The 232,622-nt window shown below is 34.0% G+C and overlaps 14 protein-coding genes across 17 annotated transcripts; 6 read left to right on the top strand and 8 right to left on the bottom strand.

The window, feature by feature from the left end:
- The first annotated feature begins 63,046 nt into the window (after window positions 1-63,046).
- Window positions 63,047-65,356, top strand: LOC106132343 (juvenile hormone acid O-methyltransferase). Its single transcript, XM_013331712.2, has 4 exons — window positions 63,047-63,411; window positions 63,922-64,093; window positions 64,532-64,640; window positions 65,187-65,356. Exons 1-4 carry the CDS (start codon window positions 63,050-63,052, stop codon window positions 65,354-65,356), a joined length of 813 nt encoding a protein of 270 aa, XP_013187166.1. The 5' UTR covers window positions 63,047-63,049.
- A 17,870-nt stretch (window positions 65,357-83,226) lies between these two features.
- On the top strand, window positions 83,227-92,640 carry LOC106132275 (uncharacterized). The gene is made up of 20 exons (XM_060947765.1): window positions 83,227-83,241; window positions 83,481-83,781; window positions 84,137-84,172; window positions 84,242-84,340; window positions 84,706-84,968; window positions 85,056-85,260; window positions 85,457-85,627; window positions 85,856-85,994; window positions 86,428-86,589; window positions 86,677-86,816; window positions 87,044-87,192; window positions 87,710-87,862; window positions 88,321-88,451; window positions 88,647-88,823; window positions 89,386-89,542; window positions 90,500-90,646; window positions 91,002-91,108; window positions 91,515-91,632; window positions 91,923-92,111; window positions 92,515-92,640. Exons 1-20 carry the CDS (start codon window positions 83,227-83,229, stop codon window positions 92,638-92,640), a joined length of 2,985 nt encoding a protein of 994 aa, XP_060803748.1.
- A 3,551-nt stretch (window positions 92,641-96,191) lies between these two features.
- LOC106132421 (striatin-3) lies at window positions 96,192-104,615 on the bottom strand. 2 transcript variants are annotated; one of them, XM_060947702.1, is made up of 9 exons: window positions 104,157-104,615; window positions 102,803-103,051; window positions 102,467-102,653; window positions 101,847-102,023; window positions 101,459-101,542; window positions 99,445-99,668; window positions 98,473-98,763; window positions 97,968-98,225; window positions 96,192-97,805 (listed from the first exon to the last, which is right to left on the bottom strand). In XM_060947702.1, the coding sequence occupies exons 1-9, from the start codon at window positions 104,373-104,375 to the stop codon at window positions 97,431-97,433; spliced, it is 2,064 nt and encodes a 687-aa protein (XP_060803685.1). In that variant the 5' UTR covers window positions 104,376-104,615; the 3' UTR covers window positions 96,192-97,430. The 2 variants fall into 2 exon arrangements, with proteins under 2 accessions (XP_060803685.1, XP_013187286.1); XM_013331832.2 differs by having other exon boundaries at window positions 101,441-101,542; window positions 104,157-104,614.
- Window positions 104,616-105,811: 1,196 nt separating this feature from the next.
- On the bottom strand, window positions 105,812-110,093 carry LOC106132289 (serine/arginine-rich splicing factor 7). Of its 2 annotated transcripts, XR_001228532.2 has the most exons (6): window positions 110,076-110,093; window positions 109,028-109,151; window positions 108,733-108,914; window positions 107,360-107,550; window positions 106,723-106,951; window positions 106,000-106,141 (listed from the first exon to the last, which is right to left on the bottom strand). XR_001228532.2 is itself a non-coding variant. In XM_013331651.2 (5 exons), exons 3-5 carry the CDS (start codon window positions 108,907-108,909, stop codon window positions 105,994-105,996), a joined length of 516 nt encoding a protein of 171 aa, XP_013187105.1. In that variant the 5' UTR covers window positions 108,910-108,914; window positions 109,028-109,151; window positions 110,076-110,093; the 3' UTR covers window positions 105,812-105,993. The 2 variants fall into 2 exon arrangements, 1 of the variants encoding a protein (XP_013187105.1); XM_013331651.2 differs by lacking the exon at window positions 106,723-106,951 and having other exon boundaries at window positions 105,812-106,141.
- A 795-nt stretch (window positions 110,094-110,888) lies between these two features.
- Window positions 110,889-124,668, top strand: LOC106132400 (uncharacterized). The gene is made up of 9 exons (XM_013331800.2): window positions 110,889-111,132; window positions 112,015-112,214; window positions 113,969-116,106; window positions 116,424-116,557; window positions 116,939-117,502; window positions 117,835-117,931; window positions 119,673-119,807; window positions 121,036-121,153; window positions 123,002-124,668. The coding sequence occupies exons 1-9, from the start codon at window positions 111,041-111,043 to the stop codon at window positions 123,166-123,168; spliced, it is 3,645 nt and encodes a 1,214-aa protein (XP_013187254.1). The 5' UTR covers window positions 110,889-111,040; the 3' UTR covers window positions 123,169-124,668.
- Window positions 124,669-127,563: 2,895 nt separating this feature from the next.
- LOC106132359 (acyl-CoA Delta-9 desaturase) lies at window positions 127,564-134,043 on the top strand. Its single transcript, XM_013331741.2, has 5 exons — window positions 127,564-127,764; window positions 129,232-129,464; window positions 130,275-130,405; window positions 130,716-130,921; window positions 131,655-134,043. Exons 2-5 carry the CDS (start codon window positions 129,248-129,250, stop codon window positions 132,157-132,159), a joined length of 1,059 nt encoding a protein of 352 aa, XP_013187195.1. The 5' UTR covers window positions 127,564-127,764; window positions 129,232-129,247; the 3' UTR covers window positions 132,160-134,043.
- A 409-nt stretch (window positions 134,044-134,452) lies between these two features.
- LOC106132361 (uncharacterized) lies at window positions 134,453-140,111 on the bottom strand. Its single transcript, XM_013331742.2, has 9 exons — window positions 139,974-140,111; window positions 139,105-139,301; window positions 138,817-138,991; window positions 138,348-138,447; window positions 137,875-138,140; window positions 136,541-136,783; window positions 135,917-136,152; window positions 135,294-135,549; window positions 134,453-135,021 (listed from the first exon to the last, which is right to left on the bottom strand). The coding sequence occupies exons 2-9, from the start codon at window positions 139,236-139,238 to the stop codon at window positions 134,830-134,832; spliced, it is 1,602 nt and encodes a 533-aa protein (XP_013187196.1). The 5' UTR covers window positions 139,239-139,301; window positions 139,974-140,111; the 3' UTR covers window positions 134,453-134,829.
- Window positions 140,112-141,006: 895 nt separating this feature from the next.
- LOC106132310 (ELAV-like protein 2) lies at window positions 141,007-142,508 on the bottom strand. The gene has a single exon (XM_060947918.1). The coding sequence runs from the start codon at window positions 142,465-142,467 to the stop codon at window positions 141,559-141,561; it is 909 nt and encodes a 302-aa protein (XP_060803901.1). The 5' UTR covers window positions 142,468-142,508; the 3' UTR covers window positions 141,007-141,558.
- Window positions 142,509-144,000: 1,492 nt separating this feature from the next.
- On the bottom strand, window positions 144,001-152,985 carry LOC106132443 (proton-coupled amino acid transporter-like protein pathetic). Its single transcript, XM_013331863.2, has 6 exons — window positions 152,373-152,985; window positions 151,876-152,053; window positions 151,181-151,538; window positions 150,490-150,665; window positions 147,569-147,741; window positions 144,001-146,142 (listed from the first exon to the last, which is right to left on the bottom strand). The coding sequence occupies exons 1-6, from the start codon at window positions 152,638-152,640 to the stop codon at window positions 145,904-145,906; spliced, it is 1,392 nt and encodes a 463-aa protein (XP_013187317.1). The 5' UTR covers window positions 152,641-152,985; the 3' UTR covers window positions 144,001-145,903.
- Window positions 152,986-153,984: 999 nt separating this feature from the next.
- On the top strand, window positions 153,985-157,121 carry LOC106132416 (5'-AMP-activated protein kinase subunit beta-1). Its single transcript, XM_013331822.2, has 5 exons — window positions 153,985-154,470; window positions 154,680-154,826; window positions 154,937-155,068; window positions 155,492-155,590; window positions 155,805-157,121. Exons 1-5 carry the CDS (start codon window positions 154,162-154,164, stop codon window positions 155,949-155,951), a joined length of 834 nt encoding a protein of 277 aa, XP_013187276.1. The 5' UTR covers window positions 153,985-154,161; the 3' UTR covers window positions 155,952-157,121.
- LOC106132415 (UDP-galactose transporter senju) lies at window positions 155,618-163,632 on the bottom strand. Of its 2 annotated transcripts, XM_060947703.1 has the most exons (5): window positions 163,427-163,632; window positions 162,002-162,125; window positions 160,967-161,150; window positions 160,486-160,603; window positions 155,618-155,685 (listed from the first exon to the last, which is right to left on the bottom strand). In XM_060947703.1, the coding sequence occupies exons 1-5, from the start codon at window positions 163,506-163,508 to the stop codon at window positions 155,633-155,635; spliced, it is 561 nt and encodes a 186-aa protein (XP_060803686.1). In that variant the 5' UTR covers window positions 163,509-163,632; the 3' UTR covers window positions 155,618-155,632. The 2 variants fall into 2 exon arrangements, with proteins under 2 accessions (XP_060803686.1, XP_013187275.1); XM_013331821.2 differs by lacking the exon at window positions 155,618-155,685 and having other exon boundaries at window positions 156,926-160,603; window positions 163,427-163,630.
- Window positions 163,633-164,055: 423 nt separating this feature from the next.
- Window positions 164,056-168,823, top strand: LOC106132444 (TBC1 domain family member 23). The gene is made up of 2 exons (XM_013331864.2): window positions 164,056-164,303; window positions 164,600-168,823. Exons 1-2 carry the CDS (start codon window positions 164,275-164,277, stop codon window positions 166,608-166,610), a joined length of 2,040 nt encoding a protein of 679 aa, XP_013187318.1. The 5' UTR covers window positions 164,056-164,274; the 3' UTR covers window positions 166,611-168,823.
- An 885-nt stretch (window positions 168,824-169,708) lies between these two features.
- LOC106132276 (uncharacterized) lies at window positions 169,709-226,666 on the bottom strand. Its single transcript, XM_013331637.2, has 7 exons — window positions 226,538-226,666; window positions 188,514-188,722; window positions 186,270-186,405; window positions 174,534-174,667; window positions 173,974-174,150; window positions 173,113-173,344; window positions 169,709-172,036 (listed from the first exon to the last, which is right to left on the bottom strand). Exons 1-7 carry the CDS (start codon window positions 226,608-226,610, stop codon window positions 171,894-171,896), a joined length of 1,104 nt encoding a protein of 367 aa, XP_013187091.1. The 5' UTR covers window positions 226,611-226,666; the 3' UTR covers window positions 169,709-171,893.
- LOC106132388 (brachyurin-like) lies at window positions 177,477-178,566 on the bottom strand. The gene has a single exon (XM_013331784.2). The coding sequence runs from the start codon at window positions 178,498-178,500 to the stop codon at window positions 177,622-177,624; it is 879 nt and encodes a 292-aa protein (XP_013187238.1). The 5' UTR covers window positions 178,501-178,566; the 3' UTR covers window positions 177,477-177,621.
- Window positions 226,667-232,622: the final 5,956 nt, after the last annotated feature.

The raw sequence follows: 232,622 nt of genomic DNA, 5'->3' as shown, positions 1-232,622 counted from the left end.
GACAATGTAGGCTATGGTACTAATTGTAATTCTATGAAATAAGTTTTTGAATCTCAATACCAGCATAAAGCTTAACGTGGCCATAAAAGTCTTTGCGAGACTTTTGACTCGGTTCACCCCAAAGGAATAAATACGTTATTATGTTTATAGATATGTATGAAAGAAGTATTTACTTTACATGTACGCATAGAAAGTTGTAAACAGTAAAAGATTAAAAACTATCAGCAAACCTGTAATGACATAAATCGAAAAAGCAATAAAACTACAATGCCATAAAGCTGGAAAGTAATAAGAACACCCCGATTTTATATTGGAGTTCACTCGCGCCCAATCGCCATTTTAAATCCTGTGAAATCGGAAAACTTCATATTTATTGCTAATAGATTTTCGGCCGATGAGCACCGGGTTATTTGGGATGCAATTTTATTTTGTCCATATGAATGATTTTTATATTTGGCCGCAGGGCGGGACCGATCAGCGGCCTCCCTTCGATTTCGGACATCATGCAATCGTTGACCCCTGCGATGGAATTTCACGAAATATGTTTTGATCGACTTCTTGCTTCGTTTAATTTCTAAACGAACTTCAGAATTTCAAATGCGTTCGATTTGATGCTCTAAGAATTTGATCAAATTGTGACAAAATGTTTTTAGCCGCTCCAAAAGCCGCAATTATATACATAACAACACATTAGATACTAAAATAAAAAAAGTAGGTATATGGATCCACATTGTTCTGAAAATTTGTTACAGTATATAAATCGGTTGCACACAATAAAATTAGATACTACACTACACTACCAATGTTTGATAATGACACCGCGAATGATCCAAGCACCGTGACCGTACCTCTTACAAAAAAATACAAGTATGTACCTATATAAAAATACTCGTAAAATTACCTAACTAGTAGATAAATCCTACATTTTGCTATAATCGTAGACCTAAGGTAAGTAGACTGATAAATTGGGATTAATGCGGAAAAAAAATTTTAGTAAATTTTTTCATGTTAGTATTTTTAAGAACTTGTAGCTCTTTCTGCTTAAGCACTTAAATGTGAAAATGGAATCGAGTATTTCAAATTTAGATGCGATGCAAATGACAGAACTCCCTCTGTAAAAGGGTTAAGATGTTTTGACAACTAAGTGAGCGACCGTTAGTCAGTAAAGTACCTAATTCCTGCCTTATTAATTCTCTCAATTATTTCTTTTTGTTATAAGATATGATTTCAAATCGGAATACCTAATCACACTGAACAGAAATGGAATGAGAACCGAGCCTTGGTGAACTCCAACTGAGACGAAAAAGCGTTTAGTATCACCAAAAGCTGTACTAACCAAACAATTTGAGTCACAATACATGTGGCTAATTTCATCAAATATATTTCGGGACCTCTTCAGACTTTACTGCCCACCTGATTATCGCTCAAGGAACATAGTCAAAGCCCTTCTTTATATACAAGAAAAGGAAATGCAGCGGCGTGATCTTCCTACCTATATGAACTGAAATGAAGATAGATGTAAAAAGTAGATATTAAATGAAACTTTCCGCAAAGCTACCTTTTTTTTATACTTTTAAACTATTTATTTTTTATTTTTTTATTAACGTTTTTTTATTATGACGTGAAATGAGACAGCGATAGTGTATCGCGCGAAATAAACGTCATCGCACGTGCCAGCCTTGGTAGCCCCAGTAGGCTTATACTCCCCTCTGGAGAAGCTCTGAAGGTGCGTCTATGACCACGATTCTGGATTGGGTAAGTCAAGTTTTTACACGAAGCAATTCCCATTTGACCTCCGCATATCCGCATTCCATATTGGATCCAGTACATGGTTAAAAATCCAGTTGCCTGAGTATGCAGGTCCCACATAGGTTCATAACTCAAAAAGACATTCATCATTGGTACCAGTTACATGGCCACGGTAGGATTTCAACTTATGCTTCACTGCATCACGCTTTTGACAATTAATTGATCAAGCAGATCTTTGATCAAGCAGATCTAACTTGTCGGTAGTCACACATTATGTATTTTTCTGAAAGAAATCACAAAACATTTCAAGTTTTTCAAATACTTACTAATTTTCATTGTACGTTTTATATCCATTTTCTGCTTTATTTTATTGTCATGCACAATAATGACTGATCAACAAACTAGCACGATGATAGAAATAACACAATAACAACAGTTCATCATCGACTACCTGCGGTTTACTGTTTCCTTTTACACCCCTTTAATTACGCATAGAGGTAATAAAATCGCGTACGTCGGAGCAAAGGGAACGTGCAAGACACAATAAACAGAGCAATAGATCACTCTGTAACATAGCTCAAAGTTATTTAATTATCGTAAGGAAAAACTAATCCGAGGCGAGAGCGAAAATTACGTGGCGTTGGCAGGTGCGTGTGTCTCGTGGACCAAATGCACAGGGTGTTCTACGAACCTTCTTGTTAACAAAATATAAAGCTAAAACAGTGTCTAACATAGTTTTAAAATATATAATTCGAAAAAAGAAATATATAATCCGTTTCTTGAATTAATTAGGCAAATGAAATTGGTTAAAAATCATGACAAATCTTTTTGTTCAAAAATGCATTTCTAAAATGAAGTATGGTTAATTTTAAAAGCAATTATTATCATATCCGTTAATTAATTAAGCCTTCTGTTCACTTATCCATTAATTCCAACAAAATACGTATCTAGATTGTTTATCTTCATTTCAGTATCTAAAAAAATGGACTTTACCACTGAGTCTCCTTTTATTCATGAATGGTAGGTATTAGCAATAGAACATCAATCAAACATCAAAAATGATTTCGCTGAATCTTTATGGACACACCTTTGTATTTTTTTTTGTACAGATTTGCACCGTGGTTGAATGACACCCAAAGTTCACATAAGAAACATAAGGGCTTTATGTTTGAAAAAAAATATTTTATACTAAATTTTATCGAACCTATGACTAAAACTTTCCACTTTTGATAAAAAATTCGACATTACATGAAATTTAATCTTAAAATGTCAATAAAATCTATACGATCAATTTCCTTATATTCTTTATGCCCAAAAACATCATCCTGTAAATAGGTGCCATACTTCAATAGAGACTACGGGCGGCAAGAGCTGTCTCGTGCGACAATATTTATGCTCGCAATATTAAGTCTGCAACGAGTATTATACTGTTTCTACATACCGACACATTTACCCCTACGATATTAATAGCATGTACTTATAAAGATCGTATCTCAAAATTAATATAGTCGATCTATAAACGACTAACAAGAGTTGCTCATGAAAGGTTAAGATCTAGTTAAATGTATTTTACACAAGTGTCATTTTGTTCCTAGAGTCTTCTGATGAACAGAATATTTTTAGGGTAGTTATCGATGCCGTGTGGTTCCCGGCACCATTACAAAAGAATAGGACCACTCCATCTCTTTCCCACGGATGTCGTAAGAGCCGACTAAGGGATAGACTTGGGATTCCTCTTTAATGTAAATCCCTGCCAATCTAAGGTCTGCCGCGCCGATGGATGCATGGCTAGGGGCGAGCCTAGTCTCGAGCGTGCCACTTCCGCCATGGGGTTGGGCGACCCCCAGGTAATGGCTAGCCTTACCCTGGCATGCGGGGCTCTGCTGGGGCGGACAAAATTTTTCCCTAGCGTCTCGTGGGAATCGCATTATGAACCTTAAAAAGCATATAAATGGCGGCGATGGTGTCCGCACCCCATCACGTCTCGTTCCCGGCGGGAGCGGTATGCGGTCTGCTGAAAGCCGCTTTGCGACGATGAATGTAAGAGGAGGAATCAAGGATAAGATTGAGGAAGTATGCCAGATGATGGATGAAAGACGTTTGGATGTGTTGTGCGTGAATGAAACGAAGCGGAAAGGATGCGACGCGACGCAGCACGGCCCTTACACGGCGTATTGGTCTGGAATTTCCAGTACCAGCCGAGGCTGTCAAGGGGTCGGTCTAATTCTTTCTGCACGAATGGCTGAGTGCGTGAATGAGTATGAGTGTGTCAGCCCTCGTCTTCTATGGATTAGGCTGAAAGTTGGAATCACTCGGATCTTCGTTCTAGGTGTTTATGCACCTTGGGATGTGGGTTCGAGGGGTACAACATCAGCAAAAAGCGAAAACGAGGAGTTCTGGAATAGTGTAAGAGAAGTATTGAAAGTTACCAAGCCAAATGAGAAGATTATTATGTTAGGTGATTTTAATGGATGGGTGGGTGTAAAGCGTGATGGATATGAAAAGGTGCTTGGTGCGTTTGGTGACGAAAAGGTGAATGATAATGGAAGAAGTGTATTAGAAATTTGTCTAGAGTGGGATCTTTTTGTGTCGAACTCAATGTTTCAACATAAAGAGATCCACACCTACACAAGAGTGGAAGGTATTTCAAAAAGTATGATAGACTTTGTGATTGTAGATGAAAGATTGAAGAACAAAGTGCTGGATACCCGTGCATATCGCGGTGCTGGCATTGACTCGGACCATTTACTGGTGATATCCCGGATAAGGGGTATCTTCAATCGCTGGCGGCACAGGGTAAGGGAGCAAACCAGCGCTTTGGAAAGAGTAAAAGTAGAAAATTTGCAAGATATGGATGTAGGTAAGAAGTATATTAATAGACTGAAGGATGAATTTGAAGATTTAGAGGAAATGAGCGATATTGAAGATGGATGGAAGGAATTTAAAGAAAGAATTGTGAAAGTAGCTGTTGAAGTGTGTGGTGTAAGTAGAAGAAGGAAAGGAAAAAATCACAAAAATGCGTGGATGAGTAAAGATGTGCAAGAACTTGTGCGATTAAAGAAGAAAGCATGGCTGGATTTGTTAGCAGCAAAAGCTAACTTAAGAATGCAAGAGGTTATAGATGAAGATGTGAATGAAGCACGTAAGGAATATAAGAAAATGAAAGATTTGGTTAAGAAAGCTGTGATTAGAAAGAAAGAAGAGTATAAAGAGGATTTTGATAAAAGGCTATCAGAAGACTTTCAGTCAAATCTGAAAGTATTCTGGAAATCCGTAAGGTTAGCCCGAGGAAATACTATAACCAGAGAGCTGACTAGGATCAGATGCCAGGATGGTAGCGTTGTGAAAGGAGAAGAATGTGTACTAAAGATATGGAAGGACTATTTTGAAAGTTTATTTGAAAAAAAGGAAGGAAATAAGAAAGATTTCTGCTATAGCGAAGAAAAAGAGAATGAGATGGAAGGCGAAATTGAAATGTTCGAAATTGTGGAAGCACTTAAGAGTATGAAAGCGGGAAAGGCTGCTGGGTGTGATAGAGTGTCGGTCGAGATGCTTAAAGCAGGAAAAGGCGTAGTAGCTAATCAGTTGTACTGCCTTTTCAATTTGTGTTGGAGAAGCGGCCGAGTACCAAAAGATTGGTGTAAGGCTGTTATCGTGCCACTTTACAAAGGAAAAGGGTCACAGCTGGACTGCAAAAATTATCGTGGTATAAGCCTGCTTAGCGTCGTCGGCAAATTGTATGCTAAGGTATTGATTAATAGAGTCAGGAATGAAACTGATGACAAAATATGGGATGCTCAAGCGGGATTTCGAAAGGGAATGGGATGTACTGATCAGGTCTTTTCCTTGCGGTGCATAGCCGAAAAGTTTTTGGCCAAGAGTCAAAAAGTCTATTGCACATTCGTAGATCTGGAAAAGGCCTATGACAGAGTTGAGAGGAATGAATTGTGGTCAGCACTTTCTATGCATGGGGTGAGCAGTCTCTTAATACGAGCACTGAAATCCTTATATGAGGATTCGAGTGCTTGTGTCAGGATAAACGGAGCGCACACTGAGTGGTTTAAGATTGAGAAAGGCGTTAGGCAAGGATATGTTGCGTCACCGTGGCTGTTCAACCTATTTATGGATAGCTGTTTAACAGATTTGAAAGAGTCTAAAAGTGGATTAAGGATGAATGAGTTACTCGTCAAATGTCTGCTCTATGCCAACGATCAGGTTATACTGGCGTCATCAGAGGAGGAGTTACAGGAGATGGTAAACTGTATGCATGAAGCTTTAAAAGAGAAAGGAATGAAAGTGAACGTAAGTAAAACTAAAACACTGGTTTTTGAAATGGAGAAAGAAATGACAGCATGTAATATTTTGATTGGAGGAGAAAAAGTGGAGCAAGTGAAAGAGTTTGTATATCTAGGATCAAAGTTTACATCAGATGGCAAGTATGATAGTGATATTGAAAGGAGAGTGAACGCGGGGAACATGGTGAATGGAGCTTTGCATGCCTTTATGAGCAGTCAGAAACTATCCAAAAAGGCTCGACTGGCTGTGCACAGGGGCGTGTTGGTCCCGACATTAATGTATGGGAGTGAAAGTTGGGTATGGCAAAAGAAGCATGAAAGCAGAATAAATGCAGTGGAAATGAGAGCGTTAAGGAGTATGATGGGTGTGAAATTGAGTGACAGGATAAGGAACAGCGTGATAAGGGAATGTTGTGATGTGAAAGAAGATGTAGTTACAGGAATAGAAAAGGGTATGTTAAGATGGTTCGGTCATGTGGAGAGGATGAATGAAAGCAGGTTGACTAAGCAGATATACAAGGAGAGTGTGGAGGGAAAGGTCGGAGTGGGAAGACCTAGACGAACGTATCTTGATCAAATTAAGGACGTCCTGGTAAAGGGTCAGGTCAAAAGTACCCGAAACCGCCGAGCTTGTATGAAGAGAGTTATGAATGTGGACGAAGCGAAAGAAGTATGCAGAGATCGTGGCAAGTGGAAAGAGGTAGTCTCTGCCTACCCCTCCGGGAAAGAGGCGTGATTTTATGTATGTATGTATGTAGTTATCGATAAATTATCATCGTGGCGTCAGTTTGTGGAGCAGTCAGTTATTGGCTTCATACAAGTTGGATTGACCTTGACTTTAGGTGATCGTTGATGTAAAACATAGTTTCTTAGATGTCATGTAATTTTATTTAATTTCAAGAGATCATAAAATACTAAAGCTTACTGACTTCTATAGACCTCAACTTGACGAGACATTGTATATAGTAATGAAACTATTGTCGAGAACGAAGCTAGGACCGGATATGCAAAGATAAAATCTTGAATGCGGTTTTAACGAATAGTTTTATGCGAAATGCATTTTTAATTGTTGTTTTTTTTGGTATGGATAACGTAATTTGAATAAGAATTCTTTTGTTTTACTATACACTTTTATTGAGAAAACTTAATCAGACATTTTTGATAGGTGAGTACATATAGCGCCATTAGTGGCAAGAAAAGGAACCTCTTTTTTTTTTTAATATACGTGCAAAGACGTTCCTAAAATTTACATCTTAATACTCCCACTCAAATTTTATACTAAATTTCAATGTAACTTTATAACAAAAAAAAAAAACTTAACCATAACATGAATCCTTCATCTTAACATATTTATTTTAACTAACTTGACCAAAGTTAATATCTATTTAACACTTGATCTCTATTATAAATAAATTTACTAGAAGGTAAAGCTTTTGTTAAAAAGTCTGCAATTTGATTTGAACTTTCTACATATTTTATGCTAACAATATTCTGTTCTACATTTTCTCTTATGAAATTATACCTTATATCTATATGTTTTGTCCTTCTATGGTAAATAGGATTACGAATGAGTTTAATAGCACTTTGATTATCGACACATAGAGTTATCATTAACTGTGGTTCACCAATATCAATTAATAACTGTCTAATCCATAAAATTTCTTTGGCAGCTTCACTTGCAGCCATATATTCAGACTCTGTAGTTGATAGTGCTACAGTATTTTGCTTTCTGCTAGCCCAAGTGACGGGCCCACCGTTCATCATAAAAATATACCCAGTATTAGATTTTCTAGTATCAATATCTGAGGCAAAATCAGAATCAGAATAGCCTATTAAATCTCCATTACAGTTATAAGTGATACAAAGGTCTTTTGTATTCAACAAATACCGAATAACTCTTTTAACAGCATTCACATGATCTTTACTAGGATTATTTAAATACCTACTAACTATATTCAACGAGTAAGAAATATCAGGCCTAGATACTGTTGACAAAAACATCAGGGCTCCCACTGCTTCCCTGTATGGAAAATCAATATTAAACTCATCAACATTTTTCTTTAAAATTACATTATTATCAGCAGGGGTATTACAAGCGTTAGCTTCTGACATGTTAAATCTATTTATTATTTGCTCTATATATTGTTTCTGGCTTAAAATAATTGAACCATTAACTTTAGTTATCTCAATGCCAACAAAAATATTTGAATTCAACAGTTTTATCTTAAAACTACTTTTTAAATCATTAATAATGTGCAACAAAGTATCTTTACTTTTCGATAGTAATAAGGCGTCATCTACGTACAAGATTAAAATAACTTTGTACCCATTAAAATGACCAACAAAAATACAATTGTCTGAGGGACATATCTTAAAACCATATGTAGTTAAGAAAGAAGAAAATTTTCTATTCCAACAGCGTGATGACTGCTTCAGACCATATAATGATTTTAATAGCTTACAGATTTTTCCTGGCTCAGCATGGACTCCCTCAGGCACCTCCATATAGACATCTTCTAATAACTCACCATTTAAGAATGCTGTCTTTACATCAAATTGTTGAAGTTCATAATTTTCCCGAGCTGCAATAGATAGTACAATTCTTATGGAGTCATACCGAGTTGTCGGTGAGAATGTTTCCTTATAATCAACATACTTTATTTGTGTAAATTCACGTGCACAGAGACGAGCTTTGTATCTTTCTATATTACCATCTGAGTTTCTCTTCAAACAAAATACCCATTTTGATGTCACCGTCTTCTCATTTTTATAATCTATTAATTTCCATGTTTCATTTTCTTCTAGTGACTGCAATTCTTCTCTGATAGCTTCCTTCCATTTACTACTATTTTTAGAATTAATAGCTTCTTCATATGTAGTAGGTATATCATATTCTATAAAATTTGCTTCTTCATTTCTATTTCTCCTAGGTCTTAATGTCATATTTCTTCTATCAGATTCAAAAATTATTTGTGAAGGCTCATAAGTCACATCATTGGGATCCTCTATTGACTCTATACTTTCAAAGCTAGGTTCTGAAGTATTCTGCTCTCCTGGTGAAACTGGAATATCCTCTACTTCTTCACAGTGTTCTTTCTCATTAGTAATGCAAATCGGAGTGATATTTCTTCTCTGTGTTGGTAAATTGTTCTCATTAAAGCGTACATTTCTACTCACTGTTATCTTCCCAGTTTCAATATCAAACATTCTATAATTGTCATTATCATATCCCACTAATATTAGTTTTACACTTTTTTTATCTAATTTTCTTCTTCTTTCATCAGGTATATGGACATATCCTTCTGAACCAAAAACTCTTATATGTTCAAGGTTAGGTTTTACTCCATTCCACAGCTCATATGGAGACACATTTCTTGTTTGTGTAGAAGAACTTCTATTTAGTAAATAAACTGAACAGTTCACTGCTTCAGCCCATAGATTCAATGAGATATCACGAGAATATAACATAGATCTTGCACTCTCCATAATTGTTCGCATCTCTCTTTCCGCTCGGCCATTTTGCTCAGGAGTGTATGGTGCTGTCCGTTCGTGAGCTATTCCTTCATTGTCCAAATAAGTTTTAAATTCATTATTTATATACTCACGACCATTGTCTGTATGCAATATGCGAACACCATGACCCAATTTATTTTTCACTATGGCATTATACCTTTTAAAGCAATCTAGAGCATCACTTTTGTGCTTAATTATAAATACATGTCTATAACTAGTGGCTCCATCTTTAAATAAAATGAAATATCTTGCGCCAGATATTGAAGAATGTTCCATGGGTCCACACACATCACTGTAGGTTAATTCACCGGCTTGACATTGTCCTCTGCAAGACTTTTGAAATGGCAGACGGCTCTGTTTGCCATATTGACATGCTTCGCAAATAAAGTTGTTATCATCACTCAAACCTACTGGAATTGCACCATTTTTGCTCATATTTTGTATTTCTTTCAAGTTCAAATGACCTAAGCGTTCATGCCAAATTTTCAAATTTGATTGCACTAAGTTGCAATTTATTTGCACTATAGTTTTAACATTTACTTCATATAGGTTATTTTCCTTTAGTGTGGCAGTCATAACAACAACATCATCTTTCAATATCATGGCATCATTTAATTTTTTTATAATAACATAACCTTTCCTTGTCGCCATACCTTCTGAAAATAAATTTCTGCGTAACTCTGGTACATAAAGTACATCTTCTATAATGCTCTGCTCCCACTTTCCATTCACACATCTATTGATTAATATATTTCCATGACCTTGCACTGAGAGTAATTTTTTATTTCCCAATCTCACAGTTTTATCATTATTACTTTGGTTGTATTCTTGTAATTCACAAAAATAATCTTGCCTGTATGACATGTGCGCTGATGCACCACTGTCAAGTATCCATACATCTGTATTGGTTTCAGATTGTAAACATTGTTCAGCACTAAATGCTAACATCTTTTGCTCTTGAGGTTTCTTCTCAGACTTCTTAGGGGCTCGACAATCTCTTGCAAAATGCCCTCTCTTATTGCAATTGTAACACACAAATCTATGCTGATTATGTTGGCCAGGCGTTGAATTATTTTGTATATTTTTATTTTGGAATTTTTGCTTTTTAATATGTTTCACAGCTACTAAAGCATTCTCAGATTCTTCTTCATTTGTTAAGCTAGCTTCTTCATCTAACAATCTCGCAGTTAAATTCTGAATTGTTTGTGAATCTGGATCTAATGACAACCATGCTTGACGTAAATAACGATATTTTGATGGTAATGTGCTTAATATTTTAGTCATGATGGCTGTATCACTTATCTTTTCTCCACTTTCTTTTAATTGTTTCGCCAAATTCTCTACTTTGGAAACATGTTGTGCGATATTGTCGGTAGGTAACATTTTATATTGATAAAATTTCTCATGCACCATCATTTTGTTAAGTTCTGACTTTTGTTCATAAATAGATTCTAGTTTATTCATCACTTCTTTTGCCGTTTCACAGTTTTCAATTAGCGAGATTTGATTTAGCTCCATAGATGAGGTTATTATGAACATAGCCATACCATCGTTTTTCTCCCACTGGTTCGTATCACCCGACGTGGGTCTCGCTGCGTGAATATTCAAACCTTTCGCTTTTAAGGCACAATTTATTTGGAACTTCCATTGCCTGAAGTCCTTGCCATTAAACTTCTCCACTCGCATTGAATTTGTGACTTCCATGTCGAGGCTAATAGGTTAGATAAAAAAACACGATGCCGGCAATTCACAACTCACAAGTTAGCTTGTACTGCTCTTTATTCAAACTCAATTCGTTCTAAAACGTAACTGGGCACCATAACCTGTTGTTTTTTTTGGTATGGATAACGTAATTTGAATAAGAATTCTTTTGTTTTACTATACACTTTTATTGAGAAAACTTAATCAGACATTTTTGATAGGTGAGTACATATAGCGCCATTAGTGGCAAGAAAAGGAACCTCTTTTTTTTTTTAATATACGTGCAAAGACGTTCCTGAAATTTACATCTTAATATTAATGACAAAATCTTTTCAAATAATTAATATTAAATAAGTTTCTTAATACTTTTGTGTATTCTTAATACTACAGTCAAAAGCAAATACTTACCTTAAACAATAACAAAATACAGAAGATTATAACTTATTGAAAACAAAACTCTAAATTTTTAATATATTGTCACCTACAGAAAGGTTCTATGCTTAACGCAGTGCTACTTTTAGATAATGCTATCATCATAAAATGAATATTGTAATTTACAAATATAAATAATGTTCCATTAATGAATAAATAAATCTGTAACTTGTTTTTTCTTCGGTAGGATAAACGTATGCCAAAGCAACATTACAATCTGTTGTTGTGTGTACAAACCGATGTTATAGTGGTAACTACTATAACAAGTAAGTTGCTTAACATTCGTTTTGAGCTAGCTGAATTTGAACTGATGAGCTTCTAGAAATATATATAAACACACATATATCTCTTCTTGATCCTAATAACAAAAACGATCGCTTGAAAGAAAATTAACATTATTATAACATAATTTATCTGACATTTACTAAATATGCGGGAAAAGTGATGATGAATAGTTGGTAGCTGGAAAACTATGCTTTTATCTCCAAGTCCCTTGTTGTTTCTCAATCAATTGGATTTAGCGATAGGTCTGAGGCACATTAAGGTTCTTCGTGTGCCACGCGTTTTCCGGCACTTCAGATTAAGACCACTCCAGATCTTTCCCATGATGTTGAAAAAGACGACTAAGGGAAAGGCTTATAAACTTGGGATCCTTGTAGTCGATGGGCTAGTAACCTGTACTTATTTAAATCTCATTTTCATCATTAAGCCATGCAGCTGAGCCTTTCAGTTTTTTCATGACTCATGGCTCCGTCTACCCCACAGGATCCCCTGTGGGGATCGACGTATCACGTGTATGTAAAACAAAGCACGAAATATTATCTTAATACGGGCAAGTCAAATAAGGCAATTTAGATATTAAATTACATAGCTATTTCTAAAATGTTGTTCATCTTGGTCTCTTCGTTCGTATCTGTTTCTTGCTTTGTTAGTCATGTTGTTTTAAAATAATTATTTTTAGAAATGCACAAGATATGTATCTAATTGTGCCTCTTGCCTAACTTTCAAATAATTGTCTAGTTCAAGTTCGTCTCGACTAAATAGTACGACCGCCGTCATTCTGTCTTCTAAGTATATGGACTTGGCAAATCTGGTTTACGAACTGTCCCAAACTATAACGTTCATTGGTTGTGGCCCTATTTCTTGGAAATTCAAGTTGACACTTAGCATGTGTCGTTACCAAATAAATTAAAGTATACTTATAGGAACAAATCCCACATATTTTGGTAACCTCAAAGACTATTTTGGCGTGTTGTCTTACCTCAACATGAAAAAAAAGTTAATAAACGTTAATGAAATTCTTCGGGGCATATCTTTATTGTAACTTATTTTATTCTTCTCATGTTTACATAAGCTATAAGACGACTTTAAATATAACATCCTGAAACCAGGTTATGCACGATCAATGGAGCGACAAGATGGTGGATGCCAATTTCATAATTTATAGTATGTATTATGTAACTAACGGTAACACACACTGAAATGTTCACAATAACCCATCAAATACGTGTCGATCTCACGCTGAACGTAGTTCAAAGTTCGAATAATGGGAAAGCGTTCAAATATAACTGTTGTGATCGATAAAATGGCGTCGGCGACGAAGGCGGCACAGAGACACAATAATAAATTGTAATTACAATTTAAAATGAGCAGGCGTCGCCGTGGGTGTGGCCTCCGCACGCCTGCCAACCTTGTGTGTGCAGTTTTTACAACCATGTTGCAGTAATTAGCATATGTGTGTGCGTTTGTAAACTGAAATAGAATGCAATGAAAAAGTTATTAATCGGAACGCAGGTTAAAATATTCCACGCGCGGGCCATTGTCATCGTGGTACGCTGCAAATGACGACAACGCATTCATTCAGAAAGCAAAATCTGTTTGTTTATACTTACTTACTATTTATATAAAGCAGGTTAATCTAATTTTAACCTACACTAAAATAATGAAATATATATTTCCTTAACGGATATACCCGTATGTATGTCATCGTGACTATGTCTGAGAGTTGGTTTCCGTTCATAAAAAGTTATGTTAAATTTCAGAAAAAGATTAGTTCTTTTTAGGTGATTGATACTCGTAAAGTACCGGTCACTTTATTCTTCTATGTATATAAGTACTTACAGCGGTGTAAATCTTATTTTATTTTATTGAATTGAAGTTAGCAAAACCTATTCCTGTTTTACTACACAACTACACAAACCGGCGTTAAAACATCCTGTTAAAATCAGCAATGTGAAATCCCTAAGTAAAGCAAAACACTACGATTACTTTATTGTAGTCAGAGAATTGCGATGTCTTGGATGTGTCAACAAGTAACTCATTTATCTACATTCGTCTTCTTCTTTGTAACGTTTTCCCAGTCTTTATTTGAGGTCGACACAGAATGTAAATTTTTCTGTGACTTACCATCTCACTTTTCACTCCATTCCTCTCATACTTTCTTTGAATGAAGTAATTTTCACAATAAACCGTATTATAATGTATAAGTAAGTTGGGATATTCCTACAAATATATACAGTGTATATAAAATGTTTAATAATAAAAACATTTAATCAGTATGTAATTTAAAAGCTTAGAATCACCGTGTTTTGTTCCCAAAGTGATTGGATCGAATAGCTATTTACCAAATTATACGTTACAGTTCTAACTTGCTTTATTTTCATTCCCCCATATTCGAATATGATTCCTAATTTAAAAAAGGACAATATGTTATGTCCAACATAAATAAGTGGTTCCGTATTGAAAAGGAAATGCATTTCATACTCATAAAGTACTTAAGCGTTCATGAACACTAAAAATTAATAAGTACGATTTAAAAGACAAGAGTGAATTCTGAGAGTTGGTACCAAATTTTAATAAACAACCTGGAAAAACAAAACGAAACCTAGACGAACCTATCTTGATCAAATTAAGACCGTCCTGGTAAAGGGTCAGGTCAAAAGTACCCGAAACCGCCGAGCTTGCATGAAGAGAGTTATGAATGTGGATGAAGCGAAGGAAGTATGCAGAGATCGTGGCAAGTGGAAAGAGGTAGTCTCTGCCTACTCCTCCGGGAAAAAGGGCGTGATTTTATGTATGTATGTATTAGGAGGATGCATCGACATCGTTAATTCTTAGAAATTCCTAAAATTCTTATGTATGTAAAAACAAAACAGGTAATATTATAATATTAATAAAAAAATTTCATTAACGTACCTTAATGAAAATCCAAATTCCGTTTCATCAAACCATCTGAACCTTGAATATGTGAGTGATTTTTTCCAGATCGATTATATTTCCATGGTTCCAAAATCTGACTGACGGATCCCCACAGAGTATAGAGATCATAATCGGAGAGGTCCGAGTTGGGCCCGAATAAAATGGAAATATATTTTAATGATTATTATGCCCGTAAACGGTTTGAACGAAACAATCCCCACTCCCGACATTAGTTCGGACACTTTTCACCTGAATGTGTTTCGTGAACGTTTGGGTTTGGAAAATAAAATAGTACAAGTATTTTTTTTATTCTTGAGAATTTTATTCAACGACAAAGACAGTCATAAATACATATTTTTATGCATTACTAAACAATAAGATAATATTTTATACTTACACATAACTTTTTATAGACATAAGCTTTGTATTTTTTACAATATAGAGTTATCTTCGTGTTAAAACAAGCTAACTGAAGTTAGGTTCATCTGTAGTAAACTAAATTCGTTGAAAAATAACTGAACTCATTGCTCCAAACGAACAGAGAAAAAAAGAATTCCTCATCCCAAAAGAAAGCACTTCTACACAATGGAATACATATCAGGACGAAGACAAAAACGCGGCTGTTTAAAGTCAACAACCTAACCCTATGGCCCTTTTATAACAATAATTAGGCGCCACGAATAAAATGATTGATTGCCATCGTAAACGTCAAAATTTTGAACCCAAAATAAAAGAAGCAGGCGAATCAACGACCATATCAGAAAGTACGAAATTTGTTCCGAATAAATGAAACAAAAAATTTTACGATCTCCCATATTCCTAATTGTGCTAAAAAAGTTGTTGGAAGACTTTAATATTTTGTACCTAATATCTACCCATATCATTTTGTTATCTTGTTAATAACCATTTCAATATGGTAATATTAACATAATAATTATCTACCCTAATTAATATGGGATAGATCAGTAAGAGTCCTACGCAATCACAAATGAAGACTAACTATAGTTAGTTCCTTCTTTAGATACTAAAATATATACCTTAAATCAAAAAACTAACTTTTGTTATTAAGTAAGTTGTTTATTTAACGTATTCTTCTCAAGGCTTAAATAATATTTTTCAACACTAACCTTTAACCAACGTTAACCTAAAGAAGAACTTTTTATAGTGTAATGTTAACAAAAATCGTAGGTACATTTGATAAAAACAATATACCATGACATTCTAACCTCTAACAGAGAATTATTCCATTTAAGTCTGTCACTGTTCCGGATACACAATTTAATAGATGAAAATGGAAATCCTACTTATTCCTAGTTAAGAAAACAACTGTTTTAATATTTAATTGCCAAAATATTTTTAACGAGAGAGTTATCTCTCTTATTATTATAATTTACATAATTTTTTGCACACATTTGTTGTGGATAACTGTTTAGACCTAAGCTAACTCCTAATTGTATAACCTATTTGTGATTGTAATCCGTTTTGTGTGTTAATAATAAATTAATAAAAAAATAGTTTATATCTTAACAGTGCCAATGTTCAAAATTTGTACAGAAACATTCATAGCTTAATTAAATCAACGTACTCTTACTAAACTTTATTAATTTGAGCGAGCGCTCTCCCTGGTCTTCCAACTTCATGCAAAGCACACAGAAAACACTCTTCTAACGAGCACAATACCTGGTTTGTTTGCATTTCTGTTTGTTGTGCTACGTCGGCCCACAGAAATGCTCAAATTTATAACTGAATTTTCAGCCACAATGAAAGGGCACAAGCCTGTGGACATTATTACCTACATTTACCTAACAGCGCCAGTTTAGAACCTGTTTAGAGCATAACTGAATTTTTGACCCGTGTAACCGTGCGCCTAGTTAATATTCTATATTTACAGTTCCTAATTAAGTTAGTAGTGGCTCTATTAATGTTGTGTTTAGGGTTAGCATATAGAATCGGTTGTTTTGAATTGTTGAAAATCAACTAGTTGAATTTTCAGGTGATTGACATTACGATTGAGTATCGATTCAATAGCTTCATAATATTTTGTACTTAAGTGCATAAAAACTTTTTTAAAGATGATTCTGTATTTTTTCATAATTTTTTTCTGAGAAAGTAATTTGTTTTATATTTCACACTACTTTGGTTCGTGACGTACATTGTTGATATAACATAAATAACTGCGTGCATAATGCATAATGCGTGTTTATTTTATTTAAACTTTATGCACGTAAAATGTACAACAGTTGGACTTAATTCCACAAGACATTCTCTGCTAGTTGAACCTTTGGACCAAACCAAACAGTTTACGATACTAGCATTGAAATAACTAGATAATGCCCGAGAGTACGGTTCCGCGCATGAAACGAAAATCACTTTCCCCTTTTTTCTACGGGAATTTGGGGAAACCCTCTCTTGCATCCTACCACATAAGGAACCTACATGTAAAATTTCAATTCTCTAGACTCAGGGGTTTGGGCGGTGCGTTGATATTGTCAGTCAGTCAGATGGTCAGTGTCCTCCTTTATAGCTTTATTGTTATGGTGTATAAAATTCTAATATTAGATATTCAAATATAAAATCTTTTAAAACTGCCAGTATTAATCTCAAAATAGCCGCCATGACATAGGAGTAAAAAATACAAACAAGTGGAGTGCTCGATAGCCAATTGCATTTTGTGGTTGCAGAGCGAGTCGCGTGCTGGTCGCCATTAACCCGCCCTCCTGGGCGGAATGCCAGCAGTTCCCTTATTACGTGTGGAATTTCCATCGAAACCACAGTACAATATTTTTTTATATATACCAATTGAAATAAATATAAACCTGTTTTTAATCATAGAAATGGGCAAAAATTATTATTCTAATAGATGAGTCTATGATTCTTATAGGGTTCTCTACATTGTTTATAGAAAACTATAAGAATTATAGACTACAATAGATCTACGATACGTATTTGAGCCGCAACGGGCAGTGTGGAGTGGTGACAACGTCATCTTATCTAAAAACCTATTTATTATGTCTAATGATTTTCAGTATTAGGGTTCTGTCGCTGGATGACTGGGAGAAACAGCGACATGTAAGTACATCCATTGTATTTGGAACAACAAATTCTAGATAAATCGACTCCTTTTCTTGTACCTACTTAAATAAGTTTGTGGAATTAGATTAAAATGACTGTTGTTTCAGATGTTTTTTACTTTATTTACGTTTGTGGTTAGGACTTTTAGTATCTTAGCATTAGAGTAGGTATGAAGTTTGTACCTTACTTTGGTCTACAGTAAAATAAAACAAATTATAAGGTATTTTTTTAAAGATATCACAGACTGTAAATAAAGTTTATATGAATTAAAATCAATTAACTTTAGACCAAAGTTAGGTAACTTATTCAGAACTATAAACTGCATTGTCTAATTACCTAAAATATCCCAAGTACTTGACTTGATATTTACAATTAAAGTTATTGGGAAATTTTAGGTTATATAAATATACGGAACCGCAAATATTACAAATTTTAACTTTGCTTACCTCAAGACCGCTTTGTAAATATGTATATTCAGCTTTTATTTTAGTGTTCTTTTCGTTTTCAAATTATTTATTTTCATAGACGTTAGTGTAAAAAAAAAGGGTTTCATAACATGTTCTCGTATATTGAAAATTACCTATGTGGAACCTTCTCACTGCCGTCATTTTTTTCCACCGTTATATGCGCTCTCTTGAAACAAATTACTATTATAGGAAAATTAAAAATGTCCATTTAAAAAATATTTATAGCTACTTAATATTCTATCAATTAATTTTATTAAATAACAAAAACCACCAAATATCAATTCCAATTTGCCATGTAAACCGCTGTAGTACGTCCAACTGACAATACTAAATCGACGACCGTTTGGCCAAGTGGATCGGAGTAATTTCTGGACGATTATGCCACCGAAGAGTTCTTGGTATGCCCGCATAAATATAACGTAAATAACAGTCTACGCCTTTTATTTATTAACATTTTTACTCCAGGGAAAATCAATTACCAGTTTAAAAGTAACGTTATTATGGCGGATTCGACGGCGCGTAGCACTGGCCGTGTGATCACTCGGTAAAACGAATAAAAAATAGAATAAGAAAGGGAATTTCGTATTCAATTACCTAGGTACTTATGAAGAATAAGAGAACATCTTCATTGACTTTTTGAATACAAAAAAGACTAAAACTATTAGCTTGTTTATTAATTTCTTAGTTAAATTTAAATAAAAAAAAATATTACAAATGTTGGTATTTATATTCACAAAATTTTACCAACATTTTTAATATTTTTTTTTATAAATAAAAATAATGTAGATAGGCATAATTTTATGATTTGTAGTAGTTTTTTTTTCCATATTTACTAATACCTATTATTTCTTTGTTAAATAGATTCCAAAACGTAATATTTAAAAAAGTCGTTACACTACTTTAATAAGTACCTACCTATGTATGTATTGCATATCACGTTTCATTGATTAGTTTTCTCAATTCCACACTTTTATTTATTTCAATTTAAATGTGCTTAAATCCATATTAATTAAAACTACATTAAAATCGGAGTAACCTTTATGAGATGTGACGGGAAAGACATGAGATGCAAGGCAATAACTCGATTACAAGGGGGCTAGGGGAGCCTGAGGGGGGAGAGATTATAAGAACTTCGTTAGTCTCGAAGGTGTCTAACTCAGCTCTGAGACGAGCAGATTATCGCTTTTGCCTTTAGCGGCGCATTTCGTCCTCAGTTTAGTATCTATGATAGGGGCGCGATGATATAATCACGCCGCACGCGTGTGTTTAAACATGTTCATTATTCAGTGTATGATCTATAAAAAATATATAGTAACAACATATATCAATCCGAGTTGGATGCGAAGAATCGTCTTCAAAGCTGGTCTTCGAAGCTTTACATTTCATAGACTAACAATTCGCTTAAATCTCTACAAAGGTATAAAAAAATTCGACCCTATTAGCCGACAGAATCTGTATCTTTCCAAGAGTGGAGGCATTACATGAATATTCGACTCAAACTCAAAATATTTATTGCATGACTATGTAGACATGTAGATGGAAATATATTTAAGTATTAACAGTTTGTCCCTTCAGGCACGCAATATTTTTTAGTATTGAAAATACTCACGTATATAAAATAATACAGACATAAAACTTTTTCTAAAAATAACATTACATAGAATATTGTTTATATCTGATCTAAGTTCGTATGCTTAATTTGTGTAGTGGTCAAAATATTTAACCAAATCATAAAAAACATTTTCTAACAACCAAGCTTTTAATTATATACTTTTAATTTCTGCAGGTAAGTGGTTAAATATTTTTATTGTTTAATTTGTGTTCATCTATACGTTGGGACACTCGATTTGTTTCTTTTATTGATAGGTACTGATAATACTTCCATCCCGATATTGATGCAAGTTAAACTAACGCCAGAAGGATGATGGAAAAAATTGATCCAAATTCAAAGGTACTAAAAACACCATAATTAAAAAACGCAATCAGCTTGTGCCACTGGAAAACAATTTATTTCGTCGATGGCCCCTTGTGAGCAAACCATGGAGGCAAACGCAGCCGACTCACAAAGGCAACCTCCAACTCGCAAACACAAAAGTTTAGAGTTAATTTTATCTATACAGCGCGCTTGATCGAAAGATTGACATTTACATAAAAATTCTAAATTAGTTGACATTATTAGTTATTTAAATGAAACAAACGCTTAATAATAAAAATTACATTTGAAAATAATTGTGACCAGAAAAACAATTTTGCATAAAAACATTAATTGTTAAAAGCTTAACATTTAATAAAACTTATTTAGAAAAATACTTAGGTATCTTTTGCTATACCTTTATTTAAAAATCTTCATATCATATAGTAAGTAACTATCCCAATATTATTTAAGTAAATTTTAAAAATTATCTCACAGATAAATTGGGACAATAGCCAGGAGAAAGAAGAAGAAAAATTAACTCACAGGCACTCATATCGGCACCAACCCTTCCGGATTAGGGGCACGATCTTTTTATGTTTTACATGAAATGCATCTCTTTAATTTGATTTAATTGACTTGAGCGGCCTATAGTCCGCGAAAGCTACACTAACTCGACGCTCAAAAGGTATCGGATGCCGCGAACTTACAGCATGCAATCACAACTTGCACTGCGTTACTAGGTATCTGACGTAACGTATCTAACATAATCGCCTTAAAATACTCTACATACCAGTAACTAGTTAGATAAATACTTAAGTAGGCAACTAGATAGGTTTAATTTTATGGTGAATAGAATAGTGTCGTGAATATACGTATTATGGTTATTAATTTCGGTTTCGTTTTAAGATGAAATTAAAGTTTTCTGTTTTAATTATTTTCTGAAACGAGGACTCATATGTCGCATATTTTTTATTGATTAGAATTATTACGAAGATTTCAACTCACAATTAATTTTTTTTGTGTCCGTGTTTTCTTGCGGTCTAATTATTTACCTACTAATTAATTAGTATTATTCATAATTAGTTCTAAGAAAGAAAGCCTAGATGAAAGAACATATCTGTTTTTTTTTTTCAATTTATTCGACATTGTTTGTATTGAAGAAAGTACATGCTTAATCAGTTAATAGACCCGATTAACTATTTAATTAAAATTATGCAACATTAATTCGTGTACAAATAACAAGCCGTATTCCTTTTAAACCCATACTTTCTAATTATAAAAGAAAAATAAAATTCTATATTTTTACATAAAATTATCATTACTTACTACCTCCGTGGTTTGAGCAACGTATCTAATGCTAGCCCTATCTATAAATACGCGCTTCGATATGCGTAATAGTAAATAATAGATTTTATTTATGTTTATGTATGGATCTTATATCGACCATAGCCTAGAGGCTCAAACCACATCCTGTTTAAAGATGTTTCTAGAATTATTAACTAAGATTAGATGTAATGAATTCCAAGTTTCACTGAAACAGGGATTAGGGTCTTCAGTTCCGGTCCGAACCCCCTGGGATGCGTTCTGTATTGTTTATGGGCGTATCTATCTATTGATTAAGTAATCATGCATTATAGTTTGCTGCATATATACATATATATGCAGCAAACTATATAAGAAAGCCATGATATATGTATATCACGGCTTTCTCCCTTGCGGAGGTGATAGAGCCAACAGTGTGGGAAGACTGAAAGGCCAATACAATATTTCATTTAAAAAAATATAAGAAAACTAAAGTTACCATAAAATTAAAACCAATTCACAACCCGGTATTAAAAGGTCCCAGAACACTTGGTGCATGGAACCACAATGGATAGCTATTGACATTGGTATAGAACTTATTTTTTATACTTTGTTTAAGACATACCCACAGTTGAAAGTGATATAAAAGGCACGAAAAATTTATTTTCGATTACACATACTGGACAAAACATGAAATAAAAAAAAAGTTGAAACATCGTTTGTTTGACACCTACCCGCCTTGTTATCCACATCACATGTATACTAAATTTGATGGTAATCTATTCAGTGGTTTTGTTCTACAAGACGGACAAACAAACAAACCTTCACGTTAATAATAAAAGTGTGGATTTACATTTAAAAACCATTAATGGTCTTCGGCAATCGTTCCTAATTTCGCCTGCAACTTAACCCTTCGGGCGCGGTCGCTTCCGTCCGTTCTCATTTTAATGTTTCCCCACTCATGGTATATTAAAGATCACTATCTCAGGAAGGTGCACTATTGCTATCGGCTCGTTTTCATTAAACCCTTTCGATTATATGGATTCCCTATCAGTCTATATCGTACAATACATGTAGAGTAACTAGTTTAAAACTACAAGTTTTGTTAGATGACCAGACGAACTTTGATTTAAAAAAAATTCAACGTATAATGACTACAATGACTACCTTACGACTAATAATTAGGTATATATTATTCACTGCATGACTGCCATAACAAGTTTGCATTAAATACGTATGTATTTATTCTTATATGACTGTAACCAAATAACATTTACATTTTCTAACAAACAAAATTAAAAGACTGTTAACATTTTTATTAAACTCTGACACTTTTGTTATAATCACAGTGTATATTGGTACTAACCAACTTTATCGTGGTACTCTTATGTTACATGAATGTTAAGTTATTCGCATTACTTATTAATAATTTATTTATCCTTTAAATGTTAACAATCATGGTCCATATAATACGTTACACCATATAATGGATGTCTAATGCCTTGTGTTCTTTCAGCGCCCTTTAATTGAACAATTATTTTAAACGTGGCTACATTACCATGTTACGCTGCGCGTAATTAATTCTAACTTAAAGACTTCTTTTGATGCATTAAGGTGATATTCTACAAGTAGTCGTTGTAGAAAATTACGCTTAGATTATTTAGATGAAAGGATTATATTTTTTTAACCGTACTAGTAATATGTATGTTTACATAAAAAAATCATTATAAAATAAATCCCCATACATTGGGTTAATATAATATTTTCAATCACTTTTTTGTACGCCATATAAAAACATTCAGTGTATGTTTATATTTTTCTCATTCTTTTTTTGGTACTCATGAGCCCAAAAAGGATTTTGAGTAGGTACGTTAATAAATTACTCTTACAAGAAAGTGATTTTCTGTAAATTAAATAACACTTCTCTTTCTAATTAAATCAATCTATACCAACTTAATATAAAACATTGACCTGAATGACCACAGACAATGAACAGCCGCAAATGCTAAACTAAAGGGTATAAAAAGATGAAATTTGTCATGAATGTTGGACTTGGAAAGAGTCAGGAAGTACTAGGAGAGGGTATTCCAAAGTTAATAAGGAAATAGGACATTAAAACTCTCTTACTAATTACTTAACCAAGCTTCTTCTTCTGCTTGCGTCGTATTCCTCATTACTGAAGGCCAAATGTAATGATTCCAAATGCCTAATCTTAGTATTACTGTAAAATTAAGTGAAATAAAAACATATGCTTATAGTGTGTGACTTAACCTTTATAATTGGATACGCTTCAGTTACTTTTGAATTGTTGACCCTAGAGATCCCGAGAGCATTGAACATTATCGCCTAAGGACTTAATTATAACTTACATCAGGATGGCTAATACAAGTGTAATAAAAAGTGGCGGTAATCTACGATCAACAGTCGTGGATATTAATGTTAACTTCTCTGTACATTACACTGACTTCTGTTTAAGAATTTACTGGACAAAAATTGGCAAAATATAAATTTGATTGAAAGTTAAAATGTATTTTTTTAAGTAATAAGAAATAAAGAAGGATCAGTTTTCTCTTATCAATCAATTATTATAAGCTTAATAAATAAAAATCGTAACGGTTTTAATTTTTAACATAATTTATTGCATTATAGTTTGAAAGTAAAATGCATTTTTTTTACGTTTGTACTCATTAGTATAAACATCAAAATTGGCAAAATATTTAAATATTCTCCTTTCTTATAAACCGTTGTTAAAAATGTGGAAATTAAATAAACTGATGATTAAAAAAGGAAAGTCCAGGTCAACTATAATGTTTCCATATCAGCGGAAGATTATCGTGCAACAATGTTGCAAACATTCAATATAGATGGACGGGAAGGAGGCTCTGTTTTTACTACTCGTTTTCGTCACTGGAATTCGAACATCTTACTAATGAGTTTTTTTACAGACAAAAAATTACAGAATTTAATGTAATTATTACCTCAACGCTATTGTTATTAATTTATGAAAACATTGCAACACTTTCTTATGCCCCCTATTTTAAGAAGTACATGAGGATTCAAAATTCACGTTCCATTTTAGAAGTGGACTTTGCATATGAATTTTTGCTGTTATTTTATGAAAACAATAAAAAGTTGTTGTTTGAACCTTTTTCATAAGATTATTGAAGTAGCATTTATCAATTTCCTATATACCGAATCTTTCACGACGTCTTCTTACCTAAGTCAATGAAGTGTGGTACACGCTTACGTCTTAACCAAGATAACTTTAATGAGAACGCGATGAGACAAAGAAAAAGTGGCATTTATCCTCTAAATAATGAAAGCACACACTCCTTCTAGAAAAGCAAGAACGTCGTGCAAACATACTCATGTTCATATAGGTACTAACTCAATCATTAAGCATCTGGTATACCGTCCAGTGAGTTTTTGCCCCTCGGCCCGCCAATCGAGTTACCTGCTGCCACCCAACCAGTAAATGAAGAATTAACACGGCAGCTATTTAAAACATCGACCTACACGTAAGTACCCTTTCCAATGAAGTTACGACGCTCCCAACGAAATTAGGTGGGTACGTCCATATGCGTTTAAAAATGTTTACATGAGCGGTATTAAATAACTAATAACTAATAAGCGGTACTAAATAAGTAGATCTATGTGGGAGATAACATATAATTAAAGGCAGTTTGGAAATTGAATTTCTGGAAAATATTATAGCAACAAAATTATGTACTTTATTAGTAAACCAAAACATGATTAGCACGGAACCTTTAATTTAGTTTAAAAAGACAGTACAAAGATTTACCCACTGTATGATGGATTTCCAACGATTGTCTGTGTTTCAAACAGTTACCTTTCAATCAATCAATCCGACTGCAACTTCGATAAGAAATTTATATATTAATTGTATAACCTTATAAGTATTATGAAAACTTACGTACTAAATGCTTTGCCTGTCGATCTTGATCCAAATTGAAGAATAGTAAAAAAAAATCACAACAAATTAAAGTGCTACAGAAATCCTAAAACGGCTAAAATTGGTTTCTCAAAAAGGGCTAAGTAGTTTTTGATATCAGTCGCCGGAGAATCAGAATGCGATTTAGACAAAAAAAAACCTGCGCTTATCTGAGTTATTAAAATAAAATTGTTTTGATAAATAGATTTTAAATAAGATTATAATCGCCCAACTTTATTTAAAACGCAGTGTAAACTTTGGAACATTATACTTAAAAAAAATTCAACTTCCAATAAAAAAAATTCACTTTCATGTATGTATGATTATTAAAGAAAAAACGAAGGAAAATAATTTGATAAATTTATTTGGTGATAGTGTGTCACCAAGTTAATAGGCAAGCCTTATTATTGTCTAGTATATTTAAAAAATCCATGCCACTATACTGAATTGAAAAAGATCTGAAAAGGGCCTTTATCAAGTGGAAAAAAGAAACGAACCCTTCAGCAGCATATAAAGGTAGCTAAATTGTGTCGTGACAAAAATCCATGCGTCAAGCAAGTGCGGTAAATCAACCAGTGAAATCCAATTACGAACACAAAAAACCATTAGTTTCACATAATAAATACACTCCGGTCGGATCTGAAGCGGTTTCTTTGGCCTTTTCAGGTCTTATTGAAACTGCTGATAATAAAAATTTCGGAATCTCCTTAGAGTTTTCGTTCAATATTTGCTCTATCTGAATTTTTCACTTCTTATTTTAAATTTTTTCATTTTTTGTTTTTGTCTCATTACTAACCGTTTTACAAGCTAATAAAGATAAAAGTTATCACCAAAATACCAGCCTTAGCCAAAATAATGAAATACCAGTAATTTTTAATTTTCCCATTATTTAAATCACGCCCTTGCACGACAGATCCAACAATCTCGAAAAGAGTGAAAGTCTTCGTTCAACTAGATGGCCTAATTATGGAATTGAGATTTAGATAGTGACAGTTTGCTAAAACATCGCCTCCAAAGTTAATTAGCCAGATACATGATACATATTAATAATTGTGAGATATAATTGTAAAATCGTATTATTTTCCAGTATCATATTGGCGCGGACGCTCGCCTTTGTCCGTAATTACCAATGCGGGCTCAATTCATCATTCTTTATTACAAGCACAAAATTCCATGTAAATTTCATGCAACCAATGTTCGGGCGAATGAGTCCTGATATATCTGAGAGATCTCTGCGTTTTGCGGTTTTGGCTCTTTTTCTGATACGGCTGTTGAGGCATGATTTGATGAACAAGCGAAAAGTATAATGGAAGATAAATTAGTTATAATTATCTGAAAATATTCACACTTTAATCAGTCTTGTGAAAAAACATTTAGTTTTCTTAACTACCGTTTGGGTTTTAGTTGCCGTTGAGTACCTAAATGTCATATTGATAGACATACATACATACATACATAAAATCACGCCTCTTTCCCGAAGGGGTAGGCAGAGACTTCCTCTTTCCACTTGCCACGATCTCTGCATACTTCCTTCGCTTCATCCACATTCATAACTCTCTTCATGCAAGCTCGGCGGTTTCGGGTTTCATATTGATAACATGTTAATTTAAAGCTTCCTACTTCATCAACACAGCTTTATACATTAAATATTAAAAAAATAGTACCATATTTTATAATTTTTTAACGTAAGTAACCTATCGATCGTGATCGTCTATTCATCACCTCAAACGGATTCTCGTACAAATATTTACCAAGAAATTTAGATTGGTACAATGTATTATGTAATCATAATGCCATCTCTCGAGTCTCGAGATTCTTGTATTACATTTTATTGCAAGAAAAGCGATATTATTTACGCACAATAACTATAAAAGACGACCAATTTTCGTTTCAATACAAACAAAACCTTCACACGTTTATAAGAACAAGTAACATTCACTCTTTATTTATTAAAAGCTTCGCGTTCACTAAACCCAAATAATTTGGGTCAAAACAAACATCTACGACATTTTTCCTCGCGAAATGACTTTCAAAATCATTGTTACGCACAAACAACAGGGCCCAACTGAAAATGTCATTAATGCCTGAGTGAAATTCGGGCTCTAATCTCGTCACTGGGAGCTTATTACATTTATACAACGGAGTGATCTTCGACTAAAGTTTTCAATGGAAACTGTCGAATCACTGAGGATTGCGAACCCTTGCCTGCTGAAAGAACCTCGCTTGTGGTGTAAACGACAGGGTTATATTTCTTTCTGTTTGTATAAGATCATTGTATTTATATAAGAATATAAAAAAATGAAATTAACATTCGCAGGTGCTTGTTTTCCGATGTGGAATTTTGTCCTTGCACTTACTTTGAAAGTTGTATTTAACGCCATTGACATCGGAATAATAATCTGTTATTTAATTTTTGAGTTTATGTTAGCATCATTACATCCATCGTATGCGAATTTATTTTTTCCAGTATGTCAAGTAACTACGTGGTTTCAATGGCAAAATTTAATTTGTAGAATTAATTTATTATATGTATATGTGTGCGCGAATCGCGGAAACTTGTGGACAGGTTTTGTTCCTGTTTGAAATTGGAGGTTTTCTGAGTATAAATGCTACCTGTGCGAAACCAGAGTGGATCACTTGTTATTTCACCAAACAGCATAGCTAGTAAGTATTTCAACACATAAAAAGCTCAACGATATATAACTTATACCTAAGCGCAGTCGCGGCGATAGCTTGTATTGCATAATTAAATTATTCAACATGCAAGTCGAGTAAGGGATCCTTCTCCTCAGGGTTGTCACCAAACCGCAGAGTCATTGCTTCGCAATAACCAATTGTGTGAGTATTACGTGTGCCATCACAAAGCCCCGAGCTTTTTATCATCTATCTAGAGATACTGGAAGGGACAGCTCCAGAGTTATTTATCCAATTTGGTTTCACTTTTGTTGTTTTTCCTTTCGTTTACGGTATGAAAATAGTGTAACTGACAATCGGAAGAAGCCTAACTCCCATACCACAGGGAAACCTTCAATGGGGGCCAGCACAACAAACATTTATAAACTCATACTGAATAACTTAACGATATTTTGTATAAATTACCTTTTATTATGAAATAGGTATGTCATGAATTAAGCCATTCTGCTTAAACAAAGGCAGTAGTCAGGAACAGCAAGGTCACTTTCAGTTCCCGTAAATTGTTTAATAGTGAAATTGAAAACCAAAGAGAGAGACCGGTTGTTAGTAAATCATTTTGAAAACAAAGAGCCAAGAATTTCAGCTGGTCGTTTACATACGGTACGAGTAATACATAAAAAACACGTAAAGTCAGAGTAAGACATTATGTTGTAATAATTTTCACACTTTTCTATAATGTCTCTTCTTGTAAAATATCTAGATCCGTGAGCACATTTTTTATTACTTTGACTGTGATGCGACAAAGTCGTTTTTGCGCAAACATATCGACGACAATGGGAAACGGGCCTTTTGTATTTTTTGGATTGATTGATGATTTTAATTTCCTATTTGGTTCGCTGGTTTGATTCCGCGGTCGCTTCGGATGAGACGAGTGTTCTTTTTTCTTTATCAGTTTTTCATAAAATTTTAGATTACTTTAAGTATGAATTACATCAGAATAATTTCATAAAAGCAATTTAGGTATTCAAGAAATTCTCGTTAAAGCTGAAAGCAATTTATTTGAAGACAGTTACTTGAAATCAAATCACTTATAGGTGAAGACACTAATGCCTTGAAAGCTTTGTATGTTTTTTTATTTACGTGTCAATATAACACATGATAGGCTAGACAGGTTACATTTGACATAATTTCTCGTGTTTATTCATTTTCTGAATACATGAATTGGTAAATGAATAAATAGTTTTATTCTATTTACATTTTCGACATGAGACAAAAACAATAATATTTCCTTAATAATATGACTAACCAAATAAAAGAACCGAACATCAACCAACTGTACTATAATCTGTGGTAACACAAAAAGCCATAATGTAATTCCGAGGCGGCGCACGGATGTGACAGCGCGATTTAAATATGGCGCCGGCGTCATCCACGGGAACGCTGCGGCCGACCATTTATCACCCGTAAGCCTCCGTCGATATTATGATCAATGCCATTCGCCACTCGCCTATCCCGTGTCGTGGAAATCTTATGCTATGGACTAGACATTTTTACACAATTTGACTTATTTAATCGAGGCTACAGCAGGCTAACTGTCACTCGTAAGCCTTCTTTGATGTAATGATTCGCCACTCACCTAATCCGTGTTGAGAAAATCTTTTCTGTAAGTAGCACAACATGACATTTTTATTTGTTCAGTTTTTTTAGGATAAATCAATCCAATCTAATTGCATTACAGCATACTCTTCATGAAACGCTTACTGTTACTGCAGATTTGAGTAGTATTTCTTCCTGAATTACATATTCCCGATGCTTTTCCATTTTTCATTTAGTGAAATTCTTTAATAATATAGCAACATTTGATATGTCAGTTATTTGTTTTTTTAGTCTTGTTTACCACCTCAGGAAGTGACTATTATCGAAATAAATAAATATTATGTAAATCTTAAATCTACATTATTCCATACAGTCTAATAAAGTTCAATTTCCTGAATAAATAACCTTAAAAAAATAATTTAACTAAAAAAAATAAAAATAGAATCTGCTATAAGATGTTGCTCTATATCACATGACATTACTTTTATGAATTGCGTAAAAAAACAAATAAAAAACAGAAAATTGTGACCATTGGACCATTGGTATCAACTGTATCAAACAAAGTTATTCTTATAAGAATTTATGTTTATACGTTCATCCGTTTTACTTATCAAAGCGTCAGAGTAACAAAGCCATCCTCAGATATCAAGTGTCGAAAGCCGAAGAGCGTCTGACAAAAGAATGAGAACCGGAAAGGTAGGTGAGAGTACTCGAATGTAAGAGATCCCTCGCAGATTGTTCAATGGCTACGCGAGCGCCATCTATATCGAGGACAGAATCTGCGTGATCAATTGTTATCGCCACGAGGACTTTTATAATGCTGATTGTGTATTATAGGGCCGGTACACTTGACTATTTCAAATTGTTTTTTTTTTATAAGCGATTATATTTTTCAGTGTCTTTTTCTTCATTAACGTCCAATTTACACAATATAACGAAATACCTACCAAAAGATTCTCACTCAGCATAAAGTTATGATCATGACGCTTCAAGTTGTTCGGGAGCCTGTAGAATCTCGATGAGCAAAACTACATGCACTCATTATATGACTAAACATAAGGCGATTTCTTTGTCAAATAAATAAAAGGGGTGGATGGCCCGTGTAAATAGGGCCTATCCTGCGGGGAGCGTAACCGAAAAGAAAAGTATGAGAAAAGGGAATGGAAAAATATGATATTATATTCAAGGCTAGACGACCGTATAACTAGGCAGTTTAAAAAGGTACTTACCAACATCCACCGTGCAGAAGAAATCCTCGCAGTGAGGCTGACCAGGGCTCTGGGAGGCTTCCAAATTATGCCGGCCGGCTATTGTAAAGTCCTTGAATAACACTGATTACACCAAATGTCTGAATGTTCACTTCACAAATCGAAGTAGTATAATGACTAACGACTAAAGAAACTCATAAAATAACAGTTCCAGTCGAAGATCAATTAAAAGAACGGAGAGAAGAAAATTTAGGAAGATTCCGACATTAGAGATTTTGACATAATGTTTTTAAAAAGAAAAACAACACACTATCGCTCATGTGGCCAGTCAGTCGCTAACCAAAGAGGCCTTCCGCATTAGGTTTTAGAAGGAGGTACCTCGCCACTACCTAGATGGTGCTAGCCTTGAATGAAGAACCTAAAGATATGGGTAAATAAAAATGAAAAGAAGGGACATATCGGTCCAACCAAGGGGTTAGTAACTAACACACTCAAACATTAGAGAAAATAAGGGAATATTATGTACCAACCACATATTTATAATTTTTTTATAAGAACTTTGAAATTATTGGGCGTTTTATTACTTACTCTGATTAATAATAAATATTTAAAGAAACAATAAACATCTAAAGAAGCTCTCGCTAGATGGCTGCATCAAGGGTCAGATGCAGAAGGCAGTACCTACTTCTAGACACGGTACGCATTGTCAAAAGGATTCTTTCTCTGCAGGCCTAGCTTGAGTCTAATTCTACTGCTGGTAGATATCGTAATTATTATTTTTTTTAATAATAAAAATTCAACGAAAGATTTTGATCTTTTATTAAAAGAAATAAAAATCTCTTATTATAAATTCATGGCAGAAATTGCTTTTCAAACTTAAAACTAAATCGCACTCAATAATTCCCGTTCCCCCAGCCACTCAAAAAAATCCAATCAGCATAACTCGTCACTTTAATATCGATCCCCAATTTGCAAGCACTTATCAAATCGCTTTATACAGATGATAAATTCTAAAAATCAAACTACGTTAGCAACAGCAGTCAATTTTGGACTTTATTGTTTTAGAAAGAAATGTATTTTTCTTTTATTGATATGCGAATGTCCTCACAAAGCCGAGTAGTTTACTTAGAATTTAAAATATTCATAGCTTGTACTGGATCGTATTTAAATATTTACATAAGTGTCACGCAGCGTCACTGACGGTTGTCGATAAAATGTATTAAGAGGAGTAACTCGGGTGTGTCGAGGTAAGGGTGACTGAGGCCTAACAGAATCCAATCTAAATATGGTGTGAATTCATACAATTCTTTGATAAAATCGAGTTACTATATACGTTAATATTAAATTTTTTTTGCTTACCTGAAAGTAATATTCCAGAACTCTCAGATTTTCACCGAATCCAAAAATCAATTAAATAAGAGTGTTTTATCTGCAATATGCTTCGATAAAAAAAAACTTAAATTTGGGTGTAGTTCCCACACTGTTTTTGACCTTAAAATTTGTGGTTTGTTAAGAATGCTCGACCTATAATGTAGCTGCGTAAACATCGAAAGAACCCGTTGTCACCCCCTATCCGATGAGAACACGACGTTAATACTCGGGCGGGGGAGCGATACATCCACTAAGCAACGTGTATTCAGACCATAAAAAATAATGGATCTGCGAATCGTCGAGATATGCACGGAAATATGGAGAGAGGTGAGCGCTCAAAAAATCGTAATGGCATCGCGAAAATGGGGATTAGAAAGCGATCGACTCGAAATCGATTCGGGTGTATGCAAACAACGATCCGTGTAGTATAAGTGGTTCCAACGGTTTCTCAATGTTTCCTTAACGCCCCTATAGATTAGCGTATATATTTTCCATTCTCCGAAAAAAGTGTTCATTACTCTTTAGGTACATAAGTATAAATGGAATGGAATATTTAAAAAATCTTTCATATTGAATTTTACTATGCTTAAACATTAAGTTATACGAGTACTTCGTAAAGATACCTATTTTTTTCAATGTTAAGTATACAAGGTGAACCCATTTTATAAGTAGCATTTATATCACTAATCCTAAAGATTTAAAGGGTAATTAGTAATTAAGCGTCATCGTGGGAGCGAGCAGTATAAATACCATAAAACGTACTAACCTAATTTCAGGTAATCTTGTTTGCGCGGCTCGAGCAAACATATCTAGGTGTAAATGACGATGGCACAGAGTGACTATTAGCTTCACCTGCTGCTCAGACCATATTATAGTAGATAAACATTTGATATTAAAAGTGGTAGACACATAAGTTAAACGAAATATAATATTATGTCATGAAATATATTTATGTAAATAGTTGTGCCTACTCACAACCGTGGTGTCCTATTATGCTTGTGATTGAGCAGGCACTTATACCTGTAGTTATGAATTTCCACTTAATCATTTCAAATCTCATTCTTAATAGGATGAATTAAAGCTCATCACGCTTTTCAAACATCTTCGATATTTACAGGCACTCTTAATCTTCTGTTATTAAGATCTCTTACATACAGGAAAATATTTATTGGATATTTATTTTTAAATTGGTAACACTTGTAAGTCGTATTTGAAGGGAGGTGCACGCTCAAGTGTTTCTATGCAATTATTATGCAAAATCATTAACATTTTAATAAGAGGAAGTGCCTGCCCGCGTAGAACTCATTGCCTTGAGGGGAATCAATATCGAATGGCTTTCCGAGTTGTTGCAAGATGGTCGCAAGGTATATTTCAGACAATAGACCGACAAACATTGCAAGCAAGAAAACAAAGTAAATAATAAATATTAACAATATAATGACCACTTGAAATACTTGGGATTCTTCTTTTAGACTGCATTGAGGCAAGTAGCAATTGTATTTGAATCTTAAATCCATCAATAAGCCAAATCCCTGAACGTAGCCTTCCAGTCATTTCAAGGTTGTTGGCTCTGTCTACCCCGTAAGGGATAAAAATGTAATAAAATGTATGTATGTCTTAATACATAATAATTCTGACCTTGCTTTTGTGGAAGTTTCCAAAAATAATTTCTTGGTTTGTACATGTTGAGAGAGAGATAAGGACAGATTGACTGAAGTAAATTTATAAGACAGAGCTGACTGTAAAAGTAGGACAGGGCCGGCCTCGTCGAACATTTAAGGACCATTTCTAATGTCTTAAAAAGGGTAAGATATTCCGTAATCGTCAAATATGCATGAAAAGAGTAATGAGTATGGAAGAAGCGGGAGAGGTCTGTATGAATCGTAGCAAGTGGAAACCCATAGTTTCTAATCTCTGCCTACCACAATGGGATACAGGTTGTGATGGTATGTATGTATGCCTTTATCATCATTATCTGCGTATAAAAAATTTCTGCAAAACTCTTTGTGTATTAAAAAAAACAGGAATAGAATGAAGTATTAATTTTCTATCCAAACATTTAATATGTTATGGTAATAACAATGGCTATTTATATAATTACTTATCTATTATACGATAGAAAATAGATACTCATATCAATAACCCAAGAAATACTAATTGATCTGCGTCAACAACGACCCATCCTTAATCCGCCACGGTCATCTATTCCATTATATGTGAGTATGTAAATTCTGTCTGTGTGTGTGTGAGCTCGTTAATCATAATTTAAGACATTTGTTCGTGTGTATGTTGGATCATATTATTATGTTTCGGGGATAAGAAATTAGTTAGTGGACATTAAACTTGGGCAGAGCGCGATCTGATAATCTTGATCCTTGGTTTTGAAGAAATTTTCTATTTATTGCCCTTTCAGTTAACCTGTAAATAGCTGGATATTGTCAGCAGAAGTCTAAAGAACGCATTATACCTCGTTATTTAACGTCTAGCTCTTATCTGTTTAAAATCTATTTCGTATGACTTGCACTCTACGATATACGAATACTATAACAACTACTTACAAATAGTTAAGATTGCAATGAAAGCGATTTATAAATATTACCAAATCCTATCCGCAAATCCAGTTATAGGTCTGCAGGCAGACTACTTACATTATAAAATCAAAGGATGTTTTATAGAAGCTGGATAAAGGTGCAGGTAATATGGTGGATGACATATTGACATAATGACACAGGTACTTATGCCATCTTCCACAAAGTTATAGTACAAGTATCTTACAAGTACCAAAACCATTCGTCAGCAGTACACGAAACTTGGCAAGAAACATTAAGGTCTCGCACATCGCAGGGACTGACCCGTCATGAAATTTAAATCTAGATCAATAACCGCGCTTATATCATTGTCTTCATTAGAGATAATTGGGTTCGCTCCCTGTCGACCAACTTTGTTTACTTGCCGATAACTTGAGACGAATTACTTACGTTATAAAGGTACCCATGTCATGCCTTAGTTACATAGTTACGTTATCTACGCTTTACAATCGATTGCGTAGGTTTGAAGTTTTATAATCTAGTTGAGATATCTATGAGCTCCTGTCTTAATTTGTACAAAACAAATTAAGACAGGTTGGTGACAGAAGAGTTGCAGTAACAGAGACTATATCAATATACATATACAATCATAATAAATGCAGCATACAAAACAAACAAAATTCAGCCGTTTGAAAATCTTTTATATTAAATTTTTCAAAAAGCTTCGGGCTAATTTTTAAAATCATTGATCATTTTGGTAGAAATTGATGTTCTACTGCGGCGAAAAAGCCTTTCCTTCCTTCCCCTTTCAAGATATCCCAATAACTGTCTTCTCCAGCCCTTTTCATCGAAAGAACTAAAAACATCTACGAATAGAGTACAACCTATATCTACTGTTATTTCAGGGTAATACAACTAAACGAGGCGAACGAAGTCTGAAAAATATAAGCCCCTACACGACCCTCGACCCGCACACTGTTTCTCAGTGGTTTCATATCTATGTGTTTACTTCTTTACATCGTTACTGGTTTATTCCGCTGCTTTCTACGCAAATTACGTCTATCACAATAAAACTATTTCTTCCGTGATTAAAGGCATCCCGTGTCCTTCTTAGTCGTGTCGCGACATTTAGAACTAATTGTGTAAATAAATAAAGCGTATAGGAATACTAAACAAATAAATATTCAAAGTCACATTCGCTTTTTCCTTTTTAGTTTTCTTCTGAATGATCTTATTTTATTCAAGAAAGGGAGGTACGCAGACTCATTTTTTTGTCTGAATTGATGTGAACATTTTTCATTCTGTAAAACGAAACATGGAAAAATACTTCCACATTTGATACAGTGGTCGGTTCCCAGCAAGTTTTTACATATTTATTACCCCAAACAATAATAAAACAAGGAAACATTTCACACTTCCCCCGAGGTTGAAAATAAGAAAAATCGGAAGTGTTGCCTCACAAAACATGGAATCTATGGAAAAATAAGTGTCAAGCGTAACAGACCTAAAGACTTACTTTCACATTTATAATATTACTTAATAAGGATTATAAAAGTCAACCAGTCACTACCTCTCACTTTCAGTTTCCTCACAAAGTCGTCTACCTGAGCATGGCCTTCGAGTATTGTGGCTGTTTGCTCTGCTTTCCTAATAAAAGTCATAGGTAGGTATGCCATCTCGGTTGCATCCTCACCTCTCTGGAGTGGTGCCCAGGATGCTATGACCACAAAAAAGTTATGTGTTTATTATTATTTCTTTATTCGCCTGATTGTCTCTATTATATACGATATAGGTCAGACAGAGGCCTTATTTCTGTACTTTCTATATTTTACTTTCGCAACGCGCCCTATCCGCCCTGCGGGAAAACAATAAGAGAAAATGATATCATCATGCATGCGTTTTACTTTAGACAATATTTATTACAGTAATAATAGTCATAGAATCGGTATCTATTCCTTAAGGCCTAAAAGAGGCAACGGAAATCTGGACTATTGAGGTGTAGCGGGAGCGATGGTTCGGACTCGACCACCACAAAGGGAATATCTTCTGCCAGGCTAGGTATTATGCCTGGAGTAAAGCGGCTCCGACGATTTTGTAGGGCCGGAGGTTGTATATATCCTGAAATCTTTAATTGCGCGACTGAGACTCGCCGCTGTTATTGGCTAATAGCGTCGCATGATTGACTGTTGTGACTTGTAGCATAGAGATGTCGCCACAGAGGTATAATCAAAATTATACCAGCGGAAGAATTATCTTGTCACTGTGAATTTAGTGTAAAAAAAATACTTTTTAAGCTCAACTCTCTACAATCAGTGGTTTCCTCTGTCATTTATATATTAAGATTATGACGATTAATCAAATAATGCACTATTTTTCACCACAATTGCAAGTAAAAATAAACAAAGCAAGGGCAATTGATTGCAATAGGGCCCGGCGGGAGCGGGCAGTGGGCGGCCAACGCGGCCCGGGCCATCAATCTGCAGTCGATGTATTACGAGTGGCCTATATTACGCACATGTGACCCAGGGAACTTTGAGGGCCTTATAGCTCTTTCACTGTTACGATAGATACGGGTTCACTTTTTACAAAGAAAAAAGAGGATGGAGTTTCAATGTATTTTTTCATATAATTGCAATATTAAACAGATTTACAAATACTTACCATTTTTTTTTTATTAAGCATCATTGAGTCAGCCAGCTGAGCGTGACTTAACTTACATTCTTTTCAAGACTGTTGGCTCGGTCTACCTCGTGAAGAATAAACAACATAACGTGTACGTATTATTATTAATTAGTTATGGGCTTTATCTAGTAAATAATTAAATAACTTTTTGTATAATTGTGAAGTGTGAGCCTTTTGTTAGCTACCTACTTCCGAATTTAACAATATTTAGAGTATTAAGCCAAACAGCTGAACGGGGACTTTCAGTCTTTTGAAGACTTGTGGCTCTGTCTTTACCACAAGGTATATAGACGTGACTCTATGTATGTATTTTATGTTATAGTATGTGCAATGCTTTTTCTGCATTTCGTCCTGTTCTTAATTTAAAAGATGTATTTTATTAATATTAAGTATTTATGTCACATTGAAAAGGATATTTTTTTTTAAATCCTATTTTAAGTTCTTATTGATATAAAAGGTGCTTAATAGAATAGAAACACTAATTATAAATAGCAATGAATACTGAAAAGGCAGCATTTTCAAAGCGACGGAATCTTTGCCAAAATTATTAATTAAAGATGAAGAAGTTATCTCTCGACACCTAGCGGCCACCTCTCTTTTGTGTTGCCATCTTTTCATCGTCAAAACTCATTTCAATTAATTTTCGTAGAAATAAGTAAATGATGTGCCCTTTAAAAGCAGATATCATTAACACTGCGGTGGGCGGTAGGGAGAAGCTTCGCAAATACGAATACTTAGCGCGGATAATAAGAGAAAGAATTTCGAAGACACTACCTCTGCTATGTCCTAATGATATTAAAAAATCGCTATTTTATTGGCAACGAATAAAGAACAGGTTTTTTTAAGTTGTCGTAATTAAAGTATGGTTCTCTGAATAATGCATTTTTAATGTAGTCTTTGGCCGTTTGAAATGAACCAAATTTTAGAGATATGTATTGTAGGGTGACTACTTTCGAAGTGGAAATTAACATTGCCATAATGAAAGCGTTATAATTATTAAATGACAAATTCTGAGTTTTTTGATTAGAAAAATATTGTTGTTTTGGTTACATTTTTTTTTATTAAAAATTTCAATCCATGTTTATATCATCGTGCGGGTGCACCTTTATTGCGAAATATGAAAATTAAAGAAAAAATGGAACCTCCCTTTTCCTGGACACCGCCCTCCTCCCACGGGAGAATCATTAGGAAAAAATCGTGTTGATGGATTTAATTACAAAAAATAATTATTCCAAAGAAAGTTGTCTGAATAAACTCGGACGGAGCGGGTTCTTCGATTCCCCCCTAATCGGATTAATTTACTTTTTAAAAGCGGGGGGTGGTTGTTGTAATTAATGGAATGATAACATTACCCACCTTGTGGTTGGACGCCTTTGAGGCACAGCCAAACCTAGTTATCAAGTATCTCAATTATTGTTATGTTGTTCTTTGACTCTTTAGTAAAAAAAAAAAAACAATGATACAATTTACAATGGAGTCTTTTAAATTTCGCAAGTAGTACGCTTACAGTATTTTCGACGAGCCATGTTTTTTCACGATTTAATCTTTATGCCAATAAAAATGTAGGTAAATACTGTATGTACATTGTGCAGTGTGGTCTGTAACATTTTATTTTTCCAAGCAAACGCCTACTTGTCTTTGTACTTTTTGTAGGATCTTAAGGATTCTGTACCATATTTAGGAAAATAAAAGCTGTTAACTTAGTGCCGTCAACCATCTACCCCATTGCATTTCTGATTTTTCGCCTATGACTATAGTCAGTCATAGGTCATAGTCAGTATAAAAATATAAAGATAGTTAAAAAAAATCGAAAAGCCAAGACGTTCAGAAACGCCACTCGAATCGAAACGAGCCCGTGTAATGTCCCGATGAGAAGCGTTTTTTCCACTCGGTTACCGGACGGTGATCAGTCCTGAACGCATCTCCACTGACGCAAATCATATTGCGAGGAAGGGTTTGAATTACGAACGCAACCCGACCAGAATCTGCAAGTCATCGCCACTGATTTTCGGTAGTCCCGCGACCCTCTTTTCGCATTTCTTAAATAAAACTGTTTGTTGGTTGCGAATGAAGTTGTGTTTTTTAGACTTAATAGCTATTGGCAAATCGGAAATTACTGCGTCAGCGCAGCAGCATTTTTTACTAGCGTTTTTCAACGTGTGTTTATGTGACAATCCAGATCCAGGGAATTTACCCATTAATCGTTAAGATATCCAAATATCAGCAAGGGATTTTTTTTCAGAATTTCATACACACTCTTATTAATAAGTTTTTCTTGCAAATCCAATTTAACTATTGCTTTTCCGAAATAAATCAAATGGAAAATTAGTTTTAGGCTTTGTTTAATACTAATTAAAATATATAAATTCATTGTAAAATGATACTTCAATATAGAATCAAACTTTTAAGTCAGTTGCAGCAACCAAATGTATCAATGAGTATCCTCAGGTAAGGCACAACTGAGACACACACACATATATTTTATTTATCCTTTACGAGGTAAACAGAGCCAATTATCATAAGACTCAAGGGCTACTTTCAGCAGAAGGACTTAAAAAGAAAGTTTGAAAAACACACTGACACTGATACGATTGCCTGTGGCTGAGAAAAACGCCAAAAAATACAGCTTTTCACGAGCATAAAATAACTGTCCACTTAAACATACAACAAACAACGAGAAATAAAAATATAAACTTCTCACTCCTATCCCGTTTTATCTGGAGAATGAGCTTTATTTCGTGCGGTGCTGTCTCATGTCGCGATCATTCGTTACGGTTTCTATACATTGCGTATCTACTTGCGTCGGGCGTGACTCCACAACCTCACCAGATGGTGACTGTATTCTGTGTTATATTTGTTCGGAACTCTTTATGTATCATCTTTATCTTTTATGAGGTAGACAGAGCCAACAGTCTTGAAAAGATTCCAAGAGCGCTATTAGCTGTCAGAAAAAAAAAAGGGATTGTGATTCAAATAAGTAGTGTGTATAATAAACAAGTAGTTACTAGTTCGATTATTTCTAAATTAAATTTGAAGATTTCGACAAACCGAAAAAAGAAAGACCTTATTGTATTTTGGAAGTCAGGTGAATATTATACATATGGAAATTGATTGTTTCGTTCTTAAACATATATAAATATATAAATATATACGGGACAAATTACACTGATTGAGTTAGCCTCGAAGTAAGTTCGAAACTTGTGTTACGAGATACTAACTCAACGATACTATATTTTATAATAAATACTTATATAGATAAACATCCAAGACCCAGGACAATCAGAAAAAGTTCTTTTCTCATCATGCCTTGACCGGGATTCGAACCCGGGACCTCCGGTGTCACAGACAAGCGTACTACCGCTGAGCCACAGAGGCCGTCAGATGTATGATGTGAAATTGTCACTAGTTCATCATTCTCTTGGCGAGTCTTCCCGCGGTTATATATTTACTTCTCTAATCATGGATTGTCCTTACTTTATTATAAAGCCTATTACATTCTGATGTAAACATTTGGATATGATAATTATCACGGCAACTATTCATAAAATTATTAATCAATTCAATCCTCATAATCGCCGTCGTACTACTCACATTCAAGGCTATAATTTTCCATGGAGGCTACCGTGTCGTCTTATCGGCATGATTTATAATGGTCACGTGCTGTCCTCATAATGGTCAGTTTCTTAAACATAATCTTGTTTGGTCAGCAATATTACAAAAACAATGAAGTACCTATTAAAAGAAAATAGTATTGAGCTCGAAAACATTGGTGAGTGTAGGTGAAGTAAAAAAATTATATCTACAATGATGATAGTGGGAAGATTAAGTTTCTGCCTACCCTACATGAAAGAGGACTGATCATACTCGTATGAAAATAAGAATGTCAAAAAACAGTCCATCTCTTCCTGTGTATATGCCATGTAAATTCCTGCTTAAAAATTATTGTTTTTTTTCCTTTTTTAACATTAATAATAGTTGTGGCTTCAAGCGAGCTACATTCACGTCGAACCCCGAGCTTTGAAGGCAAAAGCTGAAAATACAATCGAGAACACGATTGGACGAGTGAGAATACGTAACCAAAAAACATCGTAATATTTACATGAAGATGTTACCTAATCATATGATAAGTAAATTTGTCTAAAAATAATACGGAATGAAAATTTCTTAGTTATTTATATAGTTGACTAACTTTGACCCGCGACTTCTTCCGCGTGACGGTGACGGTAGGTGGGTTTCTATACAAACATTCATCCCCTCTTTTAACCCCTTCTCCCCACTTTTTTCGCAATAATAAGTACCCTATGTTCTTCCTCAGAGTCAACTTTATCTCTGTACCTTTAACTTTATTTCATCAAAATTAGTTCAGTTGATAAGCGTGAAAGCCTAACATACAGAGGTACTTTCGTATTTGAGTATAACTTAGTATTCTTCACGAGACGTTCTATCGCTGAACCGCCGTAATGTCTAGTAAAGAAACCTAAGTAGGAAGCAAGTTTATCTTCAGTACGTCATGTACGGTAACCTGGCGTCACTGTAAGTAGGAACGTTACATCTTCGATAAAGATTACATACATACATACATACATAAAATCACGCCTCTTTCCCGGAGGGGTAGGCAGAGACTACCTCTTTCCACTTGCCACGATCTCTGCATACTTCTTTCGCTTCGTCCACATTCATAACTCTCTTCATACAAGCTCGGCGGTTTCGGGTACTTTTGACCTGACCCTTTACCAGGACGTCCTTAATTTGATCAAGATACGTTCGTCTAGGTCTTCCCACTCCGACCTTTCCCTCCACACTCTCCTTGTATATCTGCTTAGTCAACCTGCTTTCATTCATCCTCTCCACATGACCGAACCATCTTAACATACCCTTTTCTATTCCTGTAACTACATCTTCTTTCACATCACAACATTCCCTTATCACACTGTTCCTTATCCTGTCACTCAATTTCACACCCATCATACTCCTTAACGCTCTCATTTCCACTGCATTTATTAAGATTCATTTACTAAATTTTATGTATTACATGGTTATAGATACATATGTACGTACATATATCACGCCTTTATCCCTTATGGGGTACAAAGTGTTGCGGAAAGATTGAAAGGCCACTTTCAGTTGGATAGCTTAATGATGGTGATAGCTTGCTAGCTCATTGCCTCATAGAAGAATCTTAAGTTTATTAGTCTTTCCCTCGATTGACATTTACGAATTTTGGAACCCTGAACTTCGAGTTTTAACAGCTCAAGTGATGGTTGGAACCACGTAAAGACAGTGAGAAAAAAACTTTATCGTCCTAAGAATTCGACAAATGTTACAAAAACATAACAACATAACATGATAATATTTACTTTAAATCAATAAACTTAACATTGATTCTGAACGCAGATATGGCAGCAATGACATATAACTAAACAGAAAAGTCATATTTACATAATCTACCGATTAGAATTACTGTGAACGACACGATTTGTTAAACAGAGCTAGTCTTACCTACACTGCACCTATACGCATACAATATGCATTTGATTATACCATAGTTCCATGTTATTACGTATATAGGGAGTACTTCTTATTTCGCTTATGTACGCATAGTCAACGTCATTTTCCTTACTCAACTCAGTACTTACCAGTGATTCTCTTGGGCCAATACTTTTATTTCCTGTGATTGTGTTGCAAAAGCTGTTAAAATATTCGTTATTTAGTAAGGGATATTTATTAGTATGTTTTTATCCCTTACGAGTCAGACAGAGACGAAAGCCTAGAAAAGACTCAACTCCTCGATCAGCTGGATGTCTCAATGATGGAATTAATTGATCAACGTAAGTACCAATTTTAAAGTTTCATTATATTCGATATGTATTCAAGACATAAAATGTATACTGCTGTTGTTGGCGTAGGTCACGCTTATTGTTTGAAGTTTGAATCAAGGTTATTTTGATTACGCATCTAGTGTTCTTGCTCATGAACTCTTACAAAATAAATTTCTATTAAACGTAATGAGGTGAGATTTGCATTCATATTAATAAGTGTACTAAGTATTGTTTCCTGAAATATTATTGGTATGATATCGGTATTAGTGGTAGTTGATAGGGTAAACAATGAAAGATAATAAATAACAATATCGTTTCCTTACTGTATCCAAAAAAATTGCCGACCATAAAAATCTGAAGAAAATCCTGTGGGTGGGACCCTTTTATTTATAGGGTTTTCTTCATTGATTTTAAACAGTAACTCCAAAACATCATTTTTTTTCTAAAGGAAAACAAAAATTAATTTGGAATACGGATTTAAATATACATATATGGATGGATAATATATGGCCTTGGGCCACCATAGCAAACAAACACCTTTATCTTACGATAGTAGTAGTATTATACGGCCTTCGCTTGGTAGTAAAATTACCGATAACGGAAATTCACGCACCTTTGTACAACTCCGTACGTAGGTACGTACTTGAGTACGAATACGCATCATTCTTTGATTGAATTATAAAAAATAGCTCCTGATGATGTTCATGCTGATATTTTATTTTTTTCGTTCTCTCTACATACTTGGATTATAAAAAAAAAGATTATTGTAAAAGTATTTTTTGTCAATTTATTGTTTTGTTTGTAATGAATATAAACCCAAAACAACTTTCTCAACAGAGAGTAATAGGCAAAACCTTCAGAAGTAACATAGGTTATTTTTCTGGAAATTCCTACGAGAATAAAAAAGACTGGAATTCAAGTTCCAAAATTAAATTACTGAAATTGTTGCTTAATACTAAAGAAATCAGAAGATAGCCCTTTATTATTCCACAGGATCTCTGTTTGTATATATTTTTCAATTTTGTACTTACTACAATGATTAAATAAGTTGGTTTCACTTGAAAACAAGCAAGCGTTTGAAAATTAAAGCAACCCTTAGGAGGGAAATACGTAGGAATGAGATTACATTAAATTTTTTGGGATCTTGAACTATAATCTGTGTCTGTCGCTTTGTATATACAAAATTGAAGTGATTTTCACGGCAATTTGTAAGATTTCATCTTACTGAAAGTTCTTCTTTTATTGAATCATCACCCCATACTAAATACAATTGTGTAACAAGTATTTAAAATACAATACAACACAACGCTCTAAAAAGCCTCCGGGCCAATACATAGAAGCGTACATGAAAAGCTCTTTTCTCATTCTCAGATTGTTACCGCGCGGGCGATACATAACTTTAACTTCCGAAGCACACGCTCTGAAATATTTATTCCTGAAACGTAAAGATCGGGGGAGGGGTGGGGCGGTTTATCCCGCGGTTTCCTTCCCGCCGTGTTTTACTTCCAGAATGGGAAGTCGCCGCCGACGACGGGTCGATACGGGCAAAGATAATGTAGCGCCGAAATAATTTCTCGTTTAACTACATACTTCATTATACGGTAATCTTTTTGGAGATTGATTGACATTTAGTAGTTGACTGTGAACCTGGACCTTACGGCAAATGTGCTTCGCTTTATTCCGGAATACTTTTTTTTTCAGCGCCATATCTTTACCAATTTCTGTAGTTCTGTCCTTCGGTTCTGTCTTAAAAGAATGAATGCTTTTAAATAAATACTTTTCCTATTAGAATTAGATGGTCGTATTCTTCTTTTCAAGAATTTCAAACCGTTGATTGGCTTTGTTATATTTTAGTAAGTTATATCAGGTTAGGGTGATCTAAGAAAAATATATTTGTATTTCTTTATTTGTAAGGATTAGTCCATTAGCGAATTTGAGAATTAGCCTAATGCGCCTAAATCCTGTTAAGTACTTTATAAATAGTCGTTTGTATTGTAGCCATTTTCAATACCTACTCTCTCCTCTTCGGCAACAGAGTTCATTCCATACTCTTTGGCAGTTCTCCGACCTCCAATGGGGGGCACCCCCCACCGTTCGATTGTCTGCGGAGGCTGCCCCGCCGGTGCCATCTGATGTGCCGAGAGCACTCCAGATCTGCATAGATCGTTGCCTTCGTTTTTTCCCTATCGAAAAATCAATACTCACGGTTTCAAAGTCTAAAGAGCGACACTCCTTAATTTTATTATTAGTAAATTCTTCAGCATCTGCTTTTCCTCGGAAAATTAAAGACTTTTCCTGTTTTTTATTAAGGCTTATGAATAGGAGTAAGTGCAAATTTAATATCAGTGATATGTAGGTCACCCGTAGGCTTCAGAGGAATACGGTACATAATGTGAATTGCCTCGTCCCAAAAGCAAGTCGAACTTTCCGCCGCTCCCACCCTCAAGGGGAAAGAGGCTCAAACACCAAGCAATAAAGCCTTCGAATCTGGCAAAACAAATACAACGAACATTCCAATGCTAGATATCACTCGCCCCGCCTACACAGTTGGCATTACGACTGTAAGCTCTCCCATTGGTCGCGGCGAAGCCTTCTCCAATTCGAATTGGTTATTTTTTTCTACAATTGAAATTGGAACTGTCCGTTTGTTCTGTACGAGTGCTGTACGCATGCGTGTCCAGGAGGAGTCTACGTCACGTAGACGTAGATACGTTTTGAGCGTTTCGAATGTTTATTGGATTGCTCTCTCTGTCCCTATTCGTAATTCGAATTCGGATGTGGATTTGCGGTCGCTTTGTATTCAGTGCGCAGTCGTCGAGTTTTTCTGATGTCTTTTCTGCTATTTGTTCGCCGGTAGCTTTCATTTGCTCATTAAATTATTTGCTCATTGCTTTGCATTTAAATATAAACTTGTTCATGAAATACGTATAAAGACTTGGTATTCTTGCATATATTTTTCCGGTACCAATGCATAAAAAGAAAAACTGACTTTTAAGAATCATCGTCCCATTGAACGAAACCTTTTCGAACGCAATATTTAAAGTAGACATAGATTACCGACTTAGGTGAAATGTTTGAATTTTATAAATAAAATAAATATGTATATTTAAATATATAAGGGACAAATTACACTGATTGAGTTAGCCTCGAAGTAAGTTCGAGACTTGTGTTACGAGATGCTACTCAACGATACTATATTTGATAATAAATACTTATATAGATAAACATCCAATACCCAGGCCAATTTTATTTTAAGAGCTAGTAAAGAAAAAGCTCACACATGTAGATCTCATCTACAAAAGTCTACTCTTTTCAAATTAATATAAACCGTGGATGAAATAAATGCCTAAGCAAGTCAAATATAAGAAAGAAAATAAAAAAGGTAAATAATACCGTTGTTAAAAAATTATCTAAATATAAATACCTACATATAGTATAGTTTTGCATTATCATTTGAATAACTATATAGATACCTATAACAGGCTCTTATGTCCCACCTTAAACATTCCATTGCAATTCTGTTTGTGACATATTGTCGCTTATGCTACTGTACCCGCACAAAATTCCTACAGTTGAACCTGCCTGTTTCCCAGTCCAGGACAACCTTAACAGTGCTGCATACAGTCCAAATCTGGTGATTTTAGCACCAGCAGCGGTAATATCACTTTGGCATCCACTGCTAGCTCTATCCGGAACAATTTCATTTGCGAGTGAGCGAGGATAGCGTTGTAATTACAACAACAATCGATAGAGGCGCCACCGTCTGCCGCACGTTTAATCTCGCCAGAATCAAAGGACCGTCGCCTCACACCCGCCCTGTATCCAACCCACCTCCCAGACATTACGACCTGTGAGATTCTGTTAACGCTTGCTGTTCATTGACGGCAATATACACAAGCAATCATTAATTGGGACTTATAATCGAGCAATGAAAATCGCTGAAGCGATAATTATTGTTAGAAAGTAAAAAGTGGTAAATAGTTTGTCTCCAAGCCTATACCTACAGAGGCATGTTTAGTCCCCAGACCAGATAGTTGCATTTCCAGTCCGCTGCATGTAACTACTTATTCCTGAAATTTTATTAAAACCTACGTAGTGAAGCTTTCAGTTTGTAATTAATAATGTTACTGAACGTTGTTTATCGCAAAACCGTGGATACAATGTTTAGCGTTACCAATGACATTATTTATAACACCCTCTGTAAATGTTTTCATAAAAGAAATAGTAAAAAATATATTTTTTTATCTTTACTACAGGATCCCTATATATAAAAACTTTTATTTTTGCAAAATTTCTTGTAATTATTTGAAAATTTTATATTATTTATCAATTTCATTTTAACTTTTAGTCTCAGTTATTACATATGAATAAATTAAATTCTCTATACAAATTAACGATACAGGTTTAACAGATTTTATTTACCACAACTACACAAGGAATGGAATTTAAATGAGCTACTGCCATGATGTAACGTCCAAAATTTTTGCATATGAGGGCTCGTGGATAATTCAATCAGTCTGTCCATTAATTGCGCCTGCAGGAAACAAGTCTTAATAGATAGATGGTTGAATATTATGGACGAAGTGACCCATCATTTGCTTTTAAAATTGCTTGTTCTACGATAGAACACATAACAATTTTCCAAAAAAAAAACAGATAATCCTGATTTATTGGCATAATTGTGGACCAATAAATACATTACTTATTTGAAATAGTCTCGCTATTCCGCCTTCTAGCCAGCAAAAGGGGCTGTCCGAAGAAATCCTGGCTTGATGTCGCGAAAAATGATATGCGTACCAACGCTGAACTAAAAACACAATAAACCAGATAAAGCGTAAAGAGAAATGTCAAAAGGCGGCCACCAAAGATTAAATAACAATTACATGATTTTTCTGTAAACATTGAAACCAATTACTATATATAGACTATGATACGAGTAGTTGCAACAGTAAATGATGCACCTCCTGTATTTCGTACCGGGATCGAATCTAATTTGCCTAGATGTATTGATTGTCTATAATTTCTACTACGCTCGAAGTGGATGGTGCATTGTTTTGATACTATTCACTTAAACAAATGCTATTAGAAGGTATTTCGTGTCGTCAAATATAATGAAGGTATTACCTGTATTATATTTGATTCTTAAAATATAATTCTTCTTCGAAAATGTACCTATTCTTAGAGACGTTTCTTTTTACGAATTCCTAGAAAATATTTATTAAGTTTAAGCTTCAGCTTACCTTAGTGGGTCGACTACTTATAATAAAAGAAGTGAATTTTGTGATTAATTTGGTAAAGTTCTCTGCTTTCCATTGGTTACTAGATATACTTAAAAGTACGTATGTAAAGTCTGCAAAAATAACGTAATCCATATGAAATGTCTTCTATCTATGTAGTGGAAAACCATTGAAATTCAAATTCAAATTTTTGTTTGTAAGTCGGAATTATTAGTAATTTTATAACTTTTACAAAATTATATGATTGTAACACATTGGTTATCATATTCCCGTCTTTCAGATACGAGGAGACGTAAAACAAGAATTGCAATCTACAAATATTAAACCAAACTACCCACTAGTAATTACGTATGGTATCGTCGAAGTATTTGTGTATGTAAAAGTAGAACAGCACCTATGAGTTGCAACACAACACATAGAAAGCAGCTCAAGCGCTATGGAGCGCTGGTATACTCGAAATCCTTGAGACTTAGCACGTAAATTTCCTGCTCCGATTCCTGAAATTATTGATACTTTAATGAAAGAGCTTATCCTATTTTTATTCGCGTTATACCTCGGCCTACGCTCTTCAGTATATAAACCTTGTTCCTTCTCAAAATATCTTAATTATAATAATTTAATGTTTAAAACTTTCGTTTATTTAGTTGTCACAAGTTCTCACAGATCTTGTTTTATTCTCTCTTAAATGTTAGTGAAATATTAATATTAATTATGAAATTGAAATAAAAGCTACTATTTACCTACGTGCCGTGTAGTTTCCGGCACCAATAAAAAATAATAGAACCATTCCATCTCGTCCCCATGGATGTCGTAAAAAGCGACTCAGGGTTATAAACTTGGGATTCTTCTTTTAGGCGATGGGCTAGCAACTTAAAGTCACTATTTGAATCTCAATTCTTTCATCAAGCCAAACAGCTGAACGAGGGCTTTCAGTCTTTACAAGACTGTTGGCTCTGTCTGCCCCGCAAGGGATATAGACGTGACTTTATGTATGTATGTATTTGCTTTGTCAGTTCATTTCCACATACTTTTCGTACAATAAATCTTTTCTTATTTTCTATGGTAGAGTATGGATTTATCGATATGATGAGGGGATGTACCGAAATGTCCAGTAAAACCTAATCAAACTTGAATGTTTTATCTCTTTTCAGTAATTTCAATTTTCAGGAACTTTTACATTCTAGATCCCACGCTACTTATAGAATAGGAAGCGAGTGTAGGTAATGGCGCAAAATAGTGACGCAGTATTATTGCAGTGGGTGGTGGGGAGCCCCACTCCAGCGCGCCCCCCACTGGAGTGGGGGAGTCCGCGAGAAAAATAAGATCCGTATTCCGTCCCGCTTATTCTTAGGAAAAGCTTTTTGTATATTTTTTATGTATTCTGTAGATACGCCTTTGTGTGAGTTGGTAAATATAGTGTACATATGAGCACAACCAAATGTTGAATAGACGCTTTGGATTCATCTCATGTTGGATTATAGATACTACAGTATCATAAACCTTAGGGTATGTGATTTTTGTATGAGACTAGTTTAACATTTTATTATATGTTTGGATAGTAAGAATATAAATAAAGAACGATAATATACGAATCATTTCATTTAAAAAAAAAAACAATATTTAAGCAATTATGGTCCATTGAAAATTTACTTCAAGCACTGCTTCAAAACTTTTAATCATAGTTGAATGATGTATACACTGTAGGTAAGTTATTATTTTCGGTTTGATATCGTAGCAATGTAATCGCTATATAAAATTGGCATGGGAATAATGTACTATCTACTAATGCACTTATACTATACTTGTTACTAAATAATATAGTAACTACAAGTCTAATAAAGGTCTGAATAATTGTATAGTTTCTACAGGTTAAGCGAAAACCGACCTACGGGCAACAACTAGTAAAATATAACAAAGATTTTTTTTGGGAATTCGTTTCGCGGCAAATCATCCTTTTAAATTTTGAATATTATTTCTACATGTAGGTACTATTTGAATGAAACATAAATATTGTACAAAATTCAAACAAATTTTTGAAACAATTTAGCGTAGAATAATATTTTAACTTAATGTGTTATTGTTTTTGGAGGAACCTATTGTGTATGTGTACAGATAATTAATTTATTTTGTTAATTATGAACAGGTAGTGAAACAGATACGTACAGTCATACCCATAGATAAGTACCTAAATAAACTATTACGCGTATTTATTTTTGTATTGTGTCTGTCAGGTAGGTACTTACGCATAATCAGCGTCGTAGCGTCCGCGATGCCACGAAAGGTTCTGGCTTAAAATCAGTGCTGGACATATTCAGCGTAACACTGAGCCAGGATTTGTAATGGAACTCACACAATTACTTTTTCTGTGTTTTTATATGTTTTAATGCTTAAATTACAGACATCTTTATCCATTTAAGTTAGAATAGTTCTAATACGCAAAGGCCACACTAAGCTGGATAAAGCCATCGCCTTATGGCAATGGTATGAAAATAATTGCAAAGATTCACTGCGTATAGTTCGTCATTTTACATAAATACATATAGTCACGTCTATAACCCTTGTTGTGTAGACAGAGCCAACAGTCTTAAAAAGACTGTAAGGCCACGTAGGTACCTACAGCCGCATGGCTTAATGGTGCAATTGAAATTCAAATAGTGACAGGTTGCTAGCCCGTCATAGAAGAATAGTTAAAAGGAAAATAATTTCTTACGCAATCAATGTCGGCGGATCACTTGTTAAATTAATTACCGGTTTTAACAATATTCAACATTTTATCTTCTTGTTGATATTGTAGGAGGCCACATAAAAACTAAAGCATTAGTCGGTGACATATCACAACGTCCTTAAAAATGATAAGTAAATGACTCTCTCAAAGTAAACATCTTACTTCTTTTAAACGAAACTAATAGTTACATAAATATAGTTTTATTTCTCAAGAAAACTTCCTTTGCTTAATACCTATCTGCAAATGTTGATACAAATGAAAGCTTACATGTTGGTCCGGTAGCAAAGAAAAAATTATATATGCCAGCTGCTTCTCTCCAATAAAATCAAGTGCATTTAAACTTGGGATTCTTCTATTAGATGGGCTAACAAAATTCACCATTAGAATCTCAATTCCATCATTGAGCCATACAGCTGAACAGAGCGTTAGAGTCTTTTCGAGAATGTTGGCTCTGTCTACCCTAAAAGGAATATAGACTTGTGGCTTCACTAGATATATGTACCTACCTATCATCTAAGTCATCTTTTACGACATACCTTGGAAAGTAATAGGCGAAATATTCCTATTTTAAAGAACCGGGAACCACACGACATAATGTAAATGAATTCATTTAATGTGATTACTTATTCTAAATATCAAGTAGAAGTTTTGTCAGTGGGAATCGACACCCCGTCTTTATATAATTTGTAATCACGCCATCTCGTAGCCCAGGGGAGTATTACTGAATATGGAATAGGGGACTTGATGTTGTTGGGTTGCATTGGTTTCGACTTAGCACACAATAACGTAACCAGCGGACATAAAAATTCCCGAAATCTCTGGAAGATGGCAATAAAACACACTAAGCAGGACCATCTATGTATATCTATTAGTTATCTAAGTGACTGACTGACAGTCAATGCACAGCCCAAACCGCTGACTCTAGAAATTTGAAATTTAGCATGTAGATTTTATACTTATGTGGTCTAAGGGTTTTCTAAGAGATGATTCCCCAAAATTCCCGCGTTCTAACGCTAATCACATATGGACCCCTTATTCGCTTGTATGTGCTTCATATGTTGATACATACACCATATACCGCCATAAAATCGATCTTGTACACCCTGGTATTATAGTTTCTAATTTAAAACCTTAAAATAAACCTAAAAAAACCTAAAAATTCTTAATGCAATCGACTACTCGTATAGAATATGTTATAAAATATATACAATTGTCTCAAAAGTTATCCATTATCCATACTATACCTACTTAGTACCGTAGTATTATAAATGCAATAGTACCTAAGTTCCGTTTGTTACCTATTCACAGTTAAACCGCTGAACCAATAGGTATATTATGAACCTTTCATAATATACCTAGTGTGGAATACTGAAAAGGATATTCACCCAGATATAGCCATGGACGAAAGCTATTGGTCATACTTGAACAAACAACTTCTGGAAGTTGATATTAATTTACAACTTGACGTCTCCTAGGGCAATTAAGAAAAAAAACAAAAAGAAACTGGTCATATTTAAAAAAAAGAAATTTTAGCGGACATTAAGATTTAAAAAATACATATGGTAAGGACTAATAAATTGTATGATATTATATTCAACATAATGATCGAATTATTTTGTATTAATATGTCCATTAATTATCAATTTGAATACAGTAACTTATACATAATTATATTCGAATGAGCTCTTTGCTGCTCCTTCTTCCTTAAAATAAGTTATATAAAATATGAGATATGTTACGCTAAAATACTTATTAGTAACTGAACTGACACAAATACTGGCTACAAGTAAATTTAAAAAAATATATGTCTAAACACCGACCCAGTATGTCTAAACCTACGACAACGTATCCCATATGACCTTATCATAACCTGCCTTAAGGTCTGACCCGTTGGGACACCGATAAAGACGAATACAATCGCCTGCGCATGACTACAGTCCTAACCGACTTTACCATCCCACTCACACGGACATACAACTTCATGTAAACCTACCAAATTCATTGCATTTTAACTCTTAAAACAACGGCATAGAGACATTCAAGGTATTGTATTATGTTGACGGTGCAATACTTATACATGTGTGAGAGCAGGTACAACTGACAATTTAAAATTTGGGTAGTAATGTTCCCAGGGCAATGCACTCGCCAACTGGTTGGGAGAGGACGAAAGTACGAATTTTTTAATGAAAATTTAAGTGAAAGATGGCGTAAGCGACTTGCGCCTTTTGGGTTCATCATTAAAGTTAAATAATACCTATCCAAGCAAATTGGTATTAAACTTAGTTCATTATGTTCATACTACACGTGCACAACTAGACTAGAATATAAATCTGTACAACAGATCTCACTTACATACTACATAATCTACTTGCATCACGGAAAGCTATTACCTATACTCGTATAGGTAGCTACTTAATTTTGTATATCTAAATAAGTAACTTAACTACATACATATAGAGATAGTTTACCAGACATGAGTTAATAAAAGAAATTGGCTGAAGCTGATTTTCAAGGTCTAAAATGATTCTTAGGTCGAAAAACTATTCTAATGTTTAACACAATTCTACAGTTTTAATCGATTCCATGACCCACGCCAGTTCGAAGGTTTAAGATAAGACTATAAAGTAGTTAAATAAGATTCTAACGTCAAAGCCGATTCTACGATTTAAGAGGATTTAAATGTCTAAGACTACCTATTATAGAAATCTTTTTATTTTATTTTCTTATAAACATCATTATTTACCTCGACCTTTTCCCATCTCGTTTTTTTACAAGACTGCTGAAATACCTTTAAACCAAATAAAATGGACGCCAAGTAGATTTACAAAATGTAAAAATAAAAAGGAAAAAATAATTAAAGTTATAGGTACATATTAGAAAGGTAGAAAGACAGTAGCTGCATAAAAATAAAACGTAAATTAATTACTATAGCTCAATTTCAGACAAGATAGGTTTTACTCAGAATCTAAAAATATCTATCTAGAAATAGTTCAAAAAGAACCAATATAAGTCTAACTTCTGTTATTTTTCTATTCACATCAAACGAGCTTCGACGTTATCAAGCAATTATTACTCAACTTCATTGTTATTCCCATAGGTATCGATCGATTCCCGTTCTCTCAGTGAGGCAATCCCGAACCGGCTCCGACACATTTCTATGTTATTTCCCAACTTTCACAAAATTTCGTAACCTAATAAGTATGCATACTTCGAATGTCCATTGACACCTATCCAACAAATCTCAAAGATTAGCTTCAAAGAGGCTTACCCAACAACCAAGTTGAGTGGTTTCTTGGAGTCGTGTGCACTCATAAATATATTTTCTCTTACGTTATTATTTACCTTACCTTTGTTATTTCCAGTGGATTTAATTTCCAATAGGTATATAATAGAGCACACGTATTTTTCTTAGACTCAACAATTCTCCTTATCTTCTGCTAGCAGTTTAGTTATGAAAGCATAACAAATGTGCAAATTCACTTCCACATAATGTATGGAATTATGTTTTGTATTGAAATTTATAAAAAATGTGGTGCTCAGGTTCAAATCATTCCGCAAAACTAAAGACCAAAGGCTGTTTCCTTAATATTATACTTAAAGTACCTACGGTGGGTTCAGGAGATGGCTGCTTTCATTGGTGTATGGGTGGTCTAGTTATTTCCTGTAAATTAGCTTGGTTATTAACCAATGCTCTTGCGGTAAAAGAGAATATTGTTTGGAAATCTACACATTCAGTGCATAAATATAGGATACTCCTGCAGTTCGATGGGAAACGCTTCGTGAATACGCCTAACTTCAGTCAGACATTAAAAACTTTAAGAGGCAGGTAATACTTATTCGGCTTTTTATAATGTTTTAAATAAAGTACATCCTAATAAACAGGTACTTCTTTCGATATGAACACATAAAATTTCCTTCTGCGCGGCCCTTTCTCCGCGTTCGGCGGTTGAACCCGAAGCAGGGTGACATTGCGGATACCACGGATTGCAATCCACATTTCTTGATACTTTTAACTCGTATAATAAACAGGCATATTTCATCCAAGGGCCTAAGGCCAAGGGATAATTGAAAACTATCTGAATAGAACTTAAAATTAACAATAAACATATGAGACATATATATCTATGAAATTACGTAATGAGTGAAATTTACGAAAATGAATATGACATTAACCAGTGTTAACTGATAAAGCAAAAAAAATGGCGGAGGTCAATCAGTTCAGTTCAGTCGGCCTGTCAGGAGTTGAAAGACTACGTCGTCTCAATTTTTAATAAATACAGATTAGGCACCTAAAAATAATAGCATGCTTTCTGCGCTCAGTTTCTACGACCGTTAGCGCTTATATCGAAAGTCATTTGAAACGCTCACGTGACCATAAAGATTCCCAGGATGAATATTTTTCAATTCTTATATAAATACCAGCTGTGCCCGCGACTTCGTTAGCGTGGAATAGTTATTTTAGGCATCATTGAAGCCCTCAAGTTTTCAAATTTTCCCCGTTTTTTTTTTTACATTTTCCATTGTTTCTTTGCTCCTTATAGTTGCAGCGTGATCTTATATAGCCTAAAGCCTTCCTCGATAAATGGTCTATTTAACGCAAAGCAAATAATTTTTCAATTTGAACCAGTAGTTCCTGAGATTAGCGCGTTCAACAAACTCTAGCTTTGTTTATTAGTATAGATTTATATGAGTGGTAAGTATGTTGTTAATTTCAATCGTTACCCATACTTAACTCATTTATTTTTATTTTACTGTTAGACATGATCATAAAAATATCCACCGTTATTTCCAATTGATTGTTACCGGAAATAAAAGCAACGGAGATTTTAAAAGAAAAACGTAACGAAGGCAAAGCTGAGCCAATTCTGAAGTTCTTTAATATTACTCTGTAATTTTAAAAAAATACATATATGTGTGTTAAGTGATGTGAGATAGGTACATATGTGATGTGTGAATGTCAAATTTGTTTTTAAATCTCGTTTTAACAATTCTAACTATTCGAAATAGAATAATAATTCTTATCAATTAGAAAGAGAAGTAGAATGTAACGCGTTCAAAGCGAATCAAAAAAGCCAAAAATCACAAAAGGAGCGCAATAAATGAAGAAATCATTTTACACACATCTTTTTACATATATCTTACCACCATTACATTTGTTCATCCTTAAACTTCCAAAAATGATTTTCATACAAATTAATTCTTTAGTACGAATTTTTCATTCCTCTCAAGTATCAAAATAACGAAAATCAGATTCACTTTAAACATGCAGTGCACTTCCATTATATAGCGTATGGATGCACCGTCTTGCATTTTTTTCGGCGGTTTTTAACTGTGTCCTTGAATTTCAAGTTTAGATTACGCAGTGCATAAAGGTGGTTGCTCATTGCGCATTACAAATGATACATATTGTAGATGAAGTAAAAAATTATTACAAAGGTGAAGGTATTAGGTAAACTATTTTCATGCAAACTGTTTGTGGTAGCTTTTTGAAAGTTCATTAGGTAGTTAGGTTTTAAATTTAATAAATGAAGCTAATAATTACTATAGATCTAAATATCAAAAATATGGTTAATTTTGTGAACAAGAAAGTTAAGAATGACGTTATGTAAAATTTTAGTTGGATATTGGATTAAATAAATAAATGATAAGAATGTCGCTTTAACATATTTGATGCAATCGGGCAGCAATGATAACTCCAAATTCATGATGTTTCGTATATATTACAAAAACCCCCATCTGTAACTAGTTCAGTGTAGCACAGCCTATGAGCGAATACCTTTAGTACGTATAAGTACTATACTTACCTAGGTAGCGAATTTTATCTCAACATCCCGTCTCCGCTGTATAAAGATACTAATAAAAGTGCGCAGTTGTCCTGGTTATTACTTATATAACTTATGGAGAGCAAAATTTTTATGAGAACGATCTTTATTCGACAAGATATTACTTTATTTATTTACATTGATAGTATTAATTTATTAATTATTATCTATTAATAACTTTATCCCTCATCGACTTCTACTTTGAAAAAAGTTAGCAATTAATCTGTGTTAAAATATAACTTTTCCATCTATCAATCTAACGCTTAGTTCTATTGTTCTACTGATCAATGAAAATTAGCGTGTTATAGTCACACTTGTATAAGCAAAGTAAGACCGATATTCGATCGTACTACTAGCAATAAAGATATAAGAAAAAGGCACGTTTGACGAACATAATAACGAGTGTGAAATACCTGGTCTGGTAAACACAAACAAATTACATAACTTGCGCGATAAAACATGTAAACTATTGTTGTTTGACACAACGGCAATAGATCTTATCGCAATACAGATCGATAGATTTTAGGAATTATTTACTATGAATTAAACCATTTACTAGATTACGGAGATAAAAAGAATGAAGCTTAGTAATAAATCGTTTCACATATAATATAATACAGTGAATAACAATACGCTACGATAAACCCAATCACAACACACATGCGTCAGAACGTTCTTACGTAATTATACCGGTACTCCATGACTTCATCAATGCATATAACATTAGGCTAGGTCATGATTCCTAACCCTACGACGATGCAAAAACGGTAATAAATAAAATAAAACGACGCCGGTTGCATGGATGGGGCAATGCACTTTTTGGTGGCCGGTCAAAGAAGATCGAATGCGCACGGGCAGGCCCAAAATTCGTGAGCTGCGTGACAATGCCTTGCTGTTCGACTCCAATGTACTTACAACCTTACACCGTAAGGAATACGAAACATTTTTGTTCTACATATTGGCTTTAAAATAAACTTGCAGCGAACACAGACAGAGGTAAGTGAATACGTGCATCGTTGTTAAAAATCTGTATTTTAGTTTAATACTTACTTATGTATATAAAAATTATTTCTCAAGTCTACAGATTTTTTTATAAACTAGCTTTTACTCGGCCTGTGCGCCTGTGGTAATTGCCAAATTATCTACTTAATTAAAACAATCTGTATACAGAATTTTACAGAAATCCGTTCAGTAAAATAAATTCCAATATAAGTAAGTAGATATAAAAATTTCGAAATTTATCTAAGTCTTCATGTTTATATTGTTGATACGGTACATTTCCTGAAAATATGTTAAATCAGGTAAAATTGGATTTGTACTAGTAATATGAGTCATCTCAACTGTTTCACAATATTATTTACATCCCACAAGGCTTAAAAAACTTATAAATCGTCATTTTCCTTATCCATGTTATAAAGAGAAAATACATATGTGTATTTTATACTTTCATACAAAATAACTCAAAATGTACTTAATCATTTTTGATGAGGAAGACCTTTAGAAGTAGGGTTTTATTCTGGAAATTCTCAATAATTTTTATAAGAGCGAAACTTCGCAGTAAAGACGAATTTTACAAAACTCTGCGAATTTCATAAAACAAAACATTAATGGTAAAGAAAAGAATGGTAAAATAAGTCATTACAAATCGGAGGTACTGAAATCTTCCCTTAATATTGCTAAATACTTACAAATAGTTGCACAAATAATACGAAAATAGCTGAGATGAAGCCGATAGCCGACGATTCAATAATTTCCTTCACAAAAGAGTTACATTACAACAATGAGCCGGCGATGTAGCTACAGATACATAATGCTTCTATTTTCGGATAGTTCAGTATGAAATCGCCTTACTTTGTAGTTACAAAATTACTGAGTACATACATAGTTCAGGAGACGTTGAAGAAACTTACCAACTCGATCATATAATTTAACAACTTTTGCTACATATTTTTTGTTCTAATGATGTTTTTGGCTAAAACAATTGGAAACGTGTATATGAAAAGCCTAAAAAGGAATATATAAAAAGAATCATCCGATATTCAGTATTTGTTATGATATTAAACAAGAAAGTTAATTTTTGGCACATTTAGCTTTTGACTAGACGATAGAAAAAGCCGTGGGACTAAGTAAATATACATACCTAGTCTGAAGCAATTCAAACATATACTTACTCAGATACAAGAGATAATATTAAAGAACACTATTTTGTTTTGCTTATTTATTTATTAAAAAAGACGCACCAACGTCTTTATTTTAAAAGATTAATTAATTCATTCATATAATCAGATAGTGACAGATTGCTAGCCCATCACCTAAGAAAAAGAATCCCAAGTTTATAAGCCTATCCTTTGGTCGCCTTTTACGAGATTCTTGGGAAAGAGATGGAGTAGTTCTATTATATTATTATCTTAGTGCCGAAAATCACACGACACCAAATTAAATGATTAAATACATACAAACATATATATATATATAGTCACGTCTATATCCCTTGCGGGGTAGACAGAGCCAACAATCTTGAAAGGACTGAAAGGCCACGTTCAGCTATTTGGCTTAATGATAGAATTGAGATTCAAATAGTGACAGGTTGCTAGCCCATCGCCTTAAGGAGAATCCCAAGTTTGTAAGCCTATCCCTTAGTCGCCTAAAATGATTAAATATGTCTGATATCGTGAGAAGGTAAAGAAAAAAAAGGTTTTTCCTTTACCAGCGCGTGATATCACATTAAAATTACTAGCTCCTGAATTTCGAGGCGGAAAATCATCCCAATAATACGTGAACAATGTACTCATAGTAATTCATGTAACGATATTTGTATAAGTAAACTATAACAAAGAAAAATTGTATTGTACATATCTAACAGACAAATCTCTTTTAGCGTAATGATGTATGACTACCTTTATGATTGAATGAATGATTATTAGATATATGATCTTAAAATTATAAAAGTGCAATAACAAAATAAATTGGTCTCACTTCTATTCATACTCAAGTACATAGAAATTTCTGTATATTAAAATATAAAAAACACACCCAATTGAATTTTTAATTTCAGATAATATACCTATCAATAAATAAAACAGAAAAATGTATTCCGTCTTAATAGAAGTCGATCTCTAAGTGTTCGATCCTGTGGTTGCCGCCGCCTTTAAGCTCTGTCAAACACCAATCATCATTAATAAGTTTTAAAATTCAAGTTGATATATAAAAACATACAATCATAACATACATACAGACAATCACGTCTTTATCTCTTTATAGGGTAGACAGAGCCAACAGTCTTCCAAATAGTGAAAGGCCACGTTCAGCTGCATGGCCCAATGGAGAAATAAGTATTGAAATAGTAACAGTTTATATTTATTTATATTTATTACTTTTACAATCTGCACGAGATGAGAAGCAGCTGGCATATACTAGGTTTCTTTTCGCTATCAGACCAGCATGAAAGCTGGTAATACAATTTATAAATATTTAACAAATACAATACTGTAACGTTACATAATAAAGCAGTGAAACCACGCAATTGTAAACTGTAATACTTGAAAAAGAGTGAATAAAATCATCATCGCGAAAAATTGAGCGCTCAATGCATTATAGGGGTGCATCTAGCTGGGGTTTCAAGGTCGGACATTGTTTCTAACACCTATTTATAAAGCGGTATTCATGCAAAAGGACCCAAGCCGAGCCAGTGTGTATGCCGGCTTTTCTAAAACAATAAAAGTTATAAATATTATCGAATAAGCCTAGAAAACTACAGTCGAGAACACGTAAATCTGACACCTCTTTGCCACAACATGCCATGTAAATTAATCATCTTTCTGACTCCGTCTAACAAAACTTACAACGTAGTAATGTAGGTATTACTACGTAGGTATGTTATAAAGTTCCACAATCATTCCGATAAGAAATACACTAAATGAAACCAATACGCTTGCAGTTTACGTAGTTAGCGTAATAGTAACGTGAATATTACTATTATGAAAGAGTTAAGTACGATTACATGGGTCGGACTATTAAAATTTTCAGGTATGTATAATATTAATATTATTATTTTATTTGAAAAAATACTTACATTGCAGATTATTATTACACATAAAAAAGACTTGTTTTTACGTCATCAAACCGGTCAGCAAGTGAAAAAAAAAAATTGCACTTAATCAGTTTTATCTATTTTACTGATATAATTTGGGGGTGAGCGAGCAGTAAAGAATCTCAAAACCTCTACACTCAACACTCGAACTAAAAAAGGGAGATTTAGTTCGAGTGTAGTTTCATTCAATTGCACGTTTAAAAAATGAAAACATATTAAAGAACATTGCCATGGTCAGGTTAGAGTCAGTGAAACTTTCTAGAGTGGGTAAGTCAGTGAATTACAATAGCGACTTCCGTCTGGTAATGAATAATTTTATGAAACTTTTGTAAATTAACCTGTCATTGCTCGAATCTCAATTCTATCAGAAAGCCAAACAGCTGAACGTGGCCTTTTAGTCTATTCAAGACTGTTGGTTCTGTCTACCCCGCAAGGGATATAGATGTGAGGGCCATACTCGTCAGGGCCATCACGTAAACTTAATTATTAAGAATTAAAATTACTTAAATATGATTAAATTTACCCGACTAAAGGCCGCCACATACCGGATGCATTTGCAACACGATGCATTGTATTTGCAGCACGCTACGGCATATGCAATATGTTCCTATCGACGGCACCACGATATCACAGACGCATCTGCGACACTGAGCCTTTACGACACTATGCGTCTGGCGTCGTCATGCATTCATTTCAGATCGCGGCTGACATTTTCTTTTATATTTTTTTCTTTTTCATTTTTTTTTCATATTCCTACTTTTTGACCAGTAAATCATATACACATTTAACTTGGTAGTTAACGATCAATACATGGTTTATTTAGTTTTAGGACTTGATCCGCAATTAATTTATAATTACGATTCCCGCAACCGGCGTTGCAGCTGCAAGGCGTGTACGTTACTTCGGTGTGTTGTCAACTAACAAATACTTTGGAAAACCACGACATGTCAAATCTGGACTTTGTCGGACTGTTCATTCAAATGCTACAAGTCAAAATTCTTGCAGCAAAAAGTAATTAATTCGTTATATGTCACAGTACATACCCCAGTCCGTGTGTCATGTGTGTATATATATATTAACTAGAGGCCGCCCGCGACTTCGTCCGCATGGAAACCCTATCAATCCCGCGGGAACTCTGGGATAAAAAGTAGCCTATGTGTTATTCTGGGTCTTCAGCTACCTACATACCAAATTTCATGGTAATCGGTTCAGTAGTTTTTGCGTGAAAGAGTAACAAACATCCATACATCCATACAAACTTTCGCCTTTATAATAGTAGTAGGATTTGTTTAAACCAGTAAGTTGCAAATTCCAGCCATTAATGAAGCTGTTAGTCATTTCACAATATTAATTTTTATATTATGAGGATAAAATCGATTTCCTATTTTTTTATAGAATGAAATGTTATAGCAGAGCAGGTTAAGACGGATTTTTCTGGATATGGAAATAGAAAAAACAGAAGTCATGACGTAGTTCATTCAACTGACGACGGGAGATAAAAACGTATGGTACATATTGTAAATGCAACGATGATGATATTAACCCTTATCTAAGAAGTGGTGCGTACCATAGCGGAATAAAAGTGGAAGCGGCGAACGCACGCCGATGACGGAACGCGCGCCGCCGCTGCATATAAATGCTTACGGACCGCACTCTGCCCACTACTTCTCAAGTTAAACCCGTCGAGAGTGGCAAGCGCACGCATTTTTCAAAACACGAAACCCGAAAAGAAATCCTCAAAATGGACAACGCCGAACTTTACGAGAAAAGCAACAACATGCAAAAACACGACGCCCTATCTACTCTAGAAGAATACGCAGATAAAATAAACTGGAAATCGTTAAACGCCAGAATTTTGGACATCGGCAGCGGGGATGGAAGCGTGACCACTAATATTTTAAAGAGATTTATACCCCAAAACTATAAAATAATCGTCGGATGTGACGTCAGCGCCAGAATGGTTCAGTTCGCAAACGACAACCACGGGGATGTTAGGACCCATTTTATCCAGTTCAATATTGAGAGTTGTCCGCCCAAGGAACTACTAGGATCCTTCGACCACGTTGTTTCCTTTTACACACTTCACTGGATTAAAAATCAAAAGTAAGTTACCTAATTTATATCTAACTCAAAATAAAATATTATCAGATTAACATAATTTCTATTTAAAACAAAAAAAATCAATAACATAATTCGTTACTAAGTTTTGACATAAGTTAAAGTAAAACTTAGTTATTAGAATGAAATTTTCGCTCAGAAGCTCGAATGGAAATATTAACTGAAATTCAATTATTTTTTTAACTGTCCAAGACCTATAACTACGAACTCTACAAGCGTATCGTAGCTGCGCTGCGTAGCGGTACTACGTGATTTCGTAGACATAGTTCGCTGGCGTAGATCACATTATATTGGGCTTCCTCAAAGTTAGCATGTTTTTGCAATATAAGTTTCCAGTATGTAAGTTTTCTGCATGTTAGATAAAGCTATAGAAAAGACTAATAAAGACCACATAAATTTAATTTATTAAATTATTAAAGTGTTGTATTATTACGTCGACTGTTGTAGCAAATATATCAGCACCAATCGATTTATTTAGTTATTTTTTATTTTCAGGGCCGCCTTTATGAATATTTTTGACCTGATGGCTGACGACGGGAGCTGTTTCCTGATCTTCACAGGGCGTAATCCCATATATGACGTGTATCGAACTTTGTCGAAAACAAGCAAGTGGGCGGCCTGGCTGAAGGACGTTGATCGGTTCATATCTCCCTACCACGAAACTGAGGTAGGTTCCGCGGTTGATTTCCATCATTCATCTCAGAAATTAATGATCTCTTTCACCAAACACTAATAAATTTAAAATATGAATTAATGGGTTGTAAAATTTTAAAAAGGTTGTAAATTTTTTAACTTTTTAATATAATGACTAGGTTGTTCCTACGGCCATAAACCAAATTACGAGAATCAGTCAAAATACGTCTTAATCCCACATCGAGTCACAACTGTAAAAATGACTACAAATATTTTCCCACGTTGGGAATTGAACCTGGCCAAAATAATTAACTGGCGATAAATTTACCAAAAAAAAAATATCATTGCGGAAGTCCCTTATGAAGATTTTCAATTTTTTTTTGATATATTTGTTTCCGTACATACTTCTCATATTCTAACGGACGTTCAATATTGTCGTATTAATTTAGCACATTGTATGTAATAATTTCAGGACCCCGAAAAAGAAATCACGCAAATGCTGGTGCACATCGGGTTCCGCGATATCGATGTCAAACGCCAAAAGAAATACTTTGTTTTCGACAACGCTGAGGATGCTAAAAGTGAGTAGTCATTCTTAATTTACCGTACTCAGTTATAACCACAGAAATCTTAATAACCAGTTTACATTCACATCTATGGTTAGTAAGTTATAAATTATTTTTAACTGAAATCCAAACCGTTTAGTTATAGAACTAGATTATGCCCGCAGCTCCGCCCACATAAAGCACATTTATACCTTTCAACCGTTCCTGTTCGAATTTTGAAAAATCCTCCCTTTTGGTGCTTTCTATAATTTCCAAAGAAATAAATGCCATATTTATCCGTCAGACACTAAGTAACGCGTATTTTGAATATTGATTGATTGATAGGAAATAACTCCAACTTAAGGTTCTTTCTGATACAAATAATGCAATACGTCATCCCATTAGGATGCCTTTACAAAATAAAAGAAGAAAAAAATGTGCCGAGTTGGGTCCCTATAAAAGTTTCTAACTTTTGAAGCCCATGTATGGTTTGATATTTTATTATGTTCATTACTATACAGTTCATTACACTATTAATACATTTTCATTCATTCATTATACCTATATTGTTTTTCATTTCAGGTGCCGTAAAAGCTGTTAACCCATTCATCATGCCCGCTGATCTATACAACGACTTCTTAGAAGATTACATGGCAGTAGTCAGAGATATGAGGATGATGGACGAAGCAAACAACAATAAAAGCCCCGTCAAGTGCGACTACGATCTTATCATAGTGCATGCCAGTAAATAAATACTGATACTATAAAATACTGACATAAGTGAACAATTGTCTTCCTGTTGATTAGCAATTATGATAAATCTCTGATTGCATAATAATATGATTCCGTGCTTCGGAAACATTCAGAAGCTTTAAGACTGTAACTTTAATTTAAATATAATATTGTAAGTTGAACTTCTTAATTCTAACATTCGAGAACAAGAGGAAGAGAGGGAATGGCTAATAAACTTGGGATTTTTCTTGTAGGCGATGGGCTAGTAAACTGTCACTATTTGAATCTCAATTATGAAGAAGTGCCGTTGAACGTGGCCTTTCAGTCTTTTTAAGACTATGTTTTCCTCGCAAGGAATATATGCAGATAGATTATTTTTGACGGAGTATTTTGCGGTATATATATTAAAAATATTTAATCGTATCCAGTGTACTTACTGAGCAACAGTATTGATGATATCGAGATACAATGCATATATGTAGAAGGTTACAAGGTTGACTGATGCAAATAAATAGCATTTATAAATACCATTCGACGTTACGTAATGTACTTATAATTAGATTTTATTGCAAGACATTTTTGATTATGCTAGTATGAAAAGAATGTGAAAATTTGAATAACAGTATTTTCAACTATATAAATTTAAAGTAACTATATATTTGTTCTCTGAGTGATGTTTGTGCTTTTTATTTAAGTTAATAATTTATAATCTATAGTGGGAAAAAATAAGATTGTTTTCTAAATTTATAGTTTTTTTTTATAATAAAATAAAATATTAAAAATTATCCCCTTTTACTTTATTTGTATAATTGTCTCTACTAATACATACATATTATAAACTCCCCCTATGTCATCTATCTATATGTATGCGCTAATCTAGGAAAGTTGTGAAGGGACTTTATACCTGTTTGAAATATTGGAAAGAGGGTTTTCTGGGCAAGGTTTATATCATGCTTCCCATATGAAGCCAGGGAGAGTCGCTAGTTTTATTCATAAACGTTTTATTTTTATGAGAAAAGCGTTTTTCTTGCAATTTAAAAATAGTTGAAGAACTCGCACTTTACATGTACACAATAAAGCAGATACAGAGTGCATTATTCATGTAAAAATATTATAAAGGATTTAATACATAAGCTATTCATTCAAAATCTTCTTTTCAATATTTAAAGTGTAAGAAAAGCACACTATATTGCCTTTTTTCGATACGAACATGTTCTTAAACACGTAATTCCCGTAAAAGAAAGTATTTCCTAGGAATTTGAACGTCAATGAAGTGAGGTTTAAATTGACAACATGCAGCCCCTGTAACAAACATTTGAATGTTAAATGAGTACATATACAATATTTCCAATTTTTCACCCATCTCATCTTTATGGTTTACTAGAGGCCGCCCGCGACTTCGTCCGCTGGGAAACCCTATCAATCCCGCGGGAACTTCAGAATAAAAATATGTTATTCTGGGTCTTCAGCTACCTACATACTAAATTTCATCGTAATCGGTTGAGTAGTTTCTGCGTGAAAGAGTAACAAACATCCATACTAACATACTCACAAACTTTCGCATTTTTAATAGTATTAGTAGGATGTCCACGTCAAAAAAAGTCTTAAGCCGCGGTTTCTTTAAACATACCTTTAGAATATTGCATTTTTTTATATCCGTTAAACCCAACAAGGTTAACGCTATAACCGGGTGTCTGCAAGGATCCTCAATTTTATACTTCCACTGGGAAATATTTTTGTCCCCGGTCACAGGAGTCACAATAATTTTCACCTGAAATAATTAATTAGTCTTCATAACTTTTAGTACCTATTTTTCTATTTTCTTTTTCCAAATATCCAAGGAGGCAATCCGCAATATCTTTACTTTTATTTATCTTGACAAGAATAAAAAACAACTAGGCAGGAACTAAAGCTACCGATTATAAAAATACTACTTACCATCTCAATTTTCGCCTCAATAGACACTGTAAGGTTTATTTGTAATAGGTAAACATTATTTCCTTCTTTAATAAACGCGGCAGAGAAGTTAGATATATCTCTTTGTTTTGGACCGCTGCATCTCTCCATATTATACCAATGCGGGACATAAGGACCCTGAAACATCAAACGAACTTACTAATAGTACCAGTTTGAACCATTACAGTGCAATTTAGCTAACAAAATCATATATATATTGGTATAAAATCAAGACCATAAAAAAATTATAATGGATTAAAGAAATCGGAATAATAAAGCTTTCATCAAAAACCAAAAAGCTTTAGCGTATAAATTCTTATATGACAAACTAACGAGTTAATAATATTGTTTTGAAAAACATTTTTTAACGTAAAAGAGCAATATACAATCAAATATAAAAAGCAAACAATATAACAAAGAATATAACATGACTATAATGACTAATAAAAATAAAAAGAGCAAAACTAGTTTTTTAATAGTAGGTACTCCTTTACTTTTAATGTCTCATAGAAATGATACGTACGTAAAAATGTCCATCACTTATACCATTGATTCCGCCGATGATAATCGTTACACACCAAGATAGAGTTACGTTGCGGAACATGGTTGTAAATCATTAAGTTTGTCATGTTTCAGCGTATTTTGCACACAAATCGATTTTTAACAGATTTCCTGTTGTGCGAGTCACATAAACAAAACAATCGTTTTAACTATATTGTTATAATTTATGGTCTAGGAAGTCAGTTGATATTCAATCATAAAACCATTTCACAGTTAATATTTTAATAATTACACATATGTCAAAATATGTACAGGGAAGTAATTAACAAAAGATTTGTTCTGTTCCGCCATTTAAATTCCCCTGGGATTTGAACCTACAACAGCAGATACAATACACCTTAGCAAACTAAAAAACTTGGTCAAGAACGAATAGCAGTTGCAGTAGGACCGAGCAGTTCAAGTCACTTATGTTCTAAATATTTTGCTATTAAAGATTATACAAATAAGGTTGCCTTTATCGGCGAACAGCGCGCCTTTTATCACAAATTCGCCGTAATAAAAGGAGTTTCCATAAAATATGTGTGCTGTATCCGTCAAATTAGCTGCAAAGTTGTGATCACCCTGAAAATTTTTTTGGAAAATAAGTATCTAACGTTTGACACCTAGAAGAATCTCTCTTGAAGAAATCACCTCATAAAAAAATCCTTACCTTTGAAATTATGCAGTTATTGCTCAAACCAAAATATTTGCCAAAGATTTCTCCAAGGGCGTAATGTTGACATGGATCATTAATTCTTTGGACCCATAATACTTTTTTGGCTTTATCTTTTAAAACAAAAACTTCAATTTTGACCTAAAAATTATGATAGTGATTATTAATTCATGATAACGTCATTGCGTAGTTATAAATTAATAGTCTCGAATTGATGCATGTGTAGTCTCAAAGTAATTTCTAAAGAAAGCTTCAAATACGTTCTACGTGCATATATGTATGTTAAAATCACGTCTTTAACTGGGTAGATGGAGCCAACAATCTCTAAAAGACTGAAAAGTTGTATGGCTTAATGGTGGATTGAGACACAATTTATAATGAAAGGTTGCTAGCCCATCCCGTAAAAGAAAAGTCCCAAGTTTATACTAATAAATATTCGTTATTTTTATTCTGGTATAATGTGCTGATAATCAGATTCACTTTTTCTCGCCTTTGGCTTTGATTATTTTATTTTTTTTTTGTAATTCGTGAATCTATTTACCAACTTTCACCCGTGGCTTGCCTATATGTGCTTTTCTCTTGTACCTACAAGTTACTAGAGAACACCCACAGCTCAGACCGCTTAAAGCATAAAATTTGTACGCTAATTCCATCCCGCGGGAATTCTGAGAAATTCTCTTTTAGTCCACTCCTAGAACACATATAAACCTTCGTGCCAAATTTAAAATTACTAGACCTAGCGGTTCCCGGTTGCACCCTCCACAGCAATGTTTCGGGGCCCGGGGTCCACATTCTGACTTTAAACTTAGCCGTACCCAATATAGACGGCTTTCTTGTATTTTGCTTTTTCACATACATGAAGGCTGCCGGATGCAAGAGTACAAATAAGAGTTTAACAACAGGTTTTTATAAACACGTCTTAAACTTAGTTTTATAATAGTTAGTATGTATTAATAGTATCTACTTACATGACCACAATAAGTTTTCTCCATAACCGTAACATTAATGTCAAGTATGTACGAGTTTTCAATAACTTTAATACTTGCTGTTGCTCTCGCCAGATTATTGCGCTTTGGCCCAGTACAAAGACTTATATTCGAAAATGTAGTACGAAACGGTCCCTTTGAATTAAAAAAATGCTAAATTATTCTTATTAAATTAATAGAGATACGAGCATCTCTACGCCATAAGCCACAATAGCAAAATATTCTTAATCGCACAAGCAAAGATTCCATGGATTGGAGCATGAATAGGTATAACCTCCGACTAATCATAGTCGCAGTCGTGGTTCCCCTGGGGACCCACGAACCATGAAGAGAATAATGAATGTGAGGGAAGCGAAAGAAGTGTGCAGGGATCTTATCTTACATACATATAATCACGTCTATATTCCTTGCGGGGTAGACAGAGCCAACAGTCTTGAAAAGACTGATAAGCCACGTTCAGCTGTTTGGCTTTATAATGGAATTGAGATTCAAATAGTGACAGGTTGCTAGCCCATCGCCTAAAAGAAAAATCCCATGTTTATAAGCCTATCCCTTAGTCGCCTTTTACGACATCCATGGGAACGAGATGGAGTGGTCCTATTCTTTTTTTTATTGGTGCCGGGAACCACACGGCACTTGATCTTATCTTATCAAGTGGAAATATATAGTTACTGCCTACCCATCCGATAAAGAAACGTGATTGTATGTATACAATACACACATTACAAGCTTTAGTGGAATACAGCAAGAGCTAAAAAAAATAAATAAAAAGAATACTCACAAATATATCCGAGTTACCGGTAGAAAGATTGAAGCATTGAACGTAATTAAGAGCATATAACAGAAAATATACTTTTTTAAGTACAACTATCATGATTGCTAGAGAAACTCAGGATCAAGTGCAAAATTATAACTAATATTTATCAACTGTAAACAAAATTGTTGAATTTCGTATCTAATCGTTATTTAATGGTTGTACTCTCAACCTTATATGATATAAAATGTCTATTTTGGACCGACTTCAAAAAGGAGGTTCTATATTATCTCCCCGTTTGTATCACGGTTTTTAAGAATGTTTGGGGTAAACGATAAATAACGCCAATCGACAAAATGAAGTAGCATCTTGCCCAAAGAGGCAAAATGTTCAACCGACAACTTGATTTGTTATTAATTGCTCAAGAAAGTAGTGGTTTCAATTCGATCAAATTTGACACAGAAATATCGTTTACTACCGATAGCAGCAAGAAAACTTGAGTCCGTAAATAAACCCGTATCTCAATTTTACGTTTATATTTTAAACAATTTGGATTTGCTTTTTTAATTCTATTATTCTAAAATTAGTACATTACATTATTATTTAAAACATAACCTCTATTTGTTACATTTTTTGCCTGCAAAGTTTAAAAGTCATCAGACCTACTCATGACACATGACAATTACTCCAATGACACCCGAAAAATAATGATCCCCAAAGAATTTAACTCCCTGTTACATGCATGGATTACTACTTTTCAACATATATTTTTTTAAGATGTACAAATAGTGCAGTTTTATATTCATTTAAAATTTCAGCCTTAGCCGTTGTTAGTACCTATATTCTCCGAATAAAATAGCTATGACATATTTTTTAAGATTATGTTTTCCACTATTTATGTGCAGAACTCTCTTTTATTTTTTAAGTCATGGATATTAATGACTTTACTTATTTACTTACTAAAAGTTCCTTCATTTCTATTAATGACCCAGGCAATCGAGTAAGAAGTGTTTTGTTACTTTATTATTATTATAATATGAAAAAAAAATCGAAACTAAACTTAATGATGACAAACACACTATTTACAAGACCTAGGTATAAAATTTAACCGAAGATTACATACATTTAACATACCTACACTGTCGAAAACACATAAATCTTAATTTCCCTCGAAAACTGCCTTAAACTTCCTACTAACTTATTTTTAATTACTTATTGTACCTTAAAATGCTACTTATTTTTTAAACTTGCTGTTTAAGTTTAAACAAAAGAGGTTGCCTTTATCGGCGAACAGGGCGCCTTTTATCACATATTCGCCGTAATAAAAGGAGTTTCCATAAAATGCGTATGTTATATCTGTCAAATTTGCTGCAAAGCGGTGATCACCCTGAAAAAAAACGATGAAGTACCTAGTTAGTATCCGTTTAAGAGTTTTTGGGATATGTCTCCATATGAACACGAATGGAAGGGTATTTTTAATTAAGTTGTTAAACTTACTTTTGAAATCATGCAATTTTTGCTCACGCCAAAATATTTGTTAAAAACTTCTGCAAGAGCAAAATGTTTACATGGGTCATCAGTTCTGTGGCTCCATAATACATTCTTTATCCTATCTTTCAATCTCAGCACCTCTACTTTAACCTAAAACATGATAACAGTAGATTCATGATAATGTCTGCGGAGATTTAAATTGGTCTAAAACCATCTTTGTAAGTAGTAACTTTCAACAGCGTATTCGATTTAAAGTGGTTGGAGCTCATCGTAAAGATGTTTTAAAATTTAATTTCTTCAATAGTTATTAATGGTATTTACATGATCACAATGAGCTTATTCCAAAACGGTAATGTTAATGTAAAGCATGTAGGAGTTTCCAATAACTTCAATAGTTGCTGACCCCGTTGTCAGATCACTGCGCTTCGGTCCGGAACAAAGACGAATGTTGGAAAATTCCGCTTGATATGGTCCCTGTAACAAAATATTAGTATTTGAAAACGAAACATTTATTAATAATAAAATTGAAATAACTTAGTATCAGACAAATCTTGCTTTGGTAGAACTAAATAAATTAAAACAGTCATCACGTCTATTATTCTTGGTATCCCTAGGAAAGCAACAACATCTGGTGGGTGTCGTGACCGTTAGGCCCAGAAACCACTTGGACTCAGATTTCTGCAGTGGGAATTTTAGATACCTAATTAAGAGCTTGGGCCTTAGGGGCGTTAACCCAAAATGATTTCTACAATATATGAAATTGTTATTACATTCCCACTTCGACACACAAGGATCGGACAAGGACATATTGTATAAAAAAATACTCACATATACATTAGTGTTTTGATTAGGCAGATTGAAGCATTGAATATAATAAATAGTATATAATAGAAAACACACTATTTTCCGTGCGATTGTCATGCTTGCTATGTAAAAAGTGAACGAGAATTAATCTCGATAAAAGGAAATAACTTATATTCATCAATTGTTCACTTTTGTTGCATTGTGATTGTTTGGTAATCGATATATAATTGGTCTCAGTCTAACATGGTCCAGACTATGTAGTATGTATTTTATCCACCAGCTTACTTATTTGTTTTACGGTCGATTGATTAATTAACTTTACGATACACGAAAGGCTATAAGTGTTAGATTAATATCTTCTAATTAGTATAAGTACCTACCTTACGATCATCTATGAGAGACAAAGCCAACAGCGAAGCAGAAGTATAATTTCATTTTTTTTTTTTTTTAATTAAAAATTTCATTTCATTCAAATAAAAAAGCTGTGACCCGTCTTTTGAGTCCTCTCGCTATCAGAAACCAATTTTATAACTCTTTCAGTTCGTAGTTATATACTGGCTCAGGATAAAATAATGATGATCTTACTTACTCAAGTTATACCTACAAACACAGCTGTCTTATCATGACTTGATCTCAGACAAACAGCTGCAGGCATTGGGATTTTTGTCAAATATTTTTACAGTTTTCTCTCTCTCTCTACTTACTTACGGGGTAGACAGAGCCAATAAGATTGGAAGACCACGTTTTTCTCCATCTCTTATATTTGGGTTTTCCTAGTGTCTATAAATATGTACATACTAATAGCTGAGAATAAAATTAGATAAAACCTACATATAGTTAGACTTGTCGATGATGAAAAATTTTTGTTCATTTTAACGTCTTAACAAATTCCCTACTTTTTACTATTTTATGCAGTAACTGATGTATAAAATACAAATAATTAAAGTTACTACCACTTCCAAAGCATAAGTGTGGACGCAGCGTCGGAACAAACTAAAAGATGCCTTTTTCTACCACCGCGTCAATTTACAAAAAAAAAAGTTAAAAACATTATCTCTAAGAAAGAGTTTTCATCAATATCTTACGTTATTAAAAGATCATTAATAAAAATATATTTTATTCATATAACGTTTAATCAAAGTCTTCGGTATATGCTGTTTAGACTCATACAGACAAGATTTCCTTTATCGGAGAACGCAGCTCCTTTCATGACGTATTCGCCGTAATAAAACGATTTTCCATAAAATGCGTAGGCCATGTCCGTCATGTTAGCAACGATTTGTTGCTCACCCTGAAAATTACATTTAATAAAATAAAAAAACATAGTATTTCTGCGTTTTTTCCTCACTTTTTTAATGTAATTACTTATTTCTATTGTTTTCTTGAAATGGTTAACTAGTAGAGAATGATTTAAATGCAAATCAAATAAACGGCAAAATTTTATAATTGATTAAAGTGAAGCAAGGAAATCCTCCTTAGATAAAGTTTAGCGTTATGCTAGTTAGTTAGAAAATTAGTTAAAAATGTATCTTCAAAATACTTTACCTTAAAAACCATACAATTTTTGCTCACTGTAAAGTACTTGGAAAGCACTTCTCCAAGAGCAAAGTATTTGCATGGATCATCAGCTTTATGTCTCCATAATAAATTTTTAACATTATTTTTAACAGTGTAAACATCGACTTTAATCTGAAATATAAGTTTAAATTTGTAGAAATTCACGCAGGCAAAACCATATGCACATTAACGTAAATAAATTACTATTTACATGATCGACATGCGCTTTTTCCAAAAACGTAATGTTCATGTAAAGAATGTAGGAATTATCAACTTTGACGAAATTCGCCGTAGACTTCGTCAGGTCCATCCGCTTGGGACCCGAACACTGTTGAAAATCTGACCACTCTGCTTTAAAAGGTCCCTGTAAATATTTTTTTAATCACTGTTAGGGTATATTTTTAACAAATCGCAAAAACGTATTCAAGAAATAATAAAGTAATTTAAATAGGTTGTAACTACGCATTTTTAAGGTTTTTTTTTGAAGAATTTAGTTTCAAAACTGAAAATTTACTACAAAGAACTAAAAATTTCATTAGATAAACTAATACTCACAAATGAATCAGACAGTTGCATGGGCAATTTAATACACTGAATATTATAAACGAGTAAGAAAGAAAAATAAAATAATTTCTGTACCTCCATCTTGATGTTGAATACTTTAACTGAACATTTAACATGCCATAATATGTGCAAATACCAAATACCTACACGTTTTAGATACTAATTATGATCTTAATGGTTATTTGATTGATCCTATTTAAAAAGGAAATGGATATTTACCGTCCTTTATACAAATATGTAAAATACGCTGCCCTTTTAAAGTTAAATACTTATATTTTTATGCGCTCATTCATACCCTTGTCATATACTTGTTAATAATTCATTAGGAACAAATGTATGTCTATAAGCGTCCGAGGAAACATCGTTTTATCCATAAACTTACATTTAATAAAATAATTATACATACATAAAATCACACCTCTTTCCCGGAGGGGTAGGCTGAGACTACCTCTTTCCACTTGCCACGATCTCTGCATATTTCCTTCCCTTCATCCACATTCATAACTCTCTTCATGCAAGCTCGGCGGTTTCGGGTACTTTTGACCTGACCCTTTACCAGGACGTCCTTAATTTGATCAAGGTACGTTCGTCTAGGTCTATAAAATAATTATATATAATAAAATAGTAACTGACGGAATTGACAAGCGTCGGTGGTCACATCGGTAAGGTGCCCGGTTAATAAGGTGGCGCAGAAAGGCACAGGTAGAATCCTACCTCGGTCATGTACCAAGACTATTTTCGAAGTTATGTACATTCATGTAAAAACTAACCGACGATCTTACGGTGAGGGAAACATCGTTAGGAAACCTCCACATTAAGGCGACTGAATGTGTGTGACCATGATCGATCCAATACTAGTTAGGTTTACCTGCAAAGATAGCAGAGGAAAGATGGAAGTCGCTTCGTGTAAAAAACATTCGTTCCATGGGCTCCTCTTCAGAGAAGTAAGGCAACCGGTAATAAAGCCGTGGACAAAAGCTAGTCTTTACTATTAAATAAAGCATCGGTGATCTCACCGTTGAAAAGTGCCTGATTATAAAAGCTTGTTTCACAAGTAGGTATAGCTTCAAATCCTACCTCCGTTATGTACCTCAATGGCTGTTTACTATACATTAGTTTCAGTGCTAGCCGACGCTCTCGGTAAGGGAAAATATCGTGAGGGAAACTACACATTCAGGCACCTTAATATGTAAAATGATCCAAGGGTAAGATTCCTTGCAAAAGGTTGCGGAGGTCAGATAGTAACCGTTTCGTGTAAAGAAGGCCAGGATGATGCTCAAAGGCACACCCCGGTCCCGACAGAGATAAAGATGTAACCGGGACTAACGCCAGGAGGACGAAAATGAAGAAGAAAATTTACCGAATTTCACAAAACCTTCCAGGGTTATGCGGGCTTCGACCGACACCACCAAAACTACATAGTGCCAAGTTGGCACTGCAATCGCCAAGCACATTTGTATTTGCCCCATCATCGTCTGAGCGACCAACAGGTCACTCTTCAAAATACCCGCTTTGGGTAATACTTGCACGAGCATGCTTTTTAACCGTAGGTATGTCGATCCAATTAAAACAATTGGGAATATACGTTTAGTAAATGACTCATTGATAAGGATAAGTGAAAAGCTAATATTAAATCTATTTAATTTATTGATCATTTCCTGACAAATTTTGCAGTAAATTCAAGGCATACAATGTTACCCTTCTTAGCCATCATAACTATTTTAAATAGGTAATCTCCGTAATGAAACTTGGATCCAAGAAATGTTGACGCTACTTCCGTGAAATTGATCACAATATGATGATTTCCCTGAAAAAGAAAATGCTATACAAGTATTGACACAAGATAATATAATATCACAAGTCATGAAATGCTTTGATGGTTTGGGCATAAGTTTGAGCTTCGATAGTTCCCTTTTCGTTCGAGTAGCTAAGGTGTGAAATGAACTGCTAGAGTCTTCATTCCCAGACAAGTTCTGTCTCCAAACATGCAAAAGTAGAATAAATAAGTATTTTGTAATATCTTCGTCTTCATCGTCACTTACCATCAGGTGAGATTGAAGACAAATGCCATAAACAATATTGAGTTAATAAAAAACCGACTCAGGTTGACTCAGCAAATATACAAGGAGTGTGTGAAAGAGATCGTTAGAAGAGGAAAGCATAGACGAACTCACTTTGATCAAATTGAGGACATCTTGGCCAAGGGTCGGTTCAAAAGTACTTTAATTGACGAGCTTGCATGAAGAATTAATAAATGTGGATGAAGCGAAACAAGTATACGTGGCAAGTGGAAAGATGTAGTCGCTCCTACATATATTGGAGATAGGCTTTAATTTATTTTTTGTATATGTATGTACTAGCTTTTGCCCGCGAATTCATCCGCGTGGTTTTTTTATGCGCAATAAAAAGCAGCCTATGTTCATTCACGGATTCGACACTCTTATCTATTCATATCTCTGTACTAAATTCCATCAAAATCAGTCTTGGGGTGAAAGTGGATAGACAGACTGAGTTACTTTTGCATTTTTAAGACAGTAGGAATGTATTCTAACCTTGACAATGACACAAGTGCTCAAAGGCAAATACTGGCCGATGACCGGAGCAATGACTGCATGCTCACAGGGCTTGTTCACTTTATAGTTCCAAAGGATAGTCTTGTGGTTGTCCGCCACTGAGTACACGGTGATTTTTATCTATACAAACAAAATCTTGATAATCATTCGGGAAAATGACGTTGACCAGAATAAAATGCATCTAAGATGTTACCTCTGTATGTGAGGTAAGTACCGCATACCAAATTTCAAGTAAATCGGTCCAGTGGATTTTGCGTGATGCGTGTTCAGACAGACGCCAGAAAAGAAAACTTAAAAACTGCAGATTGGTCTTCGAAGATGTATATTCCACAAAGAATTTAAAATAGAATAAAAAAGAAATCAAATTTTTTGTTCTTCAGTTTTATTATACGTTTTCATTAATGATGATGATATTGAGTGTTTAATATTGATAACTATTGCTTCCATGGCAACAAAAGCTTGTGCCAACTGCTTCTAAAAGATGCTACTTGCACAGATTCTAAAAGTTGTTAAGTAAGTAAATAAGACGTAATATAAATGTGCACTAACCAACCATCCCAAAGAGCTAAAGTAGTATTTCCTGTTTCAAATCAACTGAAAAAGGATACACTTACTTCTTTAATACTTTGCTATAAATGCATACATACATTATAGCCACGTCTACATGCCTTGGGGGCTAGACAGAGCCAACAATGTTGAAAAGATTAAATCATCACGTCCAGCTAACAGCTCAATGATGGAATTGGGATTCAAATAGTGACAGGTTGCTAGCCCACAACAAGAGTCCCAAGTTTATTAGCCTTTCCCTCAGTCACCTTTTATGACACACATGGGAAGATATGGATGGAATAGTCCTATTCTTTGGTACTGGGTACCACACAGTTAATAAATAATGTGGCTATACTAACCGATTCTGTTTGAGAAGCTGTTAATACAGTCATGTTGATCTCCAGCTTATGGCCTTCGCTGCTGTCGAAGGTGGTCGCATTATAAATGGTGACATTATGGCTTTTTGGACCGCTGCAAACATCAAAGGTACCCCAACGAATATCGAAGGGACCCTTAAAATATTAGCAAACATATATATATTAAATTATTTTCGACATTCCATTCAAACTGATGAAATTAAAATTTATTATTACAATCGTGTTTTAACATTTGAATAACATGCATAAGATATCACACCTCTTTTTCAGAGCTATAGATAAAGATATCCTTTCATACTTCTTTTATTCCATCCAAAATCTAATACGCAAATCATCATCTACATACATATCTAGGGACGATGGTCCAAGTTTTTAAATTTCAATAAGACTGTGATAAAGTAATGCTTAATCTATGGTCTCTTCGGTAAGGGGATGGAACATTTTGCGATTAATATATAAGAACAACTTACCTCATAAAACAAATCATTACATATAGTGAGGTAGATGGTATTTGCTCACTATAAAGATATTTTATGAGAATCACTTACATAGGTTTTGGGTGAAATTGCTGTACTGGAGCGAAAATAAAGAATGACTGGTATTATTAACCGAATCATATTCACTCTACACGTGTCACGTAAAAATGTCATTGATATAAAAACACTGTGAGTCGTATCAAATAAAATTACCTATTGAGAACAAAATTACGGTGAGGAAGTTAAATATGTATGTATATCCATATTTGGATTTAACAAAGGTAATGTGTTTTTAACTATTGTCATATACCTAGATGTTGGTATGGATGGAAACAAAAAATTTGATGATTGATTACAATATAAGTCTCAATAATTGCGAGTTCAACTATTATATCCTTATCCCCCCGTGTATTTTTTATCATTGCATATTGCATTGCATTCTGAGCTGATTGCATTTTTTTAGTTACGATAGTACTAGTACCTATGCTTGAAAGTTCCCAAAGAAATTCACGAAAACTATTAATCACTGGCTTTCTAAAGCAGCATAAAAATACTTACGGTCACATAATAAAACAATATCTAAAACATCTACGCTTAGGCAACAGACATAGTCATGAACATATTCCCTAATCTTTTTTATGTCAAAAAGAGCAATTTGATTTATAGATCCGTAGCTAGTACTTACGTGTATAAGCATTTTTTTAATAATTATAACCTACCGTAAGAAAGTGTTCAAGCTGTTTTTAATCTTTATACATACACACCTACATATAATCACGTCTATATCTATTGCGGGGTAGACAGAGCCAACAGTCTTGAAAAGACTGATAGGTCACGTTCAGCTTTCAGCCAGATTCAAATAGTGGCAGGTTGCTTAATTATACTGTTTATTTTAATTTTAATCTTTATTAAACTAATTACAAGTCTTTCAAGTGTTTATTAGTAAATATTAAGAAATATACAGGGTGACATTTAAAACAACTGCATCCTTTTAAACATAGACTATACCCATGGTTCTGAGCCTATTTTTATTTAAATTAAACATCATCATTTTCACATTTAAAAACTCTCAAAAACTACGTCACACGCTTTATTTAAGACCAATACTACAAAAAGATATTAAAACTAAACATGTAAATAAATGTCTAAAAAATAAATTATTTTTCTAGTATCAAGATCAAGTAAAGTACAGAGTTGTCGAGATCGCTCAGCTGAATGAATTGTGTCGTTGACCTCTGAATCTTACGCGTCGCTTTTCCATCGGCCGGAGTGATATGACGTATTTAGGATCGAGGATTTTGATACTTTTATTTTTTTTTCGTACTTTCTGAAATATGAACCGATATTTTTCTTTTAACGTTCCTTAAATAAATTAATAAATATCCTTTAGATGAGTACACTTAACAGTTAAATTTTAGCAGTTGAATTTAAAGTCACCCTGTATATACATATAAGTTGTTTTTACGGCGGAAAACACATTTCCGTACCCACCTACTTATATAAAGGTACAACTTTCAGAGAATAAATAGAGGTAAGAACCAGAGAAGGGACGTAATAAATTAAAGAACTCCAGTATAAATGACTTTAATATATCTTCTTATTGCTAAATTAAGAATTTTTGGTGGCCTTTTCATAGAGAACAACAGATTGGACGCACAATATATTGCCCAGTTTAGACATAATCGTTGTCTTTGTTGCAAATCGTCCATAAAAAAATGAATCTCCAATAAATTCGTAGGTTATGTACGTAAGGTTCAACTTGTGATAGTAAGATCCCTGAAAGGTACAAAAATGTATTTAAATAAAAAAAAATGGAATTCCAGGGCATGATGAGTATAAATAGTTTATATAACAATCTATATATTACATAATCTATATAAGCATTTATTATAAAAAATAAGTTTAACAAAATAAAATTAGTTGTTGGATTTAAAGAATATACCATCGCGGACTTATCCCAAATAGGATTTCTTCCAGTCAACCAAAATATATAGGAAAATCCTAATTGATCAATTAGGCAACGCACATAAAAAGCACTAAGAATACGATATATCGTTATATTATAATAATATATTATAACTAGCTGTCCCGGCATACGTTGTTTTGCCATATAAGTAATTTCTAGTTAAAAAAAACATGTTAGGGGTATGAAAAATAGATGTTAGCCAATTCTCAGATCTACTGAATATGCATGCAAAATTTGGTTAAAATCGGTAAAGCCGTTTCGGAGGAGTAAGGAGACAAACATTGTGACACGAGAATTTTATATATAAGAAGATAATTAGGATGAATGAAAGCAGGCTGACTAAGCAAATATACAAGGAGAGAGTGGAGTGAAAGGTCGGAGTGGGAAGGCCTAGACGAACGTATCTTGCTAAATTCAGGACGTCCTGGCAAAGGGTCAGGTCAAGAGTACCCGAAACCGCCGAGCTTACATGAAGAGAATTATGAATGTGAATGAAGCAAAGGAAGTTTACAGAGCTCGTGGCAAGTGGAAAGATGTAGACTCTGCCTATCCCTCCGGGAAAAGGCGTGATTTTATGTATGTATGTAAAATATAATTTATTTATTGTTTGTGTATTTATTTTTATTTATATACACCAAATTAGGTTTATATGAAAGAAATAAATTACGAGTCGCTGCAACTAGAGCCTACCTTTTCGATCGTACATCCTTTGGTACCATATTGTTTCCTGATAATTTCAGCAAAAGCAAAGTGTTTACAGGGATCTTTTAACTTCTCATTCCATAGCAATACTTTCTTGTCGTGCGTATAAGACGAAATCATTAACCTTACCTAAAATATTATTCAAATTACACATAAAAAAAAAAGAATCAATATAATATTTACACGATACATTTATACAATTATATTAATACGATTTATAAAGTTATATTTCTCTTTACTGAACATACAATTAGAATAATATAGACATAATACTTCTTAAAATCTTTCTTAAATAATTATCTTTGGTCTAATGATAGATAGATAGCCTATAGATAGATTCAAATAGTAACAGGTTGCTATCCCATCGCATTAAAGACGAATCCCACGTTTATAAGCCTATCCCTTAGTCGCCTTTTACGACATCCATGGGAAGGAGTTGCAGTGGTCCTAATTTTTTTTTTGTTAATGCCGGGAACCACACATCACATAAGTAGTGATCAATAGAACAATGAAACCATTCTGCTCACTATGCATAGATAAAAAACAAATTTAACATATCAAATAGTGGAAAGCACCAACCTCTTCAAAACGAATGTTCTGGAAATATGTTATATTAACAACTAACATGTAGGAACTTCGATTGCCGATCAAAGACAATGAAGGATTAGACAGATTTGTTCGCTTTGGGCCATTGCAGACTTTGACACTCTCCAACGTTGATATGTAGGGTCCCTGTTGACATTAAAAAGGATATTACCACGGATGTTATTTAAAAACATCATTAGTTCCGCCGGATTTTTAAATGCAACTGCTGGCTCATAGGTCTCACCAAAAGAAAAAAAATGGAGATGTAAAGTTGAAGTAAAAAGACGTCATTAAAGAAAACGCTGCAGTGTAATTTTTCCGCCGCTACTTTTAGACCTGCGCTTTGGAAGCGGTATTAACTTCAATTATATGTGGAAAAAGCAGAAACCTTTTTTTTTTTTCAAGATAAATAAATTTATGTTTATTACGTTACTTTAGCAATTAGGTACATTGCAATATAATTTTTAAAATGTGATTCTCTCTCACATAAGTATGTACTACAAAATTAGAGAAAAATAATGATATAAGACTTACGTATGTATCTTCTGTTCGTGGTATTGAAAATTTGGGCGTAAAATCAAACGCTATGATACATTTCATACATACTATAACAATAAAAAATGCATTTACGTTCATAATTATATGTTTTAAACGTCCAAGCTTTGAATATGTTAATCTTTAGAATGTTTTTTTTTCAGCATCAGATCATTCTTTGTTGTTAACTACTAATCGATTTAAAATGATAGTTAAGCTAACATACAGATAAAGATAATTATGAAAACGTTTATGAAAAACCAAAACAAGTGGATAACAGATTATTTGGTGCATGTCTAGAATCATATTAAAATCATGAAAACTATAAAAATAGAAATGTGAACCGTGTTGTTAAGTTGACAAATCAGAAAAGAAACACGAACTTTTTAGGTGATTTAATTTATAAGGCTTAGTTAAGAAGAAGTATTGATTTTATGTTAATTTTATTAAGAACACCTAAGTAAACTACATTGGTAATCGACAAGGCTTCTACTGCTACCTACAAGGTTGTAACATAATTTCAGGAATATTGAACTACTTAATAGCAAGGTATTGTAATAATAATAGATAAGTACAACTGCAACAGTAATAATGATATCCATTGACTTTAAACTGTTGACATTCAGCATTTTAAAAAAATGGGTGACGGCCAATTTGACGGGGGGATGTAATTTTTCCATCGTGTAAGAGAAATATCGCAAATACAAAATAAAGACAAAATTCTCCATAATATTCTTAAGTGAACAACAGACACCAAATTTCTGACTGTTTTTATTATATAAGTGCAGGTTGTTATTCTAGAAATGAAGAGAACCAAGGTGATTTTGAATAAAATATTGTTCCTTAAATTACTTTTAATAGAAGATATAATAGGCCACTACTTATATAGCATTCGCTTATAAAATAAAACATATAAAATCAAACACAGCTCATCATACTGCCCTCGAGTGTTTTCTGTCTCATCTCAATATCACGCAGTAATGAAGGCTTCAACTAGCACAAAACGGATCATAAGACATAGTTGTTGTTTACCTTGCCTTTTCATTTAATGTTTTAGACTCGCTCCGAAGTAACGATATCTCCTAAGGGCTCTTACATTTTCAAAGAGGATCCAACTGAATACATCCCACCGCTTGACGAACTTATGGTACATGTAATGAGCATAAGGCTTCCAGATGAGCATTCAACACGATTCACTATAAAAATATCTTTCTTCGACCAGCTTTTACTCACAGGAGTTGTACGATCAATCGGAGCTAGAGATGTTGGAAAAGAAAAAGCCTTAATTACAGGATCCATGAATTATGATCCTTCGGACTATGAGAAAATGTGTATGTTTGCCGACTGTCCATTAGTGGGTACGTAATTTGTAGTGTCCAAGGATAGGTATATACATATAATATTTTTTCTAAATAAATTGACAGGTGTTTAGTAGCACTAGATCCTATTTTTAACCAGATCCCGTGCATCACCTACATTCTATTGCTAAGAATGCTGATAGAAATATGCTATGACGATTACAATTTGTGTAGTTGTATCAAAAATCCAAACTTGATTAGAAAGTTGTTAAGATAAGGGGCTTTGAAACCAATAGAAATTCAATATTATAGTATCGTTTCAATAATTATTCTCTTGAAACTTTGTAATAGAAAAGAAACAAAATAAATTTATTATAACAAATGAGTTAAAGCAAGTATATAAGTATGTCCTCAGTACATATTCAACCAATAAAAGAAGTGGAACAAACCAGTTCAAGATTAGGAACATCTGCATCTAGACTGGGAACATCTAAATCGGGAACATCATCTTCTAAGTTAGGAGCATCGCAAAGCCTGATATCCAATAAATCTGGCTCGTTCGAGAAGTCTGTGCCAGAAATAAGCTGTTGTAATGTAGATATTCTTCCTTTGTTTATAGGTAAACTTTTTTATTTCTATTTATAAAAATAACTGTTCATGTACTTTTTCAATACTTATAATTAATAAAGTGAACATATACGGGACAGATTACATGAATTGAAGGTTACAAGATACTTACTCAATGATACTATATTTTATATTAAATACTTATCTAGCTATACATCCATGACCCAAAACCATCAGAGTAAGTTCGTTTCTCATCATGCCCTGGCCGGGACTCGAACCCGGGACCTCTGACAAACAAGCGCAGTTCCGCTGCGCCATAGAGGTCGATCTCGACACAACCCGAGATATCAATCAACACTTATTTGATGACACTAAATATCGATTACAATAAATGATTGAAGTGTTATGTTTATACAGATTTGGACAAAATGTGTGTTCGAAAACGAATGGAACCAATGTTTGAACCAAAAGCCTTATTGCGAAAAAGTTGGGACAATTTACCTTTGGTCACTCTGGAGTTGTCTGTGAAAAGAAATTCGTTGAACGCAAAACACCATGTCATGCTAAAGAAAGCAAACTATATGAAATTCACAGTGGTGGCATCTTACAATATGATTGAACCTTATAACAACGAATTTGTCTACACTGCTGCCACGAAAATGCCTTTATGTAATGAAACTGTGAGTTTAAAAAATTTTTAGTCAAAATATAATGTAGTGTAACTTTCCATCATTATTATTTAACTTATTTTTAATTTATTTTTTTAGAATACCACAGTCATGACTTTTGATCAAGGTTACAGTTTTCCTAAGAATTTCCGAGATAAATGTTTTTATCCGAAATGGGAAAATCTTAGACACAATGACGATGCTTTCACCAGAGGAGACGAAAAAGTGCTCTATGATCTTGATCACTTGCAAAATGAGAACAATATTGATCTACGTTACTACATGAATAATTTTCGACATTGCTGTATGTATCAGTTTTCATTATGGATTAAATTTAAGAAGACAAAATTTCTCCAACACATCCTATTTCATCATAGCCTTACCCAAACCTCTCTCCATTTTTTCATAACTCATTTAATATACAGATGTCACAATGTAATTATATGAGATTATTTCTTAGTCCTTCTAAGAAATTCTCATGTAAATTTTCATACTTCCAGACACAACGGTATGGGGATCGTTTCACAGGACCCTAATCTTGCAGAAAAGTCAATGGCTTTACGATCATTTACGATCTTACAAATGGCCTTTCGAAATTCATATGGTTGGAGAACAAAAAAGTCTAGAGTTTATGGCTCATTTCAATCTGTTCAAACTTCTTTATCCGGGGGGTGGGTATACAACTCTTTCTCTCTATCTTCTTTGATAATCTCACTTTTATATATTTATTTATTAATAACTTAAACATGATTTGAGATTCGTGATTTGTATAATCCTAAATATACAACGACTATACTTGCCTTAATTCTTTTTTTAAAGGATCTTCATAATATTTCAGTTACTTACCGTATGAACAGTCATTAGTCTTATAACTTATATTTTTCATTCACAATTTTCAGAGTCCTATGTTTGTCTAGCTGTTCCATTGAATTGGATTAATAGCCAAGCAATGGCTCAACAGTGTGGCTGTGAATTATTACTCTCATCTGCTGATAATGCGCCTTCAACTTCTGGCAGTGGACAAAAACCTACTAGCAAGTAAGACTTAATAAATGTAGCATAATATCTTTAGATGACATTGAGCTCAGCTTTTTAATGATTGTTTAAGATATTAGGTACATCAAAAACTAAAAGACATGAAAATGTTCTTAATTGAAGTCAAAAACATCTTTTCAGACGTGTTAAAAGACAATTGAAAATGTTACATGTATTATTAGAAATATATATGTATTTATAAAAAAAACAGGAGTGGTGCACCACTTTTATTTTTACGAACCCATGTATTCGGATGGACCAACAAACAGGTGGATCAAGATATTTAAAGATATTTAGTGACCAGACCATTATATGAAAACAAACTGTACTTCTCACAAACGTAGGATAAGATAGCGGCTAAGATTGAATAATAATTAATAGTAGGTAAGGCTATTCAGTAGGTGTCATTAAAGTAATTTCTCTCTTGTGTTCTCAGAACCGCAAACAGCAAGGAGTCAGGTGCTTTAAGCACAAGCACTGACACCGAGTCAGTGTTCTTCCGATCCACAGGAGCTGATGGTAACACCGCCTTTGTGATCGTCGAGGTGAAGTTAGCCAGACCACTGAAGAAACCCGCAATTCCACCATTCATTAGCCAGTAAGTAAAATAAACTCAAAATCTACAAAAAACAATCTTCAACAAATGAATGTTCTTCACAATATTTACAATATTTATTTGTCTTAGTTCGGAAATAGCAGAGATGTTGACCGGCGTCGAAGCTGGAGTCAACAGACGCGAGTGCATTGGCCGTGGTCAGTTGGACCGGGAGTGGCTCTCCACTTTGAAGACTGCTGTGGCATCCCTTAACAAAGTACCACATTACGGTAACATTAATCCTTTTCTGAGCTTATAAGAATAAGAAGATCCGGCCTAAGGGATCGAATAATAACTTGAAGTTCCGAAATGGCAGGAAAATGGAAATTTGCGCATCACGAGCAATAGCTAACCATTATAAAAAAATATATGTCTAACTTGAAGTTTGGGTAAAAGAAGACGACAGATAAAAATTGCTGGTTGCAGAGAAAAATAATTCTTGATTCATTTTTTACAGGCATGACAGAATTTTGTAATTTTAATCGTCAACTAAGTGAAACACGCACTAGAGTTGAACTTTTAACATCATTCACAAATGATGCCGCTATGTATGTTAACAATAATTTCGTTGTCCAAGATTTCCTTCGATCTGATGAAATCTTTGAGGTTAGTGAGCATAAATATACATAAAATGCATACACAATATACAGAACATAGGCATTATTTGAGAATAACAAGAACAAAATAATTATTACAACTAATCTACAGAAGAGGTGTGGTGTAACACAAACTCCATGAAATTCTATTCAAATAAACTGAGATTTAGCCATTTCATAAAACGATTAGTACATACATTCATATAGTCACGTGTATATCCCTTGCGGGGTAGACTGAGCCAACAGTCTTGAAAAGACTGAAAGGCCACGTTCAGCTGTATGGCTTTATGATGGAATTGAGATTCAAATAGTGACAGGTTGCCAACCCATCGCCTACATGAGGAATGCCAAGTTTATAAGCCCATCCCTTAGTCGCATTTTACGACATCCATAAAAGGAAATCTACGGAGTGGTCCTATTCTACATAAAGAACCAGGAACCACTTGGCACAATTTTTAAAATTTTGCTTGATGCCAATGATAAACATGTTTCCTGAGCAACAACTAAACTTAGGTACTTATTTTCAGGAAATGCTGCTAATGTCCCACGCCTGTCTCATGAGGATCACCTGTCAAATGCTGGTGGAAGTAAATACCCTCACTATAGACCCAACGCTGAGAGCGGCGAGACATGCGCGACAAATGCAAGACGTGGCTCACGCCAAGCTGCTTTACTTGCAGGTTATTGCTGTTGATATCAATAGATTATAGTCTTGGATCCATATGGCATTTGTTTACATTTGATACTGATTTTTTTAAATAAGAGCGTTCATTTGATTTAAATTTAGTTATATTACTGTACCTACTTCTTGAAACGTTTCGTAAGAAAATCTCTTTTTCTTTCAAGTTATGCTTTGGTTCTCTTTAATCGTTATGTATGAAATAAGTAATCATAACATTTTAATGAGAATGTAATTTTAAATTGTATTTTAATTTTGGTTAATTACCTAACCTACCAATTATTGATTCTTAAAGGATTAAATTTCAAATTCAAACTTTTATTTGCATAATATGAGTACAACAAGGTCTTAAATATAATGTATAACAGATCTTCATATTTACCCTTTCGGATGTTGCAAACATTTTTTATGTATTAGTAGACATACAAACTTATACCTATCAAACATTCGGCCTTGCAGCTAGTTATAAAGAAATCCCGCGACGCTGATTATTGGCGGGAACTCTCCACTTGCCTCATGGACATCAACAGAGACTGGGGCGACGTTTGCCTTACAAAGTCTTTACAGCTCAACTTCAGGCATCCTATAACGTAAATATACCTATTACAGATAGATAGAAGGTTTCTTAAGTTTTTAAAATTGGCTTTTTTCTAGTTCGTTCATACCAAGATTTTTAAGTCTTTAACTATAAACATGTTTTATTCGATTAATTTTGCTTGTTTAATAAGTTATCTCGTATGCATAAAATGTTTAAATATTTAATATAATTAGCTATATCATTTCAGTCTCCTTGCAAAAGGTTGCATGGTATACGACTCGGATCCTGACGCAGCCGAGGTTTTCTTCGGCGCTATACTAGCGCTGTACCCGTTCTGGACCGCAGGATGGGTCGTCATCAGCTCGTACTACTTCGAGCAGCAGCTTTATTATATGGCTGATGCTATTAAAGATAACATGAAGAAGTAAGTAATAAAGGTATCAGCTAAAATTATGTTATGTTTTCTTGGTTTAGTGACAAAGTAATTTTTTAGTAGCTAATATTTTACAGACATAAATACAATCACATCTATATCCCTTGCAGGTTGAACAGAACCAAGAGTCTTAAAAAAGTTTAAAGCTATTAAAGCCTTAAAAAGACTAAAAGGTCATTTTCTATTGTATGGCTTAATAGTGGAATTGAGTTTCGAAAAGTGACAGGTTGCAAGCACATCACCTACACTACAAGAAGGATGCCAATTATGCAAAGACAGCCAATTAAGTATAAAAACATGCCTTCCTTTTAGTCGCCCTTTACGACATCCATGGGAAAGATTTGGAGTGTTCCTGTTCTAAAGTGCCGAGGACCAGTTTTACATTTGAAACAATTATCGTTATATGAATTATTGTTTGTTTGTCAATCTTCTATCAACTAGAAGATTGACTTTCTGGGACTACAAGTTGCTTAACTAATGGTTGCACCGTATTTCTTTCCGCAATAACAATGCAGTATATTGATATTTTGTTATAAAATTCTCTATCGAACAGAACCAAGTCTGCAGGGCTGGTTCAGTATGACCAAATAGCTCAGCCTCGTTGCTGGGGCCACGAGCTGGGTGACTGGTGGGAAAGTACTCCATTGCTGCCTGGAATGAGCGTGTATTATGATGCTGCTGATCTGCTCTTGAGACTGCGAGCCTTCACGGTAAAGAAACATGCTATACTTGGAACCTACTCATAGAAATACAAAAAAATACTGTTACCTACACACATACAAATACATGTATCAAAGTTAGAGAAAGACTCAATAGCCACAATTCACTGATGGAAGTAAGATTCAGAGATTCTGACAGGCTGCTAGCCAATTGCCAAAAAGAAGGACCCCACGTTTATAAAGCTTTTCAACTGTCGATCGAATCGACAATGTTATGCACTTATTATTAGACTAGAGGCCGCCCGCGACTTCGTCCGCATGGAAACCCTATCAATCCCGCGGGAACTCTGGGATAAAAAGTAGCCTATGTGTTATTCTGGGTCTTCAGCTACCTACATACCAAATTTCATGGTAATCGGTTCAGTAGTTTTTGCGTGAAAGAGTAACAAACATCCATACATCCATACAAACTTTCGCCTTTATAATAGTAGTAGGATAACATAAGATAAATCAATTCTGATTACCCGACAATTCCCTACCATAAAATAAATCAATTCTTAAACTCGAAACTACAGCCGAACCTAGCATGTTATGGAGAACTACCCATATTTTAACGAGATATACTTTTACAATCTAAACGGGAACAAAAGCAGCTGGACCACGCTATGTTTTTTCTTCGCTAGCGCCTGGTAGCGAGCGAGCGAGCATCGAAGTTATGTAATTAGTTTTAATACTAACTGATGCTCTTACGGTGAGGGAAAACATCGTAAGGAAATCTGCGCATTCACAGAACTGGATGTGTAACTTTGAATGCTCCAATACGGTTAAGGTTCCCCTGCAAAGGTTGCGAAGGTTAGACGGGAGACGCTTCGTGAAAAACATGACTCACCCAATCCAGGATCCAAAGTCAAAGGCATACCTCGGGCTCCTCTAGAGCGGTGAGGATGCAACCGGGACTAAAGCCAGGAAAAAGAAGAATATTTGTATGGGAGTATGATTTTCATGAAGTTGGCAGATGTATGCGTGGCAAGAGCGCTGGCAGAAGCTGGTGAATCCACCGCTTACTACCACTTGGTGACGCTGTGCTGCAGGCTCCGCGGAGACATTGATCAAGCTATTTGCCATGCGACGAAAGGATTGGAGAAATTTGGAGAGGTATGATGGTAAAAGCACCAGATTTATTTAAAGTCTACAATTGTAGAGGCCTTTGTAGACTTTTTATTGCAGTAATTTGACTTTTTAATGCCTTTTTGGGATAAAGTATTCACTCGATTGCTATTCCTAGTTTGTGCATTTTTAATATTTTAGTATAGTAGTAAAGGCTTCAGAAACGATATATCACCTAACGATTACCTAATCTTAATCCAAATGCAGGAAACTTAAATGCCATATGGCATATAATTCACAAGCTGATGTACATTTTCGCGCAAAATGCTTAATAATTTAAAAAAAATTTGCTTTTATTCATATGCCCTTATAACTTCTGTTATTTCCATTTTTCTTTTGGCAGATTGGGTACCTTCGGGCGTTAGAAGCGGAATGTCTTCATAAAAACAATGTATTCGAACTTGCTGCAGCATCTTTTGAGAAATCAGGCTGTAGCGTAGGAGCGTATAGGTTTGTTATCCTATTGTACCTAGTAATTGAAACGTTTTAAGCTTGGCATCCCCGAAGAGCTAAATATTTGGGCGTCCCAATCAAATCAGCGAAATCTTATAAGTTTTAGTTTATGTTTGAGCTGCAAAATAGGAATACTTATTAGATGGTACATACCTTTTGATTTTTTTGTGTTAGATACGGTTGAAGCTAAAGTGAAGTTACACATAACTTAAGCCGGATATAAGTTACCACTTAGTCACACTTCGAGGCTATAACATACAGAAGAAGATATTCGTAATATAGAGAAATGTTACGAATATGAAGATATTGACGAAAGAAGTTTCGTCGCTCGTCTGTAAGCTCCCAAGGATAACCGAAAAGGATGCAGGACGATGAATAGCTATAATAATATTTCTGCCCTCAGCACATTGTTAGGACTACCAACGAAGGAACCTCAGCGCGTACGGTCTACTCTGGTGGATCTCATACGCCGCCAACCTAATGCCTATGCGTGGATGGCACTCGCCGATGATTGGATGAAGGTTTGTACAAAGAATTTTTCATTACTAGACTTTTATATGGAGTTTAGTTCCACTAGAAATTTTCGGGAAAAAAACAGAACTACCTACCTTATTTTTTATGGTTAATTTTATTAGCCATGTGTAATGATGTAATTTTACATTGAAAACTCACGGCTCTTTGACGGATGGGATAAGAAAAAGTACATCTTTCCACTTGCCACGATCACTGCATACTTCTATCATTTCATCCACTTTCATAACTCTCTTCATGTTCATGACCTGTTAACGTCGTTTTAATAACTTATTTTAAGCGGGCAGCAATGGGTGAAGGCGGTGACGGGGACGTGACTGACGAGCAGACCTCGGCCAAGGTGTGCGCTGCGGCATGTGCGGTACAAGCCCTGAAGTGGGACAGACTCGCTGGAAGAGCATGGGCCTTGCTGTCGGCACTCGTGACGCCAAGCGCGAGACGGATGTATTGCAGAGATATGGCAAAGATTGTAAGTCAATAAACTATTAACGCAACTTACTTTCTTCGATAAGATTAAAAAAAAAAGAGTGAGAGTAATTACATGGGACAAACTCGCTCGAAGACTGAGCCTTACTGTCGGTACTGGTGATGCCAAGCGCAAGATGTAAAGAAAAATGGCAAAGTTTGTCATTGCCAACTTACTCGTGTACTAATTACACAAATGAACATCTAATCGAGGGTCGAACCCGTGGTTCAGACGCGAGAAAACAGCCCCGCGCCCTGCGCTTAAGCCACAATGATTTCTATTTCGTCAGGAAATGTTCAGAACACAGTTAGGCAACAAATAATGATAATCACTATTTTCTTATGTAATATTATTTCCTCAAAAGAACAACAGTCGTAGTCATAGCTATCATTTATTATTATTACAGTGTGGTTACGAATTTGACGATAACAAGAGGAAATTCAATTCGCCATCGGAACAGTCTCTTTGTCACCGCCTCGGTACAGCCCTACGTGAATGTCGCTGTGTAAAATGCGACTCCATCAAACTTTGACATAGTCAAGACCATGTGAAGACAAGCCTTGTCAAGCTACAGTGGATTTCAGTTTCGGCTCTTTAGCGCTTGAGAGTGCATTTAGTTTATTTTTCCTGAATTACCAATAAATAGTTAATTGTGGATTCTTCTTTTCGTTTTTACAGTTACAGAGATAATAAGTATAAGAACTTTAGGATGATGATTACAAGAACTTTAGCATCGTTAAACAAGACAATACCTCGTAGGAAAAAAAAGTCAGAGTAAAAAGCTCTGCATTTTATTTATATCTTATAACTTAGAGCCGTTATAATAAACTGCCTACAACCGACTATTTAGGTTTAGAAGATACATTCTGAATTTATCACTTACTGCTTCGAATAGGTACCTACTTACTTAAATTTTACAAAAGAAATTGGTACGGTTACTTTATGTGTCTAGAAATAATAAGCTACATATTTACATAATGCCCTTATATTTAGTGCTATATTTCGACGTTATTTTTTTTACTGCTTTATAGGTATATTTATCGTTTGATCGAAAAATATTATCTACCGTATTTGCCTTACAAAATGTTAAATAATTAATTTGCCTACTTAATTTTTTAAATTTTACTATATCGAACATTATCTAACAAAAGAGGTAATTACAGAATACGGTGTCTGTACCTAGACTTAAAAATATTTCTTATAAATAAAAAATAATAAATTAAGTAATTGATTGGTATTTTAGTATCAATCTGCCTATACAGTCCATTGCAAAAACTTGATGGTTTTTATTTTAATGAAATCTTATAAACACACTGTACCTAATCCTTTAAACTGCTGAACATTTTTTAATTATTTCTATGGTTTAAAGATATTTAGCTGCTTCAAGAGGTACTAGTGCCTGCGGCCATCATAACTCATTTAAGTAAATGGTCCTTATCCTGTGAAACTAGTCTAATTTTATGAAGTCCATGAGCTATATCGTAAGTACCAATATATAACAAAAGTACACAATCTATTGTCGTTTCTTATCCCTGTTCTTTAGGTACATATAGGGGAACGTAATGCCGGTCTAATGGTGGGGCGGTGGTCGCTTCAGGCTCTGGAGGATCAGGCAACTCCGACAACTTCTTTGTAATCCAAATCAGTCCCCACACAACGAATGAAACAGCTGATAGCCTGAAGAAATAAATTTGTTTTTACATCTACATACTTACATATGCTCACGTCTTATGCCTTGCGAGGTAGACAAAGCCAACAGTGTTGAAAAGAATGAATGGCCACGTTCAGCTATTTGGCTTAATGATAGAATTGAGAGTCAATAGTAACAGGTTGCTAGCCCATCGCTTAAAAAAGAATCCTAAGTTAAAAATCTAAAGCTAATCCATGCGAAAGAGATGGAGTGGTCCTATTCTTTTTTGTATTGGTGCCGGGAACCACACGGCATCTTTTCTAACGAATTAAACTCGAAAGCTATTGAACCCATTTTGATGAAATTCTGCCTATAACCACAAAGAGTGGCAGATGCTTAATTCTCTTTGTGTTTTACTATAATATTCACAGGAAAAATATATAATTATTATATAATAAATGGACATAAAATAATATAATATATTACCAAACAAAACGAATAATATCTAAATACTAATAACGAAAAAATATACTTACATACCACCAGCCATTTTTCCGAAAAATTATGCCTGGTTGCGACAAGTACCGTCATATAAATGAGTTTTCCAGTTTACCACCATTTTACAGTTCTGTTTATTATAATGATTTCGTAACAATGGGTTTATGCTTGTGTCCAATAAAACGAAGCGATAGGTAGACTTGGAAGAATTCTGAAATAATGCAATTAAAGTGTAGGACATATATATACATCCATATAGTCACGTCTACATCCCTTACGGGGTAGACAGAGCCAATAGTCCTTAGGACATAAAATTTTATTTACAAAAGGATGTCATTTTGTACCCGTGGCCATGCTTACTATGTACCATGGACAATATCAACGTGATGAACCCAATAACTTTTATCCTTGGCAAGAACAATTATGGAAGTTTCTGCATACTTTATGACTCTCGACTCTCGACAATGAGATGAATATCATAGCTCTGATTGGACAACCGGTCTAATACACAATATTGACTATTGTTACATAACAATAAATGTAAACAAATAATATTCTATCATCTGCGTACGTAATCGCCTGCACTGAAACATACATACATCAAGTAAGTCTGCAGGCGACTGTACCTCAAAATCTATTTTTGTGTTAACAAGAGGCTTTCTATTCCTTTGATTATTTACTTCTTTGTAATAAGTGGGTAGGTGTAGATATCATTAAAAAATATATCACCGCATCGGCGGTCAAGTCAAGCCCAAAACTTCGTCTGCTTTACTTTACCCTATAGGTGACATTATTAAATCGAGTCTTACCCCTATAAAACCACCATCAATTATGAGGTCTTTCGTGTACGATATGTACGACTGGTTCAGGTTCTCCGACCTTCGAAAGAGGAGTCGGCAACGTAACATCTGGCAGGTGGTCTAGAAATAAGTGCCATACAAACGCCGCTACATATATTGTGACTGCCGCACCCAGTACACTTGTAAAAACGCTAAAATTGCAAAAAAAAATTAAAATCTTTTTATTAAAAAAGAAGTTTGTATAATAAATTGCAACAGAAGTTAGTATTGAAAAAATAGCACCTCTTGAAATTTCCTTTTTTTTCTATAGGTTTATAATACAAGTACCTACCTACATATATCTGACATGGAAAAAAATATCTTACAGTACTTACAGATACATTCTGTTATAAATGCGAGGAAATTATTTGCTTCAAATTATTTTCTTAAATGTTTCTAGAAATATATATTTTTTTAAATATTGGTTGGTTAACACCTAGACGAGACACATTAACTGTAATGAAAAATTTGAAACCAAACCCTGAAAGAGTTTGGGTGTTTTTAATGTTTTGTCAATGAAAGAGATATAAACTATATCTATTGATGTTACATTTTGGCGTGTTGTGTAAATATTGAGATCATCTATTGTCAAATTTCCAATATAATCAAGATACGTTAAAAATAAATTTTCGGTTACAATGGACGATTGTACACACCTCGTATTTATCATTCGCCTATAAGTGTGTGCCGGCAGGTTAAAGCTTCTTTAAGTTGCATAGGTACATAGTACATCCATAAAATTACAGGCAGAGACTACATTTTTCCACTAGCCACGATCTCTGCATACATTCGGTTTATCCATATTTAAAACTTTATGCAAGATCGACATTTTTGATTTTTTTTTAACCAACCGGAATTAGTTCTTTTTCCCTGTGCTATAAGAGACTAATTTTTTCAGCGAATCGTCATTTCGTACTTGATACTTCTTCATAGCTTTGGACGATGATAGCTTTTGTTCACCTTGGTAAACTAATTCCAAGATAAACAAAGCCCTAAAATTTCAAATCATTAAATCATCTGAATCATGTATTTCGAAAGGGTGATAAGATCTCTGTAAGCAAAACGATTTTAAAATACGTATTAAATATAGGAGAGTCGATTAAAAAAAACAACGTATGATTCGGTTATGTTGCTTTTTACTATCAATTTTGATGTATGTGTACAAGTATGAATTCGAGGAAAATAAAGGTAAGTATATTGTAATGTTTTTATATATATTCTACATCGCAGTACTCATTATGAACAAACATTACTTACTTTCGATATACATCTACTCAATCATATTTTGTTCGATTGCCCATCTGCATATGATATTATGAGAGCATACGCATACATTGTCACAAAACAAAAAGTAAGAATATTATCTATAGTAATCCAATCGATTTAAATAATATATACTAGCTAAAGAAACACCATTCGTCCTCTGCAAGAGATTATAAAATACTGCGTAACATCTAACTGTACAGATGAGTAAAACAAAGACGTATCAAGGAAACATATGTAGTCGGTATCCACATGATATTTATTACAAGGTCTCACTTACAGATGCATAGAAACGAATAATATTCTCACTGCATATCGTAAAATCGGTGAAAAATTCGCGATAAAAACCTAAAATCCACATACTGAAAGTCTAAAAATATATTATAATAGATTTCAAATGTCTATACATAGATGAGTTTCACTACGCGCTTATAACGAGCGTCGGGCGCGTACGTTACAATATTTAAATACGATAAGTAAACGATCACTGCGTGCGCGCAGTCGATCGTACGTCGCTACTCGGAACCGAACAGGGACTAGACAGGCGCCGCTCCTACCATGCGCAGTACGCACGAACATAGTTCACCACAGTTACAAATATATATAAACATATTTTGTTCATTAATCATCACATTATTCTGTCACTTACATTTTGATTATAATTTCGTCTAAGTGCAAGTTTCATTGAAACGTTACACGATGCGAAAGCCGCTATCAAGTCAATCATGTAATGTGATTCATGTAATATGATAACAAAAAGAAAAAAGCACTGATTTTACAAGAACTAAGTTAATTACGTATAAAACGAATGATTGTGATTGGTTGTAGAATTAGCCAAGTTGTCAAAATCGATATTGCCACCGACCACATTCCTATTTCGCACTGTACAATAGTGATTTTGAACATCGACCTATATCTACCACGTCTGTTTATCTACGCCAACATCGCTAACGAACCACATCTAAGACGGCGGGATACGATAGGTAGATACGGTCGAGCGCCGTCCGAGAAAACTACCCTCGTGCGTCCCGAGCAATACAGAGTTCGTATCGAAAGTGAAATTACATTTATTTAATATAATATAAGTTAGATTCAGACGAAGACTTTGGCGAGTCCGTCGGCGCCGGCGCTGGCGATGTAGGGCCGCAGCGGGTGGAAGGCGACGTCGAGGATGCTCTCGTCGAACTTCTTGCGGTGGGCGGTGATCTCCTGCACGCAGGTCTTGGTGTCGAGGTTCCAGAGGCGCACGGAGCAGTCGTGCGAGCTGGACAGCAGGAACAGGCCGTTGGGGTCGAGCGCCAGCCCGGTGACGGCGTCCAGGTGCGCCACCATGGCGTGCGCGCAGCGGCCCGCCACGCCGTCCCAGAAGCGGATGTGGCGGTCCTCGTGCGCCGTCACCAGCAGCGGCAGCGCGGGGTGCGCGCGCACGCGCGCCGCCGGGCTCTCGCACGCCACGCGCATCACCGTCTGCGGGCAGGAAGTGCCATCTAAATATGGTGCGGTGGGTGGACCTTTGCCAAATCATCACATTTAAAGAGTGTCAATCTTACTTCACATTAAAAAACAATGCTATAAGTATCAATCTAGATAAGGCAATGGACTCCCGCATTATCATTTTGAAGTACACACCTGTCCGGTCTCGAGATCATAGATGAGCAGCGCGCCGTCTCTATAAACAACTGCGGCTCTAGCCCCAGCGTCTGCGAAATCAGCAGCGGCGGGAACGTTGCTGATCTGCAGACTAGGATCTCTCAGGGTAGCCAGTAAGGGCCTTGCCGCTCGTGGAGCCCAAAGCCTTGCGGTACCGTCCGCTGATGAAGACAGCAGTCGCCCGTGCGCCGTCGATAAAGACCATACTGCATCTGTATGGTCACGCAGAACAGGACCCTAGACAAACAATTGAAATATAAAGACACAAATGTCATAGAGTGAGGTAGCCTTAAAAAAGTTGGACTTGGGTTGACACACTTAATTTTACAATAAACATGTATATGTTTATTGTAAAATTAAGTGTGTGTCGATATAGGTGTATACCTATATCGAAAAACATCCAAGTAATTGCCATTCAGTAAAGGTGAGTTTTTATAAAGACCAATCAATAAGCTAAATAAGAATAAATCAACAAAACACCAACCTGAACAGCAGGATCGTACGGATCATAAGGATCCGCTGTCGGCGGGGGCAAATTCCAAACGCGAATAGTGGAATCGAGTCCTCCTGAGAAACATTCCTCGGATCTCGGAGCTCCCATCGCCAAGCACAGAACAGGCGCAGTATGGGCGCGGAACGTGTATAGCGGTTCTACATCGAGGCCGGCCGATTTCTTCGCCGGCACCGTACGTTGCAAGTTCCACAGTTTGAGGGTGTGGTCTTCGGAAGCAGTCACTAGGGCTGCCTCGGTGGGGTGGAAGGCGAGAGCTCGCACCTGTAAAAGTTATATTATATTGTCAGTGTTCTATTTCCTTTTTTCTATTTTTCCACATATTCTTTGTTGATTCTGCAAAAAATTATTTCCAACCATCTTTTTATTTACTTTCGTGCCTTAATGGCACGAAAGTCTGAAAGTCAAATTTTTTTTTTCAAAGACGAAATTTGTGTGTCGTTTTACACTAAAAACTTTAACCATATAATAAAAAGAAATCATTATACATAATTTATTATTATTATATTGTGTTGATGATCATATTCTCTATGAATAACTTTCAATATCAAAAAAGATCAACTGGATGAAGAATACTGAGAAATCTTTCATATCTGATCAATTGATAAAACTATCTCTTGCAAATAAGGAAAAAAGTAGTGAGATATTTTGATAAATTTATACATATTTGTCTTCGAACAGTGATTTAGTTTGGTTGTGCCACCAATATTAAGAAACCTATCACCGTATTAGCCTCCAGCTACAATCCAATGGACAATAACAAAAATAAAAAATTACATCATTACATTGGGAAAAAAATGTACTCCACATTTCAAGTTTTGTGGAAGGGCTACATCTTATCAGTGGGGTCGTAAGATGTTTTCATCACGTCATTATCAATCTTACGCCTAAGACCTTGCTTTTATTACGTTCAAACCGAACCAAAAGTTATAAAAAAGTACTGACTCCATCAAAGTGCGAGCGTAGCGTGTACTTCGCGTTCCACGTCTTGCGGAAGGACTCCTTATTGGCGCTGGCCACGTCGTAAGCCTCGGGCTCATTGCTGACGGTGAGCTGCGCGAGCTCCCCCAGCGCCAGGGGCTCCTCGTCCGCCTCGCCGGCGCCGCTGGCGGCCGTGGACGCCGTCGCCGCCGCGGCGGGAGCGGCCGCGCTCGGCCCGGAGAATTTCCCTGCAACAACAGTGAACAGAGTTCGTTTGAGTTTTGTTCTTGAGTAGAAATTTAACAAATTCCTACCACTGTCAGGTGATTTATTCACAAACGTTGAAAGGCAATATAAATACATCGACATAGATACATAGATACTCTTTATTGCACCAAAAGAAAAAAAAATCAGAAAAAGTAACAGGTAGTTACAATATACCTTATGGTCCTTATCTAGTTTAAGGTTAACCAATGACTCTGCGACATTTGTTTGATTACTACCAGAAGCTCTTACGGTGATGAAAAACCAGCATGAAACCTGCACATTCAGGCAACTTGATTTATAACCATGATCCAATATGGGTTAGCCTTCCAAAAACCTGACTGACCCAATCCAGGATCATGGTCAAAAGGTGTACTTCATGCTCCAATCTGGAGAGGTGAGAATGTGACCAGGACTAACGCCAAGAGGAAGAATTTGGGTATGGTTCCACTGCAAAGGTTGCGAAAGTCAGACAGAAGTTGTTTCGTGTATAAACCTGATTAATCCAATCCTCCTACTTCTTTTTCGTTCTATTCTTTTTCGTCTTGGCTTTAGTCCCGGTTACATCCTCACCCCTCTAAAGGAGCCCGGGGTATGCCTTTGACCATGGATCCTAGATTAGGTGAGTCAGGTTTTTACATGAAGCATCGCTCATCTGACCTCCGCAACCTTTGCAGGTAAACCTAACCCGTATTGGATCCGTGGTTACACATCCAGTTGCCTGAACAGCAGGTTTCCTCACGATGTTTTCCTCACCTACGACTTCTATCGGAAAAAGATAACAGCATTAAAACGAGTTATATTGAAACGAGTGACTTTGCAAAGTCAAAATAGACTTTGCAAAGTCATGCAAAGTCAAAGACTACACAAGAGCAAAGTAATTAAAATGAGTGTGTATTACATATTTCCTACTGGCTAAAACAAACATTACGAAAAGACACAAATACATAAAAAAAAACAATGCCACAAAATTATTTAAAAAAAGCAGCAGCTTCCCACTTACTTCAACTTATATGAAGAACTTCATTGCAATCAGATAATTGGGCTAAAAACTGGCCAAGAGCGTGTTGGCGTAGTTCAAAAGTTGCCTATGTCTTTCTCATCTTTGCGTTTACCCAGTTGCAAGTGCAAAAGATGCCTATCATAAGGAAACAGTCTTATTGTGATTGATCATAACGCAGTTTTCAGAGGTAGGTAATACAATCGTGGTCGCTAGCAATATCATTGCAACTCACAATTTTATAATTACTTTATTTTTATTCAACTTCCTACTTCTTCGCCGTGAATTACGATTGTGTACTCAATAGCACATAAATATTTTCGAATAACATGCACTACTTTTTTATGTCTTTGGGTCATCATCAAACCGAAACAAAGAGTGACGCGATTCTGCACACATGCCGCGAGGCGCAGCAGAAATGTGTTTTCGCGTAAAGTGAAATTTTTGAGAATTAAAATATCGTATCGCGTCTCTTGTCTCTTTTAACTGACCCTTAGATATTAATGTTCATTTACATAGGAGTTCATGGACATGGGCCGTTAAAAGAATAATCCCCAACCAAACCACCCACATCTACTAACCTTGCAATTATACAAGCCGAATCTACGTAGGGTACATATAATATATATAATACTAACTAAGTAATGATATAATTCTCACCAGGCAAGTAAGAAACTATCGAATCAGACCTACATAATAAACTATTAAATGTTAGAAGTGAGAAGACAAGCAACCAAACAAAAGAAGCAGACTCACCAACAGGATATTCATCACCTTGTCCACCGCCGTCAGCCTCGCTCTCAGTGAGCAGATTCAGCTCATTCAGCACCTCCTCTGCTTCCAGATCTACCTCTTCGCCTGACATGAGAATTAAATTAACATTAACTGAATTGGGGACAGCCTGACGAAAGGTCAAGTAAAAAATTCCCTAAACCGATGAGTTTGCATGAAGAGTTTATTAATGTGGACAAAGTGAAAGAGATATTCAAAGATTGTTGCGAGTGGAAAGATTTAGTCTTATATGTCTAGTATGTATGAAAACTGCTATTTGATGACATCTTTTAACACACATATATAAAATCACACCTATAGAAAATTGGAGTGTGTTGGACTACCTTGAAGCATATCAAAATCTGAAGAATCACAAGATTACGCCTGTTACCTTGTTTCCCCGTAGGATGGTGAGGTTGCTTAGCATCAAGATCATCAATGTCATCCATGTCCATCTCCTGGCTGGCCAAGAACTCAAAATTAGCGAACACGGCCGTTGTCTCTTGCGCAGAAAGACCTTCCTCATTGTAGCCGGTGGACATGCCACTCTTGCGAGGGTCTTTGCCTCCTGTAACAAAATAAAATTCTTAAGTTCATAGAAAATCACTGTAAATGGTTAAAAACTTTATATATTAAATAAGGATTAGTATGTTATATTTGCTAATTCTACATTTGTGTCTGTTTTACAGACTTGAGGAATAAATGGTGACATAATATAAGTATTCTACCAAACCGAGATAATCATAAAAATTCTGGCAAAGTAATTTTAAAGATGATTAATTTCTTCTGCATGCTATAAAATGTTATTGCATTAATCATGCATCTTTGTAAAAATTTCCACTGCATGTTAAGTTTTGCTGTCTGGTCGATCTTTTTGGGCGAAGTATCAGCACTCTTTTGGGGAAGGTGTCCATTTTGAGGAGTGTTTTGTTCTGTTCTTTAAAGGATTAACAAGCCCCAGGGACACTAGCACCTTTATTTCTTTACATAATACAAAAATGGCCAACTCACCATAATCATATTTACGAGCCATAGCCATATTGGCATTCATAGCATGATTACTGCATATCTCATATCGTTCACGCTGCTTGTCATAGTTTCTGTAGTTGGGATCTTCTCCACGTTCTTCATTCTGCCCCAACAGTGTCCGCAGTCGATTTGAGCGCAATTCCAGTATTGTATCTGTACATCCTATTTCCTGTTTAAGAAAAATAAACAGTTTAGTTACAATTCATAATAAAAATATATTTAAATCTTTAAAGCAAAATTGAAATTAGACAATAGAAATGAAAATTTTTTTCAATAAATAACTTCAATGTATATAATAATAATTCTATCTTTACTCACCTGCAAGTACTGTTTGAGGACCTGGCGCCCATTCTTCCACGGCGCCCGCTCCACCGGCTCCGGGTCTGCTGGCGGCTCCTCAGGCGGCGGACGCACATCGCCTTGTTGAAGATCTACCCCATACTTGAGCTTATGGAACTTCGCCCTTTCTTGCTTCAACGCATACTCAAGCATCTTGATACGCCTTACAAGGTCATTCTTTAGATTCTCTTGACCCTTCCTCTCACCTTGGAGGAAGGCGATCTGTGCCTGTGAATCAATGGAATAGAATGAAGGACAGAAATACATATGTTATTTTTACGTAATTACAGATATTTAGTCAGGTAGATACATAGTTACTTTCATTTTATGTTTTCTATTACAATGCCAAGTATGCAATGTGCAGTTTTACCAAAAAATTTCTACTTGTATTTAATGAATAAAATAAATATGAAGATTTTGTGTAAAAAGATAGATAAATTGGCCCCCCAATTTAAGTTGTCTAAAGTGTTAAATTTTGTGACTAAAATCTGATTCAATAGTTAATTTCACATCTAACAGATTAAATACCACAATCAAATAGAAGTGATTTATGTCAATATGATTCTGTCTCTTTCTTAAGGAAATTATGTATTTCATTTGCATATAAATAATATTTCTTTTATAATTTGGTTTCAACCCTGGCAATCAGTAATTTAGCATTCAAGTTTTAACCCACCTTTGAATTACTCAGTCCTATACCATGCTAAAATAACAGATTTTTTATAGATAGTAGTACATCTTAATTTTAAATTACGTTCTGAGTATGAACAAAACATAATCAGAATGTTTTCATTTGCATTTACCTTCCTCCCAACTTATTGAAGAAACATATGTAAACACAGATATATAATTTTTTTTATAACAAATGATTTCAGTGACTATAGAATAAATTCATGAGAGCTGGCTTGTTGATGCTATATAACTCAGGACTAGAATGAAAATAGATGGAGAAACACCATTGTTACTATAATTACATTATGAAAAAACACTAACAAGAGATCCATGCACAAAATGTTGATACTGTGTCAATTATAATGAATTAAAAAACTTTAGGGTAATATATCCAATTTAACCAAACTAACCCAACCCAATTTTTTCATTCAACTTCAAACAACAACAGTATATATGTTATGCATTTCGGGGATTGCTCAATTCATTACATTTATTTAATATATGCATAAAATTGTTGCAAGCATGTAATTAGAAGTCAAAAATATGACTATATAAATCTATGTGGAATAGTTTCGGCTATAATGCCGAAGAATAACGGAACCAGTAACTTTTTCATTTATAATACGGGTCGGATTTGTACTAAAAACAAGAAAATATTCACCTTAAATTCGGCTCTGTCCACCTCCCATTGTGATCTCTCCAACTCGAATCTCGCCCATTCATGTTGTATAAAATGTAATATTCCCGGTATTGAATACTGGATACTTTGGCTAGGTTCATCATTTTGTTTGTTATTTACACTGACTCCAATCTGAGATCCCACTTGCCCTCCGTTGTGATGAGACACGGAGCTATCATCCATGGCTGTTGGGATTTTCATGACATGGCCACCATTACCGAACTTGTCACACACCTATCGAACTACGAACATGAACTACCCGAAACGATATATTAACACATCATTTAACTATATTTCAACTAACATTCACATAAGATTCACCATTTAAAATACTTTTTATCGACGAACTCATGAATGACAAAAAATTATTGCATGACGGAATAGAAAAGTCGAAACGACGTCCGTCCGCTACATTGCGTTTTGTTTTTTTTCATAATTCAGTGTTGCCAATGAAAAAATTATCCATCCATTGACTTATGTAAAAGAGAGAGACTAGACTAGATCCGACCCATTGTTCAACTGGTTCGCCTCGGTTCTTTAGTCGGACGACTCAGTTCTTTGGTCGAACGATGATGTCTACTCGCTTATAGATCGCCCTCTATCTTGTTTATACCCCAAGTACTAAGCGGATCCGTCTACCATAGTGCATAGTTGTAAGCGCGACTTTTAATATTATTTAAATAATTTTTTTTTTTAGGTAGGTAGTTAAGTGGATACTCTAAGAAGTAAGTATATAGGTATACCTACATACTTATTTTGTAAGCTTTACATACTTAGAGAATTGGTTACTTGTACCTTGATTAAGTTGGAATCGGAGAGGAGACGAGGTAAGATTAAAGAGTTAGAGACAAAGTGAGCAGATGGCACTATTAACGTAAATGTACTCACACTAAAAAGCATCAAATATATTTTTTAAATAAAAATAAAACCGACTTCGGCTAACCAAAAATTGATGTACGATGAGTTATGCTAACCCACTACGTACCCACCTATTACGTAGTTTATTTAATTATAAATTATTTTTAAGAAGTCAGTGTTAATTTTATTAAAAAAAAATAATGCAGTTTTCAGGACAGTTTCTGTTCTGTCCAAAAACATCTACCTATTTAGGTTATGGTCCAAAAAGGCTCGGCTGGCTGTGCATGAGAACGTGTTGGTTGGTTTCAACATTATTGTATGGGAGTTAAGTTGGGTATGGGAAAAGAAGGACGAAAGCAGACTAAATGCGGTGAAAATGAGAGCGTTAAGGAATATGATGGTGAGAAATTGAGTGGCCGGATAAGAAACAAAGTGATAAGAGAATGTTGTGATGTGAAAGAAGATAAAGTATAAGGAATAGAAATGGTATTCTAGGATGATTTGGTCATGTCGAGAGGATGAATGAAAGCAGGTTGACTAAGCAAATATACACAGAGGTTGTGGATGGAAAGGTAGGAGTTGGAAGGCCTAACGAACGTACCTTGTACGATTAAATCCGACAGGTCGGGATAAAAAAAGAAGACTACTCTTAAACGGCGAACTTGCATGAAGAGAGAATGAATGTGGATGAAGCGAAAGAACTATGCAGAGATCGTGATGTACTTACTCTCTGCCGGGAAAAAGACTTGACTGATGTAACATTAAAAACTAAATAAAAATAAGTTTGATGTAAAAAATTTATTGGAGTAAAATAAAACCAATACATTGTAAGAATAACATCATAGTCAATTCAATGAAAATAAAACCGACAAGAGCTTAGTTACTGATCGAAGAAAAATTATCAGTAAGTATAGCAAAATTAGGTTGATAGCAGACGCCTCCATAAAGCTGTAAAATAGAATTAATTAGACTTCTTAGAATCTTTGGAGCGCGATCGTGATCTGGATCGCGAGACGGAGCGAGGCTTGGAGCGGGAGCGGGAGCGACTGCGCGAGCGGGATCGAGACCCGGAGCGCGGCGAGCGGGAGCGGCGGCGTGACCTCGAGCGGCTGCGAACATTACACCAAGAAGTTAAAAAAAATCCAACATACACTTCGATTCACGAATGTTGACAAGGCATAGTAATACAAAATCATGCGAATCGTATAATCTCAACTATCATTTTATAACCACCCCCGTAGCATGGCACACGCAGTCATAATAAAAAGCAAACGATAGTTTATCGCGCGTTAAAAACGGCGTCGTGCGTACCATAACGCACTTACAAAAAACGAGTTGATAAGATTTTATGCCTTGTCAACGTTTGTGAATAACCCCCATTTTAGTTTGGGATCCGATTGTCGATAGTCAAACTCATGGACGCTTTTGTGTAAATGCTACATTACAAACCAAATAAAGATACTTTTTTCGACAGTTGAAGTTTAACACGTCTTGGGTGTAGACTTAGTCAGAATCCGGAATTTACCTTAATATCAATCGTTTTAGGAATTCAGTAATCATTGGGTTGCATCAGTCCAATGAATGAATGGTAACAGCTATTGAAGAAAGCCACTGAACTGATGATTAATATAGAGAGATAAAACAGTTTGAGCTTCTCTGTACACAAGTTCAGAATAACAATGTGACTCACGGAGTTCACGCAGTATTTACAATAGACGTTAGTCGCGAAGCGCTGAGAGTACAGAGTGCTCAATGTAGTTTTCAACGAGTAGAGTGTGCACGTAGGGTGTAGCTACGTAGTTCGCTGAGCGAAGTTACCGATGCCGCCAACTCAAGCAGAGTACACGCAGCGGAGTGAAAACTACGTAGCGTTGACAATAAGAAGTGCAGACACTGACGGGTTCATTCTCAATGATAACCTATAACATAGTTATCATTGGGTTACTGTGGCCAAAAATTTGACATGGATTTTATTTTATCTTTATATGCATTTGTACAAATTTGCAGTCAAAACAATAATTGAGTAGGGCATAAAACTGCAAATTAGCTGTTAAAAAAATCAACGTTTTACAGATCCTAATAGCTTATTGACTAATTCAAATATTCATAGTAGTAATTAATTCAGGCAAGCGAAATAGCATTTTAAACTCAAATAAGTGATAAGGTACTACAAAATTTCTAATCAGTTCATCTGAATTGAATCAGGACATCTGAATTAAGTCAAGTGGAATATGTGCTATTAGGTTGTAAACCGCATCTTATAATTATCTTCTTTTATGGTGAGCACGTAGACTTCTGAAATAAAATAAAAAATGTGGTTTCCTTACCTGCGACGACGACGTCGGGAGCAATCTCGTGCGTAATGACCGCGATCACCACAGTCATAGCAGCGGTCATCGTAGGGTCGCGATGGTGGGCGTGATCTGGGTGGTGGGCCCCTGCCACCGTGACCGCGCCCATTTGACATTTCAACACGAGCCCGACGTCCGCATATTGTTCTTCCATCTAAGCCGCGAACCTAAAATGATGCTTATTTAATTTTATGATGAGCATCAAGAAAATCTTGCAATGATTCTTTTCAGTTTTTAATTTTATTGTTAACAAGCGAAGGCCAATAAACTTGGTATTATTCTTTTAGGCGATAAGCTAGCAACCTGTCCCCATTAGAATGTCGATTTATCCGAATGTGGACTGTGAAATGATGTGTGACGGACTGAACATGGTGTTACAGTCTTTACAAAACTTGGCTCTGCATTTCCCGCAAGATGGGATCATATGTTCATTAATGTTAACAAGTTTAGTTGCCTTGCAAGAGGTTCAGAATTCATGTAAAAATCTGACGACCACAACCAACTAGAACGCAAAACTAAATTCCATACTGTAACAAATGAAATGCTGTCCTATATTATGTAAATTCACTGATATACAGGTTAAACATCAATACCCGCCAATCGGCCATGTGGGTGAAGAGAATGTCCTACAATACAATAGTAAGCCAAGAATCAGATTTATTTACGATTTGATTAATGTTTGCACTAAATTTGACAAATTACATTATTATGAAATCAATATTATCAGTAAACAAAATAAATTTGTTTATCATAAATTTTGTAACAACTTATTGGCAATATCAAAACCTAAAAATTTGTATGTATATTTTTGTTAAATAACACAGTCTACCTGCCAGTTGTTAAGTTTTTTTATTATATGTGACTTTTACGTTATTACTTGTACTGTAGTAGTTAGTGACATATGAATACTACTACTAGAAAATAAGTGATATATTTTTTATACCACAAACAAACTCACAACGAAGCTCTTAGTATTGTTTTGAAAACAAAACAAAAATGTGGTTCATAAATATAAATACAAATTCAATAAGATTGTGGCTTATTAGTCACCTATAGTTTAGAATCTTTAAATAGCTTAAATGATTTAACTATAAAACTAGTCCATTGGTGATATTATGGCTAACTCTTAAACTTAACAGCTATTATAACCACAAGGCTGGAACACACTTATTACGAAATAATTTAGAATGATTAAAATTGTCCTTCCCAATCATATAACCAATAATCTAACCAATCTGTATTCAATGTAAGAAAGAGGCGTGATTTTATGTATGTATGTATGTATGTGGTTTTATAGGACGTGCGCGAACATTAGGATTTTTGATTTGTACGATTAAATAAGTACTTACAGCATCATCAGCATCACGAGCATCTTCAAACTCAACGAAAGCAAAGCCGGGTGGATTTCGAGCAACCCACACATTTCTCAACGGGCCGTAATAAGAAAATGCATCTTCCAACTCTGGTTTACTTGCATTATTTCCTAAATCTCCTACGTACACTTTGCAATCGCCGTAACGAGACATTTCACCTGAAAGAGTCAAACAAATGGTGTGCGTGCAACTCATAAAACATCGCCATTGTACTCTATCTTGATTTTTACATAGTTCAAGCAAAATATGTAATAACTAGGTACTTCCATACCTTTAGAACATCAACCAGGACTTAAATAAATGAATGTTAAAAGCAGTTTATAATTCACACGACGCCAAGCCAATCGCCATCAATCAATACAATACAAAATTTAATACTATACTGACTATACAATAGGAATGTGAAAAAAAAAATCGATTATGGAAAAAATCGATTAAAAATCGATTTTTTTAAAGTAAAAATCGATTTTTATACTTGATTTTTTTTAAATTAATAATCGATTAAAAATCGATTTTTATAATCATCCAATAAATGCACTCCGAAATTATGTTTTTGTCTTCTGGCTTTGAACCTGGAACGCGAACTGCCAAAGAATACTATCATAGCTCCATAATATTACATTAACGCCACCTGTGCATTCTTTCTGTACTCTTAAAACAGTTTAGATGATTAATTTAATCAAACATTCTCTAGATGGAATTAGTCGATGAACAGTATTTTACCGACATTCGGTTGATATTTTATTCATTATTCGTTGCTGAAACTTCATTTTTCAAACTTGATTGTTAAAAACTTTAATTTGTGTTGATTATACAGAGTGACATTTAAAACAACTGCATCCTTTTAAACATAGACTATACCCATGCTTCTGAGCCGTTTGAGCCTATTTTTATTTAAATTAAACTTCATCATTTTCACATTTAAAAAACCCTCAAAAACTACGTCACACGCTTTATTAAGACCAACAAAAATAATTTAAAACTAAACATGTAAATAAATGTCTGAAAAATAAATTTTTTATCTCTTTAGATGAGTACACTTAACAGTTAAATTTATGCAGTTGAATTAAATGTCACCCTGTATAAGAACTTACTGATTCTGTTGTTTATTTTTAATGAATAAATCTATTGATATAATGTAAATGGCGTTTATTTTGACATAAATTGAAAAATTTGGAAAAAATCTATCAATATAATAAAATCGATTATTTTCTTAAGAAAAATCGATTATTTGTTAATCGATTTTTCATACTTAAAAAATAAATCGATTATATAAAAATCGATTTTTTATCAGCAATGTCACATCCCTACTATACAATCGAGAATCGAATCAATCGCCATGTAATAAATGGACGACCGAGATGAATGAAAGGAATGATTATCACTATTGCCAACTCTTCATCAGAAAAAGGCGCAATTTCTTGGACCTAATAAAGCGTTAAATTGTAAAAACCGTTGCGTTGCTCTTAGTCTGCGGTGAGTCGAGATAGTAGAAAGCGGAATCGACTTGTTGGCGCCGGCAGATATCGTGCAGAGAGAGAGATGAACGGGCGTCGAAGAGATCCAGGCGTGAGCGGTAGATGCGTCGGTTGCTGAAGTCGATGAGAGTGAAGTGCGGATGGAAGCAGGACCAGGAATACCCAGTTGCTGGCCTTGCTGTGAGACTGCTCGCAGAGTGAGGAGTGATGATGGTAAGGATTGGAATTGATGCTGAAGAAGGTTGCTTCCAATCAGGTCCAAGGCCAAGGTCATGCCTTTTCAATTTATGCTTAACGAGTAATGCAAAAGAAGTGTTTCATTTATATTTGAAGTGTAGGCTCCGTTCACTGTATATTGTCGTTCAAGTCGCCGTTTGCCGGTCTATCAGACCGGTTTGTGCAGGTGTGGTGCAGTCGTCGGCTGGTGGCACGCTGCTCTGCGGCGTTTAATAACTTCACATTGAATTCAGGTTCGAGTCGGTCAGACCGAGGTCGGATGTTGATTGAAACTCGACACTGGCAAAAATAAACTCATGAAAATGTTTGATTGCCACAACAAAAAAAAAAGAAAAAAAAGTCGTGTAAGTCTATGGTTCTGACATTTGATTGACGTAATCGACATTGACTTTGATTTGACGTTCTAGGAAAAAAGCGGGTTTATTAAATAATTACAGTGATTCCATTCCAGTCCAGTTACCGTCAAACTTACAGTGAGAGAGAATTTTTGATTACTGTGGAATCTTGTGATGATAAAATTCAAATTACTATGAAAACAATTGTATGTAAGAAACAATTCAGTCAGAGAAATGAGGGAAATGGGATCTTGCAAAGATTTTGATTCCATGGAAATATCTAAACTAGTTTCACCATTTGTAGACCATGCGACATGTTTAGATTGGTTAGTATTGTACTTAAAATTTTTGTGTTTCTGAAAACTTTATAACTAATTCTTTTATGTGCTTCGTACAATCCTATTACTACTTAAGTAAATAATATACTCATCGTCTCTCCCTAGAGAGGAACCGGTATCTGTACAAAACCACGATCCAGGAATGGGAAGTTCAGCAAAATTTTTGTAGCCATTTGTACTGCTTGACCTTGAACGGAGGGACCTGCCAACCTGAACAAAGTAGTTGAACCTGCCTGAATGTGCAGATTCCTAGAGTGTCTGTTAGAATTTAAAATGCATAATCCACATAAGAATGATGGTCACATTGATAAAAGGTTGCATTGAAATCTGGTTCCTCTCACTTGTTTTACAGTGGTTTTTCCATATGCTTGTACCCTTTCAAGATAGATTATCCCTTCAATGAAATTTAAAGATTTTTGTATATGTCCCTGAAAATAACAAGAACTGCAGTTTATACATTTTTACGAAGTTTATAAACTTTCATAGGATTGTTAAGGTATTTAACATATATAAAGAAGAAAGTTATATTTTGTTTACTAAAGTAGACCCATAATGATCGACATAGAAACTGCCACTGTCAACATCAACCAATTATAGAGATGTGTATTATTTACTGTATTTTAGAGAAGCATAAAATTAAAAGTTGTCTGTAATTGTTCAAACCATTTAGAATCTTAGTATAATAGTTTAATTTTTAAATATGCCACAAAAGATTTTAAATTGATGAATTTGCAAAAATGTGGATGTAAGATAATGCAATTAATCTCTCCTTTAGAATTCTACAAAGTTTATAATTTTTTTAGGAATTATTAGGTATATATATATATATTTATTCTAATTCTATAATATATATTCTTATATATATTGCAGTTGCAAGTTATACATAGCTCCTGAAACTGCCAGTTGTGGCCACACATCATGTCATGCCTGCTGGCGAAAACGCAAATCTTGTGTATGGTGTGCAGCACCTCTTGACCGCAGCTCACTTAAACTCAATGTCCCCATTCAAATCATCACAGAACATGTACATACTATGTGTGAATTGTTTGAGAAGGTCTTCAAATTCAAAGGTAAATCTTCTATTATTTTTGCCTATACCAATTCATAGCTGTGGTTCCAGCATTGCAGAATAGGATCACTCAATATCTTTTCCTTGAATGTTGTAAAACGCAACAAAGGGAATTTCTTATAACTATTTGAATCTCGATTCCATCATTTAGCCATACAGCCCAATGTGGCCTTACAGTCTTTTCAGGACTGTTGGCTCTGTATACCTCATATGGAATAAAGTTATGACTTTCATGTATGTATAGCATCAAGCAACATAACAAATTGTTCGGTTTACATATTCCTCTTCTTGTCTAAATCACAATTATCTTAAGTATGTTTTTCCTCCAAAGTGTGGTTCATTCACGTAATTACATTGAGCAACTCCCATGTGATTAAAAGGTGGAACATCATTTCTTAGAAAATGATTGTTGTAATATTCATAAATAATACAGGTATTAAACATGCACATAACATACCTTTTTATCTCTGTGCGGTTAACACTTGTATTAATTATAAATGGGTATCATTTAAGCTATCACCAATTTAATTAGTTTGGTGTTTCTTAAATAATAGGGTTTGTCCTCAACATAGTAGATCTGTCACCAAACTATGCAAAATCAGTTCCACAATAAATCACCTAAAATCCTGAGATATAAGGTCTAGTACCAAATAAATGTTTTTGTATGTATTATAATAGGTGTGTCCTAATAAGTATTTAAGCAAACTAATTTAAAGAGATCACCAATAAATCATATTATGTTACTAGAAAATTGCATTAAGTTCAAATAAAAAATTAGGTTTGTCATCATCGTTTCAACCAAAAGGCTCCCAAGGTTCTAAATTTCCACTGGTAGTATAAATTATATTTAAATAAAATTTTTAGCAGAGTAGTAAATAAAACAATTAAAGTTAAAATAATCAATATTTATTGTTGAAAATAATTACCACTGAACAATCAGCGCTGGTTTAAAATAGCTGGCTTATGGCTAGCAGAATAGTAGATAAAACACTTAATTAAAGTTAAAATAATCAATATTTATTCTTAAAAATAATAACCACTGAACAATCAGCGCTGGTTTAAAATAGCTGGCTTATGGCTAGCAGAATAGTAGATAAAACACTTAATTAAAGTTAAAATAATCAATAGTTAACTACTACCCATCGTTGAGGCCGGATTGGTCAATTTTTAAAGCATGCCAATTTGTCTCCCACCCATTTTTGATCATTTTTTCATTAAAATTATAAATTGATGTATTAAATTGGTAACGAATACTATTAATTTAATATCTGAACGAAATAAAATGTTACTACTGTATTGGTGACAAAATATCAAATAAAAAGGAGTCGCAGTCAGGGATCGATAATCGATTTATTTGGTGACAGATCTACCATTCTGAGCACAGAGCTATTATTTAAGTAACAAAACTATTATTATAAGAACGAAGTTTATATTCATGTAATTCAATATAATTTTATTGGTTATCGATCTCTTATTTTACACATATATTAACATTAATTTGATAATTCATACCTGGGAACAATTTTTGTTTATCTGAGAACGAAAATATTTCGTGGCGATAGATCTATTTATTAGGTGATACAACTTGATGACAAATATAAATTTTGGTGATAGAAAATATAGTTCCCATTATAAATATTGTATGCAACGCAAAAGTTTAAAATCAGTTATTAATATGTCATCCACAGATGTCATAGTAGCATATTTCATACATGGGGATTGTGTCATTGTATAATCTTTTAAAATATTTTTCAGTTGATACATTTTCAATAGGTGATGGATTAAGTTCTCAATTGGATTCTGAACCAGATCCTACCAAAGATGTGAGGAACTGGTTGGCTAGTTCTCAAAACCAATTTTCAGCACCCATCAGTTTTGAGTCTACACAAGATAATGTAGAACATCTCGTTAGTACAGTGCAAGTGCACAGTCATGCCAAAAAGGTTTTGTCACCTAAAAAAATTGTCCTTAAACAAGTAGCTCAAGATGACTGGGAAAAAATTGAGCAAATTCCTGATACAGAAGACCTTGTTTATCAAAACAAAGGTGGTGATGAAAATAATAGATATTCAGTTGAACATCCCCGTCGAAGTTCAAGGAAAACAGAATTGAAACCTGATATACATATTACAAAAAATCTAGATTCTTCAAAAGATAAATGTAGTTCAAAGAACTCTAGCTCTGAAATTGAAAGTAAAACTGTGAAAAGCAACCAAAAATGGAATAACGTGAAAAAAATGAGAAAAGAGTTTAGTAAATTAAACAAGCAGAATAGAAATAAACTTAATGTTTCAATAGAAATGTGCAAGAAAAACAAAGTAATAGATACTAAAACAAGTTGTAATGCAGTTGATCCAAATTCTGAGCAGTTGATTGATATTGAGGATAATACTCCTTGTGGTGATCCCAAAAAAAATGCAAAGAGCCATAGTCACAGCAGTGTTAAAGATATGGATATAAGTTTGAATTATCATGAATATAATAGTATGAATAAAAACAGTACAAATAAATCACTATTAGATAATGCACTAAAGCTGGATTCTAACCACATCCATGATATGAAAGTTACGAAACCTTATACCAATAATACTCAAAATGTAAAAGAGAATAATATCAGGTTATGCAACAGTCAAAATGATTCAGCTAATGGTAAGGCAGAAAATTTGTCGAAAATGCCTTTTTACAAAAGAAGTAGATTGCACGTTGAAACAGAAAGGGAAATTAAACACAATGTACAAACTTTAAATTATAATATTGATTGCAGTAATAATGCGAATGCCGATGATATTGAGATAACGATAAAAATTGGAGATACTGTAGCCAATATCATTTTTAAAAGAAAGAAAGATGGACCACCCAAAAATAATGTTAATCAAGAAATTCAAACATCCATCGGCATTCATACATTAGAAAATTTAACAAATACTAATGAGCAAAATTTACAAAACAATGAAGAAATTGTAGAAAAAAGTCAGAGTAAAACAGTTGAAGATAACAACAAAGCTACCACCTCTAATTATATAGTTGAATCAGAAAAACGAAATAAATCAGTATCTACTAAAAAAAATACTGCATCTGCAGAAACTGTTACTGCACAGTTTGAAATAACTGATAGTGTTGAGAAAGAACTATCCAGTATTATGGAATTTCAAGAACAGGAATCATGTAAAAAACAAAATTCAAAAATTTTGTATACAATGGGCGCAAGAATCAATAAAAAGATTAGTCAAATGTGTACACAGCCAAAAAGACAAGTTTCTCCAAATGTCCAATCAAACAATGATGAAATTGAAATTCCTGATTCAAGGCGAAAACCAACAAGTCAGCCTATGGACTCAGACATATTTGAAAGTGGTTCTGTTCAAGATTCAAACATTCATATGCTCAAAAATGTAAAAAATATTCCTTCAGAGATTTTAATGCCCACAGTCAAAAGCACTAAAACCAATACAATAAAAAAAGCTGAAAAACGTAACAGAGAGATGAATGATGACATTGACTATAACAGTAAAAAACCAAAAGTTACACAAGATGCATCAAAAGAAGATGAAATTGTTGCACTTGATAAATCTTTACAGAAAGAATTTCCACAGGATAGTGAGGGTATAAATTATGATGCTATTATGGGACAAGTTTTCGCTAATATTGATGCTGATATTCACAACAGTCAAAAAGAGACATTGATAAATGACATACAACCACTGAAAGAGTCAGCTGTTAAAGAACAACAGGAAACTGTAGTTCTTGCCCCTGAAAAAACAGCTGAAGTATTAATAAATATTGAAGATTCCATCAGTGACAATGTAGTTGCACCTGAAAGACACAGCGAGAATGTTTTTACCATTATTGATAAAGAAAATGATAGCAATGAAATTTTTGAAGATAAGAATCAGGTAAGTTTTTATATTTATTTGTTCATGAAGCGTCCATAGAAATTGGAATATATAATAAGATAATAGAAATCCCCAGTAATATTACAAATGCGACAGTAACTATATCTGTCTGTTATGCTTTTACGTCTTAACCACTGAACCGATTTAGATACAGTACAGATTTCGGTACAGATATAGAGTTTATTTCGAAAACAGAAACCACACGGACAACCGCGAGCAATATCTAGTGCCAAATATACTTGAAATGGTGGTGGTTTCCATCAGTTGCCATTATGATGGTGGCCACTGGCGGCTAATGTTTCAATACTAAATTTCAGAATTCTAAAGCAATTGAACAATCATCAGAAAATTTTACACCCGAAATCTATATAGAAGAAGGAGATAAGCTATTTACTCCACATGAGAATATTGATGATGATGATAAAAGTGTAGTGGAGGAAACCCCACAGAAGTAAGTTGTTTTCATATTTCTGTTATGCCATTTCTTTTTATTTTGGCTATATATACAGAAACGTAAATGTAGAACACACTCTTTTAGAGTGTCTTTATCTTGCGCATCTTAAATGACTCGCTTCGCTTAGAACCTGAATAAATTGTGCTTAAACATCATTCTGCAAAATTTCCAAATTTTCTGAATTACTTTTCATACATAAGTTACATAAAATCCCGCATCTTTCTCGGAGGGGTAGGAAGAAACGACATCATTTCACTTGACACGATCCGCCTCATAACTCGGTTCATAATTCTGTATGCAAGCTCGTCAGTTTTAGGTACTCGGATTTAACCTTTTACCAGGACGAGATTTTAATATTGTACTTAATTTTAATTGCAGGAATGTTTCGTTCACAAAACCAAAGAGTAAAACAGAAAATGCACAACAAAATTTCAATAAACAGACCAGTAATAATGAATCTCAAGTCAAAAGCGTAGTTGATGTGTCAGACTCTGATAGCTCAAGTAAGGTTGGTAAGGAGGTGACTATTATTGACATTGCAAGAAAACAGACAGAAACGCCTCTCACAATCAACAGATTCGTCGACGAAATCAAGCATAAATCTACTCCGGTAGCAAGGAAATCGTTGAATTTCGAAAACGATGATGACGATCCAGAACAAACACTGTGTCCCACTACGGAGCCAGCGAAAACTACGCAAGAGAAGGAATTCATGTCGAGAGCATTTGAAAATACTCCTAAATCGCAAATAAGGAAGCCTCTTGTGGCAAGCAATGTTTCACTTGATAAACCCTATTGTTTAGCTGGTTCGTGTTTGTCGTCAATGGAACTGATGAAAGTAAAGTTGTTATGTCGGCAGAACAACTGGAAATACATTGACAAATACACAAATGAGCTGACTCATTTAGTAGTCGGTGTCGATGACGAGAACAAATCGCAAAGGTACACAATAAATGTTTTATTTCTAGATTTTACCCATATTTTTTATTATATAGAAAGAGTTTTGTGAATGTTTTAAATGAATGAGTGTTCGAACATGATATTTATTTCTGTCAACATTGTTGGGTAGCAAAAAACTGTTAGTCATTTCATACTGCAATTACAATTAATTTATACAACAAATGACCGCATTTGTTATTAGTAGGCAATATACATTGATGATAGAATTCAGATACAAATACTTACAGGTTACTAGCTTATCGCCTAAAAAAAGAATCCCTAGTGTTTAAGCCTATCCCTTGTATTGTATATACATTCTGCTTTCATAATTGCAGATCTGTCAAATACATGTGTGCACTGGCAGCTTCCAAATGGATAATTTCATTTAAATGGATAGAAGTGTGCCTTTCAACAAATAAGGTTGTCAATGAAGTAAGTATTATCCCCCTTATTTTGATTCATCCCGTTGCATCCTCCCCTATGACTTCCTGTATTTCTACGAACTTCCTTCTTTCACCTGGCTTTAGTCCCGGTTACATTCTCCCCTTTCTGGAGAGAAGCCCGGGGTGCGCCTTTACGACTATCACCCTTAATTGGGTGAGCCAAGTTTTACACGAAGTGACTCCCATCTGACCTCACTCATATTTAAAAAAAAGGTAAATTAAATTATTTCTTATTGAGACAAAAATAAATATTTATATATTTATAATATCTTTGATAGTTTTTGTAGTTGTTAACATTATCAGAAAGATTTATGACCCGATATAGTTTTAAGAAATTGCAAATCTGATAAGTGCTTAATTCATTATTTTTATCAGATTAAAAATAAGTATGTTTTTATTTCCATCAATCAAGATATGTGGTCAACAGTCCAAGTAAGCAAACTTTGTGCAGTTGGACTGTTGAGAGGATAAGAAAAATGATTTTACGCGGGCTAAGCTGCGGGCAATAATTAGTTACACAGAGCAATGTTCACGGGTTATAACTTACATACTTTATCCCTTGCGGGGAAATAGAACCAATAATCTTGTAAAGACTGAAAGGCCACATTCAGCCTGAAAGATCACATAATAAGTAGACATTCACCGAAGCAGCGCCTTATAGTAGCGAAATACTAAATGAAAAATTAGTTTTCTTTTTCTTAATTTGGCACAGAAATAGACTTGACCATTGTCAGGAGTAATAATGTATCTTCCCTATGAGAGTGACGCCTCTGACAAAAATCTAGTAGTAAATACAATTAAGTTCAAAGATCTTTATTTCTCAATAAGACATACATAGTCACTTAGCTGAGAATCTACAATATACTTAAAATAAGTTTTATCGTTTGCACTGCCACTGGGTAATCTGGGTATACGAATATTATCACAAAAAACACTCTTGAGGTAAAATTGCACAAATCATTGGTTCATTAACTTAAATTTAGTTCTTATAATTACATATTTTTATAAATGTGTTCAGACAGCTTTGTTTTAAATAAATTGAATGAAACAATTTTTTTAATATCTTGGGGTAGTTTGTTAAATAATTGAACACTTACGTGATGTACTAACTTAGCCATTCTATAAATTTATTTTTAATACCATAAAAAGATAAATACGCAATGATTATCAAAAAAGTGTTTCATCATGACAAGGATAAAAACACAAATAATTTGCTTACCTTTAGTTTGTTTTGGTGATAATAAAGCAGAATTCGACCTTCGATCCGACATTATTAGTGATTCAAGCGGATCATGTCTTTAATACACGTATACATAAAGCGGTATTAGTATTATGACTCTTTTTAGGGATGAGGTCATTGGAACAAAGTAACATGTTAATGCTTAGGTCTTTTTTAGGGTTCCGTAATAAACAGTAGATTTTTTTTTGTGTAAATAAAGTTATATTTTTTCCACTAACATATTACACACTATATGTACTAACATATCGTGTATTATTCAATAGATGTTTTTATTATTAAAGGTTGAGAACACCATTTCTCGATTTAGGGTTCCGTTTCCGCAAGACAAGAAGTATTTTTTGTTAAGACATTCGCACATTTACAGTTTTAACTTAAATAAATTTGGACCAAAATGACTTGCTATTTATGCACTGACCCGTTAGTCTAGGGACATCATCTTGAGTTTACATCCTATTTTCATCTTCACCCACTTAATAACACTTTATTTCAGGAATTTTTTGAAGCTCTGGACGGCACCGGTGAGCCGGGACCGAAACGTTCCAGAATCGCCAAGAAGAAATTATTCGAGGGCATCTCTTTTTATTGTATGCCACCTTTTAGTGTATTAGACGTCGCCACGTTAAAGGTAATTAATCTTGGGATTCTTCTTTTAGGGAACGGGCTTGCAACGTAAGTTATAACTATTTGAATCTCAATTCCATCATCAAACAATACAGCTGAACATGGTGTTTAAGTCAAGACCGTTGGCTCTGTCTAACCCGTTAAATGTAAAGACGTGATTGTATGTTATGATTTATTATAGGTTTAAAAGAACACAATATTTACAAGTTATTGTAAAAACTATGTCCAATAATTAAAAACACTATATCGTTTGTAATTTCCGTTTTTGTTTCGGTTGCACCCTCGCTGTGGACAAGAATAAGGTACGTACCATTGAAAAAATCGACGAAATATAATACTGTCGAGTATGTACTGATGGATGTGACGTCACAAATGATGTTTATTCTCATATCACACCATATCTAATGTTTTAATATTGCTATTCTAAGAATTGTTTAGCGTCTTGACAATAACGCAAATAACTGCGTACGATGCAAGACGATGTCATATCATTCCTTATAACGGACTTTTATGATTATAATAATAAAGCAACTTTCCGTCTGATTTTCTTCGTTAGCCTTGGAAGAAAAATTTACATCTGATTTTATTTATCTATTTGCTATTTTCTGAAGGTTGACTAGTAGAGGATGATATTAGCATTATAAGTTCGCCTACTGTACCTTTAAGGCTTAATAAAGTTTTAAATAAATAATAAGATCTGCATGGGTCACATGACCAACCAAGATCTTTTGTTCAAATTATTTTTTTATGGTGCCTCCATTCATCTAGTAGAAACATAAAAACATACAAAATTTATGTCTTTATCCCTTACGGCGGAGAGAAATATGGAAATACGACCAGTCCACGCTTAGGTAATAGCTTAAATATAGCTGCACCATGCCCGATGACAAGACATCATAAATGCATACATAAAATCACGCCTCTTTCCCGAAGGGATAGGCAGAGACTACATTTTTCCACTTGCTACGATCCCAGCATACTTCTTTCGCTACGTCCACATTCTTAACTCTTCATGCAAGCTCGTCGGTTTCGGGTATTCTTGACCTGACCTTTCGCCAGGACGTCATTCGTATTGGTCTTCCCACTCCACGGTGGAATTCACACTCTTGTATCATAATACAAAGGGTTTTTACATGAAAATATACTGTATAGTCTTTTGTTTTTTTCTTGTAGATCTGATAGGTACTGTTATTTGTAACAATTGACCCTAGTATAGAAGATCGTTATTTCAGATTATGTTAGAAGCGGCGGGCGGGACCGTGGTGGAAGACGTGATGAGTGTCCGCGCTAGTGAGAGTCCCGCTTTGTTGTTAGCCGAACCTGAGGACACGCAGGAGAACAAGTTTATATGTAAGTAAAATTACTATTATGTTTTATTATTCTGTACTAATATTAAAATCAGGTAAAGTTTCATTGTTTGTTTGTAAGGGCTAATCTTTGGTCTTTTGATCCTTTTTTCACCATTTAAAAAGTACATTTTCTGCGGGTGTTATATGCTATGTATGTATAATTCGGTGCCTACACGAGTGGAGTGAAAGTAAATAACCACAGAATTAACACAGTGGAAATGAGGATAAGGAACAGTGTGAAAATCAAAACAGGAATAGAAAAGGGAATTATTAGATGGTTCAGTCATGTGAGGAGGATGAATAAAAGCTGGTTGATTAGACAAACGATTTATACAAGGAGAGTGGGGTCAAGAGTACTGATATGTTAAATCGACGAGCTTGCATTAAGAGAGATGAATGTGACATTGCAATAAGACATTATAGGGGCCAAAATCTTCAAAAAACTTTTGTTTGTATACTACCTCAAACGTTTATAAACTAGGTCAATATAATGTTTTTCCTGGCCTTGTATTACCTTAAAAATAGTACGAGTACGCTTAGTAACTCGTTTCCTTAGGTATTCTTATAAATATTTGACATTTTGCTCAGTTCTAACAGCTTCATGCACTTTGTATGTTTATATGTACCAAAAAACAAAAGTCAAACAAAATCTGTTAAAGATAACATTATTTACATGATGATATTGATTTAGCAATATGTTAAATCTTAGGGACTTTACCTAGTCAATTATTGAAAACAACTAAGTGCATTTAAAGAATAGGTACCATAAAGTAGAAAATTTTCTTAACGATTTTTGTTCTCGGCACGTTAGGTATTGTTACCGGATTGTTAATGTAATTGTGACTAATAAGTACCTACTTCAATCAACATTTTAATTAAATTCGGTACGAAACCTATTTGACATGTAAATGAAAATCAGTTATGAAATCTAATTGATGATTCTTTGATTGATATTGTCTTGTTTAATATTTGTAAACCATTCAAAGCCTAATGCAGTATTTTTTTATCGAATCATATCGGCGCACGTGAAATTTATTTATTATACATGATTAATTATTAATTTGGTGATGTTATCTGCAACGCCATTTGTTGACATTTTTTGATTAAGCTAACGGGTAAATTCCATAGTTCGTATCTTACCCACGTGAGATTTGAATTGTTTTGATGTTATCTGGTATTATACCGATATTGAAAAATATACATTTTATTTCTCGAAACTAGTTTTGAGTCTTATTACGCGCACAAATTAACAACAGCAATAGCTAATGTATATTTGTGCTTATTTACTCTTTTTTGTCTTTGCTTATGATTATCACTTATCTAGTTTATAGAAAAGGATTGCCTTAAACGCTTGTTTTTACTACTGCTATTCAGTAATAAACTCTGTTTTCTTATACCTTTTGTAATTGAATATTTTCCCTTTCACACAAAAAATCAATACAGAAAGTTACTTATAATCTAAATTATAATGCCATAGATTAAATATTTTTGGGAAAAATAAAATCTAAAATATTTGTGTGTTGACTCATGTTTCTGATAACTTAATGACCTTTTATAATTAAAGGCCTCAAGAACAGTCAGTTAGAATATGACCCACATAAAATTCTCACACTTCCTTATATTCTGGCTATGGAAATATTTAAATCAACTCTACCTGACGGTGACAGATCATATGAGCCTTAGCCACAATTCAACTTTCTAATTACAATTGTAACACCAAAAATTAAAAGGCACACATGTTCAGAAAGTAAAAGACTTGATGTTTGTTATAAAAAATATATTATTAAATATTTAAAAAAAAATGTTTCGTTCTTGTTCCTGAAGTAAAATTTAAAGATCTTATTTCCAGACATGGCAGTGGAGCTGAGCCTGGTGCCGGTTAATTACGAGTGGGTGCTGAACTGCCTGGGCAGTTACTCTTTGTGTTCCATCCACGAGCTGCTGCTATGTCCAGCTGCTTTGTTACCAGCCGCTGCTACGAAGTGGCCTCAAACCCTCGTTTCTCAGGACGACTGATGACATCACATTCATAGTTTACATACAATCATATAATACAGAGTGTGGCAACTTAGAACGCGACTTCTAAACGTATAAGTGAATCGGCCTTTCAAGTCACTGTTTACAAAACTACAATCATCTTTTCAATTATTAGCCGCAATTAATCAATGAATGATACCAAGTCTTGCGATTAAAATAGCAGGAAGCAAAAAACTGCTAGACTGTGGTCTATGGGAAGAAAATGTTTTATGATTGCGACAACCTAAAGCGCAACTTAGATTGCAGGAAGTCGCTGGTTCAGGCTGGTCCCAACTAGTCAAAGTGAAAATGTAAGCCTTAATATTCGGCAGTGGTCTTCATGCGGCTGAAATGTTAATTTTTTATGGGACATTCGAACAATAAAAAACTTTATTCTTTCGACTATAGAACACTGTTTTAATGTTCATAATGTCGTGTGATGTCTTATCTCTCGCCAAATTTAATGGGAGTATGAAAAACAATAATATTTTCACGTTTCTGACCTGCTTGTTGTTTGACCTTTCTAAGGTTATCAAAATCACTACTCACGTTGCTGTGAGGGTCGTGATCTCTATTATGATTAAGTTTTGAATTAAATATACTTATTTTTAGTTTTAGCATAACATTTTAATTATCTCTACAACTTACATCAACAAACCGTACCTATGACAGTGCAAAAGTTTTTCATAATTTATGACTTGATGAGTCAATCGTAAGATTAGCTATTCAATGAATCTCGGTTATTGTAAAAAAAAAATATTTTCTTAAGTGTGTCCTACAGATATAGAATTATTAGAGTAGGTACCTATTGCAATTCCAGCATTAAAGGTAGTCTTAAATTGAAAGTCTGATATACTTATAAATAAAATCAGACCAAGTGCGCTTCGAATTAGAACACTGAGGGTATGCAAACTATTAATGTACCGAAATTATAAATAAATCGACAATAACGAGAATAGCAATTTGGTGATAACTGTAATCCAAAAAGTAAACTGTAACCTTTACCCTAAACTGCAAATAATATAAAAATAGCTAATTTTCACGCATATTGACAAGGCATATAAATTTTCTCTCTCCTTCTAACTTCTGTAAACCTCTGCGTTAGAGAGAGAAGATAAGATTCAATTAGTGACACGTTGCTAGCCCATCGCCTAAAAGATTTATCCTAAGTTTATAAGCCTATCCCTTAGTCGCCTTGTACGACATCCATAGGAAAGAGATAGAGTGGTGGTATTCTTTTTCTATTGGTGCCGGTGGTCAAATGTAAAACACTGCACTATATTAAAGGAAACAAAAAAAATTACAATAATATTAAATCTAATGTTTTCATTTAACAAAAAATGTCATGACAACCTATGTTATGTATGCATGTTATGAGAGGAACTAAATATGTCAATATTATAAATAATAAAATATGTACAAATAAAGTAGGCTGCCTACAGTATTGTAATGTATAATATATTTATAATAATTCTGTTATTATATATTTTGGTGAAATAATCTGCTTGTTATTTTACTCATCATTGATTACAATCCCTTTCGGCTACTTATTTTTCTGAAATAGGTAGGTACCTATTAATACCTTTACTTTTTGGTTTAAGTTAGATGGGCACATAGCTCTAAACATATAATTCGAATTAATATACTTACTAGTATATTATTCCGAATTCAGTGCTCCACAGAATTTAATACAATTTAATTATTACATATGAAATATGATTAACCGGCGAACATTTTGCAGCTTTTCATTTTTGATGTGATGCTTGTGTCACCTTTGGCTATGCAGCTACAAAGTAATAAGTTTTATAGCATAAAGCCAAATGAAACCTTTTGGTAGCTTAAGGTTAAAATAAGATTTTAAAGTTTATTAAGTATGTTCTAAAAAAAAATAAGGTAGCTGGTATCACTAAATGCAACATAGGGCATAAGGGTTCATAACAGAAGTCTCAGTTAATATGCCTGGTAACATACCTAATAGTGAGCAAACAAAAACAAATTGATTAACACATGGATTTCAGTTATGACAATAGCAATTAGTAAAAACGTGCTAACGATATGTTATCTACGTAGATAGATTTAGCTACAGGCACGTGTCGTCGTCGGCTAGGTAAATAAATAAGAAGATGCTGACCGAACGATCAAAGAACAGCCATAATTACTGATCAAAGAGAAGTTTATAATACAGTTCACTGAAAAATGCCGCGGGAAAAACGACATTTTGCGGGCATGACGAGGCGAACAAGAGTTAATTAAATATCAAATAATATACATATTTTAATAAAACAGTAAAAAATGTGTCATCTGGATTACAAAATATATTTTTTGGCGCCCGGTCTCCCTAAGATAAAACTTCTCTTGAGAGGAGCCCGGGTGCGCCTTTGGATCATGGTCCTGGTTTTAATAAGTCAGGTTTTACATGAAGCGCTTTGAGGGAAACCTAGCCTAAACTGAATCATGGCAAAACCGGCATTAGCTGATTCGCAATCGAGTGAATTCCATGTGTGTAGGTACCCTTCGGTAAAGAATAATATACACATTCCTATTTCCATTTAGTTCCATAGGATAAAGGGGGATCGCCGCGAAGGGCTATAAACCTGCTACTAAATGCAGTACCCTTATTTCTTGCAGCAAATTCTGTCAGGACCTTTATTTTTAGTAGGTGCTATCTGTTAATAATGTTGAAAAGAGGATTTGATATTATCTAAAGCTTTCCATGTCGAACAATATCCATGTAGAAGATAATCTCTTACCTAGGCTTTGGTTAGACCTATGATTATTAAAATCCGGATATTGCGACATTGAAGGCGTTGGCTTGAAATTTTTGTCTTCTATACAAACTGCTGTTGAAATATAGTTAAGTTATATAAAATAAAAAGTCATAAGTACCTAATTCTCATATAGGTATACAAACTAAACACTTCGGTCATAAAGGTTATTAAAATTGTCATTTGAAGATTAGCGTAGGTAACTAATGATAACAATTAAGATTTAATCTTTTTGCCATTTTTGTAAACTACCTAGGTACTACTAGATTTCCTGACACCATACCATTACTTATGGAACTGCATAATTATGATCGAAATGGCAAAAACACGATTTATTATTTCGGATAGGTTGTTCATCGTATTAAGCATTGTTTATTAATAATCTAAAATCTTTAATAGACATTTTCCCGGGGATTTCGTTACGGTAGAAATTTCTAGTATTACTTATAAGTCAATTTATATCTAGTATAATTACCTAAGCTTAATTAAGTTAATCTTAGTTCAGAATTTCATCAAAAAGCGATTCAGTAATTTTAGGTAGGTATGCGAAAAAACGACACTGTATAAAAGTTGCACCACCACGAAAAATAATGGTTAAAAATCTTGCAAAGACAAATAATAGGTTCGTGTTCCAAAATGAAAATTTTTGGAATCATAAAAAATCACAGCCTCAATCTTTTCGCGCTATGTAAGTAATTTTAAATTTGGACAAACAACACACAACAAACCGCTTCTTAAAAAAGTAAGACATTTAAACATTTAAGTATAATGGAGATAGTCAGTAAGTACCTCGATCATCCATCATCCTCCTGGCGTTAGTGCCGATTGCATCCTCACCTCTCTAAAACAGCCCAGGGTCCACTTGTGAACGCGAACCATGCTTAGGTAAGTCGTGTTTCACTATACGAAATGATTTCTGTCGGTACAGCCTTTGCAGAGGAACTTAACGCCCTAACTTATCGGATCGACATGGAATGAAACACATTTAGGTAGTTGCCTGAATCTACGGGTTAGCTCGCGATGTTTACTCTCACAGTGAGACCACAGTTAGCTACAAACCAACAGAAATATCTCAGAAATAGAGTTAATTGGCCCCGGTATAGGATTTGAACCTGAGCATTCAACGAAATTTTACTATCAGTAACAACGACCAATGTAGGTAACTTATGACGAGTGTCGGTCAGTAGGTAGGTACACAAGTACCTTTTATTACTAACGAGCGACCCGCCCCGGGTAGCATCTCTAGATAGATATAAATCTTCATTTGTTCCGAAATTAGCGCATACCTACATACCTAGAGACAGAGAAAATAGGCCTTAATAAATAATATAATAATATAAGTAGTGATTTAATATATTAAATGTTAACTGATGCAAAAACAGATCATCTCTTAGCCCTAGATTACAATGTCTAGATTTCCCGCTTGATCTTTAGTAAAGACAAGAATAATAAATGGAGTGATGTGGATCACATTCACGTTTCGTGACCGGCCGGCGATGCCCACCATGTGGGTGAGTGACGTGGTTATAGGATCGCGCCACTCTGCCATCCAATCGCGGAGACCCGCGCGACCTGCGAGCGCTCAAGACCGTGCAAATCTATTCCACTGCAGACAGTAGTCTGCAAACACGACTTGTGGTCCATAGTTCAACACGTGAACTGCGGCTCTGCGGACCTGATTACGAATGAGTAATCTTTTTAATCATTGTATATATATCCGCGCTGCCAAATAAAAATTCATTACTTACCGTTAGCCCCCGTAAGAACAGTGATAAAATTTAAAAGTGTTGTGAATGAACCTGACCGTAAATATTTATTGCAATTATTTTTGGTAAGTTGTGTTTTGTACCTTTACATGGAGTTTTCTAAATCTGCAAAGTTCCTTATTCTAAATAAACTCTAAACATTCAAAGGTTCTTAATTCAATAAAATTAATATTTTTGGATTTGACTTCAATAATTTTTCTATCTTTCGATTCAACTGATATTCTAATACATTGGTATGCAATTCGCAAGTTTGTGCCTACTGTGGAGAGTTAATGTCCGTTTATGGAGATATGCATTATTTGCAATTTTATGTGGGATAAGTTATGATATTATTTAGGTGTGCGTGTATCTAGATTTCAACTTATAATTTTTTACTCAGTTACAAAATATCGTAAGTCTAATCCTATATTCGGTATGGATGTTTAACTATTTTGGTCACATAAATTTATTGCATAAGAATTGTATGGGAATGCACTTTTTTATGAAATTGAAGCCTGCGCCTCCTAGTCGAAAAAGAAATATGTCAATGTCATTTGATTATACTTTTACTTTCACATCCGGGGAAAAAATTGCGTAGAATGCGAACACAACAACGTGAATTCACTGAAAGAAAATAGAAAAAGCAGCTGAAAATCACCTAAAACCGAGAAATTTAATCATTTTCACTTTAGACTGCAGTTAATTATAGTATTTCATAGTTAGTAACAGTACTAACTTTCTTGCATTCTGTTGTAAATAATTATGCATATTGAAAGTGAAAATTGTCCCGGAAGGTATTACTTATTTACAAAAATTTTTACCTAATTCATATTATTGAACTACTTGTTAGGATATATAATAAATTTAATATTTTACCGCCTAAGTTTAAGAATGGGTTTAACATACTCATCATCTTCTAATTAGGTACCTATTTGCAAATCGATGTTAAGTTTATGTCGCAGTAAATTTTTTAAACGTAGTTAAAAGTACGCAAACACGACGTTTTGTTTTAAATAAAAATATTTTTCACAAGGGTATTGCAATTCAGCAGTAAAAATAATTATCTGACTGTAAAAGGTAGAGAAAAGTTGCTAGCTAATTAAATACTGGGGCTTTTAAAACAGTTATTTTTCTACATACATATAATCACGGGATATAGAATCCATTGGGGTTAGACAGAGCCAACAAACAGTCTTGAAAATACTGATTACTTTATTTCTAGATTTATTATTTAAAATGTTAAGCATTGGTAAAAAATAAAGTTGCATCAGTTTTATCATTTCTTACTTTGGGGTTGGCTCAATTTGTCTGATTTTTACAGTAAACATTTAAATATATTTTTTTTATAATTGTAAATTTGGGTCCTCCATCTGTCTGATGTTAAGCAAGTTTGGGTCTAAGGTGTTACATGCAAGCTAGAATAATGTCTATTGACACTTGCTTTCAAAATCTATTAAGTTGTAGGTTGTTGTCTCTAATTTATAAGAAGTAGATATTTTTGTATACATTTGAGTAAATTTAAATGTCAATAAGTAATTTTCTTCATTCTACAGATTTAAAGAAGTTAACATGGCTCCAAATGCCACAGATGCTAATGGGGTTCTGTTTGAGACGGATGCAGCTACCCCAGACCTGGCCCTACCTCACGCCCCTGTACAGCAAGCGGACAATTACCCTAAAAAATATGTGTGGAGAAATATAATATTATTTGCCTATCTCCACATTGCTGCACTCTATGGTGGCTACTTGTTCTTGTTCCATGCTAAATGGCAGACAGATATATTTGGTGAGTAATAATTGGAATACTTTACTCCTTTCAGGCTGTTTGCTTTATGTGCCTATTCAACTGAATTGAATTCAAACATGCTAAATGATTCAGATATATCTATCTTTAGATATCACTTACATACTTGCTTACTGAAGCTGACCCCAAGCTCCAAAGCTTACAATCAAATATTATGGTAATTAATGAGAAGGATTTTCCTCTGATAGAGATAATATTTCCTTATAGTTAGGTATATGAATGTGCAATATTGATATCACTTATATCATGATATGTTTACAATATGCATACTTAGATGAAATTATCATGATAGTCATGATAATACTTATCAACCTAAATTATTTATTATATACCCAAATTATAATGATTATTTTATATCAGATATATTTTAATCTCTAATTTAAGTGTTCGTTGCGATCCCTTGATTGTTTTTAACAATGGAATATTTAATTGTCAATCAAAATAATAATAACTCTCAGACTCTCACCAGACTTAAGATATTAAAATTTTATATTGATCATATTCATTGATCATTAAAAAAATATGAGCCTCGTTTTTTCCACTTACATTTTAACTGCCATGAAGAAGCCATAGAAACTTTCCCAAATAACTCTTGAAAATAATACAAAGGACAGAAAATTTGACTATTTAAAGTGTTTAAATAAATAACCCCGCAAGGGATATAGACGTGACCATATGTATATATGTATGTTAAATAAATAGGGTGATATGTTTCCAAAAATTTTCAATTTACTTTTTACAAATTAAAATTATCCATTTGGTTTAAATGACAGCAACATATTTTGTCCACAGCTTACATTCTGTATGTGATGTCAGGCTTGGGAATAACGGCAGGAGCCCATCGTCTGTGGGCCCACAAGTCCTACAAAGCTAAATGGCCACTCAGATTGATACTTGTCATCTTTAACACTCTGGCATTCCAGGTAAAACAATTTACACGGCATACCTGTGTTAGTAGACATTATTTTAAAATTACGTATTTATTAGATGTCGCTGGAATTTAGCTGCAACAAACAATTGAACCACTATATTTTTGTTAATTTAAACTTAAATCTTTAAATTTTAATAGGGATTCCATAGTATGTATTTATTAAAATCTTACTTTGGTTCAATGTTTTCCGAACATCAGATGAGTTAATGTGCACTTTAACAGCCACAAATTAAATTTGAAGACAAGACAAGGAGGCCTAGTTACTTAAAGCTTTATTCCTAACATATTTATCCTTGCGCCAGGACTCTGCAATCGACTGGTCTCGCGACCACCGAATGCACCACAAATACTCGGAAACTGATGCTGATCCCCACAACGCGACCCGCGGTTTCTTCTTCTCCCACATTGGCTGGCTGCTGGTTAGGAAGCACCCTGAACTTAAGAGGAAAGGCAAAGGTCTGGACCTTAGTGACTTATATGCTGACCCCATTTTGAGATTCCAAAAGAAGTGAGTATGAAAATATATATATTTTTTGTTATAACTATAGGTTTATATCTACTTGTTTCTTTTTCTGACTTTGTTTGGTTTTTGGCATCCTCTGTTTTAATCTGGTTCGTAATCATAGTATAAAACAAAGTCGCTTTCTCTGTCCCTTTTTGTATGCTAAAATATTTATACTACGCACTGGATTTTGATGCGGTTTTCTTCAATAGATAGAGTGATTCAAGAGGGAGGTTTATATGTATATTAACATCCATTTAATAGTGGAGAAATACTGTTATTTTTGAGGTATCTAATGTGATCATATTTTTTTCCGCTAACATTACAAACGCAGGCTGAACCATACGAGATTTATCAAAATTGAAAAGGTCTACAGAAAACTCCGCGATGGTATATGTCTATCTCTCATGGATCTCGCACAATAACATTTTTTTGTCATTTTATTTTTACGACAAATAATGGCAAATTTTGAAGCGATTTTAATCAATACAGCATTAATCCTTATCCAATTAAATAGCTTAAATACATTGTTGATTTAATATAGATCTATATGGTTCGTCACAGCACAAGATTTAATTAAATACTTTCGAAGATATTACAGATTTAAAATTGCGGGAAGTAGCGCTTGCGGCGGTGTTGGCCGACTTCTATAGTGTGTTTAGTATCAGCATTGCACCCGTGCGAAACCGGGGCGGATCGCTAGCCAATATTAAAATAACATATACTATTTGTCTTCTAGGTACTACTTGATCCTGATGCCCCTCACTTGCTTCGTGTTACCTACGGTCATCCCCGTGTATTACTGGGGCGAGACTTGGACCAACGCCTTCTTCGTGGCCGCTCTTTTCCGGTATGCCTTCATCCTTAACGTCACCTGGCTGGTCAATTCTGCTGCTCACAAGTGGGGCGATAAGCCTTACGATAGAAACATCAAGCCTTCGGAAAATATTTCCGTCTCCATGTTCGCGCTCGGAGAAGGCTTCCACAACTACCACCATACTTTCCCCTGGGACTACAAGACCGCGGAACTTGGCAACAACATGCTCAATTTCACGACTAACTTCATCAATTTCTTTGCTAAAATCGGTTGGGCGTACGATCTGAAAACTGTTTCCGATGAAATTGTTAGGAGCCGCGCTAAGAGAACAGGAGATGGTTCTCACCATCTATGGGGCTGGGGTGATAAGGATCACTCTCGTGAGGAAATGGCCGCCGCTATAAGGATACACCCGAAAGATGACTAGAAACATGTCCATTAGACATGGTTGATTAGAAAAAGCGACTTGCATAAATTAAACATTACAATACTACGAGATGAAGTCAAAGTGTTAAACATTTTACTTCAACAGAGGGCAAAAACTTAATTAGTAAGCATTAGAACAAAGGTAAAGTTGCCGACATTTTTTTTAACAATAGTGTGACGAATTTATTTACATGTCACGTCTTTACTAATGTACTTTATGTCATAACACTTTTTGTGGCAGTGATAAGTTATTTAAGTAGTATATTGCATAATATAAAGTAACTTTTTACGACTCGGTTCAATAAATAAAGGATCAATTATTATTCAATCAAAATGATTATAAGGTGATGGTAAATAACTTCCATTTTTCTTTTGTACAGTTTTTACCATCGAGCTTGTTGTAATATCTAAAGGGTAATATGTAAGACTTTATTTTTCATGAAAGCGATATTTAATAATAAATCTCGTGGGTGAATCTTCCATAATATCTTTCCAAAAATAGATTTTTTGTTTTCTTACAAACTTGCACATGTTACTACGTTGGTGTAAACAAGGTCATGAAAAGTGGCATCAATCATTTGGTACTAGATTGATGGTGGAAACGTGAATAAAGATAGAGGCTGTTTTAGTGCAAGCAAGTTGGCCATATCCATTGCCTATATTTTTCTAAGGAAATTGTCCTAGTTCACTTTTACTTTTTTTTAAGACTGTTTTAATATACAGTGTATAATTAATACTAAATAAGGATTTATGTCAAGAGTAATATGATGTTTTGATAACAAGTACATAATTTTTCTATGTGTTGGAATAAAAAAGGCGAAAATGATAAAGTTTATAAAACCGTTAACTACTTTAAATAATATGAAATGGTTAATGTACATAGTAAATACAAAATAAGCTTTCTAAATATTGATTGTATGTGTACAACCCTACCTATGTGTTTGACTTTTTTAATATGTACTTGCCTTAGCACAACTTGCAAGTGAGAAAAACTTGAACTCTTGGAACTTGCTCATATCTTCCTTTAAGGTCATCTTTAGTTTTTCTGTAGGTGACCATCACCAAAGTACTATTTAAAGTATCTATATATCTACAAAATATGTTATTTTATTACGTAAGTAAGAAAACTATAAGGCTTTTTATTATAGGTATGTTTCTATAGAACCAGTGGTTGCGTTACGAAGTAGGAACTTAAGTGATAAATTAGACGTCTGTCCAATATCTATTTATATGTTTTTTTTTTTAATATCTAATTTGTAATAAGCTAAGCTTACTTAGAATTCAACCTGTAGTATGTGATAATATTTTGAACACATCAGTATTGTAAACCACATATTTGAGCAAATGTTGCATGAAAATTGGGTTAGTGACTAGTCGCGTTGCATTTTTATAAGTTTTCATTTGTGAAACCTTATAGTGATTGAGAATCTTTATGTATTTATGATTTTATTTATTATAGTAGGTATATGTGGTATAAAAGATTAATAATTGCACATTGTATGGGCATATGTGTTAATAAACTAGCAATATGATTGCATTCACTTGTGCCCTGTGATGTGTATTGACTGATGTGTGCTAAGGTAGACTTGTGATATTAAAGTGGGTATTTGTCTTTATGAGAAAAAAAAACTATCAAATAGTTTTTGCACAAATATCTTCTTGATGCACAGATATAAATATTAACTTATATCGTCAGTTTGAATACTATGTTAAAAATGTAGTTCAAATGCCTATGCTGGCGTATAACTGTTGTTTAGAAATATTTAAAAGTAAATAAATTGTATAAAACCATTAAATTGTATTATTTATGAACACAATGATAGCGCTAACCCAATATTTTGTATATATTGTATTTAGTAATCTTCGATTAATATTCTGACAGTGGTTCGTTGCGTTGTTATTTGCAAATTGCAAACCATTTCGTAAAACGAAATGGCCTTAACCGTGGTAATATACATATACATTGTCAAATCGAAGTTGTTGAAGGCAAAGTACGTACCTACTTTGCTAATAATTTATTAATTACTTATTACTATATAACCCCTTTATAGATAGGTAGGTAAGTTAAAACTATATCTATTTATACGCCCAAATACTTTAGTAAATATATTTAAATAGAGGTTAAAAAAAAAAACAAACGGGTATCGATTTTCTGTATAATATAGCAGTTTTACATTATCCCATATACCTAGGTTTAAAAAGTTATCTCTGGTAGCAGCGCCTATAGCATGGCACGGCCGTTTCTATTGCGCGAAACACTAAAAAGCAAAATTGCGATATTTTTTGTGCGAAAAAAGCGGCATCTTGCATGCCATGCTACAGGAGCTGGTGTACTTGATAGATACGACGAGCCATGAGGTCAAAATTCGTGCATAATGCCTGTTAATTATTGAAATAATCTGTATAGTGCCACTATTGCAGTGTTGCCAGTAGCATAATATAATAACAATCAGCGTGGGATGTTGATAAAATTACTAATATTTAACGATTTTTTTTGATAAATATACATATACCTATGTAACAATTCCCAAAAAATAGATGAGTAGCGAATTATCATTTTATATATAATCTCTTTCTTTCTACCAAGGAAAAATATGTTTAGCGTAACACGCAAAAAATAAAGATGCGTTTCCCTTCGTGTAACAATAGAAATTTAAACATTAAATTCACATCATATAGATTCTTCATGAAAAATATCCTGTTCGTCGCACTTGTCGGGAAGGCACACGAAAAACTCTATGAGATTCATAATTGGTCCTCTGGAGAACGGGTTTTGATACCGCCCCCTTTTGTCCCTTAGATATGGATACCTCTTGTAATTAAACATCTCGTTGGTCGTCAAATTCATGCAAGCGTGCAAAACCTGAAAAAAGACCTTTAATTACTACATTTTAAAATAAGTTAGTTTGGCCCTCAGATTACTCATTCATGGGAAATTCATAAATAATTGATAAAAAGATTTATGACCAAATAGGTACCTACCCAATTTAACATATAAAACATGTTACTAATTTTGAAAATTTCAATGCACACCACTAAAACCTAAGCTCAGCGTTATTAGTTACTGCTCTGTATAGTTTGTTTCAGTATGACTAGCAAATTATGCAAAACCAAATTTCTTATTAGAACACTTACCGAAGTACATGTGAGTATCCATCCTAACGCGCAGAATGTTATTGCCTCCAACAGCCCCAGCGCATACAAGAGTCCAAAACCTTCCAGTACCAGACAATAACAAGCAAAATATATTGATAGCGTGCAATTTATGGCAACACTCATGACGAAAAGGAAAAACCACATGCGGTTCCGGACACCCACACAGTTGTAGATGAAAGGGCAGTGGTGATCAAAGTACGCGACGCAGCGTTTGCAGATGCGGCAGTGTTTCGCTCTGTGGACAATAAACATATCCATTGGCCTTTGTCTTTTGACTACGTTCCAGGAGTGGGTTAGTCTGATCATATAGATGGAGCGACTCTCGTATGACCTCTGTGACTCTGCTAGCAGGAATTAATAGTTTTATAATGAAATTCACAAGAAAAACATGGATGTGTGGTATTAGTATCAAAATTCAGTTTATGTTTTGCAATGTACCGATGGCACCTAGGTACTTAAGTAACAACCTTTTTAGTTTAAACTTTGCCTTTTTCTCTCACTTTAATAAGACCTATTTTATTCCTTCACAAACAAGTAGATATTTTTCCATCTTGCATATTTTATAAATACTTAGCCTAATTAAAGAAAAGCCCTTCACTCACCGTAACGGTCTGAGGCATCGGCAAGTATGGCACAATCTTGACAAAATTACGTTTCTTTTCTTCCACTTGTCGTAGTAGGGTATCTGTCGGATTGCCCGGTAGTAGGTCTCAGAATTCTGTGGGATGTACCCCGGGTCCCGACGGTTGGCTATCACCCAGCTCAGCCACATTATAGCGTTCCAATACAGGAAACAGTAGTGAGAGAGTCGCAGGGTGTTCCATGTGAGCGGTATACACTGGAAATAGATGTTACCATGTTATTCGCATATTTAGGAACAACTAAGAACTCTCTTTTCTACACACTCTTCTTTAGTTAACTCCTTTGGTTTTTAGGAAATGTGCTCCAAAAATATTTCATAGTAAATTCGAATCAAATTACTTATTTTGTTAATTTATTTATTTACAAGTCATGTACACAAAAAACATATAAATATGTATGTATTGTATAAAATTACCGCTGCTGAATAAACATCGTAGATTATGATGAATAGAAACGTACTACTTTACTACTATAATTATAACTACGAACTTATCTACCATATTTTTTTATACTTGATCTAAGCTACCATGGGATCTTAATGATATTTTTAAAGTAAGAAGAAAAATTTAAACCTGAATACTCACTCGGATAACATACATAGGGTAACCCCACAGCAACACAGAGATCAAAAAGAACAGCAAAGGGCCTTTGGACTGTCCGGCGCCTCCAAATAGCAGCGCCCACAGTTCAGAGAGTGGCGGCATCCAATGAGACTTCCTCTTCATCTCTTTTTGAAGCAATTTCACCACCTCGGCATGCCGGTGGCTTTGGGCCAGCATCAGTGGGGTTTTGCCGTTCTTGTCACGTGGTTCTAATTCTGCCTTTACCTATAACAACGAGTTAAATAGTTTTATTGCGATATTGCATGTAAGTAATTAATTAATATTGAATTTAGCCGCGCTCCTGGGCTTCTCTTCCGTAGGAATAAAAAGTAAGTAAGTACTTAAATAAATGCTTTATTGTTTACTAAAGGAGGCGGGCTTATCCCTAAGTGGGATCTCTTCTAGCCAACCTGACAATAAGAGGATCGCATACAAAATTGAGACAAAGGTGAACAACAGTTCATTTACGAGTATGATGCTTAAGACTTAACAATCATATACATACAAATATAAAAAAGTAAATATATAAACATTTACGTATACTAAATTAAATTCATAACCAATTCCAGACCCGAAATAGTCAGGAATCTGTAAAAGTACTATAAGGATGTTTGTTTGTAATATCTTTATTGCATAGAAATAACCACAGTAACAAGAAAATAGTTATAAAAGAAACAAATCACTTGCAATGGCAGACTTATTAAATATAAATATATACGGGACAAATTACACAGATTGAGTTAGCCTCGTAGTAAGTTCGAAACTTGTGTTACGAGATACTAACTCAACGATACTATATTTTATAATAAATACTTATATAGATAAACATCCAAGACCCAGGCCAATCAGAGAAAGTTCATTTCTCATCATGCCCTGGCCGGGATTCGAACCCGAGACCTTCGGTGACACAGACAAGCGCACTACCGCTGCGCCACAGAGGCCGTCAAAATGAAGGGATCTCTTCCAGTCAACCGGAATTATTATGATTATGATGTTATTCCATGTTTATTCTTGGTAGGTAGGTACCCCATACCCGTGTACCAAATTTCTTTTATTTCGTCCAGTTGTTTTTACGCGAAAGAAGAACAGAAAGAAAAGAAAGAGTAACAAATGCACATCTAGGTATACATCCTTATCTACAAACTTTAGCATTTATTATATTTATTAGGAGGATGCATGGACATCCTTAATTCTTAGAAATTCCCACGGCAGCTAGACCATAAGTATATCTAAGACTACCCTTATAAATAAGTAGGTACTTTTTAGGTATGTAGTACGTATACATATCATACTTCAATGTAGGTCAAATTACTTACTTTCTCACATAGCAAACGCACGCAGGTAAGATTGCCGGACAAACACGCAAGGTGCAGGGGTGTCGACCCGAAGTTATCCGTGCAATGTAATGGTACGCCCGAGTATATCAGCAGTCTGACCAGGTCTGCATGACCCTTATACGCGGCCCAGTGTAGGGCTGTGTCTCCGTTGATGTCAGACAGTCTGGTGGCAGCCCCCATGCCGAGGAGATAGGCAGCGGTCGCGGTTTTACCGTACATGCACGCCGTCATTAGGGGTGTCAATCCTGGAAATATATATTTTGTTATTGTATATTTAGCGCTAGGTATTTCGGATTGATTTTTACCCAAGGTTCTAGCGAAAATACTTAAATGAAAAGCTTTTAAACGTGGCAGATTACTTTAAATAAACCAGTGATTTGACTTTCTTCGGAGATGATCTGATTTGGGATAAGAAACTGAGATAAATTGAGAAGAGTTAGTTAGTAGAGAACCTTTAAAGTCAGCTGCATTAACAGCTACTCCACATTGCAGCAACACTTGTACTATGGATGCGTGGCCCTTCCGACACGCCCAGTGGATGGGACGTGGGCCCTGGAACGATACAAAGACAAGTATGAATTTTCTCAACAATGAGATAGATATTAACATCCTGGCGTTTGTTCCCGTTGTGTCCTTTTATAGGTAGGACCTAGATAACCCCTTTGACCATTTTATATTACATGCTCAATTGCTCAAACCTCTTAGTTTTTGTTATTTTAAAAACTCAAATGTGTATTTTAATCAATGTTATTGAGTTTAACAATAAGGGTCACAACATTAAATCGTTTAGATGAACTTATGCCCAAGTTCGTTCTATGTTTCTTTAAATACAGTCCAATTAACCAAAGTGCATCAAATGTCCGATCTCTCTAAATGAGACTTTATCTCTTTTAAGTATATTTTATAAGCTCATAGCTATACCTGCGTGCCCAGACAGGAGAGGTCAATAGGCGCCCCCCTCTCGACCAGGTAGCGCATCACAGCCACGCAGCCGTCCAGGGCCGCCCAGTGTGCCGGAGTATAGCCATGCTGATCACGAGCGCTCAACACCTCGACACCTAGCTTCTCTACCAACCGCTCGATCTCAGATACCTCGCTAGATTTTATAAGAATTTATGGTTAGTATTATAATGCAGCTGTAAAACCATTCAACTATACTTTTAATGGTTATCATAACTTATTGAACTTGAACAGCTAGATGTTCTTTACCCTGAGCGAACTGCTTCAAAAATGAGCTGATGGAGGTCAGAATTGTGGTTGTAATTGGCGATGGTTCTCGGTGGAGCTTGTGGGGCGTCCGGAGAGAGGGGTGAACACGGGGGGAGAGGCTCCTCCGCCGCCATGCTGCATGGGGGCGGCTGCGGCAGCGCCCAAACGCCGCGCGCCGCCCCCGGACTTGGATACACCTGCAAGTCATCGTGGTATTATTAAACCTACATTAAAAGGCTTTCTTTAATACAGAAAACATAGTATTATGAATAACTGTATCTACCTAAGTAGTCTCTCTATCTTGGCAAAACTTATCCATATTTTAATAACCTATTTGCTTTGAGAAGGAAAGCGACATTAGGTACGCGTTGTATGAAAATTTTGTCATACAGGAGACTTAGGTAAGTAAAACGGCAAGCTATACATATTTTTTTCTTCAATATTAAAAATACTACTCACACAATCTATGCGCTAGACAGTTTCTTAGAAAAAAAATAATGGATGGTTTAGAACCCTCCATACAAAGAGGACAGTTCGATCGAGCTTATATTTTTGCCGATGAAGTTGCTCCTGTCCATATAACTAACAGCTAGTTTTTAAATATTTATAGGTAATTCAGTAAAAACTAACTACTACCTACCTACTTCTTCCAAAACTAACTAAACTTTCTTGTGATTAAATATCGGTCTTCAAATAGAAAGGATTCTTAAATATGTCGATACTTTACCTAATTAAGTAGTTAATACTTGAGTTGGATAACTTACTATTGATAGGTTGGTTAACGTTACTTGACCAAAAGTTTATGTTAACAATAAGAGGGTACCAACCTATAAGTTTACAATACGAACAATTAACTGCTACTTATTTACCTTACTATTCACGGCGAGGCCGCCGCCTGCCACGACAGAATTTTCGCCGTCCGCCACGGCCTCACTGCCACACGAATACACCGTGAATTCTTGATTTTACTCACAGCTAGAACTAGTTTCCTTCTACTGGATCAAAGACCGCAGTAGCATGACAAACAAACATTCATATTGATTCACGAGAAGCGGTATAGAGCATGCGCCAAGTTTGTCGCAAGAATTCATGATACTTATGTCATGTAACTTTAGACCGCCAAAATTGATTTTTTGCCTGCGACGTGAAATATATATTACCTAAATTTGCACCAATGATCTTCTGATTAGGTACTTATCTTATTAGATTTGAAACAAAAAGACACCAACAGCTTAGCCCATTCTCATGGCGGTAGGCCCGTTTAAGTCCTTAGATAACTATAAAAAGGAGCCGGAGAGACGTCCATACTTCTGTAGTGCGTGAATCAGGATGAGATTCGTCTGATCTCCGCAATCTTGCACGGTACCTAACTTAATTTTATACTACAAATGACCAGGAAGATAAATAAGACAAAAAATAAGAAATCATCAGAAAGATTCCACAGTAAACTTCACTTGTTCTAGAAAAGAGAAGTTACTCATGATACTCACTCCTTAATGTGTGTACACTTAAGTAGGTCTTAAACCGCCACTATTAGTCAGAGATGACTCATGGGATTTTTATGGACATAAATTTGTGACCAAAAATTTATTTTTGCATTTCAGTACCTAGGAAATTTAGAAAAATAATTTTGTAATAAAAATAGTTTAGATAAAAGACATTTAATAAATAAGTCTTCACCAAAGGTAATGCTTTTATGTACTGTTTTGTTCTTGAAACTAAATTATATAATTATTTTAAATATTTTAAATGACTATGAATATGGACTGTCCATATTGCTTAAGTTTAAGCCTATAGTAAGTTTTATTCACAATGGTATAAAAACATATCCAAGTGAATCTGAATCAAAGAAAAATTTCAAAATCATACATGAGCTAATTTCAATATAATTAAAACACTATGTAAAATTGTGAAAATGAACTTTAATTCAGCAAATTTTATACTAAATGTATAAATATGATATAATCTAGATTTCGTTTCACTACCTACGTAGACATCATGTTATAAAAAAGTGTACAACTAAAACTAGTAGCTGATTAAACATCTCAATGTGGCTTATCAATTAGTAAGATCTTGTAAAAGCACTTTCATTAAAATTGTTTATTATACTTAAATAATAGATAAAAATAATGAAGCACAGTAGCTCACAAATGATAATGAACTTCCCAACAACAATCATCGTCAAATACATCTTTAACTTCTAGTAAACTTTTAACGAGCAAACTGAATAAATTATTATCCGTAATACAAGAAACAAACTTAACAATATTGATAGCTCAAAGTAATATAATAATTTCAACAAGTGTTTACATGCCTCACACTTATCTGCAGTAAAGGGTTGGGAATTGGTACTATTTTATGCAATATTGTATATTAAGGCAAATTGATGATAAGGTATTCTTTTTGTCCATTTATTTTAGTACTGATATTGTGATTAAAGGTATAGTCATAGCATTATCTCTTTTGAGTTTTGAAACTAACAGACAGCGGCTGTCCGTGCAAGACATACCCGTTCACTGCCTGTATGGCCATGGCTGCCTGGTCGTAATTTCTCATGGTCACAAATCCAAACCCTTTACTTTTATTTGTTTGATGATCTTTGATAATTTTTACTGACACAATAGCACCATAAGGTCCAAATAATTGCCAGAGAGTCAGTTCCTCTACTTCTGGGGCAATATTATAAACATAAATAGACCATGTACTGGGAGAGTTGTGGTCACCCATAGCACCCATGTGGTTTATCCAATGATAAGGTTTCACCAAAGGATTTCTAGAGAAGTTATTATTATTGTTTTTATGTTTATTAGGGTTACTCTTATTAGCATACTTAACAGTTAGTGGGTGTAAAAAGCCAGGAGGTGTGGTACCATTTGTATTTTGAATGGCTCTTTCTGCTTCATATTGATGCTCGTATAGAACAAACGCTATTCCAGCCGCTATACGTGAATTAACTATTTTACCATATTGTGCAAAAAGTCCATGTAAGTCTTGCAAGGTCAGTTCATTCGGCAGGTTACACACGTACAAGTTCCAGTCTGCTTCCGGTTTCGTAGGAGGTTTCAGTTCTGGATTGAGTAATGCGTGAGACACTTTCAGCGTCTTGTTTTGCATTAGAAGTCCATTGAAAGCCTTGCGTGCCTTTACAGCGTCTTCTGGCGAGGTGTACTCTACGAATCCGTACCCTCGGTTTGCGATCAGTTTACAACTTTCTAGTTTGCCCATTGTAGAAAATAATGAATACATCATATCCTGGGTCATAACTTCAGGTATGTAATTGACAATAAGTTTGGTGGGCGATTCCTCGGGTCCATAATCGTTAATTCCATGACAATTTATACCGTCTTGACACGATTCCGACATTTTTTAATTGTTGACGACAAATGACATTTCCGTGCAGTAGGTGGGTACCATTTTTATTCGTTCAAAAACTAACTGTCCACGTCTCAATAATAAAAAAGGCATCCAAGCATTTTTTTAAAAAGATTTGGTATCAATCGATAATGGTAAAGGGGTGACTAAAAACCCCTATGAAATACCTGAGATGATTGCTGTTTTCTGGATCCTATAGCATTAATCAGATATTAATTTAAAATATCAACCAATGCAACCAGTAGTCGATAATCCATAGACTAGACGATATGACTTCTGAATTCGTAAGTAATTGGAGAGTGGGAAATTTGAAATTGTAGGTCCCTATGAATTCTATATAAAGGACACCAATTTTTTTGCTAGATTACATACTTTACTGTTAGGCTTCTTCTTTTAGACGGTGGGCTAACTAGCCAAATAGTTTAACGTAGCTTTTCAGTATTTCGAAGACGGTTGGCTCTGTCTACCCCGCAAAGGATTAAATCGTGACTTATACGTAGGTACATATGTAGATTACTTTAGTCATTTTTTAGAAATATTTAGAAACATCCTTCACTTGCCACGATCTCTTCTTTTCAACAGAAGTTCGTCTTGGCTCTTCTGGCTTAGGTACCCTTTCCATGATTCCCATTCACACTCTTTTTTGCTTATTCAACCTGCTTCCATTTATCTTGTACATCCAATGATCATAAGTGTGCGTATGGGAACATAAATTAAATGACTAGTATATGGTTGTGTCTACGGGAATATGTATAACATCAAAATCCTAAAAGCAGGTTGACTAAGCAGATATTAAAGGAGAGTGTAGAGGGAAAGGTCGGAATGACCTAGACGACCGTATCTTGATCAAATTATTAAGGACGTCCAAGAGTCAGGTCAAGAGTACCCGAAACCGCCGAGCTTGCATGGAGAGAGTTATGAACAGTGGCGTAACTATACCATTCGTGGCTCGTGGAAAATTCATCGGATAGGTACGTTCTAAAACTGGGTTACAACCCTTTTTTTACAAAAGCTTTGAATTTTTAATATTTTTTTTACTTGTGTAGGAAACTGAGTGGGTAACAAAAATAAATCAAAGACTAAAACTTTTTTTTACTAAACATGTATGATAAATAAGAAATGTTGGAAGTTGGGATTCTCCTCTGACCGGGGGCCCCTTCCGGCTGGGGGCCCGTGGCATTTTGCCGACTTGCCACCCTGTAGTTACGCTACTGGTTATGAATATGGATGAAGCGAAGGAAGTATGCAAAAATCGTGGCAAGTAGAAAGAGGTAGTCTCTGCCTACCCCTCCGGGAAAGAGGCGTGATTTTATGTATGTATCAAATCCTAATGATACAAGTCCACGAGGAAATGGGGACCAATCCGATTACGTGTTATAATATGCACAGCTGCACACAAATACTGTCACGTTTGTAGGTACCTGTGATGCGATTGCAAGTGTACTGTACTTACTAGACAAAGGAACTAGGAAAGGAAAGGAGCGAATATATAAAGATCCTTCAAATAAAACAAATCATGCGTATGTAGGTTATATTATTTATCCACGTTAAATACAATTAATTTTAAAACACCAATAGTTATGTGCGACAAGAAGCATGGATCCTTATATAAGAACATTGAAGTGTTGGGAGCATCATATTCTTCTCTTTGTTCAATATTTAGTAGGTACGAACAGGTAAAATACTAGAGCAAGGACATTTAAAAAATACGATTTCCTTATTTATAATTTTTTCGTGTAGCTTTTGATGGGATCCGTTTTATCTGCCTTCTTTATGTACAAATCTGCTCAACTTACCTAAACTTTTCTACTTTAAATCATCAGCAAAGATCTGCAGCAAGATTAAAAAAAAATAACCAAACTTATGTACTTACTAAGTACCAAAGTGGGCACTTTCACTAAAGTGCCATAAGCGGCCGAACAGAAAACAGGTTTACTTACCTACATACCTTCTTAAAACTACAGGCCATTCTTTTATGATGAAAAAATATTTTAAGTAACCAAATACTAGAAGTCTTGTTAAAAATGCTTCTACTTTCAAAGACGACAAGATTTTTGATACCGGTACCGTAGCAGTGTCCCTCTTAAAGCGATAGGATTATGCACAATGATATTAAAATAAATTTCTTGAGAAAATTAAATGATTTCCTACGTCTTTCCTTAATGCCTATGCTAGCTGTGTCGACAGTGCAATGCAATCTTTATACAATACATAATTTGCAAAGCATACTAAAAATATACATATCTAATATAATAAAAAACTTATATATATATACATATATATATGATTATATCAATATTATTTAAGATTATAGTTTGGACATGACATGAAATAACAAATTTAAGTAAAATCTTAATAGCATATATTTCTAGTTAGCTTCTGTTTTGAGCAGTTTTATATTTGCAATAACAAATTTTTAAAGATCGCAAAATGACAATCTTGTTTGGGAGATAACCGTTCTCTTGGTTACCATTATTAAGAAGGCTGATTCAGCATTCAATCGGGTCCCTTCCAATGTCGATATGATGATAGTTTAAAAATTGTAAATAAACCGCGTATATACCAATATTATTATTGTCAGTTTTTACTGTTCAGCTATTCTCGTTATGATCATCTTTGGTAACAATATAATTTTCTCAGCATTATTTCAAAGGTGGCCAAAAAGGTAATGAATGCAGAATGAGCCTGTAAATTGTTACTAAGGGTATGGTATAAATTATTATCTCTTTTAATTTAAATATAACTGTAATGTTCAATAGTCATGGTTATTAATTTGATAATGTCAAATCTTGTTTAATTAATTTCTATTTTGCAATATGCGACAATTAACATTTCATAAAAATATAATTTTAGAGATAAATATTCCATATACATACATTCACATAACAAATACCTCTGTAATAATAAATTTTAGCCTTACATTTTTTAGCGAATTTAGATAATTTATATAATACCGGGCTATATTAATTACAGTTTAAATATTTAAATAATCAACAAAACAATAGATTGAGTAAATAAACTTAAAATAATCACAGCTGTAAAGTTCATATTTGTAAACATTTCAATCATAGCATCTATATAAATTTATTACATAAGCAAAATACATAATAGTATGTACCGATAGGTATCTTCAATAGATAAAGCTACAGAGTCACTAAGAACCCGAAACTTTTAATATAATTTAGAAGTATGTTAACCATATTTTGACGCAAGTAATACTTAAAAAGCTTAAAATTAAATAACTTTTAGTTTATGTTCTGCTCAAACAAAGTCACCTAAATGCTACAGTAAACAACGTTCAAAAGCAAAACAGATCAAAATAATTACTACTCACAATTATTGTCAGATCGTTAATATACAATAAATAATTCGAAAACTCTTTGGTTCTAGTCAAATAACGTCTATTTTCAAATAAATATATTACACTTTAAGCGTGGTTTAAAATAGCCTCTAAACTTGCATAAGTACCAAATCCGAATCCAGTTATTCCAAATATAATAATAGCGACGTCTTTCCATAGTTTCCAGTTATGCTTTCCGAGTTGGTCGGGCCAGAAGGTTACTATTTCGATCAAGGGCGGCAAGATGAGGGCTAAGGCCGAGCTACTAAATGCACCCACCAGTGAGATTATACCGCTCAAGTTTGGAATCAGGGCAGCCGCTATGACTGTGAAGATAAAAGAACATTATATGTTAATAACGGATGTAATAATATGGGTCAAACACTTCGATCAACTATAACTAGATAAACAGATGAGAACAAATTAAACAAAAAACGGCCGCACTTTTAACAGTCATTTATACCACAGTCGTATTTACAGATACATATGTATGTAGTATCTTCATGTTAATTGTGCGCTTTATCCATTCAAATCCATTTTAAAATTGATGGGCGAAAATGTTTCTGGATTGGACTGTAGGTTGTTTCTCAAACTCAAAATATTTATTGTATAACTGTGTAGTGTTAGGACATGTGGATGGAAATACATTTAACAGTATTCAGGCATGCAATATTATAAATTATATTATATTTTTGTAGGTACGGCTATAGTCAAACATAAGGTTTTTTATTTGTCAAATAAAGCATCTGTATAGGTAAATAAAATAGAAAAGACGTCCTTATTGACTCATAAAAAACAATATCCATACTAATAAAAAAGATACGAAAATATCATTAGAATTAAATTTTAATTAATATAATAAAATAAATAATTAAAACATTTGCAAAAAAAGAATTTCGGAAGAGGCAGGCTTAATTTTTTTCGGAATTTGCCACGCGAGCAATGCCCCGCGAAAAAGCTAGTAAGTATGTAATAATTTTACTCGTAAAGCGGCAATTATTTTTTCAAAGCGTGACCAATGCTTGGTTTGGTGACCTGTGATTTCGACCTTACTGGAACTGATATCGTGGTGTACTGTTTAGTTTCATTATTATCAATTTGAATTAGGTTGTTGGTAAGTTTAACAATTTACCATTCAACATAAACACCTCATTAATTATGAAACTAGCTTTAGCACGCGTGGATCTTATAAGTCCCTTCACCGTTACTTATTTAGAAACTGTATTATGAGAAATTATATGACGACGAAATTTCGCCATTTTGGATTGAACTGTAAAATTCTGTTTTAGATCCAATCGAATCAGGTAGCTTATATTGAATTGTTATAAAGATAATATAAAAAAAGTTTATCACAATTTCGTTTTACGTTATCTTTGCCGGATAGTAAAAAAGAAAGCAGCTATTGAGCGTACCAAAGTTTAACTATATAAATCAATGGTGATGTTACTACCTACATCATAAATATCTTATCTAGTTACATGTCTCGTGTCTGCATTTCAACCTCGATACGGGCCACTCGCAATAATGAATAAAATCAATAGTGATATCTGTGAAATTAAATGTGGTGCGGTATGTCTGCATGTATGATATAAGATGATCATATTTACATTTGTAGTCAATAACGTGCATTCCATAGAGAAAAATGTCTAAAGGGATTTAATAAAGGGGTTTCACTCATTAATAATTGTTTTAAGCAAATTTAAAAAGGGTGTCGGAAATAGTAAACAATGTACCTACTATGCTCACACTTACATGTAATAAAGATGAGGACGAATCGAGTTACAGCTTCGCCATGTTTCAGGGCGTCTTCGGAAGTTAATTTCGACTTGACGTAAGGCCAAACTATATTCATTGGTACGTAGAATTGCAGGCCATAAGACAGGAATATCGAAGCAGCCATGACCGCACGAACGCTTTGAGCTAACCTGAAAAAAAGATGTGTATCTAGTTTTAACAATTAGTAGGTACAATTTTACGAGAAAGGATTAAAATGAAGCTTGCCGGAGCTTCACTCCCGTGATAATAAGTCTGTGCCCAATTTCATCAAAATTGATGATCATCAGCTTGGCATGGTGTCTATTTACTAACGTTTATTTCTTCCTCCTGGCGTTAGTCACAGTTACATGTCACCTCTTTGACCACCAGATGAGCCCGTCTTTTACCATGATCCTATAGTGACGAACATTTATTTATTGAAACTTTATTATCCAAAAAATGTTGATATTCTGCATGCATTATCTTTCAACTCTTGGATTAAGCAAAGAACTTAAATTTGTTGTATTAAATTGTCTTAAAAGTAATAAACATGACATAAAAATATGTACCTTCGTGGCTTGGCAAGAAAACAAAAGTTTAGAAATAGAAAAGTCTAGATGAATAGAACTTTACCACCAATAGTTATGCTATAAATTGGAATTGCGAAAATGAATATATCTTAATTCGAAGTCTCGACTACGTATACGAAACGTTAATAGCTTTTCCATTACAGCGAGGTCGTAACCCAGATAACGTCATCCACCCCATAATATTTACATAACTATGTAAAGGTTATAGAATTAATTGAAAACGAACAGACGAGACAGGACAGGAAGTTTATTGTTCTGATAAATTTTAACGTTATAGTAATTTTTTTAAACAGATTTGATGTCAAAGGCGCATAAACTTGAACCTAAGGTCCCATGTTGGATTCCCAATCATCACGATGAAAAAGGGTACTTTAATTAGTTTGAATCTTAGATGTTTCTTCCTCCTAAGGTAGTTACCTACATTCGGCCCCCTCTGGAGCACAACCCGGTGTGCGCCTTATGACCAATATACTAGATTGAGTAAGGCCTATCAATTTGAATGACAGTATATCTACATACATAAACAGTCACGTCTTCATCCCTTGCGGGGTAGACCGAGCCAACAGTTTCGAAAAGTTGCCTTTAGTGTGCTTTTATTCTTAAGTGCCGGATACCACGCAGCTATATCTATAATTAAGAAATTCAAAAAAATTCAAAATTTTTATTCATTATTATAGGATATTATTATATCGCTCAATAATTGTCGTATGGTTTAACAACTTGGTTGACGTCAAATAAATTACTTAAAAACTAAGTTTACTGCCGCTTCCAAGGCGTCAGTGCAGAAGAAGCGGTAACAAACTGCACTGCAGCATTTTCATCAACAACGTCAACTTCACAATATTAAATTATATTTAGAATAGAATGTGGACGGGAGAATACATTGTTCACGGGAGATTTATATATTTATGAGATTTAATATTGAAAAAAGAAAAATATATATATATTATGGATTGGATTATATATTTTTATTGGATTATAGATTATATATTGGATATGGATTGGATGGATTTTAAAAAGATTTATGTACAGAGTGTACTGAAATTTTGATTTAAGTTCAAATTAAACTACAATTAATTACGAGGTTCCTGTGCCAAGCTCGAGCCAGATGTTTTTATCATTAAGGTAATCATCAGTCCTATAATAAGCCTTCCCACAAAGTACTTTCTTTACATACTCTTTGAATTTTCGGTTGGGCATATCAAGAACAGACTCCGGCAACCTATTATAAAATCGTATACAGTTCCCCATAAATGATTTACTGACTTTGCTAAGCCTATGAAACGGCATGACTAATTTATGTTTATTACGTAAATTTCTATCAGTTGTGGCACTAACTTTTTGAAAAAAAGAGGTATTTTTCCTAACATACATTATAAGATCAAAAATGTACTGGGACGCTACTGTAGGTATGTTTATTTTCTTAAAGAGTTGTCTTAACGAGTCTCTTGGTCCTAAGCCGTAAATTGCGCGAACGGCCCTTTTCTGAATTATAAAAATAGTTTGTATATCAGCCGCGCTACCCCATAAAAGTAAACCATAAGATAACAAGCTATGAAAATAGCTGAAATAAACAAGCCTAGCTGTAGCTACATCTGTCAATTGTCGGATCCTCCTAACAGCATAAGCGGCAGAGCTAAGTCTATTGGATAGTTTAGAAATATGAGCACCCCACTTAAGCTAAGCTTACTTTAAGCTTAATACTAGCAAAAAGATACATCTTTCAAATTTAGCTTTACCACCAAATATAAGTATGTATCTCTATAGCCACATTATAAGTACTTACTTATAATGTGAAATGAATACAAATAATTTCATTGCACAAAATATACAAAACCAGAATCGTCAATATAATGTATTTATTTAAGTTATCTAATGTTAATGTGTTGGTCCTCATTCTCACGGAAAATCTCCTACAATTATCATTTATTTATCAAATACTTGTTTATTTATTACTTCACTCCTGCATCAGTAGAACCTAATTAATAGGTTCACACGATAAGTCACTGCACACATAAGAATGTAAACCCTTAAGTGACATCAGTAGTAATAAAAATAATATTATTTTTAGTCTGGTATCTATTAGCTAGTAGGTACTTTAATAAAAGGAGACGCTTTTCATGTCTACCAAGAACAATAACTTATCAAGAACAACAATATCTTTATCCCAATAATTTTTAAGACTTTAGATCAAAAAATATGAGCCAAACAAAAAATATGTAAAAACAAATATACAAACCCTAGATTGATTTGAAATGCGTAATAGTGTATATATTAGAGCCAGCTTCTATATAAAAAATTAAAAAAAAAAGCTTCCTTTTTACTTACATGTCATTTGGTAAATTCAATGTAATGCTTCCCAAGACATGTTCACCATACTTGAGGTACCCAAAGAATCCGATACCCGTGTATAAAACCGCCACAATGACCATGCCTGTGTTGAGAACACCAGTCCATCCTCCAAAGGCCTCAGGGTTTTTCATATTATTCTCTAAGGGTAAAACCTGAAATGTGTCATCAAAAATATTTAAAAAAAATTGTGTTTATATAGACCCTTTTAAAGACTATTTACTAACATCAAAACAAGCAACTTTTATCCTGTGTGTTTTTGTGATTCGTAGCCTTTATTTTGTATACATAAATTTAAAAATCTTATTTCAAAATCTACACGTTTCAGCTCAGTGCTGTTCAAGAACCCACATACAGTAGCGAAATCAAACTTTGCATTAAGACAACAGTCAAACTATAAATATTAATATTTTAGTATTTATGTATGTATAGACAAAATTGATATAACAACAGATGTAAGTTTATAATGTTGCCTTTGAAAGGAAAAAAGAGAAAGCCTTTACAACTAATTGTATATTTGTAATATCATAGGCTACCAGTTTAATTATATAATTGCACCCAACATGGGGAAATAAGTTTAAGCAGCTCTATAAATCTAAAGTTTGACCAATCTTGTAGATGCAATTTGAAAGCTTGGGTCAAGCCATATTTATAAAAGCATTAAACTTACCACTCCAATTCCTTCAAAGGCATATATAGCAGTACCAAAGTACAAAGGTAACTGATGAAAGCTTGAGAATTTCTTGATTGTCTTTGTGTTTGGCAGGTCTTGCAATATGTAATAGAATGTTATGACTAGGCCCCAAGCAGTCATTATAGACGCAATTAGTGACACAGGCGTCAAATACTTTAAGTTCTTCACCATAGCTAATAATAATATGGGAATAAACAATAAAGCTAAGTAGGTGTGTACACTTAAATTTATGTGGAAAAAACGGAAAGTATCTTGCAAGTTAGTTGCAACAAACAGAAAGTACACACAGCAAAATCCCAATTGTGTTATCACCAAAAATACATTAACAACTTTCCTGAAACAACAATTACATGTTGATGATGATAATGATATTATTGATATTAAGCAAAACAAAAACCAATATTAATATGTCACATATTTTATTGTATTATTATCAGACATTAATTAATTATGAAACGAGAGATCAGAGCCAGATGAAGAAGAAACAAGCCACATCAAGACAATTTGCATGCATCCAGAAAAGATGGCCTACATATATTGTAATATAAAAATAGAAAAAAATGCTTGTTAATCAAAAACACCATTATATAAAAAAAAGTATGAAATATAAAAGCAAATAAAAGTATAAAAACATTTTGTTTGCTTGAGCTTTTTATATAATTACTACTTACTTCATTTTTTGTGCGTATGGTCTTAGTGGAACTGGTCCTAACATAAATGCATCCTCAACTACTTCAGAAAAGCTCAGAGCCGGCCGTTGGTTTCTAACACACAGCTCATGAGAGCATTGCACCAACATATGCATGCAATGTGTGCATATAAAACCCATTAACAGTGTTCCAAACACACCTGCATGAAAAACTTACAATCAGTAAAAGTTAACTTACAATACATATTAGAATTTTTGATTTTTAGAATAGATAAGATTTATTTTCAAAATTGGATACAAGGTATCTCTTATTGACGTCACATCACATAATCTAATTATAACTACTACTGCTTCCAATTATTATAATAGGGTAACATGGTGTATGTTAAGCTAAACAATATCACAATGTCTTGCCTTAAAGATTATGTACAATATTGAGATGGAGTTCTGCTCTTTGCTTTTAATTAATATGTAGTCGAAATAATTTAATTTGTTAAAAATAAAACATGTAAATCTTACCAAAAATCCAGCCTGCATTCTTGAATGCATCTGGCATAGCCAGTATTCCGGTGCCTATATTGCCTTTTAGCAGATGAATCAATGTATCAAAATTAGAAGTTGGGTGTTCCAAACATCGTTCGGATGCAGGATGATATTCGGTTTTAGATTTCTCATCTTTGGTCAAATTTGGATCATTTACCAGCTCCACATTTTGCACATCTACGTTATCAATAGGTGTACTCGAACTCGGTCCAGTCAAAAGGGGCTGCTTTTCGTCAGAAATCATATTTAATGTTTTAATTATTTTTATTCTAATTCCATTTCACGATAGTGCTCCAAATATTCTTGTTAAAAGTAGGTGTTCAAAAACATCAATCTCTTACTTGATTCAGATGTTGAACAAGAAAGTGGGTAAGACGAATTTATTGATTGTAAAATAATAATGCACAGTGCACAAAACTGTTCGAAGGAAGGTAAGGTAACAAAATTTAAAAATTAAAACATCGATTCGACCAATGACTTCAGTGAATGCTTCCCTGTTTTGATTGATTTGAGATGAGACAGTTTCTGTGAGTGAGTGGAGTTAGTTGATTAGGTAGGTACCTATTGAAATTATTCTGAATCTGATTAGGTACTTAAGTCACTGTCATAGATGTCACCAGTCACCACATCCACTTTTATTTCAGCTTGGCTCAATGTTGCTAACACAGAATTTTATAGTTTTTAGGACTACAAATACTACGGGGCCGGCCGGTGAAAGATAATCGTAGATGGCGCTTTTATAGCTCGTTCTCCTGTATTTTTTTTAAGTTTATTGTTGTGTGATCTTGATAGCATTTTTGTGTGTTTGATTGACCATTACTAGGCAAGTTCAAGAATTCATAGATGAACTGAAAAAACGAGGGGCTTCCTTGTAAGGAAACAAGGCAGCTCTAATAGAATGGTAAGACTATTCCTTACCTATAAAGCAATTTTAACATACACACAAAGTACGTCTATATCGGTTGTGAGGGACAGACAGAACCAACAGTCTTGAAAAGGCTAAATGGCTACGTTTAGCTGAATGGCTTCATGATGTAATTGCAATTCAAACAGTGACAGGTTGCCCATCACTTACATAAAGAATTCCAAATTTTAAAGCTTAACCCTTAGTCGCTTTTTACAACATTCTATTTCATCATCTAAAGTGCCGGAAACCATGTGACATTTATAATCGGAGTTTATTACTCTCTTCATGCTACTGTACTTCATTCAAGCTCGTCGGCTTGTACCTACTGAAATAAAGGTACAATATTGACTAGACACGGCTTTTTATTAAAAATGTAAAATAAAGTATGATTTTAAAGGCATTTGTTACTTCATTTTGTTTTTCTTCTCATGGCTTTAAAATTTTAACATATAATTTTCAACAAAAAGACGTATCAAGATTGTATACCTTTATTTTTGTACAGACCTACATAAAGTAATGTACTATATGTTCATCGAGGCCAAAACACTACCTATACTTAACACTTTGTAGAACCCAAAGACATTAAGTACCAAAGCAATAACACCCAAGCAAACCTGATGAATGACTTTTCATTTGCTTATCAAAATTATCCTAAAACCAAAATGTCAATGTTACATCAATCAATGTCAAAATATGGTGCTATATTCGTAATGGTTTAAATTGATTTTGGTAAGGTGAAATAAAATTTACTTATTTAGATTCTTTCTGTTTTACGAAGTATTCTTCTGTTTTTCTTTGCTAACTACACGTTCTATTAAATAAAAAGTCGGTATAGAAAAGAAGTGACTTTTCCCAATCATGGGAAATGCCGGAAGCAATCAACAAAAAGAGTGGAACAGAGATTTGGCTAAATCACCAGATGTCGGTCCATCTTCACCAGCTAAGGAAGGAGAGGCCTTTACATTTGACAAAAAACCCGATCAATGTATTGAAGAAGATAATAACATCGAAGATGGAGCTCCATATTATACTAAGGCTGTTCCAGAAAGTAGTGTAGAATACAATGAACCGCGTGAAAGGTCAAATACGCTTACTGACAGTAACAAAACCAGCGATGACGCAAAGGTCCTGCCTACTGTGTTCAAGTGGGAAGGTGGTGGCAAACAGGTACAATTTAAGGCTTTTGTTGTCCTTTGTTCAAGGTTATTTATTCTATGATATTATTAACACTTGCATCAAATAGTAGGCATTAATATTGTATAAAGCAGTGAATGACAAGTACTAATGTCAATATTGTTAAATAAAATTGGTCCTTTTGACTTCCCTTAAAATGAATGTGGTCCAGAAGCAATAAGAATATGCATGTATGTCCTCAGGTTTATATCAGTGGGACCTTCACAGATTGGAAAACAATACCTATGGTAAAGTCACATGGAGACTTTGTAACAATAATTGATTTACCAGAAGGAGAGCACCAGTACAAATATTTTGTGGATGGGGAGTGGAGACATGACCCTACAATGGTTGGTAGACATTTGTTTAATTTCTTTAAAATAATCAGATTTTTTTCTATTACTTTTCACTAGCTGGACTAAAGATTAAAAAATAATTATTAGTTATTTTTATTTTCTAGAAAGTTATAGACAATGGAATGGGTTCTAAGAATAATTTAGTCAGTGTCAAAATGTCTGACTTTGAGGTGTTCCAAGCTTTGGCCAAAGATAGTGAGGGTATCCACAGCAGTGCCCAGACAGAATATTCACAGGTAAAAGCTACTAACATTTTTGTGAATGAAATGTACATACATACATATAATCAAGTCTATATCCCTTGTGGGGTAGACAGAGTCAACAGTCTTGAAAAGACTGCTTGATCACATTCAGCTGTTCAAACAGTGACAGGTTGCTAGCCCATCACCTAAAAAAAGAATCCCAAGTTTGCAAACCTATCCCTTAGTCGCCTTTAACGACATCCATGGGAAAGAGATGGAGTGCTCCTATTCTTTTTTGTACTGGTGCCAGGAACCACACGGCACTTAATAATACAGGTATTATTTAAATATAAAATAAAGTTATGTTACATGCACATTTAATACCCGAGTTATTTATTAATAGTAAAGATAGGAGAGATCAGGATGATGAAAAATAATTTGACAGCATTATACCTTAAAAAACTATATTGTTTCCAGGAAATCCCTCAGTCTAAACCATGGGAGAAAGTGTCAGGCCCACCAATATTACCTCCTCACTTGCTTCAAGTTATACTTAATAAGGACACTCCTTTGTCGGTAAGTTGCCATTCTCACTTCTACATAGTTATTATTGTTTTTTTAATAATTATTATTGTTTATGGTACACTTATACTGTATTGGATGCACCATGCCTGTAAGTATACATATAATAAACATGATTTATTTTCATTGCCTAATCCTGAACATAATGTCCATGCTTGATGTCTTCTATTAAGCATTATTGTTTGTAGCTGATTATTTTTCTTTTCAGTGTGAACCAACATTACTGCCAGAACCGAACCATGTGATGTTAAATCATCTGTATGCATTGTCAATCAAAGATGGTGTCATGGTGTTGTCGGCAACCCATAGGTACAGGAAGAAGTATGTTACTACACTTCTTTACAAACCAATTTAAACCAAAGGGTTAAATTTTATTGTAAAAATGTTATTAAGTAGTCAAAGTTTATCATAATTGAAGTTGGTCTGGTGCTAGTAAATCATTAATAATTTTTTTGTTTGCTGAGAATTGATTAAATTTTGATAACAATTTAATTAAAAACTCAATTAGATTATTCAACTTTAGGTGTGTTCATTTTCAGTATAAATAAAGTTTTGAATATTCTGTTCAACTTTTGACATCATAAATATACAACAATATATAAAGTACAAATTATATAAAAAAGCAGTATTAAAAGGCCTCTCATCAACTGTTTAGAACAGAATTGAAAATAAAATTATTAAAAAAATATATATATGTAAAATAGATAAGAAAAGACATGCTTTCTAATTTCTGTGTATAAGCAGAGGCTTTTCACAATTCATGGCTCCCCACTTTGAGATTTGTCCCTGTGAGGAGGTAATACTCCACTAGCAGATTGTTTCCAATCCAGGGGATTTATTTAGGGCAGCAATTTTAAAACGGACATTTTAGGGTCATTACAATGAAAACATTATGTATGATATTTAACTTGTAATAAATTTATAACAATCCTATATTTACTGCCTCGTTTTCAATTTGCATGGTGATTTCTTTTTTCTTGCTGACTTTGATATTGTTCGGGTCACACAGGATGCACCTATTGAATATATAATTTTAATTGTTTTTGAGAGATCATACTCAGGTTGCCATGACAAGTCGCAGAAGTGTCCGCGCATAGTCAGGCTCAGTAGAACCCCAGATTGCGCGGAGTGTTTGCGAGTCAAAATGAGCGCAAGCGCCAGGAGCCTGTGCTGATTCTTACCATAGCTGAGCTCATAAACAAACGTAAAGCAAGATCAACTAAACTAAACGTGATACGATACGAATAATTGCAACGTTCTAGGTTCGTGAGAATGGCTGTTGCCTTTAAAGAGGACCAAATTGTAAAGAAGTAAAAGGAAAGTCGTAGATATTGTATTCATTAACATAATACTTTATTGACATAAAATAATTCCGACAAATACATTTTTACACGTTGTTTTGACTTTTAAAGATTTATCTTTGAGCGTGTCCCAATGTCGTTATTTAATAAGCGTGTACACCCTCGATCAATTATAAATAGTTTTTAAGCAAGGCTTATAGTTAATTAAATAAACATAAAATAAATTTAAATGTTTTATTTTTCCCTTGCTTTCCATCGTACTGTTTACTGTTATTACTTATACTGTTGGCTTAGGATATTCATCCTACTTAATATATAAAATGAAATCTGTACGCGGCGAAGTTGTAACTTTAACAAATACAATAGACCGAGAACTTATTTGCCTTCATTTCTCCTCCAATACTTGGGAATAAGTGCCAAATGATAAGTAAGCAATAGTAAGAGATAAAATTAAGTAGTTTGTTGAACATTTATTTTTGATTCTGTTATTCTATCAATGAAGAACTATCATAAGGAAATGCCGAAATTGTTCAACTTGACTCAGAAATAACAATGATATATCTGTCTCTTTCTCACAACAGTGATTTTACGGGAGAAAAATCATTAACACACTTTTATCAGTACTCTCTTCATTGGCTTGGATGTACTTTTGCTGCCGCTGACTTAAATTTGAACTCAGGTATTTAACTACTACCGCACCAAATTTCATCACAAACGGTCCAGCGGTTTAGCTATAATCTGAATCACAGGGTATTAATTATATTTGATTTCCAAACACTTTTTATCCAAATGATATAGATGGTGATAGATAAAATATTGTTGGACCTTAGAATATAGCCAAGATAGTTGGGATTCCCAATGTAGAACCAAATCACAGACGTATAAAACTTTAAAGATATAACTGTGATCGGAAATAAACAATCTTAACTTACTCATCCATCGATAAAATATTATCGACTAAATGAACAAGTGAACATCTCTAGTCCGCCATGTTTGTATCCGGGTTTGGTTAATTTAGGTATGCAGGCAAAGTACATGCATAGGGCACTTCCATAGGATAGTTCTTCAGAGTATTCTATTCATTATGAACTCCTCAACAGAGTAAACTTTGCTCAGTAGGACTGTTGACCACTTAAACGCAATATTGCAATAAAGACATCTAGTAAATACCTACTTGTTTTTACTACAGAAAATTTAGTAATTAAGAAAGATTTGCAATCATAACGAATATAAATTAAAGAATTATTGTGACGAAGAAATTACCTCATAATGTCAACAATATTGTTTGTTTGTTGTCATTATTACTTATATCATTAAAGTTATCATGCACTAAATCACATATACAATTTTGCTTCTAGTTTAGAGTGTATACATAAACACAGATAAGTTGAATAACCATAAATTAAAATAAATACGCACATGATTAAAATATTAATAGTAAATGACGCTTACTATAAGTTACATTTTTTACAATGGCACTTAATTTATTGATATGAAGTCATCTTTATCATTGAGCATAATTTTTGTACACTAACCATCATCCTACGTTTTGGTACATCTGCTCTTGGTTGGGCACTATTACTATGACCCCAATTAAAGTTGGGAGGTCACTAAGATGCATAACTATTTTTTAAATGACTTTTAAATATAACGTAACTGCCATTTGACCTCCGCAAACTTAAGCTGTCACAAAATCAACTTCTGAATCTACCTTTAAAATAAACATAGGTCTTCTTTCCCAACTGATAAAATTTGACGGTCGTTTCCCAAATAGTAAATATGCTTATCCCAATCTAATTTGTGTGTAATTATATCTTGTAGATAATATACCTTAGTCATTAATAATCATGCAACGCAAAAATTTAAAAATATATATAGATGGTACATAATGTACATCTAAAATAATTTAACTTATTATTATATTATTTAAGGAGCGAATAAATATAAAGATCTTATTTTAGGCTAACAAAATATATACGGGCAGTATTAAAAGATATATTATTACTAATTTACAAATCTATAATGTTTTTCTCACAGCTATGAGATCCTTTGGTATTCGCCAAACAGATGTAGCTAAAAATGTGTACCTCTAGTAAGTTCTATCTTACAAAATGTAACAATTTATGTACAATATTATAAAAAAGTAATGAAAGACGTTGAGTTCATGATGCTAACAATTTTTCTCAAGTAACTTGAAATATGAATATTTTAGAAAGAGGCGTGATTTTATGTATGTACATATGTATGTATGAATATTTTAATAAGTAACTGGTTTTTGGTTAAAAAATATTCTATAGTTTCAGTATCACAATCCTAACATGTAAATGATTATTATTAAATTAAAATAATTTGTTATCTCGTGTAGTACTTGAGACAACAAATTATTTTTGTTGTCTCATGTAGTACATGAGACAACAAATTTTTTTTGGGGCTATACCTTGGTTTGCGCCATGGTGAGATTTTTAAAATATATAGCTTCATTTTGAGTACCATAGAAGTTATAGTAGTTATCGTTTTTATTTTCCTAAGTAGCTAACGTATTTTGCTATTTTGATAATATTATTGCTTTGAGACAACCTTAAGTATTCCAAAAAGATGAGTTGAGACTTTTTTTGAGATTTTTCTCCTTGATGATGTAATATTCATAGAGAAATCTTGTTTCAAAATTAATTTTACTGTTTACGTCTAAATGATCATAAAATTTTAAAAAAAGGAGTTTATGCTGAAATCTAAATCAATCAAATCATATAATCTTATCTAAAAAAAAAATCTAATTTTTGAGGTCAAAAATAACTTCTAGAAGTATTAAAAAATATTATATAATCAGATCCTTGCTGTAGGTTACTTAATTAAATTTTACTAAGGCACGGTCAGTCTTGAATCATAGACTTGTAAGGAAGGATGGACGAGGTTTGACGTGAAGCCTAGATGTCCGGAGCCTGTTTTGAATCTCCTTATGGCTGGCCACTTTTGGATGTCCTCAACCATACAGAAATCCATCGACATTTCCCGTTAACACTAAATATTCCGCCCAAATATTCTTAAGTCTATGTTTTTAACTAACCTATGTCTGAGACGTCACTTCCAGTAGAGGCTTGCAATCTTTATCTCCAGGACTGGGACTTACATTAACTACAGGATTTTTAAAGTACATACCTACAGCAAGACTGACTAAACCGATCGATATTATGGTATACCATGTTATATAAATATTAAATATCAAATAGCACACTACAGCTGTTATCACTAATTCTAAAGCGCTCGCATATGATTTCAATATAGAGTTGAGATTTTTTAAGAAAAAACTTGTGACAATTCCCACTACAGCACTATTAACAGTAATTAGTATCACAAACACATCCCACAGTGAGGGAATGTCTTCAAAAATAGTTTCTAGTTCACCTTTGAACATCAACACGAAAAAGTTACATAATACTGAGTCGAGGTACATAAAAACATTTTGTAAAAATATGTCTACGTTAGAACCTTTTGTTTTCAATAAATATTCGTTGTACGTTCCCGCTAAACACGAACAAAAGTTTTGAAAATTAATTGACCAAAAGTAAATGTTAAATATTTGTGACCAACCATTACCGCCGTTTTGAGCGTCCATAGAAGCAGCATCTATATTTTTTAAAATACATCCAAATGTAAGAACACCCAAAGACGCCCACTGGATGCTCGTTAATTTCTTCTGAAACAGGAACTGTAAACAAACATTTTCGTTTTTTACCGATCTCACTATTTATTATCAGTTTCCACAGTAGTAGGTAAGTATCTATTTAATTTTGTATAAAAGAGGAACCTGATTGACTGACTGATATATACACAGCCCTTACCGCGGATTTAGAGATTGAAATTTGGCATCTCGCTTCCTCAAGAGCATTATGATAGGATATCTCGAAATTTTCGTGAGAACGTATTTTTCATTTCACGAAGGTAAAGCCGTGGGCGTATCAATAAATCATGAGATTGTTTTAATATAGTTCTGACGTGCACGGGATTTGTGCAAGATCAATTATCTTGAACATTTATGGATATTGATGCAAAATTTTATGTTTATATTTACCTGAAATAATAGTGCTGTTACCACAATTCTAAACTGAAGAAGTACATAGTAGGATGTTGGATCATAGTGCGATAAATTAATAAATGCCAAATTATTATAAAAGCAATAAAGTAAAGATGGTACGAAGTATAATAGTAGAAGCTCATGATTTATGGCAATTGCTTTCAAAAGGTGTGGTTTATTTCTGCAAAAGAAAGGAAAATAATAATTATTTATTCACTAAGTAATGGAATGTATGTTTCTACCATACATACTCTTACCAATCCTAGTCTTCTACTAAATCACTTTTTACTTTCAAAATTAAAGTTTGTTTATTTTTGTTACATACTATTTAAATCAAACTGTCTGACTTATCACATAAAAATGCCTATATAAATGATTTTCCATCATAATACAATCTAAAATGCAAACAATACCTAGAATTCCAATTACTGGTTATATTGTCCATCTTCATTCTGCCCAATTTTATGCCATATTTTTTAAGATGTCTAGAATGGTTGCAGTAACTGAATATCAAATCAATAAATAAATCTAGTGGTTCTAAAGGTCTGTTCTACCTCTTCATCAAATTTTATCAAAATTGGTTCTGTACTTATTGGATTTATTCATAGTTGACTAAAATATAAATATTTTTTCAACTGGCTGTTGCCCACAGTTTCCCCGTGATACAAATGGAATATCAGTTTGATTTTCCACCCCTTGAAGATGACAATAATATAGGGAATCGGTTTTTTTAAATTGAGATAGCAAACTGTTAGTCACACAGAACCAAGAATGTTGCCAAGAACTGTAATTAATTTAATGTCAATACATACATACATATAATCATGTCTTTATCCCTGAGGCAGAGACTCCCTAAGACTGAGAGGCCACATTCAGCTGTATGGCTTAATGATGGAATTGAGATGCTTGTTATGCCATCATCTAAGAATTCCAATTTTATAAGCCTTTCCCTTTTTAAGTTTTTGGTTTTAAAACACCAATATAGTTCAACCAATCCTATCCTTTTACAGTTAACATTATAAAGATACTTACTCGCGTCGGTATGAGTATAATATTGCTGATGCAACTAGTTTCAATAATTCTGAGAAAAAAACCACAAGAGTGGTGTTGTAGGCATATCCTCCTGATTTTGTTTTTGATGCTGTTACAAATACACCTGAAATATATTTTTTTAACTTTTTACATAATACCAATCAAAAACTTTATTTTCTTCACATTAATGAATATTAGCATTGGTTATCCAAAACAGGTTTTAATTGAAGTAAGAAAATGGGTGACAACACACCTGCTTCCATTTTTATTAAACTTTTCAAGTATTGTAAAAATGGTGAAATTATTGCTGTAAGTCTGTTCTGTCAGTGAATATTTATAAAATACTAAGTACCAACAAAACAGGTGGAAAAATTAATTATATATGTTTGAAAATAGTTAAATATTGAATAGCTGGTATTCTTGACAAGTTAGTTTGAATTCTGTAAAACTATGTCACATATTCATTTTTCATTTACATCACAAAAGCAAGCTGATTAGTAAATGTGTCATGTTGAACAAGCGATAGGTACAAATAGGGCATACAATCTAGATCAGGGTCTTCTATATATTTTTTGTTACTTTGCAAACTCATATTATTAAACAAATATTACGTGATATTGTGTTATAAATTAAATTAACAAAATGTTTATCACTTTAACAATTTATTATAAAATAATAACAAAGAGTTACAGAAAAGTGGATAGAGACATATGGTCATTTATATCTATTTGAGCAGTTGTTCAGATATTTTATAGCATTATCAATATCTAGAATTGCATTGTGACATTTTTGTAAACCAGTTTTTAAGTTGGACTAAGTCAGAAACATCCCAGAAAACCACATTTAAATCAAAGAAAAAGGTTGTCTTCAACAAAATTAAAAAAAAATGTACAGTGAAAATTTCATTTGCATATTTACAGGAATTCATGAAGGAAGAAAAGGTTTTTGCCTATAAATGCCAAATACATTCTTCTAAAAATGCATTAGAAATTGACTTTTGATGTGTAGTAGATATTTCAAAAATCTATGAAAATATAAGAGTTCATACCATAGCAACATCTGTGTCATAAGCATTGAAAAATAAATAGATTGCAATTATTTTAAGTACTTACTAGGTTATTATGATAAATGGGTATCTACAAACAGTAGCTAGTGGACAGTAAAACAGAATGTTTTATCATAGTACCTTACTGTGTCTTCTACATCATGGATAAAATTAATATGAGGTGTAGGAATATAAGAATAGCGTTAGGAAGATGTACAGGAAATTTGGAGTTCACTCATGTATGGGGTTTCTTGTTAACATAAAATATCTTCTACCTAAGTAAGTACCAGTGGCGACATACTAATAAGCAAAGCAACATTGGCTACAAACTTCAGACACAAGCCCGGCCCGAGTTTTATTTAATTTAAAATTTTACTTACCCTGAAATACAAACAGTACTATGTACAAAACAAAAGTAATAAAACCTTTTTTATCGGGAAATAAGTTAGAAAAATATCGCATTTTCACTTTTACAATTATTTTTTTAATATAATTTTATACGATACGAGGACGAGGCCCACAAAAACCTCATCAACACACAAAAACATCGGCTTTTGATGTCTACTGTCATGGTATGTCAATTAATTTTGTTAACGTCAAAGTCATCGTTTTTGTTTGTTTGTTGCGTGATTTTATTGAGGAGGCAAAGGGTAGGTACTAGCCCATTTAGCCAAAATGACTTTAACAAAGAAGCCAATAGTATGGCCAACTGTCTTTTATAATGACCCAAGAATAAAACAAACGGGGTGAGCTAAATAAAACCGTTTAAAAATGCGCTAACTTGGTCCTAAATGCGCTAAATTATAAAAGCGGCAAAGTTTTACATTATGAATATGAAATCATGCCTCTTTTCCAGGCATAAAATACATCTTCCCACTTGCCGCAATACCTTTAAACTTCTTTCGCTTCATAACTTTCTTTATTTCATGCCCTAAGTTATTACGAGAAGGTTACGAGCATAATTGTCAACGTCAAAAAACATTTAAATCGTCCAATGTCAATCCTTTTTTTTGTGTATTTTGTGAATAGATTCTATTGACATAATATACTCCCAATAGTCCCAATAATATTTGTGGATATTCCAGTCCAGAAATACCTAAATCAAAATTGCCTGCTTGGTTTTTGAGTGAGTTTCAGTGTGAAATTCAGATAAATCCATATTTATATGAAATATAAACAGAATATAATCTAGGTACCTAGTTAGTTTTGTTGACGATAAGCTAATCAAATGGCTGGCGAAGAGGGTGATAATACTTGGTAAGTAGGAAACTAAACCATTTTTTTGTGCAATTTACTCCATTTCATTATCCTTTATGTACAATTTATATATCAATACACCAAAAGTTAATTGGCACGGAACATAAGTAAATTAAAAAGTTACAAATATGAAATACCTACCTAACTATTTCTTGTAACTTTGTAAATTTCAGTGCAATAATCATATTTATAAACAAACGAACAAAATTTTATCAGTTCAGTTTCAGTTTTATCGTTCAAATCTAGTAATTAATAAACTTTTTTAATATAAAAGTAATATTTTATGTGTATTACAGGTTAATAGAACTGGAATCTGCACTTTTGGACGGTAGCAATGCACAAGAAATCAACACTCTCACCAAAGGCAAGAAAATTCCAGAGAGTTTGCGTCCTGATGTCTGGCTTCTTTGCCTTAATTGTCAAGACATAGGTAATCAGTTACTTTCTTTTGATGAAATTTTTGATTTGCCTAATCAATCGCAGTTGCGAGATGATGTGAAGAAATTTGTTAAAACTCTGGGAAATGAGGATGAAGAAAAGCTTTCTGTGGTCTCGGATATTGAGTCAATAATAACTTTTTACTGTAAATCGAAATTGCTCAGTTATAATTCAAATAATGGATGGATTGAAATATTACTTCCACTACTCAGCCTAAAATTGCCCAAGTCTGATACTTATAATATGTTTGAAAGAATTATACAAATGTACATTCCAAAAGGATGCTCTAAAAATGGAGTGCCTTTCCATATTCTGAGACTGGTACTGCAATATCATGATCCTGAGTTATGTTCATTCCTAGATACAAAAAGGATAACACCAGAACAATACTGCTTACCATGGCTCAGATCCTTATTTTCTGGTACATGCAATCTTGAAGTGGTTCTATTTATGTGGGATCTTTATTTCCAGAGATCTGATCCCTTTTTTATATTTTTCCTCTGCCTGATAATGATAATTAATGCAAGAGAACAATTGCTTCAAATGAAAAATGAAGAAAAGGACACCATTATAAAAGCATTGAGTGGTATGCCTGCTGATTTGGAGGCTAATGATGTTTCAGATTTTTGTTCATTAGCACATTATTATTCCCTGAAAACACCTCTTTCCTTTAGGGAAGATGTTTTAGAGGTGTTATTTTCTGAAAGTGGCTTAGAAATTAATTCAAAATTGTATTCACAAGCCTTGTGTCTTCCTGTTGCCGTACATGAACTGATAGAAAGTGCCACTGTAGATGTTACAGATGCAGATAGTGTCAAGTTTTTCTTGGTTGACTGCCGCCCCGCTGAGCAGTATAATTCCGGCCACTTATCAACTGCCTTTCATCTCGATTGCAACCTAATGCTGCAGGAACCAAATTCATTCAATACTGCTGTTCAAGGCTTGTTGAATGCGCAACGACAAGCTCTAGCCGCAGGTTCCCTTGCCGCAGGAGAACATCTTTGTTTTGTTGGATCTGGACGAACAGAGGAAGATAGTTATGCCCATATGGTGGTTGCATCATTTCTTAAAAGAAACACTAAGCATGTATCTATGTTGGATGGTGGATTTGTAGCTATACATGATTACTTTGGCCCTCACATGACTGACTGTCTGGAAGAACACAATCCCACCACATGTTTAGTATGTGCTCCAAATGTTAACAATAATGGTTCCCAACAGCCTGAAAATGTATCTAGTAAAAATATTTCGACAATACATTTATTCAGCAAATTGTCTTCTGCTATGAAAGCAAAGAGTCAAGAAGTCAAAGGAAAACTAATAGAGTATATTGTGAATCCAAACTCTAATATCAGTAGCAATGAATGGCATGTGTCCGCTGGCGATAAAAAACAACAGAGATACAGAAATGTTCCTCCAGTGTTTAGTATCAATGACGAGGATGAGGAGTCACGCTCTGATACTAGGCGAGATCGACCAGATTCAGATTCTTTGGAGGAGGTTGTTGATGTCAATGCTTTTTTGAAACAGCACCAAGTGGTAGACAACTTCCCATGTCAAGAAGTTTTGGTTAATGGTTATATGCATGATTCCTACTTAATTGTGACAAAAACACATCTTATTGTCTTACGTGATATTCCAAATAAGAGAGGCATAGCACGAGTTATGTCACGAAGGCCACTGTCCACTATTGTAAAGATCACAGCTAAAAAGAGGCATCCAGAGTTGATAACTTTCAAGTATGGTATTCCAGATGGTGATAGCTTATTAATAAAGGATATGGACAGATTTCTTATTCCCAATGCTGCTGTCGCTACGAAAGTAGTTTCTAATCAAATAGTGCAGCAGTTAGACAGCAAAATGGATTAATTTTGTTTTTGTGATTGATGTTATTATATATGTATTCTAAGGATGATACATAATTATATCCTTATGAAATAATTTATTAGCAGCATCATTTTATTTTTTTAGGAACTGCTCCCGTAGCATGACACGCGTGACGTCGTTTTTATCGCGCGAAAAACTGTCGCTGTCCTGTTTTTTCCCGTTATAATAAATAGTGAAACAGCGATAGTTTTTCGCGGGGTTGAGAAAAATTTATACAATATTTCTTTTATATATAATTTTTAGACAAGCACTTCCCAAACTATTTAATTTAATTTTGTTCTAAACAATAATTGTATCATAGATACGATATGAATAAGTAGAGTATCGCGAATCGGTTCGTTATTTAGAGATGATCTATTACAAGAATTAGCAAGCAAACTGTACTTTTATTCTTTCTAGCTCAGTGTTGAAACACTTTGGAAAAAGCCTATTAGAGTTTTATAACTATAAAAGTAGCAGTAGGTTCTTATAGGTAATATAGTCTTCATTTTAAACCTTTAACCTAGTTATTTGATTACACATGCATTTTACCTTCAAATTTTTACTATTGCGGCGCAATGTTTGCTATTTGATTACTGGTGATAAGAGGTGACTCATAAAATTAGTATTTACGCCTACGCAATTCAAGGCATGGCTGTGTTATATTTATCCAGATTCTGTTGCATTGATTTATATATGTATGTTAATAGTCGAATTTGCCAGAAAATTACATAGTTACCACAAGTTATGATTCCATTGCGATTGTTTTTGTTTCTCTCGCACTCTACCTATGGCCAATCTTTTTGTCGGAGTACAACAAGCTGGCTGATTCATATAAGTATGTATATTTCTGAAATTGTCACATTTTTTTTCTTTGGACAATTTTTATTGATATTATATTATATGTAAGTAAAACAACTTTTTTAATGATAACCTAATGGAATCAAATAGTCCTTCGTATTCAAAACCCGTAAGCTATTTTTGTATTCATTTTAAAAGTATTGGTTTGTACATCTGATCGTTCACGTGAAATGTATGCTATTAATCTAAATTTAAAATTATATCATTCTAATTAATGTTTAGATAGTTAAAGTATTAAAAAAACTTGTAACATTCATTTAGCACGAGTAGAAAAAGCAACTGTTTAATATTTGTGTGTGAACTAGGGAAATTTCTCATTCTGAATTAAACCCCTTAAAAATTTATCCAGTTTAAGAATATTGAGGTAACGTAGATGACTTTACCTTTATTGAACTTAAGTCATCAAACATATAAGTAAGAATGCATTTAAAAAGTATTATAATTTATAACTTATACCAATAAAATGTTCATCCATCAGTAAAATGTATGGCGACTACTCTTAAAACTTTACACTAATTCACTGAATACCTTTCGGATTTGGAAATTCATCTACTTATGTAGTCTTCGAATCAAATTTCTGTAAAAACGATAACGATTCCAGTTTTTACCATTATGTCAAAAAACTAAATACAGTCGAATTAAGAACCTCTTTTGAAATCGGTTAGGGAAAGCTTTTGTTTCATAGCCATACAGCTAAACGTAGGTAGCTCGAGTCTTTTCGAGACTGTCGGCTCTGTCTAACCTGAAATGTATAAAAACGCGATTATTGTATGTATATATATATTACTTCGATTTGTGTACATACATATATTACTTCGATTTGTATGCTGAATATTTACTATGGCTGATATTATCAGAAAAATACATAATTTGGCTTTCCTATTGTTGAAGCAATAAAATGACGTTTTAATGTGTTTATCCATTAATATAAAGTGTTACTCATACATTGAAACCAATGAAATTTTATTTCAACTAAGATTTTAGCCTGTTTGTTACCGCTTCTTCTGCACGCCTTGGAAGCGGCAGTAAACTTAGTTTTTAAGTAATATATTTGACGTCAACCAAGTTGTTAAACCATACGACAATTATTAAGCGATATAATAATATCCTATAATAATGAATAAAAAATTTGGAATTTTGAATTTTTTTTTTTTTGAATTTTATGAATGCAAAGAAAATGTGAGTTTAGCACTATTTAAAGTACCTAGGCATATTTAGAGTTAAAATACGGCTATTTGCACGACAGTATTTGAATTTTAAGCACATTAATTTACTTAAAATTTCGTGATAATTATTTGTTTTGTAATTAAATATTTTTGTTAAAAAGTTAAAAATATATTCTTATTTTAATGTTACCTTAAGCGTTTTATTTTCGTTTAAAAATTCTTTATACTATGAGCTGTCCTTACCTCTTAGATAGTTAACTAACTGTTAGATAGTTTTAATTGATATTATAGTCCTCTTTGGTAGCATTTACTTCGTGTTTAAACTTTCGAAGATTCAGTTAATGGCAATTAACTGGATCTCTACAAGCGTACTCCCGGTTGCATTCTTATTAAATAGGTAGTGTAGCTTGCATGCCTAGGGTACAATACCTCATCTTGGTGACGAGGTAAAAAGATTTTTGACCACTTTTTCAGTTTCGTAATTTTTATTTCACAGAGATTTAAAACGGTTGGTTCTTAACAGTTTCTTAAATATGTTCATAACTGTAAAGTGGCTGTATCTCATACAATACCTGCTAATAGATAAACTACCTTTTGCCTTGCGCTTCTGTCTTTATAGCCTATGTTATTAATGACGGCCACTTACTTACAATTTATGTGCCCTATTTAGTATTATTTTTTGGATTCAGATGCGAAAAATTACATAATACGAGTCAAAATGCTTCTGTAATTATTTATTAGGTACTATGGATTTAATCATCACCAGCTTCTAATCTGCTGTTTGTTGGTTATTGTTTATTTATAATTAACCGGTCTATGTGGTTAATATCACGTTTTTTTTCATTTATTCCGGTAATATTTAAATTAAAATTAAAAATTAGTGCATAACGTGGGTAGTAAGATCAGTATTTGGTGCTTCATTTGGCCCTCTGAAGGACTAATTTTGCCGTATATTAAAATTTCATCTGCCTTTTTTCTACGTCTATGGGTAGGTTGCATAATATGTTTACTTGTAGAAATTTGGGATGGTTCAGGAAACTAACACTATTATACAAACAAATGGCGTTTATTTCAAATATTTATTAAGTAATATTTTGTTTTCAAATTGAAGAGAACCAAAGTTTTGAAATATGAACCAATCATAGCCCCTTCCATATGTAAAATAAAAATAAATTACACAATTTTATTAATAAGATAAAATAGGTATTATTATTAACATAGGTAAGTAAATTAAAAAGTTGTAAATAGTTTTCCAATAGTGAAGAATTTCTTAAACTACTTAATTACATACAGTAACATTGGAAGTTGTAAAATAATTTTACAATTAATGTGTAGTTGACCTTTACATTATTTACAAGTAAGTACTAGGTACGGTACCCAATAATACCTAAATGATTGATAATTGGATTTCACTTACATTTCTAACTAATGAACAACTTAATTTTGTTTAAAAACATATAAGTACTTACCTTATCCTAACTGACCGATTGAGAAGAGATTTTTCACTACAGTATTTAACAAATTCCAAGAATCGACTCACTATGAACATTCTTTGAATGAATTAAAAGGTACATTTGATTGAAATGTCTACGATACAGGCATATTACTAACTATACTTAGATAGTCTTTAAGAAATGCTGCTGCAAGAAAAAGTTTTCTTTATACTTTATGTCCTGAAAAAACAGTAAGATTTTAGTGGGCTTTTAATACGGTCTCCCTTTTGGATTTATTCCTTCTTTGACCGCTATAGGTACATATCCATAGAGATTGTAAGTAATTAAATAAAAGTAGCTAAGTAGTAAACTAAGTAACTCTTTGTCATCTCTTGTCACTCTATTACCTATCTATATTGATTGGCGCGAAAATGACTAAGACAGATTCTCAATTAAAACGTGTAATATTTACGTTTTAATTGAGAATCTGTCTTAGTTAATTATGTAATTCTTAAATTTAACACAAGAAGTAGGGTCTGCATAGGTACCTATTTATCTGAGGCACATAATGTTTTGGAAGTTGCATCGGTAGTGACACTTTTATGTTGAAATAGCAATAATTAATACACATGAAGTACTAGGTTTATCTTAACATTATTTCAAATATAACATTGATCCCAAGTATAATTAATGAGAGTTGACTGTTGTGAATGTAAATTACCTTCCTTACATTAAAGTAAGGTCGGAAAACTGCTTAGTTTTTAGGCATGTGGATTTTAGTTAGTAAAGTAGGCAGTTCATGCAAAACTTTAATAAGATTATCATTACGATCATGTTATTGAGATTTGCGTTTCTACATCTAATTGCCGCCCAAAAATTATGCGATGACTCATAAAGGTTTTCTCAGGTAAGTATGCCTTCTGTAAACGCTTTGCTGGTGTGTAATAGGTATAATTTTTTGATAATAAATTAAAAATTTGATTTTTATACTTACGGTATTAGTAAAAAAAATGTACTTATTTATTTTTTACCTGCGCTCTCAGACTATTGTTTTAATAAAATAAATTTAAATACGTCTTATAGAAAACGGATTGTTACCTACGTGCAGCAATGGGACGGTGGTCAAAATATTGTATTCAATTCATTACATAAGGTATTTTAAAAAGTTTAATTTAATCGAAATAATGGAATAACTTGACCTGTTATTATTTCATCCAATTTTTAAAGTATATTTTTAATCTAACTTATTTAATAATTTTCTTAAAGTATATAAGGGCCTCCAATGGAGCAATGATATGTTTCGTTACTTTGGCGAATAATTACATACATAGATCTAGGCACAACAATGGCGATTAGGTAAGTTAAGCATTAGATAACATCTTAAGTTCGCCTTCTCGTTTTATTTACTTACATTTAATAAAACTTAATATCCGCGTGATCAGGAACAATAACACTTTGTGTGTACGCCGGCGGAGCTATCTAACTAGCTTCGCAATAGCAAGTTTGTAGGTAGGTATATTTATTCTTCATCTTCACGCTTTGTTATCAAATAATCTTAAAATTACGCAAACACAGGTATTATTTCTTAGATATGCTTACATCCCGAAAAAATAAACGGGGAGCAAGTGGCAAGACTACTTAGGCTTTGAAATGTTTGTTGCACACATTATGACATTTTATAATTAAATAGATTTTGAGCTCTTCTATTGAGATCATAAAATTTCCGATGCACGATTTTATTACGCCATTCTTCTAAGCATAGGCATCTTATCATTCACCGTGGTGAATTTATTTATCACAGCTTACAAAATTGAAACTATTCCTACTCAAGCCACGTTGAGCAAGGTAAACATGAGAGTAAATATAAGTACATGGGTGTTTTTAAACGTTTCTGCTAAGGATGCACTGGACTCCGGCATTGTGAGGTTGGCTGAGGGCAGCGGGTTGGGAGACGGACGGATAACGTCCACTGAAAAAAAAATAGAATTTTTTAATCTATACGTACAGGTAACTTAGGCAGACGCGTTGGATCTCTTCTCCGTTCGTCATAATGCAGTAAATATAGCATGCGTCCAATTAAATAAATAAATCCTATCGATCTACTGGTCCTGATATAAGCGTTGAGTATAGTAGTATGGATCCTTGTGTGTTGTACATACATACAGTCACGTCTATTACCCTCTTGCGGGGAAGACAGAGCCTCGACAAGACTGAAAGGCGTTAGTTCAGCTGTATGACTTTATTATGGAATTGAGATTCAAATAGGGACAGATCGCTAGCCCATTGCTTAAAAGAGGAATCCCAAGTTTATAAGCCTATCCCTTAGTCATCTTTTTCGTCGTCCATGGAAATGATATAGATTGTGTTTTGTATTAGAGTTACAGAATGTTATGAAAATGTGAACACGTTTACCTTTAGAAATAATATCCTGGACAGAAAAGAAATTCAGTTATTAAAGCTACAACAAAATTGTGTTGATACAACTGAGAACATTTTCATAAATTGGGACCAAGTTTAGAACGGTATGACATTACCGTTGAACTGGTTCTAAGTAGAAGATACACATAAAGTTAGAAGTGGAGTTAAATCCCGTAAAGTGTTTAACATCGAGTCCGCGGGTATCGGGAGGGTTTATCGCCCAGGCCGAGGCTCTGTTCAGATAGTGTCCTTTAACTTTTAGAACTTACAAGCTTCTTGGCATGCGTTCTGATATTTTCCTAAAAGATATAGATATATAGCTTTTATATATAAAAGATCAAGTTAAAATTTTCAATATAAGTATGTTAACTTGCAGTTTTACGTATAAGATCCTCTATTAATCGGAATTTCAATCTCTTAGGTCCTAACTGAATATCCTGAACCATATAAATTTCCATACCGAATACCTACCGACTTTCTTGATCTCAGTAGTTTTTGACTTTATTCGTTACAAACAAAAATACAAATCTTTTGTCTTTACAATTTTAGTATAGATAAGTTATTTTCAGAACAAGTTGAAAGACAAAATTTGTGAAATTTACGCACTTAGAAAACTCCCTAACTTACCAATGACTGTATCATTTCTAACGTCCGCGAACTTATCCTCAATACTCCGGAACTCTGGTATGGTGCTGACGCATGTCACCTCGAGTCTCCCCGTGGCGATCAGCTGTAGTTCCGACACCGTCACGTACAGGTCTCGTCCTCGGTTGGGCTTCCTGCTTTTGTGCCGGCTTACTGTGTGGATTATGTTGGCCCCTTCGTGGTTGTTTATCGTTGATATCTTTATTTCTGATACCTGAAACGGATAATTAGCTTTGTTAGTTTTGTTATTTATAAATGACACACTGTTTTGTTTTTTCTTTGCTACTTAAGATGTGGATGGAAATAAGATGGAATGATGAAGACTGAGTGGCCACGTTCAGCTATTTGGCTTAATGATAGAATTGAGATTCCAATAGTGACAGGTTGCTAGCCCATCGTCTAAAAAGAATCCTAAATTTGTAAGCCTATCTCTTAGTCGCCATTTACGACATCCATGGGAAAGAGATGGAGAGGTCTTATTCTTTTATGTATTGGTGCCGGGAACCACACGGCTTATATATAAGTAGGTATGTTAAGAAATTAATACTTTTAAACTTTCCCGTTGCATGATATTAACAAAATTAAATAAACCTTTTAAAATGAATCCTCAGTTACAGACAAATGGGCAGATATTAAATAATTAGTTGAATAAATATTTAAAAAGAACATAATAAGTAACTTTTCCTTTAAGTATTTAGGTATAACTCTCTATATCTAATTCATTTCATCCATTCATTCCTGTATTCCTGTGTGTAATATAAATCTCTTATATTTATATAATCAACAATATATATCTTATAAAAATCTTAAGAAAATGTTATGGAAAGTAATATTTCGTGGTACCTGATCTTTGAGACTACAACCAGGTCCTTTAGTAGCGATATGAGAGACGTGTGTGAGTGCCAGTAGTGGTGATGCACTGGTACCCGCCTCATAGTCCACTATCCGATGAATACCCCTTCTCCTACTGCGTTCGCTAGGCACGCGGACTTTATGCGAATGGGCTACAAGCTCGTTCATCTGTATGAGACACAGAAAAAATAACTTACATAAATCATATTTAACGATGATTTGAGACTAACACAGCCATCAGCCTTAAAAAAACTTAAAGGCCATTTTTGGCCTCGATGTCAGATAGATGTAAGGGATAGTATTCCATTGCCTAAGAGAAGAATTCACAGTTTATAAGCCTTTACCTTCATTGACTTTAAAAATTTGCGCTGGAAGAGAAGCATCTAGCAGGCTGGCAATTTCTTTTCCTCGCGAAAAATTAAAATTTATAATATATTATATAAACCGTTTGCAGGCAATGTTATTACTTGTTTGCTGAATGTTGCCAGGTTAGGTATCCTTAATAGCGGCAGTTCGAGTGAAAAATTGAATATGCAGAAGGTGGACTATACCTTCCTGCCATTAATAAACCAAGTGATATGCGGGGCTGGCAGCGCAGGCGCGGTGGTGCAGTTCGCACGGAGCGTATCTCCGAAACTTAGGTACCGCGTGGGAAAGTCGATGCGGGGGTGATGCTTCTGAGGATCTGAAAAACAAAATAGTACCGCTTGTAATATCTCCTTCCTTTTAAGCACAAAAAAAAATAAAGCGCAAAAAACCAACGCCAGGATGATGATAAATATGAAAACCAAGTATCTGTATCGTAGCAGGCTGAAGAGTTTCAAGCTGCTCATGATTTCCGGTAAGTTTTCCTTTCAATCCAACGGATAGATACATTTTTATGTCTATACTATAAATGCATACATACATACATATAATCGCTTCTTTATCCCTTACGAAGTAGACGAGGTATATACATATGTTGCAGAAATTTTGTAAAAATTAAGTGTTTTGACTAAACTTATTGCAGATAATCCTATTTGTACTGTTTGGACAAAGAATGTTAGTGATGATTTTCTGTAGATTCCCCATCATTAAACACCTGAAATGGTTTATCGTATCAGACCAAATATTGTTTAAACTACAAAATCGATACCATGAAACATTTTTGAACTTCGTACAAAATTGATACATTATTCTATTATGTAACGGAAAGTGGCTCCTTATTTCGAAAGGACGTAATATATTATGTATGGTTTGCGACTATCGTCTTAATAATCTACATAACTACGTGTGTATCGGTAAGGCAGTACAACGATTCCCGCAGGCTTCCGCCGATTGCCATAAATTATTTAAGAGTTCTTTGTCATCCATTAGCCAATTTCCTGAAACGATCTCCCTCCGCTTACATTTTCCATTGGCTTCCTGTACCCCGATTGGAATATTATGGGGAGCTTTATTGCTTCGCCCCAACATTCTGACGCAGGTATTGCTTAATTTGAATTAATGAATACGTTTTATTTGGTCTGTTTGCGGTGTTCGATCCGAAACCAGTGAGAAATATGAATAAATATGAATGATTTTTATTTGGTTCATTGTTCATTGTATCTAATCCAATAATTCGTAACGGAAGTGTAAACCAAAGCATCGTAATGAAACCTGAATTTTTGAGGCAACTGAATTTTAAAGCATGGGTGGGCTGGTTTCCTTGTCAACAGGATCACAGAAGTTGGACCCCTTCTAAGGAGTATGCATGCAACTGGGAAATACGTCCTTTGTAACTAACAAATATATATTTTTTGTAATATATTACTTACGGCGTTTGGGTCAATAGGGACATATCGATATAAAATATCCTAGAAACAATAAGACACAAACAGAATAATGCCTTTGTATAAAAGACGACGTTTATGTTATACTAGCTGTTGCCCGCGACTTCGTCCACCTAACCCACACTAAAAATGACGAAGTTTCATACAAACTTGCAACCCCTATTTCACCCCCTTAGGAAAAGAATTTCCAAAAATCCTTTCTTAGTGGATCCCTCCTAATTAAAATCTACCTGCCTGCCAAATTTCATCTTTATTGGCTCAGTAGATTTCGAGATTTCGTGATTCCTAAGTGAGTGTTTTTCGCTTTTATATATTTATGTTCAGTTACAGTTTTATTATATGTATGGATGTTATATGTTATATATTTGATTTGTTGCTTTGTCTTAAATGAATCACTATTTCAAATATTTAGAACGGAGCGATGGTTAATCTCTACTATGCACTATCACAAGTTTAGAAATAGTGCCACAGAAATACGTATAAATTATTTTCATTTCTGTGACACGTGCTAAAATGATACTATAATGCCACTTCTCTCATACGTAGGTACCTAACTACCTATATACTTACATAAATCACGCCACTTTTCCGGAGGGTAGGTTGCTACTACATCTTTCCACATGACATGATCCTTGCATATTTCTTTTTCTTCATCCATATTCATAACTCTCTTCATGCAAGCTCATCGGTTTCGAAAACTCTTGATCTGACCTTTGCCAAAATGTCTCCGTTTTGATCAAGGTATGTTCGTCTAGGTATAGGTCGTGTGGTTCCCGGCACCAATAGAAAAAATAATAGGACTACTCCATTTCCATTTCCCAAGGATTTCGTAAAAGGCGACTAAGGAATTGGCTTATAAACTTGGGATTCTTCTTTTAGGCGATGGGCTAGCAACCTGTCACTATTTGAATCTCAATTCTATCATTAAGCCAAACAGCTGAACGTGGCCTTTTAGTCTTTTCAAGACTGTTGGCTCTGTCTACCCCGCAAGGGATATAGACGTGATGTTATTTATGTATGTCTAGGCATTCTCACTACCAAAATCAACCTAAACTACAGTTATAATTATAATAAAGTTACTATGACAACTACATATAAGAACTAAGTACTTAAGGTTTAGCTATTTAGTTTAATACTTTATCTAAATAAATATGATGGTAATTCAAGACCATTAACTACTTTTAAGACTGTTATAAATTTGCATGAAGCAATTAGTTAGTCATCCCAGGTCATAGACTATTTTTTTTTGTGAATTCCCAACTTAATTCTCCACAAACAATACGAGTAGCAATCTACTTATAATATGGCAAATGCATGAAAGAAATGAGTGACGTTACCAACGACAAAGTACTAACAATTGTACCGGATTAAACAAATCCCCGATGCCCGCTGTCCTCAATCAGCGAAATTTATTCGTCGCAGCTCTCCTTGCAATTTATCTTTCTTTTTAAAACTTTCAGGCTATGTTCGAGAGCGGTATTGTTGTCACCAAGGCTTACTCAAGCCATTTTCGCTTCCGTTTAAGAAATACTTTTACGATATTTTTGTAATAAGAATTGTACCTACGTAGAAATTAATTTGAAAGTAGAAGGTGCAAATTCAAGTTTTTATGATTGATGCCAAGCATCTTATTATTTTAAATCTGCAACAGCAATGTCTGATTTTTTGTAAAAAGGAATAGGCTGGAGATTCTATTATTTTTATTAATTATTTTACTTATACGATACATAAGTAACATGTATAAATAAAAATATGTCCATTAAATCATTTATGTAGGTTAAATCTGTCTCATTTACAACTTCTAGTGAAAATAATGACTTGCTTACATTTACATATGATGGTGAATCCAGTCGACGAAAGATGAAACTCTAGCAAATACTGATGGGTGTCCCAAGGTACACCCGGCACGAGCTACGAATGAGCTCACTCCGATCACCACGTCTTTTCCCCCGCTAATAACAGTGAGAGGACCACCAGAATCTCCTTGACAGATGCCGACACCACCGTATCCATTTGTACAAATATTAGAATCCAAAACGGCGTTCCCATATGTTCGTCGACATGTTTTTAAATCCATTATTTGTAAAATTACATTTCTGGCTACTGTGTTCGTCGTAGGGGTAGTAACATCCGAATATCTGCCGTAACCGGCGGCTCGCGCCCAGTAACCCGATAATTCCATTTGCAGCAGGTGTCCGGAGGGTAAAGCTATCGGTCTGATTGCATGTGTAAACGAAACAGAAATGGGTAAATACAACACTGCGATGTCATTCGCGAAAGTGCGTGAGTCGTATAGCGGGTGTACGGCTATAGCGGAGATCGGAGTCCGGAGTCCACCGTGAAAGAGAAAAGCTGAGCCTAAAACGACCGTCATCATTCTAGCTTGAAATCTTCCGTCGTACCAGCAGTGAGCAGCTGTCAGTACCCTTGTGGCTGAGAGTAGAGAACCACCGCACGCAGATGGATTTTGTAATCCATTAACATCTATAAGGAGACCAACCAGGTACGGGTGTGCAGATACTGGCGCTATAGTTCCTCCTACGATCCGGTTGAGAAAGTAGAAATATTCTTCTGTTTTCCTAATTTCTTGAGCATTTTTCGTTCCTACATTCTGATGCCACCCTATGAAACCTTCACTCGTTTGATCAGCATTGCCGGCGGTAATAGAGGCGAAAACGAAAAAGAAGAATAGTACGAACAAACGCATTTTACCAGAAATTGTACGTGACTAAAGAGTGTCCAGGCTCATAACGGTTTAAATTGAAACTGTTATCTTTAGCACAAGTTCGAGGTTACCTGTTGATACCTACTTATAAAAAATGAATTAATCCGATATAAGGTTTATAGCCCGTATTAATTATAAGAATCTTAACTGATAAATAAATGAAGTGGATACTTATAACTCAATCAAAATATTATAAAAATCACAAAAAACAAATACATTTAAAAATATTGAGAGGAGAGGTTGTAATTGCTATTATCTATAGATTTATGTGCATAAATAAATATTTGGACATACTAGATACAAAAGCTAGATTTAAGAACTAGGTATGTGAAATTGTGATAATACTAGCCATGATTTTTAATTTTGAAGGGCGAATCGCCGGTGATTTGAGGGTTGAAAAATCATAGTAGAATTATCACAAGAACTTGGTTTTAAAACCAATCCAAAAATTGCAAACATTTCAACTATGCACCTAAAAATTTATTCGTCTTTATACAAAAAAATATTGTTATATTATCACCTAATTTAATATTTAATCAAGCGATCCAGTGGTCGAGACGAAATAAGTTAACACAAAATTTATGATATAGATTAAAATATGTACTATATTTAATTACAGTCTTCTTGGAGATTAACAATAGGCTATTGTTATTGAAAACTAAAATGACTGTTATCAAAGTCTACACTACATAATTATAAATTGTCTGAAATTGTTATGAATTAAATAAACATCGCAACTCTTCAGGCATTTGTCCTGGTTGCATCCTCACCTGGATAGAGAGAAGCCATCAGGATTCAGGATTTGCAACGGAAACTTATAATAATATGCAAATTTCTTATTCTTTAAACACAACTAAATAAACGATAAAGATAGCTTACCTAAGTGAAATAGTTTAACTTTACTTAACATTTAGTCTCATGACAAGACAAGGGTTTGGATGGAATATTAAACACTACTCGAGGTGGATATCGAAATAAGTAATTTAATTCTGCTCTCTTGGTCTTGGGAGACAGGGGCAGGGGGAGATAAGTATCTGGTAATAAAGTTCACGTTCTTCGTAAACTGTCTCGTTTGCATTATTTTGGGTGCCATACTACTTCTACTACATAGATATCATTTATATTATCTTTTGGGTTCTGGCATTAATTACACACTTGTAAATCACATTGGATACGTTTTATCATATTTACTATTATTTTGGGAGATTCCGAGTATTTGGTTAATATTTATTTATGACATTGATTAAAATTTAAGGATTTGTCTAGTTTTATATTTAGAATATTTCAAATACTTGCGAGCTTTTTGTTTTGATTTGCAATAAGCACCCAGGCGAATTGTTTACAAGTGTAGTTATTATTTAAGTAATTTAATAAATAAAAGTAGTAACTACAAAAAAAAACGTTATGAACAAAATTGCTGACTTTAAAAAAATTTGAAAAAAAATTGTCAATACAATGTGAATTCACGCTCTCATCTACCTTAATAAATAAATAAATAAAAATTATTTATTTCATTTTTAAAAACCTATATGGTGTTAGTAATAGAGTGTCTTACAAACTATGTTAGTACATCTAGGTATATTAAAATAAAATTAATGAAAACATTTTCTATTCTTCCTTCTGGCTTTAGTCCCGGTTGCATCCTCACCACTCTGGAGAGTGGTATACGTTTGACCTTTAACCTTTTGAGTACCCTGGGGTATACCCTTGACCGTGGATTCTGGATTAGGTGAGTCAGGTTTTAAAGCGATTCCGTCTGACCTCAGGATCCTTCGCACGGGAACCTAACCCGTATTGGATCGAACATGGTTTCACATCCAGTTGCCTGAATGTGCAGGTTTCCTCACGATGTTTTCCCTCATCGTAAGAGAGGAAAATGTTTTTGAACATAGTAATTTTTACAAAAATAAATATTTAGGAGAGCAAAAAAACAATCAATGATCCTTGAAATCGGAATAATATATTTATTATTTCGATGGTTTATTGAGTTAATAAGAATCCTTTTCCCAGATGTCATCACGAGTTCATATCACTCAGTCTCATTGGTGTAGCATATACCTTTACTCTTCGTAAATCAAATCTAAAAAAATACACCAGATTGAAAATATGAACATTCCTGAAAATCACAACCGATTGAAAACGAATCTTTTCAAGTTATCTGAAAATAAAGGAATGTGTTTACTTGAGCTTGTAAATTATGGTCGTTTTTCGTCGAAATTTCTTTTGAAACTACCAGTACGTTCACCGGCAACAGCTTGGCAACCATTAATCATTTTATTTACGCCGTGGCTACGCCGCGCCGCCGAGTACAAAGGAAATAATCAGAGGCGTAATAATTTAATAGGTGGTAATGTGTAGATGATAAATTATGTTACGAGCCACCACAGTTTGTTGTTTCAAAAGCCTTGCGGTCCCTGTAGTAAACCCATGCTTATGACTAAGTAGTACTAATACAATTAACCATTTCCTCGTACTAGGCTAACCACGTAAGTAGTTACCTAATCTATTCACGTAGAACGTTCCTTTTACTAATGAGATAAGTAGAAAGTTTATTTGGTTCTTATGATGATTGCTGAGATCCATGAAAAAAGAGACTTTCTATATTAACAATACATACATATCATCACGTCTATATCTCTTTCGGAGTAGCCAGAGCCAACAGCCTTGAAAAGACTGAAAGGCCACGTTTAGCTGTTTTGTTTAAATCAACAATAACTATTGCAAATTCACTTTATGCAAGTAAAAATGTAGAGTTATTCGCTCTTTACTGTGTATTTGTCTAATAAATAACTATAAAACTTCTATACAAACGGTTTAAGTGAATCAGATGTAAAAAAACATTTTTAACTCATTCTTTTCACGATTACTGGATCATCCATTAGAGTTACGCACATAAATAACACCGCCTATTCAAATCCGATTTTCCTAGTTATCGCGTGACTGTGGCTCTTCCTGCTGAGAACGCCCGTGATTTAGATTGATTTATACGGAACCCCATCCGAATTGTAACTCATAGCTTAGCGGCGACAGATTTACACCAACATTAACTAGTCACAATGAACATACATTTATACTTAGCAGTCGGAAACTTAGTTTTGTAAACTTTGTTCTTTAGGTTCAATTTAATACCACGTACATACTCGTAGAATAACAAAGTCTGTAATGCTTTATTTATAATTTTATGTTTTTGTGTAGACAAATTGCAAAAAGGACACTTTCCTACCGGAATCCAATGCTTGCTTTCTACGAGTATTCTTAATATAATATGGACATGTTTAATTTATATCCATACTACGAGTATTACATAAGTTTATAATAAGTATATTATTTGCATTTTAAAGTAAAAATATTCGATCGATATTCTGCTTCAACCTCAATACTTAACTGCATACACGTATAGTTGTAATTTCCACGGTAACAAAGTCTCTTGAAAAAGCCAAGTAATTATCGGTATACCCGGTCGGCATCAAAACATGCACATTAGCTGTTCGTCTCTAGCGGGAAATTCGCAGAGCGAATTCTTCTCAATAAAAACGAGACCACGATATTTGTTACTCGACCTGGCACTTGATAAATGATCCGGGCCGAGAAATAAACCTTGCAGCGTCCCCTCCGCAAACGTGTGCCATTCCGAGTTGAGCTGTTTGCGAAGCATTTTATTTCCAAAGTATTTTACTCCGTGTTCGTATAACCCTTGATCCTGCCAATTTAAATGCTACATACTAACATACATTCACATCTTTATCCCTTACGGGATAGTCAGAGCCATCAGTCTTGGATTAGATTGTAGGGCCATGTTCAACTGCATGGCTATATGATGGAATCGAGATTCAAAGAGTGACAGGTTGTAGGGTGAATGTCTTTATTACCGGAATGTCCCAGTGAAAAGTCATGTCAAGCGTACCTAACTTACCGACGATCTGGCGTGAGGGTGATGTATATAAATGAGGCGAAAGAAGTATACACAGACCATGACAATTGGAAAAATGGTAGTTTCTACCTAACTGGAAGGTGAGGTAGAATGCAATACGAAACTAAAGAATTCGAAAATGGATATACCACCAGTTGTATATTTCGATACATTAAAATCAAATTATTAATTCTGTTGTACGACTTTTGTTGTGATTTGTTTATAAATAAGTAAGTTAAACAGTTAACTGAAACTTTTAGTTTTTGTAGTTCGTATAGGTTTTTTAATATTTTTTTCTTTAGGTCATAATTATTTCATTGTATTCAGGTTGTCGTAGCAACTTACGTTTTCTGATTATTATTGATAGTTAATACAAGGTTAAGGTTTTTGTAGGGTTGTAGTTAAGGAGAAAAGCATGTATGTCCTCTCTTCGTACGAAGATCTGCTGGTTGTTTTAAAAAAAAAAACTGCTTAGCAGCCAGTATTTAGGTTATATATATATATATATATATATATATATATATATATGCTGCTATCATCACTTACTAAATTATTAAAGGAGGGTTTATTTCTAAAACGTAAGAAATAATATTAGATACGAAAGAAAACTTTATTGCTGACTTAAAGATATGCAGTCCACGACTTCATCCAAAACTATGATTGCGCGGTACAGGTACGATTTCAAATTGCTGGATTTTGCTGACATCTTTAGAATTGTGATGCATAAGACGACTTTATTTTCTATAACATGAAGTTTATTTTTGAAGTATGTGCAGGATAAAATATTAAACCTATTTCAGAGACTTCTTTGCTCATTAATTAAAAGTATCTGGATGACTTAGCGGAGCTTAATGTTTCATTGTTACGTGTTTCAAATGACAGAACAACCAGAATTATCGTAGCCCAGCAATTATCTACCATTATTTCTTTTTCATTTCAGTATATTCTCAGTTTTTATTATTATTATATTATATTATTTTATAGACTATTATGATAAATGGTGATTAAAGTTGAATAAATGCTAGTATTAATTGCTTTAAAACATTTTATGATAAATGATATACGTGTTATTAGACAATTATCTTTTATCCTTATGCTCTGAACAGAAATAGGCTATGTGACTTAACAACCAAATCGTTACCATTCAAAGAAGCAGACATCTTTAAAAACATTTAAATTCTGGTCAGCTCAGTGTACAATTGGAAAACATATAAACTTACAATTTATTGTGACAGCACAGAACCCAATAATAGAAATCGTATTGGGTTCGCACATAAATTCAGCCGGCCATCGGCATTGAATCCGCGACCGACTGGCCCAGGCTTGCCATTTGTTACCGAAGTTAAGTGGCCAAGATTTGGATATTGAACCAAAACTAAGGGAAGAGCTTAATAATTTATTATCCTTATGAGAACATTTGAAATCGTTTTTGAATTTGATCACTTAAAATGTAACTTTGACGACGATCGTGAAAAAGATTGTTTAGAAATTAAACAGATAATAGAAATTTTAGAGCTGCAGGTTTTCAGGTACATAATTAACTAGAAATTTATGCATATGATTATTAATATTTATTAATACAATATGAACGTTAAAAACTAACCCGCTGAAAAAGTGGCGGGTATATTGACAACGTAAACCTGCAAATATTGGATGGTTTTACATAATCTCTATTTGCATTGCAAAACTGCGATGCTAGTTTTTACGATTCTAAAACAAGAGCCATATAGTATTGAATAATGGTATACATACCTAATATATATTTTTAATATCGACAACCTGTGATTTTTAATTTCTGTCTATATGTTTGTATTCGCATCATAAGGGTTGCCTTGTTTAGAAGCAATAGTTTTATTGCCCCGATTTGAATGCACTTTTTCCAGATGTAGTCGGCTCAGTCAAACTAAAAAACTGGCATACAAAAATTCACCCCTCGCCGTACTTATGCCCGCGAATAAGCTAGTAACACAAATAACACTAATTTGGTTGTTATAAGTTTCTGCTTATATGGCTGTTAGATAAGATATGGCAAGATTCGGCTACTTGTCTAACACCAACCTGCTTGGGAATTTCTGTTGCACTGTAGTTATCATGAGCATTTTTTCGTCCTTTTGTCACTTTCTATGTAAGAAATGGAATAATGATAGGCACAGTTCCCTTCGTCCATTTTGACTTAACGAACCAGTTAAAAGAAAAGATCGTTCTTTCGGTGTTTGGTAATCGTGAAATCATATCTTTTTCAACTTTTGCAAGACACGCTGCTATCACCCTTGATGTATTTTTAGGCATTTTATTATGGGGGAGTGAAACTGTTAAAAATCACTTATTATCATAAGAAATAAGAATCTGCTGAGATTTCTGCAGTGAAATAGGTTGTCTTTCGTAGATAAAGTAAGTATTCTACAAATCCAAAATTTGTGCATTACTTAATCAAAAGAAATGCAATATTTAATACTGACCAACGCTATTCTCACCGACATGAGAAGATCAGTAAAATATGTAAAAGTAGGGCCAATAAACATTAGAGTTGTATGAATAACAAGACATTTCGGAACAATTTATCGATGCTTAGCCTTAAACGTATAAAGTTGGGATTATAACTTCCAGTAGTATCTAAAACTTAATGCGGGAAGCAAAATTCCATTTCTGAAATTATCTGTACCCGCCTCTGGGGACGTTTTCGTGAATATAAAGTCTTGAGATAAGGTTTCGCGATGGTTATACATCTACGACAATGCAGTGATTTAAAATAATGGGAATTTCTTGAAACTTAACGATTACAAAGTAACCAAATTATGCTAGTATTTAGTTTCTTCTTCTTGTCTTCAGTCTTGTAGAAGTAAATTGTATTGGCTCATATATACATAGTTTATGCTAGTTAGCTACGAGCAATGGCATGTAGTAGTGTTCAGCTATGCCCCGCCCGCAGAATATCGTAGCACGTCTGCTACATTTTGCATCAAGCTGTAGAAGATTATAGTCGTGTGCAACATGCTCCTTGTGCAGAAAGTCGTAGCTCGTAGCGCGCTCTATATATTTTGGTACAAGCCGTAGCTCATAGGCTACGAGTGTCTACAAGTCGTAGCACTACTATATTCGTATTTTGCTACAAGTCGTAGAAGATCAAAACATCACAGCTCGTAGCACATGTGCTATATTTTGCTACAAGCTGCTTCTGTTATGGAGGAAATCAGAGTAGAATATCAATTTTTACAGCCTAGGTAAGTAACAAAAATTATTATTATTATATTTTGGAACGAAATCCACATGCGAGATCTATCTATGGTAATCAACAAAATAGTTAATATTTACTAGGTATTTTATAATAATAATTTACAGACATAATACAAAGCATTTCCACGAAGCCTGTTCATAACTTCAAGCAAAGTCGCTTTGTACTTTATGTTTCATTATGAAATGACGTACAGCTGTAATTAGAAAACTAAATACCTACGTACCTACTGTTTCTACAGAAAATACAATACTTAGAAAAGGCAATTAAAGGAAATAAAATAGTTGCCCGCGGCAAGGTTCTCAAACTATCTGGTTGTGGGGTCCCAAGAAATCATTAGTTGATGGGCTCAATGTTTTCGGCTCAACAATAGGTTCACATATGTTACAGGAAGTGTGGTTTTTATCTTAATTTTTTAACGTTTCGATACTGCGTACTTATATATCAAATTACCGAGTCGCAGCGTTGGATGCAGGATTAACTAGTATAAAATATATGGGACTGTTTTCCGGCTCTCACCACTAGTTGCTTAACTACTTGCACTCACGACAAACAATAACAACATAAATACAAAGAAGCAAAGCAAAATACTGTAAAATAAGCACTCACGAAATACAGTAAGTTGTTTCTCAATAGATGCTTTAGTGTAGATGGGTGTGTCCAGGGACACCTCGCAGGAGTAGCTGCCGCTGGCTGCGAAGTCCAGGTTTTGAAGGATGATCGAGTTTTCCGTTGCTAAGGCGATCTGAAAAACGTAGTAGAAGTAAGTAGAAATTTGGGCGCATATTTGTGGGCTGTTTGCATGAACTAACTGAGGGTTCATAACTATAATGTGTATAACGGTACACTCTTTTGAATCTTTATCTAGCTTTATATCTAAATACCTAAAAGAGGGTCTTGTCAACGCACAACCCAAGCCGCTGGGCCAAGAGATTTGCTATTTAGCATGTAGGATGTAGGGTGTAAGTAGGTACTTAGACAGGATTTTCCGAAATTCCGGGGGCGTACTTTAGTTTACAATAAAAGTTGGCCTTTTATATTTTTATTTATTTACACAAATACAAAATCTAATAAATTTTGTTAAAAAGACAATCGCCTCCAATCAACGGCCTCCTATTTTGAAATCGGCAAAATTTCTAAAAATCGCTTAAGCGATCGCGGACTAACATACATATATACACATAGGTCAAACTGAGAACCATCTTTTTTTTGAAGGCGGTTAAAAATAAATATATCAGAAAAGTTTTTAATTTTGTTAATCTAAAAGACTTTTGATGGTAAACAGTTTATTTGGGTTTCGATCATTTGCTTAATTAGTAGTTAGTCACTAAATGCGTATTCACTAACCAATTACTCGTGCTTATTAATTAAGCTCACTCACACTCTCAACTCGATTTTAAAGGGGAACGATATACTATACTTTTAAATCAAAGTATCATCGAATAGATAAGTTCATAAATATAAACTTATATATATTGTAGGTCTGTCTGTATGCTCCACAGGCAGATCTAGCTAGATACCGCTAAATTTCAAATATAAAAGAATAAGTGTAATTTTTTTACGCACTATTAGGACGGAAAAATTAATAAATAAATAATTTTGACCAACTATTTCGATTGATTAGTCATACATACCAATTGAACTTATTTACCCACGTGATTACCGACGAGTGAATGAGGATGAAGCGAAAGAAGTATAAAGGGATTGTGGCAAGTGGAGATGATGGAGATGTATCCAGTTTCTTTACAGTTTTTTCCCTCCGTGTAAGTGTACGCATTTGACAACCAGAGTACTTAAAATCGCGGGGTCTACCTAGATCATGTCTATGTTTTCATTTAGCTTGTCTTCTCCCCAGACGCGTAGACCCCGGTGTGACCTACTGGCTGGGGCCGACCTGTTACGCCCAGACCGAAACGACCGCTGCACATGCAACGGAACGTGGCATATGGAATTAATTTTACTGCACCTTTGAATTACCCACACTTAGACCACACCCGCGAATGTGCGGATAATTTGAGAGTTCATTATATCTTGAAGGAGTGACTGTTCGGGACACAATAGTTTTTTTTTAATATCTCTCGGTTATCAAGTGGATTAACAGATAACCTGCTCTCTCATTTATCTAAATGCTTCTTGGCTTCAGTCGCGGTTTTCATCATGGCGCACATAACGATGAACTTTACGGACATTCAATTAGAGTAATTAAAGCCTGAAAATATCTTTAACTAAAGTAGTAACAAGAAATACAGAAACTAACTGAAGTATAAAGTTAGAACCATAGTAACTAACTGAAGAATAAATTTTAAAGAAAATTTACGACTAACGTACAAGAGTTTACTGAACGAAAGATTTTTAAGACGTTATTTTGGGAAAATTCTACAACAAAACAGCCCTGAAAAAGTTACTCTACGTGTATAACTTTGAGTGTAAGGGGACTGATACGTTCATAAAAGTCGACGAATTATTAAATGAGTTCAGAACAGTTTAAAAAAAGTTCATATTTTATCGCCCATTGTAACTTAGTAAATTACCTCTTATTGTCAAAACAAGTATGATAGAGTTTGTAACACATAAAATCACAATTTGATGTTTTCAGATAATGTGGATAATATTGTAGTGTTCACGTTTTTGGTTAGCAATGTAGTTTAAATACCACCACAAGTCACATCCATGCTTTCATAATAATAATATAAAGAGAAAGATTGGTATTTGTCTTTGTAAAAAAAACTACTGTATCAAATTTGATAATATTTAAAACAAAGACAGCCATAATTTTCAGGAGTGCTTAGACAAAAACTATGGTATTATTGATTGTTAATTGTTTTGAACACACCCATGAAACAAAAAACTTACATTAAGTACAGCACCAGGCGTCGTGAAGTTTCTATAGGGCGGTTTTCTATCTCTGATGTACTGGAAGATCTTGGTGCCTTGGCGCAGGAACACCACCTTGTCCAGGAGGTGGGGGGGCACGTCGTGGACACATCGCAGCCGTACGGAGCCCCCGCGAGCCGCCCAGCGCTCCATCTGCAGTTCCACTTTCACCTCAGTGTGTCCTCGAACTAGAAAAGATTTTTTTTAAATATATTATATCGGACAAATTACACAGATTGAGTTAGCCTCGAAGTAAGTTCGAGAGCTGTGTAACAAAATACTAACTCAACGATACTATATTTTATGATAAATACTTATATAGATAAAAATCCAAGACCCAGGCCAATCAGAAAAAGTTCTTTTCTCATCATGCTCTGGCCGGGATTCGAACCCGGGACCTCCGTTGTTACAGACAAGCGTACTCCCGCTGCGCCACAGAGGCCATCTAATTATTATAGAGTATATCAGATCTGGGAGATAAATATTAGACCTGATGCCTTGTATGGTCTATATATATATTTCAGCCTTATTTTTTTATTCGATTCATAATGGGCGCAAAGTTTCTTGGAAATTCCTCGTACAAAAGTTATTCGTGAAACCTACATGGAGTATAGCCGTTTTCGAATGCAATGTGTTTGTCGCTGCAAGTTGCTATGAAATTCGTCTTGGAGGATTTCGCGCTTTGCATCACAATAGCAGTAGTTTGTCATTCTGCTACCTACATGAGTACTGTATAGTTTGTTGGTGTGAATTGTAAAGTTATAATTTACATTAAAGTAAAGTTGGTACTTAATATATCCATATAGGTAATCTTAGTCTTTATCGTTAAGAGGTACAAGAGCCAACAGTCTTTTGAAAAGACTATGAGCACGTGCAGCTGTATGATATTCAAATAGTGATAGGTTGCTAGCCCATCGCCTACGTGAAAAATCCTTACTTTATTTTAAAGCGGGTAATATTGGTTTAAATTATAATTGCTGATATATACCAGCTATAGTGAAAGAACCCCCTTAATTAATATTGTCTGTCACAGGGCTCTTACGAGTACGCTTCACGTCTCCAAGAGCCACCAATTTGGCTGTCCACTTGATTCTAGCAAAACTTAGGTCTTGGTTGAATATTTTACAAACAGATACCCAAATGAAAAAAAATTAAATAAATCCTTTTAATGAAATAGGATTGTTGAGAAAAATAATAATCCCTTTTCTTATTTATGTGTGAGTAAGTACTAACATAACAATAAGGTCTTTCAAATTTTATTTTGCTATTCTGTAGGCTTGATTTTATTCGTAAGTATATTCATGCAAATTACGGCTTTCTGTGGCTTGATAGACATGACAAAGTTACAGGTTCACTGATGTCAACTTTATTGTTTCAGTTGACATGCCACGTAGGTACAAAGTTTTTTTTCTCCCCACAACAATCTTAAATTAACTGTACTACATAACTGATTGTTTTCAGTTTTAAGTCAATACAATAAATATAAGACCAACATAAACATATATTAAATTAATTAAACTTGTTCCCAGCACTTTAAAATAGGACTATATTTTTATAACTCCATATTTTTCTCATGGATGTCGGTAAAGGCGACTTAGGGAATTGTTGGCGCTGTCTACCTCGCAGGGGATAAAGACGGTATATTGTAATGTAATGTTATTAAAGAAAAATGATAAACGAAATGAAAATAAACTGGTAATATAATAGTTTTGGTTTATTTCAAGCACTTCGTGGTTCACAAAACAATGTCACAGAGTAGAAGAAAAAATGGAAGGTACAATATAGCCAAGAGCGAATCTGTACAAAAGGCGGGCAATTCAAATTATTTCAACAAAAAATATTATCATAGCAGTATGTTATATTAAAACTTTTCTCAGAATACCTTAAAATATTAATGATATTTCACTTCAGCGACTGCATTGCATTAGCAGTAAAAGATTGGAAAAACATTTCTTAAATAAACTTTACGTTCGCTAGACTTGACAATTCCTGAATTACACCAGAAAAGTAGAAGGATAGCCGGAAAAGCTTTATGTCTCCGCTAAGTTTTGACTTGCTTTATTTCGGAAAATAAAGGTAGGATTTCTAATTCTATATTTAAAAGAAATGTCTTATTATCTTATAGTTCAGATCAACCGTATTTGTATCAAGTAGTAATAATAGAATAGTACTTCGAATCTAATTTTTTTATCGCCTTATCAATATGTTCCTGTGGTGGTGCTTACTTAATTAAAAACAACAAGTATTTGGGACATGGTCTGTGTGTAAATACGAGGATAACATACTTATTAAATATCCATTACACTGTATGCACGTGACTGAAATAACATTCAACAATAACAGGCAAAAACAAATTGAAACGTATATTTACCAAACTTACACATGTATGTTACTTGTTAAATATTAAAATACATTTCATTGATAGTGAAACGAGCAGAAGATGCACAGAGCAGTGAGTTTTAATTCATCATCGTCCTGCGGTGTTTATTCCAATCAGTACTGTGTCCTTCTAATCGGTAATGTGGGCTCAAGTGATACCTGTGCCACCTCGCCTTGATTGATGTATACGAGGTCCCGGGCCTTTATTTTGCCTGCTTTAAACAATGATCTAGGAGGGGATCAGTATAATAACATATCTATTTAATTAGTTGCTTGAATATGGAGGTTTCCTCAGGATATTTTCCCTCACCATAACCACAATTGGAAAATATTCAAACGTACGATTTAGATGTGTGGGTTTAAACTCTTAGCTAAATGTGTAACTTATAGAAGTGTACGTAATTGGTATTTCGATACTATATTTACAGTAAGTTCTAAATATAGAGTGTATTTTCAGGCCGTTTATTTCAGAGGCACGCTTTTCGTTTCGGTTGTCACGGGACAAAAGTAGTCCTTTTTATGCCCTTCATCACGTTTTCTAGAAATTGCCTCCACTGCGTCTTTTCGCTATCAAAGGAAACACGTGTTACTATCACAGAATATAAGCAAAGTACATTCTGTTTAGGACTCTGTTTTGTAGGGCATAAAGTGGGTTTTTCGATTTTATGCATTCTAAAGTTGTTACCCAACCGATAAAAATAAATAAAATGACTAAACAAGTCTACTACTCGTAAGCGTTATGAGATATGAAATCGTCATTACATCATGCATTGTTAGATGTTTAAGTATATCTGCTTTTGAAGCTGAAACATAAAATATTTCGAAAGTAAAGAGAAATATTTAAAGAAATAGTTGAGTCTTTCAGATAATTTCCTGTTGCGGGATTGCCAAAACTTTATACGACTGTTGCTAAAGCTGGTAACAAGCTTTAAAGTAGTTTTTGTTTTTAAGTTTTAGTAAGTATTGTACTGTATTTGTAGGAAATTGTTCCTTTGTCTCAATTTATTTTTTTTGGCTTTGATTTTAGGATTTTTTGTCGAAAATTTGAAGGACAAATGTGATATTTCATATTACTTATAATTGAGTATTTGTAGTCACTATGAATTTTGAAGTATTTTAAAGGTGCTCTTTTACTTAATCCATAACTAAATCATTTCTTATTCGATAGTTGGCCTCGGTCTGTAAGTTATCTTTTCTATATCACAAGAATACGTCCTTTATTTTTTGCTTTAGATGAAAAACAGCGCTGATACCCACATCACGTCGGTCCATGCGAGCACCAAATAATAATTTCCTTAATCGGAACGCTGGAAGTGAAACGGCGATGAAATATAATGTGCAATCAAGTGAAATGGCGGCGCCCGGTGAAAAAGCATCCTTCTTGCGTGCCATAAACCATTCCTGGCAGGTTTACTGCCTGCACGTTTTACGAGGTTCACGGCTACAATGCAGCTCCCGTGGTACGTGCCGGTACAATATTGTAATTATCGAAGGGGATTGCGTTTCAATATTCTAAACTAATATTGAAACTATATGTATGATATAATAATGTTTGGATTTAGTATCAATTGACACGCATGAAGTGTGATTTGATGGATTTATTAATTAATTAACAATAAGTAGCAAAGTGTAGGAATATAGTAGATAGACATTATATATAAAAAAAAGAATTGTGACAATTATAATGAAGATCCTGTTACTAGTATGAGGTTTGAAAGAAGATTTTTCTCTATGTCTTTAAATTCGCTTTATAAATTGTAATAGTAGTTACAGTATACCTTATATTTACTTGAGTTCATAACGTCTTCGTTCATTTCAATGGTTGTAAACGTCCAAACGCTGCAACATTTTACGGCCGAGTCGGCAAATTCACGCTTTGTAACGCTAGCATAATTTCGCTTTTAAAGTTTTTGCAAACGAATCCTATAATATTTTTAGATACTGTTTTAAGTGATACATTCAGTGATACTGAACATAATATATTATTATTATGTTCACTATCATTATTGTTTTTACCGTTAGTGTAAGTATCTTATATGATTCCAACTTATAGCTTTCTAGTATTTAGGGTTTCTGAGGTAGTTTACGTAGGGACAGAAAGTAATAGATGGTTATGGAAAACTTATAATCAATTATTTTTGAGAATGAAACCCTAAAAATTAAGCCTCTTTTTTTAATTTACAAAACAAACTGAATAAATGAAATAGACTAGAAATCATGACCAATATTTGGAAGCTTCAATAATAGGACAAAACTGGATGTTGTATTAGGGTCATTATCTATACATTTTCACAACATTACAAATATTCATTGATTCTGAATTTAACGTCAATTTAATTGAGCTTAACTAACGAACTAGGATTAACATTCAGCAATCCGTTCTGCGCCGAGTGGAGCGGCTTGGCCAAAATTCATAGAATTCCCTTCATTGAGGATCAACGTGGTAGAACTTTAGCTAATAGGATATTGTTACTTAGAACCTTGAATCTAGGTGTAATATTTGGTTACATAACAAATAGATATTAGATTTATTGGAATTAAGAAGTCTCATTTGTATGAAACATGAAACAGTAGGTACAAGACGTCAAAAGAAGGGCTCGGTTATCCAATTCTACTATAAAAATAGAAAAAAATAATATTTGGTTTATAAGAATATAAAACTAAAAATTACTGGACTTTTCTTTGCTATTTTTTCTTATTATTTTATTTGTTAAGCAATAAATGTTTTGTTTGCAATTTTTGTCTGTTAGTTTCAATGTAAAACATGTGGTTAAGTCGACTAAGGTCAGTGTGGGACACAAAGGACATTTAATGATGCCTCTATCATAATAATTCACATAAACGCCGCTTTTACGTCGCATGTAACTATGAAATGGTACCCCATTTTCCTTTTCCTCTTTGTTTATATCTACTTGATTACATTGTTATTTCTTAAGTCGGGAAATGCTGTATAATTGCAAAGACAATGCCACAGAAATCTGAATAAAAATTGTAAAGATTTTTATGGAAATGTCATAAATTTTTGACATAACATATATGAACAGTAATTTGTCAACAATAAGTTCATACCAATGGCAATGATTTTCAAACCAATTTTAATTCCACACAATTTAATACCAGTATTAATTATACTATATAAGTATATTAGAGTTGTGTGTTAATGTGCCTTTATTCTCATAAATCTCATATATTTTTGAATTTTAATGTCGCTCTTAAACTGTGTGGTTTTAATAGACGATAATCAAAATGATGGAAAAACCTAAAAACATTAATTCTTTGTAAGAGGGTAAAACTAATTTGGAAGTGTCCGAGATATCAAATTAAATAGTCAATTTGAATTTTATGCGCAGACATAAGTACTGTCGTTTTTTAGTGAAACTGTATCGAATAAACGAACAGTGATCTTATTTGGTTTACAAGAGTAGCTTTTGCTTTTTATTACTTTTTAATATAACTATTTTTAATTTTACTATGTTTATTACGAATGTGTTGCCTGTCCGTCCCCGTGCCCCGTAAACTCTGTGCCAAATGTCATCAAAATCGGTCCTGTAATATTAATATTGAGTTTGTTTGTTACAAACAAAATTACAAATCTTTTTTCTTTATAATATAAGTATGGTAAAAATATTTTTCTATCAAATTGTGTCTGCAAAATAGGTCGTTGGACTCTGAGACAATAGGAGAGCTATGTAACGCGACACTCGTGATTGTCGTTCCCGCGTAGGGTGCGGCTGCGGTGGAATTGTGTCGTAAAGGCGCGACGTTACTTACTTCAGATAACGCGCCTCGACGCTGAACATGACAATCTCAATTTTGTGATATACATAACTGAGTATAATTTAGAATTTAAAGTAGTTATTTGCATGATCTGTTCTATAGATATTGTTTGTAGAAAAAAATAAGATTGGACATGGTGAGACTAATCGTGGAATCGTCTCACTTGCCCTACCATGGGCAACTTAATAGAACTACATATTTGGATTTATTAATATTACTGGTCTATGTTGTCAACCTCCTGGCGTAAGTCCCGGGTTGTGTTCTCACCTCTCTAGAGAGGAAGCCCGAGGTGATATGACCACGTTTCTGGATTACTTAATTAGATTTGTGTGTACTCTATTTACTACATGATATAATAAAAAGACATACATTTTGTTACACCCATTCTTTAGCTGCTAGATGCATAATGTGAGTCTCAGAATGTTAGTTGAAACAAATGGCCCCATTCCATAGTCCCAATGGGATAATAACAAAGCAGTCGCTAGTATTATACATGCATACAACATTTAGACCTGCAGATATACCATAAAACCCTTGTTGCTTGAAACCAATGACAATAAAAACAGATGTGAAATAAAAACAGGTGGCTACACACAATCGGGACGGTGCCCTCGAGACTCGTAAGGGCAGGTCCCTTACACAGGGCGAACCTTTTTTCTGCCTTGAGAACAGAGAAGATACTGAATTGTACCGTGACCTAGTTTAAATGTTCACAATAAACATATGTAACCATGCATAATTTAACTAGCATGCAGATATGATTTTATGACGATGAAACTTGTCAAGTAAGTTCGTATTATGTCACAGAGTAATTCAACTTATTTCGAGCGTTTAAGTTAGAGTTCTTATATTTTCAATAGGCAGGTATTGCAAAAGTGTAGCCAATGCATTGAGTTATTTAAATTTGATTAAAATATTGCGAAATCTTTTCCTAATGCACCTGTTTCAGGGAATGTACTTATTAAAGCTGTGGAAAACTGTACAAAGTTTCGTGTGTTTCGTGTTAATAAATCAGTGGCATTATAAATTCTTTGGCTCTATCTTCTTATGATTTTTCTATAAAGGAAATAAGTACAAAAATTATTTAGGAATCTATGTACAGACTTCTAAAAAAGAACTCATTTCTTTGTGCGATGTTTTTCAGTGCGTGAAACGATGAGAACCAGCTGGTTAACTTTAAATTTTCCAATAATTAGTTAAGAGTAGAAAACTTTCTATTGCGCTTATATTTTAAATACGCATTCACGCCTAAGTGACTGAACCAATTTAAATAAAAATTTTACACAGATAGAGTTGACCCTGAGGAAGAACACAGGCTATACTTTTTATTGCTAAAATGAAACGACGTGACTGATGGCGGGGGCATAAGATGATTTGGTTCATAAATTTAATTTATAAGCGGGTTTTTGAAGGTTTACCTATTTTTAAATTGCACTCCAATCAAGCTGCACATCTGTGCCCGCAGGCCGCCTTCTTGACCTATATCGTGAGACTCCCCGCATGAAAATTTATCTATTTTACATGTCTACTACACAAAAAAAAGTTATGTATATATGCAACAGTCATATAGATTCCTGTCTCACCTGAATGAAATGAATAGGGTTGTTACAACCTACATGCATTGAAATGTATAAATATAATATAATAAGAAGATAATAGAAAAACAACAGGATATAAATACCCTACTTATTTTCTGTTTTTGCTTCTTTATTTAACTAAAGTGACAAATCCTAAAGAATGTTGTTTTCCTATCAGTTGAGTTAACTTAAGTCAACTAAAACCGAAGTATGTTATTCCAACGTATATATAGTTGCAACCGCATAACATTTTCACTGAGGCGAGGCAAGTGTCAGAAAGATTATGCTACACGCGCTTCGGTCAATTAGTCAATAATTAACACTCATTAGACTTGTTATAAAATTATCAGCCAATAAATTCCACTCCATAGTGTATCCTGGGCAGTGCAGGTATAGTTCATTTCGTTACATACATACATACGTATAGTCACGTCTATATCCCTTGCGGGGTAGATAGAGCCAACAGTCTTGAAAAGACGGAAAGAAAGAAGTGAATCGGTAGGCGAGTAATTTCCGTCTCTTTAAGGAAGAGCAGACACGGATTTGGAGTCGTAAAAGTCGCTTTTAGATGAATTGAAGAAAAATATCAGCATTGTTTATGTATGAATTAAAGGATAGGAAGTGCTTACCTCAATCCGGTTTAATTCATATATTTATCATTCATATATCCATAACTAAGATACTCGTATTTACCAATTTGAATAAATATATCAGTGGCATTATAAATTCTTTGGCTCTCATCCAATCATAATGATATTTTATCAAACAAACAAATGCTTAGTTTTGAACGTAACCATTTTATTTTATGTTCCAGGCTTCATTGCTGCTTCTGTGAATTTATTGGACCGTCTGCAAATTTGTTCTGGCGCGCACCGTCCGCCCCGCATGCATAACTTATCTTCGCGTTAATCTTCAGCTAAAATTCAGTATAATCTCGCCTTAATACTAAGAAATAACAAGGCTCAAAACAATGTTCTTGTTTAAACAAAGCAGGTCTTTGCCTTTGGGTAAACTTTAGTGTTTTGCTTCTTGACGATCAAGTGTGTGTTAATGTCTCGTTGAATTATTTTTGGTAAAGTAAAATGTGTGTGTATTTAATGCCTCTCCTTGTGTGAATATTGATAAAATAATTAATAATTGGTGATTTTCCAAGATGGTTTCCACATCGTGTCTGAAAGATGACCGTTGAATCTTTATTACATCTTTTTATTTTATTTAAACTTGTTGATTTAATGAGCAAACTTAATGCTAAATACATTATCTAACAGGTAACTTTTGGGTTAGGCAGATAAGTTAATGATTTTACATCTTAATCATGATCTTGTCCAGTATGTGTCAGTGCCGGTTACATACTGTTGTTAAGTTTGTCTGTTGTTTGTTTTTGAGTATGTAATTGCGAAATGTATTTGATTAGAAAGAGAAGTGAATATGTTTAAACGATAAAAAACACATATTCTTTCAGAAATGGCTTTTGTTTGATGACGCCTTGTCGACAGGCTTTATTTTTTTACTAAGAAATTACGTATTTAACCGTTCGTGTCACAAAACCATTGGTATAATAGGGCTGGGTTTCCCATTCCACCAATGTTTCACCTGTCGTGTAGTTATAACAGTCTTTTGCACAATTAGAATAATGGACGAACGAATAATTATCAATATGTAAGTAGTAGTAGTTATTAATTTTACTTGCGTAATTATGACGCAAGTAAAATTGACGCCGTCATTATGTAGTTTCATACAAAATTTGCGCCTTTTAGAGATCACCCACTTCATCTAAGAGCTGAAACTATTTACCATCGGATACATCCCGTCGCTGAAAGCTAAAATAATAAGGTAATATTGAATTAACTAGCTTTTGCACGCGATTTCGCCCGCGTGAAAATTACCATATGTACCTACTCCGTACTCAACAATATCAACCATCCAGTTCAGCGGATTTGACACAATTTCTAATTTATAATATAAGTATGAATATGTTAACATTTTAAATTTGTGCTTTAAGTTCATTTAAACGATAATATTTTTTTGATAGACCTATTTTAATGAAACAAACAAAGCTATAGATAAATTTCGTGTATAAAGTCGGAGATAGTGGGATAATTAATACAGAAAAAAAATAGGTTTCTATTATTTAATTAAAATGTCCCTCTATCCATTTCAGTTAAAAATACTACTTAGATGTAAAGACAAAATATTCTTTCTGTTTTATTATATGTATAGATTAGAAGAATAAGATTGTCATATCAGAAAATAAAATGCGTCTCGTATAACTTATTTTGTATAACGGAAGCTTTAAAATGAAAGGAATAGCTTTATTTGAAAAATAAAGCCTTACTATGAGAATAAAATCTCTCTAACGAAGTTAAATAATAAAAGTTCTACAGTAGATTTGTTCCAAAATTTTAAAGAGAAACATTAAAACATAAAATTATAATAATAACTTTAAACATTTTGTAGGCATTTTTGAAAGGTTAATTTCAGTACGATGCAAAAGTATTTGAATAAAGTAAAAAATAACAGCTAGCAAAAATAATTATTTAATATTTTATGTGATTACCTATTATCGAAATAAAAATTTAAATAGATTTGTTAAAAATGGTGTTTCTATGATGTTCCTCAAGATGTTATCTACATATGTATATGGTGAATAGAGCATTGCAAATAATAAGAAAAGATGAGGTTTTATACAATTTATACAGTCAGCATTATGTAGAAGCTACTAGCTCTGTATTTGAGTTTGGTCTACGTTTGTTTGCTCCGAAAACCGTGCAATCAGTGAATTCCTTCATAAATATGTATGAAGATTGAACACGTTGGTATTATGAAAAGATTTGTTAAACAACATTAAAGATCTGTTAATGTTTTTTATTAAATACAATGGGTATTTCACTATGACGCATCTAGAGGTAAAAATCTTTTGAAGCTTTATCCATTACCTATGTTTTTATCCTTTTTTAAGTACTTACCTAGTTAGTAGGTATAACAATATAAATTTGTTATATAATAAAGCTATACATCTATCCAATATAGCATATGTAGGTTTAAGACTATTTGAATTAATTAGAATAGAATAGATTTATTTTCAAAATTGGATACAAGGTATCACTTATTGAAGTCACATCACTTAAATCTAATTATAACTACTACAATACATACATACATACATAAAATCACGCCTCTTTCCCGGAGGGGTAGGCAGAGACTACTACTTGCCACGATCTCTGCATACTTCCTTCTCTTCATCCACATTCATAACTCCCTTCATGCAAGCTCGGCGGTTTCGGGTACTTTTGACCTTGTGCCCTTTACCAGGACGTCCTTAATTTGATCAAGATACGTTCGTCTAGGTCTTCCCACTCCGACCTTTCCCTCCACACTCTACTTGTATGTCTGCTTAGTCAACCTGCTTTCATTAATTTCATTCATACTACTACTACAAGCAAGCAAGTATTATATCAAAAAATATTGCTATCATTTTATTTTCACAATCAAGTACAGAAGTAGAAAACTAAGCAACAGAACCCACTCGGAAGATTAAAATAGACGATGCTGTATCGCAGTATTTTTTGTGTTGAGGGACCGCAATAAATCTGTAGCAAAATGTATTTTGGTTGAATCCGCGGCCCGTCTATTATGCAAGGAATATTGTGTAAATTCAACTAACAAAGGCACGAGCCAGATGGGATCCATCACACAATATTAACATCCAGCTCCCTCATCCTTCTAAATTAGGGTAGGATAGTGTAATTAGATAGGTGGGTGTTTATGCGTCATCAAATTATGGATAGCTCTTATCAAGAGCGTTGCAACTTAGAGCCTTGTTGCATATTGATGCTGTAGGTACTTAGGGTACAAACTTTATGTATATTAAAATTACTACAGAATTGTAAGTTTATCCTGCTGAATGAACATGTGGGATACTTCTTATGTAGTTTTTTAATAAATTAATATATCAGATATGATAGGTTGCTTAAAATAGAACAGTGCCTTTATTGGTTTAAGATATCATTGAAAGATATTCATGGGATAAGTCAGATATAGTTGCCATTTCCAATCAATTCTTGTTTATTTCTGTGTTTGTTTTCTGTATTTAAAAATATTTCAAATTAACTAGTTATACGTAATTAAACTTTGCATCATGGTTATCTGAGCCTGTTTGTGGAAGAAAAGTAGGGTACTTTATTTTGCAAAATTTATTTTCCTATCGCGTACTACGTGTAACTTCTAGATTCCTATCATTTCCATCTGACGCACGGGTAGCATCACAATTTTGTTGAGTTGTAATGATGACTGACACGCGGCCTCTTCCACAAAGGTGTATTATATTCTCTCTAAACGCTAACTAAGCGCTGCCTTATGTATAGCAAGTACAGCATGAATGTTGATGAATGAAGTCCTGAATGATTTCTATGTTAATACTTAATAATAATCATGTCTTTATCCCTTCTCAGGTAGACAGAGCCAACAATCAAGTAAAGTGATGTTGTACAACTTATGGTTTTTAAAAGTAAACGTCTTAGCATCTTACAACCTTTTACTAAGTAGTTTGTGTTCATATTCGTATTTAAATTGGTATCTATTATATATTGATGGTCCAAATAAACGGATGATTGAAAAACCGTGTTAGTAGTTATAAGCATTATTATGATTAAATTTGACGCACGCTGGATCTAGTTAAAACCAAAAGAAACTGTCCTGAATATAGGATAAATCCATAAATATTTAATGTCTTGAAATTTCTGTTTCTATTTGGGTCGCTGTAATATAAATATTGCGTTATTATTTAGATTTCTGTCAGGCGAGAGGTGTAATTTTCCGTCCTTTCCACTCAACCAAAGAAACCAAACCGACACAAGAGCAATGAAATTTATGACTTTCCTATAGATAGATTTGATTTAGGTGATAATATATAAAGCTTTTCTTTACAAGGCAGGTAAGCCTAACCGGCTGTTTACGTAGGTACCTATCATTTAAAAATGCTATTATTTTTAGAGATTCGTGACTTTATAATAGTAATATCTTACAGAACACGGGATGCAGGCAATAAAAACATAATAATCAGATAAGAAAAATAGTATAAACAACACAAAGCTTCTTCAACATTTTAATTATTACGAGTAATTTAGATGCACGCAATGGCGCCCCGGTATTTATCAACGTCCCACTCCAGGCGAGTTCAGTACTTGGCCTCCCACTTTCTGTAAACGAACTCTTGAAATTATGTATTACTAAAATTTTAAAAGTCAACAACGTTTTATACCAACTAGACTGGTCCAGAAAAGGTTTAGTTAACTGAAATTTAGGTATAGTCATAAGTATTTTTTATTTATCTGTTTGAGGTGTAGTGGTAAAGTGATAAATTTGTACGTTTGACCATAAAAAAATCAGGTTTGGATTCCTGGTCAGATAAAGATTTTCAGACTTAATATAAAGTTATTATCATTAATTTAATATGCCTAACATAAGTCTAGAACTGATATTGGTGCTAGCTACATCCGTGTGGTTTATAATTTTTGGCTAAAACCGTATTTATTTTAAAAAACAAACGTTTTCATTATTTGTGTTAAAACAGGTGTGATACTTATATTTGCCACTTGAAATAGCTTGGCGAAAAATAGTTAAATGTGCGGAGCAACTTTTGTTGATCTATGGGAAACACTCTATATGCAAATGTGGAACACGAAATTAACCGTGCCCTGCTAGAGTATTTGTTCATGGTGTCATTGAGTAAACAAACATTATGTTGATACTATTGTGAATAGATGATTTATACACATTTGGACATTCAAGATAACATTGTCCGTCGTTGTTGCATTGCATATGGGGAAGAAGATGAAACACCGTCAGTTATAAAAAAATATTGTGCTTTTAAACATAAAGTGTTCGGTCCCTTACATAACTCCGAAACTCGGTTTTCTTGCGTATGTGTAGAGACCGGAAAAGGAAACTCTTAGGGAGGAATGTAAAGTTACTCAAGAATATGCCAAATATTGCTGTTACTTAAAAGGGTCGGAGTGTACTCTGAAAAAGAAGTAATGTCCTTCTTGCATTTCTCTTTGGGTATAAACTTACATACATATGTAGGTACAAATATATTCCTTACGGTCTTTATACCTTACAGGTTATACAGGGACAACAATAACGAAAATATTGAATGACCTCGGCTGTGAAGAACGACTCAATTGAGATTCAATAGTGACAGATTGCTAGCCTTTCGCCTGAAACAAGAATCCCAAGTATAAGAGCCTTAACAATAATTGACTTTTAAAATCTGTACAGGAAGAGTATATTTCTGATAAAAAAATTAAAAGGAAAAAAAAATACTGATTTCATAAAAATGTATAAGCTGTTCCTAAACAATATCTTTTCAAAATTGTTTTGCGTATGTAAGTAGAGTACGGGAGCTAAACGTATTTACATAATGGTTAAATCCGTAATGTGGGCCGGGAGATCGTGCGGGTACTGGGAACACAACACGAACAGACGCAATCTCCTGTTTACATTGTATTTTTAGAGACTGATCGTTTGCGTATCGTATTTATGAGCTCGGCGCCGGTCCGTGGAACTTGGGGGCGATTGCTTCGTAAAACTGAAAACATACTACCTGCTTGACGTCTGCACGTATGCTAAAATAGGTGCATTGGGAACAACGGTTGGATATATCGGATAGCTTTTAAACACTATTTTGCCAAAACGGCGAGCTATTGGCACTTTTTATGAATGTTCTTAATTTTAAGTTCTAACATGACTAAATTTCTAGATGATTGTAAGCTCGTAGCTAGTTTGTCGAACTTAGGGGGCTATTGCTTCGAAAAACCGAAAACATAACTACCTAATTGTACATCTGAAAATATGTTTAAATTTGGGGCAAGTCGTTAAATATACCGAATAGCTTTTTTAATTATTAACTAGCTGTTATTTATTTTCTAAGCAAGTTTCTTAGTTCGCAGAACTGGTAAATTAAAAAAAAATTGAAATAAACTTTGCCAAATAATTAAACGATTCCTTTTTATGAGTGGTCTGAATGTTGGGTTATAATTTCCTAAATCTGAAGCTCAGCCAGTCGGTGGTATTTGGAAATTACCGAATGAAAAATTAAAATATATTCTTAGTTTATTAAGGACGATATATCCGGGTTCACTAATAAACTATTCCATAAAAATAAATAAATCAAAGGCTCTATTCATAGTGTGTTCTATATACAACGTGGGTTCATGTGTGAAGAGCGCTGATTGCACGGACTTTGCAGAGCAAACAAGCGCAGTCCCAACTCAAACATATCCATACTACCTATATACTACTACTACAATATATAAAGCACATAGTACAGTTAATTTTATCTTTGATTGGCTTTTAAAATTGGTTTATCTGTTTAGTATTTTTGCTAGTGATAAATTGCAAACAATACTAAAGTCAAGTTAAAATGCAATAAGGAAATAGTATAGATACGCGAAAGCGGTTTCACCCGGTGCAAAATTCATGATCCAAGCAAATTTCCCATTAACAGGATCAGGGAGTCGCTTCGTGTATCTAATTACCTGATTTACCCACAACCGCGGACCCCAACCGCCACCGGTACCGAGATAAAGGCCAGGAGTTCAAATTACGAAATAGTTTTCAAAACAAGACGAAGTTTAATCAAGTGTAGCTAGCAAGCTCACCATTTGTTGAACTCAATAGTTTTCATAAAATATGCAAAGATCAACATCCGTCATAGAAAATTGTTGCTATTTCTAAAATGGTACTTTATTTATGATGAAATATGCGTATGTAAATTTTTATAGTCAGACAGTCTGTCTGATGAATTCAGTAGCGTTTCATGAAATGTGTATAGGTATACATTCTGTTTCATTTCGAAGGTAAATACAGATAGGTACTCAAATTTTTTTATGAGTGAATTGAAAAATATGACATTTTTCTAGCTTGGTTAACATTTTAGCTTCGTTTTATAGAACGACTACACTTCGTACTCACTTTTCTTATTTATATTGGTTACGCTCGATACGAAGGGTTAGGTCAAAAGCACCTTAAATCTGCGGGTTAACGTAAAGTCATAGTAATAACTGAGACTTTTAGATCATGCCAACTTCGCGAATTACCAGAATCTACAATAAAAAAATTGATAGACCTAATACTATTTGTGGGCTGAAGTTTAAGTGTCAAATTGTAGACTAGACGTATCGTAGCTTTTAAACTGAACTAATTTAAATACATGTACTGTAAGAAGATGAAGTTAAGGTATGTATAATATATTATAGGTCGTAATTTTTTCGAGTAGTCATGATTCTCTATAACAAATAGTGACGGGTTGCTAGCCCATCGCCTAAAAGAAGAATCCCAAGTTTATAAGCCTATCCCTTAGTCACCTTTTACGAAATCCACGGGAACGAGATGGAAAGTAAAAAAGTAAAAAGTAAAAAGAATTTATTCAAAGAACACCATAACAAAAAAACAAAAAAGGAAACAAAAATATGTACAAAAATAAACATGTAGTATGGTGCTCCCGAAAGGGTACCCCCTCAGCATAATGCTGGCTGTAAACAATATGTATGGAGTGGTCATATTCTTTTTTTTATTGGTGCCGGGAACCACACGGCACCTTCTTAGATCCTTGCTAACTTTAGCATTAGTCTGGAATATTGTAGAAAGTGTTCCTCTAATAACCATGAGTTGTAACTTGTCCCGATAAAATGTGAAGAAATATACGCAAAGAGGCTCTTTCTCCACACAAAACGTTTCTTTATCGCTTTCATTTGGACATTCATTCGTAAAGTGGGGCGAGCGTGTGCGCTCATAAATAAGGAATGTCGTGAGTCGTAGTACAGACAGACATATTTTACTAGAAATAGATAACGGATTAATATTTGTCTGTGGATGTTTATTGATAACTGGTATTTTAATTTCTGGCAACTTATTTCATCTCAATGGAATCGTGGTGTCCGTTGTATTCCTTTGCAATGTTTGCGGATGTCAAACAGGAGTCACTTCTTATAAAAACCCAACTTACCCCATTCTAGATTATGGTCAAAATATGCACCTCGGGCTTCTTTCCGGAAAAGTAAGGATGTAACGGCATTAATGTTGATACGAGTATAAGAAGAATATAATATAAAATTACCAGTGAAAGTCGTGATCTTTAAGTTAATTTTAGCAAGTTTTAGCTTATAAGAAAGCAGGATAACTTGTTTTATCTAAGCATGGTTGGTCCATGGTTGGGTTCGTAGTTTGCAAGTTCAAACTTTATGACTTGCGTATACTTGTATTTACGAAACCGTGCTTGATACTTCATAAGTAGCTACTTAAAACTAGCATTACAGTATAATGAACTTTAAACTTAAGTTACGGACTGACTAACTGAAGAATCTTAGGATATTAAATTTAAGATCACAGGTTGTGTAAATTTCCGTGTGAAGAAGGAACTAACTATATAGTATTTGGCACTTGATGTTTTCGACAAATAGCTCATGAAAAATATATATAGGTTTAGAAAGACATAAAATGATGTAGTTAGACAGTTTCTACATCATTATTGATCACACCATTCTGCATTGAAGTAGGTATATAATGTGAAAGTAATAAAATGAAAATTGAAACTAAGTAAAGTTATAAGTTAAAATGTCACTTGGTTTATAAATGTCAGGTAAGTAGGTCAGGCGAGGTGTAAACGAGGGCTGGATGCAGTTAAACAGCTTTATTAGTTCAGTATTCCGAGATATTTTACGTTCTACTCCATTCGGGAGAGGAGTACGAGTACTGAATAAACGAATGATTTTCCTTAAGAGTTCACTCAGCGCAGGTGGCGTTTTCTAGGCTATTGGTTATTTTATCGGTAGCGTATTTAACACGGTAAGGTGTTGTTCTGTCTAAGTGTGATTTTATGTATTTTACTTATTATTTTATCCTCGGTTTACTCCCAATTGTTTTGGTTTTACCTTGATGTTCTTGGTATGAAAATTATTTTCCACACCTCAAAGGGGGCAATACATAATACAGCGGGTCACCTTTTTTGTCAAATTTAGTTTTACGGAGGACAAAGTTGCAGACAACAAGTTATCAATAAAAATAGCTGTCCTAACCCGTAAAAAATAAGTTTAAAGAAAAAAAATTGTAGAGAGTAATAGTTTTGTCACAAGATTTAAACAAATCTTTAAACTAGTGAAAACGAAACAAAGCTTCACGTAGAGCTTCAGGAGCGGCTTAGCATTAAAAAGCGCGCCGGGCTGCTTTTCATTCTGGCCTCGACTCTGGGACTTGAATCTTTTAGGCAAATCTATAATCTAACTAAATATTTTCGGTGTCTTCCTTGTTTTAGTTGTTTTACCATTTATATGACATATATTTTTTCCAGAAATCTAGTAATTCCAAATTTTGGTTCAGTTATAAAGTTACGCAAAAAGGCAAAGAACAACTACTTACTTATGAAAAATATTAAATAATGGCGAAAAGAATTCAACATACAAACATATACATAATCACGTCTTTTTTTTTGTTACTGACGTAATATTAAATAGCATTAAGTGCACTAATATATTGTGAGTGTAGTAGTACTTGATTAATAATTTTTCAATAACTCATTCATTTGTCCCTTACGGGTTACAAACCAAGTCAGCAGCTTCGAAAATACTGGAAGGCCACATTTAGCTGAATTCCTATAGCGACAGGTTTCCAGCCCATCGCTTTTAAAAAATTCAACTCTTCGTTGTAGAATAGAAAATAATTCAATATTATTCTTATATAGCTAGTTTATAATTCAGTTGTTAAATATGTACTACTTAAGCATGAATAAAACATTAAATAATAAATTTATACTGTGAGCTCTTTAGTTCGCAATGAGGGCATTACTCTAAGTAATTGTTTGCACTTTATAAGTATGGTTCCGTAAGGTGTAATAATATTAAGTACATACGTGTTTGCTATTGGCGTTGGAAGTAATAAATCATTTAGGGAAAATAAAATGTGTACCATTGTTTTACACATTTCACCATTAAAAATAATTTAAAAGTTATACACATGTTTTTTAGGAAGCATCGGGACGGATTTCATAGTTTTTAGCTAAATTTGCATGGGATAATGCTGAAAAATACACGGCTGAAGCTAGTTTAATAACGATAATTTCAAAAAATTATAAATTAATTAAATCAGTTTAAACTGCTGTGCTGAACACGATTTCTCACGCCAAAGCAAGTCTGTTTATACTGTGAATCAAGCCTGTGCCCTCTGAAAATTACTCAAGTTTAACACGTCAGCTTACCTAATCGCGTTGATGCAAATTTTCCACTTGAATAACTCGCCTCTAAATTATAACCCTAACTCGCTTAACGTTGATGTTTGCTCTGCAGATAACCTAGATTACTAATTCGTTTAATCATGCCAAATTTGACAAAATACGGGAGACATTTCGACGTCCAGATGGTGATTAGGGTCTTATCACAGGCATTTGAACTTATATAGTAACCTAAATATATTGTTGTCAATAAAATAATATGTAATATATATATCAATATATACCTATATAAAATACCGATTGATGTTGTCGTAAGAGTCAACTTAGGGCATATCCATGCTAATACCTATTAAATTTTTACCGAAATTACCTGATGAACGCCATACATGTGACAGAATTTTATAATGAGAAAATTTTAAACATGAAGAAAACCTATCTATCTCAACAATTGTAACAAATTTCAAAACTAAATTCGTTTTGAACTTTTTAATAAATACTCTGATCAGAAGCCGTATCAATTTATATTATGCTAGATGCGATACACCGGGTGCGCTGTGGCAATAAAGCGGCTTACGAAGCGAGGTGACTGAATATTTCGTCCTTGTTGCATAGGAAATGAAATGGCAATACGGCAACTGGAAAAAGGAATGACTTTTTAAGTCAAGGACGCAAATCTGAACATATTATATAAATGTGAAAGTAAGTTTGTATTTTAACTCTTCACGCGTTATCTATTGAATCAATCTTTTTGAAATGTCGCTGTTTATAATTAAGAGCCCGTAGAATTTCAACCCGGTAAAAACACTAAAGTAGCGCGGGCGAAGATGTGGGTAAAATTTATTTTATTATTAGAACTAGGTTTGTCCGCAGTTTAAGTGATTTCGCCAGCATATTTTATATTTCGCTTGTGTACTTATCATTATGTTTAAAAATAAATTACACGTGGTTAAGCCAGTCTGTGGAGCCAAAAAGTAATAATTTTCCTACCGTGACCGTCTGACCGTGTAAGGCGATGGTATTGATTGGTAAAGAACTTCATAAAAATAAAGTTTAGAGACAGAAGATTTAATAGTCAGACCACAAGAAATATTTATATGAAAACATACGGTTGTGTTAATACTGTATATATTATATTTTTGCCGAAGGATCCTAAATGTTAAGTCTGTGTATTTTGGCTGTTTAATTAGGCTGGTAGCTGGTAGGTTGTACCTTCCATTTGTAAGTCCCTGGGGCAATGTAACGGCACAAGGACAGCCAGATTCGGCTCTGTTAGGGAAGCGTCTGCGACGTCTTATACGGAGAATCAGATGTTTGTCTATATGTCCATTAAGACCAGCTGTTACGCGCGATTTCTTCTATTATCTATTACTTCTATTATATCTATTGCTTATGTTTCACCAAGTTTACCTACTTCCAATCTTATTTATGAGCGTCACGATACTGACTTTAATCATACTTTCTTTTAAATATAAATGCGAAAGCTTTCGTGTACGTGCGTTCATACTTTATTTTAAACAGACATCAAAGCCTCGAGCAGAATCTAGTATGGATTGTAGACTTCAAATAATTAATTAATCAAATTTGCCAAAATTGCGGCAATTGTCTATGCCTTGCACTGGCCACTGCAAGGCATAGACAGTGGAGTGAGACCTTAAGTCGAGATGTCTAGGCTAGCAATCAGGTAACGCATGCATAGTTTGAGCGATAACCGATGCTCTAACGGTGAGAGAAAACATCGTAAGGAAACCAGCTTCTCCAGGCATGTGTAACCATGATCCAATTTATTCTCATAAGAGTCCACATTTCACACGAATTAGATTCCTCTGCAAAAGATTAAGGAAGTTACATGGCAATCGTTTCGTTTAAAAGCCTGACTCATCCAATCCAGGATCATGATCGTCAAGGTTTATCTCATGAGTTTTGCCTTAAGATTTAACCGAGGCTGAGGCCAGGAGGAAGAAAGGGACTACCTTAAATTGTTGGATAAGTTGTCAGGGCATAAATAAGTGAGATTCTTTACCAAACCTGTTCCAACGGACTTTTTAAAAGTTTCTGTTATGAACCTAAGAACCTATTCACTAGTGCAATGGCCTGCATATAATATAGACAAAGCCTATAGATTTTTTTAAGATGAGCAAAATAATCAAAAAGATCTGATATTGGGAAGAATCTTGTAGAAACAGGCTACCGAATGAGAAATCAACATCCAAACTGGGTTAGTTTCCTTTAGTAGGTTTAGAGGTAAGACAAAAAGTCGTATAAAGTACTTACTAATTTTACGTGAGTGAAACCTGAATTTCGCACTTCTGGATCGTGCGTGTTTCATAGTATAAATAAATGACGTAAGCAACCTACACATATCACCAACGACAAATTTATTTTCCCTTTTTAAATTAGTTGAGACTATTACCTAAATAAGAAACAGATACAATTATTTTTTATTGTATTCTGGAACTAGTGTTCGTTATTTAAAATACGTAAAAGTTGGGAGGTGAAACTAAAGTATTGGAGCGGATAAACATTCACCAAATCCAATTACTTCTATATTTTATAACACAATTTTTCGACATTTTTATATTCACTGACCGGAATTAATACGAAGGGGAATATTTATTAAATTGATCATTTTATAGTCCAATTTGTATGACTACGAGTAGATATGTTAGTATTAATATCTAGGTTTATTGTGGGTTATGTGATTCTGATAGATAAGCTTCAAATATTCAAATTGTTCAGTTAGTAGGACATAGTAATAAAAATAGGTAAAAAAACTTTTTAAGTTAAACGGTTTTATGTTAAACATACATTGCAATGTTTAATATAAATGTACTAAAAACCAAAAAATAATAAAATAGATACAGTCGTGGGAATTATAAACATATGCATAGACTAGACTAAAATAAAACCGTGGGGCACGTCAATTGTCTACAAATTATAGACTTAATGTGCGATAGAAGAATCGTTTAATTCGTCGTTAGGCAGTTGGCCCGCAGACGGTGCGCAAATTACTTACTATTTTGCTGGCTAGCGAGGAATCGTTTCACTGCTCGTAGTTTGTCTTTAATCGACAAAACTTATGATAAAAGTACTACTCGCTCAACATTATGAAACCCTAAAACTCGCTTAATCGAGCTTGCTAACTTGTTTCCACATTCTAGCCCTACTTATCACACGTCCATCGTTGTCGGTTGAACAACTGCCTAATTATAGTGTAACATTACAAAACAAACATTTTAATCAACGATTGTAGACAATTGACGTGCCCCACGGTTTTATTTTAGTCTAGTCTATGCATATGTTTATAATTCCCACGACTGTATCTATTTTATTATTTTTTGGTTTTTAGTACATTTATATTAAACATTGCAATGTATGTTTAACATAAAACCGTTTAACTTAAAAAGTTTTTTTACCTATTTTTATTTTCTAGTTTTTTGTTTTTGTAACGAATAAACTCAAAAACTACTGGACCGATTTGAATGAAATTTGGCACAGGGATAGACTTAACCTTCAGGAGTAACATAGGCTACATTTTATCCCACTGCTTAGGTTTTTAATTTTGAATAGTAAATTGTATTCTACTTGTTGAGACCTTTCATTTGATACCCATGTTGATGGGATTGATAAAACCTAAGTTATCCGCCATTTTGTAGAGGCCGTCATCTTGGATTTCAATTTTTTATAGTATATTGTATTCTGCTTGTTGAGCCCTTTCATTTGATACCCATATTGATGGGATTAATGAAACCTAAATTATCCGCCATTTTGTAACGGCGGCCATCTTGAATTTATAATGATAATGAATAAACATAATTATATTGTCACCAAAATCCAAAGTGTATACAAAATTTCAGATTAATCGGTTGACAGGAAGAGGGTGAAATTTGAATTACTAAATTTGACCCAAGAATAAATAAAACAAACGGGGTGAGCTAAATAAAACCGTTTAAAAAAGTAATAGTTTTTGAGAGAAACAGACATATTCACCCACTTTTGAATTCATAACAAAAGTAAGAAGTAAGATTCAATTACTTATAACTACGTTTAAAATAAGATAGATTGAAAAAGTCGTCTTGCAATACAATGATTTGATCTTTTGTTTTAACTATTTTTCTCCGAAGATAAGAACTTGCCTAGATTTAATTACAAATTAGCTTTGGGGGAAATACATTTCTTGTAAGTATGTATGTTTCTAACGCGATAACTTTCGAACCGTTGGTCTGATTCTGATGATATTTAAAATGAATGTGAATTTGTAAGTCAAAGTCAAAGTTTGAAAGGCATCAAGATTGCTGAAGTAATATTTGACATACCTATTTTAAATTTTGTATCGGTGTTAAGCCTTCGCGATCTAATTTCACGGCGTACATCGAGTTATTATGATACAATTAAAATATTAGCGTATTTTATGAAACGGTAAAAGGAAAGGAAATGTGTTTACGAGTCGAGACCTACATTTCCTTAGTTGCCCCGCGAGACTTTACGAATGTGACATCATGTGTGTATGCGTGTCACGTTTTATTATTCACGCTTAAGGGAATATATCGAATTCATGTCAGATTCTGCCGAACATTTTACCTATAATATAAGTTCGACTTCTCCCATATATTAAGCTGAAAATTGTTTTGTAACGTATAACAATATATGAGGTTACGTTTATAAGCATTCAGTACATCTAAACAGTCCGGACTTTGTAGGCTACATTATGAATTAAAATTATAACACTTCTGAATATAGTAATATCTACATAGGTTCTAAGGTTTGCTGGTCTTTCACATTACAATCTGGAATATCTTCAAAGGCAAAAAATAAGATAGGTATGTAAAACTGCAAAGTAAAAATGTAGTTTTCGCTTGTTAGAAACAGGAAGGAAGGAGCATTAATATTAACTTGTACGGATAGTCCGGGCTCGGCCGCCGCAACTTCCTCCGGGGCCGATTTTCGACGTGCATATATCTATTTACTTAAGTATACTTTGTTTTTGTTCAAGATAACCCCTAATGCATCGTTCGGAAGATGTAATTTATTGCTTAACTTCGAATTCGTAGCATTATTGCACGTTTTATTTTCTTTTAAAATATTTTTTAGAGGTTTCGGTTGATAGTAATGTGTCCTTTGTGTAATATGAAACTGGTTTTACTGATATCCAGCATATTATAGCTATGATATCGTAGAAGACTATTAAGAATAGATCTTATAATTTCGCAGCAATACCCCGACCTAAATCTAATTAAAATGTTATCACTTTATACTTATAAGGAATTCAATAATAATATAACTTAAGATAGTAAAAATTATTATAATACCAGAATAATGTAAAAAAGGGTCGACAGTTTTATTTACCTTTAAAAACCCGATTTTCGCGCCCCTACTCGTTACCTATGATATTTTCACATCGTAAATGCGGCGTTAAATATTGTGAACAACTTATCCGGATTAAGGCTTTCCGCTTGATAAGCCTCTGATACACAGCCACGCGAGGTCGAGCTTGCATTACACCTTCGCAATCAATTGTTGTACATAATTGTGTACGTACCTACACAGTAATATGAACAATAATTTTTAGATTACTCTGTGTTACCATTCAAAAATTTTCTACTCTTGTTGGCTTAAAAGTTTTTTAAATTTTTTAATGGTTTAACAAAATAAGTTATATGAGTTTCTATAGTTACTGCATATAACGCAGACATATGTATGTATGCTGATAAGCAGTCTTACTGTGATGCTAATTTCTTTACAAAATTTATTCAGTTAGGGCAATTTAAGGTCAAGTATATTAAGTATGGACCCCTTGCTTTGGGCGGGGTCACCATACAATCACTCCAGACGTCTTGAATACCAGCCAGAAATTAGCCAACTACTAATGGTAGCTAAAAGTGAAGCTATCTCATAATATGCCTAAAAATAAAAATAGTTATGAAATGGAAATAGCAACGTAATTCATACATCATTCGGCACTCCCTATTCCTGTTTGCTAACCTCACGCTGACCTCCATACAGTCTAATTACGGATTGAAACTACATAGTTAAACCACAGAATTAAAGAACTGTCGTATAAATCACGACTTACTGGAGAGTTCATCCCGTTTTATATTGCAGATTAAGAGTAGAAATAAAAATTTTCCTGGTGTTAAAATTACGGGATACATTCAAGTTCTCCTGCAAAGGTTGCGGTGACCGATTCGTGTAAAAAGCTGACTTACCCAATCCTGAATCATGTTCTTGTCCAGAGAGGTGAGGATGAAACAGAGATTAACGCCACGAGGAAGAATTGACTGGTAACGTAAACATATACATATTATCTTGTTTTTATCCTTTACGGCGTAGACAGTGCCAACAGTTTTAAAAGCCCGAAAGGCCACAATCAGCTGAATGGCTAAATGATGAAATTGAGATTCAAATAATGACAGGTTGCTAGGCCATCGCCTAAAAGAAGAATCCCAAGTTAGTTTTTCCTTTGATTACCTTTTACAGTCTGGACGGGAAGATAAACAGCTGGTTGAATACTGTTAACTGCCAAGTGTGATTGTATCTGATTCGTAGTATATATGTTGCTAGTCTGTTTCTGTTTCGTACAACTGTTTATGCATGCGTGTTGGTACACGCAAACTTAAATAAAGCCTATTATCCTTAGTTTTGCTTCCCATTAGGTAGATAGTGGTAAAATCATTAATGAAATCACGCGAACGAGTAAATCAGAAAATTGCTCTAACGAAGTTACAAAAGGCGACTTAGGGATAGGCTTACAAACTTGGGATTCTTTTTTAGGCGATGGGCTAGCAACCTGTCACTATTTGAATCTCAATTCTATCATTAAGCCAAATAGCTGAATGTGGCCATTCAGTCTTTTCAAGATTGTTGGCTCTGTTTACCCCGCAAGGGATATAGACGTGACGATATGTATGTATGTATGTAAGTTACAAAAGAGTTAAATGGTAATAGTGCCGTGTGGTTCCCGGCACTATTACAAAAAAGAATAGGACCACTCCATCTCTTTCCCATGGATGTCGTAAAAGGCGACTAAGGGATAGGCTTATAAACTTAGGATTCCTCTTTTAGGCGATGGGCTAGCAACCTGTCACTATTTGAATCTCGGTTCTATCATTAAGCCAAATAGCTGAACGTGGCCATTCAGTCTTTTCAAGACTGTTGGCTCTGTCTACCCCGCAAGGGATATAGACGTGATCATATGTATGTATGTATGTATATTTTATAGAATTACATTACATGATGTATTAAACTACATGTTACACTTTGATATGCTGAAAGTTGTTATGCCAACTTCACTGACATTAACAATATTAACCGTTAGAAACGGGTAATATTATTGTAATGCGATGTTGTTGTAACGGGACATTACAGAAGCCAGTCTACAAAGATTCGGTAAGTGTGTAATGCAAAAGACTTTATAGATGGGAAAATGGCAAAATATACCAAGAATTCTTCTCAAAAACCCTGTGTAACTCTGGGTGAGATTATCTATTGTTACTACGGGTAACAAATTGATAATTTGGTTATTTGGCTATCGCTCTAGGCATATATCTATATGTCAATTACTAGGTCTTTTGCAATCTCAAAATTTCCAAATTTTCGCCTCATCTATAAATGCACAACGCAAAGTATATACTTAGCTTTGATCGCAAATAGCGGAGAGGCTTTCCCTGTCTATTTTGAGCACCGAAATTATCGACTGATTGGTGCACCCTGCGTGCCAATACCTTTTATATAAAGCAATCCATAAAGTGCCGTATGGTAGAAAAGGACCACTGCATATCTTTGCATAGATGTCGTAAAAAGCGACTTAGGAAAATGCTATTATATTTGGGATTCTTCCTGTGGGTGACATGCTAGCAACTGTTACTATTTGAATCTCAATTCCATCTATGTGGATTTAGCTAAACTGACTGTCGGCTCTGTCTACTCTGCGCGTGATAAAGATGTGACTATATGCACGTATACAATCCATCAAAGCGTCTTTCTCGAATACACGATGTACCTACTTACAGAAAATATGGTTAGGAAAGTGGGTTCCTAGGAGGTTCACTTGGATGTTTTTGGAATCTCAACAATTTACTTAGGATATGTTTTGGGATCCTTTGTCATGAGCGGGATATGAATAGGTAAGCTCTCTCATCTCTGCGTGTTCCCGGTTGCACCCTCCACAGGAGTGTTTCGGGAACCGGGCTCCGCCTTTCGACTTTTCTCTCTCCACTTGGTCCGGTTTTCCTACCGTATACGTATTATATTACTATACTATATATTATACGTAGTAAGCATTCGACAAAAATTCGTCGCTACAGCCGATGTGATGCGGTATATTTCTGTGGCTTAAGTATATTAGTGTGGTCCATGCGTGTTGTTGTCGCCAATCCACTACAGTCATAATTGCATACGTACATAAGTCAGGATAAATGTTGTTAAATTTACTTCTAAGTTAAATATTTGTGTTACTAAATTTAGAGATAAAGAACTCATTTAAAATTACACAGGATAAAAAGGAAAATATTTGTACTAACGAACATTATTGAACTAATTTCGTGTAAAATGTATAACTCTCTCAACTAATATTATAAATGCAAAAGTAAGTTTAAACTTAGACACATGCGCCGCTTAAGTCGCGCGGGCGAAGTGGCGGGTAAAAGCTACGCAAACTAAGAAAAATTGTACCCTCGGTGACTATGTCAATCTCTGCTTGACCGGTCCTTTTTTCATTGAAACCAATATTCCGGCCGAAAATAGTTCTCCTAGTTCAAACGTGGGCGGAATAAAATATAAGAAAACATTGATTTAAGTTGCTGAAAGCATTCTCTGATAAAAACACTAAGCCAAGTATGATGGATGAAACTTCAGTTCTATTATAGATTTAGATATAGATAGTAGTCGCCCCCGATTTTGTACGTGTGGATTTTGTGATATCCACCTTAACAAAAAATGCTCATCAGTGCAATAGACTTTTGTTATGGAGCCACTTCCATATTCTTATCGATTTTGAGCTAAAATGATTTTTTTTTCAGGCTAGAACCTAATAAAAAAATCATGATTATGGTTATGCAATTTCTTATAGTTGTGTGTTAGTGCACATATCTGAATATTCTGTGTATTTTTGTAAAAATAACCGTCGAAAATACGTACTATTTTGTAAGGCTCAGGCATTTATACCCCAAAAGAATTTCTTGTGGATTCGTTCTGATATACAATATTTATAGTTTTATTTCCTATATTTTAAGTGTTATTTATTTATTAATAAACAATCGCTTTCGAGATATCGGCTGCTTATTCACTATGTATAAGAAACCTAAATATATAATAATTGACTGACAATCAAATCACAGCTGAAACTTATGAGTAAAAAATTTGGAACGTAGGTGCCTTGTCTCAAGGTGCATTATGAGATGTCCTGATATTCCCTCGGGAACCAAAATTAACGTAATATTACATTTTAAGCAGGAGGAACTTCGAACGTACTCGAAATTGGGTCTAAATTATGGTTATTTTTGGAAATGACTTAAACGATTTAACACAGTTTCTTATTTCCTATTGAATGGCAAGGACGAATAAGTAACTGTTGTAAAGAACAATGCCTTTTCCGTAATTCTTTTCAGCACCTCCCACTTACGCGCCTTTCACAGAGTCTTCAAAGGGCTTGTCTTTTGTTCCGTTAACTGTTGAAATTTCACCCTAAAATAAAGAAATATTTCCCCATTCACAATATATTGGCGTAACGTTGGAGCCTTTATTTTGTTTCTGAAATTACTTTCAGTTTAATTTCTCTGACCTATTAATTTTGACATTATTTTTTTCACTTTAGTCTTGCGTTCGGTTGATGGTTTTTGTAAAATAATGCACTAGTAGCACTACCTATAATAAAAGTAATTTAAGTCGTTTATGGTTAAAAAAACTCACATCTATTGCAACAAAATGATCGTCCGAGGATTTGTGTCAGACAAGCAGCCGACCGACTATGTTTATACGTAATAGCTTGTAAATCTGCTATCGTTTACAGACCTCACTCTTTTGAAATAAAAAGTTGTGAAAGCAATATTATACTATTATGAGACAGTGAAGAGGTAGTGTATTAAATATGAGTTGATAAACATAGCCAGTAGTAGGTTTTTACTTGGTTCTAAATATGGTATCTTTTTCTTAGACCGTCAGTAGTCGAATAGGTATGGTGCCCGATTAAAATGCTCAAGCGGGATTTCGAAAGGGAATGGGATGTACTGATCAGGTCTTTTCCTTGCGGTGCATAGCCGAAAAGTTTTTGGCCAAGAGTCAAAAAGTCTATTGCACATTCGTAGATCTGGAAAAGGCCTATGACAGAGTTGAGAGGAATGAATTGTGGTCAGCACTTTCTATGCATGGGGTGAGCAGTCTCTTAATACTAGCACTGAAATCAAGTAAAACTTAAACACTGGTTTTTGAAATGGAGAAAGAAATGACAGCATGTTATATTTTGATTGGAGGAGAAAAAGTGGAGCAAGTGAAAGAGTTTGTATATCTAGGATCAAAGTTTACATCAGATGGCAAGTATGATAGTGATATTGAAAGGAGAGTGAACGCGGGGAACATGGTGAATGGAGCTTTGCATGCCTTTATGAGCAGTCAGAAACTATCCAAAAAGGCTCGACTGGCTGTGCACAGGGGCGTGTTGGTCCCGACATTAATGTATGGGAGTGAAAGTTGGGTATGGCAAAAGAAGCATGAAAGCAGAATAAATGCAGTGGAAATGAGAGCGTTAAGGAGTATGATGGGTGTGAAATTGAGTGACAGGATAAGGAACAGCGTGATAAGGGAATGTTGTGATGTGAAAGAAGATGTAGTTACAGGAATAGAAAAGGGTATGTTAAGATGGTTCGGTCATGTGGAGAGGATGAATGAAAGCAGGTTGACTAAGCAGATATACAAGGAGAGTGTGGAGGGAAAGGTCGGAGTGGGAAGACCTAGACGAACGTATCTTGATCAAATTAAGGACGTCCTGGTAAAGGGTCAGGTCAAAAGTACCCAAAACCGCCGAGCTTGTATGAAGAGAGTTATGAATGTGGACGAAGCGAAAGAAGTATGCAGAGATCGTGGCAAGTGGAAAGAGGTAGTCTCTGCCTACCCCTCCGGGAAAGAGGCGTGATTTTATGTATGTATGTATGTATGCGCAGAAAGGCTTTGATTCAAATCCTACCTCGGCCATGTACCAATTGCTTTTTTTAAAAGTTATCTTCATTAGATTGAATACTAACCAAGTTCTTAGGGTGACAGAAAACACAGTGAAGAAAACTGCACATTCAAGCAACTGGATGTGTCACCATCATCGATCTAATTAGGATTAGGTTTACCTGCAAAGGTTGCGGAGCGCAACTCACCCAATCCAGGATCCATGGATTTTTTCTCTTCATAGATACATTTTTCTCTCCATAGTGATGAAGATGCAACCGGGACTAAAGCCAGGAGGAAAATATGGTAAAATTTAAACAAAAGGCTCAATTTATTGCAATCTTTGCTTCTGTATACCTTATAACGGATAACGACAATATATGTGTGTGTGCGCTTGTGCATGTGTTATTTAAAAAATGTCATACATATCTCGCGATATGTAGTATATTAAAAAAAAACCAAGACACAATATATTTAAAACAGCACGCCCCACTGTCATTTATACTAACTTTCTGTATATTACTGCTACTAACTCGGTTATTTTTCCCCCACTTGAGGTAATTTGAATGCATTTCGCGTGGTAAGTCTATAGTCCATAATCTCACAGTCGTTTTGTCTCCGACATCGCAGATTCGAGTACTACCCAAAACAAAATATACAATTCTGAACATGTTTTAAACATTTCGTCCTCTGTTAGTTCCACATGTTAGTGTAAATAGAAAATAAAGTTGTTGATATTTCGAAATGTAGGTATAGGAAGTTTTAATTGGTGGCTCGAAGACAGTTTTAACATACAGATGTATGTAATGTTCTATTAACATTTTATTGCATAGTTAGAAATGGTACTTTTACAGCAACGGAACTATATATACATACATATCTCTATGGTATGATGTCATAACAATATCCAAAAAGTGTGTTTCTTAAGATACATGTGAATAACTTTGAGTAATCGAATTTGTGCCATGTGTTGGGTTGGGCTTACAACCTTACTCGTATAAGTCATATAAGCCTTTTGTGGTTATTTCTACGATATATTATTATCCTTACTCCCCAATTCCAAATCAATCAGTATTGGGCGGACATGAACCAATGAGGACTATGTTAAAACACACTTTCACTTGTTAGTGTCATGAAATCGCATAGTCAGCTGCTCCCTCAAAATACGAGAAATAGGCGGGTTACAACATCATGCCTTTCTTTCTAGTGTTAAGGAACTTTGCTACTAGTAAAGCATGAATTAAATTGTGAAACATGCTTGTTCCATTTTCGAGGGAATGGTGTAGGAATTGACATTTTAATATAATGTAAATTTGTTTCTTCATTTGTTATATAAATTTAATTTTTCCACTAATATATATTATATGTAATATATGTTTATTTATAAATATGAATTCCACTAACAATTATGAGTCTTAGTTACCTTAAAATAAATAAATTAATTAATTCATCAAAATATCAGAAGAACATTTAAATCATCACAATGCAGTGCTTATTATATAAGAAACATAGAAATCGCAGTAATATAGAGTAGAAAAATACAAAAGTCAAGGGAGAAAAATATATTCCTTACCAAAGCAAGTATTTATTTAACATAGTGATATTCATTCATGTTATTCTTAAATATGTTCGTTCGGTTGAAATTCGTATACCTAAATAAGTATAATCACTATATACAGAGGCCAAATTCTGGATGTAAAAAAAACAGAATTATACATTTTCTTTGAAGGGGTCATCCTAGTTATTAATTTATTTATGAACCTATCATCTCTCTGTAATTTTTTTCACATTAATTGAATTAATGTTTGGTTAAATATATTTGTATAACTTGTGTGAAACAAGATCCACGGTTTGATGTGTAAGAATAACTTCAGCCGGGCGGATCGTGTGGTTTGATGATACCCACGTAAGACTCGTAGTCTCGCGTGGGCTGACTTAAACCATTTGTAACACGCAATGGGTTTATAGTCCCGCTAAAATTACCCTAGTTTCATTTTAATAACGTAGAGGGTTATAAACTAAAATATAATATATTTTGCCATTCAGCTTTTTAGTAGGTCAATCTATCTATACTGACACTATAACATATTGTGGAATACAATATTTTTTTACTTGCATAAAAGGCTCCATAGTGAAAACAAGGTCGTTAAAATCGTAAATCCTCCAATGGAAAGTCAAGAGCAAAGTCGAAATCGTGCTTTTATCGGGTATTAACTGCAGTGCACTTGGAGAACAAATATTTAGCGCAACAAAATATCATGTTCTAGAGGAATATACGAGTACACGCGTTCGTTCGAAAGTTATATATTTGAATTGAAACATAAATAAGTTTGTCTACCTTGGGAGCTAAAATCCCAAAACAGCACTCTGGGGAAATACCGATTTCAGTTGAAAACATTGACGTAACCTTGTACGAATCCGTACTTAGACACTTAGTAAACGATGATTAAATATAAGTATATAACTTGTAACAGAAAGAAATTACATACATATTTTTGTGTTTTTTTAAAACGAATAAAAGATTTTTTTTAAAGAAACTATCCGACCGACCAATTGTGATGAAATTTAGTATAAAGGTAGACTAGACTTTCAGGAGTTACACGGACTTAAAATTGCATTGACCCTGGCTAATTAAGAATGACAATATAATGAAGTTGTGATGTTTAAGATCTATAACAATTAACATTATTCAAATGCGCACTTAGTTATGGACGGACAAACGGTGCCTTGTTATTGTACTTCATATATTGCAAACCTTTAAGGTAAGGGTAGGTATTGTTGATCAGGGATCCCTGAAAAGTGTCCGTCAAGGTTAAGTGTATGAATACAAATTGTATTAGTCACTCATTTATAATGTCATAAAGCCTATTTTCAACAAATGGTGATAAATTAAATTGTCATGACTTTATTTTGTGTACAGCTTTGGCGACAACCCTTTGCGCAGCCTTAATAACAAGTTTAGGTGTTTTTTTATTCCAGCAATATTCTAGACCTATAAAAAATATTTGGTCAATGAAGTTAAAGTAATTTTTCTCAGTCAGCGAAGCAAAATGTTAATAAACTGTCACTACGAGTATAGTGGTAACAGATAATTTTGATTTTTTTACCTTAATATTCTTTGTTGTGGACAATAAAGATGTCTTATATTTGATATGCCTTCTTGATTTTATTTAGGCAGTTGGTCTGTAAAGTTTGTCACGCGAACACCTCGTAATGCTGTCATTATAGCTAATAGTAACAACAGGGTCGATGTCTACATGTTCAATCAATCTTTTTAAAAGATTGGTCACTCGAAGGAATTATATAAAAACTAGCTGTCCCGGTGAACGTTGTTTTGCCATATAAATAATTTTAAGTAATTTCTAGTTAAAAAAAGTTAAGGATAACCCTTATGACTCAGGGGTATGAAAAATAGATGTTAGCCGATTCTCAGACCTACTCAATATGCTCACAAAACTTCATGAGAATCGGTCAGCTATTTCGGAGTACGATGTAGTGTTTTTGTAAATTTAAAAAATTAAACCTAACAAAAGATGGCTGCATTCGCTACACGTGAACCCTGAATCGCTTCTGGGACACTTCTGTTTCAATTTGTCGAGACATCGCAGCAAACTATGTTACGTTACGAGTGTGTACTGCTCAACTGACAATTTCTTATTTACGAAAATTTATCTGCAATTCTCTCGTTCTCTTTATAACGAAATATTTTATTTGGAGTTGAAGGACCAGTCCTACGATATTATATTTTGCTGTATCACAATTATTCTAAATCACGACTTAAGACGTGATTTATGGAGTATCCCCGTATGTAATTCCCGTATGGAGAATATAATCTCTAATACCACGTTCCAATGGCAAAGATAAACTATTATTTTGCAACACACCACACTATAGATTAACAATTTTATTTCTAATATGTGACAAACAAAATGGAACCTAATCTTTAAAAATATATACTGTCGAAAAGCTGCAAGGACATACAAATATCTTTGAATGAAATGTGGAGTAATGTAGTATCCTAATAATATTATAAACACGAAAGTATTTTTTAAGGATGTGTGTGTGTGTTTGTTACTAGTTTACTAAAAAAATACTGAACTGGTCAGCTTCGACTTTGCAAGAACATAATAAGTCAAAATGTATAGAGATTAAAGGCGAAAAAAGTCGCGGGCAACCTCCAGTTATTAATAATTCTGTGGTAATAATTAACCTTAACAAAATAACTCAAATATCAATATCGCTACTTTCATAACTCGTTTAAAGAAAAGTTTTTGCATTATCACCGTTGATCAAATTTAGGTTGAATACGGGCGTTCTTCATTATCTACTAACCAAGGTTGATTAAAAATATCCCTATGAACTTTGATAGCAACATCAATTAAGTGTTAATGAAGCCCGCTAATCGACATCACAGTTTATGTTTACTTGGGGCCAAAAGGAACATTAATGACTTGGCAATCGAGAATGTTGCATATATATATTTTACGATGAGTTAATGTAAATTCCATATTTTAAGGCAATAGAATTAATAAATATATATATAAAAAGTAGTGTGGTAAATAATCAATCATGGAAGAGGCTTATAAAATTGGCATTCTTCTTTTAAGGTATCCGCTAGCAACCTGTCACTATTTGGCCTACGTGGACTTACAATATGTTCGAGACATTCTTTACACTATTGTTATCTAAGCTCAAAGATAGCATGCTTGTTATAAAATAAGTGGTAAAGGAATCATAATCGCTTAAAAGATTTCATTAGTTTCGTTCTTTATTTTCATTAAAATTTTAGATAACACTCTTTTCTAAGTTTTTTGGCATATTAAAGCATCAAAAATTCATAATGGCATACTTTGAAATGATAAACATTTTTGTTTGTGGTTTCAATAAATTGATTGATCTACGCTGTGCTACGAAAGTTAGTCGCGACTCGTAGTGCATCGGCTACGAGCTACGAGACTTTCATGCTACGATCTGTCATTTTCATAGTGATTTGTTTTCAAACTTGTGCCTTCATTGAGATTATTCTCACAGGAAAAACCATAAATTTTCCTTGGACGACACATACTGTGGAAAGATATCTGTAGTAAGACAACCTAGCTTTGGTGTTATTTACTAGTTATTCGCCGTGAACTTAGACCTCACAAACACTTCAATTTTTTGTTAAATAAGTTTTCGTGTATTTAATCAGATCAACGGTTCGAATGATATCGTATTACAAACATATAAACAATTATACATACAAAAAAATATTTTAGCACAAGTTGATTTATAAAACATTTAATACCAGATTTAAGTACACAGGTATTCAATATTATTTAGTATGTACACCGTATCATAAACTGTCTAGCATATTTAACATACTTGGACGTCATTTTATTGTTTTTTTAAAGAGGAAACATTTGTTATCCTGCTTTAAGTATTCATATCTTCTATCATATTCGTGATGACTTTTAGAATTTTTTATAATTAGCTGCTGTATTGTACGAGCAAGTTTTATTGGTTACTATATTAATTAATTTTCTGTTTCATTATTCACAAATTGAAAGAATACATGGAGATATTACACGAAATAATATTCAATCAAGCGGACTGTATTGACAAACGGAAAAATAAAACCCAGACAAGTGCATATGTCGGGCCACGAAAAATGTAAGCTTCCTCAGTTATGTTAAGAGCGTCAAATAAACAATTTTCTATGGTATAATAGATTATAGCGCCCGCGACTTCACCAGCTGTGGGAGCTACAGAAAATCCTCTCTTAGCACCTCCAGACAATATGAGGACAGGAATGTGCCATCATAAATAACAAGAGTTTTATTGAATAAAACCGATTGAACACAATAAAATCTTTGTGTATTTGTCTAAAGATACACAAATACACAGTCTCAAAATTTTACAGTAAATATAGATTCAGTTTATTTTCGGAAACTTTTAACTAGCTATTGAGTGTAAGTCGGTTGTAAATAAGCGAGGTGACCAGTTGCTCATTCCCGCAACTTGTATGGAACTTTAGATTGGGTAGCCATTTTATGGAAGTTTTTCATGAAACTATTTAGAAAATTGTTAGCCGGTAGAATTAGAAATTTCTACATGGCGTCCAGGCATGCAACAGTAATTACCTAGAAACTAGAAGCGTTCGCCTGTCCGTTAATTGGTACCTTTTCTATTTCTTTATTTAAAAAATGATGTAGTATATTTTATTATATAATATATGTATATATATATATTTTACCGTCTTCATGGCTGTTTGCTTTATAAATTATTTTAGCACAAACAATCATAAAACATTTTCCAATGAAACCAATTAAAATAATATATTAGCAAAACAGCGCCGAATACTTAACAAAAATAAATGTTTCTTTTTGCATGTTTATAAAGGGATGATTCTGTATGTTTTTTGTATTGAAATTGGAGAGAGTTTGACTTATTTCCGTACAATATATTTTGAATAAATAAAATAAAATAAATAAAAGATATAATCTCGAGGTGGCCTTGTATATATCAAGGTATAATGATGTCAATTTGAAATTTTTATTTTATGCGATGGGCTATCAACCTGTCAGTATTTGAATCTCAATTCCATCTTTAACCTTTATAACTAAGCGTGGCCTTTCAGATTTTGCGAGACTTTCGGCTCTGTCTACTTGGTAAGAGATAAAGACGTGATTATATGTATCTGTAATATTCTTCAATATGGTCAAAATAAAAGTATAACACTTTTAAAAACTAAACAACAAAATAATTTTATTCATAGAATAATGTTATTCAAATTTCTATGATTTTATTAAACAACTGGCGTAAATCTTTGTTTCTAGGAAATTTTACATATTAATTCAATATCGTGCATTAAACTGGTAATGCACGATATTGAATTAATATGTAAAATTTCAATTGAAATATATATTTTGTTTCCAAGTATAAAATATGTAATTAAATCACAAAGTATAATTATGATAATTAAAACGTATAGTTGGAATTTCAAAAATACGTAAATAGATTTTCTATGATATCAAATTCATAATTATGTAATATTTCATTAAATTTTGACTCTCTCAATTTCGTTTGAACTAATGATGGCAATGGACGTATTCTAGCCCTTCACTCTTGTGACTTTTGTTCTGTATAACTCGTTATATACAGATAAAATCGTAGTATAAAGAAGTGATTATGTGCACCAAATTCTCTCTTAAGAAATGTTTTTGTGGTTACCCTGGAAGAGATTGCATAATGCAATAAGGCCGCCTTTTGTTTATTAGTTTAGAATTAAATATATTTGTTATAATTTTATGTGCAATAGCACATAAAATTATAACAAATTATAACAAAAATATTTAATAAGCGTAAGCGTACTTCTCTATCTATCTATCTATCTATGTGTGTGTTTCCCTCATGTAGCGTTTTCCTAAATACACCCTTCGCGACTAGGCTTCGAAGTCTGATGTCCGCTTTCCGACTTTTTTCTATCCACTTTGTCCGATCTGCAATATCTTTAGTTAAAATAAAGTAAGTCGAATCTACTGAGCGATGGAAATGATTTTCGGTATGTATGTAGAACTATGAAAGGCTTTTTTGAACATCAAAAAAGTAAGTACCTTTCATAGTTCTCAAGAAATCATGTAATAAACGATATCTTTTGTTTTCCCGTTATAATAATCAATAGCTCAACTGGTGTTAGCGTTTGAAGTGCTTACGGATTTAGACTATTTGGGTGGCTGACCGCAAGTGGCACAAATTATTCTTGAGCATCTCCGTGCTTCATAAGGTATGTTAAGTCGTTGGTCTCAGCAGTCATCACTAGGCGGTAGTCGTAAAATCATCTCAAATGGCTTAAGGTGGGCTTAAAAATCTGATATCAGAGTAGGCCACCCATTGGGATAGATAAAAATAACATACATATTTACCTGCTATGGCTCTCCCCAAAAGCAATGTGCTAAAAATAATGGAGAGCACCCGACATCTTCCACTGGCGACCATCTTCCTGGTTGCTAGGCGGCGCTATCAACTGGCAGCCGGCATGGCAACACTGTTATAATATCACACCATCACTCATCACTGCGCACATAGCGGCCTTTTCATCTGAAACAATTGGAGATGTCATATTCAACTATCTCGTATGTTTAATATAATAAGACTCCATCTCTTTCCATTAGATGTCGTAAAATATGGTAATAGACCCATTCAACATGGGTTCATGGTTCTCCTTCAAAGGTTGCGAAAGTTAGACGGGAGTCGCTTTGTTGTAAAAAACGTACCCAATCCAAGTTCATGATCAAAAGTCGCATCCCGGGCCCCTTCTGGAGAGAAAACTTCTCATAATTATCCCTTAAGGAGTAGACAAACCTAATAGTCTCGAAAATACTTTGAGTATTCTGATATGTGGCTTGCTAGCACATCGCATATATGTTCATGATTGAAGCCTTTCTCTTGATTGACTTTTATAATCTGCACGTGATAAGAAGGGGCATACTCTTTGCTTTTTTTTCGTTACTGTATCAAAATAAAAACTTAAAATATAAATAAATAAATATATACGGGACAAATTACACTGATTGAGTTAGCCTCGAAGTAAGTTCTTTGAGACTTGTGTTACGAGATACTACTCAACGATACTATAATATAATAAATACTTAATATAGATAAACATCCAGGGATAGGCTTATAAACTTGGGATTCCTCTTTTAGGCGATGGGCTAGCAACCTGTCACTATTTGAATCTCAATTCTATCATTAAGCCAAACAGCTGAGCGTGGCCTATCAGTCTTTTCAAGACTGGTGGCTCTGTCTACCCCGCTAGGGATATAGACGTGATCATATGTTGTATGTATGTATGATAAACATCCAAGACCCAGGCCAATCAGAAAAAGTTCTTTTCTCATCATGCCCTGGCCGGGATTCGAACCCGGGACCTCCAGTGTCACAGACAAGCGTATTACCGCTGCGCCACAGAGGCCGTCAAAACTTCAAATAACTCCCAAAATACCTACACACTGTTTTATCAAATCGATATAAAAGTTAGTCGATAACCCAGAAAGTATTAAGTTTAATAATAACATCACAAGTTTAAATCGAATTTTTGTTTTCATACTGAATAACAAACGAAGTCAGCTTTTTATGATACATGAAACTTAACGCTTTCTTTAATAATTTCAAATTTCCCATTATTATTTATAGAATGTGTTTACTATAAAAGTTTTAAAGTTTAGATTCCCAGCGTTTATTATCGTTAAATATTAACACATGCAATAGCTCATGAAATTCTTCATTGAAATTGATGTTGATGATTGATTTCAATAAAGTCAAAAGTCAACGGATGAAGCTGCCTTCCAGTGGCAGGGGACCAATAAGTAACTGAGGAAAATGAAAGATGATGAAATCCTACAATTTACGCAGAAGGTCTTGACGAGTTCTCTTCAAAGGTATATAGATTTACCTTAGTTTGGTTTCAGTGTTGATAGGACATTTTCAACAATATTTTTTACTGAGACAGTTATCTGAACTAGTGTTAGTTACAATATTTGACCTGCCATAAATAAGATGATAAATGCGACAAATAAAAAGAGATCTAACGACATTTTGTTTATGTACATTATATAGATTCTTTCCTCTCATGAAATATTTATTCCGTTTCATTGACAGCCATATTCCAAATTTGATGAAAAAACTTGTATGAAGTTTGTGATACAAGTCGTAAGCGCTTTTCTATTAATTAAATACCTACCGTAATTATTGAACACTATTATTTAGTGACCATAATTTTTTTATGTCGGTCTTGGTTTTTAAATGAACGATAAGGATAATTTTATTACCTAGGAATAATTATAACTCCAATAATTTACGAAGATTTTTCCAATCACAAACAAAAACAACCTTCGGAATCCCTGTTCGAATTTTAATTTTTTACACAATTCGCTTTTAACTTGCCATTTTCTCATAACTTTCAAGTCTAGTAATTGTACAAATAGTAGTGTTATGCTAGCGGTGATGTTTTTATGTTATCATCATATCGTATGTAAATAGGTATAGGTATATACGGGACAATGTAAGCCTTGGATCTGGTGGCTACGGGTGCGATGTTGAAGCGTTACTTTATCAAAATGTTGCGCGCTATAGATTGACAGTACAGACAGAGTATTCGTTAATTAATTTTGTAACAACTGGTCGAACAATTCTTAAAAATGATAGCCATGGACTCCTGTACTTAAAGATATTAAAAATCATATTAAGTACCTTTTTTCTATTCATGAATCAATAACGATTTATTTGTTTTTTACAACCAGAAGAGGTGGTGTGGTAACAGTAATGATATCGATTTAAATCGATATTACGGTGCTACTCTTATGAATCGCTGGCCATTCATTTATAGTGATGGATTCATACATCCATAATACACATATGTAACCTCTATTTTCTCGGATGTATAGACCACTTAAGAGTCAATTAATTCGGATCCGAAAATAAAACAAGACAAAGCAATAAGCGAGGCAAACAAAAGTTTGTTCAGCTTAATTGCATCCACGGAATCGTCCCTGTTGTTGTGGGAACAGTAAAAACTTTTGATCGTAAACTTCGGACTCGGCCAAAATGAGGGTTCTGCGTAAGCAAGGTGAGTACTTACTTACCTGATAGCTGTTCATTGTTGATTATAAAATATTAGTTGTAGCTTTGATTATTTATGTTATGATAGTACAGTAGTCTTGCCTTTATAAGATGAAATATGTAGGTACTTTTCTGTAACTCATAAAATACTTCCATAGCCATTATGAAAGGGTAATTTATTGGACATTCCTAACAGTTTTATGTCAACAGTCCAGTTTTATTGATTAAACAAATAATTGCTACAATGTCTTTTCTTTATTATGTATCTATTTTAGCGTCCTCACTTTATCCTACTAACGCTGACGGATACGAGTAGGATGCGTACGTGTGTTTCTGCGAACAAGTGCCTGCTAAGCAAACTGTCGGAAACTGCTTGTGTCGGAGTTAACTGCTGGTGTACGAGCAGTAAGTATAAGACTGTCTTCTAAACACACATATTTTATCACATCTACGAGGTAGACAGATCCTAAAGTCACAAGACTTGAAGTCTACGTTTAGCTGGATGGCTGAAAGGTGGAATCGAGGTTTAGAAACCATGTTAGTGTCAAGTTACTAACTAGCATATCGCTCTTGAAAATAATTCCAATCATAGAAATGGAATATTCTTAAATTCTCAGATCTGGGAATTCTATTGATCAATCGATGATTGACTTTTCTAATCTGCGCGCGCAGGTTAGCAGTTAGGAGACACTATATTTTTTCTTCATTATCAGCCTAACATGTTTATTTGCTATGTTTTGCATTTTCAAGCATATTTTTCAAATAGAGTTTAATTAGAACATTAACAAGTAACATACGAGTTAGCTGTCCAACCATATTGTCTCACAAACTTTAGTTTATTTATCATATTACTGAGATAGTAGCAAACCAGTCAACCAAATGCTTATTATGACAAAATCCTTTATACAAGAATGTGCACCTAAAAACCCTTGAACAAGGGATAAGTTACTTTTGGTCACCATTGAATGTGACTTTTGGTTTTGGAAACCTATTTTATGTAAAAAATGAAGGATACTTGTTTATTACTCGCTTTCCTAAAGACAATGTGCAACCTGTATGTCCATAAGATAACATTGGTACAGTTGGAAAAAAATTCTTACTCGACATAGAATTAGATAAATATACAATTCCATATTAATTACTCGTGCAAAATACGCGGACAAAAGCCAATTTACTCAAGTTATAGGAAATGACACGATTTTTTATAATTAAATCTAACTGGTCCAGGCTGCATTTTAATGGAATTCTAAATCATGTGTACCTATAGATAGCACCATCTACACCGCGACCCCTCGGCGGAAATGTTCCAATTCATAAATTATACGATTAAACGTTTTTCCGCGGCTCGAAATTAAAACCGAATGAAACAATAATAAATTCATCTGCATGTTTACGGAAACCAGCGTCAAGGTTCAGAAATTAAGTTTGTATTGTATGTATGTCCATCATATGTGTTAAATTTGGTCATTTTGGGGAATTAAACGAGTAGGTCGCGTGACCGAGCGACAAGGCGTTGTCAAGTTCTATGTTACACACGCACAGTCGCATAGCACAGTAGCGCTCGCAACGTTTCCATATTTACCTACGATTCTTATCTAGTCTTTAATTGTCAAACATTATTTCAAAAGGATTAAGCTAAAGTGTATTTATTAATAATAACCAATTTATTGGCAAATCTACAACCTCGTTTAATGATAAGTTTTGAAGTTATCTGATGTGATTCAGAAAATTTTGTTGATTTAAATGATCATTTCTCTAGTTGTTAAGCTCGAGTAGTACTTGTAATGCTAAAGGGCTAAAAAGCAACAACTTAAATGTACTGAACTGTAAACTTTTAACTAGCTTACTTACTTGCGGGATCATTTATACACCTGAAGAGATGAGAGATGTTCCGTGTGGTTTTCGGTACGGTCGTACAAGGTGACTATGAAACTTTGACCTATAAAACACTCATGGCAAAGCTGGCAAAGGTTTTCCCTTTTTAATGAGTCCCTGAGGTCAGTCTAAAGATATTGTCCCATCTTGCGAAAACCTGGCTATCTAGGAAATAAATGTTGGCATGCTGCACCACCGGATTCAGAGAGAAAAGGTAGACGGAATAGATGGAAGATTTCTTAGTTACTTGTTATCATTATGTCATGTTATAAAATTAAAGAACTTTTCTACAATTTGAATTCAATTATGGTTTTGAATTAAGCGATACAGCTGGTCGTGGTATTTCAGTCTTTCCAAGATCATTGGCTCTGTCTACCCCATAAGTGATAAAGAATATACAGCAAACTAAAATATGTTATAAACAATTATTTCCTTTAACGTTGAATTAAATAAAATTGTGACAGAAAACGCTTCAACAGTTATACTTATGTTGGCTGACAAGTTTGCGGGAAATTATTCATCGCAAAAAGTTCTATTAAATAATTAAAACTGCTTTCTTTGTTCAACCACTTACATCGAGGTTAATTAATGCGGTATATTACTGCTTGCTACATACGTATTCCTGGATTCGTGTGGATAAAAGCACCGACATATCTTGTCTTATATCAATCAACGGTACAGGGTTGAAACTTGTAAATAGAACTGTAGATTATTGATAGAACGAATGCTAATGGAGTGAGTGCCGAATGTTTTGCACCTGCTTTTGCGTTTTGCGGCGCAGTAAACTTCACGACATAAATTTGGAGGGGCTCAGGAAAAAAAGAGCATCTGATTTTGACGGGAGAGTGTGACTGTTCCGTCTCATTAAATATACACTTGTAGGATTAATTCCCGAAATGTCATTAAACTTTAACGTAAAGAGGCACGCAATTGAGGCTTATTACATGGAGTTAAAATGTTGGTGGATTCGTCAATCTTCTCAACCTATATTAAACTGACTTAAGTCTTCATCGTAGAAGTATGAATGTTTGTTATTTAGATATCTCTGGTCTCAACTCAGAGTTCTATTTATTAATTCTCTTTGTGACTAGGGGCCCTGTACACAGCACAATGGAGTGAAGGCAGTGACAAGTGCCATCAAAGCATTGAGAACCACCGTTAAAATCTGTATATACGTGCTAATATTATTAAGAGGTTAAGTTTGTTATTTTGATTGTTTGTTTGTAAATACTCAACTGATCATATAATTTCTGTACATTATCTACAGGTGTTATATTTCATGTATGTACGGGCGAAGCCGTGACGTGAAGCTAGTGTACACCAAATGAATCATATGTTGTTAAAATAAAAATTCAGTCTCGCTGAAACTCTACCCCGGCTGGACCGAGTCCAGAGAAGATTTAAATAGGTAATTTGAAGTTCAAACCAGAACGCATTTTCATATTAATTCAATAATGGTTAGCAATAAAATACCTTTGTATATTCACTAACAAACACATAGCGATTAGGGACATA

Source organism: Amyelois transitella, chromosome 14 (genome assembly GCF_032362555.1).
Source record: "Amyelois transitella isolate CPQ chromosome 14, ilAmyTran1.1, whole genome shotgun sequence".
Taxonomy (NCBI): Eukaryota; Metazoa; Arthropoda; class Insecta; order Lepidoptera; family Pyralidae; genus Amyelois; species Amyelois transitella.
This window is presented reverse-complemented; position numbering and strand designations above follow the sequence as displayed.

Excerpts from the sequence above, each read along its gene's own strand:
- LOC106132343 (XM_013331712.2), top strand. The coding sequence starts at position 63,050 with ATGGACAACGCCGAACTTTACGAGAAAAGCAACAACATGCAAAAACAC. Across the intron at positions 63,412-63,921 it reads CACTGGATTAAAAATCAAAA|GGCCGCCTTTATGAATATTT; the intron begins GTAAGTTACCTA and ends TTTTATTTTCAG. Across the intron at positions 64,094-64,531 it reads CTCCCTACCACGAAACTGAG|GACCCCGAAAAAGAAATCAC; the intron begins GTAGGTTCCGCG and ends TAATAATTTCAG.
- LOC106132275 (XM_060947765.1), top strand. Across the intron at positions 84,341-84,705 it reads TATTCTTCCTTTGTTTATAG|ATTTGGACAAAATGTGTGTT; the intron begins GTAAACTTTTTT and ends ATGTTTATACAG. Across the intron at positions 89,543-90,499 it reads TGAGACTGCGAGCCTTCACG|TTGGCAGATGTATGCGTGGC; the intron begins GTAAAGAAACAT and ends ATTTTCATGAAG.
- LOC106132421 (XM_013331832.2), bottom strand. The coding sequence starts at position 104,375 with ATGAAAATCCCAACAGCCATGGATGATAGCTCCGTGTCTCATCACAAC. Across the intron at positions 99,669-101,440 it reads AGGTGATGAATATCCTGTTG|GGAAATTCTCCGGGCCGAGC; the intron begins GTGAGTCTGCTT and ends CTGTTGTTGCAG. Across the intron at positions 97,806-97,967 it reads ATGATCTCGAGACCGGACAG|ACGGTGATGCGCGTGGCGTG; the intron begins GTGTGTACTTCA and ends TCCTGCCCGCAG.
- LOC106132289 (XM_013331651.2), bottom strand. The coding sequence starts at position 108,909 with ATGTCTCGTTACGGCGATTGCAAAGTGTACGTAGGAGATTTAGGAAAT. Across the intron at positions 107,551-108,732 it reads CTCGTGATGCTGATGATGCT|GTTCGCGGCTTAGATGGAAG; the intron begins GTAAGTACTTAT and ends GCATCATTTTAG. Across the intron at positions 106,142-107,359 it reads TCCCGACGTCGTCGTCGCAG|CCGCTCGAGGTCACGCCGCC; the intron begins GTAAGGAAACCA and ends TAATGTTCGCAG.
- LOC106132400 (XM_013331800.2), top strand. The coding sequence starts at position 111,041 with ATGAGGGAAATGGGATCTTGCAAAGATTTTGATTCCATGGAAATATCT. Across the intron at positions 117,932-119,672 it reads CAAATAAGGTTGTCAATGAA|GAATTTTTTGAAGCTCTGGA; the intron begins GTAAGTATTATC and ends ACTTTATTTCAG. Across the intron at positions 119,808-121,035 it reads TAGACGTCGCCACGTTAAAG|ATTATGTTAGAAGCGGCGGG; the intron begins GTAATTAATCTT and ends TCGTTATTTCAG.
- LOC106132359 (XM_013331741.2), top strand. The coding sequence starts at position 129,248 with ATGGCTCCAAATGCCACAGATGCTAATGGGGTTCTGTTTGAGACGGAT. Across the intron at positions 130,406-130,715 it reads TTAACACTCTGGCATTCCAG|GACTCTGCAATCGACTGGTC; the intron begins GTAAAACAATTT and ends TCCTTGCGCCAG. Across the intron at positions 130,922-131,654 it reads ATTTTGAGATTCCAAAAGAA|GTACTACTTGATCCTGATGC; the intron begins GTGAGTATGAAA and ends TTTGTCTTCTAG.
- LOC106132361 (XM_013331742.2), bottom strand. The coding sequence starts at position 139,238 with ATGGCGGCGGAGGAGCCTCTCCCCCCGTGTTCACCCCTCTCTCCGGAC. Across the intron at positions 138,992-139,104 it reads TTTGAAGCAGTTCGCTCAGG|CGAGGTATCTGAGATCGAGC; the intron begins GTAAAGAACATC and ends TATAAAATCTAG. Across the intron at positions 135,550-135,916 it reads CGATGCCTCAGACCGTTACG|AGCGAAACACTGCCGCATCT; the intron begins GTGAGTGAAGGG and ends TATTGTCCACAG.
- LOC106132310 (XM_060947918.1), bottom strand. The coding sequence starts at position 142,467 with ATGTCGGAATCGTGTCAAGACGGTATAAATTGTCATGGAATTAACGAT.
- LOC106132443 (XM_013331863.2), bottom strand. The coding sequence starts at position 152,640 with ATGATTTCTGACGAAAAGCAGCCCCTTTTGACTGGACCGAGTTCGAGT. Across the intron at positions 151,539-151,875 it reads CCATACGCACAAAAAATGAA|GAAAGTTGTTAATGTATTTT; the intron begins GTAAGTAGTAAT and ends TTGTTGTTTCAG. Across the intron at positions 150,666-151,180 it reads CCTTTGAAGGAATTGGAGTG|GTTTTACCCTTAGAGAATAA; the intron begins GTAAGTTTAATG and ends GACACATTTCAG.
- LOC106132416 (XM_013331822.2), top strand. The coding sequence starts at position 154,162 with ATGGGAAATGCCGGAAGCAATCAACAAAAAGAGTGGAACAGAGATTTG. Across the intron at positions 155,069-155,491 it reads CCCAGACAGAATATTCACAG|GAAATCCCTCAGTCTAAACC; the intron begins GTAAAAGCTACT and ends TATTGTTTCCAG. Across the intron at positions 155,591-155,804 it reads ATAAGGACACTCCTTTGTCG|TGTGAACCAACATTACTGCC; the intron begins GTAAGTTGCCAT and ends TTTTCTTTTCAG.
- LOC106132415 (XM_013331821.2), bottom strand. The coding sequence starts at position 163,508 with ATGCGATATTTTTCTAACTTATTTCCCGATAAAAAAGGTTTTATTACT. Across the intron at positions 162,126-163,426 it reads AGTACTGTTTGTATTTCAGG|GTGTATTTGTAACAGCATCA; the intron begins GTAAGTAAAATT and ends AATATATTTCAG. Across the intron at positions 161,151-162,001 it reads TTATACTCATACCGACGCGA|AAATAAACCACACCTTTTGA; the intron begins GTAAGTATCTTT and ends TTTCTTTTGCAG.
- LOC106132444 (XM_013331864.2), top strand. The coding sequence starts at position 164,275 with ATGGCTGGCGAAGAGGGTGATAATACTTG. Across the intron at positions 164,304-164,599 it reads GAAGAGGGTGATAATACTTG|GTTAATAGAACTGGAATCTG; the intron begins GTAAGTAGGAAA and ends TGTGTATTACAG.
- LOC106132388 (XM_013331784.2), bottom strand. The coding sequence starts at position 178,500 with ATGCGTTTGTTCGTACTATTCTTCTTTTTCGTTTTCGCCTCTATTACC.
- LOC106132276 (XM_013331637.2), bottom strand. The coding sequence starts at position 226,610 with ATGGTCGCCAGTGGAAGATGTCGGGTGCTCTCCATTATTTTTAGCACA. Across the intron at positions 188,723-226,537 it reads TTTGGGGAGAGCCATAGCAG|TTCGAGGACACACTGAGGTG; the intron begins GTAAATATGTAT and ends AATCTTTTCTAG. Across the intron at positions 186,406-188,513 it reads CGCCTGGTGCTGTACTTAAT|ATCGCCTTAGCAACGGAAAA; the intron begins GTAAGTTTTTTG and ends TACGTTTTTCAG.